This window comes from Budorcas taxicolor, chromosome 19 (assembly GCF_023091745.1).
Source record: "Budorcas taxicolor isolate Tak-1 chromosome 19, Takin1.1, whole genome shotgun sequence".
Classification (NCBI taxonomy): domain Eukaryota; kingdom Metazoa; phylum Chordata; class Mammalia; order Artiodactyla; family Bovidae; genus Budorcas; species Budorcas taxicolor.
The window spans coordinates 45,403,583-45,648,628 of NC_068928.1; the positions used below are offsets into that span (position 1 = coordinate 45,403,583).

The 245,046-nt window shown below is 50.1% G+C and overlaps 3 protein-coding genes across 12 annotated transcripts; all 3 read left to right on the plus strand.

The window, feature by feature from the left end:
• The first annotated feature begins 54,394 nt into the window (after positions 1-54,394).
• Positions 54,395-82,898, plus strand: CRHR1 (corticotropin releasing hormone receptor 1). Its single transcript, XM_052658636.1, has 14 exons — positions 54,395-54,419; positions 54,956-55,032; positions 55,127-55,247; positions 65,416-65,535; positions 70,447-70,532; positions 77,059-77,165; positions 78,284-78,404; positions 78,631-78,784; positions 79,041-79,101; positions 81,190-81,262; positions 81,525-81,610; positions 81,838-81,973; positions 82,157-82,198; positions 82,758-82,898. Exons 1-14 carry the CDS (start codon positions 54,395-54,397, stop codon positions 82,896-82,898), a joined length of 1,350 nt encoding a protein of 449 aa, XP_052514596.1.
• A 9,306-nt stretch (positions 82,899-92,204) lies between these two features.
• On the plus strand, positions 92,205-94,265 carry SPPL2C (signal peptide peptidase like 2C). The gene has a single exon (XM_052658717.1). It carries the CDS (start codon positions 92,205-92,207, stop codon positions 94,263-94,265), a length of 2,061 nt encoding a protein of 686 aa, XP_052514677.1.
• A 29,520-nt stretch (positions 94,266-123,785) lies between these two features.
• MAPT (microtubule associated protein tau) lies at positions 123,786-242,988 on the plus strand. 10 transcript variants are annotated; one of them, XM_052657998.1, is made up of 16 exons: positions 123,786-123,933; positions 193,144-193,260; positions 198,288-198,374; positions 201,435-201,521; positions 205,802-205,867; positions 209,764-210,372; positions 210,553-210,861; positions 213,666-213,721; positions 216,739-216,936; positions 217,947-218,079; positions 219,546-219,599; positions 221,738-222,003; positions 232,898-232,990; positions 236,372-236,453; positions 237,965-238,077; positions 242,423-242,980. In XM_052657998.1, exons 2-16 carry the CDS (start codon positions 193,161-193,163, stop codon positions 242,636-242,638), a joined length of 2,469 nt encoding a protein of 822 aa, XP_052513958.1. In that variant the 5' UTR covers positions 123,786-123,933; positions 193,144-193,160; the 3' UTR covers positions 242,639-242,980. The 10 variants fall into 10 exon arrangements, with proteins under 10 accessions (XP_052513958.1, XP_052513953.1, XP_052513956.1 ...); XM_052657993.1 differs by having other exon boundaries at positions 209,764-210,861; positions 242,423-242,981; XM_052657996.1 differs by lacking the exon at positions 232,898-232,990 and having other exon boundaries at positions 209,764-210,861; positions 242,423-242,984.
• Positions 242,989-245,046: the final 2,058 nt, after the last annotated feature.

Here is a 245,046-nt window from a genome sequence, read left to right on the forward strand (position 1 = left end):
ATAATAATATTACTAATACTAATTAATAATGTAATAATAACAATAACATCAGCTCCCCATTTATTAGGGGTCTGGACATGCCAAGCACTGTGTTAAATACTTTACATGCATCATTTCACGTAATTCTCATTACCACCTTACAAGGCAGGTGTTGGTATGAAGCTCACAGAGGTTACATAACTTGGCCAGGCTGCATAGCAAATAAGAGCTGGGACTGACATTAGACTTGGGGCGGGGCGGGGGGCAATTCCACAGACATTATTTTCTGTAGATGAGTGGTCAGTTCCAAGCTCGCTACATCAGAATCACAGAGGGAGCTCGTTGGAAATTAAGATTTCTGGTCACTCATGCTTAGAAATTCTAATTCTGTAGGTTTGGAGAAGGGCTCAGGAATCTAGTTTTATTTAGCTTGTTTTAGCAGGTTCCCTCAGGAGGTTCAGATACAAGGCCAGGTGTAGGCAGGTACACATCTTCTCAAGCTCACCTCCTCCACCACCCCGCGTCCCCCCACCTTCCACCCCGCAGTGAGGAAAAGCAGGAAAAACGCTGTTGAGAATTGCAGGGAACACAGGAGGGGTTGGGGACAGGGTGTCTAAAGTTGGGAGCCAGACAGTTGGAAGGCATGAGAGAAGGTGGCAAAGAGATCTAGAGGGCGTCTGGTCTATCACAGTGATGGTGGGTTAGCCTGACTTTTCAATCACCGAACAAACTTTTATTAAGCAGTAATATGAGCTAATACTGCCCTGGAAAGGTGTCGTAGGCAAAGAGGAGCATAAACATTGTCTTTGCCCCAAGCCTACATTCTAGTACCTACCGTTCTTGTTATATTCATCTTCCTAGACAATTTTGTCAAATGAATAATGATCTTCAGTTCGAGCGGGAGGGCAGGTGCAATATCAAGGAACAGAAGAGGGACTTCCCTGGTGGTTCAGTGGTTAAGACTCCAAGCTTCCAATGCAGGGGGCCCAGATTCAATCCCTGATTAGGAGAACTAAAATCTTGCAAGCCACATGGTGTGGCCAGGGGGAAAAAAGGAACAGCAGAAATGACTATGGGTACTGAAAAAAAAAATTAAGTGTTAACACGTATGACAGCATGAATGGACCTTGAGGACACGATGCTAAGTGAAATAAGCCAGTCACAAAGACAGATACTGTATGATTCACACTTGCAAGTTGCTTCAGTTCAGTTCAGTTCAGTTCAGTCGCTCAGTCGTGTCCGACTCTTTGCGACCCCATGAATCACAGCACGCCAGGCCTCCCTGTCCATCACCAACTCCCGGAGTTCACCCAAACTCATGTGCATCGAGTCGGTGATGCCATCCAGCCATCTCATCCTCTGTCGTCCCCTTCTCCTCCTGCCCCCAGTCTCTCCCAGCATCAGGGTCTTTTCCAATGAGTCCTCTTTACATGAAGTGGCCAAAGTACTGGAGTTTCAGCCTCAACATCAGTCCTTTCAATGAACACCCAGGACTGATCTCCTTTAGGATGGACTGGTTGGATCTCCTTGCAGTCCAAGGGACTCTCAAGAGTCTTCTCCAACACCACAGCTCAAAAGCATCAATTCTTCAGTGCTCAGCTTTCTTCACAGTCCAACTCTCACATCCATACATGACCACTGGAAAAACCATAGCCTTGACTAGACGGACCTTTGTTGGCAAAGTAATGTCTCTGCTTTTGAATATGCTATCTAGGTTGGGCATAACTTTCCTTCCAAGGAGTAAGTGTTTTTTAATTTCATGGCTGCAATCACCATCTGCAGTGATTTTGGAGCCCCCCAAAATAAGGTACTTAGAGTAGTCAAATTTACAGAGACAGAAAGTAAAACAGTGGTTACCAGGGGCTGGGGTGGGATGGAGAGTTATTGTTTAATGGGTACAGAGTAACAGTTCTGCAAGATTAAAAATGTTCTGGAGCTTGATTGTATAACAATGTGAGTGTACTTAATACTACTAAACTATACACTTAAAAATGGGTAAGATTTACATTACAGGTTATGTGTATACTACCCCAATTAAAACAATCTTCAAAAATTTTTATATAAAAATAATTGTGTTACATTGATTGTATGGAGGTACCTCATCGAGATTGTTAGTTTCCCCTCAGATCCATTCTCCCTTTTCTTTTTTTTTAATTTAATGAAAATTTTTTAATTGGAGGATAATTGCTTTACAATATAGTGCATTCTCCCCTTTTCGGATAGAAAGAGAAATTTTAGCTGAGTGAAAGGCAGCCCAGAATAAAGACTACATTTCCCAACATCCTCTTCAGGTGGGTGTGGCCACGTGACAATTCTGGCCAATGGATATAAGTGGAAGGGTCCTGTGAGAGCCTCTGGGAGTTTTTAAAAAGATCGCACAAGTGCACGCTTTATCTCTCCTTTGTCCTTTCCTCCACTGGCTGCCAGGAGTATGTGGTGGGAGGGGGACTGTTATATTGGAGCATGAAGTTGGGAGTCATAAGTTAATGGAGGTCACACCTGGTAAAGCAAGAGGGTGTGAGGTCCTGGAATGGGCCCTGATCTATCTGCATGAATTTCTGCATAAGAAATAGACTTTCATCTCCTTCAAGCCACTGCTATTTTTGTTTTTTGTTATTTGTACTCAAACTTAATCCTAATAAATAGAGCGGGATGAATGATGGTAGGAACAGAAGGACCTTGAGGATTAGAGCATTCAAGGACAACTGTACAGGTGAGGTGGGACCTGAGCTGTCCTGATGGATAATGAATGGACTGCGAGATGAGCAAGGACTGATCCATGTCCTCAAGGAGCTCCCTGTGCAGCGGAAGGAATGGACAGTTACATGTTATCTATAGCCAGGGCCACTGCAGCCAGCCAACACGTGGGGAGCCCTTGCCATGTGTCAGGTCAGAGGCATGAACTTATATATTTAATCTTCACAACAGCCTTATGGGGTCAGTACTCTTATTATGATCCCCCATCTTTTGGGGGGAAATAGGCTGGTGGAGGTTAGGCAGCTCATGAAGATTATACAGAGCAGTGGCTGAGCAGGCATGGTGACCCAGGGGTTTTGATCCTCAACCACTTAACTAAACAGAGGATAAAGAAACTCAACAGAAGGAGGATTCGAGGTCATTTGCAGGGCTCTGGAAAGTTCTACGCAGGAGGTGACTTCTTATCTGAGCCTTGAATGGGGCATGGTGGGGAGGGCCATTCCAGACTGTGCACACTGCAGAGGTAATGCCGTGGCAGGGCTGGTGAGGCTGACCCAAGAAGGGTGCGGTGGGAGACGAGATTGGAAGAGAGGGCTCCGGCTCCGCACAAAGGATTGGAAGGAAGCCATCTTACAGGCCCATGAGCATTCTCAGCTGAAAGGCTTGAATAATAGAAGACTGTACACCTGGGATGATAGATCTTTCAGATATATTATGATTATTTTTTTTAAGCCAAATTTTTCTTGAGAAGACAGAATTAGGTACAGAAGGGAGGAAAGCAGGTGAATTCCTGCCTGGATGATTAGTACTTGATGGTTCGGTTAGCATGGCAGCTGAGGGACCAGGAAAGGCTATTTTAAAAGAAGAACAGCAAACTGCTTACAAATGTCCATGAATAGTTCCAGACCATGGATTGTGAACACTAAAGTATTTCCAGAGAGGCTAAGGAAGAGGCCAGAATTAATTTAAGCAGAGATTGATAAGCGTTTTGCTGACAGAAGGCACCCATCTGTACTCAGGAGTGGAGGGTACTTTAAATCTTGCTCCAAATGATATTTTATTTTAAATTTAATGGGCAAAAAAAGGAGTTAGATAAGTGTTTGTATCACTGTTTTAACGTTACTGCTTTATGGAAAAGAAATCTAAGACTTCCCTGATGGCTCCACGGGTAAGAACCTGCCTGCCAATGCAAGAGACACAGTTCAATCCCTGGGCTGGGAAGATCCCACCTGCCTTGCAGCAACTAAGCCCGTGCCCCCCAGCAAGAGAAGCCAGTGCAATGAGAAGCCTGAGCACCGCAGCGGAGAGCAGCAGCCCCTGATCACTGAAGCTAGAGAGAAGCCCTTACAATAAATGAAGGCCCAGCGCAGCCAAAAATAAAATAAATTTTAAAAATTAAGATCTAAATACAAATAGAAATGCTTGAGTTGGGGCAGTCCTTGAGAAACAAACCACCCCTCTCACTTATGCTCTGTGAGGGTGGCTGCTTGATTTGGAAAGTAGTGACCAAAGGGAAATTAATCAGCCCCTCCAGGGCCTAGTCCTGCCTCGCCAATGCCACCCCCATTTCAGGAACAGAAAATGAGTAGAATGTAGAGATGGTGGGGGGAGAGAGTTTGAGTGAGGGAGGAATCTGATGGGGGAGAATGCCTTGCAATCAAGTGGGACTCAACATCCCCTCCTCCCTCCCTTGGCTTTTGGGGGAAACTTCAGGTTCAGCAAAGTGCTTTTATTTTCTGTGATCACAACAGGCTTGTGGAACAGGAAGAGCATCCACCAAGGGGCATTATCCTCGATTAGCAGATGTGATGTAGTGTCCCTGGTGGTGCAGGAAAGAGCCCCCACATCAGGCAGAGGGACGTGAGTGCAGGCCTCTGAGCAGAGGAGTCGTGACTGGGGTCTGATCTGACTGCCTGGATTGTGCAAGAGGAGGGAGAAGTCCGGGGGATCTTCCTGATCCCTGTGTCTTTTTCAGGCCCACTTGGCCGCCCTCAGTACCCTCCCACAACCGGTGGAGGGACCACCCCCTTCTTCCTGGGAAAAGTGCCAAACTGCCCATGAAGAAGCATCACTTCACACCGTGTGCAGCCAGGCTCCCTCTCTCCCCACACACCCTCCTCATTTTCCTTTTTTAAAATATCAGAATGAAATTTTATTAAAAGAGAATCAATACCCGTGACATAACCTGCAGCAGATAAATAAGAGAAGCTGACGTTTCAGTCTGAGTGCCTTCTGCAAGGATTCCATGGTGTCCCTTCTACTCCCTTGGCCAGAAAATTTTCTGTCCTGGGGTCTCCAATGAAGCCAGCTCCACCCTTTGGCCTTGCCGGCAGCTTTGCTCAGCAAGCTTTTCTCTCCCATTACATATCTGTTCCCCAATCGGACTGATTTCCCGCAGCCCCAGGCAAGCCAGCCTCCTCAGATTCACTCTTGTTCCTCAATCTCAGTTCATCAGCCTCTCCAGCAGCCTCTGGTCTCCTCTCACTCCTGTGTGACTGTTGGGTCAACAGCATAACCTCTCTGAGCCTCAGGACTTCAGGTACCTCAAGGGTAAAAGTCTGGATACAGGCACCTCTCCCATGGCATTTTTGAGCTAAGGAAATTACTTAGCGTATGTAACAGCCCTTAGCACTTGTTTGCTAATGCTTGATTCCTTTCTCTGGGCCTATCTATGCCCTGTTCCTTCATTCCATCTCTCTGGGCACTTAAATACCAAAGCGTTTACCCTGGGAGCAAGCATCCTACCCCCATCCGCTCTGTTTGGTGCATCCAGTGTGGCGGGCTTTGAGTTCCCCTCTGGAGGGTCAGAGCTGGAATTCTGCTGTCGTGAGCACTCAGTGAATGCCCAAGGGAGATGGGACCGGAAAGGCAGGGAAGGAAAGGAAGAAGGGAGAGAGGGAGGAGGAAACAATAGAGGGAGGAGAGAAAAAGAAATCGTACGGGCAGGGAGGAGAGGAAGGAATCCTTTGTCAGCAGTAGACATTGGTGAATCCCACAGGAACTGGTACAGAACGGGGGCTCAAGGCACTTTGAATCGGATGGATGGATGGATGATATGGTTAGATGGAGGGAAAGAAGAGAGCGAAGGAGTGAAGAGAAGGAGGGAGGAAAGAGAGAGGGCGGAGGGAGGGAGGGAAGCGGGGAGGGAGGGAAGGTGGCATTAGTCTGTGTTTCTCCTGGTCTGCACTTCCCTTCCTGTCCAGCTCTGCTCTCCCCTTGAGGCAAGCTGGGGCTTCCAGGTAAGAGACCTTTGCTCCAGAGGCCCTGTGCTGCCCAGTAGAATCAAAAATGACCCACGGCCAGGTGTGGCATGGGGCCTGGACAGCAGAAAGCAGCCCTTCTGACACAAGCAGGCTGGATATGCACACCTGGCTGGTGAAAGATGCTTTTGCCTTTCTCGTTGGCTTTCTGTCTAGCTCACAGCTCTCCATCGTGGGGCCTTACTGAGGGACAGGCCTGTTTAGCATGCATGGGGCCTCCTGCCTGGCTGCAGGTGGGGAGGGAAGCAGGCCAGGAGCCCCCTGGAGATTACTGGGCCTGTCTGGCTGGATGGATAGCCCACCATCTGGATGCCGCTGCATCTGTGTGGCAGGAAGGGGGCTGGCAGCCAGCCCAGGCCTTCATGGGCCGCCAGAATCTGCACTTACCTGGAAATCCCACAGGAGAACCCTTTCCGAACTGGACTCTATAGAGCTCCTCAAGATGAGGAGGAGGAAGAAGGGAAATCCTTAGTCTCTAGCCCCTCCCTAGACAGTCACGATGTGGTGCGTGCAGTACAGGGTCTGAGGAGTCCTGCAGCAAGGGAACCTGTTTAATATGAACTCATCGCTTCCCAAACCTTTTCCATCATGGAAACACTTTTTTCCCTTGCAGGCACTTAGTTTACGGCTTGAAGGTACTAGAGTTTGTAGGATGCAGTTCAGAAATGCCGAGGTGGCAGAAAGGAAGTGCCCAAAGTAGTTTCCTTTTAGGGATCTGCCTCTGGACCTTCTCCAGGGCTCAGCAGCTCGGGGGGACCCTGCAAGGGTAGACGATCAAGTGTCAGCCTGGGAAAGGATGGTGAGATGGGGTGAGGGGAGGGATGTCCAGGGAAATAGGACTGGGTTTCCAGAATAGCCACGTGCCTTTGGTGAAGAGGTGGGGCAATGGGACACCCACGTTTCTGGCGGGGTCTTACCCTCACATCCCCACTGGGATAACTCTGAGGCAGGCATCCCACACGGGCTCCCCAAGTTCCTCCATGGGATTAAGCTCCAGTCACCATAGGAGTTACTTGCTCAACTTCCTTCCCTTTCCTGTCTCACTCCCCCACCTCCTACAGCTTCATTGGAACACTCCCCAAATAAACTACCTGCTGTAAATCCTTCCCAGGGTCTGTTTCTGGAGTAACCCTCCCAAAGACACAGTAAATGGGTACAATCTATCCAGAGGATAATTTGGCAATAAGCACCAAAATTACAAACACACATGTTCGTGGGCCATGGACATGAATTTTATCCTATAGATATACTCTTATAAATGCCAAAAGATTTATGAACAAGATTATTTTTTGGCAGCACTGCTGATAAGACCCCAAAGTGAGAAATATTTGGCTTTAGGGACAAGACACATAGATCATGGTGCTTTCAACCAGTGGAATATTATGCAGCCATTAAAAGGAATGAATGGGGACACCCTTTATGGGCTGATTTAGAATAGCCTCCAAGATAATCAAGTGGAAAAGAGCAAGGTGACCATGCTTATCACAACATAATCATGTTTGTATGAGTCAAAATCGTGTTTGAAACAAAAAGAATATACAGGCATAATTGCTTATTTATGTAGATAGATAGGCATGCTCTGGAAATGTGCCAAGAAGCGGATAACCCAGGAGCTTTAGGAAAGAGGAATTAGGCTGAGAGCAGGGAAAGAGTGGCAATTTTCAGGATGTATCCTGTGTACCCTTTAATTTCTACCATGGTAGAAATTAAAAGAAGTTCTATGGTAGCTATATATATATGTATATATATATATATATATATATGTATATATATATATGTATAACTTAAAAATAATTGTAAAGAATAACCATACACCTGGATGCCTGATCACAGAATTTTGCTATAATGATCAATCCGATTTTAGCTTGTCTCAGGAAAGTTGAACCCATGATGGCGGCTTTCAACCTTCCTTTTCTCATTTATCATTCCCATAAGGTGGTTCTGCACCATTAGTCCATGAGGAAAGCAGGCCTGAGTCCAGCCTTCCCCAAAATGCTGAGTCCAAGCTGTCCTTCTCCTACCCCTTACCTGGGATAAAGAAGCTTCCTAAATCTTCCTGACATAGGGAAGTCTGCAGCCCTTTTCCTGAGCGATTTGAAATGCAGACTGCTCTCTTTGGAGAGGATGAGATGAGGCAGGAGGGAGGCTAGATAAAACGACCTGTTGGGAACTTTCCTGGTGGCCTACCGGTTAAGAATCCTCCTTGCAATGCAGAGGGCATGAGTTCCGTCTCTGGTTGGGCAACTAAGATTCCCCCTGCTGAGGAGCAACTAAGTCCATGCACTCTGGAGACTGCGCACAGGAGTTTATGTGTCACAGTGAAATATCCTCATGATCATGCATGCTAGAACCAAGACCTGACAGCCAAATAAATAAATAGAACAAAAAAGCAGCCTCTTCACGTGGAACGCTTGTGGGCTGTTGCCATGTTCTATTTCTATATTCCAGAGGCCTGGCACACACTTGACACATTTGTTGGGTGGATGGATGGATGGATGGATGTCTTTTCGCCCCAGAATTCCAGGTATGGAGGAGAGGAAGGGAAAAGGGTCCCCTCCTTCTGGCTCCTAGGATCCCAGGTCAGTGAGCAGAGCTCTGGAATTGAACAGTCTGCTTAAAATGTCAGTTCTGCTCCTCTGCCTGCTGTGTGATCTCATGTTAGTCTCTTCACCTGAGCCTTAGTTTCCTTATCTCTGCAATGTGTAATGCATGCAAAGGATTAAACAAGACCCTGTCCGGGTGCCCCCCATGTGTCTGGCACCTAGTGGGCTCTGCTGGGTGTGTTCTCTCCCGCTGCCTTCCTTTGGGCAGAAGAAAAATCACCATCGAGAGCAGACATTTTCACCTCTTTGCCTCCAGTCACGCCCAGGTCAAGAGGATCCTCCTTCCGTCTAACTGCAAACTCATCTGCTGTGACCCAAGTGTGGCCTGTTGTGCTAGGGTCCACTGGCAAGAGGGAAAGCTGTCAGCGTGGTCCCTACAGGAGGCTTTTCCAGATCTGAAGGCACAAGGAAAGTCAAGGTTGAGTCTCGTTAACTGTGGGACCAGCAACCTCAGCTCCTCTTGCTTGACCCATCTGTCTTAACTTCTCTGTCCCCTTCCTGGGCTTAAGAACCCTTGGTGCAAAGTCAGCTGACGGTTGCCCAGGGTTCTAGGGCACAGGGCCTGCCCCTTCTCCAGCTTAGTCCTTCCCCTCCACTCAAGGAATCGGCAAAAAGCTCAGATTCCCAGAGCTAAGAGACTGAATCCTGGGAGCGGAGCTGACAAGTTGCATTTTACAATAAATTCCTGCAATTAGACCCTGCAAACAGCTTCCCTGTCACCTCCCTGATATACGGCAGGGAATTAGCTTAATGTGCCTGGCAACCAATTCTTGGACTAAAAATAGTTAGCTCAGAAGTTCACCTTTCCTTTTTAACATCCAGTCTTTGCTGGGGCCAGGGAGGGAGCAAGCCTGGGGTTCCGGGGCCTGCCCGGGTGGGTGCCACGGTGGGTCTTAAGGGTTATGGTAAGTCTCTTCAGTCGCATCAGACTCTTTGTGACCCTATGGACTGTAGCCTGCCAGGCTTATTTGTCCATGGGATTCTTCTGGCAAGAATACTGGGGTGGGTTGCCATTTCCTTCTCCAGGGGGTCTTCCTGATCCAGGGATTGAACCCTTGTCACCTACCTTTAACTAATGTGACAAAGAATTAGCCATAGGGCAGGAGCAGGGCCGCCTTCCTCGAGGGAGGGGAGCCAGGCTGAGCTATATTAAGTGTGCAGGCTTTCTGATAGGCAGCCACCTTCTCAGAGGACTCCCTGGTTTGGCCTCCTGAAATACCACTCCTTCCTCCACCCTCATGCTCCCACCCATCCCCCAGCAGACACCACCATTCAGTGGACTAGGAATGGATTCTAACCCACTGTGTCTCCTTGGCCTGGTCCCTTCTCTCTAGTTTGCTGTTTCCTTATTTGCAGAAAGAGAAATTAAATGAGCCCATTGTTCAGGTATTGGATTTTCAGACACCGTAGACTCACAATTTCCAGCATTTTATCCCAAATATCCTCACAAACATCAAGGTTCCTGAAATGCCAACTCCTCAGCGTGCAGGCCGCCTTTGTTGTTCCGTCTCTCAGTCATGTCCGACTCTTTATGACCCCATGAACTGAAGCATACCAGGCTTCTCTGTCCCCCCTGCAAACCCCCTTTGGGACCATCAGGCAGAGTGACAATTCTTTTTCAGACCCTTGGTACTAATTTTTTCCTTGAAGGGAGACAAAAAAGAAACAAGTTTGACATTCCCTTTAAATTCCTATCCAGACCTAAAAATTCTAAAGTCCCGCTGTCGTAGGGCCACTTGCCAACAGTAGAACACCAACTATGCCATGAAACAGCTTGTTCATAAATTCTTGTCAGTCGGTCACATCTTAGTATAACTCAGTCCAGAAAGTCCTTTCCTGGAAGAGGAGGAAGAACATGGAGTCTTGGGATCCTTCAGGGGGCTGTTAGGATATTGAAAGCCTCACCGGGCTCCCTACCACCCCTATGAGAAACCTCCATGTGGAAGCCAGGGACCTCTGCAAGCTGTGACCCCAGCCCACCTGTCCAACCTCACGACCCCCCAGTCATACTCTGCTTCACAGTCACAGGACTCCCTGTTCCCCATAGAGACCAAGCAGAGTCCACCAGCTGGGCCTTTGTTCACAAGGATGCCTCTACCTGGAATGCCATTTGCCCTTTTCCCCTTTGTCCATGAATTACATTTCTCAGTTGGTAGAAATCCTACCCATTAAAAAAAAAAAACATATGTATATATATATATACATATATATATATATATGTTTATTTATTTTGGCTGTGCCAGTTCTTAGTTTCAGCACTCGAGATCTTCAATCTTTGCTGTGGCATACGGGGTTTTTTTTGTTGTTGTTGTTGCATCATGTGAACTCTTAGTTGTGGCCTGTGGGATCTATTTCCCCAACCAGCGATTGAATCCAGGCCCCCTGCATTGGGAGCAAAGAGTCTTAGCCACTGGACCCCCAACGAAGTCCCTCTACCAATTTTTTTAAATTTATTTATTTTTACTGAAGGATGACTGCTTTACAGAATTTTGTTGTTTCCTGTCAAACCTCAACATGAATCAGCCATAGGTATACACATACCCCCTCGCTTTTGAACCTCCCTCCCATCTCCTGCCCCATCCCACCCCTCCAGGTTGACACAGAGCCCCTGTTTGAGCTCCCTGAGCCATACAGCAAATTCCTGTTGGCTATCTATTTTACATATGATAATGTAAGTTTCCATGTTACTCTTTCCATACATCTCACCCTCTCCTCCCCTCTCCCCACCTCTCCCCATGTCCATAAGTCTATTCTCTATGTCTGTTTCTCTGTTGCTGCCCTGTAAATAAATTCTTCAGTACCATTTTTCTAGATTCTGTATATATGCCTTAGAATATTTATCTTTCTCTTTCTGACTCACTTCACTGTGTATAATAGGTTCTGGATTCATCCACCTCATCAGAACTGACTCAAATGCATTCCTTTTTGTGGCTGAGTAATATTCCACTGTGTATATGTACCACAACTTCTTCACCTATTCATCTGTTGATGGACATCTAGGTTGCTTCCATGTTCTAGCTATTGTAAATAGTGCTGCAATGAATAATGGGATACATGCGTCTTTTTCAATTTTGGTTTCCTCAGGGTCTATCCCTGAGTGGGATATAGGAGTGGGATTGCTGGGTCATATGGTGGTTTTATTCCTAGTTTTCTAAGGAATCTCCATACCATCCTCCATAGTGGCTGAATCAATTTACATTCCCACCAAGAGTGCAAGAGCATTGCCTTTTCTCCACACCCTCTCCAGCATTTATTGTTTCTAGACTTTTTGATGATGGCCATTCTGACCAGTGTGAGGTGATATCTTATTGTAGTTTTGATTTGCTTTTCTCTAATAATGAGCAATGTTGAGCATCTTTTCATGTATTTGTTAGCCATCTGTATGTCTTCTTTGAAGAAATGTCTGTTTAAGTCTTTTCCCCACTTTTTGATTGAGTTGTATGAGCTGTTTGTATATTTTGGAAATTAATCCTTTGTCAGATGTTTCATTTGTTATTATTTTCTCCCATTCTGAGGGTTGTCTTTTCACCTTGCTTATAGTTTCCTTTGCTGTGCAAGAGCTTTTAAGTTTAATCAGGTCCCCCTTTTTACTTTTGCTTTTATTTCCATTACTCTAGGAGGTGGGTCATAGAGAATCTTGCTTTGATTTATATCATCAAGTGTTCTGCCTATGTTTTCCTCTAAGAGTTTTACGGTTTCTGGTCTTACATTTAGGTTTTTAATCCATTTAGAGTTTATCTTTGTGTATGGTGTTAAGACGTGTTCTAATTTCATTCTTTTACATGTAGCTGTCCAGTTTTCCCAGCACCATTTATTGAAGAGTATGTCTTTGCTGCATTGTATATTCTTTCCTCCTTTGTCAAAAATGAGGTACCTATAGGTGCATGGGTTTATTTCTTGGCTTTCTATCTTGTTCCATTGGTCTATATTTCTGTTTTTGTGCCAGTACCATACTGTCTTGCTGACTGTATCTTTGTAGTATAATCTGAAGTCAGGAAGGTTGATTCCTCCAGCTCCATTCTTCTTTCTCAGGGCTGCTTTGGCTATTTGGGGTCTTTTGTGTTTCCATACGAATTGTGAACTTTTTTTTTGTAGTTCTGCGAAAAATGTCATTGGTAATTTGATAGGGATCACATTCAATCTGTAGATTGCATTTGGTAATACAGTCATTTTCACAATATTGATTCTTCTACCCAGGAACATGGAATATCTCTCCATCTGTTTATGTAGTCTTTGATTTCTTTCATTAGTGTCTTATAATTTTCTGTGTACAGTTCTTTTGTCTCCATAGGTAAGTTTATTCCTAGATATTTAATTTTGTTTGTTGCAATGGTGAATGGGATTGATTCCTTAATTTCTCTTTCTGATTTTTCATTGTTAGTATATAGAAATGCAAGTGATTTCTGTGTGTTGATTTCATATCCTGCAACTTTGCTGAATTCACTGATTAGCTCTAGTAATTTTCTGATACTATCTTTAGGGTTTTCTATGTACAGTATCATGTTGTCTGCAAACAGTGAGAGCTTTACTTCTTTTCTGATCTGGATTCCTTTTATTTCTTTTTCTTCTCTGATTGCTGTAGCTAGGACTTCCAGAATTATGTTGACTAATAGTGGTGAAAGTGGACACTCTTGTCTTGTTCCTGATCTTAGGGGGAATGTTTTCAGTTTTTCACCATTGAGAATAATGTTTACTGTAGGCTTATCATATATGGCCTGTACTATGTTGAGGTAGGTTCCTTCTATGTGCACTTTTTGAAGAGTTGTAATCATAAATGTGTGCTGAATTTTGTCAAAGGCTTTTTCTGCATCTATTAAGATGATCATATGGTTTTCATCTTTCAACTTGTTAATATAGTGTATCATATTGATTGATTTGCATATATTGAAGAATCCTTGCATTCCTGGAATAAACCCAGCTTGATCATGGTGTATGAGTTGTTTGATGTGTTGCCGAATTCTGTTTGCTAAAATTTTGTTGAGGATTTTTGCATCTGTGTTCATCAGTGATATTGGCCTGTAGTTTTCTTTTTGTGTGTTGTCTTTGTCTGGTTTTGGTGTCAGGGAGATGGTGACCTCGTAGAATGAGTGTGGAAGTGTTCCTTCCTCTGCAATTTTTTGAAAGAGTTTTAGAAGGTAGGCACTAGCTCTTCTCTAAATGTTTGATAGAATTCTCCTGTGAAGCCATCTGGTCCTGGGCTTTTGTTTTTGGGAGATTTTTGATCACAGCTTCAATTTCAGTGCTTGTAATTGGGTTGTTCATAATTTCTATTTCTTCCTGGCTCAGTTTTGGAAGATGGAACTTTTCTAAGAATCTGTCCATTTCTTCCAGGTTATCCATTTTTTTTTGCCATATAGTTGTTCATAATAGTCTCTTATAATCCTTTGTATTTCTGCTTTGTCTGTTGTAATCTCTCCTTTTTCATTTCTAATTTTGTTGATTTGACTCTTCTCTCTTTTTTTTCTTAATGAGTCTGGCTTAAAGATTTGTCAATTTTGTTTATCTTCTCAAAGAACAAGCTTTTAGTTTTATTAATCTTTACTATTGTTTCTTTCATTTCTTTTTCATTTATTTTTGCTCATATCTTTACGATTCCTTTCCTTCTACTAATTTGGGGGTTTTTTTCCCTTCTTTTTCCAATTGTTTTAGGTGTACAGTTAAGTTGTCTATTTGATGTTTTTCTTATTTCTTAAGGTAGGATTGTATTGCTATAAACTTCCCTCTTAGAACTGCTTTTCCTGCATCCCATAGGTTTGAGTTGTTGTGTTTTCATTGTTATTTCTTTCTATAAATTTTCTGATTTCCCTTTTGATTTCTCCAGTAACCTGTTGGTTATTTAGAAACGTGTTATTTAATCTCCATGTGTTCGTGTTTCTTATGGTGTTTTTCTTGTAATTGGCATCTAGTTTCATAGCCTTGTGGTCAGAGAAGATGCTTGATATGATTTCAATTTTCTTAAATTTACTGAGGTTTGATTTGTGACCCAAGGTATGGTCTATCATGGAGAATATGCCATGTGCACTTGAGAAGGTCTACTCTTCTGCATTTGGATGGAATCTCCTGAAGATATCAATGAGATCCACCTCATTTAATGTATCAATTAAGACTTGTGCTTCCTTATTAATTTTCTGTTTTGATAACCTGTCAAAACAGATCATCAGGTGTGAGTGGGGTGTTTAAGTCTCCTACTGTTATTGGGTTACTGTCAATTTCTCCTTTTATGTATGTTAGTGTTTGTCTTATGTATTGAGGTGCTCATACGTTGGGTGCATAAATATTTACAATTGTTATGTCTTCCTCTTGGGGTGATCCCTTGATCATTATATAGTGTCTTTCCTTATCTCTTGTAATCTTCTTTAAGGTCTATTTTGTCTGATATGAGGCTTGCTACTCCAGCTTCATTTTGCTTCTCATTTGCATGGAATTTATTTTTCCATTCTCTCACTTTCAGTCTGTATATGTCTAGGTCTGAAGTGGGTTTCTTATAGACAGCATATACATGGATCTTGTTTTGTATCCATTCAGCCAGTCTGTGTCTTTCAGTTGGAACATTTAATCCATTTTCATTTAAAGTAATTATTGATATATATGTTCCTATTGCCGTTTTCTTTATTGTTTGGGGTTGATTCTGTAGATCTTTTTTCTTCCCTTGTATTTCTTGACTACACAAGTCCCTTTAACATTTGTTGTAAAGCTGGTTTGGTGGTACTGAATTCTCTTAACTCTTGCTTGACTGAAAAGCTTTTTATTTCTTCATCAATTTTGAATGAGATCCTTGCTGGGTACTGTAATCTTGGTTGTAGATTTTTCCCTTTCAATACTTTAAATATATCCTGCCATTCCCTTCTGGCCTGAAGAGTTTCTGCTGAAAGATCAGCTGTTAAGGTTATGGGGTTTCCCTTGTATGTTACTTGTTGCTTCTCCCTTGCTGCTTTTAATATTCTTTCTTTGTGTTTAGTCTTTGTTAGTTTGATTAATATGTGTCTTGGTGTGTTTCTCCTTGGGTTTATCCTGTATGGGACTCTTTGTGCCTCTTGGACTTGATCGACTATTTCCTTTTCCATGTTGGGGAAATTTTCAACTATAATCTCTTCAAAATTTTTCTCATACCCTTTCTTTTTCTCTTCTTCTTCTGGGACCCCTATAATTCGAATGTTGGTGTCTTTGATATTATCCAAGAGGTCTCTGAGACTATCCTCAGTTCTTTTCATTCTTTTTACTTTATTCTGCTCTTCAGAAGTTATTTCCACCATTTTATCTTCCAGGTCACTGATTCGTTCTTCTGCTTCAGATATTCTGCTATTGATTCCTTCTAGAGTATTTTTAATTTCAGTAATTGTGTTGTTTGTCTCTATATGTTTATTCTTTAATTCTTCTAGGTCTTTGTTAATTGATTCTTGCATTTTCTCCATTTTGTTGTCAGGGTTTTTGATCATCTTTACTATCATTATTCTGAATTCTTTTTCAAGAAGTTTGCCTATTTCCTCTTCATTTATTTGGACTTCTGTGTTTCTAGTTTGTTCCTTCATTTGTGTAATATTTCTCTGCCTTTTCATTATTTTTTTTTTAACTTACTGTGTTTGAGGTCTCCTTTTCCCAGGCTTTAAGGTTGAATTCATTCTTCCTTTTGGTTTCTGCCCTCCTAAGGCTGGTCCTCGAATTCTGGGTCTGGTCTGGTCTGATTCCTGGTAGGGCTGAGTTCCAGTCCTCCCTTCTCTGGAGGCCCAGGGGAAAGTCCCATAACACCTGGGTATCTGTAGGTGACAGGAGATGCCTGTAAAGCCACCCCTTTCATCCCCCCTCTCCCACCTCCTCCCCCTTCTTCTTTCAACCTGGCTTCCTTTCCTCCCTTGAAATCTTTGACGTTAGTACTTGGATTCTTGTATTTAAGGGCTTCCCTGGTGGTGCAGAGGTTAAAGCATCTGCCTGCAATGTGGGAGACCTGGGTTCGATCCCTGGAGAAGGAAATGGCAACCCACTCCAGTATTCTTGCCTGGAGAATCCCATGGATGGAGGAGCCTGATGGGCTAGAGTCCACGGGTCACAGTCGGACACGACTGAGCGACTTCACTTTCAAGGCTGGTCCAGTGGTTTGTGTAAGCTTCTTATAGGGTGAGATTTGTGCTGAATTTTTGTTTGCTTGTTTTTCCTCTGATGTCAAGGCTGAGTGAGGTGGTAATCCTGTCTGCTGACGATTGGGTTTGTATTTTTATTTTGTTTGTTGTTTAGATGAGGCATCCTGCACAGGGTGCTACTGGTAGTTGGGTGATGCCGGGTTTTGTATTCAAGTGGTTTCCTTTATGTGAGTTCTCACTATTTGATACTCCCTAGGGTTAGTTCTCTGGTAGTCTAGGGTCTTGGAGTCAGTGCTCCCACTCCAAAGGCTCAGGACTTGATCTGGCATCACCAAATCCAGCAGACTTTCCACACTTTCCCCAGCCTCCTCTCTTGGTCTCTCCCTCATTTTTGAAAGTACAAATTTCACAATCTCTTTTGTGAATCCTTCCCTGTCCCGTGGTGATCCTTCAGGTTCCTCTTTTAACTGCATTTGGAACCATGTAAGCCAGAAAAGCCTTAGGTAGCATATACATTAGTGTTTCCCGAAATACTTCGATGTGACCTATTATAAGAAAAGCACTCTGTATTATGACCCAAGACACCACACATGTCACACACTCAACATACATTAAGTGTATATATGCAGACAATGGATACACGTATATACTCAACTATAGAGACATGTAAACACACCTGGATACAAAATACACACATGTACATATGACCAGTTCTTTATGCAATACTTACCTCTACTGTGTGTATCACCCTGATTCTAATATAGTTGTTGCTTCCTTTTTTTTTTTCTTTTTTGAATGCTGGTTCTGACTCACTAAATTTATTTCACCATCTTGTAAAGGATCACAAAACTACAATTTGGAAGGTGCCAAGGTAATTCAACTCTTTGTTTTACAAATAGAATTACCAAGGTCCAGAGAGAGAGGAAGGGACTATTTCAAGGTCACCAAGCTGGCTGGCCACATGACCCAAACCAGACTGCAGTTGTGTTGCCTTCCTAGGGGTGACCTCTCCTCTCACATACATTGCAGCTGCTCCTGCAAGATTATAAATCCACAAGGAAGAGGGTGGTGTCCCCAGTCCCGCCACCCCCTCCTCCAGTGAAGGTCTCGTCCATAGCAGGTGCCCAACGAAAGGCTGCATGGAATAATGAAAAAGTGTTTGGGAAGTCAACGATGGCCCTGCTGGAGCGAGGGGTTGTTAAATGCAGCAGCCTCGGCCGGGGAGACCAGGTCAGCTTGAGCTCATTAGCGGCGCAGGGCTTTCCCACGGTTTTGGCATGCTGAAGTTGCTGGGGTGCAGAAATTCCACTGCCAAATTGGGATGGGGGAGGTTGAGGTGGGGGCGGCGGTGAGAGGAGAGGAGGGTGGAAGAGGGGAGGAGCCCTTGGGGAGGGGAAGTTGGAGGGACGGTGGGCAGGGGCTGCGGTGGGCGGGGGCTGGGTGTCGGGTCTGCGGCTTATGGAAAATCTGAACGAGCTCCAGAGAGAAAAGAACTCGGTCTCCTTCTGCCTCGTCTCCTCTTGTCATTCTGGGAGAAGTGGCTCAGCTTGGGGCGTTGGGGCGGGAGTTCCGAGAGGAGTGGCAAAGAGGTGCAGAGGAAGAGAGAAGAGCAGGCGAAGACGCAGAAATAAGCCATTTGGAGGCTTTCGGAGGCGACGCCGCTCAAGGGTGGCCTGGAGACACTTTCGACTTCCCACAGCACCCTCCCCCTACACTGCTACCCCGACTCCACCACCATCCCGACCCCACCAAGCTCAGCCACCCTGGGAACAGAGGGGCCAGTGGCTCATCCATCCACCAGAGCAACCCCCTTCCCAAGGCCCTGGGCCTTGTGGGAAATCAGAACTGGGGGCTGGACAGCCTGGGAAAGAGGACACTTTCATTGACCAGATGAGGCAAGTGCTGGCCTGAGATAGACTTGGAGTTTCTAAGCAGAGTCCTCGGGTGTCATCTGGACCCATCTCCCATATTCCTGCACCCCAGCACAGGTGCAGGACATAGAAAAGGAGACAAGAAGGGTGACCTGGCAGGAGAAGCGACCTGGCCACTGGTTTATTCATTTGACAAATACCTATTGAGTCCCTGCTGTGTTCCCGGCTCAGGGCTAGGAGCACCGGAGTGGACTTGTAAACAGGCATAGAACTGAGGGTGGAGCAGGGAAAGCAGTCTGTGGACAGGGGCTATTTGAGTGGCCAGAGGAAGCCCAAAGAGCTAGCCTAGGGTACTGGTGAGGGGTTCCTAGAGCCAGTAAGGTTTAAAGTAGAATTTCCAAAGAGTCCAGGTGAGGAGCTGAGGTGTGATGGTTGGTGTGGAGAGTGCCGTGTCTGAGGTTTGGTGGGGTCTCCTCAGCCCTGTGTCTCAGTCTCAACTTTGCACCATTGGGAACTTTGTTATTTCAGTTGCCTCCAATGGAAGAGAGCTCAGTGAGGCTGACTCACAATAAACAAACCTCCCAGAGACTGAATCATACATCAAAATGCCAATTTGTTTTTCTGAAAGGGAAGTATATTTGGCAAACTAAGCCTCACTGGCAGCCTGCTTTAGGGCCAGAGACCCAGAGTCTGAGTCTCAGTGCCACATCATACCAACTAAGGAACTTGGGCAAACCTTTAATCCTCTATGAGTATTGGTTTTCTCATCTAAAAACAAGAATAGTCATGGCTACTTAGAGTTGTGGTGAGGATTAAGTGAGCTATTGCATGGAAAAGTGCCTCATTTCTCTGTTTTCAGTCACTAAGTCATGTCCAACTCTTTGTGACCCGAAGGACTGCAGCATGCCAGGCTTCCCTGCCCTTCACCATCTCCCAGAATTTGCTCAAACTTATGTCCATTGAGTCAGTGATGCCATCCAACCATCCAACCATTTCGTTTCTCTGTAAGAATATCTATACATGGGTTAATGCTTTCTTTTTATCTATCTTATTTATTTATTGGGGGGGCTTAGTTGGGCACACAGGATCTTCATTACATCTTGCGGAATCTTTTGCTGAGGCACATAGACTCTCTATTTGTGGTGCGCAGGCTTCGGTAGTTGCTATATACAGGCTTACCTGTCCCTTGGCATGTGGGATCTTAGTTCCCAGACCAGGAATCAAACCCATGTCCCATGCATTGCAAGGCAGATTCTTAACCATCAGTCCATCATGGAAGTCCCAAATTAGTGATTTCTTAAATTTGTGTTCATCTTTTAATAGATGGTAAATGCACATAGTACAAAAATCCAAAGGTACCAAAGAATTTTAAATCAACAATGAGTCTTCTTCTTTCTCCCCACCTTTGCCTCAATTCTCACCTACTCAGTTCCCCTCCTAGGAAGCAAAATAAAAATTATCATGAATTAAAACTTTTTAAGTCATAAAAAAAATCATGACTTTTTAAAAGTTTCTTTTAAAAAAAGATTTTGTTATAAAAGCAAGTTGTGGATTTAAAAATAATCCAGAGAGAACACAAGGAAATACAATGAATACTTTTATTTTCTCCCAAGCTGTCCAAGCTTGGGTGGCTTGGGCAGCTTGGGAATAAAATGAGTCTCCTGCATTGGCAGGCAGATGCTTTACTACTGTGCCACCTGGGAAGCCCGTGTTTCTTTAAAGGATAACAATTACTGCTGGTTCCTGAAGCACCTTTCAAGGGATGGTTTTCTTAGGAGAGGTTACAAATAAGAATGTGCAGGATTAATCAGGGAATGGGCAGAGGTGGTGGGAAGTTCCCAGGGGACATTTCTATCAACTTAGGGCCATGGAATGAATTGCCTTCCTCCACTCCAGGGAGATTTATCATCCATCCACCCACCCACCCTCCCATCCATCCATCCAACCACCCACCCACCCACCAATCCATCCATCCAACCCTTACCACCTGGGCCCTCTGTTAAGTGCTGTGGGGAATACAAGGATGAGTTAGTGAAGCATACTCTCTCTCTTGCATCATCTATCAGTGAGACAAAAGACACAAATCCATGGATTTATGCAAGCCTAAAAGGGACAGGAGAGGTCCCCTATCATACCACCCACCTGCTATCACTACCCTTTCACAGCCAAGGAAACTAAGATCCAGAGAGGAAATGTGACTTGCCTCAAATCACACAGCAAGGGAACGGCTGGGCCAGGGCTAGGAGGCAAGTCTGGGGACACAACCCTAAGATAAGATGGCTGCTGATGGAGGAGAGAAGTGGGCCTGGAGTGCTGTGGCCACCAAGAGGAGAATCCAGCCATCCTAGAGAGGACCAGAGCACTCCAAGAAGCCGGCAGAGAGAGCTTGAGGAAAAGAGCCAAGGTAGGGAGCATGGCAGTGTCCAGGATTCATTCTGGCTTCCTCCAGATGTTTGCCAAGGAGAATCCAGAGCCAGGTGGGGAGGTAGGTTGGGCAGGAGTTTCCTGTCCAGTCAGAGGGGCTCTTCCTTGGGAATCCAGCAGCCATGGGCCCAGACACCCAGGGCACTCCTGGAGTTGTGCCATGCACAGCTCTCTTCCTCAGCACAGCTGGAGAGGGATGGGCCGAGCCTGGCCTTGTGGCTCTTTGTCTTGGACCCCTCCACCTCCTTCCCTCCCCTGCCCCATAACAACATCCTTCCACCGAGGTTTGGGGAGACCCCCCAGGTCTGCTCCTGACACCTCCACCAAACACACCTCTAATCAGATGCCCCCCACTGGGGTCTCTGCTCCTTTGTTTTGGGTTGTCTCACATCCCTTCACCCTTTGCCCTCTCCTCGGTCCAGTCAGGCGCCCTGGGGAGGCCTCGACATCCCTCCAGTTCACTAGGGTTCCATGCAGAAAAAGGCTCATTGTGCAATCACATTTGCAAAGTCAGCTTCTGGGCAGCCTGCATCGATCAAGGTCTTAGCTGGGAAACGAATGGCCCACCCGAATCTGGATAAGTGAGGATTATTAAAGGAACTGTTTACAAAAATTTGCACAAAGTGGGGAAGCCATAGGATTTCTTGTAGTTAACCGTGGGTGAAGGTTACCAGAACCCTGAAGGAGAGTCATGGAGAGAGGCTGCCGGGAGAGCAATGTGGAGCCTCAGTCAAGGGACATACCTAGCCCACGGCTACCCCACAGGGAGAAAGCTGGTGGGCGAAATATCCCAACTCACCCCCGCTTCTTTCCTTTGATCTTCAGACAGGGCTTCCTATTAGCCAAATCCAATGGGAAGTGGGAGGGTGAGGAAGCCCATTGGTGCAGTTCACACTAGTCATCCCTGGACTGCTCTGCAGGGAGGGAAAAGTGTGGGGTGGGTGTGGAAGAGCAGACGGGAGATCCCTTGTGCAGCCACCATGGCCTCATTCATCTCTGACCTTCCTTCATGCCCTCCCGAGTCCTCCAGGCTCTGTTTCCTGTGACAGGATCTCCTACCTGTCTCACAGACAATTTCTCTTTCTTCCCTCCTCTGCCTCATGACTCAGGAGCCGTCTGTTCTCCTTTCCTGTGTGGCCTGATGATTATTGTTGTTGTTGTTCTTATTTAGTTGCTAAGTCATGTCCAGCTCTAAGCAACCCCATGGACTGTAGCCTGTCAGTCTCCTCTGTCCATGGGATTTCCCAAGCAAGAGTCCTAGAGTGGGTTGCCATCTCCTTCTCCAGGGGATCTTCCCCACCCAGGGATCAAACCCGCATTTCCTGCATTGCCGATAGATTCTTTACCACTGAGCCACCAGGGAAGCGGCACGCTGGTGGTATCCAATAATTCCAGCCTTTATCACCCCTTCCCCTGACCACATCAGGACAGAATGGTCTGGCCAGTCTCAGGCCAGTCCTCTCACACAGTAGGGGCTCAGGAAGGAGCAAGCGTGAGACCTTCTTCTGGAATGAGCTGCTGCCGTGTGTCCAGTGGGCTGCGCCCTGGTTAGCACTTCTCCAGCTCAGGCATGCCTGGAGGTGCTGGCTCGCATCCAGCTGAGCCACTGGGGCTTGGCCAGATGGCAGCCGGCAAAGCTGAGGCTGGCTCAGAGCCACAGGCCCAGCTTTGGAAATCTGGCAATGCGTGGCCCACGGAGGCTGCATGCCCACGAGCACCTTGAGGAATGGATGGTACAGCCCTGCCCCTATCTGGGCTGTGGCTCACCAAACCTGAGCTTCAGGTTCCCCCTTGTATCTCGCAGGGGCTGTGGGACATCAATACAGAGCAGAGGAGGCCAAGAGGCAGGAGACTGGGCTCTGTCCAGCCCTGTCCTAACATAGCTTGTCTTAGAAAAATTGCTTCCTCTTCTGGGCGGAATCCTTTTCCCAAAGTGAAATCCTTTCCCCAGTATAAAACTGGTTCAAGCAAAGTGAAGTCTCAGAGCCCGCTATCAAGTCTCCTTATCACCAGCTTCTCCCCCAACCCCATTTCAAGCATCAGTCCTTGGGGCAACTTTTTAGAATCTTGGGAGTTTCACAGAAAATGGTTTGGAAACTCTGGCCCATACAGTCGCTAAGAGGTCGCAGGCAGCTCTCACATGCTATGAATACAGAAAAATAGACAAAATTGTTACCATATCCTGCCATGTGCCCATGACCCAGATTCAACAATTAACAACTCATGGCCAGTCTTGTTTCATTACTATCCTCATCCGCTTCCTCCTTTCCCATATTCAGTTCAGTTCAGTTCATTTCAGTCGCTCAGTCGTGTCCGACTCTTTGCAACCCCGTGAGTTGCAGCACGCCAGGCCTCCCTGTCCATCACCAACTCCTGGAGTTCACTCAAACTCATGCCTATCAAGTCGGTGATGCCATCCAGCCATCTCATCCTCTGTTGTCCCCTTCTCCTCCTGCCCCCAGTCCCTCCCAGCCTCAAAGTCTTTTCCAGTGAGTCAACTCTTGGCATGAGGTAGCCAAAGGATTGGAGTTGCAGCCTCAGCATCAGTCCTTCCAATGAACACCCAGGATTGGTCTCCTTTAGGATGGACTGGCTGGATCTCCTTGCAGTCCAAGGGACTTACAGGAGTCTTTTACAGCACCACAATTCAAAAGCATCAGTTCTTCGGTGCTCAGCTTTCTTCACAGTCCAACTCTCACATCCATACATGACCACTGGAAAAACCATAGCCTTGACTGGACAGACCTTTGTTGGCAAAGTAATATCTCTGCTTTTTAATATGCTATCTAGGTTGGTCATAACTTTTCTTCCAAGGAGTAAGCGTTTTTTAATTTCATGGCTGCAGTCACTATCTGCAGTGATTTTGGAGCCCAAAAAAATAAAGTCTGACACTGTTTCCACTGTTTCCCCATCTATTTCCCATGAAGATGGGACCAGATGCCATGATCTTAGTTTTCTGAATGTTGAACTTTAAGCCAACTTTTTCATTCTCCTCTTTCACTTTAATCAAGAGGTTTTTTAGTTCCTCTTCACTTTCTGCCATAATGGTGGTGTCATCTGCATATCTGAGGTTATTGATATTTCTCCTGGCAATCTTGATTTCAGCCTGCGTTTCTTCCAGCCCAGCATTTCTCATGATGTATTCCCATATTACTTCAAAGAAAATCTCAGACATCATGTCATTTCCCCTGTAAATATTTCAGTTTGTATCTCTAAAAGATTAGGATTCATTTTAAGTATATAACCACAGTGCCATTATCACACTTTAAAATATCTCATCAGAATTCATATTTCCAATTGTTTATTTATAGGTGTTTGTTTGTTTATAGTTTGTTAGAATCAGGGTCCACATGAGGTCCACATATTGCAGTTGATTGAGAAGCCGTTTTGTCTTGTTCTGTGAATTGTAAGTGGCCAGTGAAGGTCAGGGTGGCCAGATTTTATGTGCTTCTCTGGAGACAGTGAAGGTATTCCCAGGAACCCTGAGGGAGAATCTCCTCTGACCTGAACCTCTAAGGGAAAAGGCCAGACTGAGGCTCAATTCTGTGGCTTCCCACCAAGAAGCTGTAACTGTCTGTTTGTGAGAGGAGGGGGAATGGTAAGGTCAAACTCCAGAAGAGTGGGTGCCTCACTGGTGATGAGAAGGACCCAGAAGAGGATGGATGCTACAGAGTCCCTGGAGGCAGGAGCCTGGGGTCTAACCTACTGGTAAAATTGACTATTAACTGAAAACATTTCCTTTGGTATCTGCTGGAACACAGGACTTTACTGGAGGCTGAGATGGCTGAAATGAATGGGGAAGCTGTCTGCCCTCCAGGAGCTCAGAGCTCTTCAGCAGACAGATGGGCACATTGTATATTTAACCTCTAGACGTCAGTGAGTGATCTGTAAAATGGAAATAATACCACCTTACTTATTAGACCAGCAGGTTTCTATGAGAACTCTCCTAGGTATAAATGGGATTTTATGAATAGGAAAAAAGGGACAAACTATACCTAACCCTAACCCCTAACACCTAACCCTGACCCTAACCCCTAATTAGGGGAGGTGGAGGAGAAGGAGAGCTGGCTGCCAACCTGGTGGAGGGATGAGGAATATTCACAAAGACCCCAGAGTCCTCAAATCCTGGGTTTACTCATTACCAGCCAGGTGGCCTTGAGCAGGATGTCTCCACCATTGGTTTCACCCCAGTGCCTTTCTTGGGGCCTCAGTGTTTTGGAAATGATGGAATTCAGGAAGTATAGAGTGGGAAACTCTTGCCCTCCAATGATTTTCAGACAGTCGAATGTCTCGATTTGGAGTGTAGCCCCGTGAAAAGCCTGGTTTCTGCTGTCCATGGTACCAAACTCTTGTCTAGGCTTCACTGCTTCAATCTTAGGACTCTGGGTGTGTTGAATGAGGCATCTATGCTGTGGAGGCTGTCTTGAACTTTGTTGGATATTTAGTGGCATATTTGGCCTCTACCCACCAAGTGTCAGCAACTCTCCCAGTTGTGACAACCAGAAATGTCTCTAGACTTTGCTAAATGTCCTCTGGGAGGCAGGAGCCCTCCTAGCTGAGAACCACTGGTCTAGGCTAGAGGGATGCTATTCCTCTGTAAAGATATGTGAGTATGTGCCCTTCCTTTTGACTCTGCACTTCTGACTGGCACCTCTGATCTGTTTCTACTTACAGAATGTTCCCAGGGTGTCAACCCTTCTTACTGCAGTGTACCTTAAAAAAAAACTTCTCTTAAAAATAAACAACTTCAATGGCCCTCTTGGCCACACTTAATACATGCAAAAATATGGTAATTGTGTCCACGGTAAGCACATTTGCCCTTGATTGATACAAACTCAGTGTCAGGAGAAGGAGTAGGCAGGTCACTTGAGGAGCCTCTTTGACCCAGCGCCCCACCTGGCAGACAGTGTCTGCTGCCACTGTTAAGCTCTGTCATGTAGCTTGCCTCTGTTTTTCCATCCACTTGGAAAAGAAAAAAGGAAAGACTTGTCTTAGAGCATTGTTTTCCTGGAGCCAGGGCCTCCTCTAGGTGATAGCACAGCTCCCTGAAGGTCTAGGCTCAAGTCGACCACTCTGTGGAGTGGAAGCTGGGGACATGGGATGGAATCCTGTCATGTGACCTTGGGCAAGCTATCAACCTCTGAGCTCAGATAAGGATTAAATGAGAAAGTGTTTGTAAAAGAGCTACATAGCACAAACTGCCCCACAAATCTTCATTAGTATTGTTATTATCTGTTGCTCTAAATGAGAGAATGAATAATATCACCCAGTCATTGCACCCCCATCCCTTGAGTGCTGGCAGGCTACATGGAATTCAATATCTGCCTCTCCGTTTTCAGACCCCAGCACAATATTACTTATGTGATAGACCTTCCCCGTTGGCCCTGAGCAGAATTCATATTTCTCCCTCTATGCCCATGATGCCTGGTCTGTTATTGACCTAAATTCACTAGGTTTTAATTATTCATCAAAGCAGCTTGTCTCCCCTTCCAGTCTGAACATTTTAAGGGCTATGGCCCTGTTATATTCATCTTTATTAGCTTTGGCATCTAACGGCAGCTGGCATATAGTTGCTGCTCATTAAATGTTTGTTGAATGAATGCACAGATTGAGTAATTAACACCATGTCCCCCAGTGTTCATGCAATTTTATAAGCTGCTCCCTCCATGAGGCCACATTCCTGACCTCATACTTCAGAAGCATTCTAGTGCTATCCAAGCATGATCTGCCTGCAAACTATTTGTCGCCAGTTGTGACAAGGTAGATGTAGAAATTGAGAGTAAGCATGTAAAAAATTTTAAGCAATTTGATAGAATAGCTTTATGTCTATTGGATCTAATAATTTTTAAAATTGGGCTTTTCCTTTGTATTTTTTTTCTTATTTTTGTAAGTCATGAGGTCAGAAATTATAATAGATTACAGTTACTGAGTTTTTATTATGTTCTGAATATTAGGTCTGTATGTCTTTCTCATTGCTTCCTTTTTCTAATAATTCAATTCCTACTATATTTTGCAATTGTATCATTCTGCAACAGATTAGAAATTTAAAAATCAAGAACTGGTTTCTCATCACAAGTGTTCTGAGACATACAGCTTCAGACCATGGACCTCACTGGCTAAGCCAACGGCAGAGGAGGGCTTGCTCAGTCCCCTCTCACTGGGTCCCTCCCATTGCTACCTGTTCTCATATCTGTCTCTCCTACTGTTTGGAAGGACATGGCATTGTCTTTTATTCCTGTTTGGATTCCTCATATTTCTCTTTTCTTCCAAAACTGTCTGGTTCAATGGACGAAAGCTGATTCTGGTCTGGGCTCAGACAGGAAGAAGAGAGGGCAAGGGAGGGGTCCAAAGAGAGTTTGGCTGGGAAGGAAAGGTCTGGCTGGGGAGAAGATGCTAGAATGGAGCAGAAGGCAGTCCTGAGGAGGATTGAAAAGGCTGCTAAGGAGACCAGCCTGAGCCATTAGGCTGATTGGCTGAAGCGGCTGGGGTTGAGGAGAGGAAGGGCAGAAAGGGCCCTTGAAAGTGGGAGGAGGCAATCCCAGGACAAATAAAAAGGGATATAGAATCCTTTTACAGAAGGAATGTTAAACCTGAGGCTGTCATAACCCCCCTGAGGTGGTCAAAACTATAAATATGTAGGTCGTGGAGAGATTCAGAAGGCCCCATCTTCCCACTCAGGGCTGGAGTCAGTGCGGAGGTTAAGTCAGTGAAATCAACGCAATCAACTGGAGGGGAAGGGGCAGGGGGATGAAACGTGCCATCTGCAGTTTCAGTTTCCCCTTCAGAGAGAGAAGGTCTGAATCCCAGGCCAAAAAAGGCCGGAAGAGCAAGCAAGACTTGATTACAGCCTGATCGATGGCATTAGCATATTTAAAGATCATGTCAAGGAGAGAACAGAAGGGGCTCAGAAAGGCAAAATGGTGTTTATTAAGCACAGAGAAACAGAATCTGGAAATCTGGAGCTGTCTGGTCCTTGGAGAGTCAGCTCCAAGGTCAAGCAAGGCTGGGTAGCAAGGGCTCTGCAGGGCTGGGCAAACCTCCCTTAAGACCTGCCAGCTTCCTCTCCTCTGATTCCACAGTCCATCGCTGCTGTGACTGTCTCATCAAGAATTCGACTTTCCACAAAGAACTGCCTAGGGGAAGGGAACTCGCTGCCCATGCATTTGAGCATCTGGTCCACTCGAAGATGATGATCGTGGTGGTGGTGGTGATGACGGTGATGACACCTAACCTTCACTCAGCCAGGCATCATTCCTAGCCATTTACAAATATCAACTTGTTTAAACCACCATTTAACCTATGAGGTAGGTATTCCTAGCTCCAATATAGAGATGAGATACTTGAGGCAGTATGAGATAAGTTTCCAGGTTCATACAGCTTGTAAGCAGAAGAGCCAAGACTCAATCTCAGGCTGACTCCAGAATCTAGTGTGTGCATGGGTCTAAGTCACTTCAGTCTTATCCCAGTCTTTTCGACCCTAAGGACTGTAGCCCGCCAGGCTCCTCTGTCCCTGAGATTCTCCAGGAAAGAATGCTGGACTACCTTGCATTTCATTTTTGTTGAAAACAATAAATTGGCAACCTAGTTGGTGCATCCATCTCTTTGGGGTTGGTTGGGGTGAGTCTGTGTCAAGCTCAGCACGACCAGCTCCAGTGGCTCAGATGGTAAAGAGTCTGCCTGCCAGTGCAGGAGACCCTGGTTCAGTCCTGGGGTCAGGTAGATCCCCTGGAGAAGGAAATGGCAACCCACTCCAGTATTCTTGCCTGGAGAATTCCACGGACAGAGGAACCTGGCAGACTACAGTCCATGGGGTCACAAAGAGTCAGACACAATTGAGCAACCAAACACACACACAACCAACTAGGGGTTTTCAAGACTCAGGACCATGTGCTTTATTTAGAAAGTGCCACCCAGTGTAGCTAAGCTAGTGCGACCAGTTGGTTTCCTGGGCACTGCCCCTCCCCATTTCAGAGGCCCAAACCCATCAGGTCCCAGCCCTGGGAACACTTTGACCTGGAAATCAGGAGGCTAAGAACTAGGCTTACCAGCTATGTGAGTGTGGACAGGCCACCACCCGTCTATGCGCCTCAGCTTCCTCACAAGGCATCTTACAATAACTCCCTGTCTAAATGAAGCAGCAGTGGACCCATGAATGTGCTGAGAAGTGGGTGGAAGGAAGGAGGCGGGTGGGCGCGGCAGTGCACAGAATCTCCAAGGAGGTTAGATTCTGAGTTGGGTTGCAAAGTCAGCGGACCACCATTCTGGGAGTGTGGTACACCCTGGGTGCTCAGGATTCCTGGTGAGGGGTTGCTCCTGGCGCTGCAGGAGGAGGATCTGCCGGGTAGTTACATTTTTTTACTCGCCTTTCGGCTCTGGTGGAAGGAAGGAAGACATTGAAGTCAAAAGTTCTGTCCATCTGGAAGAGCCGCTGGAGGGGAAAGTCTTTAGGGGCTGGAGAAGTCGGGAGCTGCTTCCCAATGCTTGGGGGCGGGATGGGGAGCTAGGGAGCCAAGGTGGATGGGGGCCAGGTCTGGCGGGGCGGCTGACCCGACCCTGAGCGCTCGGCCGAGAGGGGGCGCTGTGGCCTACTCCTCGCCCAGTCCACTGGATTCCCAGCCGCTATCCCCTGTAGCGCAATGCGCGCTCGACTTGCCCCCTCCTCCGCGGTCACAGCGCGGCTAGTCCTGCCCGGCACCGCCATCTCGCCCGCTCTTGGGGTTGCTAGGTTCACCTCCTGGCCGGGACCAAACTGGGCAGGCGCTTAGTTAGTAGAATGAATTTACAAACGAATGAATGAATGAGAAGGGTTCCTCCCTCAGAGCTGTCACACCTCAGCGCGCTCCTGGCGTGTCAGTGCCAAAGGCGCGGGGATCGGGCCCTCGCCCCGCTGAGGTGGGGGCGGCGGGGACTTTCTCCCCGCCCCGCGGCAGGGAGAGAACTGCCCGAACGCAGCGCCCAGCTTCACCCGGCTTCCGCGGCGGCACTGCTCAGTCCGGGCTGCCCTATTCCCCAGCCTCCAATCGCTTCTCTCTTGTAGATTGACCTGAGCCCCCCCAGGACCCCCTCAGACTCTCCTGGACTCCTCGGGCCCCAACCTGACAGCCGGCGGAAGGAGGGAAGCTGCCTCCTCTCCCACCCCCCCCCCACCCCCCCACCCCCCCAGCTTCTCCCCGGGCTGCGGCGGCCGCCAGCGCCGCCCCTGCGCCCCGCCGACTGCCGCAAAGCCGGCTCGAGGAAAGGGGGTCAGCGCCGTGAGGGCGCGGGGAGCCGCCCCCGGAACGAGCCGGGGCGGAGGAGGCGGGGCGCGGGAGGGGGCGGAGGGGAGGGCAGGGGAAAGGAGGGGAGCGGACGCCCAGGCGAGGGGGCGGGGAGCCGCGGCGAGTAGCGGCGCGGACCGAGGGGGAGACGGCGGGGGCGAGGCTGGCTCCCGGCGGGCGAGAGGCGGCCGCGGGCCGGGCTGAGTCCGGAAGCGGCGGCTGGACTTGCCCGGGAAGAGGAGAGCGAGAGCCCTGCGGGCCGGGCTGCGGGGCCGGGGAGCGCGGAGCCGGGCACCTCCGCCACCGGCGGCGACACAGAAGCAGCCCGAGCCCGCCCCCGCCGGGATGTCCCGGGGACCCAGGCTTCCAGCGCGGTGACCGAGCGAGCCCGAGGATGGGACGGCGCCCGCAGCTCCGGCTTGTCAAGGTAAGAGCGAGCCAGTCAGCCCTCGAGCACCGGGGCCCCCAGTTCCGGGCGCGCAGGGCTGGCTCCGTGGGCAGGGGGTGTGATGCGGGCGGCGTGATTGGGTGTCACTGAGCAGAACTGTGCCCAGGTCCGGGGGCGGCCGGGGTGTGAGGGGCAGGCCAACTCCCTCTTCTTGGACCTCTGGAGCCGGCGTTGAGCGGTAAGGGGAGAACTCAGGTGGGAGAAAAAAAAAAGAAATCATTGTGGCGAAGCTGCGGGAATGTTGGCTGGTGTTGGGGGGTGGGAGTCGGGGGGGTCCGCCCACCCCGGCAACCAGCTCTGCGAGGGAATCGCTCTAGGCTTTGGGAATCGACTCAGAGTTCCTCTTCCCACCCGTCCCGTCTAGACCGGGGTCCCGGGACAGGAAGCTCGGGAGGGTCCCGGGAGGGGACAGAGGGTTCCCCATCTGCCCCAGCGCGCCCCCGCCCTGTTCCTGGGAGCTCCTTCCTGCCCCTGAAAGTCCGGGGAGATAAATGTCCCCCGCGCCTGCGAGCCCTGGATCAATATCGCAATCTCCGGAGAGCCAACCGAGCATCCGGCGGTAGTTACCGTTCCGCCGCCGCCGCCGCCGGCCCGCCGGCGGGATCGCAGCGCTCGCTCTCCGGTCCTTTGCACTCGCGGTTCCCTGTGCCTGCCCGCTCCTGTCCGGGTTCTGGCGACGCGATTCCTGCGCCCGGAGTTTAGGAAGGTCTCCAGATCTCACGTCCGGACAGATCTCACGTCTGTCCGCTGAAGTTCGGGGGTGACGAGGGCTCCCCCTGGACCCCGGGGAAGGTCTTGAGGGTCGACACCCCGGCCCGCAGCTAGTGACAGCCGCCACTTGCAGGTGCCGGGCGATTCCCAAAGCGGTTCGCCTTGCGGGGGGTAGGCGCGCAAGCGGCAGCCGGAGAGAGGGGTGGGTGGGCCTCGGCGGGCTCTCGCCTGAGGATCCCGACTCCGCAGGGTCAGTGTGGACAGCCTGAGCACTGACAGCGGCTTGATGGGATTCAGCGCATTTAAAAAGCGATTACACTCAAAAGAATGGATTTGGGGGAGGGGTGCGGATTGACTGATTTCCATTTTTCCATCAGTTGTTAAACCCGCTGTACGTATGTAGCACACAAAGTGATCTGAGTTAAACCACCAAGGTTTAAAAATGCAACTGCTGCCTGGTCATCAATTGAGACGTTATTAATTACCTAGGTTTCCTCTATTCTCTTTGTCCCTCTCCTGAATAGTTATGTTAGTTTTAAAAAGTGAGTAAAGGTTGGTCTGATTAAACCCATATCCCCTCCCCCACGCCGTAACTGGGACTAGGGGTGAACCCAGAATTTATTTTGGGTGATCAGGGAGACCCAGGGAGGGAAGCTGGAGGAAAAACATCCAGAGAGCTTGAATAGATGGCACTGAATGGGAATATTTTCCCAAAGGCTAGTGTGTACCAAACCTGGGTCTAAATTTACAAAACAGAAAAAATTCAACGCTTCAAACAGATTCGAAGGATTGAACTGTAGGTTTTTGTTTTTAAGTTTACATGGTAATAGGTAAACGTTCTTTCTCTGGACTTTCTTTGAATCGTGTGCAGATTTCTGCTTAGAATTATGATGCTTTTCTAAAAGAAAAAAATTTTCTGTTATTTGTTGTCATTGTGTGTGTGTGTGTGTGTGTATGCTTCCTGCTAGGTCGTGGGATGTGTGCCCTTTATGTCTGGCCTAATGAGCTCAGTAGGTGCTCAGTAAATGCACTGAATGAGTAAGATGCAGTGAATGAATGGTCAGCCAATGCAGCTTCATTTAAATAATTACTTTCTTCTTTTACTTATATGGCATATACAACTTGTTGGGTAGTATTCTACCTGCTTTACAAATATTAAGTCATACTGTCTTCCTAACAGCTCCAGGAAGCCGAAATTATTCCTGAGCACAGAGAGGCTCTGTAACTTGCTCAAGGTCATGCAGCCAGCGAATGGTGGAGCCAGAATTCAAACTCAGGCACTTGAACTCTAAGACTTTCTTTTGTTAGCTTTTACCAGAAAATATTTGAAGCCGCTAAAATCTCCTTGACTTCTGCCAGACGGGAGATAACTCAGGTAGTTTTGTCAGTACGAACATCTGAACCTAGGTGAGTGGTGGTGGTTGGTGATTTAGTCACTACGTTGTGTCTGACTCTTGTAACCCCATGGACTGTACCCCGCCAAGCTCCTCTGTCCATGGGATTTCCCAGGCAAGAAATACTAGATTGTGTTGCTGCTTCCATCCCCAGGGGATCTTCCTGACCCAGGGATCGAACCCACGTCTCCTGCATTGGCAGGCAGATTCTTTACCGCTGAGCCACCAGGGAAACCCAAATCTAGGTGGGTTTCATCCAATATGTGGCTGTGACCCTCAACAAGTCAGCCAGTATCAGGAAAGGTGGGAAGGATCCGCTCTGGGGCCCCTGTTGTGGGCATCACACTGTACTGATTACAGAGAACTGGGGGAGAGTGTGTGCACATGTGTGTGAGTGAGAATGTGTGTGTGCATGGGAGGGGCCTTGTATATGTCAGTGAAGGAAAGAGGATGAGCATGAATCTGTGTGGATGCCAAGGGGACAGGTAAAATATGGTCTCTACCCCCAGGGGAGGGCCAGGGACTGAGCACCTCTGAATCTCCTACCCAACAGCCACGGGTCCTCGCAGGGAGACTCGAGTGTGACTCAGAACAGCGGGTTTGGTTGAGTGTGAGAAGTGGAGAAGGCAAGGCCTGGTGGGCTATCTGGGAAAGTGAGTTCCACGGAGAAAGCTGGTTTCATGGCTGTAGTCATAAAAGCAATCTAGCAGTATCACACCAAGTTTGAAAACCAGAGGGGGAAATTATTACAACCTCTCCCTCTTAACACAGCTATTGTTGCCATTTTGAAAATAATCCCTGCAAGCATTTTTTTTTCAAGCGCACATTTGGTCACAGCTGTGGCCCTTGGGAAAGTCCTCTCACTTACTGTCGCAGTCCAAGTCCGTCCCATGTTGTTCCAGGGCCTCGAGAGGGAGAACCTCAACCTCTCTGTGTTCCCTGTGAGGGGATGCTCTTTTGCCATGTCTGTATCCAGGCACTGCGGGGCCATTCCCCAATTGCTTCTTTGACAAATGATGTGGAGCCGGGTTTTAAGGGGAGCCTGGGCAGGAAGGGAAATGAGGGCAAAAATGTGAGCCATGTCGGGGACTTCCCTGGTAGTCCAGTGGCTAAGATTCTCAATGCAGGGGGCCCAGGTTCAATCCCTGGTCATAGAACTAGATCCCACATGCTGCAACTAGGAGTTAGCATCCTGTAACTGAAGATCCTGCATGCTGCAACTAAAACCTAGCATAGCCAAATAAATAAATATATATATATATATATTAAAGTGAGCCATGGGACATGGGCACAGCTGGCATGGCCACAGTCCAGGGACAAAGGAGGAGAGGGGAGCCGTCAGGATTTGACATGCCCAGCCCTGCATAGGGGCATGTCTTGGGTCCATCCAGTTCTTAAGGAAGGCATAGATTTGTGGAAATGCAGAACACTCACTAGGGGCTTCCCAGTGGTAAGGAATTCGCCTGTCAATGCAAGAGGCACAAGAGACTAGGGTTTGATTCCTGGGTTGGGAAGATCCGCTGGAGAAGGGAACGGCAACCCACTCCAGTATTCTTGCGTGGAGAATCCCATGGACAGGAGCCTGGCGGGCTACAGTCCATGGGGTTGCAAATAGTCGGACAGAACTGTGTGACAGAGCAGGAGCAGGACACTGACCAACGACCAGTGAGGATGAACTCAAGTGGAAAATCCATTTCTCACCCTCTCTAACATTTGGCTCCTTGGAAAGCATCAGCAGCCAGTGGAATTCAGCTGCAAAGGAGGAGTTTAGTGGGTGAAGGTGCCCCTTGGCAGCACCCAAAGTGCCCACCATGCTTATGAGCCCATGGGCCTGAGCCTCAGCCGTGACGTGACCTGGAAGGAAGGGGTTAGGCACAGGGTTGATCATTTTTAGCAGCTTTTGGGGAGGAAAGACCTTCAGCCTGGGATTCGGCAAGCCTGACATCATTCACAGCTATGCCTATGTGACTTCAAGTAAGTCGCTTTTTCTCTCTGAGCCTCAGTTTCTCTGTAAACAGGAGTATTTGACTAGATTCCCTCTTACATTTCACATCTCTGTGAAAGATGCATCAACTCATACGGTTGAGATAAGGATGAAATGCATCAACACCTGCAAAGTGCTTGGATCAGCTCCTGGTGCAGTTTGCTTTCAGAAAAAGCTGCAAGTTGACTGCTCTTCGTAGAAAATGAGCTGATGCAGGAAGAAAACAAGCAGAAAAACCTCTTGGACATTCCGCATCTAGCATTCTTGCACCTTTCACCCTTCACAGCACTGGGCCTAAGAATAAACTGCACGTAGTAAGTGTTTCACAAATGTTTGTTGGCTGACTGGATAGTATTGTTGCTGCTTCCTCCAGTGTAGTGTTGTGTGATCACAGAGGACCCGCTGCTGTTTCCACGAGATGCAGTTGTCATGTCCAAACAGACTGAGAGATGCCAAAACCACCCTAGCAGAAAAGCTGTCTCTGATGCAGAAAAAGTGGAAACTGCCCCCTAAGCCCACTATGGTTATTTTCAAAACAAAAGGAAAAGGAAGCACCAAACAGCCAATGTAGCACCTGGTGATTTGGAGAAGCCATCGCAATGAGAAGCCCTCATACTGCAACGAAGAGTGGTCCCCCCGCTCGCTGCAACTAAAGAAAGTCCATGCAACAACAAAGACCCACTTCAGAGCTAAAGCCAAGTCTTAGCTACAGTTTTATCTTCAATGGGTGAATTTGTTAATTACAAATAACTCCTGTCTGCTTAGATCTTCCAGGACCGCTGTCAGCAGAGTCCATTGGAAGTGCCATCATTGCATACTTTTTGTTTTTTTATTTTTTGGTATTTATGTGGCTGTGCTGGGTCTCTGTTGCAGCATGTGGGATCTTTACATTTTGTCCTATGGGATCTAGTTCCCTGACCAAGAATTGAACCAGGGTCCCCTGCATTGGAAGCATGGAGTCTTAGCCACTGGACCACCAGGGAAGACCCAGCACAGTCAACAATATATATAAATATTAAAAATTTTTTTCCAAAGAGGAAAACTACTTTATGGGATCATCATAATGACTTCATGAGATATCAAGTGTGAAATTAAGCCCAATTGCACATTGTCTGGCACACAGTAAGTGCTCAATAAATTTTAAGTGTAATAATCACTTAATAAATTTTTACTGAATTTTAGCAATCCAAGGAATAACAATGAAAGGAGGAGTGGTGAGGGAAAGGGAGATAGAGGAAGGAATGCTTAGCAATGTACAATCTTCTGCCCCACGTCTTCTTCACAGTCCCTGGGGAGAAGGGATGGGGCCCCTGCCCTCAGCCAAGCTAGAAGGGCAAAGGATGGAGGTGCCTGCTGTTGGCCCTCTGAGCATCTCTGACGTGAAAATATTTGACAATAAGGCTAGAGATATGTAGGGAGGATAGTACAAAATGGTTAACTCACTGGTGCAAACAATGATTTTGAAAACAACTAGCTGGATTCTATTAAGCAACAGATTATTAAACATTTCTTTTGAAAGTAATTGGTGTCGGCTTCCACAACATTAAGAAACTGGAAGGTCTGAGAGGGATAGAGGAAGGGAAAGAGGAAGACTTGGGGGAATATGGACGTGCCTTTCCTTTTCCTGTGAAATGGGTGGGGGGAGATGCAGGTCTAGGCGATGGGTCCCCTCGACACAGACAGAACCACTGACTCACAAGCTTTCACTGAATGTGTTTTTTGGCAGTTCCCCAGCCAGCAGCCATGAAGCCACTTTAGGGACTGATGAAGTGTTTTGTGGATGCTCTATCTTCTCTATAAACACAAGTAATATCCCAGTCCCACCTCTGGGTTTGCTGGCCCCAGAGAGCAGCCCCAGCGAGGTGCTAAGAGGTAGGGTTTGTGGGGTACACACCCATTCCCCTTCACCTGTCAGTCAGTTCCCATCCTCCAGCCAGTGTGGCCAGGAGCCAGGATGCCTAGGTCAAAGCCCAGGGCAGAAACTGACCAGACTGGTCCAGCTGCTTCCTCGCCTGAAGAACCAGGGAGGCCTCGTTTGTTCTAGGCTGTTGCTGTTTGGTCACTAAGTCACGTGCAACTCTTTTTCGACCCCATGGATTGTAGCCTGCCAGGCTCCTCTGTCCATGGGATTCCCTAGGCAGGAATACTGGAGTGGGTTGCCATTTCCTTCTCCAGGGGATCTTCCTGAACAGACTACAATTTGGGGCCCATCCATAGTGAGTTTTAAGAGGTAATAGGGCTACCCGGAGGCACTGTAGGAGACTCAGTTGAACCTTTAAGCACTGGGAGGTCAGGCCTTTGGGACAATGTATTGTTCAGTATCCCTGCCAGATCCATGGAGCTGAAGAGCTGGAGGGCAGGCTGCTCAGGGTGACTGGCTGGGTCAAGAGATGGCTGTGACATTTCCATTGACAGAGAGGGTTTCCCCAGCTTTGATTTTTGTCTCCCCAGTCTCCTTGTCAGGTGTGTGAAGGGCTCAGTGGTTTCCAGAGGCCCCAGCTGTTCCTGAAGCAGCCCCCCACTGTGCAGACAGAGCTGGGTGGGGTACAGAGGAAGGACCAGGGATCAAAGGGCTGAACAGTGCAGGCTGGAGACAGAAACTAGGCCCAGGAGGGCTTTGGCTACCCTGGGGAAGGGTCAAGGGAAAGTCTCAAGCTATCTAAGGAGCAGAATGTCCCTCTGCACTGAGGGCCTTGACCCCGCAGGCAGAAACAAAGGCCCAGCTGGGCACCGGTGGGCTGGCTCAGGATCGACAATTTTATTATGTAAATTCGAACATGCAGACAGAAATCAAAGATGTTGTAGAGATGGAAACTACAGGCTAAAGTTGGCATGAGAAGAATAGATCAGGACAGAAAGGCTGGGAGAAAAGAGGAGAGAGAGAGGGAGGGAAAGAGGGAGAAAAGGAGAGTGAAAGAAGTGAAGCAAAGAAGTGCATGGTTTTTTTTGGCCTTTCTTGCTTTGTGCTTTCTCTTTAGCAGCCAGGAGAACTGAGGCCAGAGATGGCTTTTACTGGAAACCCCCTTCCCCATTTCTTACAAGAATTACCCTCACCCTCTCTAACCTGCTGCAGGGAACACTTTCCTCAGGCACCAGGGTCAGGATGCTCTGAGTCACGCTGTATGGAGGTTGCAGCTTCCTGCCCAAGGGAAGGAGCAACCCCATACCCTCCAGCACCCCCTGGGCTGGGCTTCCCAGTGCCCAGTTCAAAAGGAACAAAGCCTGTTGCCTTTGAGGTTCTAACTGGTTCCCAGTGTGCAGTCTGTCTCTTTCTTATACACACACATACACACACACACACACACACACACACACGCTGGGATCCTCAGGGAGTCCTTTGCAGCATTAATAACAGCATCCCCCCAGTTGTTACCCCCTCAGAGGCTATTGCATAGTCAAACCAGTGAGACAGGCATGCGGCACCCACCTACTCAGGGCCAGGGCTGGAGGGCTAGCACCCAGAAGAGCACCTGGGCCTCCAGGGACCCTGGGGTCAACAGTGGGAGTGGGCAGTAGGTTGGACCATCTCTGTGGCCGTGCCTTAGGCCACGCATGCATGGCTGGGAAGCCCAGAGGTGGTCCATGGAGGGAGGCCTGTGTCCTGGACTTGGGCTGAGTTCCTGCCTGTCCCCTCCTTCCTTTTCCCTCCACTTTGTCCAACTTCTCTGGCCAGATGCACCGTTCACTGAGCTCCCTCTGTGCCAGTGTCCACACACACGACCCCACGGGGTCCTCCTGTCCTACTCCAAGTATGAAAGAACCAGATAGCCTCGCACCTCCCCATCCCCTCTTCTGGGCCTCTGCCCAGCCCTCCCTCCTTGCTACCCCGACAGAAGACTCATTTCTGCCAGTTGCCTGCCTTTGGCCATCCTGTTCCTCCTTCTAGGGCTTCTGTTCCCCAGTCTTTTTTAACATAATTTTGAGATCCCCTGGAGAGGGGCACGGCAACTCACTCCAGTATTCTTGCATGGAGAATCCCATGGATGGAGGAGCCTGGTGGGCTGCAGTCCACGGGATTACACAGAGTTGAACACGACTGAACTGTCTTAGCACACATGCACAGTTATTTATTTTATTATTTACGAATTTTATTTTTGGCCTTGCTAGGTCTTTGTTGCTTAGGGGCTTTTCTCTGGTTGCGCAAGCGGGAGCTCCTCTCTAGCTGTGGCACGCGGGCTTCTCATTGCAGTGCTTTCTCCTACGGCAGAGCACGGGCCCTAGGGCATGCAGGCTTCAGTAGTTGTGGCACATGGGCTCATAATTGTGGCTCCTGGCCTGTAGAGCACAGGCTCAAAACCTGTGGCACGTGAGCTTAGCTGTGGCATGTGGGATCTTCCCAGAGCAGGAATCGAACCCATATCTCCTGCAGTGGCAGGCAGAGTCTTTACCACTGAGCTACCAAGGAAGCCCTGTTCCCCAGTCTCTCTGCATCAGTCCTAACAGGACCACCAAATTCTCTCTAAACCATCACTACCCTCTCCTCCAGGAAGCCCTCCAGGATAATCTCACTGGTCCTTCCTTTGCTTGCTCTCCCCACCCCTCATGTGAGCCTTTAGCTCATGGTGGAGCCTGGGCTCCCCAACAACAGGGGACCTGCAACTCTTTGATGTGTTTCCCAACAGGATGCTCAAAACAGTTACCAACCAGACCACGCATGGACCCCTGGTCTCTCTCATCTAACTGGAGCCCTTGTCCCCCTGTAGATTCTGAGCTCTGCCTGGGCCAGGAGGACTCCCTTAAAAATAAAAAACAAAAAGGACTGTGTCCCCAGCACCTAGCCCAGCACTCCAAGCGCTGTAGGCATACAATAGACACTGAATTCAGTGGCGGGCATCTTCCCTCTCCCGCTCCCCACTGAACATTTATCTGTGTGCGTGGAGGTGCTATGGCGACAGGAGGCAGAAATGGCAAGCTAGATGGATAAATCCCCCCGGCTCTGCATGTGCATTTATGACTCGGTGGCTTATCGAGTGCTGCACTGTTGGCAGCACTTAGCAACATTTAGCGATTCTGGTCCTGCCCTGTGTTCCATCCCTGATCCCCATAGCGCCGGAGGCGTTTGTCCACGTGTAAAAGCACAGACAGCGTTTTGTTCCATGAGGGGTTCTGGGCAGGGCTGGTAGGAGACATTGCCAGAGTGAGGTTTGGAGCTGAGCTGAGGACAGAGAAGCAAGAACCTTCTCAGAACCTGGGGTCTTGAGAGAGCAAGTCAGGGTGCTTTAGTCCCCAAGAAGGGGGCTGGGAAGGAGGTTTGGGGGCAGCCTGGGGCTCCCTCCCTGCCGTTGTCCCAGTTCTGCTGGTTAAGAGGCAGGAATAGCCAGGCGAGGCAGAGGTGGCAGAGGACACAGGCGAAAGGGAGTGGGCCCATTCTTGGCTCCATCCATGGGATCCCATCTCTCAATCCACACCCCACCCCTCCAGCTCCCTGTGGGTGGGGGTGGGGCAGCTTTGGTGTCTTGCCCTCTAGGTTGCTGGGCCTCTGTGGTCTTATGAATGCTGCTACCAGCCTGTGAAACTCTGGGCCTAGGCAGTGGTGCATGTGCACCCCTGAGAAGCAGAGCATCCCTCAGGGAGTCTTCCTCACCTGTCCCTAAAGTTGAGGATGCAGGAGGCCTGGCTGGCTGACCTTGGGCAAGTCCCACAGCCTCTCTGGGCTTGGCCCTCGTCTGGACCACAATGGAGAATCAAGGAGGAAATGCCTGTGTGGCAAGGGGCCTGACGCCACCAAAGCTCCTGAGTGGGACCTGCTGCTTTCCCCAGTGAGATCCCTCCCCCAGCCCCCACTGTCCCCCTCACCTCCACCCACTCCTGCCCTTAATGCGGAGCCCAACAGGTACTTAAGACTCTCCTCCTCCATGGAGCCTTCCCTGATGAGTTGGCCATTGCACTCTCTCCCCCAGCTAAAGCGGGGTTTCTCCAGCCAGCTCTGGGGAAGAACCGCGAGGGTCTTTCCAGTCCCTGGCACCTGGGCTTGCTGTGCATGGCGACCATGCAGCCTGCACCACACAACTCTCCTGCAGAGCTGGACAGCGTCAGAACCGGGTCTAGACCCTGTTCAGTGAGATCACAGCAAAGACAACTTCACACCGACGTTTCCAGATGTCACTGGCTGTAGCAGTCTGCAGCGCCACACCAGTCCCCACCACTCTTTCAGCAGTGCTGATCTAAAGCCCTCTCTGGGGCCAGGATGCACAGCCCAGAATCCCGGGTTCACTTTTCAGGGGAGTCTGGCTGCCCACCAGCCCTGCCCCTGTGTGCCTCCTGCTGGAAGACTCAGTGCTGTAGCCACTGGGCTGGGCTGCCAAGTAGGGAGAAGTGGGAAAACCCCCTGTCCCGGAGAGTGGAAACCTTCGTCATTCAGAGCCCTTACCACTCGGCAGGTTCTGGATGGGCCTCTTCCCCGCCTTGTTCTTACTCATCAACCTGCACCTTATATCACCCACCAAGGTCGGAGGGGAGCAGGGAGGGGGACGACCCATGACACTCACAGAGCTCAGGTGAGATGAGGGAAGCCCTTCCTCTGTGGTGGGCTCACCCCACAGCTCGCAGGACTTAGCCCCACGCTGGTTCTAGCCCTTGTCGCTGGGCTCACTCAAGATAAGGGAACGTGACTTCTGCAGGGTCAGCTCTGTCTCCTGCTTCGAGGAACTGGACCCGGGGGGTGGGGGGCAGGCTGGCAGAGCCCTGCCCACTGGCTCTGGGAAATGCTGCATCCGTCCATGCCCTCCCTGTGTTGCTTGATCCCCAGCATTGGCTGCACCCAGAGGTGGCTGCCTGGCTGTGTCAAGACAGCAGTGAGCGGAAGGACCTCCCATCCGTTGGTCAAGAGGGGTCATTCTCGCCAGTCTCCTGCCTTCAGGCTGAGGCTAGGAGGTGGGGGAATGACCAGTCCAAGTCCACAGAGTGAGATCAGGGCCTCTTCTTGTCCTGCAGGATCCCCACTTTGGTCCTCCCGTTCTTTTCCAGGGTTCTCCTCCCAGTAACCATCTTCCTTCCACACTCCCAACTTCCATGATGGGCCTGCAGGTGAGGACTTCCAGAACTGAGAGGGAGCTGCAAAACCCTCCAGCCCAGAGTTTCCCCTGCTCAGCACCACTGACATTAGGGACCATTCCTTGTTGGGGCTTCCCAGATGGCTCAGTGTTTAAAAATCCACCTGCCAATGCAGGAGACATGGGTTCAATCCCTGGGTCAGGAAGATCCTCTGAAGAAGGAAATGGCAATCCACTCCTGTATTCTTGCCTGGAGAACTCCATGGACAGAGCAGCCTGGTGGGCTACAGTCCATGGGGTCTCTCAAAAGAGTCAGATGTGACTCAGCGACTAAACAACAACAACAACAACAAATTCCTTGTTGTGGGGCTGCCCTGTGTATCTGAGGATGCTAAGCAGCATCGCTGACCTCTAACCATGAAATGCTGGTAGCCTGTCCTAGTCGTGGCAACCCAGAATATCTCCAGATATTGCCTCCCTCCCGTCCCCCAGGGGACAGAATTGCCCCCGTCGAGAGCCACTGGGCCAGTGCAGTTCTCTTTCAATTCTGGTAAAGCTTCAGGATCACTTGGAGAACAGGAAAGACACTCCCAGGTTTCCCCACAGGCCCAGATCTCTAAGGGGAAGCCCGAGAGACAGAGTTTTCTCTCTCCTGGCTGCCAGGCACTGGTCTCAAACTTCCGATTTTGTCTAATTCACTTCTTTTACACATAGAGAAACAGGCAGGGCCATTGCCCATCTTATGGAGGATTATTTGGTTATTCCTAATCTCTGCCCTGAATCTCCCTGCTGAGTGGGGTTGGGTGGTTCAGCAGCCCCCTTTAAACCACCCCTCATGGCCTGGGAAGGCAGTCACTTCTCCAGGAAAAAAAAAACAGCCTCAGACCCTTGAGCGGTTTTCTCACAGAAATTAATTGCCATCCGTCTGACGATTTCATGCTGCCTACCCCCAACCCCACCACTTCACGTCTTTTTTTTTTTCAAATTTTTAATTGTATTAATTAATTCATTTTAATCGGAGGCTAATTACTTTACAATATTGTGGTGGTTTTTGCCACACATCAACATGAATCAGCCAGGGGGCACATGTGTCCCCCCATGCTGAATCCCCCTCCTGCCTCCCTCCCCAGCCCATCCCTCTGGGTTGTCCCAGAACACCAACTTTGAGTGCCCTGCTTCACACATGGAACCTGCACTGGTCATCTATTCTACGTAATATACGCGTTCATGTCTCTTTTAAAAGGCAGCTTCTTAAAGGACAACCCTTTCCTGCTGACACCGAAGTCTCCCTCACCTCACACTTGTCAGAGAGCGGGCCGAGCGAGGGCACCGCTGACAGTGGCACCTGCGTGGCTGACATCTCCGCGCTGTCCCCAACCTCGGCTCCGTCTCCCCGTGTAGCAGATGACTCTCCCACCCCTCAGGGGTGGGTCCCAGCTCCCAGTTGAGCAGCTCCCAGGGGCCGGGGCTGGAGCCCCACTGCCCCGTGAGAACCGAGATGCACCCTTCCTGAGCCCCCAGCTGACAGGGCTGCACTGGAGTCTACCCCTCAATTCCCACTGCCAGCTCTCAGGGAGCCGGGCTAGAGGCTGGAGCTAGAGGTCAAGAGGGAAAGGAAACCTGTACCTCCTCTTTTGGAGGAGTCGTGCAGGGTAGCGGGGTGCTTATTATGGGAGCAAAGGAGTGAAGTAGCAGGGAAGTGGGGCAGGATGCATCCTGAGCCCAGGGCCCCAGAGAGAAGGCCTGGAGGCGGGAGCACCCAGGTGTGCCCCACTCTCTGAAATGCAGGCAGATTTTCCTTTCCATTTTTTTCCTCTCTGCACAACAGCAGTTTAAGTTAATTAAATGTGATAATAAATTATTTCTCAATGGCCTAGAATAGAATAATCTTTCACTGCTCACCCCCTTTGGGGAAAGCACAGGCTCTTTGCTTTGAGGTTGTGGCTGTCCTAGACAGAGGCTGTGGGGGGAGGAGCTGACCTGGGGCAGGATGGAGGGGGGAAGGAAGAGTGGTGGGAGGGGCAGAAGTCCTGGGTCAGCTGAGAGGGCTGAGAAGGGCATCCAGCATCACCACCCTCTGTCCCAAGTCTGGCTTCACTCTGGCTAGTCTCTGGCTACTGCATGAATCAGAACATGCACCCCACCCCCAGGGGTCCCAGCTCTGCTGATGTGCAGCCTGCAGTTCTAGCCTCCAGAGACCCCTCTCCTTGGCACCTCTGTGCAGGGCAGAAATCTCAGAATTGTGTGTGGGCCTGCACCTCCTCCGTATTGTCATTCTGTCTCTACAGATATATCCCCTGTAGGCACACAGGTTTCCGAAGAGTTGATTGCGCATATGTTTTATTCCTGCACACCAGATCCTGATTTTTAAATCCAACAGGAGAGCCAGCTTTCTAAAGAAATCTTGATTTATGATCCCTCCTCTTCTTCATATTTAGATTTTCTTCTCCTGGCTTTGCTTAAAACAGGCTGTTACCTTAAAAACCACAGCTTTGATAAAGGGTCAATATCCAAAATATATAAGGGGAACCCATACAACTCAATAGCAAAAGCACCCCTCCAAACAGAAGTGAGCCCTGAGAAATGCAAATAAAAACCACAATAAGTATCATCTCACATCTGAGAATGAGTATTTTAAAAAAAAGACAAGATAAGTGCAGGGGAGGATGTGGAGAAAAGGGAACCCCAGGGCACTGTTGGTCGAAATGTAAATGGGTACAGCCACTGTGAAAAATAGTATGGAGTTTATTCAAAATATTAAAAATAAAACTACCATATGGTACAGCGGTATCCAAAGGAAATGAAGTCATTACCTTGAAGAGATATCTGAATCCCTGTGTTCACTGCGGAATTGTGTACAATAGCCCCTTGGACAGCAAACAGTAAGGAGATAAAACCAGTCAATTCCAAAGGAAATCAACGAATATCAAGGAATATCTAATGAATATTCGTTAGAAGGACTTAATACTGAAGCTCCAGTACTTTGGCCACCTGATGCGAAGAGACAACTCATTAGAAAAGACCCTGTTACTGGGAAAGATTGAGGGCAAGAGGAAAAGGGGGCGGCAGAGGATGAATGACTGAATGGCAATGGCTGACTCAATGGACATGAGTTTGAGCAAATTCTGGGAGATGGTGAAGGACAGGGAAGCCTGGCGAGCTGCAGTGCAGGGGGTCGCGAGGAGTCGGATGCGACTTAGTGACTGAACAACGATACAATAGCTAAGATACAGAAACACAACAGTGTCTGCCGATGGATAAACAGATAAAGAAAATGTGGAATATTATTAAGACATAAAAAGAAGGAAATCCTGCCATTTGTGATGACATGGATGAACCTCGAGGGCATTATGTTGAATGAAATAAGACAAAAAACGATAAGTACCTTATGATCTCACATATATGTGGAATCTAAAAAATTCAAACTCAGAGAAACAGAGAACAGATTGGTGATTGCCATGAATGAAATGGAGATGTGGGAATGGGTGAAGGAAGTCAAAAATACAAACTTCCAGTTAGAAGATGAACACATTCTGGGGGTGCAGTGGACAGTGTGTTGACCGTAGCTAACAATACTGTGTTGAGTATTTGAAAATTACTAAGAGGGTAGAAAAGCAGTGACATTACTTTGCTAACTAAGGTCCGTCTAGTCAAGGCTATGGTTTTTCCTGTGGTCATGTATGGATGTGAGAGTTGGACTGTGAAGAAGGCTGAGCGCCGAAGAATTGATATGTTTGAACTGTGGTGTTGGAGGAGACTCTTGAGGGTCCCTTGGACTGCAAGGAGATCCAACCAGTCCATTCTGAAGGAGATCAGCCCTGGGATTTCTTTGGAAGGAATGATGCTAAAGCTGAAGCTCCAGTACTTTGGCCACCTCATGCGAAGAGTTGACTCATTGGAAAAGACTCTGATGCTGGGAGGGATTGGGGGCAGGAGAAGGGGACGACGGAGGATGAGATGGCTTGATGGAATCACCGACTCGATGGACGTGAGTCTGAGTGAACTCCGGGAAATGGTGATGGACAGGGAGGCCTGGCGTGCTGCGATTCATGGGGTCGCAAAGAGTCGGGCACGACTGAGCGACTGAACTGAACTGAACTGAACTGAAGAGAGTCGATCTTAACAGTTTCTAACACACACACACACAATTGTAACTATGTGAGATAATGGATGTGTTAACTAATGTGGTAATTATTTTGCAATATATATGTGTATCGAATCATCATGTATACTTTAAATTTATACAATGTTATATGTCATTTCAATAAAGCTGAAAAAGACCATCAGTTCAGTTCAGTTCAGTATAGCGCAGAGCAAAGCAGAGTCAGGATGGTCAGATATTTGGGCTGTGGAGCCAGGGGACCCCAGGACCCAGGAGGAGTGGGCTTTCCTTCCTTGGCCAGCAGGCGGCAGTGTTTGCTGAGGGTCTTTTGCCTCTGGCGCTCTCCAGGGAGGGCTGCAGTCTTGGCCTCGCTGGGGAGCTGGGGGCAGCTTTTGGCCCCAAGTCAGGATCTGCCACAGTCTCCTGGGCCAGGGAAGGCAGCCAGGCCCAGGTTCTTCCCCCAGTTACTGAAGGGTCTCCACTGAGCTTGTGTCTCTTCCGCTCTCTGGGTCTGTCTCTGTACCTACAAATGATGAAACTGACCAGCTATGACAAGCTGGTGCTCAGGAATCCACCTCCGCACTTCCGGCCGGGTGGATCCATCTCAGCCTAGTGTCTGAGCCCTTCCACAGGTGGTCTGTGCTGCCCTCAAAGCTCAGGACCTCCCCCCACCTCCCGCCCCCGCCTGGAAAGCCCTCTCTCTCCTTCTCACAGTCTGTGGCCGCTCTGCCATCCTCCAGTTCGCCTCCCCCAGGAAGCCTGCCCACACCGTCGCCTTGTGCTGACCCCTCCTGTAATCCCATGGTCCCCCTGCACTCATGCACACCTTGCCTTGCCATTCTCCTTTGTGTGTGTGTATCTGTCGTATATGTGTGTGTGTGTGTCTATGTGTCCTTCCCCACCTCTTTTGAATTCGTTTCCTTTTCTTCAAATCAAGGAATCCTGGACTGCTTGAATGTAGAATCCCAGTTCAACAGGGAGCTTGGTGAGATCACTTAGTTGGATGGTTTAAAAAAAAAAACAGGAGACAAAAATCAAAACAACTTTCCTTTTAAGCTGAAAATCCCCTTTTTCCTTTGAAAAAGGGAAAGCTTACAGAGAAGGCAGAACAGTCTGACGGAGTGGAGGCGAGAACACTGGCCCTACTGCAGCCCCTCCCCCAGGGCCTGGAAGGAACACCAGGACAGCTTGCTCTAGTCCAACCCTCTCCGTAACCAAGAAAGAGTCTGGGGCCCAGAGTGACCCAGTCATGATCGTGACTCCATGGGCACTTTGTGTGTGTGTGTGTGTGTGTGTGTGTGTGTGTGTGTGTGTGCTCAGTCGCTCAGTGGTGTCCAGTTCTTTGCAACCCCATGGACTGTAGCCCTCCAGGCTCCTCTGTCCATGGTATTTCCCAGGCAAGAATACTGGAGTGGGTTACCATTCCCTTCTTCAGGGGATCTTCCTGATCTAGGGATTGAAGCCACATCTCTAGTGCCTCCTGCATTGACAGGTGAATTCTTAATCACTGCTGCACCTGGGAAACCTTTATGGGCACTTGTAGGAGTCTTTAAATTCCAGAAAGCATCTCTCTCATTATTGTCCCCATCAGTCAGGTGGCCTACATCTCTGTAATGCAGGTAAGAAAGAGGGTATTGCCCAGAGGGGGCGAGGTGATTTGCCCACACAGACAGTGGCAGGACTGGGCTCGGCGCCCAGAAGAAGGGGAAAGAATCTTGCTGGAAGACCACTCTCAAATGCTAAAGCTGTGATTCTGCTGGACAGCCATCTCAGTCCCTGGCCCCTAGGAGAGGTTTTCCTGGGGCCTCTGGGGCTCTCCCAGGCTGAGCATCAGAGGTTGTGAAGGGGAGGGAAGGCTGACCCCCTTCTCCTTGCTCCTCGTGAACTTTGGAGAAGTGAAGGTGGCCCCTGTTGCCTCCAGTGGCCTTCAGGACTCTCCCTGAAAGGTTAATTACCAGATCATCCCATCAAAGGAAATTGTGCTTTTGTCCCTTAAAGACCAAACTGAGCCTCAGCAGCATAGTTATTTATGGTCTCTAATAAGCATTTTCTGGGTGTGATTAACCTTTATGCCAAAGTCACACTGGGAATTGGGGTGGCAGCTTCAATTCCAGCCACACTCTGCACTGGCCAGGGGGTGGGGCATGGGCAGCAGCTGGAGCAGCCTGGAGGGGGCAGCTGTCAGACTCCGGCCCGCCCACCCGCCCTCTTCACGGGCTCCTTCGCCCTCCCCTCTCCTCTGCATCCCTTCTTCCCATGCCCTCCCCTGATCTGTCTTCCTCCATCTTTCATCCACTTGAAAGACAGACCCGGAACGCCTGCTTACTGAACCCCAGCCTCCACTCAGCACTAAAAGCAGTTCAACTGTGCGTGCGTGTGTGTGCGTGCTCCGTTGCTCAGTTGTAGCAAATCTTTGCAACCCCATGGACTGTAGCCCACCAGGCTCCTCTGTCCATGGGATTCTCCAGGCAAGAATACCGGAGTGGGTTGCCATTTCCTCCTCCAGGGGATCTTTCTGACCCAGGGATTGAACCCGAGTCTCCTGAGCCTCCTGCATCGGCCAATGGATGCTTTACTGCTGAGCCACAGCCCCTGTGAGACCCGGGGTGGGGGGGGCGCGGGGGGGGAGAAGGGGGGGCAGGAGACTTGCCCTGTCCACCCTCCAGAGCTCAGTGCTCCTCCCATGTTAGGGAGCCCAGGTCATTTTATGTGATGCTGTGATTAAGCCACACCACGCCCTTGGCCTTCCCAGATTTAACATTCAAGGTCTGGCTTTTTGGCGAATGGAGAGATTTGCAGCTGAGGTGCGGGTTTTATTTTGGGGCCTCGGGGCTGCCAGGCGGGTGCACGGAAGTGAGGCATTACCTCGTGAGTGAGCTTAGCGCCCGCCAGCTTCAGATCCTCAGTCCCATTTTGGTTTTCTCTCCCACCTCACAAAGTCCTGAAAACTTGGTTTGTCAAAAATGGTTCTGAAAGGAGGAGCCAGCAGCCAGGGCTGATGACAGGGGTGCCCAAGGAAGTGGCAGTTCTTAGGTCAAAGCCACTATTGGTAACTTGGGGAGAGGATGACATGTCCAGTTTGGTGAGGCCCAGGCCTCTGATGTGACCTCACTCATCACAGGCTCTGGCCATATTTTGGGGTGCTAGACTTCAGCTAGATAGCATATTGAAAAGCAGAGACATTACTTTGCCAACAAAGGTCCGTCTAGTCAAGGCTATGGTTTTTCCTGTGGTCATGTATGGATGCAAGATTTGGACTGTGAAGAAAGCTGAGCGCCAAAGAATTGATGCTTTTGAACTGTGGTGTTGGAGAAGACTCTTGAGAGTCCCTTAGACTGCAGGGAGATCCAACCAGTCCATTCTAAATGAGATCAGCCCTGGGATTTCTTTGGAAGGAATGATGCTAAAGCTGAAACTCCAGTACTTTGGCCACCTCATGCGAAGAGTTGACTCATTGGAAAAGACTCTGATGCTGGGAGGGATTGGGAGCAGGAGGAAAAGGGGACGACAGAGGATGAGATGGCTGGATGGTATCACCGACTCGATGGACGTGAGTTTGAGTGAACTCCGGAAGATGGTGATGGACAGGGAGGCCTGGCGTGCTGCGATTCGTGGGGTCGCAGAGTCGGACATGACTGAGCGACTGAACTGAACTGAACTGAGACTTCACTGAGCAGTGGAAGAAGCTCTTTACCGTCCCCCTAAAATCACTGGCCTTTCATGCAACATTCTTTTTTTTAAAAAAAAATTTATTTGGCTGTACCGAGTCTTAGTTGCAGCCTGAGGGTTCTTTTTTGTTGGCCTCACCCCATGGCATGCAGAACTTCCCTGACCAGGGATCAAACCTATAGCCCCTCCCTGCAGTGGAAGCACAGAGTCTTAATCACTGGACTACCTTTTAGTTGTGGCATTTGGGACCTGGTTTCCCGACCACAGGTTGGACCCGAACCCCTTACATTGAGAGCTTAGAGTCCCAGCCACTGGACCACCAAGGAGGTCCCTGCACGTAACATTCTGCATTTAATCACGGGGTTTCATGCCCCTCACCCGGCCTCGTGTGTTTGTGGGCCGCAGATTAAAAACTCTCAGCTTTAGAAGAAAGCAAGCAACATCCTTGAAACTTCAGGGGCCTGTCTGCCCCTACTGTGTAATAATTTCCTGTTGGCAGAGTTGGAAAACTAGTGAATGTTGAAGAGGAGATCAGCATTATGGTGGAAGGAAATACGCAGGAAAACTCTGCACTTTTCATGAAAGTATGATTCAGGAATAAGCTAGGAGCGTGACAAACCCTACCACGGAGCCAAAGGTGGCTTAGATCCAGATTCTGTCTAGAGCCAAGATTTCCTGAGAGGGGAAGCTGGTTGGGGAATTTCAAGAAGCCTTTTTCTTGGCATAATCCATTTTCCCTCTTTTGGGAAAAAATGACTGTGAACCAGAGCATCCGTGAGAGGTGAGGATCGGGGTTGTAGGCAGCCAGCCGAGGACAGGTGTCGTGCCCTGGCGTTTGCTTTGGTTTCGTGATGAATCTGGATTTGCCCACTCCTTGTTGAACCCCAAGACATTAAGATTCGAGGCTAAGACCTTCTGGCTGGTGAATTTGCCATCTAATTAGAACCCCGGTGCATAAGTGCTTTTACAGAGGCAATTCCATGCATTTGGGACTAGTCTGAGCTCTCCAATTGCCAGGGTCTATCTAGTCTGTGTATGGAGGGGACCTGGGTGCATGGATGGGTCACGGAGTTGCTTGGCATTGGAGGATCGGGGAGATGCTGCTAAGAGGCGGGGCTCTGGACCTGATGTTTGAGGGCTGCAGAGTTCACCAGGGGAAGGGGTGAGCCAGGGTGAGGAGTGGGCAGACCCCAGCAGGACCCCGTGTGCTGGGAAACCATAAGTAATTCAGTGTGAATGAAATATGGCATGCTTTCAAGGAGGAATTGAAAGACCAAAGCACAAAGCGCAGCTTCAGGCTTAGGATAGCAGTAGAATGCCAGGCAGCAGGGCTGATATTTTTATACAGGGTGTTACCGGTTTCTTTAATTTGCCTGTGGCTGAGTTGGCTCTGGGAGCCCCATTTCCATTCTGTGTGTGTGTGTACCCATGTGTCTGCGTTGGGAGGTGGCAGAGGCAGGGGTGAGTGACAAGCCAGGGCCCCTAGGGGGCCCCTAGTCCGCTTCTAGAAGCGGTCTCTGGGCATCCCCGCGGAGCGGCCCTCCCCGGGGACAGCTCACAGCCAGGGCCCGCTGACTGTGCCCAGCTGACAGCAGGTCTGTCAGCATGGACGCTGCTCTCCGCTCAGCCTGCAGGAGCCACTGGCGGGCCTGGTGGCCTCCACCTCTCTCTTGCTTCTGCGTTTTTCATTTGGAAAATGAGGGTAAAGATAGTTCGCCATCTCTCTGGGGACTGTGAAGTTTAATTACTGATTAATAAAGCGTTGCAAGTTCCACAGGGCCAGAGAGATGACCGGGTTTGTTCTAATCACTCCTGGGTCCCAGGAGCAAGTTAGCTGACCCCAGCCCTGTTGGCCGAGGCCAAGCTCTGGGCACGGGATGGGGGCACAGGGCCGGGGTGGGCTCGGAGCCTGGAGCTTGGCCCAGTTAGATCAAAAAGACCCTCATGATGTGACAGGGGGAGTGTGCCAGTGAGGGAATCAACAAAGCCCATCGAAGACTCAGGCTCAGCCCTGAGGGGACAAAGTGGGTGAACCATCAGGGTAAATGAGGAGCCGGGGACTTCCTACCAGAGGCCGGGGAGTTGGGCAGGCCCTGACCGGGAGTGGGGAGTATTCGGTTCTGTCTTGGAATGTAGGGTGGGAGAGAAAGGATCAGGATCTGCCTTTGTCATCAGACAGGAGTGGGAAGATGGATGGTGCTAGTTGTGGGTGGGCAGAGTCTGGGCTAGTGGGTAGGGGCCAGTCTGGGGAGAAGATACATGAGCAACAAGGCCGGGACTAGGGTCAGGCAAGTGAGACATTTTTCTCAAGCATGGGATTTAAAAAGCTGCCCAAAATCGCACCATCAAGATAAATAATATTTTAATGTTATCACTAATTTTTCTTTTACCCCAGGTTCCAATAGGACCCAGCACTGGTAGTCAGCCTGCCTTAAAAAAAAAAAAAAGCTTTTTATATGTTGTTCATCATGGAATTTTTTGCATTGATGTAGAATTTTTTAAATTATTTGTTTTAATTGGAGGCTAATTACTTTACAGTATTGTAGTGATTTTTGCTACACATTGACATGAATCAGCCATGGGTGTACATGTGTTCGCCATCCTGACCACCCCCTCCAACCTCCCTCCCCGTCCCATCTCTCAGGGTCATCCCAGTGCATCAGCCCCGAGCACCCTGTCTCATGCATCAAACCTGGACTGACGATCTGATTCACATATGATAATATACGTGTTTCAATGCTGCTCTCTCAAATCATACCACCCTTGCCTTCTCCCACAGAGTCCAAAAGGCTGTTCTATACATCTGTGTCTCTTTTGCTGTCTCGCATACAGGATTATCGTTACCATCTTTCTAAATTCCATACATATGCGTTAGTATACTGTAGTGGTGTTTTTCTTTCTGGCTTACTTCACTCTATAATAGGCTCCAGTTTCATCCACCTCATTAGAACTGATTCAAATGCATTCTTTTAAATAGCTGAGTAATATTCCATTGTGTATATGTACCACAGCTTTCTTATCCATTTGTCTGCTGATGGACATCTAGGTTGCTTCCATGTCCTGGCTATTATAAACAATGCTGCGATGAACATCAGGGTACACGTGTCTCTTTCAATTCTGGTTTCCTCGGTGTGTATTCCCAGCAGTGGGATTGATGGGTCATAAGACAGTTCTATTTCTAGTTTTTTAAGGAATCTCCACACTGTTCTCCATAGTGGCTGTTCTAGTTTGCATTCCCACCAACAGTGTAAGAGGGTTCCCTTTTCTCCACACCCTCTCCAGCATTTATTGTTTGTAGACTTTTTGAGAGCAGCCATTCTGACTGGCATGAGATGGTACCTCATTGTGGTTTTGATTTGCATTTCTCTGATAATGAGTGATGTTGAGCATCTTTTCATGTGTTTGTTAGCCATCTGTATGGCATTGATGTAGAATTTTTAAAAATATTGCATTAAAATATCATGTATCTTACTACTAAGATTTTTGGTGCCCAGCCCCCACCCCTTATATTTTGCACCTGAAAGGAATGCCTTTCTTCTCACCTTAGTCCTAGCCCTGCCAGTGAAGGCTGCAAATGCTTGCCAGTGGTGTTTGCTACCACCCTGGCTTGGGTCTAAATTTGAAACTTGCTCACTGTGGGACTCTGACAAGCCCCTACCTCTCTCCCAATCCCATTTTCCTCTAAAATGGCTCAGGCTACTTCCAGATCTGTGCGTCTCTGTCTGAAGTGCTATTGCAGGAAGGGGGACTTCTTCCAGGGCCCGAGAGTGGGTTCTTTTCTAACACTTGGGAATGTCCAAGGAGACACATGTACGGAGACTTTACTGGGAAGGGGCGCCCAGGAGGAGACCAGCAGGGTAAGGGAACCCAGGAGAACTGGTCTGCCACGTGGCTCGCAGTCCCAGATTTTATGGTGATGGGGTTAGTTTCCAGCTTGTCTGGGGCCAATCCATCTGACTCAGGGTCCTTGTTGGTGGCACACACATTGCTCAACCATGATGGATTCCAGCAAGAAGGATTCTGGGAGGCCGGTAGGACATATGGACTGGCGTCTGTCTTCTCTCTCCTTTTGATTTTCCTGAATTCTTCTGGTTGGTGGTCGCTTATGAGTTCCGAGTTCCTTCTCAGGACCTCCTGTTGTAAGATAACTCATGTAAGTGGTTACTATCTTGCCTGGACAGGGCAGGAGGTTTTGGTCACTGTTTCCCCTAATAGTTCTGCAGTGAATTTTGCAGAACTGTTTGCAAATGGGCTGGGGCCAAGACCCCATGGAGGGTGGAGGGAGGTAAAAGAGAGTCCCAAGGAGGGGAGACCCCAGGAATAAAGAGCAGGGAGCAGGGGTGGTGATGTGGAGAGGAGTCTCCCATGAGGTCAAGGAGACAGAGCTCTGCAGGTCACCAGGCTCCCATGTCCTGACAACTGGGGGGAGGGTCTGATTTCCATCCTTCCCTACCCTAAACCCCCACATGCTTCTTAGCCCTTCACAAATCAAATCCCTAGGGAAACAATCATCCAGCCTTCAACCCTTGACTAAATGAGAATCATCATGTTCAAATCAATCAATGTGACCTACTGAGCGTCTGTTGTAGACCTGAAACACAATGTAACCCATTAACGTATTCAGCAAATTTGAATGCAGTGAATAAAATAAAATCCCTGTCCTCTTGGAGCAAGCTGTGCTGCTTACAAAGGACTCCTACATACCTTGCATCCTGTAAGCCTGGGGAGATGGGGAGGCTATTATGCTAGTCTTTACAGGTGAGGAAACTGAGGCACAGAGAGGTCAAGTAACTTGCCCATGGCAACACAGTGGAACTGGGGCTGGACGCCAGGTCTCCTGACTCTAAATCCGCAGGGAGGGTGTTGACCTCAAGGGAGGGAACACAATGATTGTGTGGGGGTGTTAGTTGAAGAGGGGACAGCCCTCCATGGAGCCCATGCTGCTGTGCCCAAGTAGGCCACAATTTTGGAATCAGAGTGATACAGAGTTCCCAGGGATGTAAGAGGCAAAGATTGTCTCTGGAATAAGGCAGCCATCTTTCCAGACACATTTATCCCTTCACCTCTCAGGGTCTCAGCTTCCTCATCAGGGACAGCCACACCTGCTCCACAGAGAATGAAGTATCATTATGGATGTAAAAGGACTTGGTAGATGGTTCAGGCACAATTTTCACTGACCACTAATTAGCTGGACAGGGATGAGGGCCGGTGAGGCAGCTCATTAAACCACGAGCCCTGAGCTCCTGCAGTTGGGGAGGGAGTGAGCCTAGGGTAGGGGAGGGGTGTTCAGGGGGCAGGTGGGAGGATGTGTGTGTCTCTGTGTGTCTGTATGACTGTGTGTGGGTGTGTGTTGGCACACAGCTGTGCCATCCTTGTGATCCCATAAGAATGGAGGTGGCTTTCTCAAGCAGAGCCTCCCTGCCCTCGGGGAGAGAGTTTACCTCTGTCCTGGGAACCTGGGCTCCTGCTGTCTCTTGCCTTCTTTCCAGGTTCCTCCAAGAGCAGGGCAGCCCCAGACGTTGTAGGCAAGAAGAACGCGGGGCAGGAGGGTAGGGAGGCTGGATTGGTGGGAGAAGGAGGTGTGTCTGGATAAGACTGTACGGAGGAGGAAGGAGACTAGAAGCGGCAGGAAGTTGCAGTCCAGACTGCTCCTGGCACAGTCTAACCGAGTCCCTCGCCTCCTCTGCCCACAGGCCCTTCTCCTCCTGGGGCTGAACTCCATCTCCGCCTCCCTCCAGGACCAGCATTGCGAGAGCTTGTCCGTGGCCAGCAACGTCTCTGGTGAGTATGCCCATCTGCCTCCTGCAAGGTTCCAGCTCCCCAGAGCCCCACCACCCATCTCTCCCCAGGGCTCCAGCACCTACACACGGCCGGCGAGAGGGCAGGGATAGCGGAGGGATTTCCTCTCTGGGGCTCCAAGCAATCCATCATTTGTCCACAGAGTGCCGTGTTGAGTAGGAGTGGTGGGAAAGAGAGCTGCGATTAGGTGACAGAGGGGCTCGGGGCAAGTGTGCCCAGGTGTTATCTCCTGGCTCTGGGCTGGAAAACAGGGGAAGACACCCCAGCCCTTGCTGCTGTGGGAAATCAACAGAGCGGAAGGCTGGGCTGTGACTCAGGCATCAGTGAGGAAGGGAGTCTGCTGTTCTGCTGTTAAAAATGCCGGGAGCAGAATATGTAGGGTGCTAACTATGGGTGGATGGCTAGAGGCATCACTGGTTTAATGGACTTGAGTTAGAGCCAACTCCAGGAGATGGTGAGGGACAGCGAAGTCTGTAGTTTGTGGGGTCATGAAGAGTCAGACATGTGACTAAACATCAACAGCTATGTGCGGGGCACCATCCGAGGTGTTTGAGAACAGATCTTCCTTGACTCACGATGGGGTAATGTCCAGGTAAACCCACTGTAAATGGAAAATATCATAAGCCGGAAATGCATTGAATACACATAACCTAGCCAGGGACGGGGGAGCCTGGTGGGCTGCCGTCTATGGGGTCGCAGAGTCGGACACAACTGAAGCGACTTAGCAGCAGCAGCAGCAGACATAGCTTAGACTTGTCTACTTTGACATGCTCAGAATACTTACATTAGCTACAGTTGGGCAAAACCATCTGATGCAAAGCCTTTTTTTTTTCCTTTAAATTAAAGTATTGTATGTCATTTATGGCATACTAAAGTGAAAATCTGAATGGCTGTGTGGGTAGAGTGGTTCTAAGCGCTTTGACGGTTGTTTCTTCGCATAATCGCATGACTGTTTGGGGACTGCGGCTGCTGCCGCTGCCCAGCATCAGGAGGGAGGATTGTACCACATGACTAGCCTGGGAAAAGGTCAAACTTCAAAATTAGAAGTGTGGTTTGTGCTGAATGCATATTGCTTTCAAGCCATCGCAGAGTCAAAAACTCATTAAGTAGAACCATCGTAAGTCGAGACTATCTGTGTATTAACCCAGTTTTCACAATCACCTCCTGAGGCAGTTGCGGGTCTATCCCTTTTACACATAAGGAAACTGAGGCCTGGAGCAGAAGTAGTAAGTGCTGGCCGACTTGAGCCCAGGAAGCCTGGCTTCCACGAATGTCCCTTAGCACCGTGCTCTACCCCTCCTTGACAGAAAGGACTGTAAATGTTACTAATACTTGTATAATTTCACCATTTACAAAGTGCTTTTGTATAATAATCCTATTTCATCCTCACAAGAGTTTAAGATGCAATACTTTGGCCCCCTGATGCAAAGAGCCAAATCACTGGAAAAGACCCTGACACTGGGAAAAATTGAAGGCAAAAGGAGAAGGGGACGGCAGAAAATGAGATGGTTAGATAGCATCACAGACTCAATGGGCATGAGTTTGAGCAGACTCCGGGAGATAGTGGAGGACAGAGGAGACTGGCATGCTGCAGTCCATGAGGTTGCAAAGGGTCAGACACTTAACAACAATTTATACTCATGAGGAAACTGACATGGGAGAATTAGGTTTGGGGGCTCTGGGGCCATGCCTTTTCTAATCTGGAGTGTGGTCCCTGAACCCTCATCCTGACCCCTTTAACTAGGGGTTAGCATCCTGGCGATGCTGTTGCCCAGTGAAGATGGAGAGGGGTACCTAAGGGTTTTTGAGGGACTCTTCTTTGGTAATTCCTTTTTCTCTGCCGGTCTCTCTGTTTGATTTAATCCAACTCATTAACTGAGCACCTACTGTGTGCCAGGACCCATGTTCCCAGGCAGAACAAAGAGGGGCTGACAGTCTAGTCTGGGGGTCAAGCTCATAAACACATGTGCTGTGAGGAGGAGCACAAGACGCATGCTGGTGAAGAAACGGCCGCCGTGTGCTACAGGGAGGCAGGGAGTTTCTGATTCTGGGCCTTCGGGGAGAGGACTCCACAGTGCCGAGCAGCTGCCCCCTGGCCTACTGTCCCCTCCCTACTGGCGGGGGGAGGGGGGAGGGGATGAATGGGACCTGGAGCACTGACTGTGTTCCCATGCTCATAGTGGTGTTCAGTCTTGTTCTGTCTGCCCTAGGGGTCCCAGCCCTTGACTTCAGGGATGGGCATGCCCTTGAGTTCCTTGAGCCTCACTCTGTAACTGGAGAGTAGGATGGCTGATACCTGCCTCAAGGATCCATTGCAATTAAATGCAGTACACTTAATGGCAATATTTCATAAACTGTAGAGTGCCATACCACTACTGAGTATTATTTATTATTGTTGGTAAGAGCAGGATTTTAGAAGTGGTTACCTTGTAGCTGGAATGAGAGGCAGACACTAGCCATGAACTGCTCACTACAGTAGAGGCGGCAGGGAGGTTAGATCAGGGGTGGTGTGAATCTAGGAAGGCTTCCTGAAGGAGGAAGTTTCAAAGCAAGTCTCTGAGAGATTCTGAGCAGAGACTGGCAGAGAAGAGCCAGCGCTCTGAGTCGAAGCTAGAGTTCACCGAAGAACAGCAGGTGGGTTTGGTGGAAGAACAGGGGAGGGGTGAGATGGGAAGGGCAGGAAGCCTGGGGAGATACTGACAGCCCAGAACATCTGGCTGCAAAGTTGGCTAAGCTGGGCCCTGAGGAATGGGAAAGATCTGGAGCAAGAGTCTGGAGCTCTGGAGGAGAAAGCCTGGGAGGGAGGAGACCTACTCAGAGGCCTGGCCTGAGATGGAGCCCCACCCTGCTCCAGGCCCCGTGCACTGATGGCGGGGGCAGGGGGTGGGGGGCAGCTCAGTCTCCATTAACTTGCCTGCTGTGCTCCTGCACAGTGACATTCCTGAGCCCATGACGGAGTCATCAGTCCTCGGAGGCAGTGGGCCGTGATGAATGTCATCCATTCCCTGATGATTTGTACCCCATGTCCCTGCCCCCAGCACAGTCTGCCTGGCTTCAGGGCGTGCAGTCCATCACCCTCCACAGCAGCCTCTGAAAACAGGCTATTTGTCTTCCAGCGCTAAGACCTACCCAGACCGATGGGCACTGGTAGAGACAGATGGTGAGGGTGGGGTGGAGGGACTGAGACAGATGGCTGGGCGTCTGGCCTGGGGTGGCTGGCATTGAGCTGGGGCCTTTGGGGGGCCTCTCACATGCCAGGAGCAGGGGGAAAGTGCGTCCCCAGGGTCAAGGCTCCATTATGTGGCAGACCACAGACTTGGAAACACATAAAATAATTGTATGAATATGATGATGCCAGAAAGTAATAGAATTATTGACTAGTGAACATCAGAGACACGTGGAAATCATACTGCTGACAAGGACCCAGGGTAATCCCCTGTCTGAAGGCCATGAGTGATAATAATAAATAATGATAGCTAATATTTACTTGGGCTTCCTTGGCAGCTTAGTGGTAAAGCGTCCACCTGCCAATGCAGGAGACTTGGGTTTGATCCCTGGGTCAGGAAGATCCCCTAGAGAAGGAAATGGCAACCCACTCCAGTATTCTTGCCTGGGAAATCCCATGGACAGAGGAGCCTGGCGGGCTATAGTCCATGGGGTCCCAAAGAGTTGGACACAACTTAGCAACTAAACAAAACAACAACAAAGATATACTTAGTGGCTGTTTATGTCAGACTCCATTCTGAGTGCTTTAATCTCATTCAATCGTCAGAACAATATTGTTAGCAAGTATTTTTATCATCATCTTACAGAATAGGAACCTACAGCTCAGAGAGGTTAAGTAACTTGCCCAAGCACACATGGTTACTAAGCACTAGCCCTAAGATTTGAATCAGATGGGCCTGATTCTGCACATTTTTACCACTATGTATGTGGTCACCCAGAGAGGCATGGTATCCAGGGCCTGCTTGGTCAGTCATCTGGGGTACAGTCACCCCTGCAGTGTCCCATACCTATACTGGGTTCACACAGCCCCCAATCTTCCTTAGGCCCTGCTATGTTCCTGACACTGTGCTGGGTGCCAGGAATGCAAAAATGAAGAGCCCACAGGATAGGAGGCTCCCACACATATGTCCTGAGGAATCACTCGCCATACAAAGGCATCTTTCTATTCTGCCCAGTCAAGGAGGTCACAGCCCAATGACAAGATGGCTGAGCAAAGGCCAAAGACTCTAGGCCCGGCTTCTCCCTGCCAGGTGACCCAGGCAGAGCCTTTGCCCATTCATCCTAGCAGCAGCTTCCCAGGAAGGGCAAGCACATGTGTTTCAGAGGCTGCCCTTGGGCCACCTGCTGACCCCTCTGGGTGGCCTTGGCTGAGCTTCTCTCCTGGGCTTAAACCAAACAGGGGGCTAGGCTTCCCAGCTGCAGGGCTCCTGCCAAGTGCCCACCTAACTGGCTTATTCAGAAGCCCCCAGTGGGAGACTCGACGTAACTAGAGACAGGAACCAGGTTCCAGTCTTCCTCGGAAGTTATCTACCATGGAAAGGTCTGCGAGCACATTTGGCTCCTGAACACAATGGAAAGGGAACTATATGATCCATCTAGGGGAAGAGCCCAGTGCCCAGTTGCGCACAATCCTTAAATAGGCCGCCTTCAAAGGGTTCTTATCTATTCATTAGAGCAGTTCCCCTAGGACTTTGACTCAGCAGGAGTTTTCAGAAGCAGGTGGGAGTGTTTCACGCTGTTCCTCTCTCCTCTTTCCTCCACTGGCAGGGATCTGGGGCAGGCTGACCACGGGCCCCCATGCCCCCATGTCTGCTCTGGGCATGTGTGGGGAAGGAGGAAGATGTAGGACCAGTTTCATGCACTACCTGGCCCCACTCCCCTGTCCCCAGAAAAAACTCTGAGGGATTGAGGTACCCCATGAGTGAGGAGGTAAGCCACCACGTGACAGGAATGTTAACACCTCAGATACACTGAGCACACACCTGCCTCAGGGCCTTTGGACTTGCTGGTCCCTCTTCCTAGAACACTCTCTCCCCACTCCCCATATATGCACAAAGTTCCCTCTCTCATTTCTGTTGGGTCCCTGCTTAAATGTTAGCACCAAATTAAAATAGCTCACAGTCTCTCTCTCTCTTTCTTTTTTTTTTTTTTTTGCTGCTTGGCTTGTGGGAACTCTTGTGGGATCTCAGTTGCCTGAGGAGGGACTGAACCCTGGACACAGCAGTGAAAGTATTGATTCCAAACACTAGGCCACCAGGGAACTCCCCTCCTGCCAGTCTTTATCTGTTTATGTCTATTGTTGTTGTTTAGTCCCTAAGTCATGTCTGACTCTTTGGGACCCCAGGGACTACACCCTGCCAGGTTCCTCTGTCCATGGCATTGCCCAGGCAAGAATACTGGAGTGGGTAGCCATTTCCTTCTCCAGGGAATCTTCCCGACCCAGGGATCGAACCCAGGGATTGAACCCAGGTCTCCTGCATTGGCAGGGGGATTCTTTACCATTGAGCCACCAGAGAAGCCCCACTTTATGTCTGTATGCACACACAATCCCACCCTCCAACCCTGCAGACTGACGGAAGGGCATTTATTTTATTCATTACTGTATCCCAGCGCCTAGAACAGGCACTGTGTCCCCAGCTCCTACAGTGTTTCTTAGGCGATCAGTAGAAACTTGTGAATAAAGAGTAAAGTCTTTATTCCTCCACACCCATTACCTTATGGATCAGGAGGGGCTCCATGGGATGGGTTGAAGTGGGGAGGAGTTGGCTCCTAAAAGTAACTCAGGCTTCATGCTGCTGACTGTTAATTCTGCTTGGCTATTTACAAGACTGGTTTACTCTGGTCCAAACTGTTTCTCACCCCAGAACTATGATATTAAAGTGGGAAAATATCCCCCAGGAGTGCAGGAGAGATTGGGCATTTGTAGCAGTGGGACCTGTGCTTACTGAAGTCTCCGTCGTATCCGACTCTTTGGGGCCCCATGGACTGTAACCCTGCCAGGCTCCTCTGTCCATGGAATTCTCCATGCAAGAGTACTGGAGTGAATAGCCGCCTGACCCAGGGATTGAACCTGGGTCTCCTGCACTTCAAGCAGATTCTCAACTGTCTGAGCCACCAGCAAAGTCCAGTGGGACCTGTAAGGGATGGATATTGTTCCAGTAATCACAGTCCAACAGCCCTGACCTCCAGGTCCTTACGGCCCCCATGCTGACTGACACCAGGACTTCCTTTCCTTCCTTCTCCCCTTCCCAACTAGAAGATCCAGGTCCTCCCCACCCCGACACCTCTGAAATTATTGTTCTCTGTACCTTGTTCTCGTGGCTTTCTGTGTGCTTCTCCCTGTTTTATTCTCAGTATCTTGTCTCCTATGTCCTCTCTCTCCTTCTCCTTCTTTTTCCACGCTTCTCTCCCACCCCACGCGCTATTCTCAAAGTGATGAAGTGAATTGAATGGGTGGCATGAATTTCATCAGTGCCTTTCACATTGCCCTTCTCCAGGGGATCTTCCCAAGCCCAGGGATCGAACCCACGTCTCCCGCATTGCGGGCGGATTCCTTACCAGCTGAGCCACAAGGGAAGCGGTGTTCGACAGAGGTTTTTTCCCCCAGCCCCTCAAATCCTGCGTACCCTTCCCCTTCAGAGGTTGCAGCCCTCTTCCTTCCTTCTTCTTTTCGCTCTATACCTCTCCGGTCTCCCTCCTCTCCCTAAAATCTAGGGGCCAACCCGGGCTTTGAACTTTCTAGCCTGTAGTCAGAGCTGGTCGCCGCTCCTGATTGGCCCTGTGCTTCTGGCCACACCCCTGCTTGGCTCCTCCTTCGCTCAGACCCCGCCTACCCAACCCTCATTCCCGACCCCTGCGTGGACCCCAGGCCAGCTAGCGAGCCTTTTATTCCGGAAGTAGGGGCAACATCGTCTCCTGGCCCCTTGCATTTGGTTTCTCTTCTTCATTCTCGCTGCCTATCTCCCTTTCTCCCCGTCTCGCACACAGACATTCATTCCCTGCAGGATTTTCTGGGCTCTTAATGTAAAGGTCACGTCTGCTGCAATGTTCCCCCCATGCCAGCTCCGTGCAGCCTTTTGTGAGCTTCACAGGATGAGGGAGGGAGGGAGACAGCGGAGGAACCCAGGGCACAGAGACGGGCCCAACCAAATGCTGTGAGGGCCAATTGCCCAGACTGGGCACCGCTGTGGTGCAGTGGGAAGAGCCCTGGGCAGGCGTGAAAACCCACTTCTGCCTCTTAGTGTCTGTGTGACTAAGGATAAACAATTTGCTGGGCGTCAGTTTTCTTATCTGTAAAATGGGGAGAATGAGCACCCACGTTGGCAGATGGTGTGAGGCCCATATTAGGTGCTATGGAATCCTAATCTGTACCACAGACTAGGGGCAAAAGGTTTCTCCTTCGGCCCCTCCCACTCGCATATCCCCGACTAACTGTGGGCGGGGTCAGGCCTCTGAGCCTTGGCTGAGACCTGGTCCTCGAGACCAGGAGGGCTATTAGCTGAGCAGTGGGTTTCTGCCTTGGCTCTGGGCTGGTCTTGGCTGTGGCTGGTGCCCCGTGGTGACCTGCCGTGTGTTGAAGGGCTGCTGGGGAACTGTCCAGGGCAGGAGAGAGAAAGGGTGGGGAGGTAAAGCAGAAGCTACCCTGATAGTGTGCCTTAGGCAAGTCCCAGGAGCCACACATGACATTCCATTTAAAGCTCCCAGAGCCTAAACTGTGAATGTGACTGAATGAACCATCTACTAGGGAAGGTTTTCAGTCAGATATAGGTATATGTAGATATATGAAAAGTCAAAGTGTTAGTCACTCAGTGGTATCAGACTCTTTGCAACCCCATGGACTGTAGCCCACCAGGCTCTTCTGTCCATGAAATTCTCCAGGCAAGAATACTGGAGTAGGTAGTCTTATTCCTTTCTCCAGGGGATTCTTCCAACCCAGGGATTGAATCCAGGTCTTCTGCGTTGCAGGCAGATTCCTTACTGTCTGAGCTGCTGGAAGCCCATGTAGATACACAGGAAGATGTAAAGCACTTGGCAGGCACTTGGCACTCAGTCAGCTCTCAGTAAATACTGCTGCTTTCCCTACTGCCTCCTCGGCTGTCCCACCCCCCAGATGGGCACGCAGTGTGGTATAATAGAGTACTCGATTTAGAGTCCAAAAGACCTGGTGATGAGGCTTGGTTCTTTCATTCATTGGCTTATGGCCTTGGGCAAGTCACTTAACTTCCCCGGGCCTCAGTTTTCTCATCTGTAAAAAGGGAATAATAAATCTGTAAATTTTTAGACAGGGGGAGTAATGGCATTGCAGGGTGGATGAGGAGCAAACAAAATCATACATGAAGAAGGGCTTTGAAAAAAACAGCATGGTCCATAACGTTATCCCTCCCTGCCCACAGCCACACACCTGCGGCTTCTCGCCTTCTCTGGGCTCAGCTCTATCCGCAGGATCCAAGGCAGATTAAAATCTCAACCTGCTTTCCTCACTCCCCTACCCCCAGCACCTCTCTGTGATGCCATTCATGGAGGCGCCATGGTGGCACAGCGCCAGGGCTTGACCCACCTCCACCGCCTGGCTAGTCGTCTCCTTGTGTCCATTAAGCCCCAATTCTGAATTCTTTCTCTTTCAGTTAAAACACTTGGCCTCGAGGCCTCTGTCCTTTGAGCCTGGACTTGCCCACACACCCTATGAATAGCTTTGGTTAAAAAGAAAAGCCAGCATTTGGTACAAGGGTTGCTCAGCACTTGTGTTGCATTCAGCAGGGAAGGGACGCCAGTCTAACCAGTGCTGTTTCCTGAGAGACTGGGCACAGGCCTGGCTGGGGAGGGGGTGGCAGGTGGGCCCCTGTAGGGCTTGGCAGCTGCTGATGCCCTGCGCTAGTGATGCTGCCCCTTCATTGGTTCATGGCTCTCCCTGGCTTGTCTGTACATTCTAGGGCCAGTCTTGAGTTACTAACCCCACTCCCGTCGTGATGGACACACTGGGCCTCCATAGGACTGGTGTGACAGCCTTGAGAGGAGAGGAGCCTGGAAAGGGGGAGAAAGAAGGGGCAGCTTCGGGAGGGCGGCCAGGACTGTCCTCAGCCCAGCCTCCACCTGTTGGAAACCAAAAGCCCCCTGCCTTCCAGAAGTGTTACTATGACTTCAACTCTGCTCCAGTGTGCACGTGCGTGCACACACACATACACACACGACTCCAAAAGCTCTTAATTTTTAATTAAGGGCAAACATTTGGAAGGGGATTTTGACATCCTCTTTCTGGTCCAGTTGTTTATACCCTTTTTTGAGTCACAGACTCCCTTTGAGAATCTAATGAAAGCCATGGTCCCTTTCCCAATTAAAATGCATGTATAGAACAAATTTTTCATTAAATTTCAAAGTCTATAAGAACCTGTACAATTTCAAGTGGACTGAGATTAAAAATTTCTGATCAGATCCAACTACTTCATTATTGATAGGCCCAGAGGTGGCAAGTGACTTGCCTACACTCACACAGCAAATGAGTAGCAGAGCCCAGTCTGAAGCCTGGGTTCTGAATTACTACTTCAGTAATTCCCCACATAGTGTCTCCCTTTTTTCTCCATGATCCCTCTCAGCCAGTCCTTTCCTAGGTCCTTTCCTAGCATAGATTAGAGCACAAACGTTCAGTGATTGTGGTTATCAGGTGAGCTGGAAGGTGGGCCAACTTCTTTTAACTGGTTCCTACAGGTTCAGAGCAGATGTGGTTTGGTTCTAGAGGCGTGCAAGGGGACTGAGTCAGGGATTGGCTGGGTTTCTTCCAAGCTGTTCCAGGCTGTGAATTCTGAGCGCTCCAGTCTACACCAAGTGCAGGGCCAAGAGAAGTGTCCTCAGACTACAGAGCAGGGGGCCTGGAGCATGTCCAGCCTTCCTCTAAATGCCAGCCAGGACCTCAGCTTTACCACCACCCCAGTGTCTCTGTTCCTCCTCTGCTCTGGAACCCACATTGGCTCCTAGTGCCATAGCATCAAATTCAGATTCCTTCCCTTGGTATCTCCTCTGCAGAAAAAGAGCTCATCTCTGCATTGAGGTCATTGCTGTCCTGTCCTCAGTTGGTGTGTGAATGTGGACCGGTTGGGGGGACACTGGAGTGGGGATGTTGCTCTGTCTCACCAGCCGTCTCTGCCTCCAGGACTGCAGTGCAATGCTTCCGTGGACCTTATTGGCACCTGCTGGCCCCAGAGTCCTGCAGGGCAGCTGGTGGTTCGACCCTGCCCTGCTTATTTCTACGGCGTCCGCTACAATACCACAAGTAAGGAAGCCTGAGAAAGGTAGACCGTCTCCTGGGAGGTGGGACAGGATGCGGAGAACTGGGGGCTTGTTGGAGGTGGGGAAAATAATACTGACAGTGACAATAATAATACCAAGACCATTCATGGGTACAGCTGCCATTGACCAAAGGCCAGCTGTGTGCTCTACTGGGCACTCTGCTATTTACTGCGGACACTCAGCAATACCCTGAAAGATGCTACATGTAACTATGTTTATATAGTTAAGGCCTCCAAGGTTCAGAGAGATTAGGGAGGTTGCCCAAGATCACCAGCTGGTGAGACTGGAATTTGCATCCAGGTCTGTCTGACACTTTCTTCTGCAGTTGACCTACTGGTTAATGTTGGCATGAGCCATGAGGTAGGGCAGGGGTCATCAGAGTAGCCCCAACTTTGCTCAGAGAAATTCCCAGGCCTAGCCAGGGTCCTCCAGCCATGAGGTAGGGGACTCAGGGTTTTAGATCCACAGGCAGGGGGCTTGTCCTTGCAGGCAGGCCCACAAGTGGGGTGGGGACAGAGGAGAACTGATCCGGGCAGGGCTTGTTCAGATACTTGATCCTCACATAAACACCCTGCTCCCCTTGGGCCCTGAGCCTCCACCTCCAGGCTTTGCAGCTTCTTGCTATGCCACCTGTCACCCTCAGAATTAATTTGCTCTCCCCTGTCAATGACTCTCAGCCCCTGCTTATGAAGAGAGCAACAGCTGCAGGCCAGGGGCCCTGACCTGTCTGGGGGGGGCGGGGTCCCTGGGTGGGCCTTTGGGGTCTGGTGGGCCTGAGCTTAGAGCCCAAAGAGGGGACAGAGGGTGATCTCAGATACCAGATAATTGTGTGACCTTTAGCACATTTTTTTCCCCTCTTTTATGGTCCTCTGGCCTCTCATCTGAGGATGGAGAGGTCTGGACAACACGGCTTCTTAAGACTTTGTCCAGCTCAAAACTCTCTATTTCCTTCTCCTGCCCCTCCCCTTTTCTACCAGCTGGATTAAGGGGGCTCGGGTGGGGGGCCACAGTCAAGGAAGGGTGGGGAGGGCCCTGGGGAGGTGTTGGGACTGGGCAGGAGGCTGGAACAGCCAGACCATGCAGCCTTGTGTGTCTGCAACCGCATCCTGGACCCAGGAGGAGAAGAGAGCCTGGAGGAGGTGTGAGGAGAATGTAAGTAGGAGGGAGGGCTGAAGGACCTGAAGAAAAGTTTGGGGTGTTCATCCTGCCAACCTCCAACTTAGTTGGGCCCCTTTTACCATTAGGAAATGGAGGCAGTGAGGCTGAAATCGCCCAAGGTCGCAAAGCTTGGAGGTGGCACTGGAGCTGGGAAACCAGAGCCCTCCTGCTCCTCCACTCACCCGGCCGGGTGCCCGGCCCGGGAGCTTCCTGGAGGGAGGCAACACTAGGGCTGGTGTATGTTGGGGGATGGGGGGCTACTTCCAGAAGGAGCCCCGCAACCCCGCCCATGACAGCACGAGGTCCTGTCAGCTCCGCCTCCAGAGTGATCCTCACGTCTGACCCTCTCTGCCTTCCATCCCCAGTGCCCCTGCCCTGGTTCAGGATACCTCACTCTCCAGTCCTCGTTTCTCATCCGACCCTGTCACACCCTTGCTCGGAGTCGGCCTTTCTGTGGTTCCTTCTCTGTGGCTACCGTGCGACCTACCTTTGAGCCAGCCCTGGCCACTCCCCATGAACTGCCCCCACTGTTGTCCCCAAGGACAACTCGACAGCCCCCCAAATACACCGTTAGTGCCTAGACACACGCTACTCGATTTGTCAGCCCTGCCTTTGAGTGGAAGCCAGGAGTCCTGGGTTCTAGTCCCAACTCCACACACACCTGGTTAAGGAGCCTTCTGCAACTGGCCCTGCCCGGGGCCTCAGTTTCTCCACCTGCAGGATGGGTGGGAGGTTTGGGTGAAGTGTTCTCTTGGCTCCCTTGCTCTTCTGTCTGTGATCCCAGGAGAAGAGCAGGAGAAGGTGATAGTTCCTTGAGGTGGGGGCAGGGCTAGGAGACCCCCCTTTCCAGGTGCCTCCCCTGTCACGGTGGTGAGAAACACCGCGTAATCAGGGGCGACTGGGAACCCAGATTTGTACCTAATCATTAGGCACCAATTAATTCGTTCGAGGAGGTGCTGCCAGGATGTCTAGGCCTTCTCCCGAATGCCCTCCTTCCCACTGCATCTGATCTTCAAGGGATGGGAAATATTTCCAAAAATATCAATTTTCCCGTGATTCTCCAGGAGGACTGCTCAGCTCAGCAATTAAAGCCAAGGAGATCGCATCCTCCCTGGAAACTTCATGCTGCCTGTTGGGCCTGTTTTCTTGTGGGATCACCTCACTTCCCACCAGAGCCTGCTCCCTCTGGATGATCCAGCCTGGGAGGGACTCCAGGCTCCTGCCCCACCTGCATTCAAAAGGGGAGGCTTGAGGCAAGGGGGTGCCTCCGGGACCTGTGCCTCCTTTGATGGCGACAAGTGACATATTCTGAATCTTATGTAAGGTTGTATAAATATAGCTCCAAGACAATAATAATAAAAGCAACAGCTCACACCACATGCCAAGTAGAGCTCCACATACCCTGTCTGTGTCAACTAAAAACGCCTCTCAACCATTGAGCAGGAACTCTTGTTAAGATCATTCCTATCTTGCAGATAAGGAAGCGGAGAGGCTGAAAGACTCGTCCGAGGTCACAGAGCTAGTAAAGGGTGCTGTCAGGATTTAAATCCAGGCTATCTGGGTGCTTTGCTAAATCGCCACAGTCATGTCCAGCTCTGTGCAATCTTGTAGACTGTAGCCCAGCAGGCTCCTCTGTCCATGAGATTTCCCAGGCAAGAATACTGGAGTGGGTTGCCACGCCCTCCTCCAGAGGATCTTCCCGACCCCGGTATTGAACTCACGTGTCTTACATCTCGTGCATTGGCACGCGGGTTCTTTACCACTAGCACCGCCTGGGAAGCCCTGTCTGGATGACGAGCTCTTAACACTATAGTGTGCTGCCTCTCTTAAGGCAACGCCCCCTCCTCTGCCCATGCTTCTTCCCACCAGATTCTCTGGCACCAAGTCCCTTTGTTTGCAGACATCTGGGAACAGCCTCTGGTCCCAAGCACCTCCCATCCAACGCAGACACATAGGATTCCCCAGCTCCCTTGCCTCCCCCCAGGCCTCCCTGAAACCCCAGCCATGGAACCCTCAGCCCTTTGCCAGCTTCTCTCTCATTTAGCAATTAGGAGGGAATGAGCAGCATCTTCAACTCTGCCCAAGGGCTCAGCTCTGCCCGGACTTGGGTCCAATGGCAGGGAAGCTGAGCAGAGCTTTTAAAATCCATTTAGCCTCATTTCCCCGCTGGTGCTATGGGCGAGCAGCCTCTGAGCAGAAGGGCCGAGGAGTGGGGTTTAGAGAGGAGGGAGAGCCAGGCAGCGGTTCCGCTCCCAGGTAAGCGGCAGCAAATCCCACCCCCGCCCCCCAACACGCCGCCCCATCCTCTCCCTCTTGCCTGGTGCCGCCAGCAGAGGCATGTCCCAGGCTGGGCAGCACCCTGGGGATCGGCTGACGTAGCCCTCCCTCTTGCGCATGAGGAGAGCGCCCCGGGAGGCGACCTGACTGATGTTACTCATGCAGCAGGGGCCCCCATCTGCCTCCTGTGAGGTCCTCTGCCCCTGCAGGGTTCCAGGCTTGGGGACTGGGATCCGAGCAGCTTCCCCCACCCTCCTCCAGCCCTGCTGGGGTGGAGATGTGACATGCAGGTCAGTGTGAGCCATGGAGAGCCCTCCAGAGGGGAGGGGCTCTGGTGGAAATGGCTTCCAGCCAGCGCTGCCTGGAGTCAGGGCCAGAATTCACTCAAGAAAACATATTTAGAGCCACCAATGCCTAAGAGGGGTCCAGAGTGGGGCAGAGCGATCTCTGCCAGCAAAGGAGAAAAGGTCAAGATGTGAATGTCCCTCGGACACCTCCCGCCTGGGCTTCAGGGCCCCAGTGTCCCCGGAGAGTGGGCAGGAAGGAGAGTGTCCCAGTGCGCTTTAGCCAGCCTCGGTTTAGACCTCAGATGATTCCCGATGTCCTTCGGAAGTGACACATTCTGGCTTCCAAGCTGGTGGCAGTCTCGACCTCTCGCCCCTCCCCCGGCCACTCTCCTGTCTTTTTTCCCAAGTGCCAGGCTGGGAGCCCGTTCGAGCAGATCTTGATAATAAAATACTTGCTACATGTGACCCACTCCCATGACATCCCCCAGCACACCCCTCGTCTCCAGCCACCTGTCATTTTCTGCCCACCATGCTTGCTCGCACCGTGTGAGCCTCCAACATGAGGCCGGCTGTAGGGAAATGGCAGCCTGGAGACCTTCCCTGTCCCCTGCCCTGAGAGCCCCATGCCCTGTGAAAGGACCCCCCAGAGGGTGGCTTACCATGGTGAGTCCTGCCCCACGAAGCCTGTCAGTGCACCGTGCCACGCGCGCTGCCACCGTACACCTTCCGCATCACGCCTGGCCTCGAGAGCGGGAACTGAGTCATCAGGACTCACCCTTCAGCTTTGCTGCCACGTCAGACCCCAAAATGGGAGGTTTCTCAGCAGGGCGCCCACCGTGTAATCTGCAGGAGACAGCCCAGTGAGCCAGTCAGGCCTCTGCCCCTGGGCCAGTCCCGTGGGCTTGGGTGGGCACAGCCGTGGCGCATGGGCAGCCTTTGGGGTTGCCACTGTGCCTCTGTTAGTGGCCAGTGGCAGAAAAAGGCAGGAAAATGGAGATAATAAGAAAGCCCCCCTCCCCAGCTTCACCCTAGGGCCCCCAGCAAGCCAGCTCCTGGGCTGCCCCAGATGGACAAGTAGATGGACATACGAATGGCCGGTAGATAGATACTCGGGTTACTCCTCTTTGGGAGCGGAGCCTGGGGTCATTCTGACTCTCCCTTCTTTTTCCCAGACAATGGCTACCGGGAGTGCCTGGCCAATGGCACGTGGGCCGCTCGCGTGAACTACTCCGAGTGCCAAGAGATCCTCAGCGAGGAGGTGAGGCTCCAAGCCAGCTGCCCACTGAGGCCTGGGCCTGCGCCCCTGGCACAGCTCTGTGCCTGCTACTGGCCCATCAGGGTGGGAAGCCAGAGGCTGGTGTCCGTGCCCTGCAGAGAGAAGGCGACTGGGGAGCCAGATCTAGGCCAGCCGTGAGCAGGCACGCCCGAGGGAGGGGGAGCCGAGGGGGCAGCGGGTGGGCTCTGACTGCGGTGGGCTGAGCCTCTGTTCCTTCCTTCCTCGCTGGACCCAGTTCTCATCCATGTTCTTCCCCAGCCACCTGAGCAACACCTCAGGTCTGGCCAGGGTCCCGCCTCAGGATCCAGGATGGGGGTGGGGGGAGCCGTGGAGCTGGAAAAAGCCCTTGAAGAGCCTTTTAAATATTTAAATGTTTTTGAGAAAGATGCTGCTCACACCTAATACAAAATTCAAAAGGTACAAATGGGAAAACACAGAAAAGTCTCCCTCCCGGCCGTGTCCCAGTCACTGGGTTCCCTCTACCCCGCCCAGCGGTAACCATTTTGCCAGTTTCTTAAGCATTCTTTCAGAGACAGTCTCTGCACAGACATGCAATTATGTTTATTTGTTCTTTTTTTGTGTATTTTTCACCCAAACGTTGTAGATTACACATGTTCGACACCTTGCTTTTTTCACGTAATCATCCATCTTGGTGATTGTTCCATATAAGTGCCTAAAGAGCGTTTTCATTCTTTTTTCACATTTGCATAATATCACAGTGTACAGATGTACAGATAGCTTATTTCACCCGTCTTTGTTCTCAGTCTTCGGTTATGACAAACACCGCCGCAATGAATAATCTTTCAAGGGTGACATTTGGCAGACGCTCGGGTATGTCTGTTGTCCTGGTGTTGCTGCTACCTCTGAGCCCTGACCCCCTCACCTGTATCTTCATCCTTCAGTGGATGCTGAGGAAGGTAGGGGTCATGGAGCTGGAAGAAGAAGTGAGCAAAGGGCAGATGGAAGATGCCCCAAGTTGTCCAAAGGCCCCAGGCTACTGGTGTGGAAGAGCGGGGCTGGTCTAGGCAGTTCGGAGAATTCCAGTGCCTAACTGATCTAAACTGAAAGAGACCTTGTGGGCCCTCCATCCCATCTTTTTAAAATAACTTTAAAATTTTATTTATTTTGGACCGCTCTGGATCTTCGTTGCTTAGCGGGCTGTTTTTCTAGTTGCGGTGCTGTGTTCTGGGTCTACTTTCTCGTCACAGAGCACGGGCTGTAGGGCGCACAGGCTTCAGCAGTTGTGGTACATGGGCTCAGCACCAGGCTGCGTGCAGCTCCATGGTACTCCAGGCAGTACCACCTTGCGCTTGAATTGTCCTGAGGGCTTCCCTGCTGGCTCTGTGGTAAAGAACCCACCTGCAGTGCAGGAGCCTCAGGAGAAGAACCCACCTGCAGTGCAGGAGCCTCAGGAGACTCGGGTTCGATCGCTGGGTCGGGAAGATCCCCTGGAGGAGAGCATGGCAACCCACTCCAGTATTCTTGCCTGGGGAATCCCATGGACAGAGGAGCCTGGTGGGCTGCAGTCCATGGGGTCACAAAGAGTCAGACACGACTGAAGCGACGTAGCATGCACACACGCACTGGGTCTGCAGAGCCTGAGGCTAACCAAGTGTCTCCAATCAGAGGTCACCAACCTCCTGTCTGAGGACAGACACCTCTCCCCCGCCCCAGAGGAGCAGACGTCTGTCCCCTTCTTGGAGTCTGCAAAGCTGGAGATGCCACCGCTGCTTTCAGCCTCCCCCTCCGCCCCCTGCATGGAAGCCTCGTGAATGTCAGAGGACATTCACGACCCCCCAAATCTATCCTGCTCTAATTTAAGCCCCTTCCTTCTAGTTGGCTGACCTTCTAGTTGGGGGACCCTCAGTAAGTGCCTTGTTCCCAGCACCCTTCAAAGACTCAGGGGCAGAGGTCAGCTGCCCTCAGCCTTTCCTTCTCTCCATCTTGCAGCCCCCATCCCTTCTGCCAGGACTCAGTCACTCTCTCTCTCCACCAGCGGGCTCGGGGTTCGGGGGCGGGAGGGGGGCGGGGTGGGGGAGAAGGAGAATTAGGAAGCACCAGCTTCTCATCACGCCCCTCTTTGGCAGTATAAGGGGAACAGCACGAGGCTGTTGGCGGCAGGAGCTTTGAGATTTGGATTCTGGTTTCAGCACCTGTACTGTGTGACGCTGGGCAGGTCACTCAGCCTCAGTAAGTCTCAGGTTCCTGGCGTGTGAAAGGCGGGGGAGCTATTCTGTACCATCTCTGCCTCCTAGGGGAGGGAGGCTGGTGTCCGCCTGAGCCTTGGCCTGTAGAGGGCGCTCCATCCATCAGCCACCCCCTTGCTCTCATCACCTGCGCTCCGGGGAGGTTGTAGTGTTCACCTGGAGAGCGGGGTGATGAGGGATCATGGATGAGTTCATAGGTGACGCGGGCACCCCCTTTGTCTGGTGGCAGCCCTCACCCCCGCCCGGCTTGCCCCGCCCACCCTTTCCGCGGCGGCAGCCCCTGCTGGCCTCTTTGCCTAGCACTCTGGGTAATCAATTAATTTAATTAGTGAAAACGCCATCCCCTTCTGCCCGCCCCCAGCCTCGCCAGACCCCTCGCCACTCGCAAGACTCCCGTTCTCTCCTGGAGCTACTGCAAAGAGGAAGAGAAAAGTCGCCAATTAAATGGAGCCGCCGGTTTCTCCGCGCTGGGCCGGGCTCAGCCCTAATTAAGAACCAGCGCCCCCGGGGGAACTGCAGATAATGGATTCGCAGAACGGCTGCCTGTGAAATGGGACTTGCGAGGGCGCGCAGAGGCCAAGGCCAGGGCGGAGACCTGCCCACAGCCATCACCACCAGGGACAAGCCCCCACTTGGGGAGCTTGCTTCAAGCATGGGCCGGCCCCTGCACTGACGCCCCCAGCACCGCCTGCACCCTCCCCCGCCAACATTTGTCTCCCTCCACTGCTGACACCCCCCCACCACCACTGCCCCAGACAACTCTCCCGTCCACATCCCCTCCCCCACCTCCTTTGACACTTGCACACACCCTGCTTCCCTCCCTCACACTCTGCTGAGCGCAGGTTGCCCTGGCCTCCAGCACAACGTGGGACACTCTTTGATGGGACAGGAAGCGGACTCTGAGGGTGTAGGCTTGTGGGCCGGCGTTCACGGCTCACAGAGGGCGTTGGTTCAACCAGGGCTTCTGAAAAGCGGGGGCGTCATCTGGACTTCTTGATCAAATGAAGATTCTGATTCAGTGGGTCTGGGGTGGGGTTTCAGACTGCATTTCTTAAGATTCCTGCGAGCTCCTAGATGATGCTGATGTTGCAGGTCTGGAGACCAGCGTTTGGGAAACAAGGGGCTGGAGGGCCCAAGGGTGGTCAGAGAGCAGCTCTGGAAACCCAGGGCAGTGGGGAGGAAGAGCCACAAAAATGGGCAGGAGGGGGTGGGAGAGAGGGCAGGCAGGGTACTTGGCCGGGGTAGTGGGCATCCGGTGGAGAGAACCCATCACACATCCTGAAAAGGAATCGGTTCAGGTCTGACACTGGACTGGGTGTTTCTTGCAGAGAGTCTGGTGGTGCGGGCACAGCAGAGGGGCCTCCACCCAGTGCCACCCTCCTCAGGGTACCTGCCAGCCTCAGGTCCCCAAACCAGACAGGACAGAGTATTGCTCAGGTCCCCAGGGACTGGCTGTGTCCACCTGTCCTTTGGGCATCCCAGCTGCGTCTGCAGTTAATGGTGGCTTTCTCTCAGGAGGGTATCTCTCAGGGTGTCATCTGGGTTTCTTGGAGTGTCACTGGGTGTCTGTAGGATGTTGCCAGCTGTTCTCTCTGGGTGAACTTGAACACCTCTCAGGGTATCACTGACTAGCTCTTGGGGACGGCGGGCCATTTCTCCCAGTGATGCTGGCCATCTTTCAGGGTGACCCTGTCATCTCTCTAGCTGTCTTCGCAGGCTCCCTCTGCACTGTACCACCCCGCCCCCCCCCCCGACCCCGCCCCATTGCTTTGCTGTTTCTCACATTGCATTAGGCTGATGTGGCAGGTGGGAAGCAAGACTCAAACCCAGCCTGGGCCCTCCTTGGCCCAGCTCCAGGAGTCAGGCAGAGGTGGCACCTGGATGGTTTGGCCCAGTTCTCCCCCTTTCAGCCTCAGTGGAGAAAACCTCTCATGAGCCCCCAACTTCCCCGTAGAAGATCCCCAAGAATTCTGAGTCCAGGATGAAGACAGTGGCTCTGTTTGCAGTCCATGCTTATCCCTCAAGGAACACACTGCAGGGACAGAAAGGAGGGTCTGTCAGGCCAGGGAGACCTGGATGCTGATGCTGGCCCAGTGGCTGGGGCCAATTATGCACCCTCTTCAACTGGAAAAATGGGGACGGAAGAACAATCTCAGAGGGCAATCGTGAGAAAGAAAAGCAGTGACGTCTGTAAAGCCCCTGGCATGGTGCCCAGCATGCAGTAGGTGATTAATAAATGACACATCCCACCCTAAGCCAAAGCACTCTGGCCCAGCCTGCTCTGGGGGGCAGTGAAGGGCCTCCCTGACATGGTTGCCCCCTTCCCCGGGCGGTACATGAAGCAGAGGCATCACCCTTTCTGGGCTCTGCAGATGCTGTCTTTACCCAGAGGCTTCGCAGCATGGATTTGTGGAAAATTTAATAAAAGGAAATTAAATATCAGTTCCAGACAGCCTGGATATGTGCATATCTGCTGGAGTCTCTGGATTTGGCATCTACCTCCAAGCACTCAGAGATGCACCCCGCCCCCCGCCCCATGCGCATTTATATGATGGCAATGGATACCCTCTGCCCACCCCCATCCATTTTCATCTCGGTGGGTCTCAACCCTTCAGGGCCTGAGCTTGATGTAATCTGTCATGTTCCTGAAAACCTCTTCCAGGAACACCAGCCTCTAGAACAGCTGCCCAGCCCCTTCTTTGCTGAGGATGCTCCTTCAGTGCAGAAGGGGCTGGGGAGAGCAGCGGAGGGAGGGCTTCACCCCTTCTTGGATCCCTGCTAGGTATCTTGCTGCAGAGGTACCCTTGTCCTTGGGTGGGTAGGGGGGAGTCTGGGCCTCAACCTCCTCATCTGGAAAATGGGTACAGCTGGACTTGATCCCTTGGGATCAGGTCTGACACCCATGGATTCTGGAATTCCAACAAGAGGGTCCAGGGAGAGCCAGGAGGAGCTCTGGTGGCTTCAAAAGGGTGAAGAAGTCTTCCTTTGAGCTCATCTTTTTCTCAGTATTTGTTGGTTTCTATGCCTCATAATGCCCAGGCCCCACCCCAGAACCTGGGAAGGGTGAGGGAGGGAGAGGTTAACAGCGATCCCCTCTCTGGAAAGACAGTAAAGAATCTGCCTGCAATGTGGGAGACCTGGGTTCAATCCTTAGGTTGGGAAGATCCCCTGGTAAAGGGAGAGGCTACCCACTCCAGTATTCTGGCCTGGAGAATTCCATGGGCTGTGTAGTCCTTGGGGTTTCAAAGAGTCGGACACAACTGAGCTTTCCAACATCCACTTTTTTCCTTCCTGCACATGACACACCGTCACTGGGCTCCACTGTGCGCCATGCTCTGGTTTCTAGCCTCTTTCCTCTTCAGACCTAGAAAAGGGTGGAAGGGGCCTTTATTCTCACAGGGTCAGGAGTCTGCAGACACTGGGCACTGAGGACCACTGGTGGGGAGCCCCATCATGGGTGGGGACCTGTTTGCTGCCTCAGCACCTTGCCAATCTGTGCGTGAAGGTGAGAGGTAGTTAGAAGTTGAGAGACCTTGAACAAGTCCATGTATTTCTAGGCCTGTTTTTCTGCAAAATAATATATAGACCTTCTACCAGTTCTTCCCCGGCATTGCCCTGAGGGTTTGACAGGATGACAGATATGAAGATATTCTGTAAACAGGAAGGCTTCAACGCTCAGGGAGTGTACGTCAATTGGAAAGGGGACTGTGGTGTAAATGAAATGAATTAAGTAATAACATTGGGAACTTCATTTTAGTCCTGAGAGAGGACCCCAGTGACTTGGAGCAGACCTCTGGGGCACCCAGGAAGCAAGTTATGGTGCCTAGAGTTGTTTGTTTAAGGTTTCAAATGATTCTGTGGATGCTAATCCACAGCGACTGCCTTCCCCCTTGGTCGCTAATAGGAACGGGCTTTAATTGCAGTGGGAGGGGTTTAGGGGTGATGGAGAAGATGGTGACTCAACTCCGAAATAGGAGTCCTAGGGGGTTGGGGCCTGCACCCACAAGTGTTGGGACTGAATGGAAATGTGAGTGTGAGAACGCAGCTGTGATCTGTGCAGGCACGTTCGTGCACGCAGAGTGGGGAACCCTCTGTTAGGTGGAGATTCACATTAGCAGCACACAGAGCGTGGGATTTGGGGACAGACAGACAAGACTCAGATGGGACGGCACTGCTCTAGGGCCACGCCTGATGCGAAGCAGGCTCAGGAAGGGCTAGCTGTCGTCATCACAGGCACGTGGGGGTGTGGCCGTCCTGGCACCGGGGTCTCACCCCTGCCCCTCCCCTCTCTCTCATCTCAGAAGAAGAGCAAGGTGCACTACCACATCGCGGTCATCATCAACTACCTGGGCCACTGCATCTCCCTGGCGGCCCTCCTGGTGGCCTTTGTCCTCTTTCTGCGGCTCAGGTGAGGAGGCCCTGGCACTGCTCCCACCCAGCCCCCTGGGCCTTGAGCGGGGAAGAGAAGTAAGATAACAAGAGGCGGTTCGGGGTGGGGGCTGCCGGGAAAGGGGAGTCCTGCCCCCTCACTTCATGGGACAAGGTGACAAATACAGTTGTCCCAGGTCTCTTGGAGCATCTGGTAGGGTCACTTCTGTACCCCTGCCAGTGACTGGGGTCACGGGAGGGGAAGGGGGTTGGCCAAAGCCCAGGCTCGCCTGGAGTCACCCACTCAGTCCAGACTGCTGCACGCATTTGACCGACCAGGAAGGTGGAGCCCCGCTTTGGGTTTGAACCTGCCTGGGCCCAGCACAACTGCCAAGGATGCAGATGGCAGCACCAGCCAGGTCTGTGCCAGGAATGGAGGGTGAGAACGGGGCTGAGCATCAGGGCTGAAAGCTGGGAGGGAGGCATCTTGCTGGAGGCTGAGCCTCAAACCTGGAGCTACAAGGAGAGAGGGATGCCCGTGGGAGTAGGGCGTTCCCAGTCAGCAAGCAGCCCCTGGTCCCTTCGGTGCTGGCCGTGTGGCAAGCTCTGTCCCAGAGCTTAGGTCTGAGGTGACGTGAAGTGAAGTGAAAGTCGCTCAGTCGTGTCTGACTTTTTGTGACCCCATAGACTACAGTCCATGGAATTCTCCAGGCCAGAAAACTAGAGTGGAAGGGAAGTAGCCTTTCCTTTCTCCAGGGGATCTTTCCAACCCAGGGATCAAATCCAGGTCTCCCGCCTTGTGGGTGGATTCTTTACCAACCAAGCCACAAGAATACTGGAGTGGGTAGCCTATCCCTTCTCTAGCGGATCTTCCTGATCGGAATCGAACCGGGGTCTCCTGCATTGCAGGTGGATTCTTTACCAACTGAGCTATCAGGGAAGCTCCTGCTTAGGACTGGGCAGGCCACAATTAAGAAGGGACCTGTGACGTAAGGAGAGCCCCTGATGCCACCTCCCAGTGTGACTTAGCCAGCCCCCACTGCTCTTAGCCTCAGCTTCCCCTCCACACATCTGGGCTGGAGTGATGCTGGCGGCCGATCCCTCATCTTCTCCCTCCTCCTCTGCCTCCTGTCACCCACCCGCCTCTGCTGCCCCCAGGAGCATCCGGTGCCTGAGAAACATCATCCACTGGAACCTCATCTCAGCCTTCATCCTGCGCAATGCCACGTGGTTCGTGGTTCAGCTCACCATGAGCCCCGAAGTCCATCAGAGCAATGTGGTGTGTCCTGGGGGTGGGGCAGGCCCAGGGTCAGAAGAAGGGTCTGGGTGGGGCAGCCCTGGAGGAGCAGGGATGGGAACCAGGCCTTGGAGCCCATAGTGCCAGAGTGGATCCCAGGGGTGGCCGCATCCTGCCCAGAGGAGGCCCCAGGCCCAGGGTGGGCTGCTGTTTCCTCGCATCCCCACCCCCCTCGGTTAATCATCACCTCTGATGGGGTGGGCGGCAGGGCTGGTGCAGGCTGGTGACAGCCGCCTACAACTACTTCCACGTGACCAACTTCTTCTGGATGTTCGGCGAGGGCTGCTACCTGCACACGGCTGTCGTGCTCACGTACTCCACGGACCGGCTGCGCAAATGGATGTTTATCTGCATCGGCTGGGGTGAGCGGGCCAGCCCCCTGCCCCGACTGGGCCATCCTCCCCCCTCCCAGGCCCGGGTCAGGCCAGGTGAGGGTGGTGGAGTGTGCACACAGCCCTTCGTCCCTACTTGGGGACGGGGACAGTGGGAACATTTCAGGCGAGCCAGCGAGTACCTGGGAGACCCCTGCCCACCTCTGGGCCCTGGGCTGCCCTGGGGTCTTCCGGGTCTGCATCCCCGACTCCACTGACAGGTCCTGTGACACTGGTCTCTCCCCAGGTGTGCCTTTCCCCATCATTGTGGCCTGGGCCATTGGAAAGTTGTACTACGACAATGAGAAGTAAGTCACCTCCTCTTCACTGCCCTCAGGGCCCCTGAGCCCCAAGGCCCAGGTTCCCAGGCCAGCTATGCCTGAGCCTCCCCAGGGACCTTCAGCCGTGTCCCCGTCCCCATCAGGGCCACAGCTTCTTCATCCGCGTGGGGAGGCTCCTGGAGGGCAGACTCAATCTGTGGATCCCTAGGAGTGCTCTGCCTGAGGTGGGGCTGGACAGGTGGGTCGAGGCTCTTTACCTGTCTCAGGCTTTCATGACAAGCAGAACAGACTGAAGGGTGCTAGAAGTCCCTGGAGCCAAACCACCCAGGTTACGAACTGTAACTCCATCATTAGGTAGCTTTATGACCTTGGGGTAGTTCCTATAATGTGCCTCAGTTTTCTCATCTGCAAAATGGGCATCCTCATAATAGTGCCTTCCCTCAAAGAGTTGTTAGGGGAATGACATGAGTTAATATATATATACATCAAGCATTTAGAATAGAGTCTGGCACATAGGAAATGTGTATAAATGTTTTCTATTAATGAAGACATGTTTTAGCAAAAGTTCTGTGGATTTAATAGAAACTGATCAATCTCAGAGACTCCTTCCATCTTTCAAGTCCTGAGCTGTATTTAAATAGAAGCAGGTGTTCCCAGTTGCCCCTGAAAACTTCACTTCTGGTGCTGTGGTTTTCAGCCTTGGCTCACACTACAATCACCTGGGAAGCTTTAAAAAGTACCGATGGCCAGTCTTGGCCTCCAGAGGGTTGGATGTCATTGGTCTGAAGTGTGATCTGGGCACCAGGATTTTTTAAACCTGCCCAGGTGATTCTCATATGAAGCTAAACTTAAGAACCACTGTAAGAGAGAGGCAGAAAAAGTGGACAGAGAAGGCCAGGGGATGGGGGATGTGCCAGAATCTTCTTTGTCAAAGTGTCCTTAGGAACCCACTGTCTGACTGGGGTTCCAGGCTGCCTCCGTCACCGTGGCTGCTCCTGTCCAACCCTGACAAGGAGCCTGGAAAATTACATCCACATTTATCAAGGTGATCCTTCCTGACTCCTGCCCAGCCTGGCTGTAGCTCTCTGTGTATTTGCGAAATTGATGGGATGGGGGCCTGGGCTGTGCGTCAAGGGCAGCTGACAGACAGAACTAGGGGCCTGGCAGTGATTCCCAGAATGGCGACCTGGGTCCCAGAGCAGGAGCATTGTAAATCCTGTGCCTGAAGGTGTCCAGGTGAGTACAGGGAAGAGAGGACGGGTTTCAAAAAGCCGCCCAGTGTGTGCATCTGGGCGCATCTTGGAGCCAAAAGGATGGCTGAGCTTGGAGGAACGTCCGTCTGAACGTCTCTGGAGCTCCGCCTTGTGGTATAATCCTGGCACTGCATCAGAAGGGATGCAGGTGGGAGACTTGAGAGAACCTGCGGACCCCAGGGCCAAGGACTGGACCTGGCCCCAGGACAGTTTGCCTTCGGTCCTTTTGAAAACTTGAACTTGTCTCCAACCTTGAAAAAGTCAAGAGGTTTCAGTTTTCTGTTTATGGAAGCATCATGATTTCTAGCTACTGTAGACTCTCGGGATGAGAGTGTAGCGTCTCTGCACAAGGACTGCTGCTGCTGCTGCTGAGTCACTTCAGTCGTGTCCGACTCAGACTTTCCAATGTGCCCCACACCAACCCACTCCCCAGACCTCCCTAGATCTTGCTGGAGGTGACATCGAGAAAATGCAAAGCACCTCTGCCCCAGGTGTTAGCTACTGGGGTGGGGAGTGACTGCATGACAGGTACAGGGCAAGGTCCCCCTGTGGGGCATGTGCCAGAGCTACAGCGGGGACCGTGTATGTTGGGCCCATGCCTGTTCTATTCAGCGGGCTTTTCCACAATTCCCCTCCCTGCCACAGTACCCGATTCCAGCTTTACATCTTAAAGGATGCTGTCCATTCTGCAGATGGAATGACTGAGGCATTGTGGCGGGATCCTGACCTTCTGCCCGGGTTAGAAGTGGGGCACCCAGATCCTGGCTTTTGGCCCCAGTTCCTTCTGCCCCAGCGCTGCTTCTCCCTCATGCTACTGAACTGGATCCAGATGACCCTTCTCCTCATTTCTGTGGCCTTCTAGGTGCTGGTTTGGCAAAAGGCCTGGGGTGTACACTGATTACATCTACCAGGGCCCGATGATCTTGGTCCTGCTGGTAAGAACCTGGGTAGGAGGGCGGTGGGGGCAGGGCTCAGTGGGGAGAGGCCAGCAGTACTTACCGTGGGCTGAAAGTTTTCCTCTGCCTAGAGGTAGGGGCACAGGGCCAGGATTGTGCTGGGCTCACGCAGATAGAGGGAGAGCAGCAGGGTGGCAGAGGCCAGACCCAGGACAGCTGAGTCCCTGTCCTGTCCCCCACCTTCCCACCAGCATCTTGCACACACCATGCCCAGGCCATCCCACTGTGTGTCCAATTTCAGATCAATTTCATCTTCCTTTTCAACATCGTCCGCATCCTCATGACCAAACTCCGGGCATCCACCACCTCTGAGACCATTCAGTACAGGTAACCAGACCTGCCTCCCCTATCCATGGGGGGCTTCAGAGACCCTAGCACTGACCCAGAGTTTGCCTCCAGGCCTGAGAGTCCCTCCTGAAACCCCAGCTCCACCCCTGTCTCAGACATTCCAAGGACCCTCCCCCAGACCCAGTCCTGTTCACCAAGTGGCGGGCTCCAGCTCCTTCCAGGGGTAGGCTGTGACTCTGGGCCTCCTTCCCACTTCTCACCCTCAGGAAGGCTGTGAAGGCCACTCTGGTGCTGCTCCCCCTCCTGGGCATCACGTACATGCTGTTCTTCGTGAACCCTGGGGAGGACGAGGTCTCCCGGGTCGTCTTCATCTACTTCAACTCCTTCCTGGAATCTTTCCAGGTACCCACCCGTCCCCCACCCCACCCAGCCTCCCAGCCCTGGCCTGTCCCCCTGCCTGTCCCCTGCTCCTCTTTGGGTGGGGGTTCTCCCAGGCAGGGGCCTGGAAGGGCGGGAGGCTGGGGGCAACTCCGAGGCTGGGTGACACCTTCCCCCGTCCCTTGACCCGCCTTCCCACCACCCCAGGGCTTCTTCGTGTCTGTGTTCTACTGCTTCCTCAACAGCGAGGTAAGGACCCGGGCCGGAACTCAGGACGGCAGGAGGCCTGCTGGGACCAGAGGCTGTCTGTAGCCGCCTCCTGCCTGCCGCACACCAACTCCGTCCTCCCCCCTCCGTCCTCCTGGCTCCCAGCCCCTACAGGGATATTGTTGGGAGTTCCGGGAGGGTCCCTGCCACTTGCCACTCAGCTGCTGCGGTAATGAGCCCGCTTCTTAGCAGTGGGCGTGGGGGTCAGAAGCTGGGACTCCAGTCTCATCAATGAGTCTGTGAAATAGGTTGTTGAAAACCAGGAAGCTGAGCCCTAGGGCAGGAGGTTGAGGGCAGATGTGTGTGGGTTGAGGGTAGAGATTCTTCATGGCAAAGGCCATATGGCACTTTTGGGTGGATTTGAAAAAGGCACCCCTTCCTCATAACGCTTGAGAAAACTGTCCTAACAAATACGAAATCAACAATAGTGATGATGTCAATGCTGCCCTTCCAAGGTGGCTCCCTGGATAGCTGCCTGTGGGGGTGGGAGCGGGGGTTTGAAACCCGGGCTCAGACCCTATGCTCTGCTGTGTACCCACAGGTCCGCTCTGCCATCCGGAAGAGGTGGCACCGCTGGCAGGACAAGCACTCAATCCGTGCCCGTGTGGCTCGCGCCATGTCCATCCCCACCTCCCCCACCCGTGTCAGCTTTCACAGCATCAAGCAGTCCACAGCAGTGTGAGCTGGAGGGCCACGGACCGCCCCCGAGACCTACGGCTGGGGAGATGGCCACCAGGCTTAGCCAGCCACCCTGTCTGTGGAGGGGACCAGCTCCCTCCCACACCCTCTACCCCCAGGCTCAGCTGGCGCTGAGAGCCCAGGAGGCCCCTCCCCAACCCCCAGCTGAGCAGAAGTTCCAGGCCTGTGGCAGCAGTCAGGGCCACGAGATGAGTGGAAAATAGCCGATAGGACTGGGCTGGGCCCAGGGCCTCTGGCTTCTCTTTGCCCCCATCCTCCCTGGAAAATGGACTGGAAATGCAGAGTGGGAGCTGGACAGTGGGGAATCCAAAGCTGCACATGAGTCCCTTCAGAGCACAAGATGACAGCCCACTGGAGACCCCAGGATGTCCTCAGAGACTATAGGGGGCCATTCGCTGCCCCACGGGCATCACGGGAAACTCTCGTCACAGCATCCGAGCCGCCATGAGGATGCCTCCAGGCCTTAGCAGCGCTGCACCACTGGGAACCAAGGCTCTGTTGTCAGAAGCCCTGGAGACATTGTTAGAAATCAGATGGCATCTTTAGACACCAGGCTGCATAACCAAAATCCTCCCAAACGCCAGTCATCTGACCCCATGGCCCTGCCACCAGAAACGCCCTGCCTCGCTGCCGCACACCCTTGGCCCTTTACTGCTGCCCGCCCCACACAGGCTCCCCATCCTTAGCCTCCGGCCCCAGGTGTCCCCCCTTTGCCAGATGATGGGGATGTCAAGAAGCCAGTGTGTGCCCCCACCAAAGCCAGCCTCCCTTTGAAGGGGGCAGAGATGCTGGGGCCACCAAGCCCGCTGGCTTCAGTGACCCGGCCTCGCGACCCAAGCCCTCTGCTGGCCAAAGGGGTCCTGCGGCCTTTGGATGACCTCTGGGCCCGCATCACTAGCTAAGCCAAAATAGAAGGGGGTGGGGCGCTGGGCCCCTCCCTGCCCCGAGTTCCCCAGAGCACCAGCCAGCTGGCCGTTTACACCCCAGGTAAGGAGCCAGCCACATCCAGAGGGACTGGACAGACAGAGCAGGACTTTGGGGGGCTGGGGCTGGGAGATGGGGGTGGCTGGTATAAATTATATTATTTATCTTTCAACCAGCACTTGTGAAGGCCTTGTGTGTGCCAGAGCTGGCTTGGGAGGGCATCCCAAAGAAACAGAGGCCACTTTCAGCCTTTAGGGCCACTGTGTGGCTGGGCACCAATGGCACCCTCACATCTGCCAGGGATGGGGCCTTAGGGGAGGACTCACAAGGGTGTGGATCGTGGGGCCCAGGGAATAAGGGCATCTCTCATAAGAGGGTGGATTGTAGGGAGAAGGGGTATGGGCAAACCATGCAGACGGAGGACTCCACGAGCGGGCTGCCGCCTGAGCAGAGGTGAGGCAGCAGGACCGGGCAGCCTCGGGTCCCAGCCCCGGGGAGGAGCTGGGCTGGAAACAGAGGAGCTAAGAAGCAGGGGAGGCTGTACAGGCCTGAATGCTGTCTTAGCATGGAAACCCCAGAAGCAGACCAGGAGACAAGGCCAGAACCAACTCCAGGGCACGGTCGCACACGCCCACCACCACGGTCGACGGTAGCTCAGTCCTGCTGCAGAAGCTGAGGGAGCCGGGTGGGACCCACACTTGCGTCATTCCACCCGAGGGGCCAGGGAAGTTTATCCACCAGCCCTCCGGGGGCAGTAGTTCCAGCACCTCCTGTGGAGGCCAGGAGCGAGCTGGGCACAGCGTGAGCCGCGTCCTCAGGACAGGAGGTGGTTGGGACACAGAAACTCCACCCTCTACTCTCAGGCCTGGGCCTTACCTCTGAGTCTCTGACCCGGAAACAGGGCCATGCAGGGGTGTGTGTGCACGCGCATACATGCATGCACACAATCAGGGACACCCACACACGTGCACATGGATGCGTGGCGCGTCAGGACACCAGGACAGATGACCGTGGTGCTGGGAGCCCAGAAGCGTCTGCTGGGGGAGTCGGGCTCCAGTGGGTGAGAGTCTGGCCACTCACCGAGGGAGGAGAAGCTTCAGTCCCTGAAGCCAAGTGGGGTACCCTGCTCTGCCGACTCCCCAGGCACTGTCCCCTTAAGGAGACAGTTGGGAGGGCCAGCTGATCAGAGGAGGCTGTGAGAAGGGGACCAGGGGCCACCAGGATGGAGACAGGCTGACAGCTTCCAGAGCAGCTGGAGGGAACCCCATAAAGAGTCCCCCAAAAGAAGGACCAGAATTGATGGCTGAATCTCAAATGGCCACGAAGGAGGCCAACAGGAGGCATCTTTGTCAGTGCTGCCTCCCACCCAGGAGAGTGAGAAAGCGAGGATGTGGAGTCGGGAGAGGAGAGGAGCCGAGAGGGGCTTGGGGACTGTGAGGGGAGTTCATAGGCAAGGGGTCTTCAGAGGACCAAGCTGGGGCGGTGCCCCCTTTCCTGCTTGTCCTCTGGCTGTTTTTTAATATTTAGTATTTATTTATTTGAGTCTTATAATATTTATTACTTATTTATACACTGGGTCTTAGTGGCACACTCAGGATCTCTGCTCTTCATTGTGGCATGTGGGATCCGTAGCTGCAGCATGTGGGATCTAGTTCCCTGACCAGGGATTGAACCTGGGCCTCCTGCATTGGGACCTCAAGAGTCTTAGCAACTGGACCACCCTCCTGGCTGTTTTAGCTGATGGGAGCCAGTCACACACCTGCTGTGCGCTCAGCCCTTTGTGAGGTGGGGAGGCAAGTGGCACCCCCAGGACACATGCCGGCAACAGGCTGCAAAGTTTAGAGCTGCCAATGCTGGAAGGTCACAGGAGGACATCCAAGTGGGGCTGGCAGTCATCACAGAAGCTGCAGGGGGTCCCTGGGCAGGCAGGGGGCTGGTCCAGATGATCTCAAGATCCCTCTTGTCCAGAGACTGTAAAGGGCCGAGGGGCTGGGAACATCTGGGCTGCAAAGAACTGCCAGAGGCAGGTGTGCAGTGTTTAACCCTTCCATGGGCTCCAGGGCTGGGCTCAAGGCAAGCCCCACAATGGGATTTCTGAGGGTCGTTCTGCTCGGAGCTTTGGCTTGTGGGTGGGTGGGAAGAGAGGTCCCTTGGGGTTGTGGGAGGTGTGATGGGCCAAGAGACATGCACATCCACCACACTGTGGGAAGGGGTCAGGCAGCTGCAGGGGCGGGGGCGGGCGGGGGGTGGTCACTGCAGGACAGGCCTCTCTATGAAACTAATTTTTCTCCATCCACACCCAGAGGCTGCAGTGTGCTCAAATTCTCACCTGAGCTCTTTTCTCCTTTAGACCCTCCCTCGCGGGCCCAGATCACCAGTGGAGGAAAAACCACCCTGCGGGGTTTAGGTTTTCCAGTTCCGTCTCCCCACCTCCCTGAGTGCGACAGCATAGCCCTTGCTTTGGGGTCCCCGGCTTCTCCTCCAGGCCTGTTCAGCCCCTGCTGCTGTTAATAGGACCCAGCATGGGACCCCAACAGATACCCCAGAACCTGAAGAGGGCAGAGGGTGCAGATCAAGGAGGAAGGGAGGTTTTAGAATCCAGACAATAATTAACTATGGGCATTTGTAGACTGCTTTGCAATCCACAAAATCCTTTATAACATTCACGAAAATAGAATCAGCCCATTTTCCTGCCAAGAAAACTGAGGCCAGTGGACTCCTCTGAGATCAAAGGTCTTCTCCAAATCCAGGTCTCCTTCCACCCCGTCAGTTAACTGGAGTCACTGGGCTTGGGTTTAGGGAGGCCAGGACTGATAAAGCGGCTCTGGGGGAAGGGGACGGCGAGGACTAGGGGTTTCAGACTGTCTGATGGGGGTGAAGTCCCAGGCAAATACCTGCGCGGCCCAAAGATGGCCCAGCCAGTGTCAGGCTGCTGAGCCCAACTGGGTTGAGAGCCATGAGGGTTCTCTACATCCAGCAACTCCTTCCCTACCTTCCCAACATCCTGCACCCCTCCACTCCTTAAAATGATGCTTAACTGCAAACAGTACAGCCCACGTCCACCAGAAGCCTCTGAGGGTCTCCATGCCCAGCCCAAGTGAGGGTGCCACTGGCCTACAGCTCAGGGGTCCCTCAAGCTCATCTCATGCAGCCCCCTGACTTCAAACTCACCTTCCCACCTTTGGTTCAAACAGAAGGGCTACTCCCTGCATTTTTCCATCAGCAGTACCATCACTGAGTGCTCACCCGGAGCCCCTCTGCTAAGCCCCCCACACACCAATCTCATCTACCCTTCATACCACCCTATGAGGCAAGATCTGTTATCCCCATTTAACAGATGCGGGAAGTGACGCCCAGAGAGGTTGAGAGACATGCCTGGGAGCACCCAGCAGTGGCCCAGCTAGATGTGAACCCTGGCTGGCCTCACTCGGCCCCCATGGTGTTTAAACCCTACACAGCTGAATTTCTTGTGGAGTTCCCCTCCCTGCCCCACTGCTCCTGCCAACCCTCTTCTAAGGAAATTCCCCCGTTTCTCCAATCTGTGGATAAACTGGCTTGTGAAACGAACCTGGATGCAGAAGTTTGTGCCTGTAAAGCCATGGGCCTCCCATGGCCCTCTCCCTGAACCAGCCCACCCTCCCCGAGTCCCCATCCCTGTCCCTGCTCCATTTCATTTCAGAGCATCACCTTTTATTCTTTTCCTTCCATCTTCCCACAACCCCTGCAGATGCTGCTGAGCAGAGTCAGGTCAAGAGAGGCCTGGACCAAGTATATTTCTCAGAGCTCTCGGTGTACTAGAAACACCGATGATCATTTCAAAATAACTCCAGGCACCACCTAAGTCCCCAAACAGAAGGCAGGGACGCTGTCCCAGCCTGCCCTGGGCGGCGACCCTCACAGTCCAGGCCATACCTAAGGGGAGGCAGCCGGGAGGGACCAGAAGCTGGAGACCAGGAGGATGCCCTCAAGGAAAGGGGTGAAATCCGGGGGGCATGGGGAGGGAGGGTGCTGCAGAGTCTTGAAGCAGAAACACAGGCTGGGGAGTGAGCATCAGCGTTTCATGTAACCGCCTACCAGGCCTCCTGCAGGGGCTGCAGGGGCACAGAGTGGCCGTGGAGAGGAGCCATTCCAGGACTGGGGCTGGCGTTGGGGCTGAGGGGCAAGTTGGGGGATCTGGGGAAGCAGCAATTAGACAAGACACCCAAAAGCCTTGTTGAGTTGCGTCCTGGCAAGAGCCTAGGAGGAAATGAGTCCAGAGAATTTTTTTGATCCCATGTCTGCCAGGAGCCCAAGGGTAGATGGCGGAGGGGGAGGCAGGAGCAGCCTCTGTTTTGGGTTTCAGGGGGTGTTTTCTGAACCCCAAATCGGGGCACATGCTGGTCTGATGAACTCCAGGACAGGTACAACAAGGCCTGTCCTGAGCACAGTGCTCCTGCAGGGGACTGAAGTTGCTCCTTGTTTTGTTCTTTAGAAAACTGGGGGACTTCCCTGGTGGTCCAGTAGTTAAGAATCTGCCTGCCAATGCAGGGAACATGGGTTCGATTCCTGGTCCGGGAAGATTCCATCTGCGGAGGAGTAACTAAGCCTGCGAGCCGGAACTACTGAAGCCTGCAACTACCCTAAAGCCCAGGCTCCTCAACAAGAGAAGACACTGCAACAAGAAGCCCGCACACCGCAGCTAGAGAGTAGCCCACACGCAGCAACGAAGACCCAGTGCAGCCCCAAAACACAAATAAATTAAAAATAAATAAAAAAGAAATTAGGGCAAAATACAACATCAAACTTACCATTTCAACCAAGTGTACAATTCAGCATATTAAATACACTCATGATGTTGTACAACCATTGTCACTATCCAGCTCCAGAACTTTTTCATCACTCTGACGAAACTCCAGACCCCCAACTCTCCTTCCCGCCAGCTACCACCACCCACTTTCTGTCTTGATGATTTGCCTGTTCTGGATATTTCATAAAAGCGGAGTCGTGCAGGATTTGTCCTTTTGTGTCTGGCTGCTTTCCCTTGCTTAATGTTCTCAAGGTCCGTCTACATCATAGCGCGATCAGAACTTCATTCCTTTGTAGGGCAGAATGATGCTCCATCTTACGAGGGGTCCACGCTTTCTCTAGCCATCCATCAGCTGAAGGACATCTGGGTTCTTTGCATGTACTCCAAGTCATTGTGAAGAGTGCTGCTGCAAACATCCAAGTACAATTTTTTTGTTTGAACAGCTGTTTTCCGTTCTTTGGGGTATACTCCCAGAGAGGAATTTCTGGGCCACGTGATAAATTTCTGTTTCTAACCTACCATGGAACCACCAAGTGTCTTCTACAGCGGCTGTAAGTGAAGTGAAGTCGCTCAGTCGTGTCCGACTCTTTGCAACCTTATGGACTGCAGCCTACCAGGCTCCTCCGTCCATGGGATTTTCCAGGCAAGAGTACTGGAGTGGGGTGCCATTTCCTTCTCCAGGGGATCTTCCCGACCCAGGAATCGAACCCAGGTCTCCCCACATTGTAGGCAGATGCTTTACTGTCTGAGCTACCACTATTTACAATATCCTTGCCAGCAACGTATGCAAATCCTAATTTCTCCACATCCATGCCAAAATCTGGGGGGTTTTTTTCCGTTTTTAAATAACTTTTTATTTTTTAATTTTTTTTTTGGCTGCTCTGCACAGATCTTGATCCTCAGTCAAGGACTGAAACTGCACCCCCTGCAATGGAAGCGTGGAGTTTCAACCACTGGACCGCCAGGCAAATCCCCCAAACCTGCTATTATCTGTTTTGTTATTTTTATAATAGCTACGCCCGGTAGGTGTCTTAGTCTTCAGTTTTATTAAAGCCCCAGGACTCTACCTGAGGTACAGTCTAACTGAACATCAGTAGCTGGGGCGGAGAGGGGGTGCTGGAGAGGGTGTGGAGAGATTTCTATTATCACAGCCCTGCTGTACCAAGCATCTGGGTACTCAGATGCAGAGAGGTAAACCCAGTCTAGACACTGCTCCACTCTCATAAGAACTACACAAGCCAACTGTCCCTTCTCTAACAGCCCCTGACTGATATACCTGTCCTCTCTCTGCAATGGGAGCCCAGGGAGGGGCAGCTGGCAGCTTTCTCCACTGGCCCTGACACTTCACCAGCTGGGGATCTGCTCACCAGTCAGCTGTCCCTGTTCCCTAAAGTGTTTCTGACAGCTAATTTGTCATTGTAATTAGTTTGTAATCTAATTAAACGTTATATGAATGGATGAAACAGAAACGCACAAACAAGCAGGGGTGTTATTTCTTACAAAAACGTGGTTGATGCTCTGAAAGACACAATCCGAATCATACAGAATATCTGACGCCTGTCAAGTCCGGTGTGGGTGAGATGTCACCAACTGGGTGGGAGGGGACTGTCAGAGTCTACAAGGTTCCACTCATCGACCTCTTGGCAAAGGTCCCTGATGCTCACCCTCCACTTCAAAGCATCCGAAGCTGGGTGTGGGGGATCTGCTGTCTCACCGATGTGGAGCTCACAAGCTGCGTGCACACCAAGTCGCTTCATTTGTGTCCGACTCTTTGCGACCCCATGGGCTACAGCCCGCCAGGCTCCTCTGTCCAGGGGATTCTCCAGGCAAGAACACAGAGTGGGTTACCATCCTCTCCTCCAGGGAATGAAGAAAGTAAGGCTTGGGAATTCCCTGGTGGTCCAGTGGTTAGGACTCAGCACTTGCACCGTCATGGGTATGGGTTCAATCCTTGGTCAAGGAACTAATATCTCAGAAGCCATGAGGCATGACCAAAAAAAAAAACCCAGAAAAGAAAAGAAGATCTGAGTTGTGATCATGACATGTTAAGGATGGGCCTCTGGTCTCCTGGATGTGGTGGTGGCGCTGTCCTTGAAGGTAGGGCCTGAAGGTCGAGAATGGGCAGTGGGGAAGGCCTTGGGGCACAGATTAGAGCTGCAGTCAAGCAGTCAGAGAGCCGGGCTGACCCCAGGCAGTTCCCAGGACAGGGCAACACCTAAGTGACGTGTGTCTAGAGTGAGAGCTGGATCTGGGGGCTGGGATTAGGGCCCATGGGATGGGCTTTTCTGAGCCTCAGTGTGCTCATCCACGAAGTGGATGTATTTGGATGAGGTTCAGCCAAACTGTGGTGCTGGAGAAGACTCTTGGGAGTCCCTTGGACAGCAAGATCAAACCAGTCAATCTTAAAGGAAATCAACCCTGAATATTCATTGGAAGGACTGGTGATAAAGCTGAAGCTCCAATACTTTGGCCACCTGATGCAAAGAGCCAACTCATTGGAAAAGACCCTTGATGCTGGGAAAGACTGAAGGCAGGAGAGGGGGGCAACAGAGGATGAGATGGTTAGATGGCATCACTGACTCCATGGACATGAGTTTGAGCAAACTCCAGGAGATAGTGAAGGACAGGGAAGGCTGGTACACTGCAGTCCCTGGGGTTGCAAAGAGTCACACACCACTTATCAACTGGACAACAACAAAGCTGCTGTAACAGACTCACAAGAGGCTTGTGGCTTAAGGAAGATAATGTATGTTAACAGTCCACAATGAGTATCCCATACTCCATGCAAGCATCCGGGGACCTGGTTCCTTCACTCGTTTCTCCCCATCTCTTAGGACATCGCCCCCCCTCTCCACAGACAATGGCTTGTCCATGAGTGACTTGTGAGAAAAAGAAAGAGATGGACAAGGAGTCCCATGGTCTCTGCCCAGGTTCCTGAGGGACTCACTTCATTTCTGCTCATTTCCAATGGCGAGAAATGGCCACGTGGCCTTTCCTAAATCCTGGTCAGTCTGGGAATGAAGTTCTGGTCACGTGCCTGTGCAAAGGAGCATGATTTGAAGGAGGGCTCACACCTTGCACTGGATGGGGGTAGCAGTATCCCCTTGCAGGAGGCTGTGATTGCAGATAAAGTACCTGGCACTCAAGAAGAGCTCGATAAAAATGTACAGCATCACTGAGGTCAGGGATCCCAGGGGCCCAGGAAACTGTCTGGTTTAATGTCCTCATTTCTTTGCAGTTAGAGAAATAGGCAGAGAGGGCCAGGCACCTGCCGGGTCTGTAAAGGGCAAGGTTGGTCCCAAATCCTGTCTGGGATCCTCAAGCCCATCCCCCCACCTCTTGTTTCAAGTGACCTGGTCCAGCTCCTCCTAGGCAGATGACCTCTCCACCTGGAGGCAGGGCTGGGGGACAGGATCCCCAGAGGCTGCCCAGCTTTGTGACTAGGTAGGTGTGGCCCTGGTTTCCTGGACCGTCGGCCAAGCAGCTGCTCTGTGACAGAGGGCCACACCCAGCCCTGGGAGGGGTAGGGGGCAGTGGGCAGCTGCCACACTGGGACGCAGCGGTAGGTGCCTGAGGAGGATGGCGTGCCTGGGTCTCCTCCTCTTTTTCCTCCTCCTCTTCCTCCTGGCCAGCACCGCGGCCCAGGGGGAGTACGGCGTGGTCCACGTGGTGTCGGACAACTGGAGCAAGGACTACTGCATTCTCTTCCGCTCCGACTACGTCACCCTGCCCCGGGACCTGCAGCACGCCCCACTCCTGCCCCTGCACGACGGCACGGGCTCACCCTGGTGCCCAGGCCAGGACTCGTCCCACCAGGCCCACCCAGACGGCTCCGCCAGCCAGCGGCCCCTCCACCGGACCACCGCCATGGTCATGAGGGGCAACTGCAGCTTCTACGACAAGGGCTGGCTGGCTCAGCGCCGAGGCGCCCACGGGTTGCTCATCGTGAGCCGGGTCAGCGGCCAACAGTGCTCAGACATCACCCCGGCGGCCCAGAACCCCCGCAAGCCCCTCCCAGACCTCACCATCCCCGTGGCCGTGCTCCGCTACACCGACATGCTGGACATCCTCAGCCACACCCACGGGGGCAACGGGGTCCACGTGGCCTTGTACGCCCCCCCAGAGCCCATCCTCGACTACAACATGGTGGTCATCTTCCTCCTGGCCGTGGGCACCGTGGCCGTGGGCGGCTACTGGGCCGGCGTGACTGAGGCTGACCGGCTGCAGCGGCGCCGGGCTCGAGGGGGCGGGGGGCCCGGCGGTCACCCTCCACGGGGAGCCCTGGCGGCCCGGCGGGGGCCCAGAGACGACGACGAGGAGTCGCCGGTGGACTTCACGCCGGCCATGACGGGCGCGGTGGTCGCCATGTCCTGCTCCATCATGCTGCTGCTCTATTTCTTCTACGACTGCTTCGTCTACGTCATGATCGCCATCTTCGGGCTGGGCGCGGGCACCGGCCTCTACAGCTGCCTGCTGCCCGTGGTGCGCCGCCTGCCCGTGTGGCGGGACCAGTGGCTCCTGCCCGGCCGCCGAGCCTGTCTGCAGCTGCCCCTGCTGCTGCTGGCTGGCCTGTGCCTGGTGGTGACGGGCCTCTGGGTCGCCTACCGGAACGAGGACCGCTGGGCGTGGCTGCTGCAGGACACGCTGGGCGTGGCCTACTGCCTCTTCGTCCTACGGCGCATGCGCCTGCCCACCCTCAAGAGCTGCGCCTCCTTCCTGCTGGCCCTGCTCGTCTTCGACGTCTTCTTCGTCTTCGTCACACCGTTGCTCACCGGGACCGGCGAGAGCATCATGGTTGGGGTGGCCTCGGGCCCGGCAGATTCCTTGAGCCACGAGAGGCTGCCCATGGTCCTCAAGGTGCCCCGGCTGAGCTTCTCGGCCTTGACCCTGTGTGACCAGCCCTTCTCTATCCTCGGCTTCGGTGACATCGTGGTCCCCGGCTTCCTGGTGGCCTACTGTCACCGCTTTGATGTGCATATCCGCTCACGGCAGGTCTACTTCGTGGCCTGCACAGCGGCCTACGCTGTGGGCCTGCTGGTCACCTTCTTTGCCATGGCCTTCATGCAGATGGGCCAGCCTGCCCTGCTCTACCTGGTGTCCAGCACGCTGCTCACCAGCCTGGCCGTGGCCACCTGCCGCCAGGAGCTCACCCTCTTCTGGACAGGCCAGGTTAGAGCCAAGGCCCTCGCCCGGCCTGTGCCAGGGCTCTGCGGCGCCCCTTCAGTTGGTTCTGAGCGGAAGCGGGAGCATGTGGCAGACATCCACAGAGCCTTCGAGCTCGAGGGGGCCGCCATCTCCACCCTGGCAGGAGACTTAGATAGCAGCCTTGGGGAGGACACGGCTGGGACTGTCACCATATCTGAGGATGAAGCGACCAGTCCAGAAGGCCACAGTGACAGCTCTGAGTGCTGGAGCGATGCCAACCTGGAGCCCGATGACCTGTCGAGTACCCCTTCTGGGGTCTCAGAGGAGTTCTTACCACTGATGCCAATGGCCATGCTGATACCGCTCAGGCCGCCGCCCTCGGAGCTGGGCCAGGCCCTGGCCCAGGCCCATGAGGCCAGCCTGCCCTGTACAGGCTTCCACAAGAGGAAGGGCCTTAAGGTGAAGAAGAGCATGTTGACCCAAGATCCCTTGTGAACCAGGAACCCTGGGGCATGTGCCTCTAGACTATCACAGAGCAAAGCCACGTGTGACAAAAATAAATTGGGGCATTTAGAATATTCTGTATCTACCCACGGAGCTTCTTTGTTAGAACTGTAAGGAAGCAGTTCACGTAGAGCCTGCAGGGTCCTTGGGACAGACCACATCTGTCTGTCTCTGCAGCCCAACCCCAGCCTCATTGCCCATCTTTTTCTCATGCTCAGGTCCAATCAAACCATTACTGTTCCTTGCTTATGCCACGTCCTCTCCTTGTCTCTTTGCACATGCTGTTTCCTCTAGCTGAGACACCCTTCCCACCCCAGACAGAAATGCTGAAGCCCAGATAAAACATTTCTAAGCAGCCTTTCAGCATCAGCTCACATCCACCCTTCCTGCTAAGCATCCTTGCTCTACAAGCATCCTGGACAGCAACATCACACCCAGTGTGTGCCTGCTGTCATCCACCTGTTGCATCCACAGACATCAAGTATGCAGCTGTTGTGTACCCCACCCTGTTGGTGGGCACGGAGGGAGTCTGCTGTCCAGCTGGTGGAAGGTTGGGAGATGGAAAACAGACAAGAAACAACTTGAGAATCATCTCAAAACAGATGGAGAGGTTGGAGCTGGAGTGAAAGAATTTAGGAGACCATGGCTTTAGTTCCCATGCTTCCTTCACTGACCTTGGATAATGAACTGCTCTCTTAACCCCTTTGAGGCTTAGGAGTCTCATCCTCAACATGAGACTTATAATACCATGTCTATCTAGAGGCAGGAGCATGGACAAGATGACCTCTTGAGGACCCCACAATTCCTTAAGCTTTAGAGTATGTTTATATGTTGCTTAAGCAGAGGAAACAAACTCTGAGGTGAGGGAAGTCTTGCAGAGGAGTCTTATGTGGGAAGGGTAGTGTGGGAAAAGACAGTGGTTAGAATTTGGAAGCCAGCAGCCTACCAGAAATTCCAGCTCCACCGCTGATCTGTCCTGTGTCACTGAAGCAAGTGATTTAAACTCGTGGTGCCTCAGTTTCTTCACCTGTTGAATGGGATAATAATAGGACCTACCGTGGTTTGGGGGAAGTCTGACTGCATTGGCTTACATAAGAGCACGAATGCAGTGCATGTAGGGAGAGCAATGTGAATGTTAACTCTGTTTATATTATGCCCCTTTGTGAACGGAGCCGAAAGAGTCAAATCCAACTCCTACAAGCCTTTGAGTTCTGGTGCCAGTTTCCTTCCCTCCACACCCAGCATGCCTGCCCTGACCACCACCAGAGTGCACACGCCAGCCCCCACCACACACATCTTCCTTCTCTCCCCAGGGCCTTCCCACCTGCTGGGTCCTCTACATACAACTTTCTAGTCCTCCCACCCCCAGAATCGGGTCTGACCAGTTTCTTGTCCTTCCAGCCCCAGCCTCAGGGAGGCCTTCCTTGATGACCTTTCTTAAAAAAAAAAAAAAAGAATTAAAAAAAAATTTATTTATTTATCTGGCCATGCTGGGTCTTAGTTGCAACATGTGGAATGTAGTTCCCTGACCAGGAATCAAACCCCCAGTTCCCCTGCATTAGGAGCTCAGAGTCTTAGCCACTGGATCTCCAGGGAGATCCCGGATGACCTTTCCTAAAGCATCTGCCAGCCCTAATCATATCACTCTATACCCGGTTCATTAGTTTTCTCGTCTCCCCCAGTCACATCAACTTGGTGAGGGTAGGGGCCTTCTATCTTATTCATCTGTGTGGAACAGGGCCTGGTATGTAGCAGGTGCTTGATTTATGTTTGTTGGAGGAATGAATGAATGAATCGTTGAATGGATGAATCAGTGAATCCTGGGCAAAGCCTGGCCACTGCCCACAGGTTTGACCCGACAATGAAGTGAATCTGTGCAAGCGAGGCAGCCCTCCTGGGAATCCTCACCCATCACAGTCCGGGTTGTCGTCTAGACCATCCCCTTCCGCAACCACGAGAGTGTGAGCCAAGATGGGTCTGTTCTCAACCCACCTCACTTAATTCTTAAAGCTGTTGTAACAAATGAATGAATGGGTTGATGCAGCATGAAGAGGTGGTACAGTGGTGAAGAATCCTGCTGCCAATGCGGGAGATGCACGAGACGCAGTTTCTCTCCTTGGATCAGAAGGATCTCATAGAGGAGAAAATGGCAACCCACTCCTCTTTTTACCTGGAGAATCCCATGAACAGAGGAGCCTGGAGGGCTTCAGTCCATGGGGTCGCCAAGAGTTGGACACAACTTAGCAGACACGCACAAACATGAAGGAAGACCTCAGGCCTCCTCCCTGGGGTCCTGCAGAGCCTTGGGCAGTGTGGAGATGAGACTCTGAGGGGTCTGGTTGCACCCTGGGGGTGGAGAGGAAGAGGGCCAGGCAGGTGGGGGGTGCAGGTAAAGGACATCTCACAGAAAGCCCCACTCACTGTAGAGGAAGCGCAGCTCCTCGTCAGACAGCACCTGAAGGCCAGGTCTGGACAAGAGCCGAGCGAGGAACACAGGCCAGGACACTGACCGGAGGTGTGGGCAGCCCCTCCCGCTGGAGTCAGCGACCATCTGGCCTGGACAGAGGGGCCTCCGCAGGCTCTGGCTTCCCCCTGAGCCGAGGCTGCCTCCCCGCTGCCGACCTGCGTCACTGGACCTGCCAAGGGTGGTCTGCACCCCTCTGCCAGGCCTGAGGCCAAGGGCTGGCAGAGCGGAGGGCTCTTGGTCCCTCTCACCACCTAGACTGGGGCAGGGGGTGGGGAGTGGGCGGGGGCAAGAGAGCTCCTCTGTACCGGGAACTTGCAGTCAGGGCGGCTCTAAGGATGCAGGTTCAGAGCTCCCTGCAGCAGGATGATGCCTGCCTCCAAGGAGAAGATTCTCAAGGGGAGGGTCTGAGGAGGGAAGCCACCCCACCCCGCTCCCACTCGCCATGTCCAAACAGATTCGGGGAAGAATGAATCCGATTCTGTTCTCGCTGTTCCACCCAGCAGAGGCAGGCATTTAGAGGACATTTTGTCTATAAAACGGGGAGAGTGACCCTACCCACCTCGGGGCACTGTGCTGAGTGTTCAACCCTCCAGAGCAGGGGCTGAGCCTGGGCTCCAGAAACCTTGCAGCGCTGCTGCACCCGCTGCTCCTGCCCTGACCCCAGGGCCAGGATCCTCTTTAGGTTGCAGGCTCTGCTTCCCTTTGCCAGCCAGCTTCTCAGGGATTGGGTTGAATCCAGTGGCTGGACCAAGCTGTCACCTGTCAAGAGGTGCCCAGAGCCAGCAGCTCCCACCTGAATACCTGAGGGACACGGGACTCTGCACATGTTACCATACACTCACACACACACACACGGGTACACACACAAATATGCACACACATCCGTCCTGCACCCTCAGGCAAATAATGATAGGTCAAGACGAAGCAGGACCAGGGCCTGGCCATCTCCCTGGGGCTGGCAGAGAGGCGGCAGGCACGCCTGCACCCCAGTCTGATGGCTCTTCTGCCCTCACCTCGCTCCTCCTCTTTCCCTTTTGCACTCTGAACTCCGTCTCAGCATCTGCAGAGCCCAACCTGTGCCAGGTGAAACCTAAAATAGGGGGAATTCCCTGGCAGTCCAGTAGTTAGGAGTCCATACTTTCACTGCTGAGGGCCCAGGTTTGACTCCTAGTCCAGGAACTAAGATCCCACAAAAACAAACAAAAAACATATTAAAGGGATTTCCCTGGTGGTCCAGTGGTTAAGAGACCATCTGCCAGTGCAGGGGACACAGTTTTGATCCTTGGACCAGGAAGATCCTACATGCTGTGGAGCGACTAAGCACGCACGCCACTACTACTGAAGCCTGTATGCCCTAGAGCCTGTGCTCCACAAGAGACGCCACCGCAATGGGGAGCCTGCACATGGCAACGAAGAGTAGCCCCTGCTTGCTGCACCTGCAGAAAGCCCACATGCAGCAACGGAGACCCAGCGCAGCCATAAACAAAATAACTAATTTTTTAAAAGTTAAGATAGGACCAGAGCAAGAATGAACTCCTGAGCCATGTCCAGGGCTCCAGGTGGCCAGTCCCTGCTCAGGGGCTGGGCTGTGCTCAGGCTACCCAGAAAGAACGAACAGTCACAGCCTAGAGATTTTTTTAGTTAATGAGAAGTTTGGTGCTGGAGCTTCTGGCTTCCCTTGACAGTGAGAACAGCAAGGACTGAGAGATGCTCTGTTCCACAGATGAGGGAAGGAAAGCCCAGAGAGGGTCAAGAACTGCCCAATGTCACACAGCAATGGGGCAGCAGAAATAGAACACAGCTCTGGTCTTCTATCTCCCAGCCCAGCAGCCGGGATCAGGTCCCATCTTCAACACCCCTCCTCTCTGCACACTCTGACTGCAACATATGCCTCCACTAGGAAAGCCAAGGGTCTACCCATGCCCTTGCCCTGTGCCCCCAGGAGATTCAGCCTCCATTCTCTCTGAGAAGTAATTGCGTGTATAAGGTTTTGGTTCACCATGAAGCGTCTCCTTGGCTAGCACAGGAGGACACAGCTGGGCTCTGAGTCATTGAGACTTGGAGTCAAAGCTCAGCATTGAGAGTCACTTGACTGTGATGCTGGACCACTGAGGCCACCCCCTCTGTGCCTTGATAGCCTCATCTGTGAAATGGGCTACAAAGACTTACATTGTGGGTTTGCCATAAGGATTAAATGAGGTGAGGTATGTGTGCACACATAGGCAGTGGCACCCCACTGCAGTACTCTAGCCTGGAAAATCCCATTGACGGAAAAGCCTGGTAGGCTGCAGTCCATGGGGTCGCTGAGAGTTGGACACGACTCAGTGACTTCACTTTCATGCATTGGAGAAGGAAATGGCAACCCACACCAGTGTTCTTGCCTGGAGAATCCCAGGGACGGCGGAGCCTGGTGGGCTGCTGTCTATGGGGTCACACAGAGTCGGACATGACTGAAGCAACTTAGCAGTAGCAGCATGTGTGCACACAGCTAACACATGCTAAGCACTAACGACAGGCTAGATACACATGTTATCTAGTTACCCAATGCCCAGGTTTCAAAGGGAAAGTTTCCAGGACAGCACTTGGCACACCTCCAAATATCATCCTTCCCAAATCAGCTTACAGTTCCTCCTGGATGCGCTCCCAGAAGTGGAATCATCGTCTCCCCTTGGAATGAGGATGCCCAGCCATGCCCAGGGGTTGTGGTGTGGGGGGTGGGTGCCTGGCAGTGAGCAGGGGCACCACCGCAGAGCCAGAAGAGAGAACCCTCTGCAGTTAGGCAGAACGGGGTCGGGGCGGGGGGAGGGTTTGTGCCTTTTTCCTGCAGTGTTGAACATTGCACGCTCCTCTGCTGCCATCTGCTGGTCGGTGATATAAGAGCAGGCAGGCTCACACCTTAAGAGCCAAGGTCATTCCATCAGGAAACTAAAATAATTACAGCAAGGGGTGGTGTTCAACCAATATAAATTACCCATCAGAAAAGTTCTGAAACCCATACTGGGCCTAAGATGAACTCTTTAGAAGCTGATTGTGAGGACATGAAGGTGTCCGGAGACAGGTATGAGAATATTTTTTTAATGTCTTTTTTAAAAAATCTTTGTTTATTTTTAGCTGTGCTTGGTCTTCGTTGCTGCACGCAGGTTTTCTCTAGTTGCGGTGAGCAGGGGCTATCACTGAGCACCAAGCACTGTGCTTGAGAATTAAGCGTCTCACAGAGCAGACGAGACAAAGACACAGCCCCACAGCAACACTGCCAGTCCTTCCGTGTGTTCCTTTCTGCTGGGAGAGCTGGGCACAGGGCAGTCAATGAAAGAGAGACAGGAGTTGGGGGGCTCAGTTACAATAGCCAGGAAGTGTTTCCCGGGTCAGGCTGCTTTATCAGGCTCCAGGGATTTCTTTTTGTCACGAATTTATTGTGCTTTGGAGAAAAAAAGTGGAGAGTACAGAAGAGTTAAAAAAAAGAGCACAATTACCCTTAAGCTTTGATATATTTCCACTCAGGCATTCCCCTCCCCCCCCCCATTCATAGGTTTTTAAAAAATCTTTCATTTATTTTTAAAAATATTTATTTCGCTGTGCCAAGTCTTTGTTGTGGCATGCAGAATTCTTAGTGGCGGCATGTGAACTCTCAGTTGCAATCTGTGGGATCTAGCTCCCTGACCGAAGGTAGAACCCCCGCCCCATCTCTCCCCTCCCACCCCAAACCCCGACCCCAGCATTGGCAGCAGAGTCATAGTCACTGGACGGCCAAGAAAGTCCCCATTCACAGGCTTTTATTTGTGTGTTTCAGTTACAAAGTCACAGCAAAAAAATGGATATTTACATTGGCATTCTGCTATGAATATTCTGTGTATCCTTTGAACTTTTATTTGGACTGGGCTATGTAATATTCGATAGCAGATATAACTTCGTAGACTTCACATTCTCTTTATTGGATGTTTGATCTGTTTCCTACAGCAGCGTGAGGAATATCTTTGGCAGTAAATTTCTTTATATATTTTAGGAGATTTCTGTGAGATAGATCTCGTAATTTTATCTCTGGGAAACTAAGGGTATGAACACCTTTAAAGATGGTAATGCATTTTGCTAAATTATTTTCCAAATTATGTGCGTGTCAATTTATCCTCTGTGTGCTGGAAACTATGGGAAGTAACCATTTCTCCATCTTTTCCAATTTGCTGTGATGAAAAACAATATCCCTTTCAATTTTCATGTCTCTACTTAATAGTGAGGCTGGACTTTTATTTCCACATGCTGGTTTATTAATGGAATACTCTTCGTCCCTGGGCTTAGCACAACGTGCAGTCAATTACAATTTCCTGTTGATTCTCTCCTAGGAAAATCTCTGCGATCCATTTTCTCCTTCTTTCCATTTTTTACAGGGTTATTCCAAAATGTCACCTCTCACCTGGTGATGAGAGGCCAATAGGATCCTTGTGAAAGAAAAGAGCACAACTGTTCTGGGTCCTGTCCTTCTGGCTGAAAGACCTTGGATGCCTTCCTACTGCCTGTCTAACCAACCCCAGTTCCTCAGCTTGGTGTTTAAGGCTGTCTGTGATCAGCCTTCCCTACAGCCTCACTCGCCTGCTACAGCCCCCAGCCACCCTGTGGGTGTGGTCCTCCACATATGCTCACCCAGCTCCACGCCTCTCCTCTGCCTTCCACGCACTTGGAATGTGCCCTTGCACCTTCCCCTAACACCTGTGCACACTGATTGTATCCAGAGATAGGCCACACTCTCCAGCACCCACTGTAAGGGCCCTGTCTAAGGTCCTGGATATGAACAGGACACAGGATGCTGTTCATGACTCAGAGGGTTTCACCATCAGGAGCGGGTGGATGAGGGTACAGATTCATGCATTCTGATTAATTCAGGTCCTTTGGCTTCAAGGAACAAGAACCCGTTCAAAGCGTCTCAAGCAAAAAAAAAGAGTTTATTGGAAGGACAAGGGGTTTCTCAGAACACCAGGGCAAACAGCCCAGTTGGGGCTCATGGGAGTTGGGGATTAGAGAACTGTCAGAAAGCAAAGGCACCCTCTGCCTCTCCAGGCTGCACATGCTCTGTGCACTGTCTTCCTCTCCTCCCCCCTGAGCCGGCTGCCTTTGCGAGCTCATTTTCCCCTTGGCTCATTGTGGCACTGGCTGCAACTCTGCATCGTGGTCTCAGCTCAGGGATCACTACCAGTGGGCAATGGTCTCTATTCAGATACCATTCTGATTTTCAAGAGAGGAGCTTCACTGGGCTTAGATTTACTGTCTGTGATCAGGGTCTTGTCTTTGGCTGTCGGTGAGCCCACGGGCCCTTGACTCAGCATCTACCTCTAGTCCAATCAGCTATGGCTGCAGATGGATGAGTAGGGTCAGATAGCACACACAAAGGGTTAACTGAATCTGAATTATAACATGACTCCCTAGATGATGCCTGTCCTTATTAAGGTCTAAGAAGCACTGCTTTAGAGCTGCTGCTGCTGCTGCTAAGTCGCTTCAGTCGTGTCCGACTCTGTGCGACCCCATAGACGGCAGCCCACCAGGCTCTGCTGTCCCTGGGATTCTCCAGGCAAGAACACTGGAGTGGGCTGCCATTGCCTTCTCCAATGCATGAAAGTGAAGTTGTTCAATCGTTTCCGACTTTTAACGACCCCATGGACTGCAGCCCACCAGATTCCTCCATCCATGGGAGTTTCCAGGCAAGAGTACTGGAGTGGGCTGCCATTGCCTTCTCCGCTGCTTTAGAGCAAGGGTTCTCAAAGAGCGATCCCTGACCCAGTAGCATCAGACTTCCCTGGAAATGTCTCAGAAATGCAACTTCTGTGAATCAACTATACTTCAATTAAAAAGAAGATCATCAAGGGACTTGCCTGGTGGTCCAGTGGTTAAGCATCCGCCTACTAATGCAGGAGACGCAGGTTCAATCCCTGGTCTGGGAACTAAGATCCCACAAAGCCTTGGGGCAACTGAGCCGAAGCGCTACAATAACTGAAGCCCCCAACCCCCCTCCCCACTCTGGAACCCATGCTCTGCAACAAGAGAAGTCACCCCAGTGAGAAGCTCATACACTGCAATTAGCGAGCAGCCCCTGCTTGCCACAACTAGAGAAAGCCAGAGCCCGGCAATGAACACTCAGAACAGTGTCCAAATCCCCCCAAAATCATCCATGCCTTCTTATCCAGACAAAAGAAATGCAAAATCTGAGATGCCCCCACCCCAGGGCCTGGAGAGGGTGCCTGGGAAGGAGCTGGGCACTTCGCACAGGTTCTCAGAGCGAGCCCCACCCCCACCCTCCGTTTTCCACAGAGAAAATTCCCACCTTCTTTCCATGGTGAAATCTAATGATCTAATCACAGTAGGACCACAGCCTTGTCTAACTTAATGAAACCAAGCCATGCCTGAGGGGCAACCCAAGACAGGCGGGTCATGGTGGAGAGGTCTGACAGAATGTGGTCCACTGGAGAAGGGAATGGCAAGCCACTTCAGTATTCTTGCCTTGAGAACCCCATGAACAGTATGAAAAGGAAAAAATGATAGGATACCAAAAGAGGAACTCCCCAGGTCAGTAGGTGCCCAATATGCTACTGGAAATCAGTGGAGAAATAACTCCAGAAAGAATGAAGGGATGGAGCCAAAGCAAAAAGCAATACCCAGTTGTGGATGTGACTGGTGATAGAAGTAAGATCTGATGCTATAAAGAGCAATATTGCATAGGAACCTGGAATGTCAGGTCCATGAATCAAGGCAAATTGGAAGTGGTCAAACAAGAGATGGCAAGGGTGAATGTCAACATTCTAGGAATCAGCGAACTAAAATGGACTGGAATGGGTGAATTTAACTCAAATAACCCTTATATCTACTACTGTGGGGCAGCAATCCCTCAGGAGAAATGGAGTAGCCATCATGGTCAACAAAAGAGTCTGAAATGCAGTACTTGAATGCAATCTCAAAAATGACAGAATGATCTCTGTTCGTCTCCAAGGCAAACCATTCAATATCACAGTTATCCAAGTCTATGCCCCAGCCAGTAACGCTGAAGAAACTGAAGTTGAACGGTTTTATGAAGACCTACAAGACCTTTTAGAACTAACACACAAAAAAGATGTCCTTTTCATTATAGGGGACTGGAATGCAAAAGTAGGAAGTCAGGAAACACCTGGAGTAACAGGCAAATTTGGCCTTGGAATGCGGAATGAAGCAGGGCAAAGACTAACAGAGTTTTGCCAAGAAAATGCACTGGTGCAAACACCCTCTTCCAACAACACAAGAGAAGACTCTACACATGGACATCACCAGATGGTCAACACCGAAATCAGATTGATTATATTCTTTGCAGCCAAAGATGGAGAAGCTCTCTACAGTCAACAAAAACAAGACCAGGAGCTGACTGTGGCTCAGATCATGAACTCCTTATTACCAAATTCAGACTCAAATTGGAGAAAGCAGGGAAAACTGCTAGACCATTCAGGTGGAAGTGAGAAATAGATTTAAGGGCCTAGATCTGATAGATAGAGTGCCTGATGAACTATGGAATGAGGTTCATGACATTGTACAGGAGACAGGGATCAAGACCATCCCCATGGAAAAGAAATGCAAAAAAGCAAAATGGCTGTCTGGGGAGGCCTTACAAATAGCTGTGAAAAGAAGAGAGGTGAAAAGCAAAGGAGAAAAGGAAAGGTATAAGCATCTGAATGCAGAGTTCCAAAGAATAGCAAGAAGAGATAAGAAAGCCTTCTTCAGTGATCAATGCAAAGAAATAGAGGAAAAGAACAGAATGGGAAAGACTAGAGATCTCTTCAAGAAAATTAGAGATACCAAGGGAACATTTCATGCAAAGATGGGCTCAATAAAGGACAGAAATGGTCTGGACCTAACAGAAGCAGAAGATATTAAGAAGAGGTGGCAAGAATACACGGAAGAACTGTACAAAAAAGATCTTCACGACCCAGATAATCATGATAGTGTGATCACTAATTTAGAGCCAGACATCTTGGAATGTGAAGTCAAGTGGGCCTTAGAAAGCATCACTACAAACAAAGCTAGTGGAGGTGATGGAATTCCAGTTGAGCTGTTTCAAATCCTGAAGGATGATGCTGTGAAAGTGCTGCACTCAATATGTCAGCAAATTTGGAAAACTCAGCAGTGGCCACAGGACTGGAAAAGGTCAGTTTTCATTCTAATCCCAAAGAAAGGCAATGCAAAAGAATGCTCAAACTACCGCACAATTGCACTCATCTCACACGCTAGTAAAGTAATGCTCAAAATTCTCCAAGCCAGGCTTCAGCAATATGTGAACCGTGAACTCCCTGATGTTCAAGCTGGTTTTCGAAAAAGCAGAGGAACCAGAGATCAAATTGCCAACATCCGCTGGATCATGGAAAAAGCAAGAGAGTTCCAGAAAAACATCTATTTCTGCTTTATTGACTATGCCAAAGCCTTTCACTGTGTGGATCACAATCAACTGTGGAAAATTCTGAAAGAGATGGGAATACCAGACCACCTAACCTGCCTCTTGAAAAATCTGTATGCAGGTCAGGAAGCAACAGTTAGAACTGGACATGGAACAACAGACTAGTTCCAAATAGGAAAAGGAGTACGTCAAGGCTGTATATTGTCACCCTGCTTATTTAACTTATATGCAGAGTACATCATGAGAAACGCTGGACTGGAAGAAACACAAGCTGGAATCAAGATTGCCGGGAGAAATATCAATAACCTCAGATATGCAGATGACACCACCCTTAAGGCAGAAAGTGAAGAGGAGCTAAAAAGCCTCTTGATGAAAGTGAAAGAGGAGAGGGAAAAAGTTGGCTTAAAGCTCAACATTCAGAAAGCAAAGATCATGGCATCCGGTCCCATCACTTCATGGGAAATAGATGGGGAAACAGTGGAAATAGTGTCAGACTTTATTTGGGGCGGCTTCAAAATCACTGCAGATGGTGACTGCAGCCATGAAATTAAAAGATGCTTACTCCTTGGAAGAAAAGTTATGACCAACTTAGATAGTATATTCAAAAGCAGAGACATTACTTTGCCGACTAAGGTCCGTCTAGTCAAGGCTATGGATTTTCCTGTGGTCATGTATGGATGTGAGAGTTGGACTGTGAAGAAGGCTGAGTGCCAAAGAATTGATGCTTTTGAACTGTGGTGTTGGAGAAGACTCTTGAGAGTCCCTTGGACTGCAAGGAGATCCAACCAGTCCATTCAGAAGGAGGTCAGCCCTGGGATTTCTTTGGAAGGAATGATGCTAAAACTGAAGCTCCAGTACTTTGGCCACCTCATGCGAAGAGTTGACTCATTGGAAAAGACTCTGATGCTGGGAGGGATTGGGGGCAGGAGGAGAAGGGGACGATGGAGGATGAGATGGCTGGATGGCATCACTGACTCGATGGACATGAGTCTGAGTGAACTCCGGGAGATGGTGACGGACAGGGAGGCCTGGCGTGCTGCGATTCATGGGGTCGCAAACAGTCGGACACTACTGAGCAACTGAACTGAACTGAACTGAACTGAACTGAACTTCCATGGTGAAGAGCCAGCGCCTTGCTCTCCACCTGTCACCTGTGGGGCTGGTAGAGATGCTCCCACACAGGCTGTCGCATATGAATGAAACAGGCTGATGTTCACTTGTGCTGGTCAGGGGTAGGTCATCCCTCCCTGTGGTCCTCATTTCCCTGTTCAGGCAACAACGGATGATGTCTGTATTCCCCTCAAGGATCATAGGTTTCAATGACCTAATTGGTTCCAATCTATTAGTTTCCTGTGGCTGCTGTAACAAATTACCACAATCCAGGTGGCTTAAAACAACAGAAGTTTATTTTCTCTGAAGGATGGAATTCAGGGCCATGCTCCCTCCGAAGCCTCTAGGGCAAAGCCTCCCTTGCCTCTTCCAGGTTCTGGTGACCCCAGGCTTTCCTTGGCTTGTGGCTAAATGACTCCAGTCTCTGTTTCCACATCCACTTGGCCTTCTCCTCTCCTCTGTGTCTCTGATCTCTCTCTGTCTTTATCATATGAGAACACTTGTCACTGGGTTTAGGGACCACCTCAGTAACCTAGAATGACCTCATCCTTTAAAAAATACTTATTTATTTATTTAGTTGTGCCGGGTCTTAGTCACCACATGCAGGTTCTTTAGTTGTGGCATCTGTGATCTAGTTCCCTGACCAGAAATCGAACCCAGGCCCCTGTATTTGGAATGTGGAGTCTTAGCCACTGGGCCACCAGACCCACTTTCCTGGGTCTCAGGAAAGTCCCAGGAGGGCCCCATCTTGAGATTCTTAATCGTTGCATCTTCAAAGACCCCTTTTCCAAATTAGGTCACATTCATAGGTTCTGGGTGGACCTATATTTAGGAAGGAGTGCACCACGACACAGCAGTGCCCCTGCCAAATATTTGGGACCAGACTAGGGACAAATAGTAGGGTCTCCACCCCATCTCCTCCCTTACCCAGAGTAACTACAAATGACAAGATTTCTGCTTAGCCCCGCTTTAGAACCAGAGGGAGAAGAATACCAAGACACAGCCCCTCTCCTCAAGGAACAGATGGTTGGGTAGAACCAGAGCAGTCCCACCCACAGCAGTGCCCACCCCTGCCTGCTATGTCCTGTCAATTTCTGGAGCTGTGGCTGGAAGACAAAAGAGTGACTTGAGAGGCAGTCAGAGCACCCTGGCTGGTGTTCTAGGAGTTGCAGGGCCCCCAGTGATCCCAAGACACACATACCCTCTCTTCTGCAGCTTCCATTCTGCCAGTGCAAGAGGTTTTACGATTGCCAGGACAACAATTAAGGAGAGGACAGTCAGCCAAATGGCACATTCTTGGATCTCAGCAGCTGGCATTCTCTGAAGCCTGCCTCAGGGCCAAGGGAGATGAGACTTCAGAGAAAGCAAGCTGTTGTCCAGAAAGGGCACATCCCAGACAGCCTCTAATGTCATCAGCCCAGAGGTGCTGAGTAGAATGAGGAGTGAATGAGCAGCCTTAGCCCCGCTGGGCTTCACGGAGGAATCCTTCCTGCTGGGGAGCACAGAGCATGGACCAGGGAGAAAGGGAGCGAGAGGGGCAGCAGAACTGAGGACTGGGCATTTGCAGTGGAAATAGGCAATCAGGTTAGACTTGGCGTTTTATTTCACTAATTAATTAGTTATGTGAGCTTAGGAGAGTTTTTAAAAAGCCTCTGCAAATCATTAGAAAAAGACAATCAATCCAAGGGAGGGAAAATGGGCAAAGAATTTTGAACCAGTATTTTTCAGAAGAAACACAGATGGCAAAACAAAATTACAGAAAGATGTTTGATCTTTCTCGTAATTAGGGAAACAAAACTTAAAACAACCAGAACATGAGTGGAGAAACTGGTGATATCTGAGAAAATTTGCAGTTTAGTTAATAGCTTTGTCCCAATGTTAGTATCTTAGTTTTGATCACTGTATACAGTTATATAAGATGCTGAAGGAGGAGAAATCAGGGGAAGAGACAACGGGAACTCTGTATTTTCACAACTGTTCTATTAGCCTAAACTCATTCGAAATTAAAAGATAGGGAATTTCCCAGGTGGCCGAGTGCTTAGGACTCCAAACTTCCACTGCAGGGGGCCCAGGGTCAGGGACGTAAGATCCCACAAGCCTCACAGTGTAGCCAAAAAATAATAACAATAATAAAATAAAAAGGTAAATAACAACTACTATAACAACCATGGGCTTCCCAGGTGGCGCTAGTGATAAAGAATCCACCTGCCAGGTCCAGGAGATATAAAAGATGTAGGTTCGATCCCCGAGTAGAGAAGATTCCCTGGAGGAGGGCATAGCAACTCACACTAGTATTCACGCCTGGAGAATCCCATGGACAGAGGAGCCTGGTGGGCTGCAGTCCATAGGATTGCAGAGAGTTGGACACAACTGAAGTAACTTACCAGGCACTCACACGCATAACAACCATAATAAAGATATCACTGTCATCCCAACACAGTGACAAAAATTATAAAGATGAATAAGACCCAGCATTGGAGGCAGTGGTGCTGAGAAGCAGGCTGTCACACGTACTGGTGGTGGGAAGGGGATTTGATGCATTCTTTTTGGAGAGCACTTTGGCAGCTTCGATTAAAATTTCATGGTGTTTGCCTGCCCCTGGATCCAGGAATTTCACAGCTTGGTATTTATCAAAACCTTGCACTTGTATTCCAAGAGGCTCAAGAATACTAAGATATAAGAGATGCAAGTCTTAGTAGAACAGGAAATATAGGAAGAACCCGGCTTTAAGCAGTTGGGGGCCATCTGAAGGTAAACAGAGCTCGAAGAGAAGTGAAGGGTCAGAGTGAATCTATTTCAAGTGAGTTTCCTGTTAAATTACATTCACACTCTGCAATACAGTGTTTTTTCATCTCCTGAATAGACAAGTCGTGCTTAATCACTCAGTCACGTCCAACTCTTTGTGACCTCATGGACTGTAGCCCGCCAGGCTCCTCTGTCCAAGGGATTTTCCAGGCAAGAATACTGGAGTGGTTTCCCATTTCCTCCTCTGGGGACCTTCCCAACCTAGGGATCAAACTTGCAAGTCCTGGGTCTCCTGCACAGCAGGCAGATTCTTTATCGCTGAGCCACTGGGGAAGCACCCTGAACAGGTAATATCCCTCCCAAATTCCCTTAAGGCTGACTACCCTGTACTCACCTCTTCTCAGATCCTTGCACTGAAACCCAAACTTATTCTCAGAAAATGTCTCAACACAATAATACATTTATCCTTCCCCTCTTTCTCTCTTTTTGCCTCTCTCTCTTTTCTTCTCTTGACAAGGTTGTATATTGTTACCCTGCTTTAACTTATATGCAGAGTATATCATGCGAAATGCCGGGCTGGATGAAGCACAGGCTGGAATCAAGATTCGTGGGAGAAATATCAATAACCTCAGATATGCAGATGACACCACTCTTATGGCAGAAAGTGAAGAGGAACTAAAGAGCCTCTTGATGAAAGTGAATGAGGAGAATGAAAAGGTTGGCTTAAAACTCAACATTCAAAAAACAAAGATCATGGCATCTGGTCCCATCCCTTCATGGCAAATAGATGGGGAAATACTGGAAACAGTGAGAGACTTTATTTGGAGGGGGCTCCAAAATCACTGCAGATGGTAACTGCAGCCACAAAATCAAAAGACACTTGCTCCTTGAAAGAAAAGCTATGACCAACCTAGACAGCATATTAAAAAGCAGAGACATCACTTTGCCAACAAAGGTCCGTCTAGTCAAAGCTTTGGTTTTCCCAGTAGTCATGAATGGATGTGAATTGAACTATAAAGAAAGCTGAGTGCCGAAGAATTGATGCTTTTGAACTGTGGTGTTGGAGAAGGCTCTTGAGAGTCCCTTGGATGCAAGGAGATCCAACCAGTCAGTCCTAAAGGAAATCAGTCCTGAATATTCATTGGAAGGACTGATGCTGAAGCTGAAGCTCCAATACTTTGGCCACTTGATCCGAAGAACTGACTCATTGGAAAAGATCCTAATCCTTGGAAAGACTGAAGGCAGGAGGAGAAGGGGACAAGAGAGGATGAGATGGTTGGATGGTGTCACTGACTCAATGGACATGAGTTTGAGCAAGCTCTGGTAGTTGGTGGAGGACAGGGAGGCCTGGTGTGCTGCAGTCTATGGGGTCACAAAGAGTTGGACATGACTGAGTGACTGAACTGACTGTTTTTCACTCATCTTCTTTTTACTAAACTTCCTAAGATTTTGGCCCCTTCTTCTTTCCTCACTTAGTGAGATTTGCCATCCTTAGATAAATCCAGTGGGACTTTATTGCTGGTCCAGCCTGCTTTTCCTGAGTGGCCTTTGGGCTTGGCTGCATCTTCCATCACTTTGGCTGCACGTGACTTCCCGAGGCTGGATTCCCCAGGCTGAATACACAAAAAAGCTTCCAGGACTCTCTCACTCTCCTTTCTTTCCCACAAGTCCAGTCTCACGAGTTGCAAATGGTTAACTGCAACTCCCTTGGGTGGAGAAGTGGGGGTCATGGGTTCGGAACAGGCTACAGAGAGGGCAGGGGGAGGGTCAGCCAGCGATTCAGGCCCCTACCGATCTCTCCCTTCTTGTTTCTGTTTCCCTTGGAGAAACTGTCTCCATGAGCCTGGAAACCCTGGCCACCTGAGCAGATGGGAGCCTCTTCCTCTAGTTTCAACTAGGAAGAGCCTGCAGGTCAACTCTGCTTGGATCAGGTGCCCAGTTGCAGGACCAGAGGGGTGGACACCATCACAGGGGCTCCTGATCAGAACCACATGGTTCCCATGGACAAAAGGGGTATTTCTCCTAAAGAAGAGGACATCATCATCCTAGAAAAAAGGTGAGTCTAAAGCAGACAGAACAGGGGTGTCCACATCACCCCATGTTCTGATCATGTGCTGCCCTTGGTTTGCACGAGGGCAGGCTCCTTAGCAGCAGGAAGACCTTGGGAGACCTGGCTGGTCTCTCCAGCTGTTCTTGTTGTTACCTCCTTTACCCAGATGCTGCCATCCACAGCCGGTGCCCAGAACACACTGGCTCCCAACTTCAGCAGCCCCTCCTTAGGGCACCAAGGACCCTGGATGCTGACAAATTTGACTTTTTCCAGCAATCAGCCCTACATGAAGAAAGTTATTAAAAAAAATTTTTTAAATTTATCCACTTAATTTATTTTTATTTATTTTTGGCTGCACTTGGTCTTCTTTGCTGTGCACAGGCTTTCTCTATTTGTTGTGAGCCAGGTACTCTGGCTTCTCATTGCGGTGGCTTCTCTTGTTGTGGAGCACAGGCTTTGGGGTGCATGAGCTTCAGAAGTTGTGGTGCATGGGCTTAGCTGTCCCATGGAACGTGGGATCTTCCTGGACCAGGGATCAAACCCATGTCCCCTGCACTGGCAGGCCAATTCTTTACTACTGAGCCACCAGAGAAGTCTGAAAGTTATTTTCTATTGTAAAATGTCTGATTTGGAAGGTCGATTGTCTCAGAGAATATATCATTTGTATACAAAACATGGGCCCACATTTTCCTCCAGCATGCTTCTTTTCAAAGGGTCGAATTTTTTTAGAGCTAAGCAATCCCCAGAGGGTCTTTTATTTCCCTCATTTTACAAATGAGACAACAGGTACAGAGAAGTCAAGTGTTTTACCCAGTAATGCCAGCTAGTTAGCAGCATCAGCCATAAGGAATCCTAAAAATTAATCAACAATCAGGGTTTCCATCTGATGTTTGCAAACTATTTAAGAAAAATATGGTAACAAAAACTTTTGAACAGGTATGCCTTTTTAAGGCTTAAGTTTAAGCCATAAGTTGGGGGGGGGGGGGCGGGTTTAGCTACATGAATATTAAATTGAAGTTTTCTCTTTCGTACATTCATCTACAAAATGTTTTATCTTTTACATCAAATAGTAATGAACCTTGGCTTCATGTTTCTCTGCCCTTCACCTTTACCTCTGGAATCTGAAGCAAACACTTCAGGGTACCAAGGGAATTAGGACAGAAGAATTCTTTGTAAAGGAGTTACTTTAGTCATTGGGCACTCTGGTTTATCTAGTTTGAATATTCACGTGCGTCTTCCTTAAAGAGATAAGCACTCTTATAGTTATCATGTTTGGTACAATTTTTTTCTTTAGCCTGTTCATAATTTTGATTCCACATCCCAAACCCAAAAAGTAATTGGCCCTAACTTACCAGAAGAAAGCAGTTATTGTTGATGAACATGCAAAGCACGCTGGTCCTGAGATGCTATTGTGGAGCACAAAAGCCCCTCTGTGACTTTGTGAGAGCCGGTCCCCCACATCACACAGCAAGAAAAAGGGCATGCACTGTGCTCACGCTCTGTTTAACCCTCCTGAATTTGTAAACAACTGAAACATAACACAAACAAGTAGTTTCTTTTTTTAGCTCGCTCATGTTTTTAACTCAATAAAGTGTTTGTTAATTAACTTCATGAGCTTTTCATTTTTTTAACCCCAGATTATCCCGGCATTTGAATGGACTCCACTGGCTGGTCTGAATGGGATGGTTTCTTTGCATACGGGCTGGCTTCTGTGTATAACAGTCCTGTGTAGGTCCTTATAGCAGTCAGGTTAGACTGGGATTATGGTGCAATAACAAAGGATACCCAAATCTCAATGGTTTGACCGAAGTTCGCCTTCCTCTCATGTTATGTGTCCTGTGAGGATCAGGAGGGGGCTTGGAGCTCATGGTAATTACTCAGGGGCCCTGCCTGAAGGATCCATCTTACCTGTGCTTCCACACTCGCCTCAGCGGACAGAGAGAACTCCCGAGGGACTCACACAAGCAGTCAAATGCTCCAGCCCAGAAGCAACACCCGTCACAACTCGCTGGTCTGAACTGGTCACACCAGGAAGTCCAGTGCCCTGTGGCTCACCAGGCCTCAGCATATACACACACGCCATTCACAAGAATCCCACCTTCAGACTGTGTCCAGGGGAGAAACCTCTCTAAGGAGAAAGTGAAAGTGTTAGTCACCCAATCATGTCTGATTCTTTGCGACCCCATGGACTGTAGCCCATCAGGCACCTCTGTCCATGCACTCTCCAAGGCAAGAATACTGGAGTGGGTTGCCATTTCCTTCTTCAGGAGATCTTCCCGACCCAGGGATCGAACCCAGGTCCCTTGCGTTGCAGGCAGATTCTTTACCTTCTGAGCCACCAGAGGGGCCAGTGCCAAATCAGCCGGTCAAACACTTAAGTATCAATTATGAGCAAGGCCTGGATGGGACTAAGGAATAAAGACAACCAAAGTCATAGAAATTTTTCACCTAGTTTTTCTTGTTGCTGTTTTGTTCTGGCCGTGCTTCATGGCTTATAGGATCTTAGTTTCTCAAGCAGGGATGCAACCCAGGCCCCTGGCAGCAGAAGCACAGAGTCTTAACCACAGACCACCAAGAAATTCCAAATTTTCACCTAATTTTTTGGTATGTGAGTATATCTCATTTTTTTCAAAAATTGACATGTTCCTCCATGGAGGAAAAAAAGTCAGAGGTGCTTCTGATATCTCCCGGGTAGAACCCAGCAATGCTGTTACATGTCCTACAACACACAGGACAAGCCCCACGACAAAACTTGTTGTCTAGAGTTCTTCCAGGCACATAAATCTGAGTTCAGGTCTCATATCTCTGCTCTGAGCCTACTTAGGATCATGGGACAAGGTCCTGAATAGACCCTAAGGTTGCCACGGTTGAGAAGTCCTGTATTAGAGTAAAGCCAAGTTCACATTCGGAAAACACAAAACAAAACAAATCCCCAAACCAAAACGAGCAGAAGTCTGCCTTGAGTTCAAACCCTGTCTGTTGGATTCGGGGGGTGGTTGTGGTTCCAGCTGCTGAAGTCACATGGAAGCGTCCATGAGACGGGCTGGCGGCCAGGCCCTGCAAGCAGGGGTGACCCAGATCAGGAATCTGACCAGGGCTTACAAGCGGCCTTGATTCTCTGAATGCCCATTAGCACCTTTTCCCCAGCAGCGGCAACCAGATGATGTCAGATGTTCCTGGGGGTGAAAGCTCCCCCAGCAGCGACTCTGCTTTAGTACGATGTTCAAGTTTGCTAAGGGTGCCATTCTGGTTGTGCTGCAGAGGGCCAAAGCCTCACAGAGCACTAGAGGGCCTGATTTTTAAACCCAGCTCTGCCATTAAGTCACTCACTGCCTTTCCTTTGGGGGCCTCTGCTTCTGTATCTGTTAGGTGAGAGGATCAAACAGGACAATTCCTGAAGTCTGTTCAGAGCTTCCTACTGTTCTAGGGCTTGGCTTCTGGAATTTTTCTTTCCAATTAATACTGTGCCAGTCATAGCCTCACCCTCTCCAAAGAAACAGTGGAGTATTTCTTTCTTTATTTTTTTCTTTTTTTAAAAGAGGAGTTGTTTTGATAGTAGAGGGATAGTAATTTTATTTATTTACTTATTTACTATTTTGGCCACGCCACTCAGCATGCAGGATTTTCATTCCCCCACCAGGGATTGAACCTGGGCCCTTGGCAGTGAGAGCCTGGAGTCCTAACCTCTGGACGGCCAGGGAATTCCCAGAGTGAGGATTTTGGCTGCACAGTGACACAGACCAGGAGACAGGAGCCATCTGGACTGATGAAGGGACCGAAGAATGTGAAGGGCGGCAGCCCTGGAGTAAACAGGAGGGGCTGGGGAGAGGCACTGGCAGGGGAGGTTCTGAATCCACCAAAAGGCATCTTCCAGGCTGACCCCACACTGAAAAGTTATCTGTGATCCAAGGAATAAGAAGAGGTGGGCAAGAGCTGCTGAACGGTTTTTGGAGGAGAAGTCAGGAGAAACAGCATGCTAAGTACACAGAGAAAAGAGCAGCGTACCAAGAAAGGGAGGGAATTGTGTATGTGTGTGTGTGTGTGTGTGTGTGTGACTCTGTTGTATCCTTGCTAATGGCAAGAGAAACTGAACCATTTCAATTCAGCTTGAATCTGCCTACGAGCTTTAAAAAAAAAAAAAGATCACAGGATTATTAGGTTTGCTGGTCTCTTAAAGGCCTCTTGACCTTGTTCAGCTGTAATCAAAAGACAGGGGCAAGACGAGAGAGGAGAGAGAAGCCCCCTTGCTCTTTACCATCCACATTTTCTCCTGGTCCATCTCAGAATCCAATAAAGCCTGACAGTGAACTTGAAAGGGAGTGAGAGGTATTTAATAAAGAACTGTTCTGTCTAAACAATGATTCAGGAATTTTTGGAAGCTGGGAGAAACAGGCTGAACGGCTTTTCCACTCCAGGTCCCCTAAAGAGGGTTTATGTGTGTCTTTTATTTGTCTTAGTTTTGAACCTGCTTTTTTTTTTCAGCCACATCAACACTGCTGATAAACTGAGCTCTCAGGCTTTGCTGTATCCCACAGTCTGCCCCTGTTTCTCACCCAGTTCCTCTTTTATTCATCCAGTCTGCCAATCCCTCATCATCTGTTTATGAAGAACCTACTGTGTGTCGAGTACTGTACTATAGGCTGAGGATACAAAGGTGAACGAAATACAGTTCAGGCCTTCCAGGCATCACACTCGGATGGATAGGTACGTAAACAATCACCCCACAGTGTGGTAAGTGGGTCTCAGGGTAACACCTGGCCTTAGAAGGCAGGTCTCAGGTGAGCCTTCTGAGGAGGGAGCACTGGGGCTAAGTTTTAAAGGGCAAATAGAAGCTATTTGGGCACTAAAGAGAGAATGATCTAGGCTCATGAAAGGTTTGAAAGCAAGAGAATTTGGTGATCCATTGATGTGTAAAGTTATATTCACATTGAATATAATGTGATTGGATAGTAGTGTTCAGTGAGGACCCAGGCCATGTCTGCCAAGCCAAGGCAGTGTGTGTCTGTTTCAAAGCACATTATTGAATATACAGTGTTGATTTACTAACACTGAGCTCACAGCCAACAGGGTCTTCCCAGGTGGTGCTGGTGGTCAAGAACATGCCTGCCAGTGCAGGAAGCGTAAGAGATGCGGGTTTGATCCCCGGGTTAGGAAGAGCCTCTGAGGAGGGCGTGGCAATCTATTCCAGTATTCTCACTTGGAGAGTTCCATGAACAGAGCAGCTGGAGGGCTACAGTCCATAGGGTCACAAAGAGTCAGACACGACTGAAGCAATTTAGCACGCACACACGCACGCACAGCCAACAGCCTGTAACGAGTGCCTGCTAATGCTTTCCTAATGCATGTATTTTCTCCATGAGGCACATCACACCCTTCTCATGCACAGAAACATTAGAGCCATTTAAACAGCAAAATCACCAGCAAAACCCACAAAACCACAGGAACTTGATTACAGTGTGAGAGCTGAAAACAGAGGAGTGATGCCTTGCTGGACCTCAGCTGGGAATGCACGAGGTTGGACCAATCACATTTTTTGCACCGCTGCACATACACACAAATGACTGCAGAAGTGCCATGAGCATGGGAGAGTGTACAAATACGTTTCAGGGAATAGAAAATTCACAGATAGGGAGTCATACACAATGAGGATCATCTGTATTTCAGAAACATAAATACAAACCCTGAAATTCTCACCACTGCCAACGAGCATTGCATTCAGTAGAATATTTTGATTTGGGGCTTCCCTGGTGATCCCGTGGTTAAGAATTCACCTTGCAAAGCAAGGGACACAGGTTCGATCCCTGGTCCAGGAAGATCCCCACATGTCATGGAGCAACTAAGCCTGTGCACCACAACTACTCAGCTCATGTGTCACAACTACTGAAGCCTGCCTGCCTAGAGCCCATGCTCTGCAACAAGAGAAGCCACCGCAATGAGAAGCCCGCACACCACAACGAAGAGTAGCCCCCACTCGCAGAAACTAGAGAAAGCTTCCGGGCAGCAACGAAGACCCACCACAGCCAAAAATAAACAAATAAATAAAGTTTGAGAAGTAACAGGAAAACAACCCCAAGGGGAGTAAAAGAATATTTTGATTTCTCCTAGAATGCACGAGGAAGGCATACATGAGTTTGGAGCCACCGATTGATTTAAGACTAAAGATCTGAGACTCCTTACGCACTGCTGGTGGGGATATAAACTGATGCAGTCACCATGGAAAACAGGATGAAAGCTCCTTGAAAAATTAAAAGTAGAATTGCCATATGGTTCAAGGATTTAACTTCTGGGTATTTACCCAAAGAAAACAAACATACTAATTTGAAAAGATACATGCACACCAGGGCTTCCCAAGTGGCGCTAGTGGTAAAGAACCTGCCTGCCAGTGCAGGAGACATAAGAGACGTGGGTTTGATCCCTGGGTTGGGAAGATCCCCTGGAGGAAGGCATGGCAACCCTGTCCAGCATTCATGCCTGGACAATCCCATGGACAAAGGGGCCTGAAGGGCTATAGTCCACGGGGTCACAAAAGAGTCATACACAACTGAAGTAACTTAGCATGCACGCAGCATATCCACACCAATGTTCATTGCAGCATTATTTAAATGGCCAGGCTCAGACGGTAGAGAATCTGCCATAATTCAGGAGACCTGGGTTCAATCCCTGAGTCAGGAAGTTCCCCTGGAGAAGGGAATGGCAACCCACTCCAGTACCCTATACCAGAGAATTCAGTCCTGGAGGGCTACAGTCTGTGGGGTCACAAAGAGTTGGACTCAGTCGTGACTACTACACATGTGACATGACAAGATATGGAAGCAACCTAAGTGTCCACTGATAGATGAATGGATAAAGAAGACATGCTGTGTGTGTGTACTTATATATATACATGCGTATATGTAAAATGGGATATTACTCGTCCATAAAAAATAAAATAGAATCTAGTCATATGTGACAACATGGATGAATCTGGAGGGCATTCTGCTGAATGAAATAAGTCAGAGAAATAAAAATACTGTATGATCTCACTTGTATGTGAACTCTCAAAAACAAACTTAAAACAGAAACAGACTCAGACAGGGAGAAAAAAGTGGGTGGTTGTCATAGTGGAGGGGTGTGACGTTGGCAAAACACGTGAAGGGGATAGAGAGGTACTAAACCTCCAGCTGTAAAGTAAATAAGCCACGAGGATGTAACCTACAGCATGAGGAATATGGTCAGTGATATCCTAATGACTTTGTATGGGGACAGATGGTTATTAGACTTATATGGTGATCATTTCACACATATGCAAAGTCGAATCACTATGTATTGCACCTGGAGCTAACATAATAATGTCCATCAACTGGATTTCAATTAAAAAAAAAAAAAGACTAAAAATCTGGGAACTCATAGAAAGCTACATTACACTGAAGCAGTGTTTAAAACAGACCATCCTGAGTCATTCTAGAAGGAAAGCCAGCCAGAGGGTGACTTACAGCTCACTCCCTGATGCCAGGGAAGCCAGACTACTGAACTGGCAGACTCATTTCCGACTGGAGCAAAGCAAAGTACGTCAGAGCCCCAGGGAGCTCTCTGTCCTGTCAGCTGTCAGCAACTACACTGTCTGTATTGGTCTACGGAGGAGCATCAGAAACTCATGGTGTCTTGAGTTGCCACTTGCTGACATAAATGCAGCAGGCTTTGCCCAGCACTGTGTTACAAGAACAGCCTACGCAGCCAGTGCTTCAGAATTTTCCAGAACCAGTGATCAATAAGTTCCTTAAGCTGCTAAATCTTAAGCTGAGAACCTCTGGGGCAAGGATTTACTTGAAATGCTAGACATGCGACCGAAGCTTCATTTAATATTTAAAAGGAGAGGTCGTCTCTTATATAGGAACAAAAGAAGTTCCAGAACACAGTTCCCTCAGAGTCTCATCTCATGGCTGTCCCACTGAATTCATGGGGACTTCCCTTGATCAAAAAATCATAATGCTTAGAATTTTATTTTTAATGATACTTCATGTATTTGGTTGCACTGAGCCTTCATTCCTGTGTGTGGGCTTTCTCTAGTTGGGGTACAGGGGCCCTAAGGGACACGGGCTTCAGTAGTTGTGGTGCACAGGTTGGCTGTTCCACGGCATGTGGGATCTTCCCAGACCTGGGCTCGAACCCCTGTCCCCTGCATTGGCAGAGGGATTCTTATTGACTGTACCACCAGTGAAGTCCTAGAATTTTATTTTTAAGTAAATATTTTATTTTTAAATAATGTATGCCATAAACTGCCTGGGTGGTACCTAACACCAAAAGTTTTTTGTTTTGTTTTTTGCATTTTTCCAATTTTGTTTGAATTTAATTTTAAAAGGTGGATTTTATTTTTAGAGTAGTTTTAGGTTCAAATAAAACTGAGTAGAAAATACAGTTTCCACAAACTTCCTGCCCTCTCCCACACACAGCCTCACCCACCATCAACATCAGGCATCAGAGTGGTAACTCTGTTACGATCCACGATACCTATATTGATACATCATTACCCCGCAAAGTCCACAGTTTACATTAGAGCTTTTAAAATATATATATATATATTTATTATTTTTGGTTGCACTGGGTCTTTTTTACTGTGCGCAGACTTTTTCTAGTTACAATGAGCGGTGGCTACTCTTCCTTGTGGTCTGAGGGTTTTTCATTGGTGGCTTCTCTTGCTGTGCAGCACAGGCTCTAGGCACATGGGCTTAGGAGCCGTGGTGCTCAGGCATTTGGGATCTTCCTGGACCAAGGGTGGAACCCATGCCCCCTGTATTGACAGGTGGATTCTTATCCATTGTACCATCAGGGAAGTCTTACATTAGAGTCTACTCTTGGTGTTGTACGTTCTGTGAATTTTGACAAATGTATGATGACCCGAATTTACCATTAAAACATCATACAGAATAATTTTACTGCCCTAAAAATCCTCCTTGCCCCACTTCTTCCCCCTCAATCCCTGACAACTATTGACCTTTTTACTATCTCTACAGGTTTGTTTTTTCCAGAATGCCATATAGTGGGGATCACTCAGTATGTATCCTTTTCAGATTGGTTAGCCCTCTATGTATAAGATCAATATCGATTAATAAGTCACCTGCAAATCACTATACTGAGAGCACCTTATAATCCTGGTTGTCACTGAATTCCCCACAGAAAGGAGGCATATAAGTGTTTGTTGCAAGTATAAACAACCTCCTTCTCTGATTAAAAAAAAAAATTAGGGCATTAATAATAGTACTTAGAACTTGGTATTAGTTAGAAAAGGAAGTGATAATGATATTGACTCTGAACCAAGAACAGCTTACAAACAATAAAGTCAAGTACAACCTCCAGCCTGTAGGCAGTGAGATGTGACTCAGATCTCAATATTTTGGTAACTTAGAATTCTTATTTTTTCCAGTTTTATTAAGATATCATGGACAGACTGCACAGTATAAGTTTAAAGTGTACAGCAGAGATACTTCACTGGTGGGGCCAGTGGTTAAGAATCTGCTTTCCAATGCAGGGGATATGCCAGGTTTGATTCCTGGTTGGGTTTTAAGATCCCACATGCTGTGGGGCAACTAAGCCTGAGTATTGCAACAAGAGAAGCTATGTACCACAATGAAGACCCAGGAGAGCCAAAATTAAAAAAAAAAATTTTAATATGTATATATATATAGATAGATAAATAGAGGAATGATTACAACTATAAGTTTAGTTACAAAACAAGTCTTTCTCCTTGCAGTGAGAACTTTTACTCTCTTAGCAATTTTCAAACACACCAGGCAATAGTGTTAACTACAGTCATCAGGTTGTACATTACTTCTTACTTACAGAATTCTGACTACATCTTCCATAGAGTGGGATTTTGCCAGTGATGGCACAGTTTAAGTGAAAGTTAATGCTCAACTTGGTTTCAAGTCCTATATTTGGGGCACCCCTCTGAGAACTTCCCAAATCACCTGACACTCCCCAAGGTGGGGAGATCCAGTATGACTGAGCAAAGCCAAATATAAGGAGAGGCTGACCTCATGGATCTGTTATGCCTTGTCCCTATTTCTGGGGCCAAGGATCATCCTCACTTCTTTGACAATAGATCTACTCCGCTGAGTCACATGTAACTGAAACCCCCATCTGCAGTTTGTCCTGCTTCTTGTTGGAATTCAGAAAACCTAAACAAGGGGCAATATTCTCAGCAGGTAATAGAGGGAAGGAGAGGTGGATAAGAAGCATTCAGGAAATATAAAGACAGAAAGGAAAATATGGGCCTAAGCAATAATTACTGAGTCGTAAGTCTAGAAAAATTAAGGCACAGATCGGCTTCCCTTTATATAATCGCGGTGTTTATAAATCTGCCTGTAGATCAACTCACATTTCAAATGCAACAGGGAACTGACATTGAGCAGAGTTTGGATGTGGTTCCTTCTGTATGGTGGAGCATTTGTCTGTAATGTTAATAACTAATTTTCTAATCTAGTTTATAGATACCATAGATATTCCCCTACGGTGGCTTTGAGAGAAGATGTAGGTGTCTCATCAAAGCATCTTGCCTAGGAAATTCCCTGGTTGTCTAGTGGTTAGGATTCGGTGCTTTCACTGCCGTGGACCCGTGTTAAATACTGTAAGATGCATGACACAGTCACAAACAAACAAAAGCCTTGCTGAGCACGCAATTAGACAGAACAAATGCCCTCCTGGTTGTCCAGATACTCTGCCAGGTTGGAAATATCCCTTTCAGTTGGAATGATTAGGGGAGGCTTTGGTAAAATTTGAACTAGGGTTTGAAAGTTAGGTAGGCTATTGGTGGATGGAGAAAGAGTAAGGACTTTGCAGGCAGAGGAGAACCCCAGAGGAGAGTAAAAGTTCAGTCAGGCAACCTCAGTTGGCCATAGAGTAGATGAGAGAGAAAACGAGAGGACAGAGGCTCAGACGATGTGCTGGGGGGCGGAGTAGGGGCTAGGGAAGGGGATGCACAAGAGTTTAAGGAGTTTCACTTACAGAGCAGTTAGAAGCTTTTAGGCAGGGTGGGCTGACATAGAAAGAAACAGAGAAGGGAGACCAGTAAGGTCACTACATATTCAGAACCACGAAAATGGTCTTTAGGGAAAAGGTAGCAGTTAGAACAACCAAAGGGTCAATTCTAGAGACTCAGAACTTAAAAAATTGGCTCCCATCTACACCATCCACTCAGTGCTCCCAGTATATATTAATTAAACCCCTGTGAATAAACAATCTTTAGTTACTTTCTTTTTGTATTCATCTATAACACACAAGGACTTCCCAGGTGGCACAAGTGGTAAAGAACTCACCTGCCAGTGCAGGAGACGTAAGAGACATGGGTTCAATCCCTGGGTTGGGAAGATCCCCTGGAGGAGGGTATGGCAACCCACTCCACAATTCTTCCCTGGAAAATCCCATGGACAGAGGAGCCTGGTGGGCTACAGTCCACAGGGTCGCAAAAAGTCGGACACGACTGAAGTGACTTAGCATATAACACACAACAGTTTTGAAAAATTGTGAGCTATGGAAATAAAAGCTTTAAGACAAATTCCTGTCTTTTTAGTACACGACAGCGGTCCCCAAGCCCTTATGCATTTAAAGCCTCCCACTGACTGTCAGGGCTTAAATTAGATGTTGGGGAGACCAGCTAAGGACAAAGCCTAGAGATTGGCTGACTGAGAGGATGAAAGCCTCTGCTGCTAAGTCACTTCAGTTGTGTCCGACTCTGTGCGACCCCATAGATGGCAGCCCACCAGGGTCCCCAGTCCCTGGGATTCTCCAGGCAAGAACACCCTGGTCAGTTTCAATCTGAAGCAGTGTTATCCAGGTGAGAATCTCCAGCAGGAATTTAGAAATCCAGATCTCAAACTCTATACAGTGTAACAGTGTTTGACAAACAAGATAAAAATAACTTTATAGGTGAAAATGTTTTGTAACGCGGTAAGTGAAACTTCATCTAATTTAAGATTTTATCCTTAGGGTGAAGATAATAGATCTGAATGATCCTTGTTAAAACAAAAAACCCCAAACCCTTCAAAACCTTGCACTACCTTATTACAACTAAGTTAGCCTTAACTCAGTTGTAAGTCTTAGCAAATTGAAGTAGATTTGCCAAGAATTCACCTTGATCAAAAACAAAACAAAAAGGTGAAAAGAAAGCAGGTCGAAAGAAAGCAGACCCAAGGAAACTGATCTGCAACAAGGGGAATCATTTCGGGAAATTCAGGGGAGAGTCAGGGTGCCAGCGATCAGAGGGGCAAGCCCGGGGAGGTTTTGAGGTCTGGGGCGGACTGGAGGGATGGCCATATGGAAACTCGCCCAGAACGTTCCCGACACAGGACATCACTCCAAGACGTCAGGGAGATAAAAGAGGCAGCGGACCTGGGGGCGGAGCCCCTAGCCCCTTCTCGACCCAGGGAGCAACCAAGCCATCCTCCCAGGGGAGGAGACCCCTCAGACAAGACAAAGGCTCCAACCGCGACAGGCGACCCAGAGTGCGCGTGCGCCAAGGGGCGCGCGTGCGCGTTGCGGTCAGCGCCGCGGCCCAAGTCGTGGGAGGAGGGGAGACCCTGGACGGGAAGCGCCGAGAGGAGAGAGCAGGGAGGCGGGGAAGGGCCGAACCTTGGGGCGCTCGTGCGCGCCCACTGGTGGCCGGAGGAGAATACGCCCACCGAGGCCTCACGGCCCGCCCCTCCCCTGGGAAGGCTCGCGCTCCCGCGGCTCGCGCCTGCGCCGGCCGCCGGAGCGCGCCCTCTCCGCTCGTGCGCGCGCTCGCAATCTCCGCCACCCACCAGCTCAGGCACCAGCAGCAGCGCCGCCGCCGCCGCCGCCCACCTTCTGCCGCCGCCACCACAGCCACTTTCTCCTCTGCCTCCCTCTACTGTCCTCGCCCTCTGTCGACTATCAGGTAAGTGCGAGGCTCCGAAATCTGCCTCCCGGTCCGCCCGGCTGCACCTGCATACCGCCGCCCCTCTCCTCAGAGATGGGTTTCATGAGGTGGGCATTGGTCGGGGGCAACGGCGGCGGCCGCTCCTTGCGCCCTCTGCGCTCCAGCGCTGGGATTGGGGTGACTTGGAAAAGGGACCTATGCAAGGGATGCACGCGCGTGTGTGTGTATGTCCTGTGTGTGTGTGTGGGGGGGGTTGTCTACAAGACCCGCTTCACGCGGACCCGGCAGAGGTTGTGCCCACAGGGTGGGGCGCGGATGGCGGTGATCTGGGGGAGGGGGCTGCTATGCACGCTCGAACACCGTCTTTTGCCGCAATGGGCGTGTGATTCTGGGGGGGGTGGGTGGAGAGGGGTCCAATGACGACCCCCGAAACCTAACCTGTAATCCAATTTCTCTGCCTCGGTTTGCAGACAAGGTATTGATCGGTTTCTAGAAAAGATGACTCCCTGCCTGCCCCTCCCTACCCCTCCCCGGCCCTGATTTCAGCCGGGCTTTCGCGGCCCTTGGCTTAAGGCGGTGGCCCACCCTCCTCTCGTTTTCCTCCTTCAGAAACCCGCAGGGGACATTTGGGGGCTGGGAGTGAAATCGGGGAGATGGGGGGGGGGGTCTCGGCGCTGTCACTTTAGTTGCCCTTCCCCCTGCGCGCGCCTGGCACCGAGACGCGAGCAGCGCAGTGCCCGAGAGAACGTAGTGCGCGGGTCCCAACGTGGAGGCTCAACAAGGCAGGGGTCACCTGGACTTGGGATATGGAAGGGCTTCGCAGCTGCAGATCCCGGCTCGAGGGTGCGCACAGCCGCAGCCCCGCACAGACCCGCTCAGGGGCGGCAGGTGCATTTCGGGGCGGGCCCCTTTCTCTGCGCTCTGCGCGGGGAGTCCGGCGTGTGCGCTCCCTGCCGGAGGCGCGGGGCTTGCGCGCAGGGCTCGCCCCTCACTGCGGCAGTGGGTGTGGACCCGGGTGGGCGAGGAGGGGGAGGGTAGGCTGTGCCTCCTCCCACTTCCACCCCTGCTTTTTTCCCCTCCGATCGCGAGGTGCCATCTTTTTGCGGTGTGTCACGTCTTTACAGTGCCATGCCAAGCCGGATGGCTGAGCTTAGGAGGACAGGGCGGGGACTGTCATTAAGGGGAGGGGGAGCAATTAGCGCTGAAATCTTGGCATTTGTTGCCCGAGTACCGGGGTCGTTCACCCGAGATCTTCCTCGGGGGCTTGACTGCTTTGTGTGTAGGGCTAACGTGATCTGTGTTGCCAGCCCTGATTTTTGGCTTTTATTCTATGAAGGTGTTTAACCAGAGCTCCCGCCCCTCCCCCCGCTTTTTGCCCCTCATTTCCGAGCCCTTTGTTAGATCTCGGAGCTCGCCGAGGTCGAGGAACTCTAGTCCTCCCGGGGGGCACGCATGGACCGGGCCTGACCCCGCGCAGCCCTCTCCCAGAACCGGGGCGCGCGCCGGAAAGCCTCCGAGGGGCCGAAGGAGTGGGATCCGAGGTCCCTGCGCGCCTCGCCGGTGGCCGCAGAGGAACGATGCCCCTCCCCACACCTGGAGCGTCCGGGGGCCACGCCCCACCAGGCTGCACACCAAGGAGCACCGGCGATCCCCGGTGGGAGCTCGAAGGCGGGGCCCCTCTTCGCTTCACGCCCTGTTGCTTCGCCAGGAGGGAGATTGTGAGGAGGGGGCAAGAGGTCTTCTCGGATGCTGCGGGCCACACCCATTTTATTAAGAGGACTAGAGGGGGGTCAGGGGGGAGGTTGTCAAGGAGACCACAAGAGCGGGGGGAATAGACCTGGGGGCGTTGCCCCGCCCCTTCCGAACAGAGATTGAGAACCTGGGATAGGCAGGACCAGGCCCCCGGCCCCGGCTCCTGGGGGATGATGGAGGGAAACCTCCCCCGCAAGCCCTGAACCCATGGCTCTTATTGGACTCCGGCGGCTGAAGCCACCCAGATAGACATCTCTCGTGTTTTATTATTGTAGTCGAATTTTATTTTAGAACTGTGCGGGATTTTCGCTTAAGAGTCCGAGTTCGCCGCCGCCTTGAAACCGGGAGGTGAGGATGGGGGAGGGGGCCTTGGGGGAGGTGGGAGTGGATAGAGAGGCGAGTTCGGGCCCTGGCGAACATATCTGAGTCTCGCCTGCCTTCCATTTGCCGGATCCTGGCCGGCTTTCTGGTTAATTCTATCGCTGGAAACTGGTGCGAGGGCGCAGTTCTGAGAAGGGTGAGCATTTTAGGGGCCAAATTGTCTTCTCGAGCCGCGCAGATTTATCTGAATAGGCGCGGAATGACTCGGTTGGGGATGAGAGTCTGCCCGCGCCAGGCCGAACCTTCCCGTGGCTTCAAGATCGAATCTGGTTTGGAGAGGTTCAAGGATCAATTCGAGCATCATCCCCGCCAATACAGCTGGAGGAGAGATTCTGATATCAGACAGAGCGAGGGTCTCGGAGGGGCCCTGGGAACGGGGAGCCCGCGGCCGCCGCTGCCCATGATGGACCTGGGGCAGAGAGGTCATCTCCTGTCAGTTGGGGGGAAAAGAGCCGGCAGAGGCGAGTGTCTTTAGCCCAGTACTAGAAACAAAGTGCAGTACAGGCTTCCGAGTTTTTACTCTGTTTTGCGTTGTTTTGGCGATTTGATGGGCCTCTGGGGTCTGCAAGGCCAGGAGGAGTTGTGAACAGGGGAATCCGGGGACCAGGAGATGGTCCTTCCTACGCTGATCCAGAAACTCCATCCCTGACTCTGGGCGCGCTTGCCTACCTGGGATCGCCAGGGATACCCCGTTTGCGCCCACGCTCCGACGCTGAAGCGCTGAGCCAGCCGCCGCATCACCGATGCGAGGGCCATCGACTCCTATCCCGGACTCTACTGCAGGTGGGGGCTGTTTTAAGTCCGGAAGACCTGCTTGGCGTCAGGCACTCGGGACCATGGGCGGGTCTCTGGCTAGTATGGGTTGGGATGGTTGAGGGGACCTGTTGAGGGGACTGCCGGCCTGCCCCTCCGGGCCACTCGCCTTCAGGCTCAGCAGGACAGCTTCGGGCTTTTTCTGATCCTTGTCCCTCCAACTGACCTGTCCAACAACAAAAAGAGAAATGCCTTTCCTACCGTAATTAATTAAAGTATCATTTTGTGTTTTATGATGCTGCTTATGTTTGCCTGTATGTTTGCCCGATAAGAATTGCCTTCCCATTCCTCCACCTCTAAACCTTCCCCTAAATAAATAGCACACCTCCTCCCAGCAACCACTCGAGTGACTCTTGAAGCTAATCAATTTCTTGACCAACATTTGCTTCTATAACAGGTTATGTGTACTGCAATAACCTGGCTTGATTCTTGGGGTTCAACTTTGGACAGTTTGAGAGAGGCACTTGTCAGCTTTGCTGGTTTGGGGAATGAATGACAGTCAGGACCGTCTTGACCTCCTCTGCACATCTCGGAAGGGTGTGGCTTTTGAGTGGTTTCTAGTATCTGGCACAGATCCCCTGACGGGAACAAAAGAAATGGATTATTCCCACAAATCACAAGAAAAAAAAACTTGCAGTCAGTTTGATTGAAGAAGGGTCAGATTTATTCCAGTTGGGAAAATAGCCTCTTCTTTTGAACATGTCCTTTGACCCACATGCTCTTTGAGAGCTGTGGCAGCCTGGAGATGTTACAGAATTGGGGTGCCCTTTGTTTAAGCTGAATTTTCCTTTTGCCCTTTTAACATCAATTCATGAAGCCCATTTGTTGAGAAGTTTAAGAAACTGTGTTTTATTCCACCTTTCCTCAGCGTTTATGTATATGATTTGGGTGGCTCCACAGCTATGTACATGAACATATGTTGATTTTCAATTAGATTGTGCCTTTGGTTAGGCTCACCTTGAAAAAGAATCACTCACAAACAAACAAAAACACCCTCAGGAGCTTAATACAGTGCTAGACATAACAGCAGGTCTTTGGGCCATGCTCATTTAACAAATAAATGGATAAAATGGGAAAATGCAGGTCAAAAAAAGTGATGAAAACAAAGCAGAATGGGAGGAGGGCCTTATTCGAGGTCATGTCATCAAGAAGTCTTGGGGGCCAATACAATACTGCAAAGCAATTATCCTTCAACTAAACATAAGTAAATTCTAAAAAAGAATTTTTGGGGGGACTTCCCCTGTGGTCCAGGGGCTAAGACATGGAGTCCCCAATGCAGGGGTTCGATTCCTGGTCAGGATCTAGATCCCACATGCCACAACTAAAAGATCCCACACGTGGCAACTAAGACCCGGTGCACCCAAATAAATGAATTTTTTTTTTAAATGAAACTTGGGAGAGAAATCCAATCCAGTTTGTCCCCAGCTGCTCTGTCAAAATGACACCCAGAACGCTGCCTGAGCCCCTCCTCCCCTCCCCTCCTCTTCCTCGCCTTCCCCCTTCCTGCTGCAGGTGTCCCCAGCCTGGTCCCCACCACTCACTTTACCTTCATTTGCCAGATGAACAGACAGGGGAGAGACCACACTCCCCTCGGGGTAAGGAAGATCCTGCCCCACCACCTCGTGCAGGAGGTCAGAGGGTCAGAGAGGGAAAAGCCCTTTTGCCTCTGCTCCTCCTTCCTCCCATTTTTCATCATTCCCCTTAGAGGACCCGCAACCCCACCACACCCCCAGAAAATCCCCCCTGACCACCCATTCCTAACTTTCCAGCAGAGGCGCTTCCACTAGACTTGGAGCTGGCATGGGAGGGGCATTTCAGCCAGTGAGGGGAAGAGAACACCCCGGCGTCACCAGTGGGCTGCAGCAGAAAGAGGAATCCGACATTCAGTTGGAACTGTCAGCGGCCTTCCTGTAAAACAGTGGTTCTCAACCCCTGGGGCCACTGGGATGTCTAGAGACACTTTTTATTTCCACAACTGGGTGGTGGGTGCTACTAGCATCTAGTGGATGGAGGCCAGGGATGCTGCTGAACAAGGCCCAGAGTGCCTCAGAGACCTGGCCGCAAAAGTCCTAGAGCCAGGGTTGAGAAGCCCTGCTACAGAAACACCGTTACCCTGGCACCATCATCTTAGTGGCGTCTTATGGGGCTTTCCTCATAACTCAGTTGATAAAGAATCCACCTGCAATGCAGGAGACCCCAGTTCGATTCCTGGGTCAGGAAGATCCACTGGAGAAGGGATAGGCTACCCCCTCCAGTATTCTTGGGCTTCCCTTGTGGCTCAGCTGGTAAAGAATCTGCCTGCAATATGGGAGACGTGGGTTCAATCCCTGGGTTGGGAAGATCCCCTGGAGAAGGGAAAGGCTACTCACTCCAGTATTCTGGCCTAGAGAATTCCATGGACTATACAGTCCATGGGGTTGCAAAGAGTTGGACACGACTGAGCGACTGCCACATTCATGTTCCTTGAGTATCTTCTTGGAGTCCCTGTTCTAAGTGCTCCTTAGGGTGTGTGCTCAGTCGTGTCCGGCTCTTTGCCACCCCATGGACTATAGCCCACCAGGCTCCTCTGTCCATGGAATTATCCTGGCAGGAATGCTGGAGTGGGTTGCTATTTCCTCATCCAGGGCATCTTCCCGCCCCAGGGAACAAACCCAGGTCTCTCCACTGGCAGGCGGATTCTTTACCACTTGAGCCACCTGGGAAGCCCAGGTGCTCCCCAGAGATTACCTCATTTAATCCCCACAACAGCCCCTTTATGTAGGCGGGTTCTGTTAACTCAGGATTATATATGGGGAAACTGGAGTACAGAGAGGTTTAGTAACTCACTAAAGGTCACACAGCCAGTGAGTAGTGGAGCTGAGTGTCTGCCAGTAGACTCCTTCCGTGTTCAGCTGCACGTGGGCTTAACAGGCAATTGTGGGTTAGCAGGAACCCAAGCACAATCTATAACATTGACCCAGTGGAATATTCTAATTCCAACCACTGACTCACACATGAACTTTTGTAAAGAGTCTCTAATTGGAGCACAGCCTAAAGCTCGGAATTTCGGCTTTGACAAATGAAACAAGGGTTTCACTCAACCTCTGTGCCTGTTTATAAAACAGGGAAAATACCCTGGGGATCTTAAACCTCTTCCCCCCAAATCCAGGGTATTGGGACTTCTCGGTTATACAAAGGAGCAGCCAGGCCTTTTTGGCTCCAAGAAGGCTAGAAATCAAGATGAGGGGATTGTGACATAGACTCAGCTATGGTTAAAGTCAAGTTACTGAAGTTTTAGGGACATCTGATCCCCATCTTAGGTTCTGCACCTTGGAGAGGTTGAAGCTTTAGCAGCTGCCACTGGGACCCAGCTCTGAGCCTGCGGGTGTGAGAGGAGTGGGGTGGGCATAGGAAGGACTTCAGGCAAGAATCTCAGTCCCCCTCAGCAAAGGTGGGCCCGGGGGCTTCTCTCACTTTCTGGGGCCCAGGCTCTGCAGTAAATATTCTGTCACACTGTGGTGTAGAGGGCGACCTGGAATCCTCCACCCACAGGACTCACTGCCGCTCCACCCAGCTGTGATCCTGCTGCTTCACACAGCCTCCTGTGTGGGTGATGGGCCGCATACCGCACACTCCAGACTGTCTTCTGTTTCCTTGCCAACAGGATTGCTGTCCAAGACTTCTTTCCCTGACTCAGGTGCCACGCTCCTGCCAGGTTCCTTCTCTGCATAGATGGCCCCCACCTGAGCGCGAGGAGACAGTTTGAGGCCAGCTCAGGGTGGTTTTTGAGCTTTGAGGGTTCTTTGATTAGGAAACATTTCATGGTGCAGTGGTAAAGAATCTGTCTGCCAGTGCCGGAGACACAGGAGACATGGGTTCGATCACTGGATCAGAAAGATCCCCTGGAGTAGGAAATGGCAACCCACTCCAGCATTCTTGCCTGGGAAATTCCATGGACAGAGGAGCCTGGCTGGCTACAGTCCATGGGGTCACAAAAGAGTCAGACACAACTGAGTGGCTGAGGATAAGCACAGAATAGGGGTAGGAATCAGCTTCCACAAAATGCCAGCTTGAATGACCTCCAGGTGGATTATCTGAAATTGTTTTTGCTTGGTTGAGATTTCAATGGGCTCTGCACCTGCCCTCATCAGGAAGACTAAGATTTAATCCCCAAGAAATGCATTCTGTGCCTCAACTATTCAGGGAAGGTTTGTGAGTGCCTGGAGGGCAGATACTGGCTTTCCCTGGGCAGGTTCCCCAGCTCAGGGCAGTGTCTTGCACGTAGAAGCTACATGTTTGCCCTAATGGTTGAGGATGGGGGCTTGAATCAGAACTCCTGGGTGCAAATCCCCCTTCCCTACTCACTGCAAGCCCTAAGCTGGGTTGTTTAGCCTCTTAGAGAGGTTTTTTTCTTCTTTGTAACTTGAGGTACAATAGTACCTATCTTGCTGGTTGCTATGGGGTTTAAGTGGGGTGATGTAGTGCTTAGCCCAGGGCTTGGCACATAATAATTCCTCATTAAATGGCTCCATGGCCAGCAACCTTCGAGTAGACTCTTGTGATTGGATGAATGTGCAAAGGCTCCGATTGACCCAGATGATGGAAGCAGTTGAACAGATATATAGTTACACTGAGTGGGGATCAAGATAGAAGTAGGCTGTCCCATCTGGAACCAGGCAAGTGGTGTCATTTGAATGGAAATGAAGCCCCCTGGAAAATCACACACACCCATGTGTCAGTGTACCTCTTGCCATAGGTGAGCAGAATGACTTATGATCTGTTGTCCCTGCTTCTGCCCTCTTCCTTCCTGAAATCCACTGTACACCAGAAATAGGCTGTGTACTCTCCACACAAGCCTGAGCTGAACCGCCCTCTCTCCCACCAACTTGGGACTACTGGTGAGCCGGCTTAGCAGTTCGATGGCTTCCCTGATAGCTCAGTTGGTAAAGAATCCACTTTACCAGTGGAGACCCCAGTTCAATTCCTGGGTCAGAAAGATCTGCTGGAGAAGGAATAGGTTACCCGCTCCAGTATTCTTGGGCTTCCCTTGTGGCTCAGCTGGTAAGGAATCCACCTGCAACGCCGGGGACCTGGGTTTGACCCCTGGGTTGGGAAGATCCCCCTGGAGAAGGGAAAGGCTACCCACTCCAGTATTCTGGCCTGGAGAATGCCATGGACTGTATAGTCCATGGGGTTGCAAAGAGTTGGACAAGAGTGAGCGACTTTCACTTCACTCCGATATCTTACTGTTCACTCATTGCATAAACAGTGAGCACAGATGAGACTGAGAAAGCAACAGAACTAATGGAAGGCCGTTCAGGAGAGAGATTACAAATGAGATAATGAAGCAGTACTGAACTGGGTAAACTCGGAAGCAGGCTGATTCACGGTGGCAGCCGAGAGTCAAGTAGAAAAATGTTAAATGAAGCAAACTCGACATATTTTGAATCCAGGCAATGCCAAGCATCCAATAACCAGAGTTCTATCTGAGTTAATAAATCTGATTATTAGTAAATCTATCCAGTGATTAAGACTCCATGTTTTCACTGCTAAGGGACCATGTTCAATCCCTGACCAGGGAACTAAGATCCCACAAGCTTTCCAGTGTGGCCAAATAAATAAATAGAAGTAGCCTTTTTATCATAGCTCAGATGGTAAAGAATCTGCCTGCAGTGGAGGAGACCTGGGTTCAATCACTGGGTCAGGAAGATCCCCTGGAGAAGGGAATGGCTACCTGCTCCAGTATTCTTGCCTGGAGATTTCCATGGACAGAGGACCCCAGTCCATGGGGTTGCCAAGAGTCAGACACACTGAACAACTAACACTTTATCCATGAAAGTCATAATACCTTTTTTTCAAAAGTCATTAAATCAGAAAATCATAAAAAATGATACATATATTTTTCAGACATTTAACTTAACCAGATAGTTGTTCATTCCCCCTTCCCCATCTCTTGCTGTAGAGCCCAGGCCTCTTGGTGTTTGGGTCAGCTAGCTGGAATTCCTTGTCTTTTTGGCATAAGCAGCACCTGTAATGCATTGCCTAGGACTTCCAGCTATAGGAACAAGGGGTTACACTGTGTGTAATCTCAATGTAGAGTCTCGCTAGAGCTTTACTATATTTTCCCACAATCTTTGACATCCTGTTTGACAGCTTAAAAATTACTCACCTTTATGAAATCTGTCCAAAGTATTCAGCTTGGTTTTCTTAAAGCCAATGAATGATTTTCAGAATTCATTTAACACTTGAATGTAATCAGCTTGCACCATACTTAAGTGGTGTGACTATTGTGACAAATATGATGGATCTAGAAGGTTGACTGTGGTAGGCTGAGGCCCTGGCTGTGGACATCAGGCCCTGGAGACTCAGCCCTGAGTATTTACCCTCCATCATTTCTGCTTCTGGAAGGAGTGGGCCTGCTGTGGATACTTTTGTGTCTTCCCTGCATCTCCTGCCCGTCTTGCAGGACCAGCGCGGCATTTGGAATTCATTCACATAGCATCCCTCCTTAAGGGGATGTTGCAAAATTCTCCCCATAAAACTCAACATAAATTTAAATTTTCTTGACCATGTTAACTCTCTTTAGTGAGGGAGTTTTAGATCAAGGTCCAGCAATTTTAAAAAGCATGTTTAAATCAGCACATTTGAATTAAATCTGAAGACATTGTTAATGATGTTTCATTCATGGACCTTTGGTCCTGTCTCCTCCACTGCTAAATGAAGCATTAAAGAGAAGAAGGACATGAATTACCTCTGGTCCCAGCTGCAGGTTTTTCTTCCAGCCTATGGCCTAGTTTTCTGGTTTCCCTGGAAGGGTGGGTGATATTGTCTTGAGGCCTAAGCCTACGACAAAAAGCCTCAGGAGGCACTTTCATCCTTGTGTCCTCCTCAGGACACAAAAGATACCAGAAGACCCCTGCGTCTACAGCTCCCTGTGATGTGATCCACAGCCAATCTCATAATGCCAAGAAGGGAGTGGCAGAAAGGACCAATTCATGGAATCATGGAACTGTGCCCCTCCCCCAGGATAAACGACAGCCCTTCCCCCTGAATTAGAACCAGAATTCTAAATTATGTGTCAACAGAGTTGTCTTGGATCAAATCCAGTTCTGTCATTGATTTACAAAGCATTTCAGAGAGGCTTATTTCCAATTGTTCTTGATTGGACAGTGATACCAAACTACTGTCTTACCTCATTCCCTCTCTCATGATCTCAAAAAGAGGTTTATCGGATAATTAATAATCTAAAGGCTTGAGGATTTCCATGGTGGTCCAGTGGTTAAGACTCTGTGCTCCTGATGCAGAGGGCATAGGCTTGATCCCTGATTGGGAAAGTTTTTTCATGCCTTGCAGTGTGGCTGAAAAAACAAAACAAAACTATAAAACTCTTAGAAGAAAACAGAGGATAAAAGCTTCACAATATTACATTCGTCAATGACTTCTTAAATATGATACCAAAAGCATAATAAACAAAAGAAGACATTGACAAATTGGAACTTGTAAAAATTAAAGGAGCCAAATAAATAATATAGGCTTAAGCGCCCAAGGAAAGGTTATAGTTTACAGAATCTCTTTGGTTTTATATATAAATGTGAATATTCACTACCTTATTTATGTCTGGGTGTTTTATATTGGGTTTGCTGAAAACTGGTACAACTTTCAGTGCTGGTATTGGTAATGTGTCAGAATTTAAATCAATGTAAGAGTCGGACACAACTAAAGCGAGTTAACACACATACATGCACGGACACGTTGATAAGTCAAGCAAAAGTTGTCTATAAAACTGAAATAATTGTACATAACATGCTACCCTGGGGCAAGATAATCTTCATGGTTTGCTTCGTATGAAACCTGTCCCTTTCAAAGCTGCCACTTGCCAAGAACTGCCAGGAATAGCTGTTTGGAAGAGCCGCCTGCCCTTCTGCTGTTCATTTTCTGCCTTGTCTATTTGCTAAAAACAGGAATTCTATGCTGGCCCCAGCCCACGGCACAGCAGTTCAGCTTCTGCCTCTGCTATCTCCATGAGACCGGCTTAGAAACAAAGGATTTCTCAAAACACCCCCAAATCCCCTTAAATAATGGACTGATCATTCACAGACTCACCTGAACCTTCTCTAAACCTATTAATCTTTCCCCCAGGGTTGATCTTGTGGGGATGATGTGCCCCCTGGGGGTCTCTCCCTGGGCTCCTTTCTTCCTGCCCTAGGTCTGAAGGTCCTCCCTTCTTAGCAGCCAGGAGTGGTCGCAGCACTCTGTTCCCTGCAGAGTACTAATGCAGATGGAGTACATTGAAATAAATCCCTTTCAATGTCACTAAAGTGCTATAAATAATTATGAACCAATGGCTTGATGTCTCATGAGAAATGCAGGGAAAAAATTTTTTTAACTGGCAGGATTCATGTTATAAATTGACAATCTGGGCCAAGCAAAAATCTTTTTAAAACATCTCCTTATCTACCAGCGAGACTGAATTCCAAAAGTTAGGCGTCCTTTATTTTGGTGGGGGTCGGGGGGTGGGGGGTGGTCTGTCACTGCTTGGGCTTACCCAGCCCTGAGTATAATTGCAACCTTCCTGTTTATCTACCAATTGTGGCCATAATTAAGATTCCCTGGAGGGTCAAGTCCCTGGAAGGACTTCCCCAGTGGCGCAGCAGATAGGAATCTACCTCCCAATGCAGGAGACACAGGTTTGATCCCTGGTCTGGAAAGATCAGCCACACATACCTCAGAGCAACTAGGCCCATGTGCTGAAACTACTCAAGCCTGTGCAACCTACACCCTGTGCTCGGCAACAAGAGACTAGCTCCTGCTAACCACAACTAGAGGAGGCCCTGGTTCAGCAACGAAGACCCAGCACAGCCAAAATAAATAAATAAGGAGGGCTCCCGGAATTCCCTTGCGATCCAATGATTAGGATTTGGCATACTTTCACTGCCAAGGGTCTGGGTTCAGTCCCTGGTCGGGGAACTAAGAGTCAGGGAATTAATATCCCACAAGCCAAGAGTTTAGGCAAAAAGGAAAAAAATTCCTGAACCTTCGTTCTTCCGTTTGTAAAATGGGTTTATTCAATCTTCCTTCTGAGAATGGACGATCATGTGGCCTTTCTTCTCACTGAGTAATCACAGAACTAAAATACACCCATCTTGGAGAATTCCTCTGAGCTTTTCAGAAAACAAGCGCTGCAAGGATAGGGCTGAGGGCGCCTCCTGAGAGCCGCAGTCCTGCACCTGATCTGAAGTCTCTCTCGGGCTGAGCCTGGCGGGTTATAGCCTCTGCCGCTTTCTCTCTCCTTTAGCACCAACCGGACGGTAGGTACAGACTGCTTCCCAGGGGTGAGCGCCCAGGCAGCTGGGCCTGAGCCTGAATGCATGGACAGCCATCCACAGTCCAGCCTGTACTGGTCTCATCTATCCCTTCTATGCAGGGGAAGCTGAAAGCCAGGTGCAGGACAGTGGGTGGGGTGGCTTTAGTATGACCTCAAGTGATATCCCACCCTGCCAGTGCCCCCTTGTTGGAGAGGGGCTGGGGCCTCCTGGGCTCATGCCATGTCCCTCGCAGGGAATTAATTCCCTGGGAGCCTTTCTGTTTCCTCGGGGGGTTTCAGTTTCCTCCTAGTCAAACAGGGACTTGGTGCCAAATCTCATATTCTAATTATGTCCTGGGGCAGCCTCTTCCCGCCAGTGTGTTTAGCACGTGCCGGGAATCGATTAAGGCGAGAGTGATTAAATTAAAGGCTGGAGTTGACTTTGATGGTATAATATTCTAATGGCTATTTGGTGGCAAGAGGCATGGTGCAGGCTCATTAATTGAACACTTGCACTTGGAATTTGAATTGAGCTGGTGCTGGGTTACAGTCTATTTGCTTTTGCCCTGGGAATGGAGGATTTTTTTTTTTTTTATGCCAATAGTCGGGGAAGTATTGATATTTCCAGGCTGGTATGTTGCCCCCACCCTGACAACAGCCTGGCTCCTCTAATGAGTGGCTGGCTTTGACCATACTTAGTATCCCTACATCATCTGCCTTTGTTTGCTGTCTCCAAAGCTGCCCTCACTATGCCATAGTCCCATCCACTTTGCTCCTTGGAACCGCCCATCCTGCAGTCCCCGTATGGCAAACCGTGGAGTCTTACACTCTTCTTCCCGCCATATCCTGGAACCGACTTAACCATCAGTTTCTTCCTCTACATCACTTGGATCTGCTCTCCTCTTCCAATCCATCTGCACCAGTGCTGAAAGAAACGTCTGCCTTTATCGCTTCACCCCTGGATCATCGTGAAAATGATAATGAATTGCTTTCGAGTTCAGTTCTGAAATTGACGCCCAATCCCTTTGGCAGGCCATTGCCAAACTCCTCTTCCCAGAACAGCCCTGTCATCTGCCCTGCCCCCATCCAAGCATGAATCCACGATTACCTCTTCTGTCCCTTGCTGAGCCAGGCCCCACCTCTCGCTGCCTGCCCGCCTCCATATGCCACAACTTGGCCTCCCTGTCTAGTCCTACTGGTCCAGCCCCACCTTGGGCCATCCTGCCTCTCGGCTCCTTTGTATACATCATGCCCTTTCTGCTCCTAGCTCACCCATGGTACCTTTGTTGAGAACGTCCCTCTCCCTTCTGCTCCCCCTCTTTTAGTCACCCTGACCTTCCCTGATCACTCTTCCCTGAAAACCGCCCCCAGCTACTGCGCTCCACGAGATCCCGACATCAACACATTTCATTTCTCAGCAGTCCTCAGCACCACGGTGGTTGACTTAATTATTTTCCTTCTTGTCTGTGCTGCTTTCGTCTTTCCACAGGTGATATGCCCTCTGAGGGCGAGTCTTGTGTCTTGTGTGGCTTTCCTGCTCCCCTGGGTGTCTTGCCCAATCACAGAGCTGGGCACATGCAAAGCTCAAAATAATTATTCTTGATTCATGCAGCTGGATACTATCAAACAGGCTGATGTCAGATGAGTTTTACCTGTTTAAAGTACCTTCTCCACCTCCTAGTACATGGTTCTGTTGTTCTACAGACTTGAAAATAAAAGTCATACTTCCTTTGAAATATTCTAAAATTTCTGCTTTGCCTTACTTCATTCAGGCCAACTTAACTGTTAGTCCATTATTTTGCTATACAAAGATGCTGATAATAATGGTAGGAGCAGGTGGCTTTAATTTTATTAAAAATATTGTTGCATTTAACCTTTATTCCTCTATGAGGCAGGGCTTACCATCCTCATTTTGCAGAGGAGCAAACCAAGGTTCAGAGAGTTCAGAGCTGGCGAGGTAGCCAGATGGTGCCCCAGTCCCAGAACCTTGTCTTGCTGTCTCCAGGTCCTTAGAGCCCCTGACCCTCCGCCTCTGATTCCATTCTCCACGCCAACAGACATGTCTTTAGTGCTAATGACCAAAGAAGCCGTGCCTTCCAGCCTCCGCGATCCAGTCATATGTAACATGAGCCCAGAGAAAATATTTAAGACTAAAAGCTAGCCTCTAAACTGGGCTGTTGCTTCATGACTCTGGTGACGGCAGAACCAAATTTAGTGTCGTGGGCAGGTCCACACTTATCAAATAGTGAAGCTCATTTTTCTTTCAGCTTGAAAAATGTTCACACTTACCATTTCCATGGAGGGGTAGGTGGGACCAAAAGACTGGAAAATGTGGTCCCAGAGGAACCCTGGGGTATACACTCAGGAGGGAAAATGACATTCAGATTCCCAGGCAGTGACCCCAGGGACGAATTTAATTGAATGTGGATGGTTTTCCTGGGCAGATGAAGTCCCTGCTGTTAGGAAAAAGGGTTCCAGTGGGGAGGGGAGGCAAACCTATATCCCAAGCCACTCAGGGGTACTGCCCGATCCCCCTTAGTCAGCAATCGACTTTATTTCCCCCCAGGTCTCCACTGTGGCTCAGACAGTAAAGAATCCACCTGCAATGAGGGAAACCTGGGTTTGATCCCGGAGTTGGGAAGACCCCCTGGAGAAGGGAATGGCTACCCACTCCAGTATTCTTGCCTGGAGAATTCCATAGGCAGAGGCGTCTGGTGGGCTACAGACCATGGGGTCACAAAGAGTCAGGCACAGCTGAGTGACTGAGCACACACACAGGTCTCCAGTGTGGCTCACATTCTAGAACCAGGAGAAGGGAGGGGGACCAGAGAAAGGACGGACACACACCAGTGAGGCTGGGGTCACATGTGCCACATTATTTAGCGTCTGCAGCCTCACCAGGCGCTTTGATGATGTTGAAATACATTCCCACAGCCACCCTTCCATCCACCTATGACAAGAGTCAGTTCTCAGTTCTGTTCTTGCCTCCCACATTCTCCCTCAAATTAAAAAAAACAACAACACACACACACACTAGCTATAAAGCCAAGATACCATATGTGAGATCCCGCCCTAGTTTCTGTTCTCTTGTTTTTCTTTTTTCCCCAGGGGAAGGACAGGGATCATTTCAGTCTATAAATTGTTTTCGAGGTGAGTAGTAAATGTTTCTTCATGAAAGTTCATAAGGGGACTTCCCTGATGATCCAGTGGCTAAAACTCTGTGCTCCAATGCAGGGGACCCAGGTTCAATTCAGGGTCAGGAAACTAGATCCCACATGCCACAACTAAGAGTTTGCATGTTACAATTAAAGATCTCGAATGCGGCAATGAAGATGGAAGAGCATGTGTGCTGCAGCTACAACCTGGTGCAGCCAAATAAACAACATAAAAAATATTTTTTGAAAAAAAAGAAAGAAAATTCTTAAAAGGACCCCAGACTGAAAGATGGAGTACATGGCGGTACTCAGCACTGGACTCGGACCTGGTTAGTTCCGTGGTTCTGGGCGGAAGCTGAGGGATGTGGCCCCTTTGCGCATGGCCCTGGGTGCAAAGCTAGGAGCACAGGAATGCTTGGACAGCCCAGGGCATGCTGGTCATATCTCTATCCTCAGGTGCAGGGACCTCATCCTCAAAGGCTGTGGCCATGTGATGGGCACCAGACCCTACATCACTGGGTCTCCACTGCCAAGACCCCTGGAACAGCCACCTTCGAGCGGAACAAACCCCGACCCCAAAGGGCCCAGTGTTTGCAAAGAACATTGGGTTGACCTAGCTTTCTGGATACACTAATATTGTTCTGATTTGGATGACTTCAGGAATGGTCTGTCTCAGTTAAAAATCTGACTCATTTTCAGGCAGAGAAAGACAAATACTGTATATTAGTTATATGTGGAATCTAAAAAAATAACACAAATCAACTAATTTATAAAACAGAAACAGACTCACAGACATAGAAAACAAACTTAGGTTTACCAAAGGGGAAAAGAGAGGAGAGGGGTTAAATTAGGAGTATGGAATTAATAGATACACAGCACTATAATCAGGCAGGGTGCAGGAAAGATCAGTGGCACCTGAAATCACCTGGTTAGTTTGGGCTAACAAGGGATTTGAACCCAGGATTTCTGTTCCTCAACCCTGAGCTGCTGTTCTTAAGATCAAGTGCTGGGGTCCAGGCCCAGTGGATCCACGGAATTTGAAGCGGGGATGGAGTCAGGGTTTGGGAAAGGACTATTTAATTAGAAATATAAAGAGAGATTAGGAAAGAATAGTATAGTAGGAAAATTTAGTGGAGAAAAGAGGCTGAATAGCTTGGTTTATGTGGAGAACTAATAAAACCTCGAGACAAGAGGTTTGCACCATCTACCTTAGGCCACCGGCACCTGTTTGAATAGCAGAGGGTGCCCCGCCTTGGGCTCCCTCTCGCGTGGGTCTTAGAAGCCAGGGCAAGTAAGTAGACTTGGCGAGCCTCCACGCTCCAGATGGGAATTCAGCCTGAAAAGGAAAGGGAGGGAGAGGGAGAAAGAGAGAGAGACACGAGGGAGCCAGATTTCTAAGAAACCAGTTCGAGAAGCTGGCCTGAGAAACTGGTCCAAGAAACTGGTCCATCCTTTATTGTCCGGAAAGGCCTTTTATACTTTTGATTGTACATAGAGATCAATGGATAATACAAAATTATGCAGTGTCAGCAGCCCTGACTCTTATGGAGACCAGACTTTCTCTCTGCATTCCTAGCTGTATACACAAGTCTTAGGTGATTTACATCATCTTCTGGCCAGAAGGCCAATTAACATTTTACGGCCCTTTTCTGATAAGGGTTTGTCAACCAGAAGACTTATTTGCCTTAATAGTGTTGTTCCTCCCAAAGTCTGGTGCCACTCTCAGTAGGCACTAAATAAAGTTACATTCTTACATAGCAAGGACACAACAATTTATAACAATGAAAGAGGAGTACAGTGATTTATAACAAAGAGACAATTCATTAACTCAAAAATCTAGTGTTGCTAACATGAAAACTACTATATTCCCATTTCTGCATCCCGATTACATTGATTAATATCCTTCCAGGTGCCTAAAAGATAAAGGATATGGAGGCCTGGCAGCAGTCATTGACTCAGTAGTGAATTCTTAGCTCTTTAGAAAAGGCTCTATATCTTTAAGATGCTTTAAGCTGCATGCCTCTCGTGGATGGGGGGCTGTAAACAATCACAAGTTGTAAAAGTCTCCAACTGTTAGGCAAGTTAGAGGGCCATCAAAGGGGTTTGAGTTGAAACATTCTTTTCGTATGCAGGAGACTAATTGGAGCTCTAGGTTAACTTTTTCCAGAGAAAGGTGGTCGGGGATAGCCCTCTGTACTGTCAGAAGAGTACAGTATAGCAGACAGTAAACAGATTTTGGTTTCAGGGTAGATGCTCAGACAGAGGACCCCTTGAGACCTAACTCACCTAGCCCGTCAGGTCTCTCCGCATGACCTTGTCATGGGTGGGATCTCCTGTGCTGGCTCCTGGCATCCAAGCCTCACCCTGACTTCTTCATTCACTGACTGAGTCTGAGGGGTCCTGCCGGTTAGTTCAACTGCCAGTGCCTGGGCCGAGGGGAAAGAAGAGACACTGCTTTTCCCCCAGCAGGGACAAAGAAAAAGTTCTTTAAAAATGTATTTTATAGAAGTATAGTTGATTTACAATGTTGTGTTAATTTCTGCTGTACAGCAAATTGGTTTAGTTATACATTCTTTTTCATATTTTTCCATTGTGATTTATCACCGGATATTGGATGTATTGGGGCTTCCCAGGTGTCACTAGTAGTAAAGAACCCACCTACCATTTCAAGAGACATGAGACTCACGTTTGATCCCTGGATCTGGAAGATCCCCTGGAGAAGGTTATGGCAACCCACTCCAGTATTCTTGCCTGGAGAATCCCAGGGATAGAGGAGCCTGGTGGGCTGCTGTCCATAGTGTCGCACAGAGTCAGACACGACTGAAGCAACCTAGCATGCACACATGCATTGGATACGTTAATCGTTCCCTGCGCTATAGAGTAGAACCTTGTATATATGCATTGTATATATTTTTTATATATGCATTAATTATATATATGTATATTTCCATTACATGTCTATTCTATATAAATAATAGTTTGCATCTGCTAATCTCAAACTCTCAATCCATCCTTCCCTCACCCCCAGAAAAAGTTTTTTGACCTTTTTTTAATAGGGTAGAGACCAGGAATTTCAGTTTGAGGGCTTGTGTCTTGCCATGACTAGATGAACAGATTGCTTTTTTCCTCTTATTAAAAAATCCTGTCCATCATGAGAAGTGTTTGGGGGATGGGCATAATTTATCCCCCAGTGTGCTCCTGCACCAGCTAATGGGGAGCAGGAGGCAGCTGCAGGTGAAGGGTGACATCACCAAGTCTGTGCAGCCTGAGGCAGAGCCCATGATGGAGGGGTTGGGGCCAGAGGATCTGCCTCACAGTCACTCATGTTTCCAGGATCCAAAAAACATGGAAAGAGGAAACAGCTCCATCACGTTCAGACAGCCCTGGCTAAGTAACACATCTTATAATACAAGTTATTTTCCCCCAAACTAAAGTCTAAAAATAGTCACTTGAATTTAAAGATAATTACTAAATTAATTAGGTTTCTTTCTATACCACTAGTTTTGAAGTAAGCATTAAAATTTTCTGCTTTTGCACTTCTGGGGTCCATTATTTTGTGTTTCATTTCCACAGCTTTGTCTGATTCCATTTTGAGGTGCTTCCCTGGGCACCAGGCTCGCTAATGCATTCATCTCTCGGGCAATGTTTTATTCACCTTTGTATCTTCAGGGCCTGGCACAGTACAAGGCACAGAGTAAATGCTCAGTCGCTGTTTAGTGAATGAATAAATAGATGAATAAGTGAATTCAACACTGATTAAAACTTTAAGATTTCTCTTAAAAAGACCCGAGACCTGGGAATTCCGTGGCTGTCCAGTGATTAGGAGTTGGTGCTTTCACTGCTGAGGCCCGCGTTCAGTGCCTGGTCAAGGAGCTAAGATTCCACAAGCCAAGCAGTGTAGCCAAAGAGAAAAGACTTGAAAACAGAAAGAACAGAACATGTAACAGAAACATAACTTGTGTGTCTGTTCATCCTCTGCCTTTCTGGAGGATGGAGGGGTACACATCTGCATTTGATGTTAAAAGGGGAATGTGCATGTACTATGCCATAATCTTTTTAAAAGTGAAGTCTTTAAATTAATCTAAGCTTTTGGATCCTCTGTGCCATTTCCTTCTCCAGGGGATCTTCTCCACCCAGGGATCGATCCCAAGTCTCTACGTCTCCTGCATTGGCAGGCAGGTTCTTTGCCACTAGCACCACCTGGGAAGTTTAAGCTGTTGGATCCTCTTGGAAACCAGGATGCCGCCATAAACCATGAGCCCTACTTCAGACCATTAATGACCAGCCACGACCCCACAAGCATAGCAGGAAGGGCAGTGAGCCGTTCAAGACAAACCCCTTAAATCCCTGCCATTTCATGAGCAGAGGCTCCAGCCCAGGTAGGGCTGTCAGCATTAGCAAATTAAGACACAGGATGCTTAGTTAAATTTGGATTTCAGATAAACAACCATTTTTTAAAAAATGTAAGTGTGCTAGGCTACATAATCCTCCTCCTCCAGGAGATATCAGATCCTAGTCTGCAGAATCTGTGAATATGACCTTGTTTGGGAAAAGGATCTTTGCAGATGTGATTAAATTAAGGATCTTGCAATGAGATTGTCCTGTATCATCTGGGTCCTAAATGCAATCACATGTGTTTTATAAGAGCCAGGCAGAGAGAGATTAAAAATGTGGAAGAGAAGATAATGTAATGATGGAGGCAGAGATGAGGGTGTTATGGATGCCTGCAGCCACCAGCAGCTACAAGAAACAAGCAAGGGATTTTCTCCTAGAGGGAACACGGCCCTGCCAACCCCTTGCTTTCAGCCCAGTGATACTGAGTTTGGACTTCTGGCATCCAAACCTCTGAGTGAATAAATACCTGTTGTTTTAAGCCACTCGGTTTGTGGTCGTTGGTTACAGCAGCCACATTGTATTGGAAACCAATACAATTAAATATGTCCCATCCAAGATTTGGGACATACTTTAAAAAATTATTTGTTGTTTATCTGAAATTCAAATTTAACTAGACATCCTATATTTTACGTGGCAATCGTCACTCCCAGGACCAAAGAAAGGGGCTTTTGAATTTGCAAGAAAGCTGGTTGAGGCTGTCAGGAAGTGGACCTCCTTATGCTTGGAGTCTTTGTAAGCACAGTCCAACTGAACCCATTTGAACTTTTACTAACTACCCTCTGGACAAAAGAGGGGGGAGCAATTAGACAGGTGTTAATGATTTATTTTTTCAACAGTCATTTGAGCACTTCCTATAAAACAGAAGTTCTGTATTTAAGGGTGGAGGAGTTAGCCATTAATCCGGTGCATCTAGGCTGAGTTACAAACCATTCCAGCTACATCACGTGACACATGGCCATTAGCAGAGCTTGAGTGATGCTGCAGTGCGCTGCTGACACTTGAGCCGCCCCTGGGAATCTTGCGCCCTTTCATTGTTGGGTGGGTGGGGGGCGGCGCCAAGCAGAACAGCTGGGTAAATCCCAGTTGCTGAAAGAGGGGACTTCACAGACAGACCTGAAATGGAGGGAAGCGGGTGGATGTTGCAGGAACAGCTGGCTCTGGGTTCCCAGAAAGAACTCTCGATGGAAGTAGGTGCAAAATGTCTCCATCGTGCCCTGTGCCCTCACACCCTAACATGAGTTAAAGACATACTGGCCCGTTCTCCCATGCACAGAGGGCCGCCCCAACCAGGCTTGGACATCTGTGTTCAGACTCAGGCTCAGGCTCACGGCTGGACTTCTCCAGCTTACTGTCAGGCTCTCTGAAACCTGGACAGTCCCTGGATCCCCAGGCTTTTAATGATGCTCTGAGAATCCATAGTGTTAGAGCTTCAAGGAGCCTTGGGTCAGCCAGAATAGGCAGGGGGTCCTAGGATACCTCAGAATTGCCCCAGATGCTTTACCAAAATATCCATGCCCAGGAAAAGAAAAAAATATATGGTTTACAGGAGGAAAACAAGTGGGTGGGGTGTAGAGTGTATTAGTCTCTCAGTCATATCTGACTCTTTCGTGATCCCACGGACTATAGCCCACCAGGGTCCTCTGTCCTTGGGATTCTCCAGGCAAGAATGCTAAAATGGGTTGCTATTCCCTTCTCCAGGGGATCTTCCCGAACCCAGGGATTGAACCCAGTTCTGCATTGCAGGCAGATTCTTTACCGTCTGAGCCACAAACATGAAAAAGATGCTTGACCTGGCCCGTAATTAAAGGACTGCTGATAAAACCATAGTGAGATGCCACTGTTACATGGATGAGATAGCCATGATCCAGAGGGGTTGGAAAACCATCCCTTCTGGAGAGAAGTGTGACCATTGATCAGATGTCCTTTGGCAGAGCATCACTCCTGAGAATCTAGTCGTTCTATACAAGCAAAGACTTACATGTGGGGGTTCATTGGGGAATTATCTGTTATGCAAAAGTCTGAAAATAGTCAGGATACAACTGATTAAATAAGCTGTGGTCCCTGGAGAAATGCACTGGGTCCAGAGGTGTGGCTCTGGCTACTCCCTCAGACACCTTGTTAAGCAGGGAGCCAGGTGGGCATTGTGTGTTACTGTTTGTATATAAGGTGGGAGGGTGAATGAGTCACCTATATGGAACCTGACTCTGGGAGGAAAGATGAAAATCAGGCTTTGATGGAAACCTCTGGGGGGAGAAACTGTGGGTGGGGGCAGAAGACATCATTTTCACTCTATTGTCTTTTATCTTGTGTACACATTACCTTTTTTAAACAAGATAAATTTATGGGGACTTCTCTGGCAATCCAGTGGTTAAGACTCTAGAGCTTCCAGTTCAGGGGACGCAGATTTGATTCCTGAACGGGCAAGTAAGATCCCACTTCGAGCTGCGGTGCAGCCAAAAACAAAAGAAACATAAATTTATATATATGCTCAGGCCCCAGCTCACTTCAAAAGGGTAAGCTCATCCATAGGAAGGTTCTTTCAGAGCCTCCCCAGGTGATGCATGACACCCCCTGGTGGAGAAGCTCTGATCTGGCCTCACCCTCATTTCCCAGAAGGGCAGAAACTCTTAGCCGGCCTGCCAGCCTGGGCACTGCATGCTTCATACAGGGGAGCCTTCCAGATAAGCTAAACCGAGTAGGACTTAGCAGAAGCAGTGTGTGTGTGTGTGTGTGTGTGTGTGTGTGTGTGTGTGTGTGTGTGTGTGCAGAGCCTTCCAGATGAGCTGAAGGAGCAGGACTTAACAGAAGCACAGTTTGTGTGTGTGTGTGTGTGTGTGTGTGTGCGCGCCCGCGTGAAGCGTATATAAAGTGTGTTACGGAACAGCACCTTCTAGAACGTTCCATTGAAAGTAGAGGAAGACGAGGGGAGGTGGGCTCCCGTGTTATGAAATTATCTAATCCTTGTGATTCCTGACAATGCAGAGTAGCCCTGTGAGGTCCCCAGAGTGCCTGGTGGCCTGTGTTCCAAGTGAGACCCCTGAGAACAAGTTCCCTGAGGCCTGGCTGCATGATGGGCCTCTTCAAAATGTCAGTCCCCCATCCTTTTATATCAAAAGCAACCTCAGTGCTATTTTTTCTCTTTGTGCTTTAGACAGAAATGATCTCATTTCATCCTCCCAGCCATTCCAGGCTGGGCGGCACTTGCTGTTGGGGAAAGGAAGAAACGGAACCTCAGTCGGGGAAACAGGGTGAGGGGTTCCAGGCCGGGGCCGGTCTCTTCCGGAGTGACTTCCGTGGTGCAGTTCCCGGAGTTCCTCCAGAATCCACCCCCCACCACCACCACTCCCTGAAGGATGCAAAGCTCAGCCCAAGACCCTGCTCCTTGGGAACGCCTCCCATGCTCAGGGAAGCCAAAAGGCACAGCTGGTCTCTTTCAGACACAGAACTGCAGTCCAGTCAATCCTCTGAGGGCCTCCTTTCAGTTTTAATTAGCATGTTGTCCTATGGTTCTCTCCAGAGAAGGCCCATGGCACGGCCACGGCTAGAACGTAAATCTCCTGACCCCAAGGCCCGAGCACCTCCTACTGTTGGTTAGTGAAGGGTCACTCTGCCTGGCCTGAGGAACCTGGACCTCCCAGAACCATGGAGGTGGAAGAACCCTCAGAGCCCACCAGGCTCCTCCTCCCACCCACCACCCAAACTCCTCTGCCTTCCCAACAGAGTCACCCCAGCCTGCTGTGAAGGCCACTCACGGCCTGATGAGGGGGCTGGGAGGGAGGAGAAAGAAGGGGCTAGAAGAGGACAATAAAAGGGGTGGGAGCAGCCTCCAAGCAGGTGACATTCTGCGAGTGGGTCACCACCTTCCCTTCAGCTGTTCCGTCTCCTGTGGGGACCTCCCTTCCCCTACATCTCCCCACTTTCTGTGGTTATACTGAGAAAAACCCGCAGGAACTCCAGCACAAGGTGTTGAGGACCACAGCTTTGGCATTTTAACAGATACCAGAGCCACTTGAGAAATGAGGTAACAGCCCAGAGATGTGAAGTGACCTCCTCAGAGTCACACAGTGAGTTCATGGCAAAGCTGCACTAGCCCAGGTCTCTTTCTTTCTCTTGCCCCGTCCCCCTTCTTCTCCTGGGCCCCATCTCGCCTCCCTCCTGGAGCTGCGGTGGCCAGAGAAGGACCCTCAGATGCATCTGGCCAGCAGGACAGACCCATGACAGAGGCCTGACAGGGAAGCAACGGTATTTGAGATCCCAGGAAGTGAAGGAGGAGCCTCTCAGATGGCGGAGGCCAGTCTCTGGGGGACACAGTCTGGCTTACAGCTGCGTCCCTCTGCAGCAGCTTTCCGGAACATTCCCACTTTCTTCCATAGTGTGAAGACCTCTTCTCCTGCAATCTCCTGCTGCTCTCCTCCTGAGGATCCCTTGTTTCACTGACTTTTCTTTGGTCACACCTTGCAGCATGCCAGATCTTAGTACCCTGACCAGGGATTGAACCCTTGCCCCCTGCAGGGGGAGCTCTGGAGTCTTAACTACTGGACCATCAGGGAAGGTGGTGTTTCAGTGATTTTAATGAACCATTTCACTCCACAGCAAATATGAGCTTTAAAGGGTTACATGAGCCTATGTTGACTAACCAACCTCAAGGCCAGGTGGTTACCCCTCAGAAGAGCAAGAGCGGCAGCTAGAGTGGATTATGCCTAGTGAATGGGACTTGCCTTCAAGGAGAAAAATAAAACAAAAACAATAAAAAGATAACCTCTGGAGGACTGGCTCTGAGTCAAGGTTGTGTCCTTTTACCAGAGTGGCCAGACTGGACTGTCTTCATTCCTTTTGAAATGGCAAGCATATACCTGACTTAAAGAGAAATTCTGGACTTCCCTGGTGGCACAGTGGGTAGGAATCCACCTGCTAATGCAGGGACACAAGGTCGATCCCTGATCTGGGAAGATTCCACATGCCTCAGAGCAAGTAAGCCCAGGGGCCACAGCTACTCAGTCCACATTCTGCAACTCCAGAAGCCCGAGGCCCTAGAACCTGTGCTCCGCAACAAGAGAAGCCTCCACAGTGAGAAGTCCGAGCAATGCAGCCAAGGGGAGCCCCCACCCGCCAGTTAGAGACAACCTGTATGCAACCACAAAGACCCAGCACAGGAGAGGGTGTGGAGAAAAGGGAACCTTCTTAACACTGTTGGTGGGAATGCAAGCTAGTGCAGCCACTATGGAGAACAGTGTGGAGATTGCTTAAAAAACTGGAAATAGAACTGCCATACAACCCAGCAATCTCGCTGCTGGGCATACACACCAAGGAAACCAGAATTGAAAGAGACATGTGTACCCCAGTGTTCATCGCAGCACTGTTTATAATAGCTGGGACATGGAAGCGACCTAGATGTCCATCAGCAGAGGAGTGGATAAGAAAGTTGTGGTATATATACACAATGGAATATTACTCAGCTATTTAGAAGAACGCATTTGAGGCAGTTCTAATGAGGTGGATGAAACTGGAACCTATTATACAGAGTGAAGTAAGTCAGAAAAACAACAATACAGTATATTAAAACATATATATGGAATTTAGAAAAATGGTAACGAATATCCTATGTGCAAGACAGCAAAAGAGACACAGATATAAAAAAGACGTTTGGACTCTGGGGGAGAAGCCAAGGGTGGGATAATTTGAGAAACATGTATTGAAACATGTATATCACCATATGTGAAATAGATGACCAGTCCAAGTTTGAGGCATGAAACAGGGCGCTCAAAGCCGGTGCACTGGGACAACCCAGAGGGATGGGATGAGAAGGGAGGTGGGAGGGGGTTTGGAATGAGGGGACGCATGTACACCCGTGGCTGGTTCATGTCAATGTGTGGCAAAAACTGCCACAATATTGTAAAGTAATTAGACTCCAATTAAAATAAATTAAAAAAAAAAAGACCCAGCGCAGCCAAAAATAAATAAATAAATTTTTAAATGCTGATTTTCCTAGAGAATGTCCACCATTCTTGGAAGATGCATGGGTATCTCAAGTGAAAAAGCCCCTGCTGCTGAAGTAACAGAAGCAACGTTTGTTATTGAAAAATATTAATTAGGTTGATGAGGTTTTCCTTGCCCACGGAAGTGAAGCAGTTCCCAGTAATGGACACTCTGTAATGGGAAAGAAGGGCAGAACTGCCAGGTCACTCAGCCCACCCATGGGGAGAGCCACAGGAGACCCTGGGCGGTCTGATTCCAGAGCCCTTGCTTTTTCTATCCCTTTTGGTCATTTCTTCCCTTTACTGTCTCCTGGAGCCCATCTTGCTTTCCAAAATCAGCCCATCTAACTGTTGGCACAAAAGCAACAGGGCACTCCTAAGTGGTTCTCTCTTCCTGCACTTACCTGGCCTGTTCTTAGCAGTTCAGTTCTCCCAAGTGTTGTTTTAATGTTATGTCATTACTATGGCTTACTTAAGGAATGGACATGAGATGCCGTTTACCCACCTTTCCGTGTCATCCCTGATTGCGAATGAAATGTGATAGGAAGAGCCCAAGCCTTGGAGGAGGGCTGACAGGGGTTGACTTTTGGCCGTTCCCTGCTAGCTGTGTGACCTTGGGTAAGTAGTTCAACCTCTCTGAGCCTGGTTCCTCATCTGAAAAACGTGAGTAGTAGCACCTCTCTTCCCAGGCTGCTGTAAGGAGAGGCAGTGATGTCGGTAGAGCACAGAGCTCAGTGAGTGGCCCTTAGCCACACTACTGAATACCTACCGTGCTAACCAGCCGTCATGGTAGACCCATAGGTTGTTATTGCTCAGTTTCTAAGTTGTGTCCGACTCTTTTTGATCCCATGAACTGTAGCACATCAGGCTCCTCTGTCCATGGGGATTTTTCAGGCAAGAATACTGGAGTGGGTTGCCATTTCCTTCTCCAGGGGATCTTCCCGGATCAGAGATTGAACCCGTGTCTCCTGCACTGGCAGGCAGATTCCTTACCACTGAGCCACCAGGGAAGCCAGACCCATAGGCAGTGACCTGGAGACATGCCCAGCTTTGATAAGCTTTTGGAGGGTAGTTGTAGAACTGACTGGGGGTACAGAAGCCTGTCGCTTTCTGCTTTCTGCACTTTTTTCCCCTTAAATTCAGTAGGTCCATATTTCTTTTGTGTGTGTGTCGAAGAATTTTTTAATATTACATAAGTAACGCATGAATAGATTCTCATCAGAAATTCAGACAGCAGCATGAATTACTTTTATCATCAGGAAGAAACATACAAATAACATTTTGAAAAGCTTCATCTCATCAACTCCACTTTCCACCCTTCCCATGTCATGTCTCTGCTGCTCTCTCTGCCTGCCAGCGATACACGCCGCTCAAGCCCTGCCTCTCACCCCTCTCCAGCTCCCGCTGGGCTGTATACCTCCCTCACCCTGCCCAGAGGGTGCCTCCCCGGAGATGTTTCCTCCTGGAGAGACTGTGTGTTCTCTTACATCCAGCCTGCCAGGACTCTCAGAACTGGAGGAAGGAAAGGATGCCCTCCTCCCAGGGAATCCTCACCCCAGCCGAGGACAGAGCTCTCATCCTGGCCCCTCACCTGCCGCTTCCTGCAGCAGGTAGGGCTCTGCTCACGCTTAGTTCCCATGACTGGACCCACAGTCAGTCTTGTGGGAAACAGTGGGTTTGTCACCAGAGCTGGCTCTCATTCCTCTGCCTGGTTCGTGTTTCTTCCCCCCACTTCTCCCACTGCTAGGCTCAGCTGGAGGCAGGTGGGCCTTAAAGTTCCAAAGCATTTAAAGGGGCTCAGGATGGGCGCAGCAGCTCAAAGCTACTAAGCTCCATTTCAGACACATGCCTGTGTTACTAGGTCTTCATGGCCTGGCCTGCGCACCTGGCTGCCTGAGACAGGAGAACCTTGCACATGAGCTGCAGGCAGAGAACACAGGTGCCAGGAGTGTGTTCCGGGCCCCTGTGCACACCTGTGACACGCCGGGCAGCACTCTGGCTTTGTGCAGATCCTAGGCCTCGGGGTTATTTATTTATTTATTTTATGTGGGAGGATGGATTTGGCTTTTCCCCGCAGCCCTCTGCTCCCCTGCCACCCATCTGGCACTTGAAGCTGTTGACCAGCTGCCGGGCCAGAGCTGACAGTGACAAGGGCAACAGAAGAGTAATGGCTGGTGTCTTCCTGCTTCATCTCATTTCATCACTGTCGCCTACTGAATTTGCAGATTCTACCTCCATTTTTTCACCTGGGGAAACTGAGGCTCAGAGCAGCTAGGTAATCTTCCCAGATGGTTCCTTTAGCTCTCAGGGGCTACTCTTAGCAGCACAGCCAGGAGGACCCTCTGCTGGAGCCTTGCCGCCCCGAGGGGCCTCCTCTCCCCAGGGGTGGACTTCCTGCCTGCCTGGCGGCTCCATCATCCTGCCTACTTGCAGGGGCTCAGCTCTGGCCCCTGACCCTCCCGTGTCCCACAGGGACACCAGACTGGAGCGCTCTGGCAAATTAAGGGGTGGCTGCCCAGTGCCTGGATTCCCGCAGACATGCCCTCCTCAGTCTCCCACAACTCACGGGGGACACATCTGAAGTCGCCGAAATGCCAGGGGTGGCTCTCCAGGAATGCTAGTGGCAAAGCTGAGCGGTTCTGTTAACAGCTGACTGGCGACAAGGAGCCTTCATCCTGTCCTGCCCTTCGTCTGGCGGTTAGCAGCTGGCACACCACGGGTACTTAATAATAATTAAAGTCATAATGAACGTCAGAAAGGCCAGCATGTGGTAAATGTATGCATCTTTGCACAATTGTTATACAGCATAATGAGTAAGCCATTAATGGTTAATCAGGAATAAAAATGAACGTGAGAAACAGCTGATTGCAGAGATTTTTTTACTCCTTCCTTCCCTCCCCAGATTTTTAACTGAAAGTTTGGGATAATTTCCCTTCAATTGTCCTTATAGTAGGATTTATCATGAAAAGAACTGGGATGAAAATCTTTATGCACTTCTCCATGTAGATCTGGGCAGAAATTTGGAGTGTTCCTCAATGGTGAGGGCTGATAATAGAGCAGGCTGGGGGAAGTTTTCTGGAATGGGCAGTCAAAATCCCTTGCAGAAAATTTCTATTCCTGGAACCCAGATCCCATGATCTGGCAGCCATCTTGAGGGCATGTCCTTAAGATCACAGGAGGTCAGAGCACCTCACAGCCCACACAAGCTGCAGCCCCTCTTTGCCTTAACCACCCCATCAGGGACTTCCCTGCTGGTCCAGCAGCTAAGTCTCTGTGCTCCCAATTCAGGGGGCCCGGGTTTGATCCTTGGTCGAGGAACTAGATCCCACACACTGCAACTAAAAGATCCTACATTCCACAATTAAGACCTGGCACAGATAAATAAATAAAAATAAATTTTAAAAAACAAAAACTTTTTCATTAAAAGACAAGACAAACAAAAAAATAACCCCAATGGGACAGCGTGACCTGGAGGAAGATTGGTGCCTGGCCTGGGTTCACCAGGCTTGCAGGGAAAGCTGAGGGGTTCACAGATTGCTTAGTTAAGTGGGTGACAACAGATCACTTGTTACCCCAAGGGACAAGGAGTAAAGAGCCCAGGCAAGCATCCTGTCACCAAATGTCAATGTAGGAGGGGCCTGGGGAGGCCCCCAGTCAATGATGGTGTCTTGTGGGTATGTGGACCATTCCTGGACAGGTCATTCCAACTTTTCAAGATACATCAGAAATTGTCCTTCGATTAAATCTTTACAAGTGTAACTTATTAGATCCACTTAACTCTATGATATACTCCTGGGCTATTGGTCTGGTTTAAACTCTGTCTGGAGTAGTTCAAGCTAGACAGCCGGAAGAACTTCCTGGGATGGAGTTTTGAGACCTTGGGGAAAGAGGGGTGTGTCTTTGGGGTGTTCTGATGCTATCCTACTGGCAGTAAGGGTTAGAGACTAGAAGATTCCTCAAGGAGTTTCAGAGCACCTAGCCCAGGACCACTGGCAAATGTTTTTTGATGGATAGACCCTTCTCTGGGTCCTCTCTCTGACTCTGTGTAATGACAGCTCTGGGCAGGTCTGTGACTCTCATCCAAAGGCCTTGTGTTTTGCTCCTTGAGGGTTCCTTTTATCTAATGCTTGTTGGTCACCATCTTTTAACTTTCAGGGTTAAGGGATGTTTTATCAAAATTCCCAAAGTGTCCAGACAAACTATACCTTAAAATTTGAGAAGGTCCAACATGTCTGTTTGGATGCCTGCTGTGCACAAGGCACTGGGCTACTTGGGAATCACTCAGTCCTGATCCCTTGAGAAGTTCAGAGTCTAGCTAGTATACACACACATTGTGGTTTTAAGTCAGTTTCATATGTCCAGTAAAGGTATTATGTTATTATATTGAGGCATCTTGATATACAGATCCTCTTAAAAGAGAATACTCCTAGAACTGGTGTTACCTGAAGCCTTCCTCCACCATTGGTTGTTATCTATCATGACTCAGATTTTTCACTAATGGGATCAGAATGTGGTCCAAATATGGGGCCAATGACTGGATCTCTACCAGGATGTAAGGCCAGGCTAGGGCAGATCCCCCAAACCCAGCAGGATACAGCAGCTCCTTCATGCCTGGTTTAGCTTAGAAATCCCACAGAGCTTATTCCTGATTGAAGAGCATGAGCCATGCCCAGGGAAGGACAGCCTGAGTATAGTCTGGCTGTCCCAGGTTTACTTGTGGGCACTTGGGCAAATGCCCAGAGCCAGCCAGCCTCCATTTCAAGGCTCTGTGATCTGAAGTGGCCCCGTAAACGGTAACCACAATCTTTCTTATGAGAGCCTTCCTCACTCGCAGCTCATGATGGGATTGCAGCTGTCATTGACTCAGCCAGTTTCATGTTGCATGAGACCTTGATCTCTGCACGCATTGTGGAGCCAGGTGGCCTGGATTCAAATCCCAGCTCTGCGGTGTCCTAGTGGTATGAACTCAGCCAGGTTGTTCAGCCTCTCTGCCTGAGTTCCCTCTCCTAGAAAATCAGAATAATGATAATACCTACCTCATAGGGTTTGAAAGAGAATTAAATGAATTAAGATTTGTAAAGTGCATAGAGCCTTGCAGGTAGCAAGTACTAGCTAAGGATTTAGATTTAAGAGACCTTTGGGACTTCCCTGGTGGTCCAGTGGTTAAGAATCAGCCTTCCAATGCAGGGGATGACAGTTCGATCCTTGATCAAGGAACTAAGATCCCCCATGCCCTGAGACAACTAAGCTCAAATGCCACAACAAGAGAAGCCCGTGAGCCCCAACAAAGACCCAGTGCTGCCAAAAAAAAAAAAAAGACTTGGCTTTCAAAATAGCTTAAGAAAATAAATAAGTAACAGATCCTTAAGTACATCCTCTGTGGATTCACAAGCCCTTTATGTTGCATTTCACATCCAAGTCTGCTCTCCCATGGGATCCAGCCCAAGATCTGCTTCACAACTGTGTGACAGGCCCAGCAGGTGTGCACAAAAAGGAGATAAAGTAGCCCCTTGTCCAGATGGTGAAACCAGGGAGTAGCGCTCTTACCACCCAACAGGGTCTCAAAGTGTGGAGTCTCCAAAACCCACCTCAAATGCCAGGTGTGGAGTTCGTGAGTGTAAGCCGCCCCTTCTCCAAAGGCTGCTTTGCTCATGCATCACCATTATCAGGTTCTGGGGAGTGGTGGGGTGCTTACTGGAGCACAGTGGGCTAGATCCCAGCCCCTCTCCACACAGCTTCCTTTTGCCTGGTCTTCCATCACTCCCTCTTTGCAGGTAAACAAGGCCCCAAAACTGCACAAAGTAGGATAAGAAAGGCCCCAGAACCCCATGACTTCACAGACCTGGCTTTTCTCCCAGGGTGACCGTGATGTCACACCTGCCCTCCCTGACCACGCAGCCCTTGAGGGGCACAGCTGGTCAGTTCCATTACACATGTGCCTGTGTGCCTGCCTGTGCCCACAGCCTCCCTGCAGGCCTCGCTCAGGCCATCTCAGCCAATACGGATTGCTCCCGCCCATTTAGACAACCAGGAGTCGCTTATGGAAAACCGTCCCAATGGAGGGATAACTCTTCGGCTGCGAACCACTGGGCTGGGAACTGCCTTTCCTCTCTGTAGCTGAGGCCCATTCTGTCAACCAGCTCCCAGCAGAGAAGGAGGTGCGAAAGACCCCACTGTTACCTTAGGTAATGTCGCTGCCCTTTAATACACCCCTGACTCTTCATCCTGCATCTTCTTAGCTGCATGATTTGGGAGCTGAATGAGATTGGAGCTTGTCTTGTGGGGGAGGGAGGACCACAGACGATCAGCCTAAGCAGAGATCAGACTGTCCTAGGAAAACTTGCTATATTGCCTGCAGTGGGGTGGGTTTCGTTTCGACTCTTGTGTGCCCCATGGGCACAGCTCACCCCAGGAACCTTCACTGTTTTCTTTTCTTTGTCTATTGTGCTGGACACGTGATGGCAATGCAGAAATACGTGTTTGTGGATTTGTTTATTCATGGAGCAACGGTGTCTCGAGTGTCTGCAGTGGGCCAGGCAGAATGGGAGGCCCGAGGAGACTGGGATCTCTCCACCCCCTCTCCTGGTTTCCTCTGTGAAAGGTGATTTGTGATGCATTCTCCTCTCAGGGGCCACCCCTCTCCCAGCTGTGCCTGGGCCCCTCCCTGACTCAACAAGAGCATTTACTCAAGTCTGGCTAGTGAGAGTAAAAGTTTGGACCAGTTTCCAAGAAGCCGTTTGGCAGGATGTAAAGAGAGGCTATAAAATGTTGCTGCCCTGTGACCCAGAATTTTGCTTCTAGGAATCTGTCTTAAGGAAATGATGAGAAATGCAAAAAGAATAAAAACACTAAGATGTTCATCAACTGTGTTAATCATCAAGAGTGTGTCCAACTCTTTGTGACCCCATGGACTGAAGCCCGCTAGGCTCTTCTGTCCATGGAATTCTCCAGGAGGGGTTGACATTCCCTTCTCCAATGTTCATCAAAGGGTTGTTAATAATAGGAAATCTCAGAAGCAAGCTACACATCCAATCTCTGGGAAACAGTTACGTAGAATAGCAGGCAGCCATTAGAAAGTGATGTCTATGGAATTTTAAATTATCAAGAGAATATATCTGATAAAAGAGTAGGATATAAATTGCATATTCAAAATAATCTTGACTACTTTTGAAAATGCATGGGGAAAACCTGAAAGAAAATATGTGAATATGTTGATAGTGATGTTTCTGGTGGTAGGATTATAGGTAAGTACTTTATACTTTGCTGTACTTGATTACATATACATGTTGCTTTTTTTTTTTTTTTTTTTGGCTAAGCCATGTGGCTTCTGGGATCCTAGTTTCCTGACCAGGGATCAAACCTTGGCCCTTGGCAGTGAGAGCACAGAGTCCTAAACACTGGTCCACCAAGAAAGTCCCCATATGTTGATTTTACAATAAGAAAAATATTGTTTAAAATTAGGTTTTGTGGTACTTTTCTGGCAGTCAAGTGGCTGATACTCCATGTTCCCAGTGTAGGGGGCCCAGGTTGGATCCCTAGTCAGGGAACTAGATCCCACATGCCGCAGTGAAGATCAAAGATCCTGCTTGTTGCCACTAAGACCCAGCTCAGCCAAATAAAGAAAATATCAAAAATAAATAAAATTAAGTTTTGTGTATAGGTATACATGGATAGGCCGAGAGTGACAAAGAGAAAGCAAATGTTGGAAATACTAACAATTGGTGAGTCTAGGAAAAGAATATAAAGGTGCTGATGGTATCATTTGTACAATTTTCCTGTAAGTTGGAAATTTTTCAAAGTAAAAGATTGGGGGAAGGGAGAGTACAGGCCACCTTTGAACTCTCTTTTGGAATACTGGAAGTATAATCAATGCGATTTGACAGTTTCATTTGTTTTCTGTTGTGGGAAAATGGTCTTTGAATGTTGCAGGGGGTGGGGGGGATACTGGGTTTTCGTAGTTTTGGGAAGGACCCCCAGGGGTCAAGGCGTTTTGCAGAGCTGACCTGTGCCAGTGGCCCAAGCATCTCATGTGCTAGTTTGGCACCTCTGTGTTCTGCAGCTCGTGGGTGACTTTGCTAAGGCCAGGCCCTCCCCAACCCCATGCCCTGAATTCCATTCCTCCACCTTGCCATCATTCAGGAAGCTTGCTTAGCTTTTATTTCCCCCTTCTCCTGTTCGTATCCTCTCCTCTCCTGACTCCTTCCTGTCGGCATTTAGGAGGTTTAAGTGAGTCCCCTCTTTAAAGCAAAACAAATGCCCCCCTCAGTCCATCACCCTATTTCTGTCCTCCTCTTCCCAGACAGACTTTTTTTAAAGCATCATTGGCATTTTTCCATTTTCTTCCCACATACCTGCTCTCCTTAGCTGAATCCAAGCTGGACTCCACCCACTGTCTTTCAACTAAAATCCTTGTAGTAGTCAGTGTGAGGTCAGGTTTATGCTGCAGTAGCAAAAAAGTCCCAAATTCCAGTGGCTTCACACCTCTGGCACCATCGCTTCCCTCATCGTCCAGCCTTATGGGTCATCTTCTAGTTCCTTGAAAACTCTCTGCAGTTTCCTGCCCCAGGGCCTTTGCGTGCACTGTTCCCCCTGCATAGAATGTTCCTTTCTACCCTCTCCCTTCACCTTGTTCACTTGTACTTGTCCCTCATGTCTCCGTATAAGTGTCATTTGTTCAGGGAAGTTTTCTTCAACCCCCCACCCCCAAGACTAACAAGTGCCCGTCTTAGACTCATATGACCTGCCGTCCTTTTCTTGTGACACTTGGATTGTCGACTGTCTCCTTCATGAGGCGCCTTCGCAAAAGTGAGGTCATGTCTGTGTCCCTGCTATGGTCCCAGACGCTGCACTCAGATTGCCCACCTTAATTACACAGTAGAATCACCTGAGGAGCTTTTATTTCTTTGTCTGTGTTGGGTCTTAGAGGCAACATGCAGGATCTTCCATCTTCTTTGCAGCATACAGGATCTCTAGCTGCAGCATTAGTTAATTACACAGTAGAATCACCTGAGGAGCTTTTATTTCTTTGTCTGTGCTGGGTCTTGGAGGCAGCATGCAGGATCTTCCATCTTCACTGCAGCATTAGTTGTCGCATGTGGGCTCTAGTTGCTTGACTAGGGATCGAATCTGGGTCCCCTGCATTGGGAGTTTGAAGTCTTAGCCACTGGACTACCAAGAAAGTCCCGAGAGTCACCTGAGGAGCTTTTAAAACTCATCATGGCCAGGCCCTACCCCAGGCCATATGAATTCTAATTTGAAGTGGGCCCAGCCAGCAATAGGTATCTTTGTACAGCACCATAGGGAATTTTAATGCACAAGGTTGAACCACCGACCTGCATTGTACTTAATACTCAACTTTTCTTGAACGAATAAGTCAATCTCTAAAAACTTAATCTCCCCAAACGCCTCCAAAAGACAGGAAGCTAAGAATGTTTAGCTAGGTTATAATATGCTAATATCATATTTCATGAAATTTCTTATATAATTTCAACCAAACTTCATTATGCACCTACATGCGACAGGCCCAGTGACTGGGAAGGGTGTGATTTATATCCACTATACAGACAAGAAGTTACTATAGGTAACTTTAGGTTTGCATGCATGCTAAGTCGCTTCAGTTCTGTTCCACTCTTTGCTACCCTATGGATCATAGCCCACCAGGCTCCTCTGTCCATGGGATTCTCCAGGCAAGAACACTCGAGTGGTTTGCCATGCCCTTCTCCAGGGGATCTTCCTGACCCAGGGATCAAACCCATATCTCTTATGTCTCCTGCACTGGTAGATGAATTCTTTACCACTAGAGCTAACTGGGAAGCCCAACTTTAAGTGGAGGGAGACATTAGAGGATTTCAAGTTTCAGCCAGGGTGTATTTTTCTTTCAGTTGCAAACATCTAAAGCCCAAAGAAACTGACATAAACACAAAAGACAGTTTATTGGTTTTCAGATTTTAAAAAGTCAGGGATAGATCTCACAGGTATGACTGGATTCAGTCATCCAAATGAAGTCAACAAGAACCTGAAATGCACCCTCTCTTGGCTCTACTTTCTCTGAATAGCCTTCCCCAGTCTGCAGTGAAAATTGCTCAGTCATGTCCAACTCTTTGTGACCCCATGGACTATACAGTACATGGACTGCTCCAGGCCAGAATACTGGAGTGGGTGCATTCCCTTCTCCAGGGAATCTTCCCAACCCAGGGATCAAACCCAGGTCTCCTGCATTGCAGGTGGATTCTTTACCAGCTGAGCCACCAAGGAAGCCCAAGAATACTGGAGTGGGAAGCCTATCCCTTCTCGAGGGGATCTTCCTGACCCAGGAATTGAACTGGGGTCTTAGCCTTCCCCAGGTGGTGGTAAAAATGGCTATCGGTACTTCTAGTCTTGTGTCCTGTTTAGTAGGGGTTTATAGAAAGATCTCAATAAATGTTCTACCAGAAAACAAAAGCAAAACCTTCATTATTTTTAAATCACAGCTTAGACCTTCCTTCTTTCCTTATTATTCTCTCCCACTTGCAATCCAGTCTCCTAATCCTAGGTATAGAGTGTTCTGGTGATTTATCCTTATATTAAAAAGCAGAGACATTACTTTGCCAACAAAGGTCCATCTAGTCAAAGCTTTGGTTTTCCCAGTAGTCATGAATGGATGTGAATTGAACTATAAAGAAAGCTGAGTGCCAAATTGATGCTTTTGAACTGTGGTGTTGGAGAAGACTCTTGAGAGTCCCTTGGACTGCAAGGAGATCCAACCAGTCCATTCTAAAGGAGATTAGTCCTGGGTGTTCTTTGGAAGGAATGATGCTAAAGCTGAAATTCCAGTACTTTGGCCACCTCATGCAAAGAGTTGACTCACTGGAAAAGACTCTGATACTGGGAGGGATTGGGGGCAGGAGGAAAAGTGGAGGACAGAGGAGATGGCTGGATGGTATCACCAACTCAATGGACTTGAGTTTGAGTGAACTCCGGGAGTTGGTGATGGACAGGGAGGCCTGGCGTGCTGCGATTCATGGGGTCACAAAGAGTCGGACATAACTGAGCGACTGAACTGACTGACTGACTGACCCACAGTTTGCACATGTTTATTTAAAGTGCCAGGATTACCTGGCCTTTGTTAGCTGCTGACAGAGCTCTGAAACCCGGGCTCCCAGGGCAATTGGTGATAGGTACTCAGTCCCCACTGGCAGGCTATCCACCCTCTGGCAAGCAAAGTTTCTTCCTGGACAAAGTTTGGCATACTCTTCAGTCTCAAAGAGGTTTCTTTGCCTGGTCATCAGGCAGCCCTGAAGAGGGATGCCTAGGCCCTACCAGGCTTTGGCTCTATCTGTAGAATATTTTATGTCATCATCGAAAACTGAAGGAGAGAGAACTAAGATGGTACCCAGTACTCAGAAAACAGAGGTTTGGCTTCATCTTGGGTCAGCCTGTAGAGGTGGGGTTATATATGCCCCACATTATAGATAAGGAAGCTGAAGCTCAGAATGACTGTTACTTGCTCAAGATCACACAGCCAATAAATTGCAGAACCAGATTTGAGCCCAGATCTTTCAGCTTCAAAGCCTGTTATTTCTATGACCCCCCCCATTAATTTTGTAATTTCCAAGATTAAACTCTTCCTCTCTCCATGACACCTGCCTCTCATCCCCAGAAAAAGTTGCACACTGCTCAGACTTTTTTTTAGCATGGGCTCACTTCAAATCCACTTAATTTTGCTTCGTCATGGCTGCCTGGTTCTCAGCTGGTAGACTGGGAAGTAGGTCATGGCTGCAGGGACCACAGGCTCTGGCTGCTGTGAGGGCCAGCCTCTGGTTTCGGGGCTGGTCAGGGGCCAGACCTCACTGGGAGCATCACCCTCTGCTGGCCCTGCTCGGATCTCTCATCCCTGGCCCTGAGAAGCCGTCACAAACCTTCACATCATTGCCTTAGATTCTAGAATTCACTGTCACTGTGGCTGCTGGGTGAGGTGGTGTTTAGAGAAAGGAACATCAGGGTTAGGGTTAGGGCAGAAATTAATCTTCCCTCTCTTGTAGATCTGTGGGTGATTGGAGCTAGCTGATTGAAGGGGTTTGCCCACCATCATATGCCACTTTTCAGAAGAGAGGTACCAAGCCCCTTGACACCCAGCCATTTAACTGTCCCCTCCTTTATGTGACAAAATTATCTTCAGAAGCAATCATAATGGCCAGAAAAGAAACACACATAATAAAATATTAAAAGTTTTTTTCATCTAATGAGTTTTGATTCTTTGATTATAGCCTGATATAATGATATTCTATGTAAATTATCATTTGTTACTAATAAGTGAACTTTAGTAAAAGCGAGACATCTGTAAAAGTTGCCTATACTTTAAAAACTATTAATACTAAGTCGTACCACTGACATACTCTTTATTTTCTTGCTTAATTCTTTAGTTTTAAAAGTTACAACTCACAATTTTAAAAGAATAAATTTCCATTAAAAAAATACTCCACAAACTCAATAAAATATGTCATGTATGGAGTAAACATTGTATGTACTAAGCAAAAATAATGTACTTTGCCATTCACACTCAGTCTCACTGTTTTCAATTTTACTTACTTATTTTTTTGAGATTGATTCATTTTCTTTTTTGTCTGTGGTGGGTCTTGTTGCTGCGCGTGGGCTTTCTCTAGCTGCAGTGTGGGGGCTTCTCACTGCGGGGGCTTCTCTTGTAGACACACAGGCTCTAGAATGCAACCTTCCAGAGTTGTGGTGCATGGACACAGTTGCTCCATGGTATGTGGGATCTTCCCGGACCAGGGATCAAACTGGTTGGTGTTCCTTGCATTGAAAGGTGGATTCTTAACCACTGGACCACCAGGGAAACTCTCACTGTTTTCAGTTTTAAACACAAAATCTCCAAGTGGCCACATGGAATGACAGAATTGGAAATAATTCAGCTTCTTTATGATCATGGTGCTGCTGCTGCTGCTGCTGCTAAGTTGCTTCAGTCGTGTCCGACTCTGTGCGACCCCAGAGATGGCAGCCCACCAGGCTTCCCTGTCCCTGGGATTCTCCAGGCAAGAACACTGGAGTGGGTTGCCATTTCCTTCTCCAATGCATGAAAGTGAAAAGTGTAAGAAAGTCACTCAGTCGTGTCTGACTCTTAGCGACCCCATGGACTGTAGCCCACCAGGCTCCTCTGTCCTTGGGATTCTCCAGGCAAGAGTACTGGAGTGGTGTGCCATTGCCTTCTCCAGATCATGGTGCTACCACCATTCAAATTTACAACCTACTGCTTGAATGCAGACGTATTTAAGGTGGGAAACGCAAAAGTCTCCTGAAACAGGCTCGAAATGCTGAACTGTTAAGGATTTCTTCCCAACAGCCATATGGAGCCAACTCAGAATATGCTGAGGCCGACTGAGTAACTTGGAATTCTCCAAATGACTTCCACGGAGAAGACAAGGAAGAACTCATTTTTACATGTGCGAATTTGAACATACATATGTATTATTGACGCTCGAGATCATTGGCACCAGTTCATAGCCTAGACCATAAAGACATTTTTCAGGGAGGAGAATGTTATCACTGATGTTGTTGAGGATTTCCAACACATGATGCTCATAGGAAGCAGGCTGACTTCTCTTCAGTTTTATTATTGTTTTTGAATTCTCTACAGTCAGTCCACCCTTTTCTAGCTTGTCCTACGCAGCCCTCCCTCCACCCTAGGCATGGTCCCAGGATCATATCCAGGCCCTGGTCCTCCTGGTGGAACTGAAGGGAGATGATAGAACATCTCTGGCAATCCTTCTAGGACTGAGGAAACTGAGGCAATGCTGGTGTGTTCAGAAAAGGTTAGTCTGCTTGCTAGATCCCAGGTCCCTAGAGCTTCTGTCTGGACAGGACCAGCTCTCCTCACGCTCCTGAGAGTCTCTGCATCCTAACATGTTTCTGATGGAACTTTTGCACTGTTATGTGTATTTCCTTTTGTGTGTGTGTATATGGTTTGAGGGGGGTTTTTTTATTTCCTTTAAAAAAAAAGTATTTATTTATTTATTTGGCTGCACCAGGTCTTAGTTACAGTACGTGGGATCCTTAGTTGTGGCATGCGACCTCTTAGTTGTGGCATGTGGGATCTAGCTCCCTGACGAGGGATCGAAGCCTGGGCCCCCTGCATGGGGAGCTAGGAGTCTGCCACTGGACCATTAGGGACATCCCTTTGTGTGTGCATGTGTGGGTGTGTGCTCAGTCGCTTCAGGCATATCTGACTGTCTGCGACCCCATGGACTATAGCCTTGTCCATGGGATTCTCCAGGAGTGGGTTGCCATGCCCTCCTTCAGAAGATCTTTCCAACCCAGGATTGAACCCGTGTGTCCTGTGTCTCTTGTACTGTAGGCAGATTCTTTACCACTGAGCCACCAGGGAAGCCCAGTCTCTGTGGATTTCCTTTAAAAAAAAATTGACAAGCAATAAAATGTTGAGGTTTGAGAAGGTTGACATGAGCAGTTGAGCTACAAAATGAGCTTGAACTAAATCCCAGCAGGTTTTTCTTAGGAATAATATTATCATCTCCAGCCACTTGCAGTAGATTTATTCTGAGTTCAGAGAGAGGTTTCATTTGTTGTTTATACTTTGCATTATTCATTTGTTTCTTTAATTTATGAGCCTTGGTGCTCATTAGGATATTTCAGTGGGGTGTGTTGGATCTAATGATGCATGTATTCTTTTCTGCAGAGTAGTTTATGTTTTGGGTTTTACTTTAACTTTTAAAAACACAACGCTTTTCTTGGACAATTGCCCAAATGATACCAGACATATGGTTGAGAATGTGAGTCCTACAGGTGCCTCGTAGCCTTTTGCTTGCTGACAGCCACTGGCTAGAGATTGCAGGCAGCACAGAACAAGCATGGCTAGAGCACATCTCCATTGATGTTAAGTCAATCTGGAAACCTCTGGAAAATGGACAGCTGCTTTCTGAGCCTGTGGTATAGCCAAAGGGGCTCTCTACTAAATTAAAACAATGTCACAGGCAGAAGCTAATGTCTTGCCTTACTTGGCCATTGACTAGCCAGGTGACTTTGGGCAACTTGCTCAGCTTCTCTTTTGCCGCCTCTGCAAAGTGGAATCATCTCTTTACCAGACAGAAGATGGGCCCTGAGCCCGAGGGTGAGAACGGTCAGCCTCAGAGACTCTTAGAAGGACTGCTGATCCTTCCAGATATTTAACAATCACAGGTTAATAATTGGGAAAAGCAAGGCTTCCCGGGTGGCTCAGTGGTAAAGAATCCATCTGCCAATGCAGAAGATGCAAAAGACGCAGGTTCAATCCCTGGGTCAGGAAGATGCCCTGGAGGAGGGCATGGCAACCCACTCCAGTATTCTTGCCTGGAGAACCCCACGCACAGAGGAGCCTGGTGGGCTACAGTCCATGGGGTTGCAGAGTCAGGCACGACTAAGCACACACAGAAAAAGAAAATAATAATAATAATTGGGGAAAACAAAGAGAACACTTCTATTTAGTAATCATGCATGTTTTTCTGCTTTTCTTGTTGGAAAGATGTAAGCGAGATTGAGGAGGTAACTGCATGCAGTGGCAGCCTCCCAGGGCTGACCTCTCTCTAGGGAAGGTCACTGTGCCCAGGACCCCTTTACCAGAATTTGAAAACTAATTGCTGTAGGGTTTGCCGATCTGCTTATTTATTTATTTACTTTATTTTTGTCCATGCCCTGCAACTTACACTATTTTAATTCCCTGACCAAGGATGGAAACTGGGTCCTCCCCTCGGCAGTGAGAGCACGGAGTCCTAACCACTGGACCATCAAAGAATTCCCTAGGGTCTGCTGACCTTAACAATTAATGATGTGCTGAGAACTGTCTCTTCAAAAAAGCATTCCATTCCCTGGGGTGACTCTGGGCCCCCCTCCTAGGTGCCATGATGCTGTCTCCTCTCTCAACCCCTGACCCCAACTGTTCCCTCTCCTTCTTGCCCCAACCCCCTCATTTTCCTCACAAATCTTTTTGCTGCTGCAGCCTTTTCTAATGAGGAGGTTCTGGCCAAGGCCTCTCCATGGCTTGGTTATGTAACCTGCTGCTGCTTCTGGTCCAGGGATCACCCTGAAAGGGGGTCAGAGGTGGGCACACAGCCAGGGCCAGTCTACTTACCACCCCCTTGGAACTTAGACGCAGTGCAGGAATTTGTACTCTGCAGGAATTAACAACTCCACTTTCCCCAGAGCCAAATGTGCAGGGTGCATGCTTTTTGTTCTTTGTTAAATTCCAACTAGCAAGGCTGCCACAGAGAAGCCTGATGGGAGCTGTTCCCCTGATGTTGGCTCCTACTTGGCTTCTGGCCTCAAATCTCTCAGAGCTAGGCTCCCCCAAAATGTCTTGTCTCTGAAGCATCACCCCTTTGATCAATGATGTTCCTTTGCCTGGTGATGACCCCCACTTTGCCTAATAATAACCCTGTCTCTATCCCTCACCAGCCCCACGGAAGGAGTTTGTCCTTCTAAGCCTGCCTTCCCTTCAAGTCTTAGCTCAACTCACCTTTTATTAAAAGGTGTTTTTTGATGTGGACCATTTTTAAAGTCTTGGCTGAATCTGTTACAAGATTGCTTCTGTTTTGTGTTTTAGTTTTTTGGCCCTGAGGCATGTGGGATCTTAACTCCCTGCCAGGGATCGAACCCTCACCCCCTGCATTGGAAGGCGAAGTCTTAACCACTGGACCGCCAGGGAAGTCCCTCAAGCTCGCATTCTTTCCAGAGCCTCCTCGCACCTTCTCGACCCCCGGCTCTTTTCCGGTGCTTCAGCTTTGTCTCTGGCACCTATTCCATACTCAGCTCATAGAATCACAGACTCTTGGGACACAAGGCAATTTGCCTTCTGTCTTCTGACCCATGGCCTTGATCAGTATTTATCTCTTTGTCTCCCCTCCCAAACTAGGCCTCAAGAAGTCTTCCATCCTGGAGCCCCCACCCATGGGAGGCAGCATTCCACAAATGGAGTTGACCATAGAGTTGCTCTGAAATTACCCTGTGTCACTCAGTATTTGCCTATGTATCCCTCTGGCCAGACTGAGTATATCCAGGGGCAGGGGCCACCTCTGCCCCCTGGTGGGGGCTGGTACCTGCCTTTCTCATATCTGCTCACTACCCTGAGTTTCCCCTAACTGCTCACCCAGGGCTGCGCCAGTAGGATGGCTCTGTCCTCTCCCTGCCTGACTCATCCTCCTGCCCAAAGGTTTGCCTTTGGGACTGCAGGGCATATGTACACATGCATGGGCACAGAGCTGATAGACACAGCCCTGAGCTCAGCATCAGTAATGCATTTTATACACTAAAAGCTGCTATAAACTTTATTTATGACACAACTGACATGTCTGAATTGGCTCCCAAATCCACCTCCAAGCATGTGGTGATTGGTGAGCCTGTCACTTAAGCCCACTTTTCTCTCTGTCTGTTAATAATAGATGCTTCTTACAGCCTCAGCTTGACAGCTTTGATTTAAAAGTCATCTTAAACGGAAGAGACTAATGGATGGGTCTGAATGTGTACCTTTTAAAGCACAACGCGTTGCTCTTAACTGAATTCTGTCCTTTGATTGGAACAGGCTCTCCCCTCCTCGCATCATTAACTACCTTTGCGCCCGGAGCAAATCGCAGGTGTGTTACCTGAACGCTCAGGAGGCAGTGGGAGCCACCTGGTTACATGGCGCATGCATGTTCGGGGTTGTCTAGTGGGTGTGAGATGTCCAGAGAGATGGTTCCAGTTCCATCTCTCCCCACTTGAGAGACCAGTGTTCTTCCATCCAGTCCACCATTCAGAGTGGCAAAGGAGGCTTCCCTGTCCCGCGCACACCCACTCCTAGTCTGTAGATATGTGTGTGGTGTGAGAGCTCCTCCATGGGCCGTCATCACTGTGGTTTATGGGTCAGACTCTGCTCCTGCAGTCGCTTCCTCCATCCAGCACAGACCACGGTCCATTACACTACTCTGTCTCTGTGCTTCTCCAGTGGACAGTGCAGAGGGTGGGGCCATGGAAGGACCAGAGCTGTGGGGAGGAGGCCCCTCCACCTCTGCCCTGGTCTCCAACCCCATTCCCTCTGGGAAGATGGTGGGTGCTGACAGGGGAGAGAGAAGGGAGGAGGGGCCCCGCAGGGCACGTGGAGAGGATGTGGCCACCACACTGGGGCATCCATGTGCACAGTCGGACACAGCAGGCCTCGTGGGCTTTTGTACCCTTTAACTTGAGTCGAAAGGAAGGTAACATCATGAAATAGCACTCTTTGGGACGTTCCTGATGGTCCAGTGGTTACAGCTCCATGCTTCCACTTCAGTGGGGCTCGAGTTCAGTCCCTGGTCTGGGAGCTAAGATCCTGGATGCCACACAGCATGGCCAAAAGAAAAATAGAAAGTGTTCTGGAGGCAAGCAGACCTGATTTACACCCTGACTCCACCACTTTACCAGCTGAACCCTTAGACAGCACCTCAACCTCCTGGAGGTTCAGAGCCATCGGCTGCACGCTGGAGCTGTCAGTGCAGGCCTGCCCAAGGGTGGGGGAGACCACGCCACAGGGATGATGCCACGTGGCGGGTGCGCCATCCATGTCCATTCCTTTCCTCCGTTTTCCCAGAATCAAGTTGTTATGAACGTGCTGGTCCACATTAATGAGCAGACTTATTGGTAGTTTTCTGTTTGCTTCGGTAACAGACTACCACAGACTTAGTGGCTTAAACTAAGTAATTTTATCTGACAGTTATTTTATCTGTCAGATAAACACAGTTATTTTATCTGACAGTTGTGGAGGTGTCAGAGGTCCAACAGGAGTGTTACAAGGCTAAAATCAAGGTGATGGCAGGCTGCATTTCTTTCTGGATGGTCTAGGGCAGAATTTCTTGCCTTTTCCAACTTCCTTGGCTCACGGTCCCTTCCACCTTCAAAGTCAGCTTGACTGGTTGAGTCTCAAGTCCCATCACTCTGACACCACTCCCCTACCTCCATCTTTCACATGGGCCCTTGTGATTACACCTGGATAATCCAAGATAATCTTAAAGTCACCTTATTAGCAACCTTAATTCCATCTGCAACCCTAATCCTGCATAAAGTTTGCTGCATAAAGTAACAAGGGGATTAGGACGTGGAGGTAGACATCTTTAAGATGCCTTCATTCTGTCTAACATGTTAACTAAATGCAAACACATATTTTTACTTAATAGAAGATTACTAACTAATCTTTTTCAACAAGATCTGGAAGAGATGGGATAAATATTTAAATTAAGATGCAAGTAATCTGAATTATATCTGTAATATCCTTAGTTTCATTACACTTTTTTGAAACTAGATTTTCCTAAATAAAATCAGATCCTTTGCAGCCCTTTTGCAGTATCCCATCTTGTATTCCTTCACCTAGAACTAGCCTTTAAATCACTGGTTTAAGGTGCTTAGACAGTCTTTGTCCCTGGGATATTGCTTATCAATCTACATTTCATGGCCCGCTGGAAAATACTGTCTGAACAATAAGCCACAGGATGAAAAGGAAAGCACAGTGCTGTTTAATTGCAAATGGTCTTTTACAAGGTGCTTTCTAATTCCTTTTGCTTTTTCTCTTGAGCTGAGGAATTGAAGTGTTGGTAACAGAGAATCATATGATGAGGCTTCATCCTGAGTGTCCTTGGACCCTGTCACAGGGCAGGGATACCCACTCCCAAAATGTCCCTGAGGCCACACCTGAAGAGAGCCCTGGATATCATGCACAGCCTGCATTAACAAGGGTTCCTCTGAGTATGTTCCAGACTCTGGTGTCCTTTTTTTTCTTCAGTGGAAAGAGGTGTTTACTGATCTTTACTCTGTTCTCAGTGAACTCATTTTCTTGTATATTTGTTCATCCTGTGTGTAACGTGGAGGAATCAGATTATTTTCCTCCTCTCCAAAAGGTGGCTCAATGGTAAAAGAATCTCCCGTCCAGTGCAGGAGATGCCTGTTCAATTCCTAGGTCGGGAAGATCCCCTGGAACAGGAAATGGCAACCCACTCCAATATTCTTACCAGAGAATCCCATGGACAGAGGAGCCTGGCGGGATACACTCCACGGGGTCTCAAAGAGTTGGACATGACCAAGCAACTGAGCACAGGACAAGGACAGGAAGCACAGATCAGATGTCCTAGAACTGTAGGAGGGACTCTCAGAGAGCAGAAAGTAGAAAAACCTATGAAAAGGGATAAAGATGGCCTGTAGACTACAAGTTCCTAATTTAATGGCAAGAACATTGTGGTATTTTTTAAGTAAACAGAACTGCACTTGACTTGTATTATCAAATGCGTGGATCTGATGCTTGGAAAACAGTGTTTCTGCCTTACTTGGGGTGTCTTCACTGAAACATGCTACTGACAGGTTTGAATCCTGGCTTCACCCCTGACTAACTGTGTGACTTACAGCAAGTTACTTCACCTCTCTGTGCTAGTGTGGGGCTCTTTCTTTCTTGTTTGGCTGCACTGGGCCTTTGTTGTTGCTCACGGGCTTTCTCTAGCTGCAGCAAGCAGGGGCTGCTCTTTCAGTGTGCTGGCTTCTCATTGCAGTGGCTTCTCCTGTTGCAGAACACGGGCTCTAGAGCTCAAGGGTTCATTAGTTGTGGCTCATGGGCTTAGTTGCTTTGTGTCATGTGGGATCTTCCCAGACTGGGAATCAAACCTGTGTCCCCTGCTTTGGCAAGCAGATTTTTAACCACTGAACCACCAGGGAAGTCCCTGTGGGGCTGTTTCTTTAAGGTCCATTCCAAGCTTAGAATCTAGGATTCTGTGATTCTAACCCAGTCAAGCAGGGACCCCCCAGACAGATGCCTGAAGAACAAATCCGTTTTGGAGGCAGGAGGATAAGGAACCAGAGTAGGAGAGACCTTGATGACGAAGATGAAAAACCCAAGGTCATTCCTGGTTAACTAACACCCTGCTGACATGGCAGTTATCTCTCATTTATTTTGGTCCCTTGAGGTTTACAAAGAGGAGAGAGAATTTGTCTCTCTTCCTCCATCACAGAGGAATATGCTCTCCAGTGAGGTGTGAGAGATAGTTATCCAGGGAGCTGGGGTGGCCTATGCAAGAGAGCAGGTCAACTCTCAGATTTGCAACTGACTATGAGCTGGAGAAGTATCATCTATTAATGTTATCTCCTCCTCCATCCCACCAGGACCCTCTCCCTGCCCCCATACTTCTTGGTTCAGCAGCATTACTGGGGCCTTCCTCCTGCCAGGTATGAGGCCAGGTGCTGAAGACATAATGGTGGAGAGGGTGGCTATGGCCCTTCCGTCTGAAGAGCATCAACATCCCAGAGGATTACTGCACCGGGTGAATGTTTGTGAGGGGCGCACATGAAGGAGTTTGGCAGAGTCAGGAAGGGCTTCTAGAAGCAATGACTGCTTTGATGGAGGCTGAAGCTTGAGTAGGAGTTAGCGAGACAAAGGGGAAGAGTTGCAGAAGAGAGGACTTTCCTGACAGGGAGACAGGAGCAAAGGCCTGAGGGTGAGAACACACAGCACTCAGGGTTGCACATGGAGGGCCTTCAATCCATCCGTCGGGGAAGATGTATTGAGCACAGACTCCATACCAACCACCGCACTACGTACTGAGTTGTTTGTGCTCAGTTGCTCAGTCATGTCTGATTCTTTGCCACCCCATGGACTGTAGCCCACCAGGCTCCTCTGACTATGGGATTTCCCAGGCAAGAATACTAGAGGGGAATGCCATTTCCTACTCCAGGGGATCTTCCCAACCCAGGGACTGAACCCGAGCCTCCTGCATCTCCTGCATTGGCAGGCGGATTGTTTACCACTGAGACACTGGGGAAGCCCACTGAATTGTTTACAGTAGTTTAAAAAAAATAAGCACAGGAGTCTCCACCCTCCAGGAGCTTTCATTCTAAAGGGGAGATTCAGTCAGTTCAGTTGCTCAGTCGTGTCCGACTCTTTGCAACCCCGTGAATCGCAGCACGCCAGGCCTCCCTGTCCATCACCAACTCCTGGAGTCCACTCAAACTCAAGTCCATTGAGTCAGTGATGCCATCCAGCCATCTCATCTTCTGTTGTCCCCTTCTCTTCCTGCCCCCAATCCCTCCCAGCATCAGAGTCTTTTCCAATGAGTCAGCTCTTTGCATGAGGTGGCCAAAGTACTGGAGCTTCAGCTTTAGCATCATTCCTTCCAAAGAAATCCCAGGGTTGATCTCCAGAATGGACTGGTTGGATCTCCTTGCAGTCCAAGGGACTCTCAAGAGTCTTCTCCAACACCACAGTTCAAAAGCATCAATTCTTCGGTGCTCAGCTTTCTTCACAGACCAACTCTCACATCCATACATGACCACTGGAAAAACCATAGCCTTGACTAGATGGACCTTTGTTGGCAAAGTAATGTCTCTGCTTTTGAATATGCTATCTAGGTTGGTCATAACTTTCCTTCCAAGGAGTAAGCGTCTTAATTTCATGGCTGCAATCACCATCTGCAGTGATTTTGGAGCCCAGAAAAATAAAGTCTGACACTGTTTCCACTGTTTCCCTATCTATTTGCCATGAAGTGGAGGGACCAGATGCCATGATCTTTGTTTTCTGAGTGTTGAGTTTAAGCCAACTTTTTCACTCTCCTCTTTCACTTTCATCAAGAGGCTTTTTAGCTCCTCTCCACTTTCTGCCATAAGGGTGGTGTCATCTGCATATCTGAGGTTATTGATATTTCTCCTGGCAATCTTGATTCCAGCTTGTGCTTCTTCCAGCCCAGCGTTTCTCATGATGTACTCTGCATAGAAGTTAAATAAGCAGGGTGACAATATACAGCCTTGACGTACTCCTTTTCCTATTTGGAACCAGTCTGTTGTTCCATGTCCAGTTCTAACTGTTGCTTCCTGACCTGCATATAATATAGGTTTCTCAAGAGGTAGGTCAGGTGGTCTGGTATTCCCATCTCTTTCAGAATTTTCCACAGTTTATTGTGATCCACACAGTCAAAAGCTTTGGCATAGTCAATAAAGCAGAAATAGATGGGGAGACTAAATGGGTACAATTAGAGTATGATGTGACAGGTACAACAGGAAAGGCCAGCCCAACTGTTGAGTGGAAGAAGGCCAGGTAGGCAATAGACTCCTACCCACGTCTTGAGAATGCATGTTTCCAGCCTAATTTCAGGGGTAAGGTCAGGGAGATGTGTGTGGTGAATTCTTTGCAAGTGAGGGAGTTGTGGTGTTTCTGTTTCCCCAAGGCACCTAGTGTGTGTGTGTGTGTGTGTGTGTGTGTGTGTGCACGCAAGAGAGAGAGAGCCCTGCCTCTCTCATCCTCTGCTCACCCTGAGCTTTGCAGGGGCGGGATGGTGAATGCTGCCTGGGCTCATTGACCTGGAGGGGTCCCTCAGACACCCACTCTCCATCTCTGTAGCACAACAGCTTCCCCAGGGAAGCGATTCATTCATTCATTGTCCCACTTCTTTTTAAGATCTTTTTTAATATGGACCATTGTAGAAGTCTTTATTGAATTTGTTACAATACTGCTTCTGTTTTATGTTTTGGTTTTTTGGCTGTGAGGCATGTGGGGTCTTAGCTCCTCGACCATGGACTGAATCCTCACCCCCTGCTTTAGAAGGCAAAGTCTTAACCACTGGACTGCCAGGGAGATTCATTTTTTCTCTTTCTGCTGTATGTTTACAACTCTGGGTTTTAACGGGGAGGACTCTCCAGCTCCCCTGTGAAGATGTGTTGACCTCCCACCCCTGACAGCCCGCCTGCCCACCTGGGAAGGGGCCCTTTGGACAAGTGCTTTCCCTGGTGCCCCTCTGCACCCTTAACCCCTCATTCTATGGAGACTAGGACCATTGAAAGTCACTCAGTCATGTCCAACTCTTTGCCCATGGAATTCTCCAGTCCAGAATACTGGAGTGGGTAGCCTTTCCCTTCGGCAGGGGATCTTCCCAAACCAGAGATCGAACCCAGGTCTTCCACATTGCAGGCGGATTCTTTACCAGCTGAGCCACAAGGGAAGCTCAGAGTAAGGCTACCCGTTCCAGTACTCTGGCCTGGAGAATTCCATGGGTTGTATAGTCCCTGGGGTCGCAAAGACTCAGACACAACTGAGCAACTTACACTTCCACGACCACTGAATGGGAGTAGAAGGGAGGTTGTTGCCCACCAGAAGGTAAAGCTTCTCAGACCATACAAACACTGCAAAGCCACCTTCATGGTTTATCCCAGGCTCCCCCCAGGGGGTTAGATTTGGGCCAAAGCTGGATGGCTCAGCAGAGAGGATTTGTGCACACGCTGCTTTGTCTTGACCGCTCCTCAGAGAGAACCACTTGCTACCCAACCGGATAGAGGGCTTTGCCTCCTTATAGGAAGTTTAGAGGGCAAATGTATTCTTATATTTAGCAAAAGAAAATAAATTTGACTTTGAACCTCTTCTGTAATGTTTTAAAAACATCTTTATTGAGATGATGTTTCACATACCATAAAAACCACCCATTTAAAGTTACAATGCAGTGGGTTTTAATTCCTGTACGATTTCGATTTTGATGGAGCAACTCAGAAGAGGGCGCAGCAGCAGCTCTGAGTCAGCTCTGTTCTCTGCTTCATGCCTGGCAGGCCTGCAGGGGCCCCCTGGGCTTCCGCCCCCAGGTGTAGTGTTTTCTCCTTTTCCAAGAAGGCTTTTGTTTCCAAGTTCTTAGTTCTTCTTTCTCGCCAGTCTTTTCTCTCTCATATGCTTGTTCTGTCTGTCTTCCCTCCCTGACTGTAATTTCTATTTCTGAACAGAAACGATGTCCCGGCGTTTCTGTTGAATAATGGGTGTTTTGCAACCAACCAAGGCTGCCTGTGCTTTTTCTGAAATACATACTTGGGGGGCCCAGAGCTTAAATATGTGACCTTGGTCTCGTTGCCTGTTTCTCCCCGATCTGAATTTCTCATATGTGCATTTTGATTGATCCAGATATGTGTACACCTGGATTGGCTCTGGTTCCAAAGCTGTGTTGAAATTCTTTCAAGGTCATTTCTTCACTCCATACAACTTTCTGTTTTCCACTGTACTCCACTTTGTCAAACACAGTTATTTTATCCAAATAAGAGAGCATGCCCCAGGGTCCCATGCTGGATAATATTTTCATTTTCTTATTTTAATTTCAATGAGAAGTTTTATTGACGAATATTGAAACTACTTTCCCAACCTTAATAGATGTGGCAAAATTGCCTGGTTTCCCCCTTTATCTAAAGAGCCTTTATTTTTGTATTCTCATGTAGCCATGGACACTTACTCACACATTGTATTGGAAGTTATGTTTTCTAGGGCTCGTAAGGCCGTAACTTCAGCTTTGCTGGGGCTCCTCACCCCCCTGCTTCTCTAGATCTCCGTTTGGAACAAGGTAGATGAAAATACAGGCTTCCCCAGGTGCCTCAGCAGTAAAGAATCTACCCGCCAATGCAGGAGACACAGGTTCAATCCCTGGGTCGGGAAAATCCCCTGGAGAAGGACATGGCAACCCACTCCAGTATTCTTGCCTGGAGAATCACATGGTCAGAGGAGCCTGGCAGGCTACTGTCCATGGGGTCGAAAGAGTCAGACCCAACTTAGTGACTAAACAGATGTTAATACATCAACAACTACAGCTCCCCAGTGGCTCAGACGTGTCACTAGATCTCAGAATTACACTTGTGATAGGCAAGGGTTTGTGATATCAGAGTGCGGTGTCCAGGTGTCCCTGGCTCTCTGCATGAAATGTGTGCCTGAAAGACTGCATGTCAGCTGCTAGCGAAGCCTGTCTCTTCGTGCCATGACTTTCCTTCCAGTGGGTGAAGCTTCCCCATCCAGGGGCCCCCACTGGCTCCATAGGCCTTCCCCAGTGCCCCCACCCCCTCATCAGGCCCCTCTGGAGGCGGCTCTCTGGCCCCAGGTAAGAACACCCCCACACAGCGTCCCCCTAGGCAGCCTCTGACTTTGTGATTGATCACAGATGTGATTAATCACATCACACTGATGCCTAGAATCAGGTTAAGCCTCTTATTCACTTCGAGCCGCCAGCCGTGCAGGTGGCTACAGGCGATGTGTGATTTGTGAATAAAAGGGATAGCACAGGGACTTCTCTGGTGGTCCAGTGGCTAAGATTCCTCATTCCCAATGCAGGGGGCCTGGGTTCAATCCCTGGTCAGGGAACTAGATCCTACAAGCTGCAACTAAGACCTGGCACAGCCACATAAATAAATATGTTTTTAAAAATAATAAATATATTTTAAAAGGAGTGGCACACTGTGGGACAATCCCTTGACTTTGTCAAAGGGTGCTTTGTTTTGCCAAGAGGAGAATGTATTTATTGCTTTCAATCAGATTTAAAACATAATACATGTCTAGAAAACACTATAATAAAACCAAAATGTGTACAACAAGAGAAAGCCTCCCTGATTCCACCTCCCTTCCCAGAGCATATACTCCTTTATGATTTCTGGTTTGCACATCTGCCTACCTGCGCTATTTTCTTATTTATAAACATTCTGTGCGTGCACATTTCCAAAACGGCTCTTTCCCCTTGGTGATACAGGAGGGAGTGCTCTGTATGCCAGTGTTTGTTTCTCCCCTGTCTGTCCTCCTCACACAGGAGTCAGCTTCACACAGGGTGCCCTGGGACACGGTTTTGGCCCAGTCTCCAGGCGTCACGGGATCCGGGAATGATCTCACTGGGCACACCATCTGCCCTGCCTGGCCAGAGGCTGCCTCGGGACGGCCAAGGGGGGTACCGCGTGTTGTTGGATCCAAAGTAGGGTGGGGCTCTGAGCCCTGAGATGCTATTTAGTCTGAAAATGCAAACAGGATACAGGAAGGTTTGGCTCAGATAGTAGGCGATGAGGTTATCATGATAATAACCACAGCTGGCACTTCAATCACATTTACTGTTGGCCGGTGATGGTTCTAAGTGCTTGATATAAATCAACTCGGTTAATCCCCACATTTTATAGACGAGGCAGTGGAGGTTCTGAGAGGTTGAGTGACTTACCCGAGGTCACCCAGCTGGGAACCCAGGCAGCCTGGCCCCAGTGTGTGTGCACTCCCTGCCCCCACACTGCCCTGTCGTTAAGCCCAGCCCTGATGCCATGGGCGCCTCTGTCAAGGGGGCGATTTCAGGGACAGTGTTCTTGACCTGGTGGCGTATCTTACGTGTGTGCAGAGGACACTGTTTATTGTCCGTCCTTCGAGCCGTGCTGAGTTCAGGTTGCTCATTACTGAGGGACAGTGCTGATTAGAGACAGTCTCCGCCATCCCTCTGTGCCCCGAGTTCTACAGGGTGTGTCCTCAGACTCAAAAAATAGAAATGAAAACATCCTCAGAACGATCGCCTTCCCGTCCTCACTTCCTTACCCCTCCATTTCTTCTTTGTTGCTCCACCTAATGAAATGTTGTGGCAAAAAGAGCCAGTTTCTGCTCATTCCAGATGGCCTCTCAAAGCCCCGCCTCCCTCGCTGCCGAGCCTGGTGCGATGGTTCGTCTCCCTGCATCACCTCCCAGCAGCACCTCCCGCATCATCTCCTCGGCATCGCCTCCTCGGCATCGCCTCCCTCACCACCTCCCCTGTCTTCTCGTGCTCCAGGCGCCAGCGCTGGGAGGGGCAGGGAGCAGAGACTCCCCAGTTCTTCCCTAACAGCTTCATTCCATTACCTCCGCGACCCCCTGAGAGCCTCAGTCTCCTCCTCTCCCGGGGCTGACCCCGAGCTGCCTCTCTCACCTTCATGCTGTTCCTCTTCCTCCTTCAGGGGAGAAGCACAAAGGCTCTTGTATTGACCCCAGTTTTTATCCCTTCGGGTTGGGCCTTCACTTCCCCAACCTCAAATATCTTCCCCTTGCTCAAAACCCACGTGTCATGAAAATGGTACCGAACATCCCTGTAGCTGCATCACAGTTCAAATGCTCTCACATTCATTTTTCCATTGACCCTCACAGCCACCCTGTGACACAGGTGTCCTCATGCCCAGGTTACAAATGAAGAATCTGGGGTTCAGAGAGGTCAAGTGACTGGCCCAGCATCGACCAGCCAGAGAGTGGTTCCTATTATTCCTTGAACCCGGTGCTTTGGACTCCACACCACATGTCCTTTCTACCCACATCCATCTGAACCAGGAACAAGGGTCCAGTTCCTCAAGGGAAGATATGGAGCCAACGCCTACACCTTGGGACTTCCCAGGTGGCTCAGTAGTAAAGACTCTGCCTGCCAAGGCAGGAGATTTGGGTTTGATCCCTAGGTCGAGAAGATCCCCTGGAGGAGGAAATGGCAAGTCACTCTAGTATTCTTGCCTGGGAAATCCCATGGACAGAGAAGCCTGGCAGGCTAGAGTCCACAGGGTCGCAGAGTTGGACACAACTTAGCAACTGAGCGTGCACATGCATGCCCTCACCTTGGTTTGAGCCCAAACCACGGGCTCAAGGAGTCCAGCCATTCATGCAGCTGACAAGCTGGAGTTGGTGCATTCCTCGAGGGGAGTTAGGGCTGAGCAGCCTCTAAAGGGGTCGCTGCAGGATCATGAGACCCCGTTTCATGGGAGAGCCCCAGGGCCAAGGGGAAGTGAAGCCAGGGACCCTCCAAGCTCACCTTGGATGCCAGATGGAGGGTGCCTCCCCAGCCCCTACTGTGAGGGGGAGGCCATCCAGTGCTCTCAAAGGGCCTCGAGAGGAGGCAGCCTAAGTGCTTATTCATCAGTCCCAAGAATGGCTGATGAGGGCCAGGTGCTTCTGAGAACCCATAATGCTCTTTGGCAAATGGCCCGAGGTGCCTCTGAGAGGCCTCCCAGCGCCCGACATGCTGCTGAGGCAAGATCCTGACCTCAGGGGTCCATTCATCATCAGATACAGCCGTGTCTTCACGTCTGTGACATCTCTCCACCCAGCTTTCTTTCCCAGCAACTTCCCATCCCTAAGCTGAGCTTCCCAGCAAATCACTGCATGCCAGACTCTGTCCCCAACTCTGGCATGACCTCCAAGTCCACTTGGGCCTCTCTGTGGCTCAGTTTCCCTGGCTTCAAAATGGGGCTAAGATGACCTATGCATGTGACAGAGATGTGGTTAGAATGGCTCCTCTTTTTTCACAGCTTTGGAGTGGGACTTCGTGATTTATCGGTAAAGGTGTCCAAAGACCCACCCTGTGTCAGACTGGAGGCTGAGACTGCAGATTCAAAGCCATGACGTGCCCTCCCTCAGCCTGGGCTGCTGCACATCAGTATATAAGATGGGGAAAATAAGATAATAACATACCCTCCTTTTACATAGGTTGTTGTGAGCACTAATGAGATATAATATGTGTTAACAGCATCCCTTTAATAAATGGGAAGATTATGGGTGGCTAAAAAAAGGTGGGGGGACTTCAAAGGTCCCCCCACCCCAGCACTTTTTAAGTGCAGTCTTCTGTTGGGTCATGAACCACTTGCTGCCTGTCAGAGCTGGAGGGCAGAGATACAACAGCAAAGCTGGAAATTGTATCCATTGGAGATCAACCAGAAATTAAGATAAAGCTTATTAATACCAGCATATTTATTAAGCAAATAAAGTAGGCTACAGAACTACTGGTATAATATGGTCTCATTTAGGGAAAATTATATGTGTGTATAGGAGAGGTGTTTGCGAGGAAGTTCCCTAGAATGTTAACAGTGGTTATTTTGCTTTCCTTTTTTCACATTTTTGTATTTGACTTTTTATTAATGACTATGAATCACTCTGGGGTTTCCTGGTGGCTCAGTGGTAAAGAATCTGCCTGCAGTGCAGGAGACATAGGAGACATGGGTTCGATCCCTGGGTTGGGAAGATCCCCTGGAGGAGGGCGTGGCAACCCACTCCAGTATTCTTGCCTGGAGAATCTCGTGGACAGAGGAGACTGGCGGGCTACAGTCCATGGGGTCTCAAAGAGTCAGACACGACTGGAGGGACTGAGCACAGCATGGTATGAATCACTTTTATAAAACAAGAAATTCTCTCCTCTCTCTCTTTCAGTTAAGGGTGGCTTGCCCAAGGTCAGGGTTGGGGGGCAGTTTTTTTGCTCTGATTTTCTTGGCTTTGACATCAGAAGAGATTCCTTTGTATCCATTTGGTGCTCTGAGTTCAGGGGATTCATCTTGGAATGCAAGTGGTGAGCAGGGCCGCTAGCAGCCCCTGAGTGGGCCAGGTGCAGAGGCCGCCTCCACATGCGGCAGCGGTGTCCTCACCGAAGGCTAACTGATCAGTAATTTATCAGAAAGGGGCTTGGAGGGGAAACTACTGCTGAAAACAAAGGCCACCCAAGTATGCTGTATCACCTTTGTAGACGCGACAGCACTGTTTAGCTACACCAGCAGTTCCAAAGGAGTTGAAAAAAAAAAACCAGAAACCTTGAGCTTAAGACCAGAATTGTCCTCTCCAACACAATCTGTGGATTTTCTGAGGGGTGGACATGAGCCAGCTGACATCAGCCATGACACACCGTGTGTGCACGGCAGCACCACCACCCCCCAGAAAGCAGCTTCATTCATGCTTTCGTACAATTGTTGATTGTTCTCTTTGGATTGAGGCCCGGGATTATTCCAGTTTCTTCTCACCAACCTAAGTCTTTCCTCTCTCTGGGCTCCTTCATCTTCTCTCCACTTAATTTGGCGATTCTGCTTGAAATCCAGGAATTATCATTATCGGTATTATTGGTCAGATTTGGTTCTAGAAGGTTCTCTGGTACCCTGTGATGGGACGTGAGCACAGCTCACACTTTAGATTTCCTTTGAGGTTTGCCAGGCTATTCCCTCCAGCAAGTCTTCTGAGAACTTCCCTGTGCTGCGGGGGCGCTGGATGCCACCTGTCTGCCGGGGGCGTGAGAGGAGAGGAGCAACACAGAGACACAGCTCCCAGTTGGGACCAGCTGTCAGGGAAGAGCATCTGAAGCATCAGAGCTGCCACGAGCCAGCCCAGTGTTTACTTGAACCCCAGAGACTCTTCTCTTTCTTTCATGCAGTTGGCTTCCCACTTCCTAAGCATAGGGATTTCCTGCTGACCTGAAATCCAGACTTCACCCCCCCAAGGGGACCACTATGCCTGCCCTTCACTTATCATAAATGTAAATATCTTAAAGTAAAACAATTGGACCGTAAACATTAAAGGATAAAGTGTGGTGGGTTACTGGGTAGTCCAGTGGCTAAGACTCTGCACTCCCAATGCAAGGGGCCTGGGTTCAATCCCTGGTCAGGGAACTAGATCCCATATGCTGCAACTAAAGATACCATGTGCTGCTACCAAGACATGGCATGGCCAAATAAATATTTTTTAAAAAAATAGAATGTAAATAAAATAAAAAGTTTTCAAAAGAAAAGCTTTTGCTCAGTTGAGCAGATCCTGATGTTGCCAAAATGGGTTATCTGTATCACTGCTTGATTGACTCACTGTTGTCAGTTGGCTTCAGAAAGTCTTCTGGGGCCAGGCTGCTTGGCACCAGAGCCGTGACCCCATTACATGTCTGCTGTGTAACCTTGGCCCAGTTACTCAACCTCTCTGTGCCTCGGTTTCCCCACCTGTAGAAGCAGACGTAATAATAGAGGCAGCTGTGTGAATTAAATGAGCCAATATTTGAAAATGCTTGAAACACGGCTCCTGTCATTATGAGGAATCCTGTTTTCCACCAGAACACACAGCAAATTCATGAAGGGGCAGAAAAGGGGCCAGAGCAAAGGAAAGAGGGGACGCAGAGGCTAAAAATAACCTTGGAGAAACAAGTTCATTTTAAGGTTATTTTTAGATTTCTCCCTGCTTGATCTTCCACTATCGGAGAGCTCCATTTAGGGTGTTTGTTTTTTTATGACAGCTTTACCGGGATATGTCACTTGCCATAAGATCCGCCCTTTGAGGTGTACAATTCAGTGACTCCTGTATAGTCCCAAAGTTGTCCAGTACCACTACTCTGGAATTCCAGTTGAGTTTTTCATCTGAGGGGGTCTGAGGGCGCTCGTCCTTCTTTTGGATGGCGCTACCGGAGCTGGTGGCAGTGATTCCGCTGAGTCACGCCGGCGGCCGGGAGCCTGCGGCACTGCCTCGCGGAGAAGCTGGGCGGCCGGCTGGGCTGCAGCAAGCGGGCACCGCGGCCCTGACACGTGCTGCCCCCTAGCGAGGGCTGCGGCCACGCCGGACACAGCCCACCTGGCACCTCCAGGGAGGGGGACTCTCGGACACAGAAAAAGCTCCTCCTGGGTGTGGACCGCAAGGACAGTGCATCCCGCATGGAGCCCAGTGAGCCAGGGTGCGGGACTAGCCCCTGACACAGGCTTTTTTCTTCCTTCCTTGACTCTTAATTTCATCCAGCCGGGACAAGATCATTTCCATGGGTAAGGCAGAGGAGAAAAGGGCTGTTTTTAAACTCTTTGTTGGGAAGGCAATAATATGACACAGTATCTAAAAGATGGGTTTAGCATCAGAAGATCAGAGTTCAAATCCTATCCTACTCTGCCTCTTACTATCTGTGTGACCCTCAGCAGGTTCCTGAACCTCTCTGAGCCTGTTTCCTCATCCAGAAAGTGGGGAGTACAATTCCTCTGGTGGCACTGTTGTATTACAGAGATTCCATTTCTCTCTCTCCCCTGTTTCCTCCCTTCCTCTGAAGCCTCTGAGACTGGCTTATAGTCAGGACTCGAATAAACAGATGTTGTTCATATTCCAAAGCCAGCAACAGTGTCCACTGTTGCCCTGGCTTACTCGAGGAGCTTTCTAGAATCAGAATGCATTGCTGTGGGTAAGACGATTAGAAGGAATAGGAAGAATGGCAGTAGGCAAAGAAGGCTATTTGGTCTTCATCTCCTTCAGGGAGATATGGCCCCAGGTCAGCTGAAACCCACAGACCCCTTGGAGACCTGGGTAGGAGCGAAGGCCTGGGACTGAAAACAGAGAGAGGCATCTGAGCTGCCAGAAATCTATATTCCAGAGGGAAGTCAGGTCCCAGGCTGCCCTGGTGGTCTCAGGCAAGTCACTTAGGCTCTTGGGGCCCTTTACCTGGCTGGGGTTTGCATCCTGCCCATCTCACAGGTTTGAGGTGAGCCTAAATGTTCTGTCATGGGAAAGTGTCCAGGAAAATGGCAGGTGTACTGCAAATAGTGAGCAGGGCCCCCTGGTGATGCTGCAGAAGTCACCTCTGAGCTGGGCTGGGCTCCTGGGGTTCCCTCATCTGCTTCTGGATGCCTCAGAGGGTGGCCTGGAATGATCAAAAACAAAGCTGCCTCTGCAGCTAAGCAGAGCTCAGCACACAGAGCACATGAACTCTACCAAGTGGAAAATTTATCCATCTTGCAGCCTGGGAAAGCTCTGTTCCTTGGGAGCAAAAGGGACCCGAGATCTCACCTGCACATCCCTGTGCCCCTGAGAGTTGAGGGGCCAGGGGAAGCCTTGGCAAAATGAGGAAGAAGCTGAAGTTTATTTGAGGGTCCTTGTCATCCCCCTCTTCCACCATCCCACCCCTTCCCGCCCTCATCTTTCCTCTCCCTCCACCCCGGTTTTACCATTATCAGACAAATGTCACACTAAAAAAAGCTCTATATTATCTTGTTTCCAAATTTAAAAGACTGTGGGTAATCATTGTTGGACACATGGTTAAGCAAAATGTGGTGCATTCATACAGTGAAACATCATTCGAGGAATGAAGTCCTGACTCGTGCTACAACGTGAGTGAATCCTGAAGACATTACGCTAAAGTGAAGGAAGCAAGACACAAAAGCCTAGATATTAGATGATTCCATTTATGTGTAATCTCCAGAACGATAAATCCACAGAGACAGAAAGTAGATTAGTGGTTGGCAGGGCATGGGGGTTGGGGAGGAGGATGAGGAAGTGCTTAATGGGCACAGGGTTTCTTTCTGGGGTGATGAAAGTGTTTCGGAACAAGATAGAGGTGATGGTTGTTAAAATGATGGCTTGTGCAGACTTCTATGGTGGTCTAGTGGTTAAGACTCCAAGCGTCTACTGGAGCAGGGTGCAGGTTCAATCCCTGGTCAGGGAACTAAGATCCACATGCTGCAAAGTGTGGCCACAAAGAAAAAAAAGTAAAAATAACTTGTGTGTTGTGTGGATTTTACTTCAATCAGAAAAATTAAAGAAGAAGACTGAGTTGGAGTTTTCCTGGTGGCTCAGTAGTAACGAAATCACCTGCCGATGCAGGAGACACGAATTGGATTCCTGGACCGGGACCAAAGAGCAACTAAGCCCATGCGCCGTAATTACTGAGCCTGTGCTCTAGAGCCCGTGCCCCGCAACTACTGAAGCCTGCCTGCCCTGGAGCCTGTCCTCCGCAACAGGAGAAGCACCCGCAGTGAGAAGCCTGTGCACCGCAACTAGAGAGTAACTCCTGCTTGCCGCCTCTAGAGAGAAGTCCACCCAGCAACGAAGACCCAGCACAGCCAAAACAATTAATTATTTTTAAAAAGCAAGCACTGTGCCTCATTCACAGGAAGAGCTCAACAGATAGGTGCTTAAAAAAAGCTCAACCTAAAAGTCACCCTGCTTATTTAACTTATATGCAGAGTACATCATGAGAAACGCTGGGCTGGAAGAAGCACAAGCTGGAATCAAGATTGCCAGGAGAAGTATCAATAACCTCAGATATGCAGATGACACCACACCAGAAAGTGAAGAAGAACTAAAGAGCCTCTTGATGAAAGTGAAAGAGGAGAGTGAAAAAGTTGGCTTAAAGCTCAACATTCAGAAAACTAAGATCACGGCATCTGGTCCCGTCACTTCATGGGAAATAGATGGGGAAACAGTGGAAACAGTGGCTGACTTTATTTTTCTGGGCTCCAAAATCACTGCAGATGGTGATTGCAGCCATGAAATTAAAAGACGCTTACTCCTTGGAAGGAAAGTTATGACCAACCTAGATAGCATATTCAAAAGCAGAGACATTACTTTGCCAACAAAGGTCCATCTAGTCAAGGCTATGGTTTTTCCAATGATCATGGATGGATGTGAGAGTTGGACTATAAAGAAAGCTGAGCACTGAAAAATTGATGCTTTTGAACTGTGGTGTTGGAGAAGACTCTTGAGAGTCCCTTGGACTGCAAGGAGATCCAACCAGGCAATTCTGAAGGAGATCAGTCCTGGGTGTTCTTTGGAAGGACTATGTTGAAGCTGAAACTCCAATACTTTGGCCACCTGATGCGGAGAGCTGACTCATTGGAAAAGACCCTGATGCTGGAAAAGATTGAGGGCAGGAGAAGGGGACGACAGAGGATGAGATGGTTGGATGGCATCACCGACTCGATGGACATGGGTTTGGGTGGACTCCTGGAGTTGGTGATGGACAGGGAGGCCTGGTGTGCTGCGGTTCATGGGGTCGCAAAGAGTCGGACACGACTGAGCGACTGAACTGAACTGAACTGAAAAGTTGAGAATTGTTTTTTTAAAAAAAAGACTGGCCTGCAGCAGTCATATTGGTTCAGGGAGTTCCTACATCCCTCTGCCTTCGGCCCCTCCCCCTGTCCTGTCTTCGCCTTTAGCCTCTCATCACCTGCACTGTCCTCTTTGTTCCTCTGTCTCCCCTCTCAGCCCTGCAGACACTCTTCTGCCTTTTCCGGACCTCTCCAACTGCCCCCAGGCCCCCACTGGGTCTAGAGGGGGTGTGATCCTATAGGACCAGACACCATGAACTGCTCAACAAGCCCCTTCCCCATCACGGGACTCAATTTACCGGCTACAAAATGACACGGAGAGACTCCAGGACCCTCTGGTTCTTGCTCTCTCTTGTCAGGTGGCCGTGCTTTTCCAAGGCTCCCTTTAAAAGGTGGCCCATTTTCATTTCCTGGTTTAACTCAACTTTGGTGCCGCCGCTCTAAAATTTCTTCCTTACCTTCCACCCCAGCGCCTCTGGGTCACTGCCTGGGAAAACAGAACAGAGGCGATCAGAGAGATTGAGAAAGAGATTGGTTGATTTAGAAGAATAAGAAAGCAGAGTGTGGCCTTAGGACAGCAGCTCTTGGCATGCTTGCTTTCCTGTCTGCGCGCCTCTCAGATTATAGGGATCTGTGAGGGGGTGGTGACCACCGCCCGTCTGGGCTGTGTACCCACCTCGGGTTGTGCTTATTTTTGTCTTTCCATTCTGCTGTCTTTGGCATGCAGCTGTACCACATGTCTTTTGGGTTGTGTGTTCTTTGTCCAGTTCTCCCAGAGAAGTCATTCTGCCCTTGGCTCTCACAGAGGAAGACACCAGGCATCAGTGACAGTGGGGAAGGAGGGAGGCAGGGCTAGGCGTACAGACCCTCAGCTGGGATGCCAGGGCCCCCCACCTCTCAGCCAGGCCTGGGCTAGAGACTCCTGCTGTCCTGTGACCTACCCTCCCAGGGCTCCCGAGACAGAGGACACAGACCTGATCTAGCCACTTAGAATAAAAGGAGCTCGGGGTCGCCGGGTGACGTGCAGAAGGCTGGGAGAAGTGACTAAGTCACAGCTTCAGGGTGTGAGCCCTGGACAAGTGCTGCTTCCACACCCCAGACCTGCGCTGTCACGAGGGGAAACGAGGCTGTTTGATGGTCCTGGCTGGAAGAACCGGCAGTGATGGTTGCTGAGTGCTCCGTCAGAACACAGGCTTTGAACCCTGGCATCGCCTCTTCCCAGCTGTGTGACCTTGGGTGGGTTACCTCCCAGATTCCTCATCTGTTCACAAGGGACCCAGACAGGTCCCACCCGACGGGACTGGCCTTCCCGTGCTCAGCGTCTGTCCTGAGACGCAGAAGAGCCACTTCATTTTACTTTCTGAGGACGTCGTCCTCTGGGTTCTATTTTCTGCTTACGTCGAGTGGCCTCTCACAGATGCTCTAGAACTCTGACTTGTCTTTTTTTCCATTGTGCTGGGTGTTCGCTGCGGCACGTGGGCTTCTCTAGTTGTGGCACGTGGGCTTTGTTGCCCTGAGGCCTGTGGGATCTCAGTTTCTAGTGCAAGTGAAAGTGTTAGTTGCTCAGTAGTGTCTCTTTGTGAGCCCATGGACTGTAGCCCCAGGCTCCTCTGGTCCAGGGAATGCTCCAGGCGAGAATACTGGAACAAGGACTTCCCTGGTGGTCCAGTGGCTAAGACTCCAAGCTCGCAATGCAGAATACCTGGGTTCTAGATCCCATATGCTGCAACTAAGACCAGGTGCAGCCAAATAAATAAATAAATAAGAATATGGAGTGGGCTGCCCTTCCCTTCTCAAGGGTATCTTCCCAACCCAGGGACTGAACCAATCAAACCCACGTCCCCTGCATTGGAAGGCAGAGTCTTTATCCCAGACCACCAGGGAACTCCCCTGGACTTATCTTTCTTCATATGACCTGTTGGTACCAAAGCATTCGCAAGGAGCAAGTGGCCCAGCCCAGATGAGTTGGAGAGACAGCTCTGGTGGCCTCACTGAATCAGGAGGCCCATGAACCTAAGGCCATTTGCTGTCCTGGAGTTGGCAGGAGGGGCAGGGGTGGGGTGCCTCCCTGTTTAGAGAGGTCTTCCCATGCATTCCACTTTTTGTTTCAGAGGAAAATATTGGCACTTGAGATTCATGGTTTATTTTGCATATTGAATAGTAGCCTGTGTTTTTAAGGATGATTTAATTTATCCTTGTAATTCCTTCAGCTTCTTTTTAGTGTCTCTGACTTTCTCCAGCCTTGCTGGGTGGTAGGGAAGTAGGGGATCAGTGGAACCAGAGTAGTGAGACCCACTCACTGCCTTATCATCTGCTCCATGGAGCTGAGGCAGCCTGGCTCATAACACGGGCTTATACCACAGATGCTGTCCCCAGTCCCCAGAACAGAGGGGCACTGCCTCAAGCCCCAGAATGACCCTTAGTTCTCCTGCTCCTGCCCTGAAACCTCTGGAAGCAGCTGAAGAAAACTCAACATCAGGGGGCTTCCCTGGTGGTCTGGTGATTAAGAATCTGCCTCCCAATGCAGGGGACACCAGTTGGAAGATCCCTGGTCTGGGAAGATCCCACATGCCACAGGGCAGCTAAGCCCATGTGCCACAACTACTGAGTCCACACTCTGTTGCCCATGAGCTGCAGCTGCTGAAGCCCCTAGAACCTGTGTTTCACAACAAAAGAAGCCACTGCAATGAGAAGCCCTCAAGCCTCAACTAGAGAATAGCCCCTACTTGCCACAACTAGAGAAAGCCCACTCATATCAACAAAGACCCAGTGCAGCCAAAAGTAAATAATTTAAAAACCAATACTATTTATAAAGCCAAACAAACCATAAACAACATCACTGCAAAAATCCACACTGAGAAAATAGGAGGAGACCAAAATGTACAATGTTTAAAAACTTCACTATAGATATACATATATATATTGAGAGGGAGGATAATAAGTACTGGGAAAGCCAGAGGCAGGAGTCTATAAACTACGGTCTGCAGGCCAAGTCTGATGTTAGCTAAGGATGGTGTTTACGTTTTCAAATGGTGAAAAAAAAAGAAAAGAAAAATATTTTGTGACACATGATATTTTATCCAACTCAAATTTCAGTGTCTGTGAATAAACTTTAATTGAGACATAGCCATGCTCATTCATTTATACATCTATTGCCAATGTCTGCTTCCCTACTGCAGAGGTGGGTAGTTGTAACAGAAGGCGCGGCCCACAAACCTAAAATATTTACTATCTGGTCCTTTGCAGAAACAAGTTGCTGACTCTTGACCTGAAACTAAAGTGGAATACTGTTCTATTTTAGACCCATTTGTTTCAAATCCATAGTGAGTGTTCTCAGTCATGTCCAATCCACCAGGCTCCTCTGTCCATGGAATTTTCCACGTAAAGGATACTAGATTGATTGATTTTGATTGAAGTCACTCAGTCGTGTCCAACTCTTTGCGACCCCATGGACTGTAGCCTACCAGGCTTCTCTGTCCATGGGATTTTCCAGGCAATAGTACTGGAGTGGATTGCCATTTCCTTCTCCAGCGGATCTTCGCGACCCAGGGATCGGACCCAGCTCTCCTGTGTTATAGACAGACGCTGTACCGTCTGAGCCATCTCCAAGGCATCTTCCCGACCCAGGGGTCAAACCTGCATCTCTTGTGTCTCCTGCATTAGCAGGCAGATTCTTTATCTCTAGCACCCCCCGGGAAGCCCTTCAAATCCCATAACAATTTCAAATTATAGGGACTTCCATGGTGGTCCAATGGTTAGGACTCTGCGCTTCCACTGCCAGGGGTAGGAGTTCAATCCCTGGTCAGGGAACTAAGATCCTGCATCCTATGCAGCGAGGCCAAGAAATATTTTAAAATAAATAAATAGAAATAAAATTTGAATACTTAAAAATTTTAAATTATAATGGAAATCAAGAGGGAGAGCAGAATCTATTTTGTAGAACTTATTAAATCAAATAAATCACCAGTTAGTAAAATGAAGTGCAGGGGATTCTTTTGAGCAGCAATATTTTACAGTCAGAACCCACTCTTGTTGATCAGCTGTTTGGCCCCTGATGCTGTTCCCTCTGACTGTGTTACCCACTCCCTCTTTGCCAGCCATCCAAGCCCCCGCCTCTGGTGTAATGCTGGACTCTGATCTCTCTCTCTCTGATCCCAACCCAATTTTGAAACCCAGTCTAACGTTATCTAAAATACACTTCTTGGATCTATCCCTTCCTTTCCATGCCCTCTGCCTACACTCCGGTTCCGGCCTCTTTGCTCTTTGCTTGGACCAGTGTGGTCACCTCCCTGCCAACAGCCCTTTCTTACCTGTCCAATTGGCCCTGCCAGCCACTGCCCAAGTGACCTTAGAGAGCCTCTTTGATGCTGCCCCACTCATGCCTGTGAACAAAGTCCACACTGGCCACTTTGCCCACCTCCAGACTCATCCAAGTGAAAAGCAGCCACCGCATCACAAGTGTCATCCCATCCGTTGTGCAGATGGGCAGGGAAGGGACCAGGGCAGCCCCTCTGAGCTGGACGTAAGCCAGAGGGGTGGGAATCACTTTGGAAAATAGAGTGGAAGCCCAAAGGGAAAGTGGTTTACTCCGCACAAACACTGCTTCGACTTTCACTGATGCCGAGTTTGCCTGTTAAGTACCATCTCGATCCCTTTGAGGTCACTGGGGTCTACTTGGAGTTCATGCTTATTATCAGACCTGTGTTGATTCTGGCTGCCATTTGGTGCATTTTACCGTCCTCACTTTGTGCAGAGGAATGAGCTGACAGATGGGGACAGGAGTGCTTGGGCAGTGAGGAAGCCCAGCAGGAGGGCTGGGGTGGCGGCACTGAATAATAAGACAGCATTCATCAGTGAGCCCATCTTTTCAGGCATAACTAGAGTATGGGCTTTGGGACTTAGTGATGTGCAGAGAGTGGTGAGCTACTGCGTGTGTGGGTCCCTAGCTCCTCACACTTCCCAGGCTTTGTGAGAAGAGCTGCTTTCTCCAAAATCCATGATGTTTTTTGTCTTTTTTTTCTAATGTGGACCATTTTTTAAAATTTATTTTTAATTGGAATGTAATTGTTTTATAATATTGTGTTGGTTTCTGCTGTACAACATGAACCGACTTTAAGTATACATATTGATGTGGACCATTTTTAAAGTCTTTATTGAATTTGTTACAATATTGCTTCTTGTTTCATGTGTTTTGGTTTTTGGGCTTCGAGACATGTAGGACCTTATTTCCCTGACCAGGGATCGAACACACATGCCCTGCATTGGAAGGCGATGTTTTTAACCGCTAGACTACCGGGGACGTCCCCAAAACTCATGATTTTAAAATATGAACAACCATCTCATGTCTACTGTTTACTGGCAGGCGGGTTCTTTACCACTAGCGCCCCTTGGAGTATTCACTAAAACCAGCTGCAGGTTGAACAGGATGACCTGATTTGGTTGGCCTGGCTCACCTGGGCCAGGGGAAACGTCTCCAGCCAGTATGGGAGGCCTTGTGCTTCTGGGCTGTCATCACTGTTCCCAGGTGGGGCTCCTGGTGAGTCAGCAGACAAGGTGACTCATGGATTAGTTTCAGGGACTAGCAGTTGGCAGTGACCAGGCAGGTCCCAAGACAGGCTTCATTAGGAGGCGGTATGGGAGGTGTTGCTTCCTAGGGTTGGGTGGGGAGCAGTCGTTGACTTCTTGGGTAATGAAACTTGTTCCTCTTGGCACAGGAGTTCTTATGTTTGAGGGCTTTCTAAGGAAAACAGACCATCAGCATATCTCAGGGTAGAGAATATCACCACCAAATCCTAAGCCTTGAAGGACAAATGAAGACTTGGATCTTCCCAGGATAACATCTTGCTCGTCCTTGGGGAGATATCAAAGGCTTGGAGATGTTCAGCTTCAGGAGCCTCCTCCAAGAGCTCCTTGAAGGTCAGGGACCTCAGTCAGAATGAAAAGGGACCCCTTCTCTATAGGCAGTGGCTGCCAAAGTGGGGCCAAGCCTCCCACCCTCTGCCTCACCCAGACGAGGTCTCACTGACCTCATTCTTAGAACCCTCCTAAACCATCCCAGCGTCTTATCCTACATAATGGAGAGAGAAGGGAGCTCAGACACCCACACCAGCATGTCCTGCCTAGAAGGGAGAGAAATGGAGCTGAGTGTGAATATGCCAGTGGCCAACTGGTGTAAGCACAGTGTCAGAAGCCTGGCTGTCCCCTCCACCCACGTCAGTCAGGTGTTATGTGGAAGGTCAGCCCCAGGTGGACCCTCCCACCCTGTAGCCCAACATTGTGTAATCGTTTTCAGAGGTGAGAACATTCTGTAACTCATAATACACTTAGACAGTACATGATATCAAGTCCGCCCTCCACACCTTGCCCGTGGCAGACGACTCACTGATCGCAGAAGCCAGAGCTAGTATAGTGGAGGCAGGAAGGAGAAGGGCCCTGCCCTCACTGGCTCGCACACATGCCACTGAAAAACAGCCGTAGAATTAGATCAAAAATGTGAGAGGGTAACTATTAACAAATTATAACAGAAAACTGGAGATTTAAAGTAAAGAATGCAGGGGTTTCCCTGTCTATCCAGTGGTTAAGACTCTGTGCTTCTGCTCTGTGCGCTTCTACTGCAGGGGCCATGGATTCAATCCCTGGTCAGGGAACTAATATCCCACCAGCAGTGTGACACAGTCAAAAAATAAAAAATAAAGAATTCAAACAAAATTAGAAGAAAGGCAAGAACAAATGAAAACAAAGAATGGGAAATGGCAGCCCAAACTTTAAAAATAAAAATTAAAGATTAGATTTAGGTTAAAACTATGGAAAATGATAAAAGTTACAATTATAAAAAGGAGAGTTTTTTTTAAAGTCACCTAAAAGATTAGAAGGAGAAGGCAATGGCAACCCACTCCAGTACTCTTGCCTGGCAAGCCCCATGGACGGAGGAGCCTGGTAGGCTGCAGTCCATGGGGTCGCTAGGAGTCGGACACTACTGAGCAACTTCACTTTCATTTTTCACTTTCATGCATTGGAGAAGGAAATGGCAACCCACTCCAGTGTTCTTGCCTGGAGAATCCCAGGGACGGAGGAGCCTGGTGGGCTGCCGTCTATGGGGTCGCACAGAGTCAGACACAACTGAGGTGACTTAGCAGCAGTAGCAGCCCCAAAAGATTATAAAAATGGAAGATAACAGGGAAATACATTTTAAAGGGATTACAGAAGGTTAATGACCCTCTGGGGAACTTTTACAGTCTTTCTAATAAGTGTACAATTATCTCAGAAAATTAACATAAAAAGTGAAACACTAACATGAATCTGGAGTGGAAATTCAAAGTAAAAAAATGAAACAATGTAAGGATTTAAATAAATATATGTACAATAAATCAATACAATAAATGAATAAATACATATAAATAAATATTTATTATGTTTTATTACATGTATTTTAATACATATATGTATTACATGTCTTTATATGTATATATGTAATAAGTATATGTAATAAATCAAATAAACATATGTAAAATAAATCAAAACAGCTGAGATTTTAAAAGAATTTAGCATTTAGCATTGCTGCTCCCACTGCGCCCTGTCAGGGACTTAGCCCAGCCCTCGGAATGCACACATAAGGGTTCTGACGGGATCCAGTGAGGAGAGTGGAAGCCCCATTCTGACCCCTAGTGGGGCCACCTGGCTCAGAGCTGGCGCATCAGAACACCTGGGTGTGATCGAGCGATGCGTTGCTTCTCTGCACCTCCTTTTCCTTACTGGCACTCCCCAACCTGCCTTCCCTCTCTGTGAAAAACAAAAACAGAAAACCATCAAAGTACTGGTCAGCAGCATTTACTCTATCGTGAAGTAGAAAGAGCATTGGGCATAGAAACAAACCAGGCCCCTTGAACCTGCCCACCTGGTGGTTTTGGATATGAACTGATGTGATGTTGGTGAATGAAAAGTGCACACATGCATGTTAATAACGCTTTGGCAGAGATACCCCTCCACAGATGAGGCTGGGTACTCTGCTTGTTGGAGAAGGGAAACGAGAGGCAGAAATCTGCCTTCCATGAAGTGGGGAGGGGCACTTCTGGTCCCCCTGTCCCCCCCCTCCCCTCGCCGCAGCAATTAGCCTGAGCACAGCATCCAGCCCTCACTTCCCATCTTCTTTCCCCAGGTGGGCCTTGAACCAGGATGGCTGAGCCCCGCCAGGAGTTCGACGTGATGGAAGATCATGCTCAGGGGGACTACCCCCTGCAAGACCACGAGGGTGACATGGAGCCCGGCCTGAAAGGTTAGTGCACAGCCCTGCCTAGGGGGCCAGGCACCCTGGGGGTCACAGCCAACCCTATCGCTTTGGAAAGAGCTGGCAGGAAGGGCTTGCATCCTGATTTTTAAAGGAGTTTTAAGTACTTTATTATTTCAGATTATCCATAGATTTGAAACCTCACTCATCTGAATGAGCCAACAGAACTCAAAATGTGAGGCTATTTGAAAATCTGCCTTTGCAAAGGAGAGTTTGCCACAATGCATGAATGTATTGTGACAAAGACTGCACGGGGCTTGTCAGTCTAATTAATACAAGGGCAATCTGTTGAGTCTTTAGCCACATCCATGAACCTATGAATCAGCAGAATTCATTAGCATGCAAAATACATAACTTGAGGGCCTTTCCTGGTGGTCCAGTGGCTAAAACTCCTTGCTCCCAGTGCAGAGGGCCTGAGTTTGATCCCTGGTCAGGGAACTAGATCCCACACGCACAACTAAGACCTGGCACAGCCAAATAAATAAATAAAAATAAATAAATATATATTTTAAAATGCATGGCTTTATACATTTTTTTTCTCTTCCTTAATAGGCCTGTAAGGTCCCTGTTTGGCCAGAGTTGATTAGCTCTGGGTTTCCTATTGTTGAACCTATAGTACTAAACCACATCAGCTTCTAAATGTTCTATAATATAGCCTTTTGGCTAAACTGGCTTGGCCTCTTCTCTGCCTCTCATCCCCACCTAGTTCGGGGAGCCCTGTGGGGCACACAGAGCCCTCTTTGCAGCTCTGAATGCCAATCCCCATGTTGGTGCCAGGAGCAGCAGGCTGGCCCATGGAGCATGGGTTGTGCTGCAAGGAACCCTTCTCCTCACAGTGTCCCCGGTGGCCAGTGCTGCCTGGAGCAGCCCTTAGAGCAGGGTAAGAAAGACTAGGTCCCTGTCCTCCAAACCCATTTCTAAGGAGACAAAATGGCTACTTTTCTCTTTAAATGCTGCAAGTAATAAAAACACTTTGCAGCCTGGGGTGTAGGGTGGCGGATGGAAGTGGTGGAGTTCCAAGGTGGGAGGGAACCTCTTCCGGGTACATCCAGTCCCTGGAAGAGGCAGGGTCACCAGGAGGAGCCCTGGGTTGGGGAAGCATGCAGAGCTATCATTCCCACCTTGGAGATGTTTCAGGACTCACTGGGGACCCTTGTTTCAAAGGCTAACTGTTCTCTACCTGTTTAAGCAGAGAACACACTGGAGGCAGAGCTTGGGAATCAGACAAAAGGGCTCCATGTTGGGGGAGGTGAGGGAAGGCATGGACTGTCCTGGGAGCTCAGAGGCTGCCCTCTGGCCTTCTTGGGAGCCCCCAGCCTGAAGCTCTGGGTGAGGGGTGTGGGGGGCGGGGGAAATGCCTGCTCCACCTAGTGGTCCCATTCGGCCCAAACCTCCCTTCCCGGTGTCAGGAACCAAATGGTGGCAAGAATTACTTTCTGACCTCTCCCGGGCCGCAGCCTGACTCAGGCCAGAGCTGCTACTTTTCAGCTCCCCATGGAGGGTGGGGGGCGGCTGGGCCCTGGAATCTCCCTCGGCTGAGGACCTGAGCCCACTGTCTCTCAGTTTGCCTCTTCCGCCTCATTAGCAGCATTGCTGCTTTCACTTTCAAGTGTCCTGATTTGGGTGGAAAGACTTACGGGGCTTCCTGGGTGGCTCAGTGGTAAAGGATCTGCCTGCCAGTGCAGGAGACATGGGTTCGATCCCTGGGCAGGAAGATCCCCTGGAGGAGGAAATGGCAACCCACTCCAGCATTCTTGCCTGGGAGAATCCCACGGACAGAGGAGCCTGGCGGGCTGCAGTCCATGGGGTCGCCAAGAGTCGATCACGACTGGGCACAAGCACGAGCCCCCTGTTTATAATGGGACTTGCTTAAAAGGATGATTCAGACATTTTTGTAGAACTCTAAACAGCTGGCAAAGGGCTTTGGCCAACAACGTCTCATGCACTGCTCACAATAACCAGTGAGGATGGAGGTTACCTTCCCTAGGTTACAGATGACGGTTTCCTCTCTGAGGTCGTGGGGCTAGTATAGCCTTCCACTCTACATCAGCTGTTTCTGCCTCTGGTCACTCTCAGCCAAGTCCCCCTGGACTTCACTCACTGAAGTCTTCATGTGTGCTAAGTCGCCTTCAGTCGTGTCCAGTTCTTTGCGATCCCATGGGCTGTAATCCACCAGTCCTCTATCCATGGAGTTCTCCAGGCAAGAATACAGGAGTGGGTTACCATTTCCTTCTCCAGGGAATCTTCCTGACCCAAGGACTGAACTTGTGTCTCTTACATCTCCTGCATCGGCAGGCGGGTTCTTTACCCCTAGCATGGGAGAGCATCCAACTTAGGATCCTAACATGTTGAATTCTGCCCCAGGTGAATTAATTGTGCCAGTGAAAAATGATGCTCTGTTTAGGGTGACCTGGTTTAAAAGTTAAGTTTAAAAACATATATCATGTTGAAACAAATGTACCATAATAATGTAGGATGTTAAGGGAAACTGGCAATGGGGTATCCTCTGTTCTATCTTTGCAATTTTTCTGTAAATCTAATAATTCAATTTATAAAGTAAGAACAAGTTTACCACATTATTTTGTGCCTTAGAGGTGCTTAAAGTACAGTTGCTGAAATTCCTCAGTTGACACAAAATGTCATCGGAAGTTCTAAGCTAAAACAGATATATGTGTAAATATAATATATATATATGCAGATTTTAAGTTGCTAACCTTTTTGTCACTGCTGTGAAAGTGTTTGAAGATAGTTTAAACAAACTTACTCAAACAATATACTTGCCAAGAAAGCAGGTGATACCTAAGAGATTTTCAGAGTTCTCCTCAAATTTGTTCTTGCTACTAAGGATTTAGAATGAATTATTTTTATATGGAGAGTGAAAGGTGTGACTTGACAGAAGGTGTCACTTTACAAGCAACATTTCACATAGGTGACAGAGACTTTTTTGAATAATGAGAAGAAACCACATGTAAAATACTAGAGCAGAGAGCATCTGAGTAGATGCTAAAAGTTGGAATAGGATGAGATGGAGCCAAAGAGAGCTGCAAAGTGGGTGAAAGTTGGTTAACTGATAAAATAGTGCACCCGCGTGAATTAAAAGGTGTTAATGAGTTAACTTGTTAGACCTTCCAACTAAGACAGTCAGGAGAGGCCTCTTCCACCTTTCCTCCCTCCATCCAAAAAATTTAACATGGATAATCCGGATGATCACAGTGGCAGGCTGGGGATGGACTGGGAGGGGGTGTTTGGGGGGCAAGTGCTTGAGGCACCATCACACCCATAAGCTCCTGTGCTTTGGCAGTCGAGGCTGGTGGGTAATAAGACCCAGCAGACAAAACCAAAAGTGCCATGAGATACCACTTCATAGTTACTAAGATGGCTATAATTTAAAAAATGGAAAATGACAAGTGTTGGTGAGGATGTGGAGAAATTGGACCTCTTGTATATTGCAGGTGGGAGTGTAAAATGATGCCGCAGCTGTGGCAAACAGTTGGGTGGTTTTCTAAAAAATTGCACGTAGAACTACCACACAATCCAGCAATTTCACTCCTAAGGATATATGCAAAAGGATCGAAACAAGGAAATAGAACAGATATTTGCACACCATTGTTCATAGCAGCATTATTCAAAATAGCCAAAAGGCTGGAACAATCCAAGTGTCCATCAACAGATGTACGGATAAACAAAAGATGGTATATACATATGATGGAAAGAAATGCCACTGTGATAGATGCTACATGGGCGGATCCTGAGAATGTTATGCTTTGTGAAATAAGCCAGATGTAAAAGGACAAATGGTGTACAGTTTTATAGGGTATCTAGAAGAGGCAAATTCACAGAGACAAAAAGCAGATAGAGGCTGCCAGGGGTTGGGAGGGAGGGAGAGAGAGTTATTGCTTAATAGGTACAGAGTTTTGTTGGGGAAGATGAAAAAGTTTTAGATATAGATAGTGGTGATGGTTACACAGCATGGTGAATGTATTTAAAGCCACTGAACTGTGGTTAAAGTGATAGGTGTGAAGTTGTGATTTTATGCCAATAAAAGAATCTCAGCTCACACACACACACAAAGGCCCAGCAGACAGTCTGCGTGGTGATTCCTTACCATGTGTCCAAAGTCTGCTTGAGGCAGTTGGCAGGTGTTCCCAAGCTTCAGGACCGGAAGCTTCTTTAGAACCAGTCCTTCTTTGGCTGGGTCAGCACAACCAGGGTGGGTGTCCGGGGATGGCGTTCCAGCAGACGCTTCGAGGTGTCTGACCCCAAAGTGTGCTGGACCGCCACTTGCCTCTTTTTACCTCTGGGATCCGCCTCGTGCAGAGCCGATTCCCTGTCCTCTACTCCAGGGCTCCCCAACCCCAGCCCACCCCCTCCCCTGCCAGGCAGTGTGGGTTTTGCTGAGTCCGTCAGAGGTCCCCTGGCTTTGGATTCTGGTCGGGCAGTTTTCCCGTAAATAATGACTGACATTTCAGGTAGAACTCACGGTTTGTTGGGCAGGACTGGGAGACACAGCCCAATGTCCAGTTAGAAGTAGGTCCTGTGTCTGCCCTGAGCTAATTTCTCTGCAGAGGAAGCAGTTCGATTTCTGAGTGTTTTCCCAGGTGTTTACTTGTCATGAATTCATGGCAATGATCTCCCGTGAACCTCTCCAGCAAGGAAAGACAAAGCCCCAAGTTTACTTGTGGCTTAGCTCTCTGGTGTCCGCTGCCCATTTGTCAATGTCAGAGCCTTTGCCTCAGTTGGAACCACAAGCTAATTAAAAGGCAGTTTCTCTTCTTGCCCCAGAACAGGTAAACATCACGTGCCTCTTTCCTGACGACCCTGGTGTGGGGGCCCAGTTGTGGGGTGGGGGTGGGGTTGGTCCCTTTCTTGGTTTTATCACAAGACCACAGTCCATCCATCTGGGGTCCATAGTGGGTGATTTGAGCTCCAAAAGACACTGTCCCCCAGTTCCTCTGAGGTCGAAATTGGGGTGGAGGGAGGCAGCCATTCTGAGGGGTTCATTGTGTATGTTCCAGAGTCTCCCCTGCAGACCCCGGCCGATGATGGATCTGAGGAACCAGGCTCTGAAACCTCTGATGCTAAGAGCACTCCGACGGCGGAAGGTGGGGCCCCCCTCCTCTTACAGCTTCATTCAAACAGCTCCTTCCATGCTCCAACCTGCGCTTAGCCACGCTTTGAGCTCATACATGCCAGCTCATACGTGCCACCCTTCCTGTCTGCACTTGCCGCTGCCCCTGGCTGAGAGATATGCCCGCTCAGTGCTTTGCTGATGGGGCTTGGGCCTCAAGTGTTGTGGGAGCCATGCTCTGTCTTCATGCCTTGCTTGCTAGTGCCAGGGATGAGCAGCTTCGTCATGTGTGAGCTTCGAGACAGCCACACTTGAACAGGCTGGGATCTGTGGCCGAGCAGGGCCTGATCTCAGCTCCACAAAGCCCCTGCTGCTTGTCCATTGTCCTCTCCACACTTCTCGCATGAGCCACCAGGTCCCTGAGCAGTGGTTTGGTTCAGGAAAGGGCAGGTCAGTTCACATCTCCAAGCTCACACTTTGGGACTGCTCTTGGTTTAGTATCCTTCAGTTCTTGAGCTGGGCCTGGGCCTCTGGACTTTGGCCATGGTGTTAGCTCCAGCCCATCTTTTCTAACCTGTCCTCTGTAGACATTTGGTATCTAGGTTATTATTATAAAGCTTCTGATGTATTTCCTGAGGTGTTGCTTGGACCATCTTCTCTTGCTTCCCATCCATATCAGTCAAGACTGTGTTTGAGGAATTTCCCTGGTGGTCCAGTTATAAAAATTCTGCCTGCCAGTGCAGGGGACATGGGTTCGATCCCTTGTCTGGGAAGATCCCATGCGGGACAACTAAGCCTGTGTGCCGCAAGTACTGAAGCCCCCACGCTTCAGGGCCCATGAGCCGCAACAAGAGAAGTTACCATAATGAGAGGCCCGTGCATTGCAATTAGAGGGTAGCCCTGGCTCACAGCAACTAGAAGAAGCCCTCGTGCATCAAGGAAGACCCAACACAGCCAAAGGAAAAAAAAAGACTGTAGCTGCACCTCCAGGCATCACATCTACCTTCAAAACAAGGAGAAAGTAGCAAAGCAAAGTGACTGAAAGAGCCCGGAAACCAAACATGTTCCCTTTTTATTAGGAAAGAAAGAGTTTTTCTACATGCCCCACCTGACCAACTTCCATTTATGTCTCATTGGCTGGAACTGGGTTTTCTGATGCCCTCTGGCTGTAAGGGAAGCTAAAACATTGAGTATTGTGCCTTTCAGCTTCCTTCGTAGGAAAAATCAAGGAAGAGCGGCATTGAGAATGGGTTCTGAGTAACTAGTCTACAGAGTATACCCCTCCATCTCTCCATCCTCTCCAAGGTTCTAGCTGCAGCACTTCCCTGGGCCCTGCCCATGACTTTGGTGAGAATCTGGCCCCAGCATCTCCCCAGGTGTCCACCTTTAGATGAATTCAGAAAGTGGCTGTCAAATTCCTTGCCAGTTGATGGTATAAGGATATAGTGGATGTGGCCCTTCTCCTCCTTCCCCTCCCCGCCACCTCCAAGGTTCTCAGCCTACTAGTGAAGAGAAAACCACATCAAATGCTCCTTGCTCTCCTTCTTGGAGCCAGTGATGCAAGACATAGCCTGCTGATCCTGTTCAGACAGTTTTACAGGTTTTCTGGTGCCCTGAGAAAGCCTTGAAGCACTCATGCCAGATTTTAGGCCAGGCTTCCAAATCTACTTTATTCTGGAAGAATCTTCCTACCACGTCTTGCTACATTCTGGACCCTGTCCGTGTAAGGGTCCCAAGAGCTTCAGCTCTCATGGCTTAGGGAATGGCAGGGAGCTGCTGGGGTGGAGCTCTGCCAGGCTGCTCCCGAGACAACCACAATAAAAAGGACTCCAACTGACAAACCTGACTCAGGCTCTTGGAAAGCGTTTAAAGCTGACACCTCCTCCTGTTTGCCCAGAATGGTTTGGTAGTATGCCAGTGCATTTGCTCGGGGAGGAATGCCAATCTGGAAGTGTTCACCTTGATGAGAGACTGACAGCAACTCCTGGTGGTGAATCTTTCCCTCTGGCCTTTGCTCTGGAGGTGGATCCATCTGTCAGCCTGTAGTCAAGCACCTGACCTCAGACAGAGCCAGCCTGTTCATTGCTACCCAGAGGTGTCTGTGCTTTATAACCAAGGGTCATGGGCTCCAGGAGACAGGGGAATTAACGTTGTTGCTCAGTCGCTCAGTTGTGTCTGACTCTCTGGGACCCCACGGACTGCAGCACGCCAGGCTTCCCTGTCCTTCATCTCCTAGAGCTTGCTCAAACTCATGGCCATTGAGTCGGTGATGCCATCCAACCATCTCATCCTTCTCCTCTTGCCTTCAATCTTTCCCAGCATCAGAGTCTTTTCTAATGAGTCAACTCTTTGCATTAGGTGGACAAAGTATTGGAGTTTCAGTTTCAGCATAAGTCTTTCCAATGAATATTCAGGGTTGATTTCCTTTAAGATGGACTGGTTTGATCTCCTTGCTGTCCAAAGGACTCTCAAGAGTCTTCTCCAACATCAACAGTTCAAAAGCATCAGTTCTTTGGTGCTCAGCCTTCTTTACAGTCCAACTCTCACATCCATACTGGGGGATTAGAACTGGAAGAAAACTTGGAGGTCAAGACACCTCCCATTTTGCAGATGAGGAAACTGAGACCCTAAGAGGACAAAGGACTTGCCCAAAGCCGGTCTCCCAGCAGAACCGTAGCCTCCAGCCCTGACTGCAGAGTTTGCCTTCTCCTGTTCTGCACTGCTGTAAGGATCAAACATCTGTGACCAGTCACCTGATTTTCAACGTTTCTTCCTGAAAATTACTGGCGACCATCCCCAGCAGTCCCTTTTACTGCAGTGTTTAGAGGGGGGCTGTTCTGGCTTTCCTGGTAGAGGGCCCAGTTGTCTCATAAGCGGTTGCCTCTTGGACAGAGTATTCATGTTTTCCTGGGGAGATTTCAACCAGGAGCACGCCTCTGGGCCCTGCTTTGTGGGGTTGCTTTTTTGCATGCAGCTGAGTCCCTGTCCTGCCTCCCCATTCCTGCACCTTTGCATCCCCAAAGAGCGCAAGGTGAGGGGCGTGGCATGGCCCATCCCAGCCCCTAAGGTGGTTTCCACTCTTCGTGGTTTCCAGACGCGACAGCACCCTTAGTGGATGAGGGAGCCCCCGGCGAGCAGGCGGCCGCTCAGGCCCCCACAGAGATCCCAGAAGGAACCACAGGTGAGGGTGACTCCCGGGGCTGGGTGCCAGGCTCCCCAGCTGTAGGATGGGAGCGCGTGGGGTTCTGCCCATCTCTAAATGAGGTGGGAATGCAGGTGGATGCCAGCCTCCCGAAATCTCGGGTTGTTCTGAGCTTGATGCCCTGTTGCCTCCATGGCTGCCTGCCCATCTCCTGGAGGATAGAGAACCTTCTGGATTCCTTCCAGCCTCTCCTCTCCTTGCCTTAGCTCCAGAGAGTTCTTGGAGGCAGGCTGGCGGCCGAGGTCAGTCCACGGTCCTGCTGGGACTCTGCCCAGTGACAGGATCACTTCCTAGGGGGTAAACAGCTCCCTGGGGGGAGCACCTGAGTGTGTCACAGCATCCAGATGGCCCACCCACATCTTTAGAGGATTGTAACTGGATAACCCCCCAGGAACTCAGTGATGCACTCTAGCATCCAATTTTAGGACGATCTTTTCAAACATATCAGCATAGAACAGACGTGATGAGACTGTCCTGTCAACATTGATGATGGGGAGCAGCCCAGACGGGGCGCTGACCAGAAATAGCACTGAACTCGGGACTGCCAGAGTCACCGTGAGCTGCCCGGGCCCTTAGGAAACAACGGGCAGAGCCCGGAGCTCTGGCTGTCACTTCCTTCACGTCCACCTCCCTGGGCTAGGCATGACTGCAGCCACTGGCTTGGGGATGGGGATGGTGCTCAGCAAGAAATGCCGGATGAGCTCTGGATGGTGTTTCAGCAGCAGTGGAGAGTGGGGAAATGTCCCCGGCAGGAGTTCTTTTCCTTTCTGAAGGCGGGGCTCAATGGCAGCCGTTTGGGAAGTCTGCAGCTTGTCCCCAGCCGTGTGGGTTAAGGATGCCAGGTAGGGGCCAAGCAGTGCCACCCGCTCCTCCGAGTAGTCTCCGCTCTGCAAGCTGCTCTCCAGAGATGAATGGAAGGGGATGTTCTGGATACTGACAGGCTTCATCCTTGACAGTGACGGCCGATTGAAGGCCATGGAACCAGCGACTCATGGGATGGGATCACGAGTAGCTTGACTTTTGTCTCGCTGTCCCTTTATAACTTTTCAGTGGGCGAAGCTCTTCTGCCTGGGACAAAAACTCCAGGGAACTCTTGACTTTGCATTACTCCTGGGTTATCAAGTGTTTTAGTCTCCACCGGCACACAACTCAGCCTGCAAATGCTGATGAGAATGTGCAGTCTGGGACTTCCCTGGTGATCCAGTGGCTAAGAAACCCCCCTGCCAGTGCAGGGGATACGTTCGACCCCTGGTCTGGGAAGAGTCCCACGTGCCTTGCAGCAAGAGAAGCCACCACAACGAGAAGCCCAAGCACCACAATTAGACAGTAGCCCCCTGCCCCTCGCCACAGCTAGAGAAAACCTGCGCACAGCAACGAAGACCCAGAGCAGCCAAAAAATAACCAGTTAGTTTCTATGGAAGGAATGTCCAGTCAGGGTAACACTCAAAGCTGCATGTCCTCCTCTCTGGGACTGGAGAGGGGCAAGAACTGGGAGAGGGGCCGGGAAGTTATTCCTGCACTGGGGCTGCTGTGAGCTGGCTCCTTGCAGTTTCTGCAGGTGTTGTAAGTCGAGTCTTCCCCTGTGGGTTTTTTTAATTCTTCCAGATACCCCCCTTCCTTGCCATCCTCATCGTCCTCCTGAAGTTCCCTCCCTCTGCTCTCGATTCCAGCAGACATTCCTCTCTCTTGGGTCCCGAAGATCTGTCTCTTCTCTCCTCTTCCAAGGTTGGCTTGCTCACATCGGTGGCCCAGCCGGACATGGCCTGAGGCGCCCCTTCCACTGTGGCTGCCCTGTGCCCACCACAGGTCCACGGGGGACATGGGCGTTCCTTGCCTGAACAAACCACGCGTATGGAGACAGCCCCCGGGCTTTGCTCCGCCACCAAGGCAGGGCCAGCCTGCCTGTCCGCTTTGAGTTTTCCCAGGTGGAGTTCTGACAGCCCTCCACCATGTTCCTAACCCTAGGGGACACACACCACCTGTCTCCACCTGGTGCCTTGAAACCCTTTCAGTGGGACTGAGATGGGAGGCGGACAGGTAGCCTTCACCCCACCCGCCCTAAGCTGCTCTCTCTAAAGAAATCCTTCTTTAAATTCTCTCCCCCTCCACCCTTTTACATCCTGAATGAAGTGGGAGGTTTTAGAGTTGAGGGGACATTCATTCTGCTGATGGCTTTAACAATATGTACCTTTGTTTCAAGCCTCCCTGTTGGCTCAGATGGTAAAGAAAATGCCTGCAATGTGGGAGACCCAGGTTCAGTCCCTGGGTCGGGAGGATCCCCTGGAGAAGGGACTGGTTACCCACTCTAGTATTCTTGCCTGGAGAATTCCATGGACAGAAGAGCCTGGTGGGTTATAGTCTATGGGGTCGCAAAGAGTCAGACACGACTGAGTGACTAACATGCCTTAGTCAAGCACCTCACTTGGACACACATCTCTGTTGTATCTTGGTTCTTCTGTGAAACTTCCCATTTGAGGTCCCTTTGGGACTGCAGTGTGGCCATCCCCCTGCAGGTGTCCCTGCCTTGCAGGGTGAGCATGGAGCCATCTTGGAGCTCCAGGGAGGCAGAGAAGCCATATAGGCTGGTGATGGCCCAACCACTGGCTCACGCCCTCCCTCTCTCTGGCTTCTCTGAGCATCTCTCTTACCGGGATCAAGGGGTGTCAGAGATACCAGCAGCCTGCAGTTTCTAATTTGCATCAGGACCAGGATATCATGACACCGCGTTGGTGTGTGAAAGCAATGGGCTTCCCAGAGTCACGGCAGTGACGTCATCGGCACACCACCTGGTGTCCTGTCTTAGGGCCTCCGTGCCATGTAGCTGGATTTGCTGATTTGCTGTCTCGCTGGGCCTTTCTTCTGTAACCTTGTCAGAAACTCAGACCAAACCTAAGCTTGGAGCAGTGCTTCCCTGGCAGACATCTTTTGTCAAGTGACATGGAGCTATCACTGTTAGACCTCATGGGCTGTACGGCATCAGCGTGCAGGGCTTGCAGAGGGGTTCCTGCCTAGGAACTGCCACTGGGGAAGCTGCCCGAGCCCACTGCCAGCCCCCTGCCCCTCGCCGCAGAGGCCGTGAGCCCGCCGGTGGGCTGGGGGTCTTATCAGGCCACCCTACCTCTGTCCAGCGACCCAGAGAGTCTTCCCTTTGCCTCCTCCATGTTCTCCGTGGTGGGGCTGCATGGCACCTGGGGCTAACTTGGCATTTCTGATTTAGCTGTAGAGACTGAGTCATCGCAGATCTGGGAGGAAAAAGCTGGTGGCCCCGCCAGCCACTGGTGGGCATTTCTCAGGCTGGTGGCCTCCCTGTCCCTGTCCATCAGGGCATGCTGGCTCTCCTGGGTTGTGGGGTCACACCCATGTCAGTGTGTGGCCAACTTGCCTTAGAGGGTCTTTCTTGTGGACACTCATACCCTTTGTCCTGCAGTGATATCGCCATTTCTTCCTGATGCAGAAATTGGCGTTCTGTGAAAGCTTACCAACTTTAGTACCATTGATGACGTGATCAGGAGTTTGTCTCAGTCTTTTTTTGTTCGGGAGGGACAGTGGGCTCCCTAAGTGGGAGACCAAGATACCCCCAAAACTGCTCACGGACACTACCACCCCCCTTCAATCAGATGGCACTTATTCTTAGCAGGCAGTTGAAGGAGTTTGCCCAGTAGTTTGGAGGAAAGAAACTGAACCTCTAGGGGGCTCCTACCATGTACCAGACACTTTGCTGAACGCATGCACAGTTTCGTATGAACCTTCATTGCTCTCCTACAAAACAGGCTGGTGTTAGCACTTTGGGGTTCTAGAGTTGGAAACTAAAGGTCAGAGAGGCTAAGTAACGGCGGCACCTGAGCCTGAACCCCAGCCGGACTCCACAGCCCACACACCTAGTCCTTCCTGCACCTTCGGCTCCCCCAGGAACGCTGGCGGGGCTGGGAGGGTGGCCTCCACCAGGACACAGCTCCACAGCAGTGCCTGAACAACAACGTGCTTCTCTGCCCTCACCTGTCCTGTGTCTTTATTGAGCGGGGACTGAGGACCCAGGGCCCACTTTCCTACCGGACTGTGTTGCCTGAAGGTGTGTGGGCATTGGTGGCGGGCGGTGTTTAGTGGACTGTTTTCATCCACGTCCCCAGCAGTCATGTCTGCAGAATGAGCCAGAGGTACAGCACTTCAGAAACCTATTGGGAGGGGCAGGGAGCTCTGTTTCTAGCAAACAATAACTGTGCCTGCTTTTTATCCTCTTCATTTGCTGACACACAAACCAGCTGAAGAAGCAGGCATTGGCGACACGTCCAACCTGGAAGACCAAGCTGCTGGACATGTGACCCAAGGTCAGTGGGCTAGTATTGCCAGCCACACATGACGTGGGGGGTTGGGAAGAGGGGGTGGCAACACTCAAATGGACCGTGCCCTGAGAAGAGAATTTGGACCTGCGCCTGAATTCCAGGGTCCAGATCTTTAAGAGCTGGTTTTTCATTGAAGCTGGGCTATTCAGGTAGAGAAAGAGCTTTAGCTCTTTCTAGTCATTTCTGAGTCATTTCTGAGTCCTTCCCAGTGTGTGTGTTGTTCTGAAAGAAGCTGGCCTTGCCCAGCTTGGGAACTCGAGAATCAGTGACCAACAGAAACACAAATGTGTCTGATGAGTGATTCTCTCTGTAGGCGGCCCTCTGGCCGATCCCAGGAGCAAAGCCTCAACTCTATCGCCACCAAACTATTTCTTCTGTGCAGCCTTCAAATTTTATTGCGATTTTCTTCTCAGGGACCAAAATTACTGTGGCCAAGGAAAACAGCTTCGTATAATCACTGAGCATGAATGTTTTTAAGAATTTAAATTGTAAATCCTAGAGATTCCTTATCTTTGGAGATGGAGACCTCCAATACAACCCAGCTGAGTTTTGTTCTCTGTCATTGGCTGCATAAATGAACTTGAGAGTCTGCTGTATAATGTGGACGCTTTTAGACTGGAAGAGAGCCGAGAAGTCACTGGTCTTTTCCCCACAAGGTGGTTTGGGATTTGTTCAGTGTTTCGTGCTGCCACTGGGCCATCTGGCTTTAGGGAGACTCCGGGCCCTGAAGAAATGTCTCCTTGAGGGTGCTTTGAAGCCTAACTACACATTTCTGTGACTCCCAGGGCTTCCTGCCCCATAGTGTGCTAGTGTTTCTCATCTCACACAGCATGGAAAGATGTGTTTTCATTCTTAGGCTTACAAAGAGCTTCAAAAAAATAGTAGAAGCGATAATCATTATAAATGGGGAATCTCAGTCTATGTGTTAAATAGAATCTTGCCTCCTATTTCTTTTAGGTCATTATTTCTAGCTTTTAGGTAAAATGAGAGGTTTTTATAACCTCTGAAAATGACCATCTATTTCCATAAAAAGAAGTGAGTTTGAGTTTTTCTTACAAATTTTTATTGTAGGCTATGTCTCCATGTCCCTGAAACATATTCCATGGAACAAAAAGATCAGCCAAATCACTTTCCTAGAAATCTTACTTTGGGGCTAACTGAATTTTTAACTTTCCAAGCACTGGCTTAGTATCATAGAGCTATATAGACGAACACCAGGTAGCATCTGCGATGGAACACTGGCACCTAATCTGCGAACATGTGGAGGTTTCTACCTCTGTGCTGCCCAGGCCAGTGTTTAATGTCTCATCTGGAGCTGCTGATCCAAATGGCCAAGCCCAGCTCCCTCCAGTGGGGCCTCGGGAAATCCAGACACCCTGGCAATCCACAAACATATCTCATTGTCACAGACCTGCAGTCTGTTTTGTGCTGAAGCAATCAGATTTGGGAAGAACCATGTACCTAGAAGCACAGTTCTCTCTTCCTTGTTTTCCTGCAGCAGAAGGAATATCTCTGGCAGCCTGTGTCCATGAAGGACTAAGCGAGCAAAGATGTTTCAGGATGGAGCTGCGAGGGGCCGAGAGGAGCAGGGTGTGGGGAGGGCCCTGCCCACCACACCTTGCTCACACCAGGAGTGGACCTTTCTTCCAGGCGTGTCACCAGGACCAGGCCTCCCCGGGAGTGTGGGGACATGATTCATCTGCACTCCTGAGGCCACCCAACTGTGTTTCTCCAAATATTGATTGCCTTGGACCCACCCCCGGTGATCACTGCCTTTAGTCTTGGCTTGAAAAATACTGCTTATTTTTCATGATATCCAGAAGATAGTATGAAAAAACCCCAATGAACTTTTTGGCAACTCAGTAGTTACTGAGCACTTTTCAGTCTCCTGGGAGCTGAATAGAATGTTCTCCCAGCCCCGCTCCTTCCTCCAGGAGAGTAATAGCATGATGGCAGGTTCCTCACACACATGCACACACACACACACACACACACACACACACACACACACACACACACACACGCTGTACTATCCTGTACTGATAACTTTTCAGGGTATGTTTAATACGCAGGCTTGGGGCCCTGGTCTCTTTTTCAGTGAGGGTCTTTTAAAGCCCTGTGGTGTAACAGTAACATCCACATCACAAGCCATTTCTAGGGAGCTCTGGGAGGAAAGATTTTTCCAGAAAGTGCTGGAGACCTGGCCTGATGAGAGGTGTAGGGACCAGTAGCTGCTGCCACTTCGGGTCTGTTGAGCGGTGGATTGGGAAGGAGCTGGGGTGAGGAGGCTCAGATTGCCTCCTGCCAGCTGGTTTCTTGCATCTCTGTCATTTGCTCTGTTCATCCCCAAGACTCACCAAGGGCCTCAGAGAGTCTCCTGCAGACCCCTCGGAAGGCAGAAGTCAGCTCATTTCCCTGATGACATCATGCGTAGATCTGTCCATATGGCAGGCTCTGGGGCTATGCTAGGAACACAAGATAACTGAGACCATGAACTCACAGCCCCAACGTAGGGGTGGGAGCTGAGAGAGCTGTGCTGCCGGGCAGCTCCACAGACTCCAACTAGAGTTGGGACCAGAGGGACCATCATGTGTTAGCCATGTGTGTGGACCCCTGTGTTCTCCCACCTCCCACCCCTCCCCTCATCCAGTCTCTTTCTCTTCCAAGACCCTCAATCCTTTGGAGTTCCAGGGTTTATTTAGAGGAGAGCTGCAAAGTTGTCCTGGAACTAGGTAGGATGTTTGAAGAGTTGGGAGTTAGAAAAAATACAGGATATTAGGAGAACCAACAGAAAAAAATCTCCTGTCCTCAATACACAGATATTTTAAGGAGGGATTGATGTGAATGTGGGGCTTCCCTGGTGGCTCAGATGGTAAAGAATCTGCCTGCAATGCAGGAGACCCAGGTTTGATCCCTGGGTCAGGAAGATCCCTTGGAGAAGGAAATGGCTACCCATTCCAGTATTCTTGTCTGGAGAATTCCATGGACAGAGGAGACTGGTGGGCTACAGTCCATGGGGTCACAAAAAGTCAGACACGATTGAGTGACTAACACTTCACATGAATGCGGCATGAATGAAGCAGAAAAAGGGGAAGTGTGCCTTCACCCACTGGGCTGGCACACAGGAGGTGGTGTGACAGGGGTGAAGCAGTGGTCCCGCAGGGCTGGCCACGTCTGTGCCATGCAGACCACCTTAACTGCCACGGTGGTCACCTTACCTCCTGCAGAAGGCTGTTCATAATCCACAATCTGGACAAACCTGAACCATGTTTCTGTTTGTAGAGGTCTCTTGGCAGGTCATTTAGTAAAGACTGAGCCCCAATTATGATGCATTTGGGGTTTTCCAAATCTATCAGGGTGAGTTTATTGGGCAAAAAGGGGGCCAGAGAGAGGAGAGGAAAGGAGACCCTCCCTGCACCCCCTCCAGGTCCCAGCTAGAGGCCAGAGTCTTCAGGAGGCTCACAGTCCCTGGAGAGGAGGAGAAGTTTCTGCTGCTGGTGGAGTTAGCCTAAGGCAGCCCTGGATATGGCAGGATGCTTGGAGCCCAGCCAGACCCAACATAGGCAGAGGACTACCACCAGCATTAGACGGGGTCTTGGTCTAAGCTCCCCCTTTACAGATAAGAAAACTGAGGCTCAAAGACAGGAGGTGCTCACCCACGGTGACCCAGTTAATTGTTGACAGATTGACCAAGAGCCATTTCATTCTGAGCAAAGAAAAGCAACACGGGTGAGCTCAGAGGGTGGGCTTCTTTTCCTTTGTTAGGTGGGCTTGAGATGCTGTTTAAACATCCTCTTTTTTCTTTCAAATGTGTGTCCCTCTCTTAAAACACTTAACTTGCTCTTGCTAACCTTTTACTGCTGCTGCCTCTTCAAACCCAGAGGAGAGGAGAGTTCCGGGTCAGCAGAGGGAAGCATCTGAGAGGCTTCTGGCCCATGGGCTTAGCTCTCAGGTCCAGCTTGCACATGGCCAAGAAGCTTCTGGGGTCTCCGAGCTGCCTCTTGGGGAGAAAGAGCCCGAAGCTCCCATCCTGGAGACCTCTCGCCCTTCCCAGCATCACCCCATCTGCCAAGCACCTCCTCCACCAGGAGGCCCTCAGGAACCCCACTGGGAGTGGGGACTAAAACCAGGGCAGCGGGCTGAGGAGGGCCTGGCCTTTCCAAAGCCCCCCTCCCCTGGACATCAGCAGACAGAGCCTGGGAGTTCCAAGGTTGTCCAGGAAAGCTTCCTCGGGGAGCTGGGCCACCATGGAGGTGAGGCTGTGGAGCCGGGGACCTCAGGGCTGACCCGCCAGCACGCATATGACATGCTTGGGGCCCCCATTCTGCTCGCGGGCTCCAGAGAGGCCACACGCCAGTCTTCAGGGACAGAACCTAAGGTTGCAGAGGGCAGCCGCCACGGCTCCGAGCCGCCAGAGTGCCAGCTTTGGGGAGGCCTGCCCCAGGAGGGGCTGCCTCTGAAGAGGGCACAGAGCAAAGAGAGGCAGGGAGGTAAGGAGGTGGATGAAGACCGGGACATTGATGAGTCCTCGCCCCAGGACTCCCTGCCCTCCCAGATCTCCCCGACCCGAGGCGGGCCAGCCCCGCAGGCAGTTTCTGGAGAAGCTCCTGGAACCCCAGGGTCCCCAGCCGGGGGTGCCATCCCGCTTCCTGTCGATTTCCTCTCTAAAGTGTCTGCAGAGACCCGGGTCCCAGAGCCCGACGGGCCCTGCGAGGGGCCCCCAGGAGAAGGGCGTGACGGGTCCCCCGAGTTCACATTCCACGTGGAAATCACAGCCAACCTGCAGAAGGAGCAGGGACCCCCCTCGGAGGTGGATTTGGAAGGGACTGCACTTCCCGGGGCCCCTGGAGAGGAGCAAGAGCCCCGGAGCCCCTCTGAGGGCGAGGACGCAAAAAAGACTGATCTTCCAGAACCTTCTGGAAAGCAGCCTGCAGCTGGTCTGCCAGGGAAGCCCGTCAGCCGGGTGCCTCAACTCAAAGGTCTGTGTCTTGAGCTCCTTCGCTCCCGCCTGGCGACCTCGTGTGCCACCCAGGCTGCAGGTGCTGCCACTCAGCTTCCGGCTCCTCCTTGGCTCCTGCCGCTTCTGAGGCCCCCGGGAACAGCCACCAACCAGCCCCTTGGGCCTTTGCTCACCCTCCCGGCCACCTCCTGTCCCTCGGGCACTGGTAGCTCGTGCTCCTCTCACGCTTGCCCGCCGTCGCGCATGTCACCAAGACCCCCACCCACTGCTTTCTGCCCCGTTCACTCCTCTGGCCCTTGATTTCTCTGCAAGGCTCTTCAGCCCAGTGGAGGCTGGTGGGCTGCACTCCACAAAGAGCATAGCAGCTGCTCCCACTTCGGAGGGCTCATTATGTGTCTCAAATTGGTTGTCTAGGACCCTCCTGACCCTCCCAACAAGTGGGCATAATTAGCCCAATGTACAGATGAGAAAACAGAGGCTCCAAGCGGTGAAGTATCTTGCTGAAAGTCATTGAGTAGTAGATGATGGGGCCAGGTTTGGAACCCAAGTAGGTCTGCTTTGAAAGGCACTTCCGTCTACCCCGCAAGCGCCTTCCAGGAGGTCCCGAGGTGTGCCCTCCTAGCCCAGAGACTCAGAGGACACACGTCTGTCCTCTGCGACTGTGTCCGCGGATAGCACCTCACATGCAGCAGGTCACACACACATACACCCCCATTGGAGGTGACCCAGAGCCCATGCTGAGCCTTTGGCCCAACAAGCACTCCACCCTATTCTGTCTGCCTGTGGCAGAAGAGACAGTGAGCAGAAACAAAATCTCCTCGTGGAAGGAACCCCTTCTTCTTCCCTTGGCAGAGCTGGGGCAGTCCCCCTGATGGGATCACAGGGAGGGATCTCAGCCCCATCCCCATCTCGAGCCCTGGGAAGCGTGACCACAGCAGCCTTTCAGGAGCTGAAGAGATGGGAGGGGAGGTTCCCAAGGGTGGGGGTCTCTGTGTCCTGTCGGGGGGAGGACAGAGGAGGCCTCATGGCCACATATCAGCCGTATTCCTATGTTTAGGTCCTGTAGCATATTAGAATTATTCGCGGGGCCCAGAAATTGATGCTACTTAAACTGTTAATTGCAGACATCTGTTAAATGTTGTCACGAAAACTTTGAAATGTTATAGATGAAGGAACCTGTGTTTTTAAATTTAAGACCGAAAAAGAATCCTACTTTAAAATATCCTAAACTCCAAACTAATATGGGACACGTAACTGTGACTTGATAGATGACAACAGTGTTTCCTGAAAAGTTGTTTTATATTGAATGCTGATCCACTGCATGTTGATAGATGTGTCCAGGGGAAAAAAAAGAGTTCCATCATCTAGTCTGGGTGGGGAGGGGAAGGTGAAACAAAGTTAAATGGAGTTTGCTGTGGGGAACTTGTCAGAGCCTTTAATATTGTACTGTACGTTCTGACCCCCTGAGAAGGATACATAGTAGCCACTTCCCCAATCTGGGAAATGCAGATCTAGCAGATGCTTTTGCTGTGACATAGATGATGATGGTCATCGGGGCAAAGGATGTGAATCAGGTCCACCCGGGGCTCTTACTAAAATGCAAGTTCCTGGGCCTCACCTTAGGCTACTGTCTCAGAGTGAACCCGGGATTCTGTATTTCAAGAATGTCTCCCACTGGTTCTGCTGCATAACAAAGTTTGAAAATCTCTGGGCTAGATCATCAGTGCTGGTTACTCTAGAAATCTGGTCTCCAGGAACCAGTGAGATGCTTCCACTGTCGTTGGGGCAGAGGAAATACGATATTGAAGCCACAGATGAAAACCTGTGATCAGTTTCCGATAATGCATGCCAATAGCAGGAAAGAGTGAGTTCGAAGTTTCGCTGGTAGGCAAGCGGATTGGTTTCACCAAGGGGTGTGGCTTTCCAAACACAAAATCTGTCAGTGGTTTGGTCCTAAAATCCAGAGATTATCTATGGCAGGGGTCTCCAACCTCTAGGCTACAGATCAATACCTCCTGCCAGATCAGTGGTAGCATTAGATTTAAAGTGTACAATAAATGTAATGTACTTGAATCATCCTGAAACCATCCCCTCCCCACCCCCAGTCCATGAAAATCATCTTCAATGAAATAAAGAGTCTGGGGACTGCCGATCTGTAGGATATTTGATGGCAGCTAGTTTGTTGCTAATTTGGGGAAAGGGCAAGCATTAGTCCCCCTTGGGAGAGTCTGTAAGTGGTGAGACGGCCCTCCAGGGGTGGGTTGGACTTGTCAGAAAGCCAACTAGGACTGGTCACCCAAGCCCCCATGAGTGCGGGGCAGGTTCTGGGAAAGCGGCCCACTCCCCCTGGCCCTTGGGTGACAATATGAACAAGGGGTCCTGCAGGGGCCAGAGCCTAGCTGACCTGCCCTGTACATAGCTCTGGGGCTTCCAAATGCCCCTCCTTGGAGCAGGGTTGGCCCAGTCAGGGGAGGCTGACCCCAGCGGAGCCTGTGAGAGGTGGTCCTGCACCGTCTACCTTCCCTGACCGCCCCTGTACCAACGTGTACCCATAACAGTTCCCTCTGCGTCACCTATGCATGTCCCCGGCCAGCCTGCTGCCCCCTCTTGTCAGGGTGTTGCAAGCAGCGACCCCAGTGTGCTGTGTTGATACTAACAATGAGACACCTAACAGATTCAAGGGGAAAGAAAGCAGCCGGGTTTCCACTGGCCCAACTGAACAAGACATATTGCACAGTTTCTGAGAAACCACTTTCCCTTCATTGGGCTCTCATGCACTGTGCTAATGGGTGTAACATGCATTCTCATTTTGTATTTTATCAGCTCGCATGGTCAGTAAAGGCAAAGATGGGACTGGACCTGATGACAAAAAAGCCAAGGTAAGCTGAGAAAACCACGGCATCTCTGGCGCCATCAAGTTCATCAAGAAGCCATTCTTTGTATCTGAATTGATCTCTGTATATGACACGTGGGAATCGTTGGTTCCCGAGGTACACCTGTCATTCACAGTGCTTTGTGTTTCCATACAAATGGTTAAAATGCCAGCATTTATCCTTGGATACTTCTGCCAGGGAAGGGCAGTGAGCAGGTTAATGAATGAATGAATGAATGAATGCTCCTAATTATAGTTGTACCAGCATTCTTTGAATTAAGATGTTCATGGTAAATGAAAGTATGTTTGAATTTTCTGCAGTGAATTTTGAATTTTATGCTTCCCGCTATAGGTCTAGGCACAGCAAAGATATATCTGTATACACACAGAGAGTATATTTAAGATCTATCTAGAAAATACCATTTATTTAGGGGGCTGAGGGAGTGTTGAGCAAAAATTAGATATCCAACCTAAAGTGGAGGGTTCTGGAAAAACCCTAGAGGAGAGGACCTGTGAGGCAGGCCGAGAAGGAGAGATGAAGGGGGGGGTTGGTGAATAGGGGTGAGAAGAGACATTCTGAGGAGTAGTATCAGTGGAGGTAAAGGAGGGTGAGGGGAGAGGAAGAGAAAAATCACATTTGGGAGTTCTGAGCAAATCTGCCAAGCTTGGAGTAGGGCTGAGGCAGGCCAGAGGAGGGAAGCCTGATACACACCCTACATGCTGAATGGACACGTGGGCTGTGGTGCCCTAGAGGCTGTCCTGAAATCCTGCCAGCCAGTCTTAAGATCTTCCCCCACCAAGGACCAGAAGACCGAGCAGCCTGCTCACCACCCAAACTGCACCCAGGACCGCATGGTCCTCCTCGCGCTCCCCGCCAGCCCTAGGGCACTCTGCTCTATGACGAGGTGGCTTGAAGAACGCTCTCCTAGCTGCACAGTGGTGGCTTTCCAGGAAAACCTCGCTGGGGCCCCAGATGAAGACCTTTTTTTCTTATAGGCATCCAAGAGGCTCCCTATATATGCTGCCTGAAACGCCTGGGTGTTCATCAGTCCTGGAGGACTGATGGAGTTCCCAGATGCAGAATCAAGCCCTAGGGTTTGGTCTTGTGTGTTGAGGGTGGCTGCCCAAAGTGCTTGCCCTGGAGGAAGTCAGGGTTCGCCATCACAGGACCCCAGTGGGGCAGCTGAGGGTACTTACTGCAGGGACTTGGGGTGGGAGGGAGTTGCAATAACTGCTTGCCAATCGGGATGCCCATTCAGGGGAATCCTGTCCTCTGTTCATTCATCCATTCTTAAGCTGTCCCTGCCCTGGAGTTGCTCACAGCCTCGCAGCAAGAGGTCAGATCTGTCACGAACCTAGGCCACTTGGCCAGGTAGGGAGCAATGCCAGCAGAGGGGGACCTTGTGAAGCTGGGGAAGGAGGGCTTGGCTTGCCGGTACCCACCCTCAGCTTTTCTTGCTAGCAGCCCCAGGGCCTCAGCCCGCATCTCTCTGCTCACACCCCTGCTCCATCCCTCTTGCACTCCTTCCCAAGGCTGGCTGCAGAGAGAGCCTCACACCTTAGTGGTGAATCTCAGTAACGAAGAAGTTTCTAGTCAGGAGTCTCCTCTGTAGCTCTGACTCCCCCTTTGGAACACCTCTGGACTTGGCCTCTTGGTTTTATTCCTGAAGACATGGCCCTTCCCGCTCCCAGACCAGCCTCCTCCACCAGGGCCATGCATCCCAGTCCAAGGTCCCCAGAGGTGGTCCAGACAAACCACAGGTGCCATCCACCCTCCTTCACACTCTCATCTCTGTGAGGTCATCCAGCTCACAGACACCTTCCCATTGGCCACCTGCACCACCCAGGCTACTTCATTAGGTAGATCGTACTCAAGAGTAACCACTGGCCTGATGAAGATTTACCAGACTCTGGGAGATTGGGATAGACATATATACACTATTGATACTATGTATAAAATAACTAATGAGAACCCTACTGTATAGCTTCCCTGGTGGCTCGGATGGTAAAGAATTTGCCTGCGATGCAGGAGATCCAGTTTAGATCCCTGGGTCAGGAAGAGCCCCTTGAGAAGGAAATGGCAACCCACTCCAGTATTCTTGCCTGGAGAATTCCATGGACAGAGGAGCCCGGAAGGCTACAGTCCATGGGGTCACAAAGGGTCGGACACGACTGATCAACTGTTTCACTGTGTGGCTCAGGGATCTCTACTCAGTGCTCTGTGGCGACCTAAATGGGAAGGAAATCCAAAAAAGAGGGGATATATGTAGACATACACCTGATTCACTGTGCTCTACAGTAGAAACTAACAACACTGCGAAGCAGCTACACTCCAAGAAAACTTAATTTTAAAAATATTGGGGGGCGGAGATTTACCAGACAGTTTAGTTTTGAGAGTTTAATCAGAAAGTGTGTGTGTGTGTGTGTGTGTGTATGTTCTAAGTGGTATCAGACAGAATCTTTAAGACCTGCCTAATCAGGTGCAGTCCTGATGTTGGCAAGGACGATTCTATCAGTGTAGTGGAAGAGGGAGAGCGGTTTAGGGGGCCAACATGAGCCCCCCCCACCTGGAATGGAGCAGAACCAAGGGTACTTCTGACCCATGACACACTGGAGATGTTTTCTTGAGAAACATCCTAAGAATCATATACTTTTGGCGCTCTCCATTGACTCTCTGGGTGCAAGCCACCTTTTAACCAGTGGTCTCCAAAGTGCGGAGCTGAAATAGATCCAGTGGGCTGGAGAAAGAACATACCAACATGTCTGTCATTTCCCCCAGCTCTGCCATATGTAAGTTTCATAATGTACATCATATGCTAGCATCGTGGTATATGCATTAGCTGATGAATGACTTTCTGGTCTTCCTGATAAGGACTGTTAAGGGTAAATGATCCACCTGGTTTGGAGATCATGCCTTTAAACCATTACCTGCCTTATTTGTTTTTAGTTAGTGTCCTTTTTCAGTCTGTACCTTTCTCCTATGTGCTGACTTTTATTTTGATTTTATTTATGTTTATGTTTAAGCCATCCACACCTTCTTCCGCTAAAACCCTGAAAAATAGGCCTTGCCTTAGCCCCAAACGCCCCACTCCTGGTAGCTCAGACCCTTTGATCAAACCCTCCAGCCCTGCCGTGTGCCCAGAGCCATCTTCCTCTCCTAAATACGTCTCTTCTGTCACACCCCGAACTGGCAGTTCTGGAGCAAAGGAGATGAGAGTCAAGGTAAGAGGAACCCACCTTTGGAAAGAATCAGGCCGCTCTGCTGTAGTTTTCAAAAGTATGCTTTTCTAGTCGCAAAGACCTTTCTTTAGATAAGCGCTCACCTAGAAGCACCATGTAGAACAGTTAAAATTCTCTGGTTAAAACAGGGTAAAGGAGGCGCAGGACTCTGCTTTTCAACTCCCCTTCATCCCCTAAGGCACGGGAGGGGACCCTGGTTTGAAAATCACTGTGGGTTTCCTTGGTCTGTTCCCGGCTTTAGTAACTCGGGGATGCTCCCGGGTTGCCCTCATTTGGGCTGGACAGCAGCCCTTGCACCCATACCTGTCCCAGTAGCTCACTCCCTCCGGAACCATCTCGTGGTCCCCGGTTCACGTCATTCTCTTTTGAGTTTGTGTTATGTGTCAAGGTCACTGCCCCCAGTCAGCTGACCATGCCTGTGCGCCTGTGCTCCACCTTTGGCCCATCTGCTAATTGATGCTGCTGTTCACCCGCCAAGGGCTCTTAGCACACCTGAGGTGTTACCTGAGACCTGTTTGAGAGAGAATGGAAGGATGGGACTAGCTCTCTTAGCACTCTTGGTCAGGTTCAACAAGCTGTGTCTCCACGTGCCTCTGAAACCAACCACCACCAGGCAGATAAACCCCCCTAAGACAGCCAGAGAATGGTGTAGGAAGTCTTCAGATGTCCTGCCTGCCGACGGTGGCGGATGTTGACCTCGATCGTTGCTATGAGCTCTGTTGACTTTTTATGAAATACATTGGCTCCACTTGTGCAGATCACTCATGCAGACAGTTTGCCCAGGAGGAAGTGGTACTCAGGGGCTTAGGAGGGGCCGTGGATTTGTGTGTCTTTGTCGTGGTAAGGGACACTTGTATTTGGCTGGCAGAGCATCACCCCAATCATAGCCTCATTTTGAGTCAAGCTGGTAGAGTGGAGCTGGCATTGATGCCAGGTGGCAGAAACCTTTCCCAGTTGTAAAAAAACACACTCTACTGTGCATTGGTTTACAGGGGGCGGATGGTAAGCCTGGAACGAAGATCGCCACACCCCGGGGAGCGGCCCCTCCGGGCCAGAAAGGCCAGGCCAACGCCACCCGGATTCCAGCAAAAACCACTCCCACCCCAAAGACCTCGCCAGGCACTGGTGAGAAGGGCTTTCTTTGGAATCCTAGTTGGCGGGTGGGGATGGGGAGAGCTCGCCGTGGAGGCCCTGATGGTTAACCTCTGGTAGCCAACTGACACCTGTGGTTCAGGAAGCATCAAATGTTCATTTTCTAATTCTTTTAATTTTCTGAGCTAGATATTGAATCCCCACTTTTTACCATGAAGAAATCAAGGCTCTGAGAGTTTGCATAACTGAGTCTAACCAGACTTTTAAGCATGAGGAAAATACTAATAACTAAGAATTGATGGAGAAGGGGCTTCTCTGAGCTTCTCGAATCCTGCGACACCCCGCCCGCCCCCCGCACCCCCCCGGGGAGGTGATTTCCGCCCCCAGTGAGGGGTGGGACACTATGGGTGACCTCACATAGGGGGCAGCCCCTGCTAACTTGCTGGGATGTTAGGGACCTTCTGACAGAACCTAATGGGGTCTTAGCTGAGCACTCACAAGGCTGGGCCCATCTCCTGGGCTTCTGTGAGTAAAACCCACTGGGTTCTGAGTACCAGCCAAGGCTTCAGTTGAGCCATTTTGCTTCCAGTGGGGACAGCCAGGCTGAGTCCGCCCTTCCCACTGCCCTGATGACTGACTGTCCCAGGCACCTGGGTTTAGACTGTGCATGACTCAGGGTGTCTGATCCAGGGCAGCACTCAGGGGGCCTGTGGATCTTAGACGGGCTATGTGTGAGGCCTGGGCCAGCACCCCAGGGTTTCTGCTGCTCCTTGGCCCCAGGGGTGGCTGCCCAGAGTCCTGGTCTCCTGCATATCTTGGCCGTGGTGTTTAGCGAGGTTGCCGTAGGGTGGGGCCTGCATGGATACCCGCTCACTAAGGCCCATTGGTTGACTTTCTCCCATAGGGTTTATTTATGTTTTTAATTACTATTTATTTATGTCTTTGCTACACTGGGTCTTCCTTGCTGTGCTCGGACTTTCTCCACTTGCAGCAAGTGGAGGCTACTCAGTTGTGGTGAATGGGCTTCTCCTTGCAGTGGCTTCTCGTTGCAGAGCACAGGCTTATTTGCTCAGTGGCATGTGGGATCTTTCTGGACCAGGGGTCAAGCCCGTGTCCCCTGCATTGGCCAGGAGGATCTTCACCACTGGACCTCCAGGGAAGCCCGGGTTTTTCCTCATGTCTAGAGTGCATATGATACAGGGGGAACTCACAGACTCCTGACTGGATTTCCTATATGATTTTTGATCCTGCGTTTCCTCACTTGACATTATGCCAGTTGATTCATGCAACTGGAGTCAGAACTGGAAGCAAGAACCTGTGTTTCTCTCTGGATCTTAACGGCCCTGGAGAGGACAGCCCCCCACCCCCAAGTCGACCTTGTTTTCTGCTCCCTGACCCCATTCCCGCCTCCCCCCACCCGTTGCATAAAAACAACAACTCTCATTGAGGCCTTTTCAAGCTTGATGATAATGAGGCTTCTGTGGACTTTTCTTTTTAAGCGACCGTGCAAGTGCAGAAAAAACCACCCCCTGCAGGGGCAAAATCTGAGAGAGGTAATTCTGAGCCTGCCTCGCCCAGCTGGGGTCATGCCTTTTGCACGTGCAGCTTGTTGATTGGCTGTGTGTGGGGAGGGGGCGGGGTTAGAGCCGGGAGGACCTGCTTTTGAAAAGTAGGCTTTCCACATTGGCCCTGAAGTTGGAACAGGTAGAATTCCTGCTCTTCTTCTCGCGTGGTTTGTGCAGATGTGTCTGTCCAATGGGCAATCCTGATCCTAATCCTACGTGTTCTTGGCGTCTGCCGGGGGCTCTGGGTGGGGCCAGGGGAACAGGTGCCTCAAGCTGATGCGGGTGCTGGAGTCAGGACCCGCCCTAACCAGGTTAGGAGGAGGTCACATTGGTGAGCGGTTGGGACCCTGTCCTGTGGGCTCCGGCCGCTGGCACCGTTCTCCAGATGAGTACACAGGCTTAAGGAGGGAGGTCGAGGGACTTGCCTGAGGTCACTCTGTAGTTCAGTGGCGCAGAAAGGGTGGGAAACCACCCCGGGGTCTACCAGGCAGCCTGTGTGCCAGGGGGCAGAGGGCGGGGGGTCTCTGAGCCTGGAGGCTTTACTTGTCCTGTTGCTGCAGAGCTTGACTCCTTGAGGAATTTCCAACAGACATGGAGATTCAACCAAGAACCTCGTGCTTGCTCATCCTCTCTTTGACAAGAGAAGACACTGCTTCCCGCAGGGAGCTGCCCTTTCTCCTGCTTGGGGCCCAGCAGGTCCCCGTTTGGTACACATGGTTCCAGGGTGGTGGGGGGCATCGGCCCCCCTCAGAAATGGAGGGGAGTGAGGCCGCCGCTTGGGCACAGCGTCCAGCAGAGTGGCTCTCAGACTCAAGAATCCTGCTCAAGAATCAAGACTCAGGAGTCTGCTTTAGAATCCCTGGGAGCAAGGGAAGCACCAGTTTTGCAGGCCCTGCCCCTAGAGATTCTATCCTATCCGGCCTAGGCGGGGGGCCGGCATCTGCATCTTACAGGTCCCGCCTCCTCCCACCGCCCCCGCCACCGCCACCGTGGCGGCTCTCGAGATCCCGACGCAGGAGTGCCTGGGCCGCAATTGGTGAAACACGAATCCAAGAGGCGGACAGAATAGCCAACCAGAAAGTGTGACGGGGGGTTGAAGAGACACGTGTTAGGAGCCCAGGGCTGGTCAGCTGGGAGAGGGGCGGCTTCCGCAACCTTCCTGGAGGGCGTGGCCTCTGCCCTGTGTCGGGAAAGGCTCACTGCTATTTGCCCGGCAGCGCCTTTTCGCTGAGGGCGTTCTTGGGGAGGGCAGGGCGGCTGTGAAGCTGCATGGCTTGTTTGGAAAGCCAGGGACTGATGGCCACGATGCAGGCATACCATTCTGGAGCCCAGGTACCAGAGAGAAGTTGGGAGGTTGGATAAGGGTCTAGCGGGGAAGGGGCCTTGACCTTGATGAGCAGCTCAAAATTCACCCTGTGGTTAGAGTCCAGTGGAGCCATGTGTAAAACAGCTAGCTGGTGGGAAGCCGCTCTAGCACCGGGAGCTCAGCCCAGTGCTCTGTGATGACCGGGAGGGGACGGATGTGGGGCGGGGATATGCGTATTTTGTTTTTTCCTGTGCTTATAGCTAATTCACGCTGCCCTTCAGCAGAAACCAACGCAACACTGTAAAGCAGCTACCCTCCGACTAAAAATAAATTAAAAAAATAAAGAGTCCAGTGGATCCAGATGAGACCCTGGCCCACCATCGCATTACCCTTATTCAGGGCAAAGGCCAGGGTATCCCTGCCCAGCCTCAGTCAATCGGGCGTTGTATTTATTTCCTCTCAGCTCAGAGAAGGAAAGTGACTTGTCTGAGATCACTCAGCTGGCTGGAGCCGCTCCCGACCCCAGGGACATTGGGCAGAGTTGCTCCCTTCTGGGAAGTAGTCCTGAGTGGTCCTTGGCGACCACTCTGTTGCTTCCCTGGGAAGCAGAATATTTTTGTCCCAAAGCAATGGGCTGGGAAGAGGGGACATTTCTCTAGAAATGGAGGCAAGGGCAGCCTCCCGCCGGATTGACAGAACTTCCGACCTTGTTCCTACCGGCCTGGTCCAGCCCTGACTCTGGGAATGGACGCAGGACAGAGACCCTTTTTCTGACTCCCGCCCACCTGGGCCCTGGCCTCACGCCCGCCTTCCTTTCCAGGTGAATCTGGGAAATCCGGGGACCGCAGCGGCTACAGCAGCCCCGGCTCCCCAGGCACTCCGGGCAGCCGCTCCCGCACTCCCTCCCTGCCGACCCCGCCCACCCGGGAGCCCAAGAAGGTGGCGGTGGTCCGCACTCCCCCCAAGTCGCCGTCTGCAGCCAAGAGCCGCCTGCAGGCCGCCCCCGGGCCCATGCCAGACCTGAAGAACGTCAAGTCCAAAATCGGCTCCACGGAAAACCTGAAGCACCAGCCAGGAGGCGGCAAGGTAAGGGCGTGTGCGAGACTGGCTGGGCGTGCGTCTGCCCCGGGCGAGCGGGGGTGTCGGGGGTGGGCGAGGTGGGAGGGCGGTAATGTACACCCAGGGCGGAGGCGGGGGAGCCCCTCTGCTCCCACCACCAGCCCGGGTCCCGCCCCGGCCCCGCAGCATAGGCCCCTCCCCGACCTCTTTAAGGAAAGACGGCGGGTTAGGGTTCAGTTCTGTACTGGGGTCACCAGCAGGCTGTCAGTGCCAGCTCAGGGGAGAGGCGGCACCGGTTCTTCCCTCGGTCACCTCTGCCCCTGCTGATGGGATCGATCAGAGGTGACAGCGTGCTAGCCCCACGACCTGGGGGTTCTCAAAGTGGGTGCCTGCAGGGGGTTCCCCAGCTGCCTTGTGGTTGAGACCATGAGACAACCAGTATACAGGTGGGTGTCTCTGGCATTGGTTGAATATGTGTTTAAGTCCCAATTCTGGGGAAATTCGTGATACCATTTTGAACAACTGATTCTTCCAGGGACAAATGGGTGCTCCTGTCATTTCTGGGTCTTCCAAAGGTGGAGAAAATGAACTTCCAAGAGCCTGGGTGGAGGGATGTGGGCACAGACTGGACCCCTCCTCCTCTCTTTGACCCCCTCCCCCATTGTGTCAGTTTTCTAGGGTTGACATACAAAATGCCACCAACTGGGGACTTGTCTGGTGGTCCAGTGGTTAAGACTCCACATTTCTGCTGCAGAGGGCATGGGTTTGATCCCTGGTTGGGGAACTTAGGTGCCGCCAAGGAAAAAAAAGCTAACACGAACTTGGGTGGCTTTTACAACAGAGATGTAATTCCTCATAGAGCCCAGAAGTCCAAGGTCAAGGTGCTGGTCTCCTCTGAGGCCTGTCTCATGTGCCTGCAGGGACTACTTTCCCCTCGTGTCCTCACTGGTCCCTCTCTGGGTGTCACTATGTCCCAGTCCCGCCTCCTATAAGGACACCAGTCCTGTTGGCTTAGGGCCCACCCCAATGAGCTCATTTTAATTAATGATGTCTTTAGAGACCCTATTCCAAACACAGTCCCGTTGGGAGGTACTGGGAGTTAGGACTGCAGCCTGTGGACTTGGGGAACACAATTCAGACCATGACAGCGCTCCTTGCCCCCCAACACTGGGGAGGGGGATGGAGCAGGGAGAACAGGGTGTGGTGGGGAGCAGAGGACAGGGACACCCACCCCCCACCTCTTGTGTTGAGCCTTCTCAGCTGGACTGTTTCGGGAGCAGAGCGCCTCCTGGTGGGCAAGGGCCAATGTGTCCCTTCAGTCCAGAGCGCCCCCCAGCCCAGCCTCTGCACTCCTGATTTTATTAATTGCTCTTGACTGGGGCTTGGGTCACCGTGGAGGGAGGGATCTCAGAGGCCTTTGGTCCATGTCCAGTGGCCTTTGCCTGAAACCCTGCCCTCTGCTCCCCGTGGAATTCCAGGGCCTCCTGCTGCCCTTTCCCATCCTTGGGGCCCAAAGGGTCCTGCCCAGCAGGGAGGTCTGGGTGCCTCTTGGGGTCTTTGGGCCACAAGACTGGGTCTGAGCAGTGTTGACCTCCTTGCAGTGTTTGCTGTGCTACTTAAAGACACATTGCCTATCTCGTTATGGAGGGGGCTCTGGTGCAACTGGCTTGAAGCTGACCCCTGGTGAGGCTTCTGGGCCAGAGGGACCCCCAAGGAGAGGGTTTCCAAGGGCCTGGGATGTTTCCCACTGGCATTCTCACCCCTCCCCCGGCGCTGTGGCTGTCCCACGTGTGGCCTGTTTTCATGGCACAGAGTGTTCGCCTCTGTTTTGAAAACTGAAAAACAAAACCTGACACGGCCAGCTCTGCACCACTGAGAAGACCGTGGGGCTGCGACCAGCGCCCTCGCAGCCAGAGGAGGCTGTGATGGGCAGCGTCTCCCTGCCCGCGGGGCTCTGTCACACAGCGGCTCCCCCAGCCCGGGCTGCACCCCGTCAGAGGTCAGCCTGGAGGGTCTGGGCAGCATTTGGCCCCATTCTCGAAACCCTGCTGAAGCAGCAGTGACAGGGCTGAACAGGGAGGAACCCACCCCTTGCACCCGAGCTGCCGGGGCCCAGTCGGTTAGGGAGAGGAGTCCAGTGGCCTGAGGGCCAGTGACTCAATGCTTAGGATGGAAAGGGAGAGGCTGCCCCAGGTTATGGCTGTACCGCATGGTTGCAGATGCTTGTCCACAGCTACAGACTTGACGGTTAAAGGAGAAAAATGACTTTTCTCGGGGTTTATTGGGGAAGGAGATGTGGGGAAGTGGCCGAGAGGGGAGTAACAGCGTCCTCGTAAATTCCATGCAAAACTTAGAAAACTGTGTGAAACAAAGAAAACCTGAGCCATAACAACAAAGATCAACAGATTAATCTCCAGGAAAAACAAAAACAAAAAAGTAGATAAAAAAGAAAACAAAAGGGGAAAAAAGGTCCCTGGGATCGATCCGTGCAGAAGGCCTCTTGAGATGACTCAACTGGCGACTTCGCTGGTGGTCCAGTGGTTAAGAATCTACCTTCCAAGAGCTTCCCTGGTGGCTCAGATGGTAAAGAGTCTGCCTGCATTGTGGGAGACCCAGGTTCGATCCCTGGGTCGGGAAGATCCCCTGGAGAAGGAAATGGCAACCCACTCCAGTGTCCTTGCCTGGACAATTCCATGGACAGAGGAGCCTGGTAGGCTATAGTCCATGGACTTGCAGAGCCGGACATGACTGAGCGACTTCACTTTCCAATGCAGAGGATCACTGGTCGGGGGACTTAGATCCCACATGTTGCGGGGCAGCTAAGCCCGTGTGCCTCAACTACTGATCCAGTGCACCCTGGAGCCTGTGCCCTGAAACACAAGAAGCCCGCTCACGGCAACAGGAGAGGCCTGCGTGCCACAGCGAAGATCGAGATCAGCCAAAATTAAAAGAAAAAAATGACTTTACTGGAGGTCCTTGTGAGATCTGAGTCCCTGTGGCCTCTCATTCAGCCCAGCATATACAGTAAAAGGGACAACACTTCAAGAGTCTGAAGAATAACCCAACTTCCCCAGTAGGTGACACGCTGAAGAAGGAGGCGCAGGACCGGTTTAGAAACCTGCAGAGACTGAAAACCGCACATCAGTCTAACTTGTTGGTTGGAAAAAAAATGTAAAATGTCTGTTTTCTTCTTCATACTCTTCTCTGATTTCATGATTTGCCACAGTGAACATGAAGAGTCCAGAACAAAATTACTTTTAAAGGAAAATTCAAGTAATCACTTGGCCACTTTAACCTAACCAGCTGGATCCACCAGAATTGGGAAGGGGAGGAAGGAGCAGCAGTTCTCCTGTGACTGCAGAGGAGAGTCATCTGGGGTAGGGAGGGGGAGGGATTCTTTTAAAAATCCTAATGCCTGGACTTCCCTGGTGGTACAGTGGATAAGAGTCTGCCTGCCAATGCAGGGGACATGGGTACTGATCCCTGGTCTGGAAGATCCCACAAGCTAGGGAGCAACTAAGCCCGTGTGCCCGGAGCCTGTGCACCACGAGGAAGAGTAGCCACCCCCCCCCCCCCCCACCGCCACACACACACCGTTTGAAGCAACCAAGACCCAGTGCAACCTAAAATTTAATTTTAAAAGAAAACGGATCTTGTTTTTAAAAAATCCTAGTGTCAGAGCCTTACATGAACCTTGAAAGTCTTGAGGGGGCCACCCCAGGCGTTCCCAGGGGTTCAGCAGTCCAGGCTGAAACCCCATGTCCCTGAATTCTTACTGACCTCTGGTCTCAACCCTGACTGCTGGAGCCTCCCACGAGCCCTGGATCTGGGACTAATTTTCTTTTTCTTTTTTCCCTCTTCTGGTCCTGCCCCTGCCGCTATTTTCAGATTCCAAGCACCTGGCTCCTCAGACGACTCAGACCCAGCCCAGGTCAGGCCCTAGGTCCTGCACCCCCTCCCCAGAGTCTGTCCCAGTGCTATGCCTAGGAGGATCATGGAGGGGGGAGTTCAGACGCACAGAACCAGCATTTAAAACACCTAAAAAACAAAAAGGACCCACTGCAGGTGTAAGCGATACGAAATTAACATCCTTCTATCCTGATGAGGGTGCGAATCCCTGCAGTCCTTTTGGATATAATAAAGGATTATTCATAGTTTTCACAGTTTAATTCTGCTAAATCAATGGGTCTTGTTGAAGGATCTCATATCCCCTTCCTCTGGACTAGATTGAAGTTCACCTTGAGATCTTTGTGTCCCTCTGGCTTCACACTTGATGTACAGTAAATGCTGTATACTCAAAATCAGGGAAAGAAAGAAGGCTCTAAATTCAGAAAAAGCTTCATGCACAAGAATGCAGATTGTGCTTTATTAATAATTGCAAAACAAAATAACTCAAAAGTCTAAATTAGAAATAATAGTGATGCCATACTATAAAATATTTGCAGTCATTAATAATTATCTTTGCAAATACTATAAGTAAGTTAAAAACAAAATTGTATAAATTTTGTAGGTTATATCTACCACCTGTATAAAAGCCATGTATAGAAGACAAATATGACAAAACGCTAATAGTGGCTCAGAGAAATTGTGACTGATTCTTTTTTTCTATTTTTACCTTTCTTCCTTAATTTTTTATAGTGAAACCATTTCTAATTAGAAAAAAAAATGGAGGGACTTCCCAGTGTTAAGACTTTGTGCTTCCACTGGTCTGGGAACTAAGATCTCAAATGCCATGCAGTGTAATCAAAATTAAAAAAAAAAAAAACTGGCTAGAAATACAGTGGTGACTGAAAGTGTCACCGTAGATATTAGTAAAATATCTATGTTTTTATTAGTAAAATAAAAACAATAAAAGGACATAGTTCATATAATTCAAAAGGAAAAATTAACAAATACAAGGAATCAAACTGTAAGGAAAAGGGTTTATCTGTTGTTAAGAGTTCAGATGTGTCAATATTTAGTCCATAAAGAAAAATACATATAAATAGAGAGAAGCAGAAATTGCTTCTCATTTCTAACCTCAGTGTGATACACAAACTTCATTGTATGCATATTGTTAACATGACCACAAATGCTCAAAAATCAAATTTTCCTTTGTCACTGCTCATTCAGTTTAGAAATAAAAATGCCTTTTCCAAGTGTCTCGGTTACAAATGCCATAAATTATGTGGCAATGCCCCCAAATTATACTTAGAAGGAATTCATCATTTTAAATGCTTTAATTTTTTTTTAATTGACTGCAGCATATAAATTATGCTCTTATTGGTGGGGAAAAAAGAATACAAGCAAAGAAACAATACACAAAGAGACGACAGAAATAAATTTAGAAAATGGAGCATACAATAGCATCAAAAACTGATTCCTTCCTTCTTCCCTTTCTTCATCCAGCATTTCTGGGGCACCTCTGAGTGCTAGGCCCTGTGCCGAGTTCCTACCCCAAGGCCCAGGCAGGAGAGAGAGACACTGAGCTGATTAAGCAGGGGCAAAAGGAGAGGTTGGCCAGGGAAGCTTATGCAGGAGGGAGGAGCCTGCTGCACCATTGAGGGTTCCCCACACTGAGGGTCACCTGTGTTGTGGAGTGTTGCACACAATTATCACCAACAAAGCAGAGAAGACAGGACAGATCCTTGTTTAGGACCATCATCAAGTCTTTAAAAGGACAGTTCTTGTACCCGCCCGAACCGCCACCGCCCCCCCCCCACCCCCCACCCATATACTGCTGGGGACACAGACTGAGAACGACTCCGGGGAAACTGCACCTGGAGTCCTGAGAACAAAAGCGAAATAAAGCTAAAACTGGCACCAGCTGGGGTGGGAGACGGGTGTGGGTTAGGGTGGAGCTTTGTTTGTTTACATGTGAGCTTTGGAGAGTTAACAGCTGATAGAGGGAGGTCCCTGCTGGGTCTCTTGGTCCAGACAGCATAGGATGGAGAGTGGAGGGCACCCCCCGGCAGAGCCTCAGGCTCCACAGTCAGTCGCGGAGAGGGTATTGAATAAGAGAGTGAGTGTGGACCCAGCCGAGGTTAGGGCAGCACCAACCTCAGCAGCCTCTCTAGGGGGTCAGTGGAGAGCAGAGGTCCCAGGTACCTCCCAGAGAGAGAGAAGGAATTCATCAGGGCTGAGGCGGCCAGGTAAGGAGAACTCAGGGGATACTTGTGGTTTCCAAGGTGAAAAGGGACTTGCAGAGTCATGACCAGAGCATGGGAGGTGGTCTGGTTGGCTTTGAGCAGATGGAGCTAAAGTCACTTCCTCAGAATGTGCAAGCCAGGAACTTAGATGCAAAGGCCCCCCCAGGCAGGCCTGAAACTCACCAGAGCTGCAGGGCTTGGACAGGCTTGAGCTGCGATGTTCCAGATGGCCACAAGATGGCAATAGCACGCTATAAGTGTCTGGCTCTGGAGCCCTGAAGTGTTTTAAAAATTTGTTACATTTGTTGACAAAGTTTCAAGTCTCATTTTTAAAAGTACAAGTGTAGAACATCTATGCAGAGTAAATAAAGTGAGTCTGTACCTAGGATAGTTTGCTTGTCCTGGATCAGGCCCGGGGGACTCAACTGAACTTGACCTGAGGTGTCAGGCTGTGCAGAACCAGGCGGGGCCCCTCCTGGGGGGCAGCCTTGAGACCCTCTGGACTTCTCTCCCCGTCCACAGCATCTGTGCTTATGAAAAAAAAATCTTGTAGTAGTTCCATCATTTTAAAGATTCTTGGGTCAGTCGCTGTTTAAAGGAGCAGCATAAACAGTTTCAAAGGGGCGCTCTGTGTGTGCAGTCGTGCGTGCCCCGCTCTTTGTGACCTTCTGGACTGCAGCCCGCCAGGCTCCCCTGTCTATGGAAATGACTCCCCTAATATTTGATCTCCAGTGTCAGTTCTCAAGCTGACCACTTTGGACGTGAAGAGAAGGCTTGCTGTGGGTGTCCAGTGCTCACCCCAGGTTAGATTCCCTCCAGAACATCCCAGCCCCCAGTCCTCAGCACTGGGCCTGTTGACCCTAGTGAAGCCAAGCCGGGCCCAGCACAAGACAGTGCTGGAGACAGGCCCCTCCAGGGGCGGCTCAAGGACACTTGGGCAGCCTGGGAGCTGCTGAGGGTGGAGGGAGGGCTGGGCCATCTGGAGCACCTCGAGAAATCTGAGCCCAAACAGAACCAGAACAAGATCTGATGTGGGTTAGGAACCATTTCAGGTTCTCCAGGAAATGGAGTAAACCCAAATGGACCTGCTCCCGGCCTTATGCCACCCCAACCTCTCCTCCAGGGTCAAACCCTGACCACAGGAATTTGTCCCTTGACTAGTGGTCTCCCAGATCAAAATTTGGAGCTTCCAAAACATTGCTTTTCCCTTTGGCTATTTGCAGTGTCTGCCCGGAGCTGAGGCTCAATATCACACATTTACTATAGTTGAGAACTTAAGTTTCAGGATTCCAATTTCATAATGACAACCATTGCCCTTTTTATTTTTCCTTTCTGTAAATCTACCATTCTGTAAAGGGTGTTGGCTTAATTTGAGGACTAACAGTAATTCAGGCCTGCTTGCTAAATATCCTTATGTCTCTTGCCAAATCCCACAAAAGTTTGTTGCCTTTTTTGTGGGAACAAGAAGAAGCCTGGAGGAAACATTTCTGTGTCTGTTGCACATTGTGTTATTGCTTTATGTCTCTTGAGTCATTTGATGACTTTCTTGTAAGGATTAGTACAGAAAACAAGGCTATTCTCCTTGAAAAACTGGTCAGTGTTCTTTGTCAGATTAGAGTTATGTAACCCATCACATTTCCCTTTTTGCTTTGACTTCCCGGAAGCTCAGAGCTAAATGTTGTTTAGTTGCTAAGTTTGTCCGACTCTTTTGTGACCCCACGTATTGTAGCCCGCCAGGCTCCTCTGTCCTTGGGATTTCCTAGGCAAGAATACTGGAGTGAGTTGCCATTTCCTTCTCCACAGAGCCAAATGTAATGATCAGCCTTATGATTGTCAGTCCTGATGACCTCCCCTTCTCTTAACTGTCTTTTCAATTTTCTTGTTTTATTATTTTCTGTGTGTGTGTGTATGTACTTTCTAATTCTAAACTGCTCCAGTTCTCTTGTGAAAGTAGGCAAGTCTGCTTCTGGAACTTATTTGGTAGAAAGTTATGAATAAAAAATGATCCCCAAAGCAGGAGTGCATGTGGGACTCCTTGAAATTTGAGGGTGGGACAAAACGATTCAAAGACATTATGCAGATGGTGACAGCAACTCCCTATGAAGCAAGTGAGAAAACCTGTTCCACCTCCTCATCTCAGCTCAAGCCCGGGCTGAGGTGCCGCCTACTGTCTCCTTGCTGGGAGGAGAGACATCACCGTTCACCTAGAGAGTCTTGTTTCTATTTAGCTTATGAGACAACAGGCTTGAGGACAACTCAGGCAAACTGTTGTTACATAGGTATCCGTGGCTGCAGAAACACCCAGATCTAGATTCCTGTGTGGATTCTGTCGCTGATTAGAGAAAGTCACTGAACTTCTCTGGGTTTTAAATGGCCTCTTCATCAGTAAGGTGGCAGGCAGAAAGGTTGACATGGAATTAGGTATTCATCCAGCCTCTAGATGAGGGATGGTTTTTACACTTAAAAATCAGAGAAGCTGGACTTGCCTGGTGGTTCAGTGGTTGCGACTCTACGCATCCAGTGCAGGGGGCCCGGGTTTGATCCCTGGGTGGAGAGCTAAGATCCCAGGTGCCCCGTGACACGACCCAAAAAACAAAAAACCAGAGAAGTTACAGAGGAAGAAATGTTACAAAGGAAGTATATTAAAATATCAGCATTTGTATGCTAGAAAAATAAATACAACTACTAACAAAAAAGGACAAAGGAACAATTTTAATAATAAAGAAAATGCAGAATAAGCCAACAATACAAATTATTTTAATCAAGGAAATAAAAATTTCTTTTAATTGCACAATGCTAGTGGCAATATAGTGAAACTGTCTCACCAGTGCTCACAGGAGAAATTAATCTGACCCTTTAAAAAGCCATTTGGAGGATTGTGTGTGGGATTTTTACAGTATTTATAACTTTGGCCCAGAAATTGTATTTCTGGGACTTTGTGCTATGAAAATAATCCTCAAAATGGGAAAAACTCCTTGTAGAACAATGTCCATGGTGAGGCTGTTTGTATTATTTAACATGAAATCAATATAAATATCTGATAGCATAGATAACACAAAAGGGAATAGGACTTTTTTTTAAGGCTTCTGATGACTGTAGAACATGGCAAATACTTGGTAAAGACAGATATAAAATATATAGGGATACATTTATGTGTCTACAGTGGCAGTTTTATTTTTATAAAAGAGAGTTCAAGAGTATAAGAAAATGCAGTAGTGGTTGTGTTAGAGTAGCCAGAAAACTTTTCTTGAACCTCTGTTTTTCAAGAACATAGTTTTATTACTTAATGAAAAACATACACAGCTTTTTACTTTAAAGGAACATAAAAGAAAACAAAGAGGTGGGTTAGATATGTATTTCCCAGGTTTTTCAATCCAGATCAGTGAAATTAAGGGAAAAAACAGGGATGGAGCCTAAGAGAAAATTACTGTATTTAGCTTGCCAGGTTAATGATACTAAAAATAAATATTATCTATTACCAATGTAATTTAATAATTAACAATTTAATGAAGGGAAAGTCATTTTTAAAATCTTACTGGAGGAAAAGTTCATTTTAATATCAAAATGGTAGGATGGATAACTTTTGCTATCGCGTCCTTATTTCCTCCATTGGCTGAGGACCTGTGGACCCCTGATGGCCGGCTCTAGGGTCAGATTTGGAACCCTTCTCCTGAGATAAGGCAGGCCCGGGCTCTGACCACCCCCGGCCTCAGGGTTAGTGGGCCCCCCAGCAGCGACTGCCACTTTTCCAGAATTTTAGAGGGTGTGCTGGTACTTCATTGGGGACTTTAGTTGGCAGTTGTTCATACCTGTGATCGATAAAAACTAAGGCCTCCTGTTTGCAAATACTGAGCCTCCTGATGAGGGACCCCTGGTGATGATGGATCACCGCTCTCGAAGACAAATCGTGGAGTTCTGCTCGCCTCCTCTGTGTATTCATACACAGACAATGGGATAAAAATCTGCCCCCCCCCCCCCCCCGCCCAATGTTAATAGCCTCACACTTTTCCCGTGGGACCTGGAAAAAAGGGAGCCTCAGAAAAACAGTATGGTCTCTACCATCCCCACACCTGCTCAGGGAAACTTAGGGAAGGGTGCCTGGGAGCGCTGTTCCCTCTGAGCGCCTGGGGGTTCATGGCTGAGGACCAGCCAATGGATGGAAGGGTGGGCACTCACCGTGCCTTCCCAAGAGACACAGGCCTTCCCTGAAGGGGTCTGGATTTACCTTCTCCATAAATCTACCCGTGCCCTCCCCATGAAGTCAGGGATTCTTGAACAGGAACGAAACACCAGGGGAGCTTTTCGGAAGCCTGAGAGTCTAAGGTCAGGAGTGGGATCTGGGATTTTAACAATATACCTGCAGGAGATTGCAGTGCCTACAGACTCGAGAACAGCCAGGTAAAGGTCTCGGTGCATGTTCAGATGGGTCTGGTAGGTGTGTGAGTGAGGCCGCAGTGAGGACCTTTTATTTATTCATTTAATAATGTAACTGAGCATTTGCTCCATCTCAAGCTGGTGGACCCCCACCTCTGAGGTGCTCTCTGACCGGGGAGGCCGCCCTACTGCAATCCTCCTGGAAAGGGAAGAGCCACTTCTGATGATCTGTTTTGTAAGCCCAGGGCTGTAAGGTGGGGTCCATCTCCAACCACTCACAGTTCTGGAATGCTCCCCAGGGAGGTGTGAATCAGCCTGCCCTCCTCTCCCCAGGCCTGCAGCCAGGCAGCGAGTGTGTTTGTGCGGGCAGACACGTCTGGGTGTGGTGTGTCACTCATCCTTTTTTCTGGCTGTCAAAGGTGCAGATAATTAATAAGAAGCTGGATCTTAGCAACGTCCAGTCCAAGTGTGGCTCAAAGGATAATATCAAACACGTGCCAGGAGGCGGCAGTGTGAGTACCGTCACACTTTCCAGCTGTGGTTCCGGGTTTGAGAAGTGGCATGAGTGTTTGTACTTGCGAGACATTGCATAGAATAAACCATGCTCAGGTGCAGAGTCTACCAGGTCCCCAAGTAAATGCAGCCCAGACGCCCTGCACCCACGGGTCCAGGAGGGGTGCCCTGTTGCATGGTCAGATCGAGTGACTGGTCCTCCAACCCTTTCCTGGAAGCGGGGTCCTCCCAGCCCCCATTGTTGCGCCCGGTCACGGGGAGCCCCACAGCCCATGTGAGTTAGAGCTGAAGGTGGTGGCACCTGAGACTGGGCTCTGACACCACCTCCTCCATCACCTGGGTAGGTTCACTTTAAGGAGCTCCACTGGGAACAGCTGGGCCACACCAAGGTCTTTACAGTCCTGCCTCGGGACAAGCAGAGGCCACCAGGTTCTGCTCCCATTTGTCTTCTGCAGGTCTGCGAGGGATGAGCTGATTCATAAGGCTCTTGGCTCTTGTTTGAAACCAGTTCCACCCCTGGCGGAAGCTCCAGATGCAAAAGAACCCAACAAAAGTATAGGGAGCGGCCCGCAGCTGAGGGGGGACAGAAATGCTGCTTGGAGCTCTTTGACATTTGGCTGCCTCCAGGTGTCCCTGGGGACTCCCTGCATCCCCACTGGATGCATCCCTGAGATTTGGGGCTGGCATCCTCATTCTTGCCTGCCCACTTGATCAGCTCTGGCGGGATCTTCCAAGTGACCAAACTGGGTGCAGATTCGGCATCCTGAGGCTCGGCCCCCCTTCTCCACAGCCCTCTTGCTCCGCCAGCCTCTCTTGGTCGGCCGTAGGCAAATGTTGAAACATTCTGGAGAGCAGGAGATTCAAGCCCCTTTGACGTCCAACCCTGGGGAAAAGGATGGCTTGTGAGAGCAGGCATCTGGTCCCCAGCTGGCAGCGCTGGGGAGAGGGTGGTTTATAGGACAGTGGAAGCCCTGGGGGGTGTGCTCTGTCCAGAAAGTGCCCAGCCTCTACCCATACATCATCCACACCCAGACCTGAGGGTTTATTCTTGCAATGTGCTGCTGCCTCCCGCCCTGGGCACCCGGGGCGGGCTCTGTGAGTGGCCCCCAGAGTGGTGGGCACTCACCCCGAGGCTGCTGCATGGTGCTTCACTAACGCTTCCCTCACCAGTGTCTGCTCAGTGTCCCCCCTGCCCAGTGTCCCCCGTCCCTGCTCTCCTGTCCCACTGCCACCTTGTCTTCTGCCAAGAGAAGGGGTGGGGACCACCTGCACCCGCTGCCAGCCTGACCACGGGCTCTGGGTGACATTGCTGTTTTAGCTTTGACTCCTGGCTTCCCTGCCGAACGGGGGCTTCAGCCAGAGCAGGAAAGACATGTGTTTTCCGGTTTAACTCGTGTCTGGTCGGCTGATGGGAGGTTGTGCTGCTGGGGCTGGAGGCGTGGGGTCCAGCGGCCGCAGTCAGCAGACCGCAGTTTCCAGCGGAAGCTTGGAGGAGGGGGTACATGCCAGCTGCTGGGAGGGCAGTGCCTAAGACCTCTAGGGACTTCCCCAGGAGAACCTCCCGTCTGTCCTGCACTCTGTGGGCCGGTGGACTAGCCTGGGACCCAGCAGAGAGCCACAAGATGTTGGCTCGTGACCGCTGCAGTAGGAGCTGTCATAGCTCTTCTTCTGGTGAAAGGTGGCTGAGGGTGATAAGTCCCTGCGCAATGTCAGCCTCAAGCGCTTGGGGGGCTGTGGGCCCCTGGCCTGGCAGGGAGCCCCTCCTCAGCTTGTATGTAACTCCCCAGCAGGCAGGCCCTGCTCCTTCCCGCGGTTCTCCCTGCCTGCTTATTGACTCCCGGCTTCACTCCGGAGCCTGGCTTCCTCCCTCCCCAGCCTCAACCGCCTGAGCCCTCCCTGTCCTGGCTCCCATCCTCCCCCGCCCTCCCCCATTTCTCTCCCCTCCCCTTCCCTCCCCCTCCATCATGCCTTCCCCCTTTCCTCCCGGCCAATCCAGGCTCTCCCTTCTACACAGCGCCACCCTCCTCCTCCACAACTGATTATACCCTCACCCCACACCCCCACCCCCAGCCAAACTGAGGCTGAAAAGAGGAGAGGGAAGCCTCGCACACACCAGCCTTTGCTATCTTGCTCCTGCGAGGAAAGGGGCTAGTTTCCACAGCTCCCTGTCTCCCCAACTCCAGCACCCCACCTGGAGCGCAGGCTCAGAACCCCTCATTAACCCACCCACCCCCACAGGTGCGGGCTCCCCGCGCCTCCCTCCCCACACCTAGGCACACAGGCCACGTCCCCTGGTCAGCCTCCATCAACTCTGCCAGTAATCGACAAATGCCAACATGATTTTGATGAACGTAATTTGGGGTTGTTCCAGATGATTTAGACCTAAGTAAAAACTCCTCTTTGATGTGCTTGTTAAACCCATTCTCGGGCACGAGGCCATTCCTCTCTCCAGGTAACTCCAGGGCGGGGAGCAGGAGCCCACTGGCTCAGTGGTGATTGGCCTGTGTCCTCAGGTGACCTCACACAAGGGACGTGTCACCCCGCGACCATCAGGGGCCCCAACAGTCATGGTTTTGTGCAGACTTCCTCAAGGAGACCCCCTCTGCTGATGCTGGGTCCCTGTGGGGGTGTCTCCTCCAGGCGGCTGGGGGGTGGCTGTGTGGCTGGGCCACATGCTGGACCCTCAGGCCGGCTCTGAGCCCTGGGGCCCTTAGGCCTCCCCGCGTGCGTCTGCTGAGTCTCCTTGAGACACTAAACCCGTGATTCCTGCTGTGCCGCCTGACTGTCCTGCTCGTGTTGCTTTGCTCTTTTCGGTCAAGAACCTAACTGTCCAGGACGCTGTGTGCCCAGGCGCAGCCTGGCGCTTCACTCTTCCCGGGTCGCCGAAGTGCTCTTCCCCGCTCGCTGACCATCGTTGTTCTGCTCTGGGGTGCTGGGGTTCGTGAAGCTTCTCCTGGGAGAAGGTGCTCCTAACCACCCCACCCCGCCCTCTGCTCTCAGAGGCCCAGCAGACACGGCTATCTTGCTTTGCCAAGATTTTTCAGCTGCCGCACACACGGACCCCTTCTTTCTGTCGTCACTGAATGCGATCTGTCGATTTCATGTCAGGAAAGATAATGACCTTTTCACGCGTGTTTGCCAAACCAGTGCTCAAGGGAGACGTAGCCCTGTATTTCTCTGAGGGTCCTTGTTCTATGGGATCGAAGGCAGTCCATTTATTTCACGCCCAGGGCAGGGTTGGCAGCATTCCAACACATTTTCCCATCAGTGCTAGTTACTCGTGGCAGACCGGAAATGCTGTCCGAGCAGGGCCTGCTGGTTTTCATTGTTTCACTCCCAGCAAAATCAATCCTGTTTTTCTCTCGTTCTCTCCCCTCCAGGTGCAAATAGTCTACAAACCAGTGGATCTGAGTAAGGTGACCTCCAAGTGTGGCTCATTAGGCAACATCCATCATAAGCCAGGTAGCTCTTGTAGAAGGCAAGACGGGGCGGGGTGGTCAGGGGGCGGGGCCGGACGGGGCGGGGCCTTCCCCGGAAGTGGCTGGGAAGGATGGATGAGATGGGCCATCAAGGAGAGTGTTGGGGGTGGAGCTTGCTGGGGCCTGGGAGGTGTGGCTCTGTGTGTAGCTCTGGAGCGGGACCAGGCTGCCCAAGACAAAGTAAGAAGAGAGGGCAGATGCTGAGCTAAACTGACCAGCGGCCCTCCAAGCGGGCTGCGCACAGGGCCTCTGAAGCTGGGAAAGAACCTGATCTGGCTCCCGAAGACTGGCTCCGTGGATTTGGTCCCCAGTTTGGTCCTCAGCCAAGAGGAGGGACATTTCACCCACTGCTCCAGCTACAACATTGGACTCCTGGGTCATGGCCATGTCCCCGCCGAAATGATAGTGTGGAACTCTCCATGCGCACCCTTCCCCTCTCCGTCTCATGCCATGCAGAAATTGGTGCTGCCTGTAGATCTTCCTGCAACAGTGGAAACGTTCTGTACCTGTCCTGTTCACTGTGGTAGCCACTCACCATATGCGGCTGTTGAGCATTTGAAATGTGGCCCGTGCAGTTGAGGAAATGAACTAATTTTATGTAATGAAATTTGAGAAATTCCATGGCGGTCCAAAGGTTAGGTCTTGGCACTTTCACTGCCGGTCCCAGGTTCATTCCCTGATCCGGGAGCTAAGATCCCACAAGCCGTGTGGTGCAGCCAAAAAAATTAAATTAAAATTTAAAAATAAATAAAATTTAAGTAGCCACTGGCTACCATCTTGGAGAGCCCAGATCTAGATTCTAACTCCTGCCTGAGAGTCCAGAGCAGGGCTTCTCCGTTAGGTCCTCTCCGGGGCTTGAACCATTACATTACTGCAGGAAGCGAGATGGTCAGAAGTGCAGTCTAGAATGTCATTATTTTCTGTCTTGGACATTTTGGGGGAGTTGAGTCTCTCTGCCTCTCCTGGGGCCACCATCCCATCACACTGTGGAGCAATTTTGTTGAGTGGCTTTATCCTTCCAAAGAAAGTAATGTGGTTCATCTCTTCCTCAGGTCATGTCTCCCACACTTGGACAAGGCATCAAGTGTCTGAGGAGGGAGAAAATGTCAGGGCCCTTCCCTATGAAGGGTGCATTTTGCCCTTCAGTTTAATTCCGAGGTCTTACAGGATGTTGGCATAGAAGGCTGCACTCCTTGGAAGCCTACCAATTTAGAATTTAGAATAATTTCTCTTGAACTGAGCTGTCCTTTACCTTTGCACTAAGGAGGAAGAGTTTGCTGAGTAGATATTTGATGTACACCCTGATTAGTGAGATAAAAAGAAAAAAATGAAGATGAAGCAAATTGTTTTCAAGCCCTTTGGTAGGACCTACTTGTTCCAAACCACACTCTAAATAAAAGCTGGTCTTAGCTCCTCCTCAAGGTCAGCGTCTGCATGGGGTCACTGGCTTAGCCCTCACTCAAGGCTCGGCGCCCTTTGTGTGTTGTGTTCCAGGAGGTGGCCAAGTGGAAGTAAAATCTGAAAAGCTGGACTTCAAGGATAGAGTCCAGTCGAAGATTGGGTCCCTGGATAACATCACACACGTCCCTGGCGGAGGGAATAAAAAGGTAAAGGGGCGGGGCAGAGGCTGTAACAAAGTCCAGTGTCTCAGCAGGAGAGCAGAGGGTCCCGTCCTGACTGGTTTGATATGGAGTCTCAGCTACTTGCGGGGATCCACCTGGGCTGCCCTTTGCCGTCCTTGGGAGCTTTAACAGCCTTGATGCCACAGGCCCCGCCTTGGAGATTCTGACTAGTTTGTCTCAGGAGCCATCTGGGTGCCTGGAGTGGAGCTTTTAAAGCCCCCGGGTGACTCTTCAGTGCAGATAAAGGTGAGAGCTACTGCCCTCGGCCCTGTGGTTGGCCAGCACCCCCAAAAGGAAGTAGCCATTGCCAAAGCCAGCCTCAGTCACCAAGAGCCAGTCATGGGAACATGACCTAATTTTCTAAATAGGTCACTAGGCAGTTAGAGCCAAACAGTGATGCTGGAATCCAGGTTTCAACAAAGCCTCTGCAGGTGTCCATGAGGAGGCCACTGGACCAAGAACCTGGGTGTTCCCCATGGTTCCTAGAAGCCCTGGGTCTGGATGTCTGTGTGCAGTGGGGGCTGGGGAACCCCAGTGCCTCCCTCTGGGCTCATCACTGAATTCCGTTGTGTGGCGGCGCTTTTTCTCTTCATAAATTCAGCGAAATGCCCTCTGGGGTTTCCTGCCCACACCTGCCCTGAAGTTCTGCAGGTGGTTCGTGTTCCAGTCTTCAGTGCCTCCCAGCAGCTGACTGAGGAGGACGGAGAGAGAAGGGCTGTCCCAGCACAGAAACCAAGACCCAGCCCAGCGGTGCGGTGCAAAGGGCCCCACTAGTTGAAGTGGCAGCTGGGCCAAGCTTGGTGGGAGCCGGGGTCCCCATGCAGTCAGCCCCCTCCCCCCATCCTGCCCACCACCTCCTCCTCCTCTGGTCTGGACCGACAGACACACCCCACCTTTGCAGTGAAAGCCTGACTGCGTGGTTTCTGAGCGGCACTTGCTGCACCGTGTGTGCTTAAAGCAGCGGTTGGCACTGATGACCAGTAATGGAGTCCCGCGAAGGCTGAAGGGAGGCTGGGGTCCTGGTTCCCCACAGGTCTCCCTGACCATCACGCTTTTACATACAGGGTGCCTGGGTCTCCATCAGAAGTGAGACCCAGGGAAATGAGAGGGTTTTTTTGCAAAAGGCCAGCTTGTCTCCATTGCTGCCCCGCCCTGTTTAACACAGGACCTCCCTGCCCTGGGGAGCTTAATGAAACTGCCCTCCCACCCGGGAAAGTCTGAATGATTATATATGGAATGAGTGGGTAGGTCTGGGTGTTGGTGATTCCGGGTGAAGGAAGGCCTCTACCCCTGACTCTGGAAGCTTCTCTTTATGGGGGAAAGCTCTGGGCTTGACTCTGCTTGGAGGCGTGACCCCCGGAAGCTCAGCAAGCCCTCTCAGCCTTAGGTTCTTCTTCAGCAAAACGGAGGGAAATACCCCCGTCCCAGAGACCAGGGTGAGGCAGGGTCCAGGAGGGTGCCTGGAGCTCTGTAGTCATCAAACAACACGAGTTAGACGCAAATCCAGGTCTTGACTTCTGTTTTCACTCATCTCTGTGATGCCTCAGAAAGGGAGGGCCCTGCCCACTGCCCGGAAGACACTGTCCTGGTCCCAGAGGGTTTCCTCGTGTTCAGCCCCATTTCCCTCTGTGATGAGCAACACTGCTGACAAGCGGTGGAGTGCAGGAACCCCGCCACCCGAGCTCCTTTCAGCTTGGGGAGTTTGGGGACGTTCCCAGGAGGCTGTCACATTTTTCTTAAGAACATAAACGTACGTCAAAATGGTCTTTCAGTTACAGTAATAAGGAAGAGTCCTTTTTTCAAAGCAGTCACCCAAAATAAGCATATAGCTTAGGTGGGAGCCTGATTTTTCTTTACATTCAAATGCCCCTACAATAGGGGCTCTTTTCTTGGAATCCGGGGACTTCTGAACTTGTGGGAAGTTGTCATATGTGTGTGAGAGCAGGCAGGCAGGTGTACACATCTTCCTGGTCTCACCAGATGCTCATGAAGGTCTTGGGTTTGTGCTAAGTCATGTCTGACTCTTTATGACTCTATGGACCGTAGCCCACCAGGCTTCCTTGTCCATGGGATTTTCCAGGCAAGAATACTGGAGTGGGTTCCCGTGCCCTCCTCCAGGGTATCTTTCTGATCTAGGGATCGAACCTGTGTCTCTCAAGTCTCCTGCATTGGCAGGCAGACCCTTTATCACTAGCGCCACCTGGGAAGCCCCCAAGCAGGTCCTAAGACACCAAAAATGTTGAGGAGTACTGTGTCCATCACTTCAGAGCTCATCAGGAGAGAATACCTGCACTGCTTGGCATCTCCAGCGCAACTGTCTGCTTCTGAGCTTTCCAGGGATCCTCTGGAGCTAAGACCTCCGGGTCAAGGATGCTCTACTTACTTTTTTCTTTATTTTTAAATTGAAGTCTAGCTGATTTAGAGTGTTGTGTTAGTTTCCTGTGTAGAGCAGTGATTTAGTTATACATACCTACATATATTGTTTTTTGGATTCTTTTCCTTTATAGGTTATTGCAAAGTATTAAGTATTGTTAGTTCCCTGTGCTAGACAATAGGTTTTTGTTGCTTATCTGTTTTATATGTAGTAGGGTATATGTTAATCCTAACCTTCTGATTTATCCCTCTTCCCCTTTCCCCTTTGGTAACCATAAGTTTGTTTTCTGTCTGTGAGTCTCTTTCTGTTTTGGAAATAAGTTCATTTGTATCTTTTTTTTTTTTTTGCAATATCATTTATTTATGGTGTTGTGCCAATCTATGCTGTATAGCAAAATGACTCAGTTATATACATACATCCTTTTTTTTTTTAGTATTCCTTTCCATTATGGTTTATCGCAGGATGCTGAATAGAATTCCCTATGCCATACAGAAGGACCTTCTTGTTTATCCATTCTATATATACTAGTTTGCATCTGCTAATCCCAAACTCCCAATCCATCCCTCCCCCACACCCTCTTGGTAACCACAAGTCTGATCTCTGTCTGTGAGTCTGTTTCTGTCTGTGAGTCTGTTTCTGTTTTGTAGATGGGTTTATTTGTAGCATGTTTTAGATTCCATATACAAATGATATATAGTGTTTGTCTCTTTCTGACTTACTTCACTTGGAATGATAATCTCTAGTTGCATCCCTGTTGCTGCAAATGGCAATATTTCATTCTTTTGTGGCTGAATTCCATTCTCACATCTTCTTTATTCATTTGTTAATGGACAGTGAGGTTGTTCCCACGTTTCGGCGACTGTGAATAGTGCTGCTGTGGCCATAGGACTGCTGGATCGTATGGCAACTCTTCCCTGTAGACTTTTTGTTGATGGCCGTTATAACTGGAGTGAGGTGATGCCGCGTGTGGTTTTGACTCGCATTTCTCTAATAATTGGCGATGTTGAGCAACGTTTCGCGTGCTCTTGGCCATCCTTGTCTTCTTTAGAGAAATGTCTTTTTAGATCATCTGCCTAAGTTTTGACTGAGTTGTTTGCTTTTTTGATAATGAGTTGTATGAGCTGTGAGTGTATTTCAGAACAATGCGCTGCTTTGATCAGGGCTCCGTTGCATCATGTTTTCTGGTACACCTGCCAGCGCTGCCCACAGCAGCTGCCACCTCTAGGGTTCATCAGTCATTGGCAAAGGGGAGGAATGTGTTCGGCTCAAAGTTGGATGGCTGGGGATCTGGGCCCCTCCCTGTATCTCCTGCAGCCTCTCTTTCCACACTTTCATCTGCAGTCTGGCAAAGTGCATGTGCACATCAACGCGAAATGCACATGCCTTTTGACCTACTAGCAATCCCACTTCTAGGAGACAGTACATATGTGAAATGATGTGAGTACAAGGTTATTCAACATTTTTCACACAGCATTGTCTGTGATAGCAAAGGTTGGAACAGCCTAAATATCCACCCGCAGGGGAGTAGATACATTTTGGTACATCTGCTGCAATGGGAAAGCACACAGCCTCAACAAGCAGTGAGGGAGCTATGTAGGGACAATGCAAGGTAGAGTGCAAAGCATGTGGATACTGGTGCCATATGTAGTCTGTACCTGTATATGTATATGTATTTATACATATATGCCTATATGTACATGTATATGTATTTTTTCTCACACATACATGTTTGCATGTGTGGGCTATTCCTAGAAGGGCACACAAAAAAACCCACAATGGTCTCTGCTTCTGGAGAGGGGGCCTGGGGGGCTGGCTGGCAGGTGACTAGGATGCTGCAGCTTAGTTGTTGGGAAGCCATGAAGCCGTCGTAGCCACCATGGCTCCCTCCCTCCCAAGGCCAGCGGGCGGTCACCCGGCCCAGCTCTCCTCCTTAGCCTGCCTGGTCTTCTCTTACAGATCGAAACCCACAAGCTGACCTTCCGCGAGAACGCCAAAGCCAAGACCGACCACGGGGCGGAGATCGTGTACAAGTCACCCGTGGTGTCGGGGGACACGTCCCCCCGGCACCTCAGCAACGTGTCCTCCACCGGCAGCATCGACATGGTGGACTCGCCGCAGCTCGCCACCCTCGCTGACGAGGTGTCCGCCTCCCTGGCCAAGCAGGGTTTGTGATCAGGCCCCGGGGCGGTCAATAATCGTGGAGAGAAGAGAGTGGGAGAGTGTGGGAAAAAAAAGAATAATGCTCTGGCCCTTCGCCCTCTGCCCTCCCCCAGCTGCTCCTCACAGATCGGTTCATCGGTTAATCACTAACCTGCTTGTCGCTCAGCTCTGGCTCGGGGCTTCCAAATCAGTGACCGGAACAGAGCCAAGTTCAGCTTTCCAAATTGATGGGTGGGCCAGTCCTAATAAAGTATTTTTAAAAACACTCCAAAAGAGGGTCCCACCCAGAATTTCCTTGGGCAGTTACTTTGATTCTTTTTTTTTTCCCTCTGAGTGGAAGAGGGAGAAGGGAGGCTCTGAAAGCTGCTTCCGGGGGCTCTCCAGGGCTGGGGGGGGGGGGTGCCCCATTCTGGGGGTGTCCCCGAGGCAGCAGTGGCAACAAGGGGCTTGAAACTTGGCACTTTGGTGGAGCCACAGGCGCACGGGGCGCCTTTGGAGCAGGGCGGGGTGGGCGGGGCTGGGCAGGGGGCGGGCCGGGAAGCGGAAGGGGCCTGTGGGGGCGGGGCCTGTGGGGGGCGGGGACGCTGGGGCCGGCCTGGAGGGCCGCGGGCAGGGCACAGCCTCCGCCGCCCGCCGCAGCCTCGGACCAAGCGGCGTCCCGTTCTTGGGGCTCGGGGTCGGCGGAGGCCTACCCTCTGCGGGGAGAAGGGACGGGGCAGAAGAAAGGTGATGGGAAGGACGTCGTGTGGGTCACCTCCTTGGAAAAGACCACCGAGCGCTGGCCTCTTCCTCGCTTCTCGCAGGGTGGGTGGGGGCTCCTGAGCTGAGGGGCTTCCCTCCGTCCCCTGGAACCCCCCGTTTTATTGAGTTCTGAAGGTGGGAACTGCAGCCGCGTTTTTGGCCACCTCACAGATCTGGAACTTAGGGCTAACCAGTTCTCTTTGTAAGGACTTGTGCCTCTTGGGAGCACCTGCCTGTTTCCAATCCTAAACCTCTCCTCCTTCCCACGGCCATGCAGCCCTGCGTCTGCCCCCACCACGCCTGTGTGTCTGCCGTGCGGAGCCTGGTCACTGCCTGTCCCCTCACTATGTCACGCTGTCCCGAGTTCCCCGCCTCGCCACCCACCCCTTCTCGGTAATGGACATTGTTCTGATGGGGCGACACCTGCTTTATACCAAGGGGAAAGTCAAGGAGGGCGAGGTCCGGACACCGGGAACCTCCATCTCTCTGAGTTGTAGGCATCCAGCTGTGTCCCTCACAAAGGCCCCCACGACCTTACTCAGTTTCCTGCCCCCACCGCCATCACAGTCGCAAGCCAGGGTGGGGTTCGCAGTGACCCTGGATGTCCCTGCCTTGTCTGGGCCCGGTCCCCGTCCAGTGCCGAGCTGGCAGCAGGCTGGCCGTCCCGGATGCCTGCCATGGCCCTGGGGCAGGCGGGCAAGGCCCCCTGGGCAGGACCACGCCCCCGTTGTCCCCCACTTCTGCCCCAGCTTGTGACTGCCAGCCTCTTGGAGCCCAGCCGCTGCTCGACCCCAAGTCTGTGTCATCAGCCCTCCGCACCCCGTAAAGGGAAACGTGCCCCCTCGGAACTGGTTCTTCCCCGCCGTGTCCCAGCGGGAAGCAGGGTGGTCTGTCCTGGAGCAGCTGAACATATACATAGATGTCGCCCTCCCCTCCCCGTCCACACCCTGTCGCCTTGTAGTCTGATTTGTCTGTTTATGCTTGGATTCACCAGAGTGACTATGATAGTGAAAAGAAAAAAAAAAAAAAAGGACGCATGTATCTTGAAATGCTTGTAAAGAGGTTTCTAACCCGCCCTTGTGGGAGTCCTAGGTGTCTCTCACCCCACAGCGGGGACTCAGATCCAGAAGGCCCATGTGGCTCTCCCAGTTGATGAAAGATTTCTGTCAGCATCGGGGACCCAACAGAGACCAGCTCCTGACACTGGGGAACCCTCGGCTGTGAACACCTGAAGCCCAGGAGAGGACCGCAGCTCCAGTCCCCCCTTCCCTGACCCGGGGCTCCCTTCTGTCAGGCAGAGGGCACGTGTCTTGCGGTGAAGATGGCCCCAGAGAAGCCCCATAGCAGCCCCGAGAGAGGGTTGGACAGTTCCCCGCATCACGAGTGCCTACTGGGGCAAGGTCTGCAGCCCACCCCTCAGCTCCAAGCTCTCCCTCAGGAAGGATGGTCCAGCCGCCCACCCAGGGCCCCTACGGTCACAGCAGGGCCTGGGATGAACAACCAGCCCCAGGGGCCCCCAGCTTCCTGATGCGGTGACAAGTCAGAAGACACTTGCCGACCCTCTCCTGCCATGGCGACAAGGGAAGCAGCCTTTGTCAAAATCTGCTGTTTAAAGGAAATCTCAGCCTCGGTCCAGGCCTGCCACTCGTGGTGTGGGAACAGTCAAAGGCAAGCCTGTG

What these genes read in the sequence shown, in the direction of transcription:
- CRHR1 (XM_052658636.1), top strand. Translation starts at nt 54,395, where the DNA reads ATGGAGCCCATGCTGCTGTGCCCAA. An exon ending in GCCCATGCTGCTGTGCCCAA is followed by an intron (nt 54,420 to 54,955) that starts GTAGGCCACAAT and finishes CCTTCTTTCCAG; the next exon opens with GTTCCTCCAAGAGCAGGGCA. An exon ending in CGTCCGCTACAATACCACAA is followed by an intron (nt 65,536 to 70,446) that starts GTAAGGAAGCCT and finishes TCTTTTTCCCAG; the next exon opens with ACAATGGCTACCGGGAGTGC.
- SPPL2C (XM_052658717.1), top strand. Translation starts at nt 92,205, where the DNA reads ATGGCGTGCCTGGGTCTCCTCCTCTTTTTCCTCCTCCTCTTCCTCCTG.
- MAPT (XM_052657993.1), top strand. Translation starts at nt 193,161, where the DNA reads ATGGCTGAGCCCCGCCAGGAGTTCGACGTGATGGAAGATCATGCTCAG. An exon ending in CCGGGTGCCTCAACTCAAAG is followed by an intron (nt 210,862 to 213,665) that starts GTCTGTGTCTTG and finishes GTATTTTATCAG; the next exon opens with CTCGCATGGTCAGTAAAGGC. An exon ending in CTGGCGGAGGGAATAAAAAG is followed by an intron (nt 238,078 to 242,422) that starts GTAAAGGGGCGG and finishes CTTCTCTTACAG; the next exon opens with ATCGAAACCCACAAGCTGAC.